General features: G+C 39.3%; 9 protein-coding genes across 14 annotated transcripts; 6 read left to right on the top strand and 3 right to left on the bottom strand.

Moving 5' to 3' along the window:
* Positions 1 to 1,115: 1,115 nt before the first annotated feature.
* On the bottom strand, positions 1,116 to 58,260 carry LOC121516926 (inactive dipeptidyl peptidase 10). The gene is made up of 25 exons (XM_041798354.1): positions 58,148 to 58,260; positions 46,465 to 46,579; positions 42,322 to 42,417; positions 42,040 to 42,134; positions 34,165 to 34,236; positions 28,830 to 28,882; positions 28,146 to 28,227; positions 27,545 to 27,665; positions 26,553 to 26,707; positions 24,127 to 24,224; positions 23,826 to 23,949; positions 23,393 to 23,434; positions 21,803 to 21,907; positions 18,341 to 18,432; positions 17,505 to 17,552; positions 9,417 to 9,535; positions 9,270 to 9,317; positions 8,893 to 8,991; positions 4,992 to 5,058; positions 4,693 to 4,887; positions 4,550 to 4,604; positions 4,350 to 4,449; positions 4,195 to 4,253; positions 2,562 to 2,634; positions 1,116 to 2,473 (listed from the first exon to the last, which is right to left on the bottom strand). The coding sequence occupies exons 1-25, from the start codon at positions 58,184 to 58,186 to the stop codon at positions 2,256 to 2,258; spliced, it is 2,370 nt and encodes a 789-aa protein (XP_041654288.1). The 5' UTR covers positions 58,187 to 58,260; the 3' UTR covers positions 1,116 to 2,255.
* A 4,516-nt stretch (positions 58,261 to 62,776) lies between these two features.
* Positions 62,777 to 82,427, top strand: racgap1 (Rac GTPase activating protein 1). Its single transcript, XM_041798443.1, has 17 exons — positions 62,777 to 62,917; positions 63,288 to 63,385; positions 63,503 to 63,705; positions 65,271 to 65,413; positions 66,266 to 66,335; positions 66,442 to 66,495; positions 66,603 to 66,680; positions 68,912 to 69,029; positions 69,309 to 69,451; positions 69,778 to 69,942; positions 70,043 to 70,138; positions 72,446 to 72,644; positions 73,021 to 73,126; positions 75,714 to 75,846; positions 80,763 to 80,889; positions 80,984 to 81,083; positions 81,356 to 82,427. The coding sequence occupies exons 2-17, from the start codon at positions 63,301 to 63,303 to the stop codon at positions 81,429 to 81,431; spliced, it is 1,896 nt and encodes a 631-aa protein (XP_041654377.1). The 5' UTR covers positions 62,777 to 62,917; positions 63,288 to 63,300; the 3' UTR covers positions 81,432 to 82,427.
* A 3,073-nt stretch (positions 82,428 to 85,500) lies between these two features.
* Positions 85,501 to 90,574, bottom strand: si:ch211-210c8.6. The gene is made up of 5 exons (XM_041800348.1): positions 90,330 to 90,574; positions 88,568 to 88,673; positions 88,234 to 88,340; positions 87,861 to 88,033; positions 85,501 to 85,846 (listed from the first exon to the last, which is right to left on the bottom strand). The coding sequence occupies exons 1-5, from the start codon at positions 90,484 to 90,486 to the stop codon at positions 85,568 to 85,570; spliced, it is 822 nt and encodes a 273-aa protein (XP_041656282.1). The 5' UTR covers positions 90,487 to 90,574; the 3' UTR covers positions 85,501 to 85,567.
* Positions 88,688 to 102,511, top strand: bin2a (bridging integrator 2a). 2 transcript variants are annotated; one of them, XM_041800346.1, is made up of 13 exons: positions 88,688 to 88,937; positions 94,533 to 94,641; positions 94,734 to 94,814; positions 95,001 to 95,055; positions 95,138 to 95,232; positions 95,399 to 95,494; positions 95,601 to 95,708; positions 95,786 to 95,871; positions 95,951 to 96,026; positions 96,110 to 96,192; positions 98,731 to 99,343; positions 99,426 to 99,494; positions 99,606 to 102,511. In XM_041800346.1, the coding sequence occupies exons 2-12, from the start codon at positions 94,558 to 94,560 to the stop codon at positions 99,477 to 99,479; spliced, it is 1,431 nt and encodes a 476-aa protein (XP_041656280.1). In that variant the 5' UTR covers positions 88,688 to 88,937; positions 94,533 to 94,557; the 3' UTR covers positions 99,480 to 99,494; positions 99,606 to 102,511. The 2 variants fall into 2 exon arrangements, with proteins under 2 accessions (XP_041656280.1, XP_041656281.1); XM_041800347.1 differs by having other exon boundaries at positions 94,536 to 94,641.
* A 500-nt stretch (positions 102,512 to 103,011) lies between these two features.
* Positions 103,012 to 110,656, top strand: LOC121518124 (cell adhesion molecule 2-like). Of its 4 annotated transcripts, none has more exons than XM_041800342.1 (6): positions 103,012 to 103,258; positions 103,620 to 103,654; positions 107,558 to 107,611; positions 107,738 to 107,797; positions 109,669 to 109,713; positions 109,818 to 110,656. In XM_041800342.1, the coding sequence occupies exons 2-6, from the start codon at positions 103,648 to 103,650 to the stop codon at positions 109,988 to 109,990; spliced, it is 339 nt and encodes a 112-aa protein (XP_041656276.1). In that variant the 5' UTR covers positions 103,012 to 103,258; positions 103,620 to 103,647; the 3' UTR covers positions 109,991 to 110,656. The 4 variants fall into 4 exon arrangements, with proteins under 4 accessions (XP_041656276.1, XP_041656278.1, XP_041656279.1 ...); XM_041800344.1 differs by having other exon boundaries at positions 107,744 to 107,797; XM_041800345.1 differs by lacking the exon at positions 103,012 to 103,258 and adding an exon at positions 103,292 to 103,493 and having other exon boundaries at positions 107,744 to 107,797.
* Positions 110,657 to 114,988: 4,332 nt separating this feature from the next.
* Positions 114,989 to 123,720, bottom strand: dazap2 (DAZ associated protein 2). The gene is made up of 4 exons (XM_041799261.1): positions 123,570 to 123,720; positions 120,215 to 120,333; positions 119,872 to 120,120; positions 114,989 to 117,628 (listed from the first exon to the last, which is right to left on the bottom strand). Exons 1-4 carry the CDS (start codon positions 123,580 to 123,582, stop codon positions 117,500 to 117,502), a joined length of 510 nt encoding a protein of 169 aa, XP_041655195.1. The 5' UTR covers positions 123,583 to 123,720; the 3' UTR covers positions 114,989 to 117,499.
* A 3,221-nt stretch (positions 123,721 to 126,941) lies between these two features.
* On the top strand, positions 126,942 to 144,133 carry pou6f1 (POU class 6 homeobox 1). 2 transcript variants are annotated; one of them, XM_041798636.1, is made up of 12 exons: positions 126,942 to 127,228; positions 130,781 to 130,873; positions 131,391 to 131,472; positions 132,268 to 132,457; positions 132,604 to 132,740; positions 133,559 to 133,784; positions 135,100 to 135,359; positions 135,448 to 135,576; positions 136,462 to 136,713; positions 140,132 to 140,267; positions 140,351 to 140,519; positions 142,035 to 144,133. In XM_041798636.1, the coding sequence occupies exons 4-12, from the start codon at positions 132,277 to 132,279 to the stop codon at positions 142,381 to 142,383; spliced, it is 1,839 nt and encodes a 612-aa protein (XP_041654570.1). In that variant the 5' UTR covers positions 126,942 to 127,228; positions 130,781 to 130,873; positions 131,391 to 131,472; positions 132,268 to 132,276; the 3' UTR covers positions 142,384 to 144,133. The 2 variants fall into 2 exon arrangements, with proteins under 2 accessions (XP_041654570.1, XP_041654569.1); XM_041798635.1 differs by lacking the exon at positions 131,391 to 131,472.
* Positions 144,134 to 145,713: 1,580 nt separating this feature from the next.
* Positions 145,714 to 167,115, top strand: tfcp2 (transcription factor CP2). The gene is made up of 16 exons (XM_041799195.1): positions 145,714 to 146,029; positions 146,351 to 146,546; positions 149,545 to 149,696; positions 151,225 to 151,301; positions 152,373 to 152,478; positions 152,696 to 152,802; positions 153,050 to 153,202; positions 153,291 to 153,401; positions 155,520 to 155,608; positions 155,788 to 155,836; positions 156,768 to 156,861; positions 157,420 to 157,510; positions 157,627 to 157,733; positions 161,582 to 161,724; positions 161,876 to 161,927; positions 162,044 to 167,115. Exons 2-16 carry the CDS (start codon positions 146,425 to 146,427, stop codon positions 162,079 to 162,081), a joined length of 1,491 nt encoding a protein of 496 aa, XP_041655129.1. The 5' UTR covers positions 145,714 to 146,029; positions 146,351 to 146,424; the 3' UTR covers positions 162,082 to 167,115.
* Positions 167,116 to 169,265: 2,150 nt separating this feature from the next.
* Positions 169,266 to 185,158, top strand: csrnp2 (cysteine-serine-rich nuclear protein 2). The gene is made up of 5 exons (XM_041799638.1): positions 169,266 to 169,851; positions 177,721 to 177,893; positions 177,980 to 178,242; positions 180,263 to 180,559; positions 183,102 to 185,158. Exons 2-5 carry the CDS (start codon positions 177,734 to 177,736, stop codon positions 184,020 to 184,022), a joined length of 1,641 nt encoding a protein of 546 aa, XP_041655572.1. The 5' UTR covers positions 169,266 to 169,851; positions 177,721 to 177,733; the 3' UTR covers positions 184,023 to 185,158.
* Positions 185,159 to 242,892: the final 57,734 nt, after the last annotated feature.

Below are 242,892 nucleotides of genomic sequence, written 5' to 3' on the forward strand. Positions count from 1 at the left end.
TGTGGGTTGTGCCCATGAAAAATTTGCCAAATCTTCTCTGCCAATCCCAAACAGCTTATTCTGCCACTGAGTCTTGTTTGATGCATTTGATGAATGAAATCTGAAGAAACAAGACGTATTGGCAATTTAACAATGTATTCATTCAACAAACAGGAGCCTCAGTAACGTGTGGAAGAACCACAGACAGCCACAACAGCCTGGCATCTCCTCTTCATGCTGGTCACCAGCCTGGTCACACACTGTTGTGGGATGGCATCCCATTCTTCAACCAATATTTGTTGCAATCAGCCAGTTTGGTTGTGTTGGCATGAACCGTACAATCAAGTTGATCCCACAAGTGTTCAATGGGGTTGAGGTCAGGACTGCTGGCAGGCCGCTTCATCCTCTCCACTCCCAAATTCTGGAGTTAGTCTCTGATACACCTCACTCTGTGCGGGAGAGTGTTGACATCTTGGACGACAGAGTTCAGTCCCAGACTGTGGAGATATGGGATTGCTACTGGTTGCAGAATCTCATCTAGATATCTCTGCAATGAGATTGCTTCCAATGATGACAAGCCTTGTTTTTCCAGTGAGGGAGATGCCGCCCCTTACCATCACACTGCCTCTACCAAAACATTATTCTATCGGTGCAGCAATCACCATAACGTCTCCTCCTTCTTCTCCAGACAGATTGTCTGGGCAGTGAGCTGTCAGCCATATCATCCTGCAAACCTTGACTGCAAATCTGGAGAAGACAGCCTACAGTTGCTAAGTGTTAACAGGGTGGGGAAACGGTGTACTTGGGGTGTCACCTTCTTAAGACACCCACTTTGCGGCCTGTCTCTGACAACCCCAGTTATATGGAACATGGTCTTCAGGTTGGAGATGGCACTAAGCCTCACTCCAAATGATGATGCCACTTGGTTTTGCAGAACACCAGCTTGAAGTCGCCCTATGATACCGTTCCTATCCAGATCAGTCATATGTGGCATGCTGATTCTCGAAGCAGACACCTATGACCACTGTAGAAGGGCCAATGCTCACAATCAGGTGTCAGTTAGGTGCATGATTGTCAGCACCTGGGGGCACAAGGAGCTCAAAACAAGAGTCAGTAGTAAAAGCAAAGTAAGTTGGCATTGGCAGAGAAGATGTGGCAAATTTTTTATGGGCGCAATCCACAAACTCAGCTCTGCTGCTCATCCCACAAATACATGCTCCGTAAAAATGTGGCACCATTTAAAAGAGAAATAAAACAAGCTTTCCAACAGTATAAGGCCTATTGCCAAGAAGCATTGTTGCAAACAAAGATATAATCTACCAACACAAGTTTACCTATTTTTTATGCTAAGTTTATTTGCTTTCAAAATGTATGTAATTTTTAGACATTAATAGTGACATCAGTCTCTACTGCTCTAATATCTACATTGCAGCCAGTCTCAAGGGGGCGATTGAGATATTTTAGCAACATATTTCTGAGGCTGAGACTTTGTCCATCACTAGGTTTAATGCAAATATGCCTCTGTGATTAGGTAGGGAAAAATACCCTCTGAAGTGGGATGCTGGCACTGAAAACTGCAGATTTAATCAGGACTGGACTGACATGTATGAGTTTATCATGCACCACATTTACTAATGATGGCACACATAAGGATTTCTGTAAATAACAGATCAAAGGTTTAGTTATAACTGATAAAATCCTTTTAATACTAATCGTTTTTGAGGTTGCATTAATAGCTGTTGAATAAACAAAAGATACCCTTAAAACATCCTCCAATTTTCATAATTTATTCATCTTTTGAGGCCTGATGGGCAGCTATGGGGGTCTGGTGTGGCCCTTGGTCCAGCTGACTATCAGTGCTCCAGTGTGTTCCCAGCTGCTGGTAGATTCTGAACTTTTAATCATAAGAGTGACATTTGAATCTGCAAAATATATAAAATGCAATAAAAACTAATCCACATCATGCAGCCATTAGGATATGCATGTTTTAAAATCTTTGTAAACGTCTGACAGTAGCCTTCTTGTCCACATTATCTCCAGTGAATCCTGTAAACAAACAGAGCTTCATACATACAGTATAACAGCAGAAATAATAAATATGTGCAACAAGGTATACAGTACATCAAACAGTTTTTCCAGAAGTTGTAGGAGGTGATCTGATGTGCTTGGTCCCCACTCCTGTGCTCTTGTGTCCGATAATCCGACCCAAGGTAATGCATAAGATGGCGTACAGTCCGAAGAGAGTCCTTCCAGAGAGAAGGGAAGGGTGTCAGTGCTCAGTCGTCTTCCTCCTCCTCATCTTCTACAGGATCTAAGAAGACGCTGTGCTTCAAGCAGGTTTGGAGGTAGTTCACCACAGTCCGTTGGAAGTGCTGGATGCTGCGCGGCTCCCTCAGGATGTGGCCCTCATCTGGGTACAGCTGCAGGGAGTAGTTAGCTTCCACCTTCACTAGCCGGCTCAGGAGCTCTGCGCTGTGCTGGAAGTGTACCCTCGCTAAAGCCATACACAAACATACAATAAAATGTTAAAGGTGAAAAGGCAGACGAAAGATAATACTGCAGCAAGACTGAGAAAATCTCACCATCTGCGGTTCCATGCAGGATAAGGAAGTTCTCATCTTTCAGCTTGTTTACTTCCTCCAGCAAAGAGGCAGTCTGGAAAGAAATATCACCATAATTTAAATGTTTTATAGGAAATATCTTCCAGCCTAAAACAAATTCAGTCTCACAACAGAACAGCAATAAATTTCTACAAACATAAAAGTCAAAATGTTTGGCTTTTCTTGAAAGGTTTTAAAAAAGTTGTAATATTTATGGCCATCCCTGAGGCTGCATATTGTGGCACAGTTAAATTGTGTTGTATTGAGAAGTTTCCTGTTATTTATTCTGCCATTATTGATTCAAATGGGGTTGGCAAAGTATGGGAAACAACAGTTAGAATAAAGCAACATAACTCACCTGAAACATAAACTTTAAATGCCGAAAAGGCTATAAAATTGATTCAAAATCCTCTCAAAACAGTTTAGATAAAAAAAGTCTCACAGAAGCATAAACTGCTGGAGGGCTTTGGTATCAAACCATCAGTATTTTAGGTACTAAACCTGCATCTGAGTGTACAGGTGCATCTAAAACAATTGAATATAATGTAAAAGTTCATTTTTTTCCTGTGATTTACTTCATTAAGTTAACGGTCACATATTTTACCCCTTTAAGACAAGTTTATATTGGTCTCACAGAAGCATTATGAAGATACTGATTTCAGCCAACTGGCCTGACCCGAACTCCCTAGAGCAGTGGTTCTCAGCTGGTGGGCTGGGACCCAAAAGCGAGTCACAAAGCTCTTTCCACTGGTTTGCAAAAGTGTGCCAACAGAATAAATTTGGCAAAAACGTCTATGTATGGAAGCTCAAATTGGATATACATCTATTTTTTTAGTTCTTCCATGATGACGAGTAAATTTCAGTATTTGTCTCAAGTATTCTGCTTACGTATCTCCTTTTCTTTGGATAACAAAGCTGGTTTTCCCAAGATAAGAAAATTCCTGAAGAAATTATCAAATTTCAACCAAATGTCTCAGGAAAATGGAGTAAAATGAGATGTATGCTTGCATGTCCTCCTGTAATGATTTGCTTTTTAACCATGTTTTGTCTTTTCTCTTTGTTCAGCTATGTTTTGTGTTCATTAAATACATCTGACAGGTTGAAAATCGTTAGAAATTTTGACTGTGATTTCTCTTTAGGAGGCGGTGGTGGGTCCTGTTGCTTGACCAGTTGAGAACTACTGCCATAGAGATTCTCTGGGGAAATGTCAAGAGGAAGATGAGAGACTCAAAAATACAGACAAGCTGAAGTCTGCTGAAGTCCAGCAGTGCCATAGACTGATTGCCTCCATGCCATGCAGCATAGATGCAGTAATTTGTGCAAAAGAAGCTCCAACCAATGACTGAGTGCATAAAAAGCAAAATTTTCCAGAGGGTCAACATTTCTTCTGACATTTTGAGATAGTAGAATTTTATATTTTTGTGATCCATAAGCCATAATCATCCAGATTAAAACAAAAAGAAGTAATGAAAAATTCAGTTTGTTATAATGAATGTAGAATGCATCATTATGATATGCAAATTTTTTATGATGCAACTGTATATCTAACTTTTTTATGAATGTTAACTTATAAAATAATCTACATCTAAATGGAAAATCAGCTCTAAAGCTTCACCGAGTAAGCGTGCTCCTCCTTTGCTGGAAGGCCTAGGTACCTCTCTGAGAATGCAGCACCTGAAAAAGAGGAATATCATTTACTCTATGTCTCAGTCTCATAAATATTCAAAAGTCTTTGATGTTTGAAGATTTTATGACCTGATTTTAACTCACTATAAAGCCTGAAGTCAGTAATCGGTGCAACAGCTGCCGTGCATTGAAATAGTTTATCTGTCGCCGCTAACATCTTCAGAGTTAAATATCCACCAAATGCCTGTAAGGAGAAGCAGAAAAGTGCTCAAACAAAAAAAGGATGCATAGAAGGATGTTGTCTTTGAAAGCATGGGGGTTCAAGTTTTAAAAAAAGTTGTGACCTTGCCATATAGGGCCATCCGGCGGTCATCAATGTAAGAGAGCTGCATCAACAACCTGTGGAGATATCATAAAGTCGTGTGAGCTTTCATGCCATTTCTCTCACATGTAGCCTTACAGCATGTAGTTGCATAACTGTACTGACTCAACAACTCCCAGATAATCTTTGACTCTTAGTGAGCCAAGCTTGCGAGGATCCACAGTGGTGGTCTTCTGTCCACGGCCGACCCCACTCCTGCCGTCCACCCAGGCCAAGGCCACATTGTGAGTGCTGGAGAGGACCTGAGGCCAGTCCAGGGCGAATTCCTCCGTCACCGACTGACTGCCAGGCACACCGTCTCTGATGAACAAGATGAACAGGATCAGCAGGAATCGTGACAGTCTTTAGGTGTTGGGGAGAGGTTTTAAAACAGGTGACAGCTGTTGTTCAGGGCGGGGGCTTACACAATGATGAGTAGAGGGTGCAGGTTGGCCTCGTAACCCTGAGGTAGAGATAGCTTCAGATGGAGATCTGAGGAAGGCAAACAGGAGTTTAGGTCAGAAGGTCAGGTGAACTGTCCACAGACATGTTTGGATGATAACTCAAGCCTCTTCCTCACAAATACATTTGAACATCCTCAAAACAAACATGCCTAAATACACTTAACTCTAATCACTTAGCTAATTAAAGACTTGGTGATTACTTCATTAGTCAGTAAATAGAAACTTACTGCTTTATGTAGTTTGACTGCAGCACAAAATCCCTAATGCAAGATATCTGCTATCAAGCTTTTCTGGAAAAATTAACCTAAATTTTAATTGCTTTCATTAACAAACTACCAACATATTTCTGCCTACAGATACTTGTTCTTGACAAAAGATCCATGTATAGACTATCCATTATTCCAACAGTGTATTAGGGCCACTCTTTATAAAATAAAAACAAATAAAGATCTGTTCATTTTTAAGAAAAACCACAACATTCTCAAATTTAAAAAGTTGTTAATTTAGGAGACACATTTTTAAAAATAAATTTTGAATTTAAAAGTCATAAATGTAAGTAAACCAATAAAGTATTTCTTTTATTATAAAGCAGAAAAGTAAAAAATCCAACCATTATTTTCAGTTTGGTTTCTTGTTCATTTTTTTATTTTTAAAACTTGTGTATTTTCAGTTTTTATTGTTTAATTATAAGACTTTTTAAACTTTGAACTTCTGAGTATCTTTTCTTATAAATAAACAACTTAAAATCTCAAAAAAAAAATCTCTTTTTGTTAAAGTATGATTCTTTTTATTTTGGAAAATCTTTTAGGTTGGCCCTAATACATTAAAAAATCATGAGCAGACAGGGTCACCTGCCCCCCTCAGATTGTCTTGTGCCCGGACCCCAGGTTGGGAATTAATGTTTTACAGCGATAGTTTTCAACTGGTGGGTCAGGACCAAAAAGTGGGTCGCAACTAGGTGTCTGGACCCCAAGTTGGGAACCAATATTCTAAAGCATAGTTTTGATTAGAAGGATGTTCATTTTTACAATACTTCTGACATAATGAGTAAATTCAAATTTCAACTGGTGCAATTTATAATAGATTTTTTAACCAGTAAAAATAAAAACATCATGATGTAAACAGGCATGCAAATGTACTTGGAAGACAAGATTAACTAACAACTGTAAATACATAAGTAAAGTGAAGTGCTAATATGTAAGTAAGTTACTTGGGATCATTTTCATAGTCAGGTTTAGTCATGTTAATTTGTGTAGCACAGTTTTTCTGATATCCTTGATATTACATACTGCACAAGAATCATACGTTCTCTTTTTTCAGTTCAGCAAGTGTGCTGTAGCATATCAAAGTGTGTTTTAAAGGCCTACATGTCTACAAGACCGTAAAATAAGTAAGAGTTTAAAGAGTGCTGTAGAGATTTATCTTCTTCATTTCATTACTACATGAAACCCTCTGCAGTCATGCGGATGTAGAATGTTCCTTTTTTATTAACGGCTTGTCTTGACAGGAAAAAGGTTGAGAAATGCTGGTATAGCACATTCAAACCAGCCTAAGCTGACCAAAGAGATTCACAGAATAAAAATAAATAATGAAAGCATGATGAAGGCATGCAATGGATACATGGAACAGTCTATGTGGCATATCAGGTTAAGAGCAGCGTTGAGCTCTGGAGCAGTTTTTGTTCAGCTAGATCTGTAGGTGGAGGGAATTATGAACAGTTCCAAAATGCATTTTTAAAAATATATATTTAGGGCTTTTTATGCATTTATTTAGGATGCAGGTAGAGTCAGAAACAGGGATTAGAGAGTGAGGGAGAGACATGTAGGACACTGCTAGGCCATCTGCACCCCTAAAAGCAGTTTTGGTGCAAAACCTTCAGGTTTCTGCTAGAAAGCTGAAGATAAAGAGAAAATTCCCCTTTCAGCACAACAATAACTCCATGCTTTTACACAACTCCAAAAAGAAGGACTTCATCAGAGGAAGAAATGTTTTTTGGGATGACTTGACCAGAGTCTAGCACTGAATCCTGCTGAAAGCCTGTGGGCTGACCTGAAGAGAGCTGTGCACTGGAAATTCTCTCCAAAATCTGACAGACTGAGTGTGCAATTTTTCCAAAGTTGAGATCGGTTAGGACAGTGATTTCCTTGGGGCACCCAGAGTGATGTCAAGGGGGCAATGAGTGAAAAGTACAGCAAATTTTGTGAGAGGGCTTCCAGGTAAACAGTAGGACTACCAATAAATCCACAACAGACATTAAAACTTAAACAAAGACAAGAAAATATGCCAAGTCATGTCTCTTCTGCAGCTTCTCATGTGCAACAATGGGTATTAGAGAGAGTCCCACTCCATCCTTTTACCACATCCCACAGATGTGAGAAAGGTTTTTCAGTGTTGATGTGTCTGACCAATATTTTTTTCTTGCCGAAAGGGAGGCCTAGTATAAAAAGTTTGGGAGCCCCTGGCTCACAGTGATAGATCCTGTCCAAAAAGAGCATCTTTTGATAAAATCAAATCTCTTAAACCCTCAGATGCTGTAAAAGAAATTGGCACTCTGAGGGTGTTTGTGACCAAAATGGCAGCATACATGAATAACAATAAAATACTTTACATCAGTATTTCCCACTTCTTTTGCATTACTTATGTTTTTTTTAAGCAAGATCAGACATGATCATAAATATCAAATATGAACTGATTTTTGGGGAATTTGACCCTTTAGTTCCAGTTTCAATGCAACCCCTATTGTTGTTTTTATTGTAGAAAACTTTTCAATTATTTTCAAAAATATTGGATTCCCTTCGAGAGGATTATGACAGCCTTGAGTATCTTAATAATGAGCAACAATAATTATTTTTATTCATTTTCTTAAAGATTTAATAAACGGTTGCGCTGAGGGTGTTTGTGACCAAAACTGGATTCCATACATAAAAAGCAATTAAATATTTTACATTAAAAAACAACATATTTTTACATTAAATTTTTAATCAAGATCAGACTTAATCTTAAATTTCAACTATTGATTAACTTTTAGAAATTTAACCCTTTTAATGCCAGTTTAAGTGCAAAAAACCCTGATATATGTGGTTTAAAAAAGCAAACAAAAATATTTTTCATATATTACATGGAAAATAGATTTGCTTGAAGAGGTTTATCACAGCCTTGAATATGTAAACCATGAGAAACATTTTGGATTTTTATGCATTGTTTAAATTATCTTTTTTAGATAAAGAACAGTGCTGTGTGCATTCCCATAATGCCAAATATGGAAAAATGGCTGACTTTTGGTTACAAACAGGAAAAACTGTAAATTTAAAGCAGTAACTCTAAAATGAAAGCTTAATATCATAAAATGCAAGTATTTTTTTTTATTACAATGGCTGGAGGGGGTCAAAAATTTAATTGGGTTTCAACGGGGCAGTTTTGGTCACAAACACCCTGAGTGAATACAAAAAGTGTACAGTGATTATTATTGACCAGTTCAGGCTCTGATATTGAAATTTAAGAATTCTGTTTAAAAGAAAAACCTTCAAAAATGTGTGTTGTTAGCATCAACACAATTTAAATAATTACAATAAAAAAGAAAAACAAAAATGACCAAAACGCTGCATACTGGCCTCACTATTGTCTAAGGGTGAAGATTTTGGTTGTTTTTAATTGAGCTGTATTTGTTAAAGGTTCAATTAAAGGTGGATAACAATGTTTAACCGGGGTGTATAGACTCATTAGAGTCACTCTAGGGGAGGTTGTAAGGACGTAAATTAGTGGAGGTAAGTGAGAAGGCAAGTATGTCTGTAAATTAATACATAACAAAACAAATAAGATGAAGTAGAACTTTAAAAAAAGCACAAGGCCATGTATTTCCCACCGTGGTTGTCTGCTGGCAGTGTCCTGAACAGGGTTTCAGGCAGGCTCTTGTCCTCCAGAGCTCTTGACAGAGGGCTGTTATCCTCCAGAACAACATATCCTACAACAGATAAGACAACAGAGTCAGTCTTTTAACCCAAATCATTTATTTTGACACTTGAGCTTTTTAGATTTCAGGTTAATTCCTAATCATCTTTGGAGAAAAGGTAGTAGCTGTTAGTCACAGATAGAGGGCAGTGTTCACAAGCAAGAAATGAATGATTCTGTTCTCTGGTTTGCTTTAAAATACCGCCCTCTGCAGGCTGAAGCAGGAGACTGCAGCAGCCTCTGCATGTGTATGATTAGACCATTAATCAGACAAGCAGATGTAACACTCACTGGAGGGGTCCTTTGTGCTGTGAACCGTCACTTTAGGGATTCCTGGGCCTGTGGAGTTTTCAAAAGAGGACATTTTAACACCAGCTGTCTCTCTGCGTGGAGCTCTCACTGTAAGTGTGTGTGTCAGTGTGGATGTGTGTGTCTCACCTAAGCAGTAGAGGGTGAAGTACGTCTGATTGGGGCTGAACTCAGCTTTAAAGAAGCGACACCCATCGATGAGGTTGCAGGAGATGCACTGACGCTCAAACACTCCATCCAGGTCCACACTTAGAAATAAAACAGAAAGGTTATTGAACGCACTTTAAACCAATGCGAAAGTCTAAAGTTGTTTTATTCGCTCCAGGAGAAGGTCAATTAATTGCCTTCATATTGAGAGAGAGCATCTTGAGACAAACTATTCAGGCAGTTGACTTTTCAGAAACAAATGGGGTTCAATAAGTGTGGACATAAAAGTCGTTACACAGATCGCCCTGTTAGGCGGTGTGGAGTGCCTCTCCACTCTGCTGCTTACAAATTTCATACAGGATTAATCACAGTTAAGTTCAAACAAGCTACCATCCCTCCTCTATAATATTGTGCTATCTCTCTTTAGCCTACAGCGATCTAAGTTAATAAAAAGATAGGAAAGCGAGGAGGTTGATGAGGGAGCAGACAAGTGTGTTTATCACAGGGAGAAGACGAGTCTCAGTGACTCAGTTCTCAGCAACAGAGACCATCCTCGTCCACTCAGCCAGTTTTTCTCTTATAAATGTGTCAATACAGCTCATGGCCTCGAGCACCGTCAGTACACAAGAAGAAAGACTCATATCAGCACACTAGTGTGCAGCTACTCTTCTCAATGCTTTTTGAGCTTGCTGGCAGCGAGGCTCGGGGGAGGGAAATGTTGCTTAGTCAGTCAAATGTTTTGCACCAAGCAAAACTTTTATCAGGTGGGCTGATGGGAAATTTTCAACAGGCAATCATGGCCACCAGACCAAGAGGTCCTCATCTTTTTCTCTCTATTTTTTCCTCTTACATTTATTAGACTTTAATGCTTTTAATGTAGATACACTTCATGGACAAAAAGGGTTGCTCCGGAGAGCTCAGTGACTTCAAGCTTGGTACTGTGATGGCAAAAGAGGGAGGTTGACTGGCTGCTCAATATGACTAAGGTGCTTAAATAATAAACCAAAATTGGGTGCTCTTGGAAAACAGGGGGGAATAAAAACTGTCCAAAAAGGAGGAGAAAACCAGGCACTCCAAACAACAAAATGAGCAAATGAGGAAGGAAATACTAAAAAGCCTTTATTGTAATGGCCAAATCATTAAAAAGCCAACATGTTTCCACCAAACTGGTCTTCTTCAGGGCTGACAAACATTTGTGGTGTGGTCACAAACCTATGTAGACTACAGCCAAAGAAGACAGAATCAGGGAGAAGAGAAATCAGGTGAGAGTCTTCACACAGGACTCACTGATCAGGCATTGGCCTCTCCCAATACCAGTGATGACCAATTAAAGGCAAGCACAGACTCAGAGAAAAAAGACAAAGCAGGTGAGGCCTGTTACAGAGCAATCAGCAACACACGAAGACACAGAATGAACCCAAGCAACAATGACAATAATAAGTAATACAAATCACAAACAATAACTCAAATACAATAAATCAAACAAACATCTAATGCATAGGTCTAAGGACTAAAATACATTACAAAAAACATGATAGGTCAAAATCATCATTCAAACCAGGATGTTGTAAGGCATCCAGCTGATGGATCCAGAAAGCTTCCCTTTGACTGAGCTTCTGGATTCTGTCCCCTCCTCTGACCAAAGGTTTCACATGTTCAATACCTTCAATGTGCAATAAAGAATCGTTGGCATTGTGGGATTCATTAAAGTGTCTGGCCATAGGGTTATCCTGATTCCTGATTCTAATGGCATATTTATGCTCAGCCAGATGATATGTCATGCGTCTTTTTGTACGTCCTATGTAGAAAAAAACGTCCTCACATGGACAAAACAAACGGAATATGACAAAAGTGGTGTTACAATTAATAAAGTCCCTTTGTTTGTAGGTTTTTTTAAGTATGGACATCCACAAAACCTTTGGTTTGTGCCACATTATCACAGTGAGGGCAATGCATGCATTTAAAAGTACCAGCTGGTTTATTTAACCAAGTTCTTTTCTTGTCTGCTGGAAGATGTGGATGCATGAACCTGTTCCCTGAGGGTCGGTGCACGTCTAAAGGACACGATAGGAGGTTCAGGGAAAACTTTGCTCAAAAGGGGAACACTTTGAATAATGGCCGAGTTACTCCTAACAATATGTTTGATCTGTTTAACGTGTGTACTGTAAGTAGTAACAAAAAAGGGGCGAGACTGAGACACTGATTTGCATCCTGTGTTTTTCTGGAGGAGGGTGTTGCGCTCCAAGCACTGTGCTCTGTTAACAGCTTGTTTGATTGTTCTGGGCTGGTAGCCTCTATCAAAAAATCTGTGTGACATAGCCTCAGTCTGGTTATCAAAATCAGCTTCTTGATCACAAATGCGACGTAGGCGCTGAAATTGGCCATAAGGAATATTATTTTTAAGGTGATGAGGATGAAATGAATCAGCTCTGAGTATTGTATTACGTGATGTACTTTTCCTAAAAAGAGTGGTATGTAACTTTCCCTCAGTGTCTTTAAAGATGGTTACATCCAAAAAGTTAATGCTATGATGTGAATATTTAATAGACAATTTAATGTTTTCATTAATAGAATTCAAATATTTATGGAACTGCAATAGTTGTGTCTCAATACCATCAAAAACCAACAAAATATCAATATTGTCACCAGAAAATGAGATTGAATGTCAGTTAAGTTACCAGTTCTGTTTAATACATCAGTCGTGTCCTCAACAAAGGATGGAAGTTTTCTGACCAAAGGTCTTATGTAAAAGTCAATATATTTTGAGGCTGAATATATTCTCTGAGTCTGTGCTTGCCTTTAATTGGTCATCACTGGTATTGGGAGAGGCCAATGCCTGATCAGTGAGTCCTGTGTGAAGACTCTCACCTCATTTCTCTTCTCCCTGATTCACGTGACTGCCTTCTTTGGCTGTAGTCTACATAGGTTCGTGACCACACCACAAATGTTTGTCAGCCCTGAAGAAGACCAGTTTGGTGGAAACATGTTGGCTTTTTAATGATTTGGCCATTACAATAAAGGCTTTTTAGTATTTCCTTCCTCATTTGCTCATTTTGTTGTTTGGAGTGCCTGATTTTATCCTCCTTTTTGGTACTGTTATGGGTGAAACCTTTGCAATAAGATGGGTTGTGAAATTTCATCCCTGGTGGATATTCCACTGTTAAGTGTAAGTGATACATCAGAAAGTGGAAGCGTTTAGGAACAACAGCAACTTGGACACAAAGCAAATGACCACGTAAAATCACAGAGCGGGGTCAATGACTGCTAAGTCGTGTGGTACATAAAAGTTGCCAACACTCTGCTGATTCTAGAGCTGAAGAGTTCTGAACTTCCACTCGTACAAAAACTGTGTGGCGGGAATTCATGGTTTCCATGTCCGAGCAGCATGCAAGCCTTACGTTTCCAGCTGTACAGCACACCAACACTGGACTGTGGAGCAGTGGAAACTTGTGGAGTGACGTGTTTCTGTTTGGCAGTCAGATGGGCAAGTCTGGGTTTGGTGGATGCCGGGAGAACAGTACCTGCCTGACTGCACTGTACCAACTGTTGAGTTTGGTGCAGGAGGGATAATGGTATAAGGCTGTTTTTCAGGGTTTATGCTAGCTTCCTTATCTCCATTACAGGGCAATCTTAATGCTTCAGTATACCAAGGCATTTTAAATGAAGCAATGCTTCCAACTTTGTGGCAACAGTTTGGGGAAGGCCCTTTTCTATTCCAACATGACTGTGCCCCAAGTGCTCTTGATAATCCTCAAATCAAGGGCTATAAAGACATGGTTTGATGAATTCGGTGTGGAAGAACTTGACTTGCCTGCACAGAGCCCTGACCTCAACCCCATCCAGCACCTGTGGGATGAGCTGGCCAAATACTTTTGTCCATATAGTGTGCAGCAGTGGATATAGTCAGAAAACCTGGGAGAGAAGATGGGGAAAGCAGGAGCTTCTGTGGCTATAACCACAAGGCTCTGCCTTTCCTGTTACAGCAGTGTTATACTGACATTTGTGGTTTTGCATCAAAACATTCAAAAACTTTTTCAGCATTGCTTTTCCAGTCATAATACACTAAAATATGTTTACAATATAGCCACTCATCTGATCATTTGGCTTACTATAACAACCAGCATTACCCATCAAAGTAAGATGGATTTTGAATTAGCAAATGTTGGCATGCTACCACGCTAGTTGTAGCAAGATGATGTTTTTAGCCTTTACCTAAGAGCACTCTTGTGTCTTATGGAACAAGACATGCTAAGATATGTAGCTACATATTAGCATCCCTAAAGCCCTGGTTTTCTTACCATTTCCAAACTGCAAGAATAAATTTCAATTCTGCACATCACAGAGGAATTGAGGCCTCATAGGAGTTTATAAACTCACATCAGTCCTGGCTCTGAATGGAGATATGTGACAGGAGCCTTTAAACATCAGACACAAATGTGAGGTTTTGGAATAGACTTGTAAAGTGTGATCAGAGACTCCTTAACAGATCTTTAATTGGGATACTTTTCACTGTCATCTCTGGGCTAATGAGCTGAGATCTGTTTTAATTAAACAATATGTCACTGTTTTTCATAATAGGTTAATTTGTGACATTCAAGAGATTAGGAGTATTATGTTTCTTATGCACAGAGACAAATGGTCTGTTAATATATTGTTTAAATTAATACTACTAACATTTGTCTTATAAAAAGTAGTTACAGTGTATAATTCAATGAGAAGACAAAGATGATTATATTCAGTTACACTGAGGAACTTTAGCCTCAAAGACTGTCAGCTTTAATGCCGTTCATAAGGAGGACAGAGCTGTTGTGTGACATTTATAATGACTTCAGGGATACTTTTAGGAAAATCTACATAATTCTGACTTTTATTTGTGGGACGATTATAAAAACTTTCAGTTTCAGAGAAAGAACCTGAAGAGAAAGAAAGACAGACTGTACTGTTTAATACTGAGCTGTAAAATAAACATGCGCCTCTGTAATCACTTCGGAGGAATTCACTTCCTGGAAAACAGAACGGTTTCTCTGGTGTCTTATAAATCCACGAGGGTTCGGGCTTTTTTTGCAAATGACACATAAATAAAGTACAAAAAAAAATCAATCGATCGATCAATACCCCTGTACATTAATGTCCATACAAGTTCTGATCAATTTTGCTTGGGGCATTATTGGGATGATAAAAACTCTGCTGATTTCATCAGCTGAAAATAATAAACACTGATTAGAACATTGCTTCATTTAAATTTTGCTTAGACTCATGCCTCCACAGTGGCCATCAAAGTGGCATAGTTGCTGTTTTATTATTGTACAAGCAAATTACATTTTGTTATACAAATGATAACATAATCACGACACGAAGGGCAATTTCATGGTTAAATGTTATCACATAATTACAAACAGTAATCACAATTTTTCTAACCTTCTTATTCCTAGCTCCCATGATACTTTGCATGAGTTCTGGGTTTGTCCTCTGCCAAATTAGAGATTTCAATAGTAACAGGATGCCTATCTTGATTATTAGAGCAATTCAGAGGGAAAAATGTATAATATCATCTTTTATGTTTAGTATATGTACCCGTATCAGTGTTTACACAGAAATAAAGAGGACCATGTTTTGGTAAGGAGGTTGGACACAATTTTATATAATCTAAAGCAGATGTAGAGTCCAGTCAGAGCCTTAACATTTCTCTCTTTAGTTTGTAGATGTTCTAAAATTCTTATTATTTCACAAACTAGTCCCTCTTTTAATATGTGTTTATTAAAATCCATGACTCACATGGCTGCCTCTGCAGGTCAGGAAATTCTGAATTAATTGGTGAGGAATCACATCCCTGATGCATTCAGACAGTGAACATCATGTTTAAAACATCACATCTGTTAAAGGCTCATATTTTAAACAGTGATTAGTATAATCATAGAGAGAAAAGCTGGTAGCAGGACTTGGACATTTCAGAAAAAACTTAGAGCTTTTATTAACATTTAACTGTTTGATTTAAATAAATGCAGAAGTACTTGCTAAATTGAGGATTTACTCCTTTAAGAACAGCCACTGTTGGTTAGCCAAGATGGTTATCAGAATCGGAATAAGCTTTACTGGCCAAGTATGCTTACGCAATAAGGAATTTTACTCTGGTTGGCTTTGCTCTCATTGTCCAGGAATTAAACATTACATATAGTAATTAACCTTAAAAAATAATGCAGAAGAAAAAATTTAAATGTTTAAAAGCTCTTTTCAGACATTTTATCAAATATGCAAGTTTGTGTGCGAGGAAGGTGCAAGGACGCTGACTAGACTTAATCATAAAGTATAAGATATGCAATGATATCACGGATTTACATGTGGTAGATAAAATAGCTTACAATAATTATTGCAAATGTGCATGTTATGTGGCATTGGTGGCATATTAGGCATTGTACCACAGCTAGTTTTCTTTAAGTGTCTAAGTTAGAGTTAAATGAAGCGAGAGAAACTTTTTTTTTTAATATCCACTCATAACGATATCTACAGAGGCCCAAGGGATAATGTGAATACTGTCTGGAAATGAGATTAAGACAATTATGTAAAAATCTTTATTCCAATAATGTCCTGGAATAGATTAAACAGAACCAAAGGGTTTTTACTGCTGGTTTGTTTTTGTTTTTGTTTTTTGTTTTTTTTTTATTTTGATAAAATCCTTCGTTTTAGTTTAGTTTATTAGTTTGAGTGATAGTTTTGAATTTTTTTCATCAATGCTGGATACTTATCAGGGGCAGATCCAAAAGGGTCAGAAAAAGTAAAGTAAAAGAAAAAGTAGTTTTAAAACACAAATTCGGACAGACTAATCTATCTAAATGCAACTCAAGTCAACACTGAACTTAGGCTTGGGTGTACATGTGAGTCAGTTTGCTACTGTCAGAGACTACAACTAGGCAGATTTTGTCACTAGTTTTACCTATTAAGGTTAGTTTTTCTAAGCAAAGATTTAGGTCTTAGTGAGTTTATATATATTTTAAAGAAAAGTTTTATTTTGTTCCAGTTAACTTAAAGGGGACATGTTATGCAAATATCACTTTTTCAGGCTTTTCTAGCAAAAACATTTGCCCCTTGCCTGTTAATAGTCACCCCAAGAATAAGAACATTCCCTCCCCCCTCTCTTTCTCAACCTTTCAGAAAATGTGTGCTGAAACAAGCCATTCTAATGTTTTCACCTCATGATGTCATCTGGTGAGTTAGCCCCGCCCCCAAGTTTGGTTGACCCTCCATGCTAGGATGAAAGCTCTGCCCTCCTCTCCAGGAGAGCCACATCCATTTCCTGAGGGGGCGGAGTCAGGGGAGGAGTCAGACAGCTCAGTAACATTTAAAGCCACCAACACAGAAACAGCTCCTTCTTAGCAGGGCTGAAACAGAGCGGTTTTTTAGACATGCAAAAATCCAATACTGGAATGTTTTTTTCAGCATCAGACTTCACAGGCATGTTTTGGGGACCTCTGAGACCAATATAAACTTGTCTTAAAGGGGTTAAATATGTCCCCTTTCATTGATTTTTATATGTAAGTTTTATTTATTTAGGTAGTTTTAGTTAACTACAATAACCTTGGCCCCTACTACATGCTTGCAAGGTTTATTATAACAAAAATGAGATTTTTGGATTTAGGTCAGGTCAGGTATGGGAGCACAGATTGGATGGCAGCATCCAAGGCATTCCCAAATGCCTGGATCTTTGTTTGGGTCCAACATTTCCTTACTCAGTGAGTTGAGATCCCCCACAAGGACATCTACAGTGTCCCTAAAGATCACAGCATCATCAGTGAAGTCCAGATCAGTGATCTGGACATCACCAAATGACACCCCACAGTTTGCTGGCCCTGTAACCTGCACCCTATTATCCAGTCCATACAGGTACTGAAGAGTATAGGAGACAAGACACACACCTGCCTCACTCCTGAATCGACTGAGAAGAAGTCAGAGGCGGAGCCACCACACTTCACAGCACTTTTTGAGAACCCTGATTCGAATCTTTGGCTTTAGGTTGCATAACTACCAAGCAGGTTTCATACATGGACTTACAGTTTCACAGGGAAGCTTGGTTACCTGTAAAGGTGTCTGCTCTGTCTGGATTCTTCCGTGCTCAGGAAATATCTGATAAAGAGAAAATAAAAACCACAGATAAGCAGGAACTTTAGATAACCTCTGTATAACGTAATTTCACCATAATTATTCAGGACATCAATTATTCACGATAGAAATATTTGCATTTGCATACTTCAGAATGCTAATCAAATCAGTGTATCACATTTAAATTAGCATCAGTGATGGTGAATTCATTTGAGAGTTAGATATGCATCAAAGCTCTAGATGGGGATTATCCACAGCCATATGCATTACTGTGAAGCATTGTGGGACAGAGAGGCTTGCTTGGAGGCAGAGAGCTGTATCAACCTGTGGGTTTTGGGGCTTATAACAGCTGACTAGATTTACATTTTGGTTCCTTGATTCACTGTGATGCTCTTGGCTAAAAAAAAACCTGATTCATGAGGGGTTTGAGTCCACCAGGAGGATAAAGACAGATTTGAAGGTAATCTGCTCTGTCCAGTGTCAGTAATCCCCTTTTTTGCTTTATGTCAAAAAATGTGAATCGGTCAAATGTATTTTCTTTGGCCTTTTAAAGCTGATGTGTCAAATTCCCCTTTTTAGTTATTTCTTCTCTTTCAGACTATCTTTGGTGTATCATTCACCCAGAGCCTGACCCAGTGAATGGAGCTGTACTCCAGCTGACACGTCTGTATACCCGCTAACATCCAGTGAAGATCATTTTAATGAGGTGTAGTTTCTACTCTCGACGTGTACATTCATTGTAAGGAGCCGTGAGCCGTTAAGGCGCTGAAATGTAATATAATGCAGCTCCACACGCTGAGAGTCTCACATACATTTTTCCAGCCTTCTCGTCCAGGGCGCAGAGCAAGGTGACGTCCCAGCTCCCTGATGTCAAGAAGCGAGGGGGGACGGTGGGGGTGGCGGGCTGCGTTAAACACAGAGAGACAGACAGAGATGAGGAGGGATGCAGAAGAAAGCAAATATGCACGGTATAAATAGTTATGGGGATGCAGCAAGAGTGAGACAAAGCACGGAGAAAAGCAAATAAGATTTACATTGCCTGAAAACTATTCACCTCCTTCGATGTTTAACCCTTTTGTTGATTTTATAAATCAATCATGGTCAACTTAATTTGGCTTTTTGACAAAAAAAAAACCTCTTTAGAATGAAAACGGATTTCTATAAAACAATGTCAATTAAATATGAATACGTAATTCTAAATAAGTGGCTGCATAAATATTCATCCCCTTAAAGTCAGTATTTAATTGATGCACCTTTGACTGCAATCACAGCACTAAGTCTGTGTGGAAAGGTCTCAATAGGGCTTGCACATCTGGATACTGCAATTTAACTCCATTCTTCTTTGCAAAACTGCTCAACCTCTGTCAGGTTGTACAGGGATTAGAGGAACAGCCCTTTACAATTCCAGCCACAAATTCTCTTTCGGACTGAGGTCTGGGCTTTGACTCGGCAATCCAGAACATTCACCTTGTTGTCTTTAAACCATTTCTGTCTAGCTTTCGCTGCTTGCTTCAGGTCATTGTCTTGCTGGAAAATAAATCTTCTCCCAAGCCATGGTTCTCTTGCAGACTGAGTAAGATTGTCCTCCAGGGTTCACCTAAATTTTGCCGCATTCATCTTCTGCTGAAAAGCATCCATACAGCATGATGCTGCCACCACCGTGCCACAGTGGGGATGGTGTGTTTGTGGTGATGTGCAGTGTTTGGTTTCCTCCAAATATAGCATCTTGTCTGATGGTCAAAAACCATTTTGGTCTCATCAGACCAAAGAACTGTCTTTCACTTGACTATGGCGTCTCCCACATGTCTTTTGGCGAACTGTAGCTAAGATTTAATGAGTTTTCTTCAATAGTGGCTATCTCTTTGCCACTCTCCCATAAAGCTTGGACTGGTAAAGAACCACAGCAAGAGTTGTATGCAGATAGTATCCCATCTCAGCTGCTGAAGCTTGTAACTCTTTCAGAATAGTCATAGGTGTCATGGTGGCCTCTCTCACTAGTCTCCTTCTTGCATGGTCACTCAGTTTGGGAGGACGCCCAGATCTATGCAGATTTACACGTGCCATACTCCTTTCATCTTTTGATGGAAGGAATATGGCATCCATCCCCTGACTTATACTTTTTTCAATAAGGTTGTCTCTGAGTTACTTGGAGTGTTCTTTTGTCTTCATGGTGTAATGGTAGCCAGGAACACTGTTTCAGCACTAGGCCGTGCTACCATGTTGGTTCTGTAGACAAACATTTTGACAAGAGGATATTTTGATTAATACAGTCCTGATAGATTACTGCTGCAAATGGCAGCGCCAATAGCATATGAGGGGTGGAGCTAATTGTAGCCAGGGCTGAACAAGGCCTCCTGAAATCTGATTGGCTCCCCCAAATCCTGAAAATGACTGTCTATTTGCCTTGTCAGCCATTAACAAGCCATTGAGGTGTCTTCTTTTTTTATGATGAACATTTTATTGAATTTTTGGGACATCAAGTACAATTATTTTATCAATTATTTAGTACTTGTACATAAAATAAAAGAAAGAAAATATATACATCAAAAAATCTGGAAAATAAAAAATAGGCTTAGATAGACAAAAGGGAACAAAAGAGGCAGAGGGAGTCTTCCATTCCGACACAATTAGCTTACGCCCCGGCATCAGTGCAGTTTGCACCCATTCTGCCTCAGGGGGAGGGAGTTCTCCAAGGGGTATTGGGGCCCAAGAATAAACAAACTTGGACAAAAGGGCATGTTGTACTTAATTATATGCACTAGATTTCTGTGGATGTAGGACCAAAAGTCCTGAATCTTAGGGCAACTCCATAACATATGAGTTAATGTAACTTGTTCGTTGTTGCATCTCCAGCACTCTGGGGTTTGTACTAATTTCACTCTATACAGCCTTGATGGAGTCCAATACACTCTGTTCAAAATCTCAAACTGAACAAGTCTGGTTTTAAGTTCCCGGACATCTTTTTAAGGTTGCATAGAATCCTGTTCCATTCCTCCTCTGAATATTTTACATTGAGGTTGGCCTCCAAGGTTGATCTTAATGTTGATCTGCCCTTATCTAATGATTTCATAAGCATTGCATAATAGAGGCTTCATGTCCTTCGCCAAAATCCCTATTATTCATGATAGGAAGCTTAAAGTATGGAGCTGTGTTACAATGGACCCAAACGTGTGGAGTAATAGATGTCTGAGTTGTAAATATTTCCAGAATTGAAACTGTGTCTTTAAGCAATCAAAGGACTTAAGTGTGCCCCCTTCATATAAGTCCCTGAGGACCTTGTTTCTTTTATCCACCCAATACCTCCAGAGGAATGGTGACCCCATTGAGGTGTATTCAATCACTAAGCATGTATAAACTTACGCTGGATTAGTCTTACTTACTTAAATATTCTCAAGGTTAGGAAAATGAAAGTGGCCTCACCATTCTTACATATTTCTGCATGTGGCCCTCAGAGGACAAGTTAGGACACCCCTGTTCTAGTATACCAGCACCAAATGCACATCTGTTGAATTAAGTCAGTCACTTTAAAGGTGGTCAATATTTATGCATTCATTTGTTTTACCTAACATTTTTCTTTTTTTTGACATTACTGTAGAAATCTGTTTTCACTTTGACATTAAAAATGATTTTTTTTTTTTTTATGAAAAGCTACATTAAATTGTTGTTGTTTTTTTTAACAAAGTCAAGCCAAACAAAGACAATAATTAATCCAGAGAGAACACAGAAAAGTGTTTTTTTAAATTAGAATTTATTTTGACATTGGAATTGAAGTTAGTGAGACAAAAGACAAAAAAATTATAATGCCACTAATATTTTGTATGAGCACAAAGGAACAAAAGCTCTCTTTGAAGCCAAGTTGGTTTAATTCTTTTATAAAAGCTGAGAAAAACAGAAACTTCATTGACATTCTCTTCTGCATAGACGGTTTCTATAAAAAAAAACATAAAACATTTTTAATTGCTCCACTGAGGATGAATAAATTGCTAAACGGAAATGTAATAAACTAAATTCCCTCAATTATGTAAAGGGCAAACCACCATTAAAGTATTAATGAGTCACATAACTCCTCAGACAAAAGTGGTGCTTCAGTATTTTGGGAGAAAACAAATGAAAACAAATTGCTGCAGTAGTGACAGAGGAGGATGATTTCAAGGCTCTGCACTGCTGAGATCTGTAACAGTTTGGTTTAATGGAACCTCCCTGTTGAAATGTTAATGAACAAGTTTGTGTGGAGTTGTTGGAGGATGATACGAGAGGAGTAAAAGTTAACTGACCTGGGCTGAGAGACTGGCAATGTGATGGAACTCCCCTCGAGCGCCCTGTTTGGCTGGTAGGATTGTATAAAACACAGCGCTGTCTGCTGAAAACAACGGCACATCCTGTCGAAGAAAAGTGAGAAAAAAAAACAGAAACTTGGCATGAATAGGAGTCAAGAAAATTAAAAATGTCAAAAGAGAACCTCTCTCATCTGTGTTCTGTCTAATTAAAATAACTACAATGATATAACCTGGTTGTCTTGGAAAGATTTTTTATCTCTGCACATTACTGCAAAGTTGACAGGAATCGAGAATGACAGGGCCAAATCTCCTCTTCCCCATGGTTTTAGAAATTCTCTGAATTGATTAAATGTAAATTAGAAGAGCACAGCATAACTCAGAAAAGAAAGGTGCAAAAAATGGTAGTTTGTGTTTTATTTTCAAGCATTCAAGTGAGGTGATTCTGCTGGAGTCTTATGTAAAGGTACAGTTTGTAATATTTACTCCTGGTATTATTAAGCAGAACAAATCTGGAAAAAAGGGAACATAATATTTATAAGTAGGTCTACCTAAATTAGTGATTCAGTGTTTTTTGGAGGGGAAATTAGCCTTAGGAAAGGACATCTGAAGAGACAGGAAATATGGGGAGAGAGAATGAGGGAAGAAAGTAAATAAAAACAGGATGCAATGATTTTCAAAACCCCTAAACCCATATTTTATTTACAATATAACAAAAAAACAACATGTGACATGTTGAAACTGAGGCATTTTACTATTTCAGGAAAAACATTAGCTGAGATTGAATTTGATGTCAGCAACACATCTCAAAAAAGTATGGACAGGGCCATGTTTACCATTGAGTAGCATCCCCTTTACTTTTTTTTTTTTTTTAAGATTTATTTTTGGCCTTTATTAGATAGGACAGTGGATAGAGTCGGAAACAGGGAGGAGAGCGGGGAGAGACATGCAGGAAATAGTGCCACGGGCCGGATTCGAACCCGGGTCGCCTGCGTATATGGCGTGCGCCTTAACCACTCGACTACCGGTGCGCCGAGCATCCCCTTTACTTTTAAAGGTCACATATTATGGCATGAAACAAGCCGTTCTCATATTTTCCCCTCATGATGTCATGTGGGGAGTTGGCAATGCCCCCTGGTTTGGTTGGCCCTCCCTGTTTTGAAGAAAGTTCTTCATTATTATTATTACTGTGTTTTATTATTGTTCTTTTTTGTTTATTTATTAATATATTTATTTTTTTATCTTATGTATTTATTTATTTATTAAAAAAAAAAAAAAATATATATATATATATGTATATATATATATATATAAATATAATTGTGCTGTATACATGCTTTTTGGCTCAGTTTGTTTTGTTTTTCTGAAGAAAAAGGAACAGGAAGTCTTGTGGCCAAGTTGTGATGTGGAATGTTAAGGCTCTGTTCTTAATAAAAATTTATGCGGGTTTTGCAAATCATTGCATCCTGTTTCTACTTACATTTCACACAGTGCCCCAATTTTTTGAATTTGGGGTTGTATGCGCAGATTTACATTATAAACAGGTTCATGAATACATAAATAGATTCATGAAACATGATGGGTACATACCTGTCGTTGGTTCTGCATTATGTCCATGGCCATTTTGTGTTTCTATTGATGGAGAATCACACAATATGGAGACAAGAATTAATCATTTACATTGCCATCTAAAGCTGATTTAAATAGGAGCTTAATTAAACCTCATTTTTCCATAAATTATAAAAAAAAAAAAGCCACAATAAAAAAAAATGTCATTTGGCAAGTGAAATCTCAAGGCTTACCAGAAGAGAACAAGCAATAAAACACTGCAGTACATCACTGAAAATTCTACTCATGCAGGAAATGACCTTAAATATTAATCCAGCTTGTAGACATCTGAAAGCTTAAAGAAATCAATCTGAACGGCCAACACAGAGTAAAAGTGGCAAAAATTCCATTAAAGCTGAATACTGCAGAGTGGGCCGTTTGAATTACTAATGTGGAACGACTGATGACCACTCACCTCGGAGCATGCCCCTGTGGTGGCCTCGCACACGCACAGCACTGATTGGTTCTGGGCACGATTCAGCCAACGTACAGCGAGGCGAGTGCTGCTGATCCAAGTCACCATGGAGATGTAGCTGTCTCTGAAGAGGCGATGCAGAAAATGATACAAGGGGAGAGGATTGAAAAGTGGTGCAAAGGGATGAGAAAAAAAGGGAGGAGAGGAGAGTAATTTTGACAAGTGTAATCATTTCTGACAGATGGTGTCTCAAGTCTTGGAGGATTTTTTTTCTGATTTTGAATTCACAAAGATGTTGTACCTGGCCCTGAGGGAGTCAGGAGGAATCATTTCCAGAGTGTGAGCTGGACCATACAGATTCACCACAAATAGACTAACTGATGGGATACTCGAACCAGCCTGGGAGGAGAGGAGAAACAGGAGGGGGAGGAAAAGAAAAAAAAGGCATGTAGGATTTCAGTTTGGGCCGATCTTTTTGGCCCAACTCAGAAAATCTGACTTCATTTCAAGACCTTTTTCAAGACCATCTTGACTTATTTAAGACCCCACTGCATCTTCAATTTCTAGCCAGTTATATTGTTGACAGTTGTATGCGTATTTTCTGCAGACTGTTAGAGAGAAATGTGACGGATAGTGTTTGTTTTTGGAGTATGTTAATAAAGTACCAAAAAGCCACTAAACACAGACGTGTCCGGTTATGGGCTACAAGTGTCGTGTTCCTAGGGTCGAGCCAATCCTGAACCACAGGCAGTGTCATAAGCGTCCTACCTGGGCTAAAGAGATAAAGAACTGGACTGTTGCTCATTGGTCCAATGTCCTGTTTTCCAATGAAAATAAATTTTGAATTTCATTTGGAAATCATAGTCCCAGAGTCTGGATGAAGATCTGAGAGGTGAAGAATCCCAGGTGCTTGAAGTCCAGTGTTTTCAGTCTTAATATTCAGATGCCATGTCATCTGCTGCTGTTGGTCCACTGTGCTTTATCAAGTCCAGAGTCAACACTGTCAGCCATCTACCAGGAGATTTAGAGACCTTCATGCATCCATCTGCTGAGCAGCTTTATGGAGATACTGACTTCCTTTCTTAGATGGACATGGCATCTACTCACAGTGAAGCCCAAACCACCAGAAACTGGTTTGCTGACTATGGTATTACTGTCATTGATTCTGATCTGGACCCCATAGAGAACCTCTGGAGAAATGTCTAGAAGAAGATAAGAGACACTAGACTCAACAACACAGACGAGCTGAAGGCTGTTATCAGAGCAACCTGGGATTCGTAACACCCCAGCAGTGCTACGGACTGATTGGCCATGCCACCTTGTATAGATGCAGTAATTTGTGCAAAAGACGCTCAAACAAAGTACTGAGCTTAATTTTCCAGAAGGTCAACATTGCTGTCCTAAATCCTTTTTTCGGACTGGTGTTATGTAATGTTCTAAAACTATGAGGTAGAGGATTTTTGATTAATGTGAGCAAAAAAACATCATGAAATATTTCATTTCGTATGAGATGAATGGAAGTTTCACTTCTTGAAATCACAGGGGAAAAAATCATGATATTCTTATTTTTTAAGATGCACCTGTAAATGTTACAATTGTAGGCCCCTTTCTCAGCTCCGACACCTTCTCCTCCAAGGTCAAGGGTTCGATCCCCAGCTCCTGTAGTCACATGTCAAAGTGACCTGGGGTAAAACACTTAACCTCATATCGCTCCCACTGCTGTGTAAGTGGCATGTGAATGTGTATGGATCGTATGGATTAGTTACTGATGTGTGCCCTCCATATCAGCCTTCACCTTCATGTGGAGCGAGTTGTTAAAAGCACTTTGAGAAGTCATACGACTAGAAAAGCATCATAAAAGCTCAAGTCCCTTTACCATCAGGGCTTCCTTACACAAGTTTTCTCCAGCGAATATTCACGACCACCTGAAAACAGCTCTGAGGCCACTTTTGGGCCCCGACACACCAGTTTCAAATCACTGCCTCAATTGATATTGAAAATAAGAACTCAGCAAAATTCACTACAGCAATAGGAGAACCATTAAATGTTGTAAGAGCATCATTAGAGCCCCATTAGGAATGAAAGTCTTAGCAGTAATGTCAAAACCAGACAGCATGCAAGTGAAAGTCCTCATGATGAAAATTAAACTAGCCTTACATTTATATTATGGCTGTCAGCATTAATTGTGATCAATTAAGGTCCATTATTACTAGGGCATTATTTCTGTTAAAACTGTTATGAATTGCATGCTTTATTGTCCTTTTCAGCACACCATAGATAAGCCACTGCAATGTCTCCCTGCAGCCACAGTGATGTTAAAGTCCACCACTGCTCCTTAATGTCTCATTTCACTTTAAAACTCTCAGACTGCTCAGCGGACAGATAAAATGTCTGTTCTTCATTTCCTGCCTCCATTTGATATTTGGGCATCATTGGGGTGTCGTGACTGCAAACAAACTCAACAGGGAGTAAAAGTCTCCGCTCTTAGTACCAATACCATACCCAACATCCTTAGCTGTAATTGATTTTCAATGTCACTTTCATAATGACTGCACATAAGCAAGTAAAAATTTCACAGAGAATGTGTTAAACATCAGCAGAATGCAGGGTAATTTCAGCACTGTCACTGTGAAATAAAACAGGTTAGTCTTCAGCTAAAAATACCACTTTTCCTAAGAGCAGCCTCACAGAGCATGTGGCTTCCAACTTGTCTGAATCAGTATCTACCTTGGGGTAGGGAAAGACGACATTGGACGGGTAGAGACCACCCAGGAAGCGAGGTATTTCCATCACAGGTGTGGCAGAGTTGTTGATGGTGAGGTACGCTAACCGGGCTCCATCCATCGACCACCAATGGGCTGCATATGTCAGCAGCACTTCCTCTGTTTAAAAAGAAAGCGTTAGTGATTTACAGTGCTGTCAAAAGTATTTGCCTCATGGCATATTTTCAACACTTTCAGATTATCCCTTCCCTTAATGCAGGGGTGTCGGCCAGCAAATTCTAAACATTGAATTAAATATGTTGCACATTTGAACATGAAGCTTGTGCTTGACTGTGTTGTATGTCTTGGTGTCATCACAAGGCAGTGCTACCATGTTAATTCTGTAAACAAACATTTTGACAAGGATAATTTATAGTTTTGAGTTTTTTTGTGACTAAATGAAGACAACACTGTAAATGGAAAACATATATGCAACCAAAATAATAACAATATTTTCGATTTATAATGCCCTGATGGATTACAAAGGCTTATAGCAGTACCAGTGGTGTTTTAGAGGCAGAGCCAGCAGTAGCCAGGGCAACCAGGGCCCCCTGAAATCTGACTGGCCTCCCTGAGATCCTTAAAATAACTGGCTATTTGCCTTATCAGCCATTAAGTAGCCATTTAAGCATACAAAATCACTAAGCATGTCTTAACCATCATAAGATCAGTCTTTACTAATTATACTATCCTATATTTTCATATGCAGTCCTCACTCAGTGGAAAATGTTTGGACACCCCTGACTTAATGAATGAAATAATCATTTAAAAACTTTATTTTGTATTTACTCAGGTTATTTTTGTCTTGTACTAAAATTTGTTTGATTATCTGAAACATTTAAGAGTGACAAATATGCAGAAAGAAGGCAACGAATATATTGGGATTATTCCTGTCAGTTTTTGCTCTTTTTCTCTCAGTATTGCAAGTGTGAAAACTTTCTTTGTATTTAAGAGTACCTTCATAAGTCCAGTCAGAGATCCCATTCACCACACTCTGCTCCGGGTCAGTGGTTGTGAGACGCAGAGGTTTACTGGTCACACTTGGCTGGTAGTAGATATCTCCGTCAGACACATAGGCCTGGCATGAGAAAGCACACACAGACAATGCTAATCCATTATCAAACACAGAGCTTCTGCTGGCTTCATCGCTGGCCGCCTGAATCGAGCGTCGGATGCCGTCCAAGACTGAATGAATCATCGGCCTGCATACATACACACCAAGAGAGAGCCAGTACATCCTTACCATCCAGTTAATATGCTGCAGATGAGCACCGACATAGCAGCAGAGGCCAATTACATTACAGTGAAGGTAGATGAATTAAATTATGATTGTAGAACAAACTCATTATAACAACATAGGCACTGCAATAACCTCTATGCTGGAGTTCATCTCATAATGACAAAGATGTGATACACTGATGTTATCATTACTGGAGTTACATCAAATGAAGGCTCTGTTCATACAGAACTGAGGTGCAGAAAATCTTCTTATCAGATTAAAGAGAATGTTTGATGCAGACGTCGTCTCATTGATCAGGTAAATTAGAGCCGGGCTTACCAGCTGGTTCCCCTGAGGACCCCAGGAGGCATATTGTAGCTCTGCCTTCTCGCTCTCCGGAGGGTTAAGCTCCAGCAGATCCCTGGAAAACACACAAACACTCAGACATAAGCCCCCCATTACGGGCCAGCGTCCTGTTTAAAGCCCTCTGAGGTCCGTCCATGCCCCGGCCTCGAGCTTTGCTCGAGAGATGCTGTACCGTGAGGACAAAAGAGCAAGATGCATGGAGGGAAAACGAAACAAAGAACAAAGTTTGTTCATGCAAGAGTGCAAAGTTTCTGATCCATATTTGTAACCACGCTTATGTCTTTTTTTCCTCAGGACAGGCAAACATTTCCCTCCTAGGCATTCTCAGGCAACGATCAATACTGCAGGTGCCCTTGAACTCCTTTTCATACCTATTCCTCAGAAGTACCAGGACTCATCCACAGCTGCTACCAGAGTTTGTCCACTGATATAATGCTGTATATGAATCTCAGGCATTGGAAACTAACAGACGGTTCAAACCTTACATTTGGATATGGAACCTGGCGAGCACACTGACGAATGAATGCATGTCTGACAGAAACATGGCGGCTCTGATTCAATGGGACACACTCTGGTTTTTCAACCTGCCGGTCTGCTTGCATCGGTAACGCTCATGCCCAGTGCAGCCCATGCATTAGCATTCATGATTCCACCTACCCATTAGCCACATCGTGGATAGCATAGGAGGCTGTGAAGGACTGAGAGAACACCTGAAAGAGGTAGAGGATATCATGCAACACAGGTGTGTCGCACTTAGATGACAACACACATATTTAAGTGCTCACACATGCTCAAACATGTATAAGGAAAAGTGAATGTAAGATAAGCAAAGGTTAGGAAGGAGGTCAACTTTACAATTAAGCAATAAGAACAGAAAAGTTGTCTTTGCATCCTTTAATTTTACGCGAAAAATTACATGAGCAAATACTGTAGTTGACATGGAATTCCCTATTGGTGTCATGTAATGTGTTACAATGGTACTGTAAACTGGAAAACTTCTGTTTTTATTCACTTATTTTTAATGAAAACTGCTACTAAACTGCAGGGCTGTCAAACTCAATCCCAGCCGGGGCCAGAATCTGGATTTAGGTCTAACCTGAGGGCCGAACAATGTCAACATTTAACCATAAACTGTGAACCTCATTTTCACCAGTGATGGATTATGGGAAGTAAAAATCAACTTAGCTCCGACGATAAAGGATTTTCAGATGTAAAAAAGTCAAAATGTTATGTTAAAAAGCTTAAAATCTAAAGTAAAAAGGCAAACTTAATAATTCAAAAGGTCAAAACACAAAATTAAAAGAAAGATAGAATAGAAAAAATAACGTATAAGGCAGAAATATGAGACTGAAAGTCAAAATCATGAATGTAAAAGATCAAAATATAAGACAAAACTCACAACTGTGAATTTAAAAGATGAAATATGACATAAAATTTAAACTTGTGAGTGTTAAAGGCGAAAACATGAGATCAAATTCAAAATCATGACACATTTGCACCCTAAGTGAAATTATTGACTGAGTCAGAGATCCTGCCTGTGACTTCCTTAAAGGGGACATATTATGCAAAAATCACTTTTCACGTTTTTCGAACAGTATGTGCCCCTGGCCTGTCCACAATCCCCCCAAGATTCAGAACACCCCCCCCCCCCCCCCACCTTTCAGAAAATGTATGCTGAAACAAGCCTTTCTCAGATTTTCCCCTAATGACATCATGTGGGGAGTTAGCACCGCCCCCAGTTATGTTGGCCCTCCCTGCTTGGAGGAAAGTTTCACCCTCCTCTCCTCATCCTCCTCTCAGCTGTAGGCTGAGATGCTGGATAGCTCAGTGGGTTACCCTGTTGACTTTGGTCTGGGAGATTGATGGTCTAGTTTCCAGTCAGTGTATAATCCATGTCCAGTTTGGGCCCTTGGGCAAGGTGCTTAACTGTAGATAAAGCATCCACTAAATGCACTGTAACATCAGGAGTGCCACATCCACCCCCTTAGAGGGGCGTGGCCAGGGGCGGGGTCAGACAGCTCATTAACATTTAAAGCCACAGACACAGAAAACGGTTCGTTCTGAGCAGGGCTTAAACAGAGGGGTTTTTAGACAAAAAAAAATCTAATACTGGAGTGTTTTTTCAGCAACAGACTTCACAGGCATGTTTTGGGGACCACTGAGACCAATATAAACTTGTCTCAAAAGGGCAAAATGTGTGACCTTTAAGCATTACCTTGCTATGAGGTTGACTCTCTGCTCTGTTTTTGTCAGACCTGCATGACCACAGATATTCAAAACTGCAGCTCCGTCAAATGGTGAAATATTTAACACTTCAAAAGTGTAGTTTAACTATCTGAACAACCTGATCTATTCTCTCATTGTTCTTGCCAGTAAGGAAAGGTCATATTTTACTGTACAACACCCCAGTAGCTACTCAGTACTTTGTATATGGAGTATTTTTCACTTTTACTTGAGTAGATTTAAAGGCCAAATTTACTTAAGTAAATCTGTCACTGTTTTTCCACCTCTGCTTAAGCACTGGAGTGTACTTTCTAATACAAATGCTGCATTTTTGGCAAAATTAGACTCATTTCCTGAGCAGCTGTTAGAATTAAAACAGCTTTTCTTCTGGCACAAAGTGGCAAAAAGATTTATTTTTGTATATAACTAATTAAAGTTATTATTTTGCCAAAAACGCTTAAGTATTATTTTTCTTCACATAAGATAATAGTCAGACGACTCTGTTTTACATTGCTCTATTTGCAGTGACAAGATCAAAGCTTATAAATACATTTCATTTATTTGAGTGATTAAACCTCTTGCAGGAATTTCCTCCATATTACATCATTATTTAGATTTTATCTGAAAACAGAAATTTTGCTCCCTTAGGAGCCGCTTAAGACAGAGAAAAGATACCAAATATAAGACATGATGTATGAAAGAAACAGAGACTAGGAGTCTGATTAAATAGCATCATTAAAGCTAATAAGCCTTCCAATGGTTTCTTTGTGCTGGCAACTGTGTCACAACCCTGACATGAGCATCAGCAGCTCAAAGATTAATTAAATTAACATGAAGAAGAAGACGACGCAACCGTGATCGATGTAAGTGTGTGCATGTGAGCGTTAAATGTAATTGATCACAACATTACCTGATGAATTCTAGGTAATATATTGATTTTTTTCATCCTCTTTTTTTCCTCAAGTAAAAGGTTGGAAGCAGGCTATTTTCCCACTGACCTCTGAAAGCCAGAGCCTCTTGGAAAACAAGTCCCTAAAGAAATTAAATGTCACATCCTCTATACAGCACACTTAGCAGTGAAATTGGATTTCTCCTCTGTGTTGTTTGTCTGTTGTCAGAAAACATATGGATGGAGTGAAGCTGAGGAAATAAAGGAGAGAAAATAAATCCTGAGGCTATCTCAGTGAAATTGAAATCTGATTGCGGAGTAAAGTCTGAGCATGAGGGGCAGCAGGGTGTATACAGGGAAAGGGCCGTGTAACGACTGGAGGAAGGGATGGATCGGTTCAATAGTTGAGGGAAAAGTAAAGCGGGGAGGGCTGAGGCTGAGCTGATGGATAGTCGACAGATCTTGACTTAAAGGGAGTATCACTCTCCAGGACCAAAGGGGGCAGCATGGGCCCGGGTCCATGTTCAATCAGCTGTTTATGATTTGTTAAGGACGCCGTAGATTCTGCTCATGATTTAACATTATGACGCTGGCGGCGGATGCTGTGGGTTATTGTGCGTCTGTGTGATAAACAGACACACAGAGTGAGGGCATCTGTCTTGGAGCGGCAGAGTGAATTCTAATGTGACTGCCAGTAACATATCATAAATCTTCCAGATCGCTCTCCCCTTTACTACCCACCCCCCGTCCCCAATCTCCCAAACAGAAGGAGGAGGAATGGAGGGATTAAACTCAAGAGAGGCGCTAACAAAGGAAGCGTAAAGAGATTACAAGAACCTTTGCGTGATATTGATATCTAATGTACACTGCGAGGATAGCACAATGCAGAGATAATAGCATCCTTTCCTTCCTCACATTCCTGAGCAGCCCCACAATGCATTGCTTTGATAGCAGTGTTTGCTGCAGAGTGCAGACACGACTCTCTTGTCACTTTATTTGTCTCTAAACTGCACTGTCTCGGCAGTTTTTAGTCTCTTTGCTTGTGCTCATCAATCTCAGAAACCTCCATCGCATCTAAAACCTCTCGCCATCATTCTTTTGAAAAAAATTCCTCCACTTTTGCTCTTCTTGCACTCAAACCTTTTTAATTCAAACAGGCTTTGAGTGAAGACATTCCCCCCCGTAGGAAATCTGCTTTCTCTTGTTCCGATGTGGCCAAATCCCTAACTCAATTCTGTATACCCTCTTATCAAAATCCATTTATTCTCCCCCACCAGGCGCAAAAATGTCCCTAAAGCCTGCAGAGCTAATACAGGATCCAGGGAAGCCTTTTAACTTTCTACACACAGCCCTGCTCATCCTGTTCTTTCTACTGCAGCTTTCTCCCTCCAACGTCTCTGTCATCCTTTGATAACCACTCTGATTGATTTCAAACTGGGCATTGTATCTAAGGGCAAATGGTGCATAACCCATTTCTCTCTCCTTCTCCTCCAATCGCAAGTTGCTTTCCCCCCTTACTGCTCTCTCTGTTTTCTCTGCCACTCTCAGCAGCGCGCCCCGCTCCTCTTCCAAAACAGCAAAGCTGGAGCCTGGCGCAAACTGCTTCAGTCAGCACAAATCCCCCCAGAGATAGACAGAAGAAAGTGAGTGAGAGTAGGGAAAGATGAGGCGGGAGAGGAGAGATAGAAAAAGGGGGAGAATGGAGGAATGCCCCCCTCTACTGCATGCAAAACCATCGCTCACACGTTTCCATTTCCAAACAAACAAATGATTCCAGGTTGCCTGCCCACTGTCTCTGATTTCTTCGAGCGTGAATGCACACTGAGCATACAGATTAGACGAGACAATTCCTGCTGACATCAAAGAAAGTATGCAAATGACATGGCAACAAGCGCACAAATTGGGCAAAGATCTGAGCCACTTCTCTATGGAGATCTATGAAAACTGATTGAACGTATGTTAACTGTTCAATAATTCATTTACAAGGGATGCTCTATGTTTGTGGTGCACGCTGTAGCACAGCAACAGGCTCATTCGTTCCCCCCCTACACACATATATTATATGATTCGCAGTCATTAGAGCAAACGCAGATCTCTAAGGGGAGCTCAGAAGAAAGGGCGCAGAAAAACAGCTAAATGTGCTTTGTATTTTTAATAAAAATGTGGGTGAAAATGTGCTGAGGGTTTTCATTTCCTCCGAATTCTGTTTTCTAACCCTGCAGATTACTTGCACATTACACAACTTGCCTGCCCTTTGAGAGCGACTCAACTATTTATTAAAGGTGGGGGTATTTACAGAGAGGATGCAGGGGGACTGGAGGCTGTTTAACTAAAGCAGAAAAAGATATGTTCTACATCTACCCCTACTCTTATCCGAAACCACCTGCAATTGTGATTCTCGTCAGCTCCTCATTAAAATTCCTCGCTGAAGTAGCAGGGTGATTTCATTACTGCAGCTCCAACTTTAGCCCTTCATCTCCTTGATTTCTCGCCTTCCCCCCAGCGAGCCACTTCACACTGATCACTCACTCTAAGCTTTCCTCAACCCCCTGCACCTTCAGCCATCAGCCGGTTTAAATATTCAACTCCCCATATGTTATCGCAGCCATTCGGCGGGCGGTGTTACGGAGCTAAAGCCTGCTGCAGTAGTGCAGAATCAGCACACCTCATCTCCTCAACCTCCTCGTGCTCTTTCTTTTAGGCTCTGATTAGGATGCATGTCGCTGTTGTTTTCGCAGCGCTTCCAGACATGGAGATATGCGAGCTGCAACAGCTTGTCTTTGATATTTGGGGGTAATTAATGGCCCTGGGTGTTAAATGGTAAAAAGCAGTTATTTCTGGAATCGCTGTGAGTCAGCCTGGCATTAAGTGAAAACTTACCGGTCGAATGTTGTACGCCAAGAGGACAAACTTCCTGTCTGCAGAGACTTGGAATTTAGTAGAGGTCAGGTCCTGGAGGGAAGACAAAGGAGAAATTTAGGTTAACATCAGCAACTTCAGTTTGCTCTCAAGATGTAACACTTGAATGTCTTTTCTTGTATATTTTGGCGCTTTGGAGTTCCTCAGGGGGCAATTCTAGGCCCACATGTATTCTATCTTGTTCACTCTCCCATAAGAAAACATTGTTAGTCTGACTCTTTTCACAAATGCAATCCTGAAACTTCTCATAAACGTCTCAAAAAAGTACTTCCTGACTGCCTTTTAGGGTGCTTTCACATTAGGCTTGATTGTTTCGAACCACACAGCAGCTTGATTCCTCCCCTTTCGCTCTCCTAGCTTACTTTCACACTAGCAACATCGATCTGTGCCTGGGCCCACTTGCATATGAACTCAGTCTCAACAGCAGGTGGTGGCATGCATGTAGCTGGTTTACAAACCTGCCAAATAGGAGAAAGAAGAAGAGGCTACCATGGCACGACCTGAGAAGATTGTTTTCTTATTAATCCCCAAAAATGTCAATCCTGCCTCCATAGATGTTTTTAAAATCACTTTTTAAAATGCCAGCAATGTTGCGCTGCACGGATACATTGTTTTCTTGAGGTGACAGGAGACTTTTATACCTTTGCATTTCATCTTACTGACTCCAACTTATGTTCATACGTAAAGTGATTCATAACAGACCGTATCTGTTAAGGAAATGTGATCAAACTGCCATGCCGTGGAAAGAAGTTAAATTTCTACAATGACATCATAAAGCTGATACCACACTCTGTCCCATATATGGACGCGGTTACATTCACATCTCATCTGAACCGTGCCAGAGTCCACTTGAAACGTGCTCCAAACCACCTCCCCAAGTGGGCATAGACACAGTGCCCAGGCGTGGTTTGTTTGTATTCACACTGACCAAAAAGAATTGGACTTTGGGCTCAAGTGCACTGAGATCTGGGACCATGCTGCTAGTGTGAAAGCCACCTTAAATTTTGGAGCTTTGGAGTTCCTCAGGGATCAGTTCTAGGACCAAACTTGTTCTCCCTTTTAACCCAGGCTCAAGGAATACTGTTTGTCACTTTCATTCATTTCTACAAATGCAACTCTGAACATTTTAGTAAATTTTTCAATAGACATACAACCTGCATGTCCTTTTTGTAAATTTTGGAGCCTTGGAGTTCCTCAGGGATCAATACTAGGACCGAACTTGTTATCCCTTGTTACCCTCCCTTTAGGGAGAAAGACTAGACTTAGACTAGCTAAGAATAGATCTTTGATGAAAAAAACTGGGAGTCTAAAATTAGACTAAAATATAATTTGGTTTTGTCAGACATTCAAAATCTATATTTTTCCATTAAAACACCATGAACCTGTAGCTCCTCTGCATTTCAGCTGTAGAAAGCAGTGATCCCAGGATTTGAAGGGTGCAAAGAATACACAAGTATGATTTGGGACCAGATTTAGGTGAAGAGAGTAAATGCTTTGACCAAAAAATTTTACTAAATTTCAATCACTTTTTTGGGACTAAAAATAAACTAAAATGGTTTTTTTTAGTCTTTTGTCAACTAAACTTGACTTATAGGCCTACAATAAAAATCAAAGAACAGACTAACTCTTTATGCTGAACACTATGACTATTTAAGCATAGCTGTCAGAATGACCACTGCCGTGCACATAAACACCTCCAGGACTTTCCAAAACCACTAGCTGTCAGCCAAACAGCCGACTACTCACTTAAGTACAACTGGCTATTTTTTCCGTATTTTCCTGATACAATAAAACGCTTGACTAACAAGTTGTGACTAGGGCTGAACGATTTGGGAAAATAATCCAACTGCATTTTTTTCCCTCAGTATTGCGATTTGATAAGCAATTATTCCTTAAGTTTCTCATCTTATGTATTTTCCACCTAACACAAGCAATAAAACATTCTACATCATAATCAACACAATATTATCTTAAACAAGGGCTGAGCAGTTCTGAAAAAATATCTCATTGTGATGATTTTGCCCCGTATTGCAAATTAGATATGATATGAAGAAAAAAGGACAAAAATGAAGAAAGTAGGATTGTTTGTGGACTACTCTTAAAAAAATCACACTTGAATGATTACATAATAAGTAATGAATGACATCTCTGCTGCTGCAAGAAAGTTTTAAACTGGCATTTTTAAACAAATTTCAGGTTAAAGAAATATTGCACCCTCTGCGATTTGATAACTGCAGCAGGCGACATTGCGATTTAATCTAATTTTTGATTAATTGCCCAGCCCTAGCTGTTACTTGCTTTCTTTTACATTTTAGAATTATTTTAGCAGTGTCAGTGTTGCCTACAGACTGAAGCTGTACTTGGCAAGAGTCGGCCATCCCACTCTGCCTTTTCTGTATGCTTAATTTTTTTTTTCTGCTGTCATGCCAGCAGTAATCAACTGTATATTGTATAAAGATGCACAAATAACATAACTCTGCTGCAACAAGCTACAGAAAAATATTGAAATGACCACATATGAAGCTTATTTTTTAACATGAGGCACAACACCATAATTGGTGCATTTACAGGAAAGATGTGCCAACAGATGTCTCTCTTAAAAAAAAAAAAAAAAAAAAAAAAAAAAAAGGGTCAGCAAGTATACTTGGGTGACTTTTAATAGACCTGAGTGACCCACCCAACTATTGCCAATGTCTGGGAATACTAAGTGTATCATTATAAATGAAGAGAAGGGGGCTTTTGGTCCCTCCTAGCTGGCTGATTTTCCCCACAGGCTAGCTGTTTCGTTATGGAAAGCCCTACACCTCACAGCTGGAGATATTCCCTGACGGAGGGATCTCAGACGGTAAGATATAACATAAAAAGGACATCATTGAATTGTCAGATAAAGCAGGAGTCCTGCTGCCGTGACAGCTTTTGCTTTTATATTAATACTAATAGAAATATTCACGGTATCAGCAAAATGAGAAATAGAAACACACTTGCAAGCAGAGGGGAGCAGAAAGCAGATTTACAGCGTGTACCATGATTGCATGAGTTGCATGATTTGAGCGAGCCGTTGGAGGTGATGAACGCCATTATCTCCAGCAGTTCGCTCATGGTGAGTTTTCCTGAATATTTCAAGCTGTGTTCGCACATCTGCTCATTTAGATTTACAAGGCAGTAAAAACTGGACCGTTTGGGTTCATTCACGCAGCTCACCCTGAAAATTTAGCGAAATTCTCAGGAGCTTTTAGCGTTTGTGAAAGCCCCATTAGAGGGCTGCTGTACTTATCCCTGCATCTGTAGGTCACACTGAAGATGAGAAACTTGCATTACAAAGCTTGTCCTTCTATATGATTACTTTAAACCTGCAACCATTATCATTGCTGCTAGGCAAAAAATCCCCGACATATTAACATGGAGGTTGGTACAGTGCCCTTCTTTCTGAAATGTCCTCTCCAGTTTAAACAGTGAGTAACATTATGATTCACTAGGAGTCCTGTTTTTCTCACCTTGGGAGAGTAATTCAAATATTCCCTTTCTTTGATCTCTGTATTGATTCTCTATCGTCTCCTAAGGGAAATATCTGGCTTTTTTGCAGTTAAAAGCTCAACTATTTTCACCAGCTTATCACAAACTTCTTTTATTTGCTGTTAGGTGCCAAAGAAGGACTGTAAAGTTCTTTTTCAGGGCTTTTCCTCAGGAAACAGATGCTTGCTTCAGTTGAAAACAACTCTCTGAGAGAAGTGTGAGTAAACCTCACTGCAGGATTGCAGGTTTGATAATAAAACAATAGGCTGAATAGTCCATCCACATAGCCTGATTTCATCATATCCTGAAGCATTTTATTCCCTTTTCAACTGAGAAGCTTTAGCACGATTATTAGGTTAAAAAATAAGGAAAATGTCACAAAATAAACCCCGACAGCTGTTGTTATATTAACTCAAAGCTGGATTCAGGACACTTCCTCTGGCTTCCTCTCCAGTTTTGGATTGAATTCAAAATCCCCCTTTTTATTTTTTCAGTTGTTACACAAATGAGTGAGTGGCTGCTCCATAAAATTTCTGTAAGACTGCACACCTCCCTGTTTAGACAATGCATTAACACGGATTTATATCCATTTTGAGCATTGCGATACCAGGAGGTAATCCTTAGTGCTTTGTGTGGATGCACCTCAGTGCTGCTGTAGACAGTCTGATATCTGGCCCTGTTTGTATTTTACAGTAACCATGTATTTTGGGCTTTCAGATACCAAATGACTGCATTTTAGTGTGTTTGTCTGCACTATGCATCAACAATATGTCCCCTGTGACAACCTGATATCAGAACTCACTCGCTGGCCTTTTATAAAAACAACATCATACATCATTTCCATGGTACTGCTTGGTATCCCTGCATGATGTATGCAGTAGTGATGGGAATGAATGGGAACATGGGAGAGACTAGCAGTACCTCTTTAACAGCTTTTCTCCCTAAACTGTTATAAACATGCTTTTAGGGGACAGAGAGATATACCCCTCCAAACCCCCAAAAAGTTGGAGCACTGTGCAGAATGTTAATTTAAACAGAATGCAATAATTTGCAGTTTTCATTAACCCAGAACATAAACGACACATTAGATGTTGGAACCAAGACATTTTACTGTCTCAAAAAGTAGGGACAGGGCACAAAAGGCTGGAAAAGTAAGTGGTAGTAATGAAAACAGCTGGAGGGGCACTGTGCAACTAATAAGGTTAATTGGCAACAGGTCAGTGACATGACTGAGTATAAAATAAGCATTTTAGAGGGTCAGAGTCTCTCAGAAGGGAAGATGGGAAAAAGTTCACCAATCTGCAAAAAAATGCATCCAAAAATTGAGGAATCATTTTAGAATAATGTTACTTGTCATAAAATTGTGAAAACTTTGAATACCTCACCATCTATAGTTACCTCCGCCAAGGAGGTTATGTGATTGGCAATGTTAGCAATGTAACTCAAATAGTCATGGACAGATTTTGATGAAATTTTCAGGAAATGTCAGAAATGTCATAAGGAAGAACTGATTAGATTTTGGGAGTGATCCGGATCACGGTCTGGATCCAGGAATGTTTTAAAGGATTCTTTACTATTGAGAGATAGGGCTAATGGCGGAGGTCTGTGCTCTCTGAGTGCTTTTCTAATTCATAATGTCATCAAAAGATTCAGAGAATCTGGAGAAATCTATATGTGCAAGGGACAAAGCTGAAGGTCAATATTGGATGCTCATGATCTTCAGGCCCTGAGGTGGCACAGCGTTAAAAACAGGCACTGGAAATCACTGCATGGGCTCAGGAACACTCCCAGAAATCACTGTCTGTCGACACAGTTGGCTGTGCTAACCACGAACACAAGTAAAAGCTGTATTATGACCCAAAGAAGCCATACAGGAACATGATGCAGAAACGCTGTTGTCTTCTCAGGGCCAAAGCTCATTTAAAAGGGACAGAGGCAAAATGGAAAACTGTTCTGTGGTCACATGAATCAAAATTTAAAATTCCTTTTGGAAACAACAGACGTTGTGTCCTGTGGACTAAAAAAGGAGAGGAACCATCCATCTTGAAATCAGCACACAGTTCAAAAGCCTGCATCCCTGATGGTATGGGGTTGTATTAGTGCCTTTGGCATGGGCAGCTCACACATCTGGAAAGGAACTATCAATGCTGAGAAGTTTGAAGAGGTTTTAGAGTGACATTATGCTCCCATCTAGACAGGGAAGGTCTTGCCTAATTCAGCAAGACGATGCTAAACCACAGACCATATCCATCATAATAGCATGGCTTTGCAGTAGAAGAGTCCAGGTGCTAGGCTGGCCTCCCCGCAGTTCAGACCTTTCACCAATCGAAAACATCTGGCACATCATAAAACAAACAAACAAACAAAAAAAAAAAAACGGCAAAGACCCAGAACTGTTGAGCAGCTAGAATCCTACATCAGACAAGGATGGGACGACATTATTCTACCAAAACTCCAGCAATTATCTCCTTGATTCCTGTTTACTAGGGGTGCATGATATTGGATTGTTGCAGATATCTGATATGCAAATATATACAGATTCATTGTAGCTGATACCGATATCGATACTGATATTTCAATACGCTTTTCAGACAAGAAATTTGAGGCCTTTTGGACACACTTTAAGGTTTGAGGATGACCAAGGAAACAAACTTTAGTCCTTAAAAAACACTTTAAATATTTAAGAATGAGGATAAATAAGAAAAAGACCTCAACTGCCATAGGTCTGTTGGTCCAGCCTAAAACTCCAGTAATTTATTAGCATATATGTACAAAATTTACGGTAAATATATGCTAAAATTCACAAGCAAAATGTTGGATGTAAATATATCATGCATCCCTAGTGTTTACAAACCGTTATTAAAAGACGAGGGCATACACAATAGTAAATATGGCCCTGTCCCTACTTTTTTGAGATGTGCTGCTGTCATCAAATTCAAAATGAGTCAATGTTTTTAACACAATGGCAAAATGTCTCAGTTTCAACATCTGATATGTTGTTTCAAATATGGATTATGAGATTTGCATTTTCATTCTGTTTTTTTCTACATTTTACACAGCGCCCCAGCTTTTTTGGACTTTGGGTTTTATGATTTAGCCAATAAACCCCTGTGGTTTACTGGCAGACTAAAATGCTAACTCTCTTCTAGATAACAAGTTTACAGGGGCGTTGCAATGTCTCATTTGTGCATTCTGAGCCGATTCTAAGAGCAGCAAGAGCTGGCTCCTGTTTGAAAGACAGTCATTTTATTCCCTTATCCTTGTTGTTCCCAAGACATGAAAAAGGTCAAAATTAACCAAATGAAGAGCTGTTTGGCAGCAGGAAGATTGGCTCTTGTAACCAACTCTAAAATGAGCCACCATCCCCATCACTCTGAGTGAGGCTGGACGGACATAAATAAAGGCATGCTCATGTCAGCTGATGGGGCGGTCCCAAAAGCAAGTATCACTCACATTGATGTGCATCTACACAAAGCATTAAGGATTACCACTTGATGTCCCAATGCCTAAAACAGATAGAAATCCCTATTAAGGCCATTATAGCATCATTAGCATAGCATGTGTTTGTTGCTTGTAAATATCCCCTCTGGGAAAAGAGCTATAACCTGCTGTGTTTTAAATCTAAACTCACTGTCTTTAAACTGTTTATTCACAAAGGTATTTCAAATAAGATGTATTTGTTTCCATAGTTAATCTACTGCCTTTTTTTTTACATATTTCTACAGCTGTTTCGTATCTGTGAGGAGCTGTATTATTCTGTTCTCAAGACGTCCTTCACAAAAAGTTTTCCTTGCTGTGCCTTTTAAATTCATTTTGACACTAAATTTAGCAGAACTTTTCTGTGCAATGCATTTATTCTGGGATCCCCATGGGCCTGTTGGTATCTATACAAGAAAACATCTTTTTCTAAAATTAGCAAAGCACCAGAGACAACAAACCACATCACAACAAGAAGGAGAGACTGGTTTTCAACCTGACAACACAACCCTACTCTAAGCTCCTCGGTGATGACCCACATAAGTCTGTCAGTGTCGTGCAGAGGCGGTGTTCGAGATGATACCCATGCTTGGGAAATTCTCTTTGAAGGCACATGCCGAGGGCTCACAGAGCAGCCAGATTGGGGCGAAATGAGCCGATACTGTCACTCTGCCAGATCTTTTTTTGTCTCAGCTGTAGGATGTGGAACAGTGGGACTCTACAGCTTCTCTCTGTCTCAATATGCTAGCATCACTCTCTATAGGCCAGTCAATTTATCCAACTGTCTGTGGATATAAACCAATCAATACTGAAATCTGTCCTCCGTTCTCACAAGCTGTAACTCACCAGGGAGCTGTTGTCCAGCAGAGTCGTGGTGAGGTTGTTGTTGAGGCTGAAAGACAGGACATGTCCTTCTCTGGTGCGAAGGGCCACTTCGTTTTCTAAAAAAGTTAGGACAGAGAGAAGAGAAGGGTTTCCAGTGTTAGAAGAGAGTGATGGTTTAAAAGCCACGGAGGCAGACACGGCTGCTGCAGTTGCCGACAGATAGTACTGTCAGCTTCTGTCAGCATCATTACAATGATTTTTAACAGTCAGAAGCAATGTGGCAGTCAAAACAGGCATCCTTACCGTTCAACCATGCTACAGAGGGGTCATGAATTTTGAACTCCTCACTCTCCAGATCCTCCATGGTGAGTTGGGAACGGAGCAATAAGTGAGATTCATCTTTGGAGGCACAGAGAAGAAGGTAAAAAGTGAAAGAGGATAGTAAAAAAAGGTTAAATGTTTGATATAACAAGGTACAATTATTTTTGACAAGCTCTGAGCTGTCTATGAAAATTTTAAAGTGAAATGAGACTTTAAGGAGCCGTGGTGCCTTAAGTTTTAGTCACTATAGGAACAGGAAGATGCTAAGGTGAGTATAACCAGCTGGTGGCATGCACAAAATATCACACAATTAATGCAATAAAAAAAGAACGTATTAATTTTTTACCTTAATCTTAGTGCGATTAAGGCGTTCATGCTGGTAACTCTAATACCCACATTATCAAAAATTACATCTTGTCTATCTTGTAGTAAAACTTGGTCTTATCATTTAATTTAAATCTTTAAAATGTCCAACTTTACAGCAGAAATGAACCCGTTTATAACCTGTATAAGGTAGGTTACAAGGTCCAATTTTAGCTAAGAAAAATCCTATTTTTTATTTACCGCAATATAGAACCTTAAAATTTGTAGCAAACTAACAACAACCATCACTTAAAACAATTTTTTAAAAATCTGACTCTATAAAGATGAACATTTCTCTTTAAATAAAAACTTGGTAAAACATTTTAAGACTTCCAGTCCTAACCTAATTCAACAGAGGTCCTAGAGAGGTGGGGATCACCTTTGTGCAGTGAATGTGTGTCAAGTCACTAAAAAAATAAAGAAACCCCTGTCTGGAAGGTCCACGCCCCTGGTTAATCAGTATTCCTGGCTACCATTAGGCCATGAAGACAAAAGAACACTACAAGCAACTCTGGGAAAAGGTTATTGAAAACTGCAAGTCAGGGGAAGGATACAAAAATTGTCCAAGGCACTGAACATCCCCTGGGGTTCAATCTAACCCATCATCGAGAAATGACAGGAATATGTTTAAATCTGCCTAAATCAGGCCGCCCTCAAAAATTGAGTGACTGCGCAAGAAGGAGACTAGAGAGAGAGGCCACCAAGACACCAATGACTCAGCGGCTGAGATGGTCAAGACTCTGCATACAACTGTTGTCTGGGTTCCTCACTAGTCAAACCGTCATGGGAGAGTGGCAAAGAGAAAGTGACTGTTAAAGAAAACTAGCATCAAATCTCAGCTAGAGTTCACCAAGAGGCATGTTGGTGACTCCATGGTCAAGTTGAAGAAAGATCTTTGGTCTGATGAGACCAAAATTGTGGCGCTAAAATGCTATGTTTGGCAGTCATTACTGCACATCATTACAAACACGCCATCCCCACTGTGAAGTACAGTGATAGCAGCATCATGCGTGGGGATGCTTCTCAGCAGCCAGCCCTGGAAGACTTGTAAAGGTAGAGGGCAAAATGTAGGAAGATCCTGGAGGACAATCTTATTAAGTCTGCAAGAGAACTACGGCTTGGGAGATGATTGTTTTCCAGCAAGAAAATGACCAAAAGCATACAACGAAAGCTATACAGAAATAGTTTAAAGAAAACAAGGTGAATGTTCCAGAGTTGCATTCCCATGCAACCTGGCAGAGCTTGAGCAGTTTTGCAAAGGAGAAGGCCAGATGTGCAAGGTTATCACCACGGACTCAATGCTCTGACTGCAGCCAAAGCTGCATCTACTAAATACTGACTTGAAGAGGATGAATATTTATGCAGTCACCTATTTATCTTACATATTTTTAAAAATTGAAATAACTTTGAAGAAAACTTTTTTCAATTTGTCAAAAAAAGCCAAATCACATCGATATGATTAATTTATAAAATCATTGCAAGGGTGAAACACCATGGAGGTTAAATACTTTCAACATGCACTGTTTTCACTGATTTGCATCTGTTTTCCCCGCAGAGCTTAACAGTTTGGTTCTGGGTGTAAAAATCCCATTCATATTTTCCATTGTTTATTATCCATAATGCCATAACTATCCAAGTGAGACTTGCCACATGCTGCCTGAGAACTGCTAATGGTTTAGCCTTGAGCATTTACTGACTACTTCAGCGTTTGCTTCAACAACTTCCTCCTCTTCACCTTCCAACCTCTAATTCAAGTTTCCTCAGCCTGAGAAGAAATCATGATTGTGAAGGCAGAAATACCAACCTTGGCATTTAAAAGCTAATTTCTAAGCCAGTTGTTGATGGATGGCAGTGGCTAGATCCACTTTCTTATACATTCCATGAAGCCAGGTAGCTTAGATAAGCATAATATGCTGATTACATTATAATAGGCAGAAGTAGAGGGTAACCACTAGCATGGGTTTGACCCTACTCTCAGCACCTCTAAAACAGAACATCTAATTTGTTTAATCAATACAAAAGCTTACCAGTGTAAACACCAAATTAACAGTTTAATGAAAGGTTTAGCTCTTAGAGAGAGATTTTTAATGGCTTGGAGCAGTTCCTCCCTCATGGTTGCCTGGAAACAGCTCAAAACCTTGAAACACACCGAGAGATTATAACCCAGGTTGAGCTGTCATTTGTACACAGCAGTTATAAGAGGGAAAAAATAACAAGACATAACGTGTTAATTAGAGAGTTTCAGAGGTGCTCTCAGAGGGATGGTGTTGTGTATGATAGGGCCAGGTTAGATGTTTCTACACATTAAAAGTCTTGCTAAGCCAAGCAAAAAAAGATTCTGAAATTAAACACTCATTCCCATTTCTACACAGGGAGCAGTCTTTAGTGTACTGCAGTATGTAGTATGTGCAAACCCTGGTGCCACAACAACTTAGGCCATGTAGAAGAAAAGGAAACCAGGAACCAACGTAGCTCAGCAGAATTTACACCATTAAGCAATATGCTATACATATGCTATATGCTAGCACAGCTATAGTTAAAAGTAACTCCTATCTTCAATTTTTCAGAAATTTCCAGGTTATTCAACACAGTGGCTACAGATCTCTGATGGCAACTCTCACAGACTGTTCATCTCAGAACGCCATGAATCTCAGAAGAGAAATACATGCTAAAGCTTTCAAAATAAATTTGGATTAAACTTCTGTTTAGGGTTAAGGTAACGGCTAGGATACATAAAAGTCAAAAGTTACTATCCTGACATAATTGTCCTCCATGAAACCATTCTAAAGCAGTAAGTGTAGTTTACGTAGCTCCGTAAGCTAAGTAAGCGATATAGCTAATGTAGCTAGGTAGCAAACATAACTAAATAGCTAAAGCTTAGCTCACAAAGCAGCTATGTAAGCTATGTATCTACATCATCAATGTTTAGCTACATTTGCTAAAACTCACGTAGCTAAAGTTAACTGTGCAATGGATACTAAAGCTAAGTAGCAAACTTAGCAAAAGCTAAGCTCACAATCAGCTATCTAAGCGACAGATACGTTTTCTATGTAGCTATGTTAGTTTTAGCTACTATTGCTTAATCTCACATTGCTAAACTAACTTGGCAATAGATAATGGAGCTACATAGCAAAAGCTTAGCTCAAAGTAGCGATGTAAGCGAAGTAGATACATAATCTATATTGTTACTTTAGCTTTAGCTACATTGGCTTATGTAGTAAGATTGATTATGTAACTGGTCAGTATGTTAGCTTTAGCTCCATTTGCTAAAACTCATGTCACTAGAGTTAACTGTTCAATAGATATTAAAACTAAGTAGCAATACTATCTAAATTAAGCTCAAAATCAGCTACGTAAGAGACATAGATCAGTTTTCTATGTAGCTATGTTAGTTCTAGCAACAATTTCTGAAGCTCATATTGCTAAAGCTAACTTAGCAATAGATAATGGAGCTACATAGCTAACATAGCAAAGCTTAGCTCACAAAGTAGTGATTCAAGCTAAGTAGATACATAATTGACATAGCTACATCAGTTTTAGCTACGTTTGCTTACTAACATTAATCTTAAAAACAACAGCAATCTTAAAACAATCTAAGTGAAATAATCATATTCCACTTATTAATGTACTTTAAAATTGCAATGCAGTGTAACACTGTAACAGTATTAAGGCCTCAATTTAAGTATGATTTCAGAGAAAAACTGCCGTCATGTAAATGGTGAATTGAATAGAAACCTTAGGTTTTGTCACAGCTCTTCTTACCAGGTGTGAGGAGGACGACAGAGAGTATGACCAGTGACATGACAGCCAGGATCACCACCATGGCGATTCCTATGCCCTTCCAGTTCCTCGGGGGACCATCTGAACTTCCCAGGTCCTGTTGTGACAAGAACACACACACAAAAACACAATGATGAATGCGAGCACAGCAGAGAGAGAGAGGAGGACATTAGTGCTGCATCATTTCCAGAGTTTTCTCCCCCGACAGGCATATTAGTACAGTAAGCCTGGGGGATATGAGACCAGTCTTCAGCATCATACACACCGGTGAATTACACAAATTTTCCATATGAGAACTGCATAAAATTGTTTCATATGAGACTTTAATTGAAGTAGCAATTTTTGGGCTCAACATAAATTTTCTTTTCCTCCGCTTCATTTCACCAGAGACATGTCTGATGGGCCATGTTGTTTGAAAAAAACCTGAGAGGGGTGGGGGAAAGGGGAAGCTGTTGGTGCCTGTATAAAGTGTGTATAGAAAGAGCTTCTACCTCTCAGTATTTACTTTGGTGGAGGAGGATATATCCAAAAGCTCTGCATTAAGCAGAAAGCAATAAAACTAAGGGGAAGCAGACTGAGCTGCAGTGCTATACAATAAGGGTTGGAATCAAGGAGTTATTCACAATATAATGCGAAATGATGCCATGCACCACAATAAGATGAATATGATACAGTTTGATTTGTTCCAATCCAATCCGGTATGGTATGATATGGTACCATGTGATACAATACGGTATTATACGATACAATACAATGTCATGTGATCTAATATGGTACAATACGGTACAATAGGATACAATACGATACGCTGTGGCAGGATATGAAACGATGTGGTACAATACGGCATGGTACAATACGATACGATACAGTACGATACAGTGCGATAAAGTGTGATACAGTGCGATACAATACAATACAGTACGATACAGTGCGATAAAGTGTGATACAGTGCAATACGATACGATACAGTGTGATACGATACGATACAGTACGATACAATGCAATACCATATATTACAGTGCAATACAGTGTGATACAGTGTGATATGATATGATACAGTAAAATACAGTAACATACAATATGATACAATACGATACAGTATAATACATTGTGATATGATACGATACAGTACGATACAGTGTGACACGAGATGATATGATACAGTACAACACGATACAGTACAATACAGTGCGATATGATACAAAATGATATGGTACGATACAATATGATAGTACGATATGTTATGGTACGATACGATACAGTATGGTATGATATGATGCAGTAGGATATGGAATGATGGACACAGTACGGTACAGTAAGATATGATATTGTAGGATATGATATGGTACAATACGGTATGCTAGGATTCAGTACGGTACGATACAGTATGGATTGACATGATATGGTATGATAGGAAACTGTACGATCCAATATGGTAAGGTACGATACAATGTGATTTGATATGATATAATAAAGTACAATACAATATGACACAGTATGGTACGATGCGATATGCGATACTGTATGATGTGATATAATACAGTATGGTATGGTATGATATGACACGATACGCTACGATGTGATACGTTAAGACACAATACGGTACTGTGTGGTGTGGTACCATACAGCTCGATGCAGTATAACACAACATGACACAATACAATTCTCAACAATATCATACTTAACAATACAATACTCAACATTACGATGTGGTATGATATGACAAACAACGTGACATGATATGATTTCAAATGACACAACACTTCACAACAACACAATACACATCAAGACTAAAAGGATAGGATAGAGGTTGCAAACTTCATAAACCTACAATTTATTTTCATTAGAACACAACAAATCAAATGATGAAATTGAGACATCTTACTATTTCATGAAAAATATGAGCTCATTTTAAATCTGTGCAGCAGCATATCTCAATAAAGTAGGGACAGGGCCCCAAAAGGTTGGAAAAGTAAGAGGCACTAATGAAAAACAGCTGGAGGAACATTTTGCAACTACTTTGATGAATTGACAACTTGGCTTGTTGTAAAAGGTGATGTAAAGATGGGTAGAGGTTAACCAATCTGTGAAGAACTGCATCTATAAATTGTAGAACTACAGAGATATATAACATACATAACATCATTTAAAATTCAGAGAATATGGAGAAATCTCTGTGTACACGGAGCAAAGCTGAAGGTCAATATGAGATTATAAGATATGATCTTTGGGCAGATTTACACGTGCCATATTCCTTCCATTTCTTGATGATGGATTTTAGATGGGAGATTTTAGAGCCTTGTGAAAATATTATATCGATGTCCTAAATTATACTTTTCCATATTCTTTTCTCTGAGTCGCTTGGAGTGTTCTTTTGTCTTCATGGTGTAATGGTAGCCATGAATACTGATTAACGGATCACTCTACCCTCCAGACACAGGTGTCTCTATTCTACAATCTCTCCAGACACATTCACTGCACTCAGGTGATTTGGTGAGTCACATTAAAGGGAGTGAATATTTATGCAATTACCTATTTTACCTTATATATTTTTTATTTAATTGAGATTACTTTGCAGAAAAGGTTTTAACTTTGACATTGAAGAGGGGTTTGTGTCAAAAAAGCCATATTATATTGACCATGGTTGATTTATAATATCAATAAAAAGGTAAAACTTCTAACGGGTTGAATACTTTTTTTGGCACTGTTCATATTGTGTTTAATCAACATTTTCCCTACTTTCATCATACACTTATCAAAACCTCAGTTAAAAAAGGAGCATAATAAAAAAGTTCAGCCTCCTGTTGTTGTATTCCCTCCTTTTGCAGTCAGGGGGAACTGATGGAATGAGCCTGGCATCAGTATCCGTCACAAATAAACACGATCCCATGCTGTTCCCAGGCCGCGCTGCACTCCCTCATAATGAGCACCTGGCACTGTTGGAGCCACACGGCCGCTGGAGTGTGAGAGTTTAATCACAGAGCAGCTATAAAACTGAGCTTTCATTATGGCTGCCCAAACATTCAGCCTAAACCTTTACAGCCTCACCTGCCCTCATCACATTAATCCAGGCTGTTGGGATCCAGGCCTGGAAGGAGGACGTCAACAGATTGCAGCTCTTCCGTGCTCCCTGGGTGACACCAGCTGCCCCTGACTCTGTGATTGGCCACACTAGGCATTTGATATGCTCACCCAGCATTTCTTCCCTGCACTTGTGTACTTTTGTTCTCTCTTTCACTGACACATGGTGTATAAAAGTGCTGATTGCAGACAATGCACTTACATAACCGGTCAAAATGTCTTAAAAAACCTATTTCAGTGAATTGAATTCTGCAGGAACTAAAGAGTAAAAGGTCAATGTAGTTGAACCAGAGCTGCAAGGTTTCTTGTTATGGATAAAAAAAAGCCTTTTATATACTTTGGAGAATTCATTTCAGATGTTTTCACCTCTTATTGCTAGGTTTCCTTTATACCCCAGATGAATGAAAAATACACAGTCTGCTGTACCTCCGCTGGTTGCCAGTGCACCACTCCTGCCAAGGTCTCATCTTTAATAGATCTCCTTGGCTGCAGTATCACAACATGTTCAAATTAAACTCACTATCAGTTGCACCTGCAGGGATGACTTTTAAGTGATGTTTGAACTCTGGGTGCAGGCCGGAGCCAGGGGGATTGATGTCTCAGGTTTACTGGCCTTTCTTACTCTCTGTTTTATCTCATTCTGCTGCCCTTTTGGCTCACAATATCTCAGTGAATCACCATTATCCTTCTGTCGGATAAAGAAGCTACAGCAGTCTATGAGGGCGCGAGTCGATACTGAATCATACTGCATATTCAGCACTTCTTGTTTGCCTTGACTGAATATAAAACATTGAGAAGTGAATCTCCTTCGAAGAGCAAACAGTATGGATGTCGAATAGAATTGCAATCCGTGAATTACAATAAATACATACCCTTAAACAAATCATAAGGAATAACAGTGTGATTCCTGGATGTTATATTCGAAAGGGAGAATTTAAATTAAATCCTTCCACTTGACTGATTCCATCACTCACTGTATTCATTTCCAAGTCTTTCTTCTAATTACTGCATGCAATGTAAGAGCTGAAACCTCATCCTAATGGGGCGCACAGCTCCTATGATTCCCCTGAGCCCAGACATAAGACCACATTTCCAATTAAGGTCATTGTTAAGACAAACCGAGAGAATCCCACATTCCGGCAGATGAGGAGTTTTGTCATACTTGCAAATGAGGCACAGATGCACTGAGCCGAATCCCTGGAGAGATCATTGGCGAGGCTTAGAGCGCCAACCGGCTGCTGGACACAATGCATGAGGGAATCTAATGCAGCACAAACTGCTGGCACAGGTGAACACATGACAAGTCTCTATGACGGACTGAGCTCATTTCAAGCTGATGGACAAGTAAATATATCTCAGAGGTGTTTTTTTTCTGCTGAGCTTGATCAAAAATGAATCACACATAGAGCCGTGAAGTGGGCCATCTATTTTATTCAGCCCGCGTAATCCCATAGGAGTTGGAGTGGAAGCTTTAGATGAGGTGTCAGTCAACACCAAAAGAGGGCGAGAATGCAAATCAAAAGGTCTTTATGTTTATGGAAAGCTCCCCATGAGAGGACTTTTTTTTTTTGGCCTGCATTAGAGAAGAGAGAGCTGTTTTAGTTTGCAGGCAGAGCTTGGGGATTTTCACTCAACCAAATGGAAGAATCAATAAGGTGTACAGTTGTACAAGGTCCAGAGGGAAACAATTAATAGAGGGGATACAGCGGTAAAGGAGACATTTGGATAGATTCCCTCTTTTAAATGCAAAGCAGGAGGTAAAACATTAAAAAATGAGACTAATGCTGTGATACAATTTTATTGATCATAAACATTTTTCAACATCTTTCTCCTTCTGCATCATCACACCACTGGCATTCAGGTCTTCCACTGATCAAATCAGTGCAGTAGGTCTTCTTCTGTCGTTCTTGTCTTAACTTCTAACACAAACTTAAACGTGTTCCTTTGAGCATGGATTAGATCTCAGAGAAAAGTCACACGGTGCTACATCAGGTGAATAGAAAGCACTGTGATTTATTTTTGGGGACAGAAGTTGCTTTACCAAGGGCACAGTGTGAGCTGGCGCCTTTTCCAACACATGCACTTCAATCAGTAGCTAGCAGCAAACTGAAGACATTACTTACTGGAAGCTAACGGCATCGCAAAGGGATTAGCAACCCAGCCAACAGTCAAGACCCTCAGGCTGGAAGGGGGCTCCCAGAGACGGCTGATATTAGTCAATGTCAACAACGTGGAATCACTGGAAGCATTGCAATGGCAACACATCAGGAATCCCCCTAATGGGGCCCACTACTAGCCAGTACTCACTATCCAGCTGCCAAATGTTTGTATTTGTGATAGACAGCAATAACTGATGAAGCAAATCCATCCATCTTCCTGTCTGAGCTCTCCCCTGGCACTTCACTTGGTGTAAATATAAGAAACTTAGCAGTAAGTGTGTAGTAGGAACAGCACAATATGACACTTTTTAAGTAGAAAATGGAAATTAAGTGGGATGTAGGCTGTCGAGAGTTGAACTACTGAAAAGGCCACACATCAAAGCAGAATATTAATCTGCAAAAAAAAGAAAAAAAACAAAGGCTGGTGGAGCTAGCTGCTAATGTTAGCAACTGTGATGTGAGCCTGATATACTCTGTGCGGCGTGGCTAACACAGTGACCCTGTGATGAATTTGCCTGTTTTCTAAGTATTTTTTCCTCTTTAGACTAATCAGTTAAATGCAATTCAGATGAAAGTTTAGCCAAATGTGAAATAGATGTATAGGAAAAATCTCTTTTCATAACTCTTAGGGTGGCTTGGCTAGCAAGCCTGGAACTTGGGTGACTTCCCCGGGGTCTCTAAACAACACTGGACTTCGTCATAAGATTATCGTACCTGCCACTAGCTTTAGCAGTAGCCACTTGATTTCCAAAACATTATGATGGGCTGTGACAACCAATGGCAGGCTGTCTCTTTGTCACATCATGCTTTGCTAATCTGCACATGCTTCTACACCTTTAACTGGATGAGACAGCCTGAGGACCTCATAATAGAGGCAAAGTCTGTGATGTGGCCTTCTGTGTCTCTGCAGCAGGAACTGCTTTAAATAATGACACAAGAGCAGCCAACTATACAAAACTCAAAGACATTTTTTTTAATGTGAATATTTTAGAGATTTTTTAAATAGAGTTATTAGGTTTTCACTCTTTGGTTCCCAAGAGATTAGAGATCAAGTTTGTACAGAAAAGTCTTTGTCATTGTTGTTTACTGTGTGTACAAAGTAAATGGTGCAGCATGCAAGTGGCAACCTCCAGTCCTGATAAATGAAGCCAATGTTGAAGTGCAAAAAATTGCAATATGACAAGTGTCCACTTGAGGCTGGCTGCAGGAACACCGGAAGTCACGTGCACAACACTAGAAATAAACTGTTTTACAGCCTGGTTCAAAAAACCAAAGATGTCTCATTAGCTAATGTCTTCATGTCCTCACACTATACGGGGGTGAATGATTTTGTACCACAATCATTGGATTATATTTAGGAAAAACCTCACTGCGCACTGATTGGCACGTCTCATTTGATTGACAGATAGCTTGATAGGCAGAAGCCCCCACCAGAAGGCTAGCTTTGGTCATAGATTAGCTGACAGGAAGTCGAGCTCAGTGGGCGGGCTCTTGTCTCCCATTAGGTTGATCCAACGTTCAGTTGCGAAAGAAATTTCAATACGGAGGCCACCACAGATTTGCTTCAAAAGCTGTTTGAATCTGCCTCTTGTAAACAAGCGGTTGACATAACACAGGCTTTGTCCAGTTCTTTTTACAGTCTGTGGCAGCATGCAATAAGTTAGTGCTGCCAACATCATCTACCTTTAGCAGATTAATGCAGTTGTTGTCAAATGCTAACATCTACACTAAAAACAATTCTGCTGTCAGTAAAAAACAGCTTTGTTAAAAATAAAAGATTTGTTTATTGAACCATCAGTGGCTTTTGATTAATTTGTGGTTAATGTCTATGTGTTTGGGGGGGCTCTAAGGGGCCTTCTGTGTTGGGCCTCCAGAGTGTCTAGAAATGCCCCTGCTTACAGCAGTTATGCATGAATACCCAAGCTTTAATATATAACACTGGTGTGACTGTGAACCACCTGGTTTTATGCTCAGTCCCATTATTTAATATCTGTACTTTGTATGACATCAAGTGGAGTACCATCCCCGATATCCTGACCTTTCTCCTTAAAATCATACTTATCGGACTTTTGTCTTCATTAAACTGCACAGAAACAGATTTCCTGCTTTCTCAAAGCAAACACAAAATCAACCAGCCCCAATTGTATTGATTGAGTTTGCCTGCTAAAAAGCCAGCCACACCAAACACAATTACTCAATCTGCACAGCATGCGGCACAAGCAGGCTGCACAGAATCCAGGCGGTGCTAAGATTTCATAAATTAGACTCTGGAGACCTCCTTAACTCCTTCTTCTGTGTCTTTGAGGCATGAATCTGACAATAAATTGCATGCACGGGGATGAGGGAACCAGTGCAGGCAGTTTGGGGATTCACCCATTTGCATACCCCCCTTTAAACCCCTCCTTTAACATCGAATATGATGTTTATTACGCAGATGACATTGGCAGAGGCATCAATGAAATAAGCACAGGCATTAAAAAGGGGAATCTATTGGCAGACACTTATTCAATATAGCCTATATGCTCCTGATCTTAATGATTCACTGTAATTGCTCACAAGGGAAAGCCGTAGATTAGCAAGTAACCCACGTACGTATTACCTTGTCGATATCTCTCACTGCCTCATTTGAAACGAAGGTCGTCATTAAGGCAAAATAAGTGTGGTTGGAATAAATGGTAACCCGCTTGCTGTAGTAATGAGATACTACAGCTCCATATTGATTCATATCTGCCTCTCTTTTATCACATTTCTTCTGCTCCTTCTCTCTGCACCACCATTCCTCCCTTTGAGTTTCATATCTTAAAAAAGCAGTAGGTGGTATAAAGACACCTAGTGGGACTCACTGGGCAGATTTTTTTCTGCCCTTAAGGTTTCTTCCAGACAATGCAGCAGCACGAGCCTTTGCGAAATGAAAGTCCTGCTGCTTTAGCCACCACCGCTGTGAGGCTGCCCTACTGTCTTATTCCTTTCATGCACCCTGTCATGAATAAGGAAATAAGTGTAAAAAAAAACCATAAAGGGTCCTGTTTCTCAGCATGTCCAGCGCTCACGGTGACCGAGATCCTGCCTGAGGAGATGAGCTGCATCAGTAAAACACATGTGGGAGAGCTGCAGGTGACATGATATATGTATACAGTACAATATGAGATACAGCATGCCATTTTTCACCAGGCTGAGACTCCACAGGCTCTCAGCAGCTTAGAATACGCTCCTGGCGTACAAGAACCCACTCTGTCATATTGTTATTTTATCAGTGTTAAAAATGCATGTTAAAACAATAATGCCTTTGAAGAAAACTAATTAAATCACTGCTATTTTCTTCCCTAATGCAAGGGATTAACTGAACCAGAACCAAAGCATTATGCTTTCCTGCCATGAAATTGCTTTCTTATAACAAAGAGCACCATCCCAAGCCGTTTATGTTCACTTTTAATATTCTAAACATATTGCCCACGTGCAAGTTATCCCCAAAAACCCATCTGCGGCAGCAGAGACATAAGACAATATATAACCCAGCTCTGCCTCATTAATAGCATTACAGTGTGAAAAATATTGATTAGAGACTGAGGCATGAAATGTTGCGACATTTGCAGGTAATGGATTGTCTGTAAGCCCTGCAGCCTCGTGTGGCCCTCGCGAGGAGACAGTAATGCTGCAGGATTATCACACAAACGCTCCAGTTAGGGTTCAATCACTCCTATGTAAAAAAGGTTTGTGTTCCCTTTGAGTTAAACATCACAATGTACTAAATTAGACCCAATCTAACAAATAACTGAAGTGCTCCTGCGCTCTCTCAAACACTTTCTCCACCAGGGGACAGCTGTGTACTAATGATCTCATGATTGAAGCGCTTTCACAAGAACAGCGACAGCTTGATAAGACTGTTAATTACTGGACTTGGCAAGGGATGAAATTGTTGCTCTGCACTGTGGAGTAACAGAAGCGGCTGATTAGAATTACTGGGTGGACTAGTGATGCAGCAGGAGAAAGTTTGAGCCACAGGAAGAGGCAAATTAGTTCTATAAACTGCATAAAATCGCAGCTATAGACCATTATGATGATCGATCTTTTGCATTTATCACCATCACTTACATTGCATTAAACATTTCCTTCCAATAAGGATTCTGCGCACTTTAATTAGTTAAAAGCATCAAGAATCATGTGAAAGTAGTGATAAATAAAAGCAACAAAAGCTTGTATTAGGTTTGAAGTTGCGCCCAACACATATAAACCGAGCACAAAAGGAAGTATTGCTTCTTGGCAATAAATCTTATACCACTGGAAAGCCTGTTTACTTCCCTTTTAAATTGTGCTGCATCTGTAAGGAGCATGCATTTGTGGGATGAGCAGCACAACTGAGTCTGTGGGTTGCACCCATGAAAAATTTGCTAAATCTTCTCTGCCAATGCCAAACAGCTTATTCTCTTGTTTAGTTTTGCTTGGTGGGTCAAAGTCTGAAGAAACAAGGCATACTGGCAATTTATTCATTTAACAAAGAGGAGCCTTAGGCCCCGTCCACATGGAGATAAATTCAGGAGTATACACAAACATTTTTCTTTTTGTCGTATTGGCGTTTTATCCACACGGAAAAGGCGTTTTGGGAGGCTGTTAACGCTACTTTTTTAAAGCGGGTCCCAAACTGAACAAATCTGTAAACGCTTACTGTTTCGTCTGCATGTGGACAGCCAACCGCATCTTTCTTGAAATGATTAAGTCATACATAGCATAGCCCACTTAAGCTGCACGAGTCCAGCCAAAACAGCAATGGCAGACAGGGTTGTGTTTGTGCTGCAGAAGCTACTGAGCTTATTATGGCTTTTACAGCAAAATCTGATGCTCCTTTACCACCACCGAGAACAGCACACACCAGATGTTCTTAAATCCAGAGAACAACCAGAAGGGCAACCAGGAGAAAGTCTGGAGCAGCATTACAGTGCCACTTACAGGGTTGGCATATGTACTACAGCGTTTTCAGTGGTTCCGCGCTTATGCGGACATTTCCCGAAACGACCCTGTGTTTACGGAAAACTTATTCAAAATGAAACGCAAATATATTGTTTTCATCTCCGTGAGGACAAGGTCTCAATAGCATGTGGAAGAACCATACACAACCACAACAGCCTGGCACCTCCTCCTCATGCTGGGCACCAGCCTGGTCACACACTGCTGTGGGGTAGAATCCCATTTGTCAACCAGCATTTGTCGCAAGCCAGCCAATGTGGTTGTGTTGGTCATTCAGCTCTGCTGCTCATCCCACAAATGCATGTTCCCTACAAGTAAGGCACCATGTAAAGGGAAACAAACAGGCTTTACAACAGTATATAAGAATTATTGCAACGAAGCATTATTACAATAAAGAAATAATCTACCAAACACGAATTCCCTTACTTTTAGTGCTAAGTTGACATACAGGTTAATTGGAGGGAATGAACCAAGAACAGTTTAATGCACATGCTTTGCAATGGATTTATGATATTTTACTGGATGCATCATGTCACATCACCAATCAGTGCAGAAAACACAATGTAATTTGTGCAAGTAGAGACAAATAAATGCAATCTGCTTGTATAAAGTTGCTTCTAACACATATACATACAAATTAACTCTAATGAATGAACCCAGGGCAGTTTAACACGTTAAATCAAAAGGGATGATGCATTTCATCATGCTTTACAAGGGATTTATGATATCATTGGATGCATCATGTCCTATCATCAGTCAGTGCAAAAAACACAATATAATTTGTGAAAGCAGAGAACAATAAATGCAATCTTCTTGTATTGGATTTAAACCTGCTTCTAACACAGCAAATAGATTAAATGTAATGGATGAACCCAAGAAAGTGTAATGCACATGTTAAATTGAAAGGGATGATGCACAAGGGATTTATGATGCTTCATTGGATGCATCATGTCCCGTCATCAGTGTTAATGATTTGAGCAAAAGAAGAAAGAAAAAAACGTGATGTGGGTTTATAGTCTTTGTTCATTGACAGCACACCTACACAACAGCCCCAAGGATAATCAATCAAACAGTGCAGGGTAGATTTTTGCCCCCGGTGACACTGGAGATGGAGATACATCCTCAAGTCTTCAATATTTCTCTGCAGATGCAAGGCAATAAAAGTCTGCATGGGACAGAGTCTGAGAGATCAACTGGACGTCGACTTAGCAGACCAGCTACCCCGCACCGCAGTGCACAGAGTCCAGCCTGAGCACGAGAGTGATATTGACCGAAGAAAAAAGTCTGATTGGACGAAATAAAAAAACGCAAATCGATAGTCATCGCATTGTGGGCATAGAGGAGGAAATCCCCCCCACTGCACAGTAGAGGACTCACTGAATCTCTACTCTCAGACTACACGCACACTTTAACACACACTCAAAGCGCTAAGTGGGGATTAAACAATAAAAAAGCACACATACCAGCTCCGTGGTCATGTTTTGTTGAGTTGTTGCAATCATTGTAATCCTCGGGTTGGTGCTGCCTTCAATGTAACCTCAAACCTCGCCGAGCAGCTGCACTGTTGGCTTCTTGCGGAGCTTTTTCTGCATGCTCTGCTTCTTGCAAGTTTGTGCTCCTCACCGAGCTGGTGGTCTCTCTCTCTCTCTCTCTCTCTCTTTCTCTCTCTCTCGCTCTCGTTCACACAACCGCCTATTTTCAATCTGCTATTGGATTATTGATTGGCTCAGAGATTAATCGTGACAGGGGGTTTGGTGTGTAGCTACACAAGCCAACTTCAGCCTTTTACATATTCACAGACTGTCAAAGTTCATTAATTATTAATACACACAATATCTGGTGGCAAATTAACATTTAATTTCTGCCAGAATAATATTTTGGTGCTGTAATTAAAAGCTGATTGAGCCACGTTTTAATTCCATAAATGCACACCAACATTAGAAATCACTTAGTGTGAATTTCCCCTTCAATTGTGTTACTTTAGCTCTTAAGTTAAGAAATGAGCACATGTTGCTTTGGGCTATATTCTATAACAATTTAAAGACAAACTGAGGTACACAAACCATAAATAACCATGCACTCTTGTTTTAATTATGACATCAATTATTCAAAAATAGCACAGAGGTCAATGTCTTGGTCAGAGTCAAATAAACCATCCGGCAATGCTGATGTAATTGCACTACTTGCATTGGTGTCAAATAATAGGCTGTTTTTCCACACAATAGTCTGGTATTGTTCAGTGTTGTTGTTGTAATGGCTAAACTCTATAAAGCCATTAATTTTTACTGCTTATATTCTTTAATTCACCACTAGAACTGTATCACTTTGATTTAAACTGTCTTTCAAGACCACTGTTTCTCCTTTGTTCCTCTGTTTGCAATTATTCTTCATGATCTTTTGATTTACATAATTACTTGTTCAGGAGATTATTTGATAATCATCCTTTAATCTGCAGTTTTCCCACAATGCTTTTGGACATCAAACACTCTTGCACCATGAGTGAAGTTGCTCACTCAGTTCGACAAGTTTCCCCTGTGGGGCACCACTCAACCTTAGCATGATACATAGCAAGAATGTCTATCATCCAGTCACGGATAGTCCAATTTATGCTCTACATTTGAATTACATGGAAACAAATGGTAACCTGGCACACCAGGTGGATTTGTTTCACACTTCCATCTGGAAAACCGCTCACAGGCAGCGATTGTGGCCTTAAAAAAAAAACTCAGGATGATTGGATGAACATTCTGTCTGTCACATCAACACTGGCCAATCAAAGCATCAAAAAACACGACGTAGCCGCTACCAAGCTGCGCCCCTAACGAAGGAGTAAACTCCATACAGAACTGCATAACGCGAACCATGGCGACTATAGACATGTCAGTACACAACTTTTGTTGTTTTTGAAAAGAAAACAACCCACTGCTGTTCTTTGTTCTTCTTTTAACAAAGAAATGTCGTCAAGTTCTGATAAAACTGGCGCTTTAGCAGCATCCACGCTGATCTCTTCCGCCATAACTGCACCAACCTCTTGTTGCTGCTTGCTTACGTCACGACTCTGCCTAAAGTACTGCCCCTCGTCGCTGATTGGTCCTGTCACTTTCTAACCGGGCCCAAATGGTTCAGACGGGAGCTTTGCAAAATAGATTCGCCAATGACAAACACGGAAACGGGCGTATCCATCTGCTTTGCAAGGTTCTACAAAAGTACCTTACTCTGCATTCATCTTATCCATTCTCTTGAAGTTTGCATTGCAGTACCACCCCCAACCACATGGCAGTGTTGAGCAATGCAGCCATCAGTTCAACCCAGAGTAGCAAACACAATGAAGAAGAAACATTTGTAAGAACTTAATTTGAGGGAGTTTTTGAAGAAATTGAAACCAAGAATGAGTGAGTTATTAAAATATACAAACATCAGTAAGACAGACGGCTACAAGAGCCCAGCTGAGCAGAGGACCGTTCTTCACTTTGTGGGGTAGATGGATCAGCATCAAAGTAGCTCGATGAGAGACGACAACCTCTAGTGGATTCATTTTTCAATGTCCACTCCAACATAACAGAAGCACATCAGTATGAGGGCAATGATGGTTGTAAAGTTCAAAACACACAGATCTTTTTTTCGTGTGTGTAGAGCATAAATGAGCCTTTGCTTGTCATCTGCAGTAGTAATGGGAATTTCATCTCTTTATAATAAACCGGGTAATTTGGTTCAGCTCAGCAAGAAGAGCCGGTTCTTTTGGCTCTTTATTCTGGTACCAGTTTGGCTTCACTTGATGTGCCAAATTTAGCAATGTCAGTGACTGCTATTCATGATGGCATTTTACTGCAAATATTCTTAATTTTTTAAATGAATGAAAATATTTAATTACGTTTTAAAATATACTCTCTCTCAAAAATAACTTCTGTTACAAGTACTCTAACATGGATTTAAACTGAATTTTTAAGTGTATAAAAGTTTAAACAGTTTAAAGTTTAGTTAGTTCACATATATGTACAAGCAAAATTGAGTTGATATAAATTAAAATGGCTAACTACCCACTTCCTAAAAAATAGCATTTTTCAGTGATTATTACTTGTTTATTTCTAAAGTAATCATTTTCCTTCAATATTTTGAATTCTACTACTTTATCCGGGTTTACAGTTTAAGATAAGGTAAGATGAGATAGACCTTTTACTCTTTCATTGGAGGAAATGTTATTGCACCTGCTCACAGTAGAAGGCAAAGTAATCATCAGTATATAACATAAATAAAGGAAAAGTGTGTCTATAATACTTAGATACAAGACAGCAAAAATAGCAATAATAATAGCATTGTTTATACATTAATATGTGTGCATCTTCACTTGTGGAAGGATGAAGACCAGATTCTAAGAAAAGCATAGTGTGTATAGTATTAATGACTGACTGACTGTAACATCTTTGGGACTCTGGGAGTGTATTTACATGTCTTCATATACATAGTTGTACATATCTTTACATACATACACATAGAAGCATTCTTGCATTCATATATCTATGTACCCCCAGGTACATGAGGAGTAGCAACATTTCACCCCGTTGTGTAAAAAACTCTGACAGCAGTGGGAATGAAAGATCTGCAACAGTGCTGGTGTGTGTAGCAGTCTGCTTCTGAAGGAGCTGCTCAGGGCCCCCACAGTGTCATGCAGGGAGTGAGAAGGGTTGTCCATGATGGATGTCAGCTTGGCCCCTCTCCCACTTTATCCACATAGTCCAGGGGACAGTACAGGACAGAACCCGCTCTCCTGACTATTTTTTTAAAGTCTCTTTCTGGCCATCTCTGCTCCCTCCTCCTTAGTAGACCACTAGAAGAAGGCTGACACCACCACAGTATCGTAAAATGTCCATAATATCCTAGACGGTTGTGTTTAGCTTGACTGTTCACGCAAAGTGTGATATTCTTTCATTCCTGTATTTCATCTATCCAGTCACCTTTTATAAATGTCTATTTTTTGTGTTTTATTATATATTCTGAATTGTAATTAATCTCTGAATTTCTACGGTGAACCCCAATGGATCTACTTTTGTCACATTCTGATTTAATCTATTTCGCATTTAAACAGTTTACGCTTTATTTTGGATTCTCTCTGAAACAAAAAATTGATTTTTTTTGGACATAGGCCTGTTTTAATTTTTGAAGGAAATTAAGGGACTTGTATAAATCGAAGAAACTTAGCAACTGATAAAGAAACTATCATGGAACAAAAGGAAATAAGTGAACAGCATTTTTTATGTTTTTTTAAAGTGACATGAGACATGAGGCAAACTGATGTATGCTATCTATTTAATATCACTGGGGCTACAGAGAGACATTGCAGTGGCTTAAAAATGATGCTTAAAGGGACAGTACAGTTTGCAATTAATAAAGTTAAGAATATTGATGCACAAATTATGGACCTTAATTGCATCACAAATAGCCTAATGTTTATTGCTGAAAGCATTATTAAAAATAATTCCTCATTTCCCTCTATTTTTTTTCAGTTGAATCAATGCAAGCACATCAATAAGTCAAATTTGCTGTTTTTGCAAACATAATACCGTCCCCTTAGGATAAAATGTTCATGATAAATAATTCAAAGCTAGATGTGCAGGGAACCGTTCATGTATTCACTGTTAACTGAAACTGGCAGTTAAATTCGATGTAGATGCCAAAATATTGTGCTCCATGTCGTCATTTTTCATTTCATTGACATATTCCCAGCGTGAGGATTTCTTCACTGGCAAGGAGTATATTTTGACAGTTCTTACCGGAAGTAGTGCCTGTTTTTTGTTTGATTGCACTCTTTTAGTCGTTCTTTTCCCCGATTTTTAACGAATTTATAACTTTCTCGTTTTACTTTCTCCTCTTGCTCTTCTGTTGGGCAAACAAGGGTTGCGTTATATTATAACTCGTCAAGTTTGGTCTAAATTTACAAAGTTCGCTTTCGCTTCTTTATTTGCTTAAAAGAGTCTACAGCCTTCGTAATGGTTTTATTTTGAATGTAACTACCCGGAAATTATTACGTCACTGAGGCGTAACCATAGGGCGTAACGCCGGGGCAGACCTCTTCGCTCATTGGCTAACTGCGAAATTTGAAATACAACGCGCTTATTGTGGCTGTATCAGCGGAAGGATGTGGACAAAGGTACAACAAGCTGGTTCCTGAAAAAGAAAAGGATTAAGCAGTCTGATACAGGGGATTTTCAACCCAGAAATTCTTCATTTCTGAAAAGGTAAGTAGCTAATGCTACTTTTGGCTAACATAGGTAAACAAAGAAGAACCTTACGACAACAGTTGAATTCATATAACCGCCATGTTGTTCTTTTATGACACAACTCGATTTTATATGTGAAAGATATGTCCCTGGAGGTATAACAAGCTAAGACGTAAAATAAAAGACTCTTAGGGACCAAATACGATGGGAACTGAGACATTTCTGTAAAAATGGTTGTTAAGGGCAACTTTGATGTTTTTTTCTTTTGTTGTTAAGACGTTAGAGGATGGGATCACTTTCTTTTTACCGTTAGCTAATCTGACAGCAGCAATAGACCAGCATAATATAGCCAATAACGTAGAATAAGTGTTCATTCATATTCTTCCAGTGTCAAGCCCATCATGGAGACTGCTGTGCTTGGTCTCCAGAGCTTATATGATAAGCTGAGGAATCAAGTTGACCTTCTCAATGAGAACATTGAACCCAGTGAGTAATTAGTGGCTTCTAGTTTTATCTTTTACTTCTCATCATTTTAAGACTAATGCTTAGGCCGCCTACACAGATGCTTGCCATATTTTTATATTAGTCTCTTCTCATTCACAGACTTCATCCAGATGGCCCAAAATTTTGAGGACTGCCGCCGCAGATGGCTGAGGGCAGAGCAAGAGCTGGGCTCTTGCAAAGAGACTCTCACCAAAACAGAGACGGAGAGGGGAGCCCTGGAGGTCAAACTGAAACACGCTCGCAACCAAGTGGACGTGGAGATCAGACGCAGGCAGAAGGCTGAGGCTGATTGTGAGAAGTTGGTACGTGGGGGCAAAAGGTCACTCCTATTCACATGTTAAAGCTTCATTTATGACTTTTAGGATGTGTTAAGCAGACTGATATTGATTTTGAAGCCTCTTTATGATCTACAAAAGCAAATAAGAGCATCAGCTTGAAGATTATCTACCCAGGTGTATATCTGAAAACACTGCTGTGGACACATATCAGATAAAGTAAATGAATTTCATACATTTTTCACAGCATAGATTCTTCTTGAGTACATTTAACTGAAATAAAGCAGGATATGATTTCACACAAAAATACAACTTACGGTGGTTCAGTTCAGTTGATCAGTTCTGTCAATTTGTTACATACATTAAGATCACAGTGCACAATCAATATAATGATAAATTACGTTATAAGAAAGAACAATAAAAACATATTGCATATACAAAACTTAAGTGCTGCTGCTCAGTAAGTCTTACTGCTTGGTGATACATATAAGCTGTCCGCTGTTACATGCCCAGATGCACTAAAGACATCTGGCTGAAGCAAGGCGTGAAAACCGGCTGTTTGCTAAGTGGGTAGTGTCCTGTATGATGTGTATTTCCCTTCACTTGCAAATGTCCTGTGCTCATGGCAGCAGGGATCCAGCGATGCTTGAAGTGTTTTATAAGAGATGCATCAATATTGGCCTAGTTTACAAAAACATAAGTCATCTGCAAATAGTTTGGTATGTACAGGTATTAGTCACCAATGTCGGTCTGTAATGTCCAGTAAGTTTTATGCTGGTATCAGCTGGTATATCCAGGATGCATTTTACTGAACAGAAGTGGCCTGTGTGTCTGTGGAGTCTTAAAAAGTATTAAATGTGATATTTTTTAGTCAGAATAAAGGCCTTTAAAAAGTATTCAAATCTTAAAGACTACGTGGTCTTAAATTTTGTTCTTTAAATTTTTTGGAGTAATTTAGAGAGGTTTTAGGCTTAAAATGCTTTGAAATCAGAATAAAAGAGTATTAAAAATATCCTGAAATGGGCAGTTGTACCTTGTATTTTTCCCCTTAAAACCTAAATGTATGCAGTTCTACTTTTTAACCTTTAACTGAAGTGCAGAACTTGTTGATAGTGTAGGTACTTCTAGATTGTGGTATAACAACTTTTATGCAGCTTAAGTTGAAAATATGACCATTCATTAGGGCTGAGTGAAACCTTTGATCTGTTTTTATGGACAGACATGAGAAAAAACATTAGCACATGAGGAGTCTTACACCAAAAGTGTAAGAAGTGATGATTAATCCATCTGCATTGCCTAAATTGTTATGTTAAACATCACTATCTGTATTGTCCCTAATTCTCACAACCAGTGCATCTCTAGTTATTACTGTCCTCTTCATAGGTTTATGGTCTTGTGCTGTATTGTTGCCCAAAAAATAAGTATGCTTCCTTCTGTTAAAATGCTTTTAATTGTCAGGCTATAGGAACTTATAAGCATTCTTGTGACGAACAAACAGGAAGTTTATCATAGAAAGCTTTAAGTTTTTCTTTTTTTTTTAATTTCATTAAGATAAAACAAGATTTTTTTTTGCTTGCATCGATATAATACAGGACCGTCAGATTCAGTTGATTCGGGATCTCCTGACCAGTGAAGGATCCAGTAACAGCATCCAGCTGAGTGCAGAGCAGCGCTCCGCTTTGGCCTTCCTGAACACAAACTGTCAGCCGGCTGCCAACATCAACACCAGCCGAAGGTAGAAAGTCTTTCATGCAACTTTTTAAGTTTCAATAACTGTTGAAGTTCTTGTCTGTTGCTGGGCGCAGTCCTTATTTTAAAAAAGTGCTGCACAATTTGGTAATAATGTGCGACTGTGATTATACTGGACAACAATAATGTGAATGGTATCACGAGTGTACTAGCTTGGTTATCAAGGAACATAAAGAGAATAATGATAGTTTTGTAGTGACTTTTTCTCGGCTCAATGCATAAAAATGTTAAGTAGCACAGATAAATACAAAACTTGAAGTTTTTACAGCACTTCTTAATGAAAAGTACTAAATAACTTGGTATTACTTGATACTTTTAGCTTAAAGTCCTTTCTGCAGGCATTTTTTTAAACATTTCAAGCACTAATGACTACAAGAATAATTGCAGCCTTTTATCCAATCATGTATTTGCACATCCTGACATTGCAGTAAGATTATTTGTGCAGCACTATTCTAAAGTATGTGAAATGTCAGAGATATTTGGAGAGCTGCAGAGCACAGCATTACTGATTGTTTTCCTTGTTTGTGAAGTTACATTTGCATGTGGAAGCATCTCGCACTTAAGAGTCAGGTGCACACAGAACTGCTTTTACAAGCTTACTTTAAACTGGAGAGCTCATTTTCTCCAGCTGTTACCATCTCCAATTATTTTTTTACATGAATGCACCAAAAACTTTCTAACCTTTTTGAAATTCCAAATGCATTTCCATTTCCATTTTACAGGATAAAAATTCAAATAGTAGAATTTTTAAAGATGTTTTGGTTGTAGAAGAATGTAAAATGTGATTGAAAATACCACAGAGCAGCCTAACATCTGGGTGTTTTGTTGTCCCTAACAGACTGACAACAATAGATGAGTCAGCCTCCATCTTGTCAGATATCAGCTATGACAAAACTGATGACTCACTTGTAAGTATTTCACTTTTCAAACATCTTTAAATTAAAGATCACACTCAGTTGAATGAGCCCTTCAAATAAAAAAAAATCTGATTCATATGTGCTTGATGTGTGACAGGATTGGGACTCCTCCACTGTGAGGACAGTGCGACTCAAGAAAAGAGAGAAAAGGGTATGTAAGGTCCATGTGAAACTCTGCTTTTAAAATATTTTGTCTTTGGAGGAATGGCTTCTTATTCCATGGGAGTATAGATGTTATATCTAATTTTCTGATTTCAGCGCTCCTCAAGAAACCATGTTGACGGCCCTCCAATGGCCTCCAAACGCTCTCGATCAACAGGCAGAACCTCTGGCCAGGTAAGGTTTTATACAGTCATGGCTAAAGACATGGTTTTAATACACCTGTTTGGTCACATTCAAGCTACAACAATGTTGTAGCTCAATCAGGAAAGTTAGCTGGAATGTTGTTCCTGTCCCAGTAGATGTGCACTGCAGAGGAGTCATTTTATTGAAACAGATCGCCTCCACTATGGTAGATACAATATCTCCTCTTTGAGCTTGCAAATATGGAACTTCTTCCTGTTGATCTTATTAAGCAAGAAGTGAAATCATGGACACATTTTACAGCTCTGGACATTTGTAAATATTCAGTGCTTTACTTTTTGTACAATGAACGTTAACCCTCTAACTTACAGTGATGTTGTGCATGTTGTTTTTGTCCATCACCTTTTCTCCTTTCTCATTTCATGACACCGGGAAACTAAAATGCTTCCACATGTCAGATTTAAAAGTCTCTGGAGCCTCCACAATCTCAAAAACTTTGCCACTCGGTTTCCCCTCGCTGCTGGTAGCATCTGCCATTTTTGTGCCATTAGATCCAGTGTTAATTTTGGAAGCTATTTTTAATTTTAGTCTTAGTTTTAGTCTTTAAATGAAATGCATTTTAGTTTTAGTCACACTTTAGTCATTTCTACCCTTTAAGTTAAAGTCGACGAAAACTACATTACATTTTAGTCTTGTTTTAGTCATATTGACGAAAACTAAACTTAGTTTTTCTCAGTTTTAGTCATCACAGATCTATTTTGGTTAGTCTTAGTCTAGTTTTTGTCATGGAAAAAAAGGCTGTCAACGAACATTTTTTAGTCATAGTTTTAGTCGACGAAATTAACACTGCACTGGTTAGATCAAGCCAGATAGGTACACAAGGGCCGATGGGAACTGTAGTTCCAACTTCCCTTTGCTCTGCTCCACCAAAAACACTACACCTTTTGCCTTGAAGACCTATTGTTTGAAAGTGTCATGCCAGTACTGAGACGCTTCTGTCTCTGCAGTATTAACAATAGTTATCTCCCTATCAACCGCATTATCCAGATGTGCTATTAGACTGGCCACCAGTGAGACGATTTTCAGGTCTTGACAATTTAAAAACGTGGGACACTGCAGCTATGGGGACGGCTTCAAAACATTTTTGACAAGAGAGACAATAGGAGCACTTCAGGTATCCCCTAAACTGCCGTTGTTCATCTGGGGACTACTTTAAAAAAAGAGATGGAAAGGGGCGCAGATGGCTTGATGGTTAGATTGCGCCCAAAATACATGGACAGCTGGAGTTCAAGTCCGACTTGTGTCTCTTTCAACACGTCACCCCACTCTATCATCCCTGATTCCTGCTTTATCTACCGTCCTCTCTCTCAAATAAAGGCAAAAGGCCCCAAACTATATCTGTGGGGATGGAAACATTAAAAATGTACTATGGGCATCAGCTAGTGCCTTCTTTAGAGTTTAGTGATGCAGTGAAGCAAAGAGAGTAATTTTTCTCTCTGTACGTGGATTATTTATACAAATGTTACTGACGTTTTCTACATCTTTTTTGAACAATTTTAACAGTGCCATGCTCTGAATGCATGTGGTGTGAAAGCTCATTTAAACTCTGGGGAACAACACGCTGGAAAGCTCGCTGCTTGCGGCTCATACTAGGCGCGTTCTTGTGAAACACGTATGAACACCATTGCAAAAGCAGAAATTTGAAGACAGTCTGAATTTGGTGCTGCTCTGTTGGTTATGTGGTGAAAAAGGCAGCAGGAGATGAATTTCTGATTTTTGTTCTGGCCAATAGATGCGCCATTTTTGTCATCTTCTACATCTTCTTTTCATCTTCATTGCTGTGTACTTTGGGAAAACAGCACCATAAATGCACTTGACGTTTTTCAACCAAGTGGAGTGTGAAAACAAAGCAAACCACATGAAAGAGCAGCAATGCTACAATTTCAGCCCCCAGTTGAACCGAGTTGGCTGTGGCAAGCCTAAATCTTTACTACAGTTTCAGTCAAACTAACATGTTTACATATATTTTAAAAGTTTTATTCGAACTAACACAATAATTTGACTTTTTCTGACTACATGTAAACATACTGACTGTTAGAGGGCCACTAAGAACAAATGACATCTTTCCCAACAACTGAATCTCTGTAGTTGCAGCACACCCTAAAAAATGAATATATCATTTACAGTTTGTTGTTGCAAACCTGTGACAAGCTCTTACATCTATGGTTGTATGTGATTATCCTGACTTTTTTTCAATGTAACAGGGAGCTGAGACACTTGTGACAAAGACCACAGTGACTGTTCCCCCTAATGGAGGGCCTGTCGAGGCTGTGTCTACCATAGAGACTGTTCCGTACTGGACTCGCAGCAGGAGAAAGACTGGTAAGACCTTTGTTGTTTTTCCTTTTTGCTGGTGTTCTCACAGCTAAGTAAAACGATCCCATTTGTTCTCATCCAGCTGATTGTATTTCCAAGAGCTTTAAATTTGAACAGAGCCCTCTTGGGACGCAGACACAATAAAATCCAGCCTACTCTTTTCAATATCTGTTCATTATTTGTAGAGATGTTTTGAGTCAGCAGCAGTGATGTGACAGCTTATTCTCCCATTACTGCAGGATGGTCATGGTATGTGACACACTGTTATTAATCTTTTATATTCAGCTGCCATGGACTGGGACTCTGAATCTGTCCAGTCTGAGGATGTGTTCAAGCAGCCTGTCAACCCTGACGCCGAGATAAAAGCTCAGCCCAGCACTCCACAGAGCCAAGGAGGTGTCCGTCACCATGAGTTTGTCTCTAAAACTGTGAGAATCTCCAAATTAGATGCTTTTCGCTCCCTGTTTTGCTTTTGTGTCTTTCCATTGAGGGTTATTTATTTGTTATCACCTACTATGCAAATTAAATTGTAACACATTTTATTGTTATAGGCATATTTTGGCACATTGCACTGAACATTATGGCCACTAGAATTAAAAAACATTTTTTTTATTGCTCATTTTGCATTCATACTTGTGCAGAGCATTTCTTTGAGTTTACAGGCCAAAACAAAGGGTTATCTCCTGGTTATTCTGAGCAGCTATTAAGTGATAATCTTTACCTCCTCCTCAGTCATGTTGATTGTCTTTTATAGGTCATAAAGCCTGAGTCTTGTGTACCCTGTGGGAAGAGGATCAAGTTTGGGAAGCTCTCACTGAAGTGCAGAGACTGCCGGGTGGTCTCTCACCCCGAGTGTCGGGATCGTTGTCCTCTGCCGTGCATCCCCAACCTGGGTGCTACACCTGTCAAAATCGGAGAGGTATGTGACGTTAATGTCCCACATGGGTTTCTCTCTAGTGCAATGTACACAAATCTGTAAAGTGTTGCCACAGCACTTAAAGTTAACCCCATGTTTCCAGGGTGTGCTTGCAGACTACGTCCCAGAGTCCTCTCCCATGATTCCTCCTCTTGTTGTCCACTGTGTCAGTGAGATTGAGCAAAGGGGCCTGCATGAGGTGAGTGCTCTTTTCGTGCCATGATTATATGAAATCACATAAAATTAATATCTCCATTAAACTGGAACAAAGGAGTTTTACTCAGATTGTACAGTCTGTTTCTGGGAGATTAAATTTGTGTTTGGTCTGGCTCAAAATGAGGATCTCTGCGTGACTCTGCTGCTGTCTCAAATTAGTAGATCCCTGCATGACTCTGCTGCTGTTTCTCCCTTCTGTTGCTTTCTGTTATGCTCCTTTCTCTCCATTTGGCAATGGCATCCATCCTAAAAAGGTTGGCTTTTCTCATATGAGATGAGTTTACAGCTTCTGCTTTAATTTATGCAAACAGTGTTCTTATCTTTAGGGCCATAAGTCTGAAAGCGTTATGGCAGTTGTTCTATGGTTAACCTACAAAACTGTGACGCTTATGAGAGCTGACTGCAGCCTGTAATAATGGCTTTTAAGCATTAATCTCATAGTAATGCATCAATTTGATGTAATGATCTGAAATTCAAAATGATTAATTATCAGGCAGAGTATGAAGTTGAGGAGCAGGATAGATGACATAAGAGACTTTTGTATAGAGTTGTAGGACCCTAACTTTGAAAAGCAGATAGACTGGCCAGATTCAGTGTCTGTCATGAGGCGGATCCATCATGCAAAGCATCAATCTGAAATGCTTGTTCCCAGTCAGAGAATGACCAGACTGATCCAGAGATGCATGATATTAGCAGTCTGAGATCGGTATCCGCAGATATCAAAATTTCTGTCGATATTTGCCTTCAATATTTTGCCTGTGTATTTCAGCATATATCGACTGCCAATTTTGTCCATATATACAAATAAATTAGTGGAGTTTTAGGCTGAACCAACAGACCTGTGTCAGTCAAGGTCTTTTTCTTTATTTATACTCATTCTTCAAACTTTAAAATGTTTTTAAGGACTAAAGTTTGTTTCCTCGGTCATCCTCAAACCTGAAAGTGTGTCCAAAAAGATAGAAATTTCTTGTCTGAAAAGCATATTGAAATATTGGTAACGGCTAAAATGAGTATTGGCATATCGGCAAAAATCCAATAGAGTGCATCCCTAAACCAATTGGTGTTTGAAGAGAAAGAGGCGGTAGCTGTAGGGCTCAACAGTGCCTGCAGAAGTTTTTGCTGGTTCCAGTAGTAAAATTCACCATTCAGATCACTCAAAGATATTTCATATACTCATTTACACAGTGCTTCTAATGCATAACCCAGTCTCACCAGCAAACTGTAGACTATAAAAATATTCGATCCAGCGCAAAAACGGCATTCAAAACTGGGAGGAAGGCAAGGGTACAAGACAGTGTACTTATTTCTTTACAAGTAGCAAAGATTTATGCATTCCATAGTCCATTGCAGTTCATTTTATTCATTGTTAATGATAGCTTTTCAAGCTTTCTTACCAAATTGCCATATATTTAATGTGGTGATTATATCTAAAATGAGAATGTCGTAATATGTTGTAGTTTGAGCATTTATTGCTTTATACTGCGGCGGCATCTATTGTCATCATCAACAGTCGACAGCCTTTTATCTCTGTAGTCGAGTTCATGGTAACTAGAGACCCCACCAGTCAGAGATGTTGCTGTGACACTCAAGGATTGTGGGTATTGTAGTCTTTTAGCTAGGGTCTCAAATTAACAGTTTGCTTAAAATGAGGTTGATTTCTTGTAAACAGTTGTCTTCTGTAAGAGCATATACTATCGTTTCACACTCGGGTAGCTCATATTAAGTACCTTGGATATTTTGGAATGTATGGCTAACAATCAAATCCGCGATGGAGAAAATGAATGGGATTTTCACTTCCAGAACCACACCGTTGAGCTCTTTGAGTGGTTTAGTTGTAGAGACTGCAAGCCCGTAAACAATGACTGCCAGTGAAGATATTTGTTGCTTTTCTTGCAGCCAGCTTCACCAAGAGGATGATTTACCAACTGGCTAGATTTACCGCTGATAATGACCATTGATAACAGGCTTGTTGAGCTTGCTCTGATTGGCCATAATGAATATAACAGATTGAACATTTGTCCAATCACACTCTTAGTTTAGTTTTGCCCAGATAGATGTGAAATAAATAACATGCCATGGAGTAGTGAAAAGGTCTATGCATACCAGGTCAAGGACTGTTATGATCCCTAATTTATTAGCTTTGATACATACTAGTACAAACAAACGGCACTGACCTGCTTAGATACCACACAGTACTTGGTATTTTTTATCGTTAATAACATATACTGCTTGAATACTAAGGCTGGGTATTCAATCAAATTGTTGAATATTTGTGTTTCTTCCCTGTCAGGCTGGTCTATACCGTCTCTCTGGTGTTGATCGCACAGTGAAGGAGCTGAAGGAAAAGTTTCTCCGCAGTAAAACAGTCCCTGTGCTCAGCAAGGTGGACGATATCCACGCCATCACCGGCCTCCTCAAAGACTTCCTGAGGAACCTGAAAGAGCCTCTTCTCACCTTCCGCCTCAACCGTCCTTTTATGGAAGCCGCAGGTTTGTGTTTGTGTTTTATGTAGCTGCTGTTTCAGATGTGAATGGCTCCGTAGAGAAAAAGCAACAAAAAACACAAATTGTTTAAACAACTGGAACGTACCCTTACTTGTTTATGGACTGCAGAAATTTACCCAGCAGAGCCTTTAAATGTGAGTTCACAAGTGTCTCCTCTATTTTGTTTCTGCAATTTGTTCTGAGCAGTGACTCAAAAGACAGAAAGTGGAACAACAAAAAAAGAGCTCAGTTTGTTGGCCTTTTTCTGTATTTATTTGTCACCAGAGTCAGATACATTTTCCTTCAAGTTGTTCATTAAATTCCAACAGCCCCTCGTTTCTCGCTCTCTGCTGATGAAATTGCTTTCTTTGTTCCCTCTCAGAGGTTTCTGACGACGACAACAGCATCGCTCTGATGTACCAAACCATCAGTGACCTGCCACTGGCCAACAGAGACACTTTGGCTTTCCTCGTCCTTCACCTGCAGAGGTGAGCTACTAACTCTCCTGTAAATATGATGCCAGTATAAACATACATGACCTCTGAATATCTCTCTGCTGCCTTATTAGATAAAATACTTAGCTTTGATGCCTTTCATGCGCCTGCATCTATGTTGGGATTTCTGAAATTCACAGAAGTCTTTCCCCTCTCTTCTTCTGACCTTTTCAACGTTTTTCTGAATTTTCTACATTTAATTGGATTAAAGTGCTCCAGGCAATATTTCTTTTAATAAACAACCCAAGTTCATCCCATTAAATTTGATCATGTTCAACAGAAAAAAAACAGCTTCTTGAGCCTGAGATACATTTGAAGAACTGTAAATTGAATTTTGTACACACTGGTACTGTGTATTGGCAATAATCCTGCAGAACAATACATACTACAGTGCTAGAGTTCAAATTAAATTGATTTCATGGACTTAAGGTTGAGCAATATTGAAAAAAAAATACAGTGGAATATCTTTTCTTTCTCTGACATATATTAGGATGTTTAAAAAACACGAGTTTTTTTCCAAATAAATACAGTGAGTTTCTATAGCTGTAAAAGCAATTAACATTTGGATCTTACAGTCATAGACTGATTATTTGGACTTTGAATGTATTTAATGTGAGGCTCACACTGAGGAAATAATATCATGGGCAATACTATTCTTTCTAAATTATGAACATGAAGTTTGATAGATGCTCTTATACTAAAGAGTCAATATTAGTTTTAGCTACAGCTATGTAGCATACAGTACTGTGTAGAACTTTTAGGCATGTTTGAGCCAAAACTGAGGCTGAAATAAGGCGTAGATGTGGAGAGTAAGCCCAACTGAGGGTACCATCAGACAGGAAGGAGGATTGACACAACCTGGGTAGTCCTCTAGATGTCCTTGCATATTACCAGTGGCATGGGAAAATAATCTGCTGAAAATAAAAGCAAGTTCACGACAGAGTAAGGTGTGTATGTAGCGAGTAAGCATGGCTTAGGGTACCGCCCAGGCAGGTAATAGGGTTGCCACGAGTCCCTGGTTGTGCTGTGGATGTCCCAAGGGCCTGATAACTGCAGAGGGTGTAAAACCAGCCCTGAAAATGCCTGATGTACAAAGCCCATGATAAATCCTTAGAACCCCACATACCTAAAACTTGCACTCTAGTGTATGTTTCTCATTAATCCGAAATAAATCGAGCTGTATAAGTAGACATTGTACTCAGTTTGTGTCATCTCTAAGGGGAGCTGTGTCATCTGAGAGCATGTAAACGAGGTTAATATTGTTACTTGACATTTTATTAAATGCTTCAATTTTGATTTTGTGTCTGGGATTGAAAAATTATTGGATTTTGGTCTTGAAAGTGCCTCAAATTGTACATGTAAAAGAATGAGATTTCATTTTTGATTTTCTGAATCTGCAAATTTTAGTAACATGCCACCAATATTTTCAGCCAATAAATTGGTTGTAAATATCTGCAGATATTTTCATATCTGCTGATACCAATAGTTGCCTTTTTAATAAATAGAAAGATGGATAGGTGTAATTTATTGATCCCATAATGAGAAGTTTTGGTGTTACAGCAGCATTAATCAACAGGTAAAGCAGCAGAAGAATAACTACACTGTAAATAAACATTACAAACTATGTAGTAAGAATTAAGTAAAAGGTTTGAACATTTACAAGCAGTAAGTTATCTAGCAATAGAAATAAAGTGTTTGAATGAGTGACTGAAAATAACAATTAAAAGTTAATATCAGATATTTTGCAGATGATACTGGGCATTTCTGATTGTAATGTCTCTCTCATGGTGATTAGCTATCAAGCTGAATGTCTTTCTAATAAAGATTTAAAATAAGTCAGAGAGTCTTTATATAACATGTGCAGCTGGTTGCAACTGCTTGGTAAAAAGCTGTAAGTTGCAGAAAATCTTGAAAAACCCACCTTGAATGCGCTTGAATTTGAACAGACAGACAAAGCTTGTGTTAAATGTACACATGCCGAGTGAGAAAGCCGTTCTTGTTTGCATATTTTTATTATTTATTTCTATGTAATTATTGTAAAAACCCGTGTTATAAAAATATACATGTATTTTGTGCAGGCCTAATAGAAATACTTAAAGATGTCATTTTTAGGATTTCTGATTCAAGAAAAAAAAAACTGCCACTAAGTACAAAAACATGAACATATGCTATTGATGTCCTCACATGCATAATTGCACTTTTAAATCTAGATAACATCCAGCATCATTGCACTTTTCTCTTTGCAGTCTCAGCCAAAAAATTAACTCATGGCCAGATTTGTAAAAGAATGCCGCCTTGAATAAAGATATTTGATGACTGATACAACTCACCTAGTTTAATATCATCATACTCAAGCACTTTGATGTTTTCTAAAGGTAGAACAAGATTAAATTTTATTAATCTAAAGGAAACCCTGCAGCCAGACTGCTCAATATTACAGTACCAAATACAGGGTAACAGAAAGGAGCAAGGATGTTCAAAGGAAATGTACTCACAAAAGGAGAATTAGTTATAAATTAATAATTTTAATACTTTTTAACCCCATTAATCAAAAGACTGATCAGATCTGTTTCTCTTTCAGAGTTGCTGACAGTTTGGACACTAAGATGGACATCAGTAACTTGGCTCGAGTGTTTGGTCCTACTATTGTGGGTCATGCAATTCCAAACCCGGACCCCATGACAATCCTGCAGGACACCAAAAGACAACCTAAGGTAAGCCTGAACAAGTCTGAACATCCATTATTGCAAATTTAGTTAGTGAGTGGTTTATTAGTCGTATAACTCTTGTTACTGATGATGAAATACTGGGTTTAATACAACAGGGCTGCAGTTCTGAATGCAGCATAAGAGCAGCCAAACAAGCTTTCTTTGTTTGGATAAAGAATCCAGTTAGGGATTACATTTTTGCCTGCAGCGACAACCATCTGATGTCATCCTAAAAAGAGTTAGTCACAGTTTCTGAGAAGTCTTAAGAGCAGTGCGTCATCTGCTGCTTTTTATCAAACATCACTCTGTGTTTTCTCTATTACTCCATGTCACAACCATAAAAGGCAGAAAGTGGCATTATTGTGTTTGGTTGTAGTCATGTTTTTGTTTGCTGTCAGTGTTTACCTCAGTGAATTTACTGCATTTCCTTTGACTCCATCACAATAACAGTGGTGTGCTTTAGATTGTGCTTGGAGTGCAGCTTTTTGCAGTATCAGTGGTGTGTCTAAATAGACCTGTATTTTTGACAGTGCTAGTTAAACTCAGTGTGCTTGTGCTTGCTGATGTGTGTGTTGTCATTATGATAACCAAGTAACATTTCTTCTAAATGAAGGATAATCTAAGGCCCAAAGCATTTTGAGTATTCAGATATCAAGTGAATAGCAGATCTCACTTGCCCTTATGCAAACAACTGCTAATATGTTTTCCCTACATGTTGTTGCAGTGAAGCTGCTGGCAGTAAGAATGAATGGAGAAAATACAGAAGACTTGAGCTAAGAGGCTAGCAGTGCCTCTTTAACGGCTTTTCTCCTTTGTGGTGTCATACACATGCTTTTAAAGGATACAGTGATGTACTTTTTATCAAGTAAATCTCGTAGGGTACTGGCTAAATGTAAATGACATCTCCTTCCAAGATGACAGGTTGTGGGGGAGTCGTGATGGGTAATTCACAGGCGAGCCAGTTCCAAATGTTTGCACTTTTTGTGAGTGACTGGAGCTCTTTCTTGAAAGATATTTTTGTTATTTTAAAGAGATTAAAGGCAAAATGGTACCAAATAAAGAGCTGTAGACTGGCTGTTGTTATTAGACTGAGCAAAAAGTCTGTTTTTAAAAAACTAAAGCCATGCTTTTTTGTGTACTAGCAGAATAAAGCAGATCTTGTCTGTTGACAGAGCAGTCTTTGATGTGTGCCAACACATGGTGTGTCCACACAACCGGATGAAGGCAGACCTCCTCAGTATGAAGTCTAAGAGATTAAATAACAAACCGTTTTCATTATGCATTGAAGTGCAGCCACACAAAGCATTAAGGATTACCACTTGGCATCAGAATGCATCCATCTTCTATACTGCTTATCCTATTTGGCGTTGCAGGGAGGCTGGAGCCTATCCCAGCTGTTAGTAGGCGAGAGACGGGGTACACCCTGGACTAGACGCCAGTCAGTCTCTGGGTTGACAGACAACCAGGCAGGCTCACACCTACGGCCAATTTAGAGTCCCCAATTAACCTAACAAGCATGTCTTTGGTGGTGTGAGAGCTGGAGTACTTGGAACAAACCCACTCATGCAAACTCTGCACAGAAAGACCCTGACCAGAAAGCAAACCAGGAACCTTCTTGCTGTAAGGCAACAGCGCTAACCTCTGTGCCACCATGCAGCATCCCAAGGCCAAAACAAGTGATATACACTATATGGACACAAGTATTTCTCTACACCTGTTAATTACTGAATTCAGGTGTTTCAAACCTGTTATCTCAGGTGTATCAAATCAAGCACCTTGTCATGCAGTCTGCATTTGCAGACGTTTGTGATACAAATGGACTGCTATGAAGAGCTCAGTGACTTCAACCGTGGTACTGTGATGGATGCCTCCTTTGCAATAAGACAGTTTGTGAAATTTCTTCCCTGCTGGATATTACACAGACAACTGTAAGAGATATCAGAAGGTTGAAGCGTTAAGGAGCAACAGCAACTCAGCCATGAAGTGGAAGAGCAGGTAAAAACGTAAAAAACAAACAAAAAAAAAACAGGCTAGGTCTCTTATCTCCAGTGAAGGACAATCTTAATGCTGCAGCATACCAGGACATTTTAGACAATGCTATGATTCCAAATTTGAGGCAACGGTTTGCCTTTTTCTATTCCAACATGACTGTGCCCCAGAGCACAAAGCAAAGACTTGAAAGACGTGATTTGATGAGATCAGTGTGGAAGAACCTGACCTCAACCCCATCAAGCACCTCTGGGATAAACTGGAACAGGGATTATAAGCCAGGCCTTCTCATCCAACATCAGTACCTGACCCCATAAATGCTCTACAGAATGAATGGGCACAAAGTCCCACAGAAACACTCCAAAATTTGTGGAAAGCCTTCCAAGAGGAGTGGAGGCTGTTATAGCTGCAAAAGGGGCCAACTCCATATTAAAGCGCATGTATTTGAATACATTTTCCTTACTGTCTCTGTTGTCGTAATGGTCAGACAGCTGAATACTTTTGTCCATATACTGTAACTCTCTGTTAATGCATTGTATAAACAGATTGAGTGTCTAAATGGAAAATCTGTAATTCTTAAGTACATGACTGCATGGCTTTTCAGTGAACTTCTCATCTGTAAGGAGGATGTGGTTTGAGTTTAACAGAGGAATGGGAGGGTCCCCCTCCAATAGAGACAGAAACAATGTAGAGAAGTTATTTAGGGCTGTGTGAGTAATGTTTGATGAATGGATACTGTTGAAAAAAATCCCCGCTATCATGGGATTAGATATAATGAAAATATCAAAGATTATGATGCATGTTCATGTTAAGTTTTTTTCAATATTTGCAGATGAGACATCTTTGGCTTGGATTAATACAGTGCCTTTGTAGGTACCCAGGGGTTCTTTACAGTAATGTAAAACCAAAGAACATAAAAAATGAATAAATAAGAGAGAATCCTAGCTATGTTTAACTTCCAGCTGAGTTGAAGATGCGGGTTTTTATCTATGTCCAAAGATAAAGTGTTGATAATCTCGCCCAGGAGGTACTTCCAGAGGGTGGGGGCTGCAGCACTGAAGACTATGACCCTGCAGTCTGCCAGTTGGTGTGGGAAGTAGAGAGCAGACTAGTGTCCAAGGATTCCCAGATTGAGTAAAGGGTTAGGGGAGGTGTGAGGGGTACTGGGGAGGGCGTGCAGTGATTTGTGGTTGAGGAGGAGGATTTTTTTATGTGATGTGAGACTTGAGTGGGAGCCAGTGTAGCTGGCTGAGAAAGGGGCTGATATGCTGCTGGGGCTTGGTGTGGGTGAGAACCCTGGCAGCTGAGTTCTGCATATACTGGAGCCAGTCCAGGGCTCTGCTGGGCACACAGAGTGGGACTCCAGACGGGAAGTGATAAGAGCGTTGATGAGTGTTTCAGCAACACTCAGTGGGTGATGGTCGATGTTTGGGGATATTTGTGTGCTGGTGAAATGCAAATTTGGCAAATGGATTTTATTTACAGCTGTAATGAGAGGCTGAGGTCTAGATTAGGTTGTGATATATTTTGAAATTAATGTCTTATAGTTGTTTATACTTATATTCACCTATTATTTATATGCCTTATAGATGTCCTTTTTTTATCTCCATTTCTGTTACATTTTCATCTTTTTCTGATGCTCTTGTAAGAATAAAAATATGTCTAAATTCCCCCATTTTTTCTCATTTAAAAGAAGATATCCCGTATTAATCCTTCAAGAGGAAATTCAGTTCTACACTGCTGCCAACCAGGATCTTATGGACATGCACTAACAGTGCGTCCTAACTACTCATGAGAGAAAGCGTCTCTGACAGAATCAGCTTGATAACATTGATTCCTACTGTGGTATACTGACAGAATAATACAGCGTGATGCTGCGGGACCTTTTTCCCCATTTGCCCAATTCCTATTTCCTTCTGTCACTGTGTTGAGATGGGCATGGAACAAGGAGAGAGGTAGCTAGCAAGGCATCAAGACTGTCTGATGGGAATGTTTCCTTGATTTTCTTCCACTTTCCTCACGCAGCAGAGCTTGTCAGCTTGCTTTACAAAGTGGAGATGGCTATGCATCAGTAATATCCATAGCCCTGTTACAAACTCAATATAAAGAACCACACTTATATTTGTATTCAAAATAAAAGCAGTAGAGATTTAAGTTGAAATAGATGCAGCATGGAAAGTAAGCCCGGACAATTAATCTAAATTTAGGGGTAACCGAAATATATCCTACCACAATTTTCAAATTGCAGGATGTGCAATATTTCTTTGACCTAAAATGTGTGTCAAAATACCAGTTTAATACATGTCTTTTCATCAGAGTTTATGCCATTCACCTTATGCCAGAAATCTGACTGATAATTGATTTTTGTGTAAATTGCAATTTGAGTCAAAATGATCGCAATTAAAAGTTTTTCTAGATTCTTCAGCCTGATTGGACAGTGAGTGCAATGCTCTGCGATGCAACACAATGTCAGTCAGTGGGCGCTGGTTTAGCTCAGTTGCCAGAGTAGGCAACCATGTACAGAGCCTGAAGTCCTCAGTGCACTGGTTCCTAGTTTGAGTCCTGTTTCTGGCGCTGTTTGTGGATATCTTCCCCCGCTCTCCCTCCCTATATTTCCTGTCTCTCTATAGGTTTCCTGATAAATGAAGGCAAAAAGCACAAAAAATAATTGCTCATCAGTAGTCCTCATCACGCTGTAGCCTAAAAATTAGAACTCCTTGTTAGACTAACCAACCAGAACTCTTAAACTCCTCCAGAAATATTTCTTTCTTCGCTTCAGAGCATCATCCCAGCACTGTGGTCTCTCAGTAATTCCCCTCTGTCTCGCCACGGCCATCTGCATAAACAGCCCTGCACTTTAGAGGCAGGATGAGGCAACACGCTGAAACAGACCTGATCTTTTGCATTTTTATGAATCCCGTATTTCCGTCCAGGTCGTGGAGCGTCTGTTGGCTCTGCCAGCGGATTACTGGAGCCAGTTTGTGATGGCGAAAAGCGAACAGCCCAACCTGGACCACCTGATCATCGAGAACGCAAACTGCTACGCCACCCCTGAGAGAAGTAAAGCAAACTGTTGTCCTGCAGTGCTTTTTTTGTATTTACACTGCTGTTTGCTGGTGGATATTTCATTGTAATGTTTGTGCTGTTGTTGCAGTGAGCATGCTGGGACCTCTGACCACTCCAGAGCACCAGCTCAATAAAACCCCCTCCTCCAGCTCCTTGTCTCAGCGCATGAAGTCCACTCTGACACCGAGGTAAGCACATGAGTTCAAACCAATCCTGCCCTGCTATACTGACAATCTCACAATCAATGCTCTTCTGATTAATCGCCTCTAGAAGTTCTGTAATGCTGATTCAAATGTTCCAGCTATAATGTGTGTTTTTACACATCAAGAGAAAAGCTGACTCCTTAGAACATCTTTCTATAGAGCTAATCTTCTGCACAATATCTCATTATGTCTCATTGACTCTCTTTTATTGACTCCTAATTCCAGTAAATGTCATTATGTGCTCTCTTTTCTTGCAGATTTGGGAGCAAAAGCAAATCTGCAGTTGGATTTCCGAGCCATGGCAAATTCTTTTCATCTCCACTCCTGAAATGAACCAAAGCAGTTATATATATATAACCCTTTATCATACCGCTATAACATCTATTTAACCATTATATCATAACACATAACATGGTACTGCTTTGACAATAGATTTAAAAACCTCATTTTTAGTCTTCCGTCCTATAACCGTTTTAATGTCACAATCCTAAGAGTTGTATTTTGCTTATTTTATGTGTTTGTGGAAGATTTTTTAACCGTATAGGTGCTTTTCTGAACTATGCATACACATGTCTGTAGAGACAAAGCTTTTGTCTTTCTCATTTTGCCTCAAAACGGGTGAAAATGTTCTTCATAGGGACCTTTTTTGAAGAATGTGTGCATAGGTTAAAATATGTTTAGTTTTATTGTGACTTGATGCTCAAATTTAATCATTTCTTTAGACAATTTTTCAACTCATGTGTCACTCAGAAGTTGAAAAATTGATTCTTTGGCATTTCATTGAAGTGTGTAACTGAATGTGTGATTGTGTAATATAATCCTTTTAGTTGTTTGCTTTTCATTTCATTTCTGTTTTGATTCCACCACTCCTACTCCTTGTGATGTAAATATTTAAAACTCCTTAAACTCTATTCTCAATCTGTAATCTAGAAATAGAAGTTTTAAGACCTTTATGGCAGCTGTTTACCATCTGCAAGATCTTATTTGCCATCCTCTGCAAGCTTGTAAAGTTTTAATGGTTTTGGTGATCTTGCAAATCTTTTCTTTCCCCTGTGTACCAAACTCTGCCAACAATCATTAGGAAAACTATTCACTGCTTTGTGTCAGGCTATTATCTTTCAATGAGGGAAATGATCTCAGTGTTATAGCTCTAATGTTTGTACTTTGGGAGGATCCTTTGAAGTAATGCCATTGCAAAAAGGCAATTAAATTAGAAGATTGGTGACTTCAGTTACTGCTTCATTATTTGATAGCATTTAGCATTAATTTTGTACACTACTATACACTTTGAAATTCATGTAAATTATAAAAATACATTTCCTACTCCAACATTAGTGTCTGTCGTCCTTCTGTTCAGTCTTAGCGCCATCTCCCTGCTATTGAAGCTAAAGGCATCCTAGGTTCAAAGGGTGTTTGAGTTATGCACTATAACACCATAACACTTCTAATGTATGATTTTAAAAGTATTACTTGTATAATATAGATGTAGGGCATGGAGCTACTACATTATAGGTCAAGACAGACTGGAGTGGTTTTCAACTTGGACTTTGAAGCTCTAAACCCTAAATAATAAATACTCAAATTAAAGTGGATATTTCTGCAAAGAAAATCCCTCAGGGTGGTCTTAAGTTATCTCACAAATACGTGATGAGGCCCAAAACCTTGACCCCTGAGCTAAGACCTCTAAAATCTAAACGGTTCATCTTCAAGTCAGAGTGGATTTTTCTGCAACATCTGAAGATAATCCCTGTCTTTTTTTTTCTATATCCTGCTCTAAAGCAAGAGATGAACATGAGGCCCCATAACTTTGACCCTTTAGCAAAGACCCCCTTATCAGTTCATCCTTGAGTAAGATGTGGCTTTTGGACAAAAAACTGCAAATTCATAAAAGTAACCTTTAAACATTGCTTTTAAATATGAGTGATGAACATGAGGCCAAGTGAACTTGATATTTAACTAAAGACCTTCAAAATGTAATCAATTCTTAACTGAGTCAAAGTGAATATTTGTGTAAAGTTTGAAGACAATCCTATGAAGACTTGCTAAAATACTTTGCTCACAACTGTGGGATGAACATGAAGCCAAAGACACTGTCTAAACAGTTAATACTGAGTCATAGTGGATATTTGTGCAACTCTTGAAGAAAATCGTGGCTTTTTTCTAGTATTCCTTTTGAAAACAACGGATGAACATGAGGCCAAGGGATATGAATCCATGAGCAAAGACTTACAAAAAACAATCGGGTGATCCTTAAGTCAGAGTGGGTATTTGTGCAAAAGTTAAAGAAAATTCTTCGAAGTAATGGTGAGATTTGTTATTCACAAGAAAATGATGATCATGAAGCCCTGTAACCTTGAACTTAAACCAACAACCTCCAAAATCTCATTGGGTTATCCTTGAGTCAGAGCTGACAATTATACAAACTAAAGTGAAAATCCATTAAATCAATCTTTAGACATAGCTTCCAACCTCAAGGGATGAACATGAGGCCAAGTTACCTTGAAATTTGACCCAAGACCTCAAAAATCTGAGTTTATGAAGGAGGGGTTTTTTGAAAGTAAGAAGTTAATCCCCTAATGTCTTCTTGAAATATCTTGCTAAAAAACAAGGGATGAACATGATGCCCAATGACATTGGCTCATGAGCTTAGAGCTCTAAAATCAGTTCAACCTTGTGTTGTAATGGACATTTGTACAAATTTTGAAGAAAATCTCAGTCTTTAAGATCTTGCTTAAAAGTAAGGGATGAACATGAGGCCCATTGACATTGTCCCATGAGCTAAGACCTCCAAAATCCAGTCTGTTTATCCTTGGTCGGTTGGACATTTGTGCAAAGTTTGAGGAAAATCCCTGTTTCCTTGAGATCTTGCTTAAAGGCAAGAGATGGACATGAGGCCTGTGACATTGACCTATGAGGTTAGACTTTCAAAGTCTGACCAGTTTACGCTTTAGTCAGAGTAGACATTAATGAAATGTTTGAAGAAAACCCCTCTCCTTAAGATATTTTGCTAGTTTTAAGAAAATCCTTCAAAGAATTTAGGAAATTTAAGAAGTAAAGGATGAACATGAGGCCCAGTTAACTTTACCCATGAGCTTTTGCCCCTAAATCTTATACTTGGATTAGAGTGTAAATTTAGGTGGAGTTCACTGAAAATCCCTGACAATATTCTAAGGATATCTTGTCCATAAGCAAGTACTAACCTAAAGGCCCAATGACTTGAACCCCATCAGTTCATCCTTGAGTCACAGCGGGCCTTTATGCAAAATTTGAAGAAAACCCCTCTTAACGGTCTTGGGTATTAAGTTCACAAGCAAGGGATGGACATGAAGCCTCATGACATAGACTTTGGACCTCTCAAATCTGACCCCTGAGTCAAGGTGGACATTTGTGTGTAGACTCTGGAGAAAATCCCTCAGAGCATTCTTGTAATGTTCCCAGTGAGGCCCAGTGATCTTGACCTTTGAACTACAAGATCTTATCAGTTTGTGACTTGTTCATGGTGGAAATCTGTGCAGTTTGACAAAAAACACTCAAAGCATTTCTGAGAGACCACATGGCCTATGACATATGGACATCATGAAAATATGTCTTTGGCCCTGGCTATCACTAGCACAGAGGCTTCAAAATGAGATTTAAGGGTCGCTGTAAGACACAAATGGTGAGTAAAAAAGATGTTTGAAATATTACTCAACATTTGCAATGATAAAGTAGTGATTTTATTCACCTTTGTGTCTGCCTTATTCAATAGATTTGTACCGAAATTTTCAATCTAGTTTTTCAGGCAACATTGTAACGAATTGGAAATGACTGATTCTGGCACGCTCTTTCCTTTAGTATTGTAAGTTTTGTCTTTATTGCACAAGACTGCATTAATCCAGAGTTATGAGAAGAGAGAGTGAGGATGGCATGAAGCAAAGGATTTAAGTTTGGATGGAGGACTAGACTCAATATTGGCTGCAAACTCAGACCACTGTGCTAAATACGCACCCAGCTGTTCTTATTTATGGTGATCAGTAGGGGTTTTAATTTGTTTGGACTGTGGGTTGGCAAAAGAAGCAATTCTAAGACATCCTTGGTGGTTCTGGGAAATTGAAAAAAGCACTTTTTAGTTTGACATTTTACAGATTTATTTAATAACCATGGTCAGAGATGCACCAAGAAAAGACTCAAGATTTTATAAACGAGGGAATAACAGCACATTTTTAAGGCAGCCTGAAAAACTCTGTAAAGCAAACTGAAATGTTGTATTCCTGTTGATACTTGAATGTCAGAAATAGCTGAAAGATAATGGAAAAAAGTGAGCTAGAGAGGTACAAATCTCTTAACACTGCTATTTCTAATAAATTCCCAAAATGACATTTTTCCTGTATAGATTTTCTATTTCAAGGAATAACGGAAATCATCTTTTTTGAGGTATTTATTGGTACAACAGTTGAGAAAATATTAATTTATCACAAACGTAGAAAACATCAACATTTGGGCCATGGCCAGAGCAGAGGAGTGTTCCTGATGTAGTCCTGGAAGGCCGGATCAGACCCCCATTTCTTCATCGCCTGTTTCTCCAGGATGGGGATACCGCTGACGTACCGCAGCAGGAACCAGACGAAGAGAGGCGACGCCACACTCAGATACTGAGGGCCCTGCATCACTGAGGACGCCGTGAGCCAGAGACCTGACCACTGCAGGATCTCCCCGAAATAGTTGGGGTGTCTGCTGTAGGCCCACAGTCCACTCTGGATGAACTTCCCCTGGAGGAGGAAGAATACATTGGTTGCTACAGTCAGGGAATGGAGTTTTAATGCAGTTTGGAGTTGCATTATTTATTTGGTTGTAAGCACTTTAATTTTATTCTCCAGTTAATCGTAAAAATGCTGAATGTAAAAGCACAAAAAAAGTACTTTCTATCTGTTTAGAGGTTGTGTTGAGCCTGCAGAGCTAGTAAAGCTGCACACTTACCACGTATAATTGTCTTATTTCTACTCAAAAATATCTCTTACATTCATTATAGGCCACAGTCATCTGACAAGTCCAGGTAAACATTTTATTTCATGGTGATACAGACAAAAAAATAAGGCCTGAATGGCTTATAAGGAGTAAAAATAGTTTCCAATGCAGCCAGAAAAAAATTACTAAAGTTTCTTTTTAGAACTCATTACATTTTATTCCAAGAAACTGGTCAATTTTGTTTGCTGCTTAGGCAACTCCTGTTTCTAATTAAACACAGTTCAGTATTTAATATATTTTTAATCAATTCAATAAAAAAATACTAATCCTTCTATTAATCCCTCCCTCGGTTTGGAGCAGCTTGTACATAAAACTGATAAAGCACAGTGGCACTGACAGCAACAATTTATGAAAGCTAAAATCACAAAACAAGGCCTGAGAAGAATACTGATTTATATTTTTGCTTGCAATGTCTGGATGTTTATCTGGACTTGTCAGGTGGATGTAGCTTACACTGAATGTGATTAGACAGTTTTACTACAAACAAGATGAGCAACTTTGTAGAATCTGAGTTTTTAAAACAGGTATTTGAAAAAAGTGCAAGGGCCTGTTTAAAGCAGAGATGTTTTTGTCTTCAAAGGAGAAATGTTTAGAATTAAAAGTTTAACATTCATTTCATACTCAAAATGGTTCAAATGTAACCTGGCCCATCAGATGGATCATATGAAACAGGTGGAGCCGTGAAACAGAGCCATGTTTTTTTTTTCACTTTTGTAAAGGTATATTTTCAGGCTTTTTATGCCTTTATTCAAAGGAGGGACTGTGGATACAGTCAGAAACAGGGATGAGAGATTTGGGAGAGACATGCAAGTGAGGAGCCACAGGCCAGACTTGAATAAGAATATCTTTCTTGTCATTGTACAGGTTCAATGAAACTGTGGTAGATCTCTCAAATTTGGTGCTACTAAAAGAAAGTTTAAAAAAAGATTAAAAAGCCACATAGAGCTCAGAGCCGCCGTCTGTACATGCCACCATCTTCAACCTGGGATGCCCGTATGCATGGCCATCTAACCACTAGGCAATCTGCACCCCTAAGCACTCTTTTAAAATAAAATTGTCACATGGAAACTGTAGCCTGATAAACATTCCTGCCCCTGAATCAGCTGTGCATGTAGGTGGAACTTGTGTTGCTATACTGGCTAATCCGTAAAAAGTAATGTAATTAGGGCTGAAACATTTGCAAAAATAATCAAATTCCAATTTTCCCTGAATATTGCAATTTATTAATGATTATTTTTAGGTTTGTGGTCTTATTAATTTTTTTAATAAAGACAAGAAATAAATTATTCTATATTACAACCATAAACAATATTAGATATAATATACTACTGTACAACGATTAAAACAAATATGTAATCATGATTATTTTGGCTTATACTGCAAATTTGATATCAAGTGCTATATTGAAGAGGATGATAATTTTTATGTCAATCTTTTTTTAAATAAGAAAAATGAATTCATTAGTAAAGCAGGGGTTTTAATTCTACAAAACTGAATGTTTGCATTTTGTGTATGAAATCTCTGCTGCAAAAAAAGTATGAATCTGGTATTCTGACACATTTCAAGCTAAATATCGTAACTTTTGCGATTTTTAGATTGCAGCAGGCCAAATAGAAATTTAATCTAATTTGTGATTAACTGCCTAGCGCTAAATGTAATGTAAAAAAAGGCTGAGGTGGATAAATTTGTCAGTGGAAAAAAACTACTTGTGGGGGCAATGTGGTTAATATACTGCTACAAAATTGCAGTGAGACTTACAGCATTGTCGGGGTTACTCTTAAAAACCCATTTCTGCTGGTCAGCAATAGCTTCAGTAATAAAACCAAGGCCCCAAATTGTCCAGCCAACGTAGTCCCTTGTTCCCAGAGGCACATCCCGCTTCTCGCTGTTTAGCATGAGGGTAGGCAGGAGGGTCATAAATACCCACAATGCTACGAGAAACAGGAAATGATAATTCATCTTATTCAACTGTGTTTGCTTTTATACTTCCAAGATCTAAAAGCATTTAACCAACATCTCCTAACTGGAATAAATGCATGTAAACAAGACAGTGATTTATTCAAGGCACTGCTGAGTTGGTCAAGGACTTCTGAGGCAATAAGAGGAATGGATTTACGCTGCTTCCAAGTACCTTGAATGGTCCAGTAGACAAAAAAAGTCCCTGGGCTGTCTCTGACATTGTTGAACCTGCGATCATGCCCGTCCTTCAAGATTCGCATGAAGAGGAATGTCCCCAGCCTGCACAGGAAGCATGGTTAACGTCTGTTCACATTAACTCAGGCATTATTCATTAACCTGTCGTTAAGGTTTTACATTCATTAGTTCCTCCTCTGACCTCGCCGACGACCCTCGATAGCTTAACATACACACAACTTAATGGAAGAAGATACAATCTGCATTCCTGTAGCGCTTTATTGATCAGCGTAGATGTTTCACTTGGTGTTTATCAATGCTGTCTTGCTCACCTGAGTCCCCATGCTGTCACACACCCAGTCTGCACCTTCTGGCGGATGTGGCTGGCTCCTCCCCAGATACGACTCAGGTGGGCCAGCAGTATAAAAGTGCCGGATCCTGGGGGAGAAAAAATCAAGACAGAAGTTGCAGACTCAGGGCGGTTGGGACATAGGCTTGTGGAATGGCCCTGCGGAGTACATAAGGCGTGTTCAATAAATCTTTTACCCAGGATACTGCAGACAATTGGTTCCAAAGTTCAAGGGTAAAATATCCAGGAGCAGAGCGCGCAGGGCAGAAGCAGAGGAAGAGGACGAGTGCAGGAGAAGTGTCAAGGTGATTCATTGGTGAAATTAAAAAGAAATCAGTCACTGGTGTCTACAGGTAAGCTGCACTGTTCTTCACATTACAAACAATTCAATAATTGTCTATATTGAGACCAAAAAGCACCACAGACTTCTTTGCTAATACCTAACTTCATAGCTTGTCATGCACTTAACTTTTTATGTACACGACTTGCCACAGATGTCAATACGCATATGAAAATGTGCAATCTTAATGGTTAGGAAATGAAGCTACACGTGCTGTGATTTAACTTTATACTAAAGATTATTGTTAATGTAGCTTAATCTGTTACCTGGGTAAATAACTGAGAAATGTTTTTAAAAATTAGGCCATAACGTCCAGGGTGACACCTCCCAGGTGTTTAATTATGGAGCCTGGCAGTCAAAAGAAATGCATTAAAGCAACCACATCAGGCAAAATAAAAGTAGTAAATCAACCAAATAAAAACTGTGGATTGTAGCTTGAAAAATTACTTTAAGATTCTCAAGTAGGAAAATTATTACAGCGACATTTTACATTTTAGTCTGTTATCATATAAGACCAAATAAATGTAAAAATCAACCAGATAAAAAACATTTTCCCTGCAGAATGTAGCTTGTATATTGTAGCATTTTGTTTTGGATCTTGAATCTACCATTAAGCTGTATTGGCTGTATTACTGGTAGCTATTTTATTGAATTGAAATCTGTAATGCAGCTATAACATAAAACAAATAAAAGTAGAAAAATCAACCAAATAAAAACTTTTAACTGCTGATTGTGGCAACAAAAAAACCTTAAAATATCCTTAAGCAGGAAAATTATTACATATACATTTGATTTTTTTAATTAAATCTACCATATAAAATGACCACCTGTAAAGGTCAGATAACTGGCAGCAATTTTTGTTGAATTAAAATTTGTAATGTTGCTAAAATGTTGTTTGTGAAGTTTTAGAAGGCAGCTGAATTGTTAGCAAAAATAAGAACCGTTTGCATAATTTATTAGCAGTGACACAAGATTTTTAGATCCAATATTGGGGCCCAAAATAAGCCCCAAATTTCAGTCTTCAGAGAGGGTCCCTACTCCTCTCTGCACGCCCCTGCTGTGACTCGGTGTCATTAAGTTAAGCTGATTGGATCAATCCGCTGCTTCTTAACGTGAAGGAGGAGCTTTCTTTGCTGTTTCACAACAAATCTCATTTAGATAACACGGGTTTTGTAACTCAGAGGTGACAGTTCAATATCTGTATGCAGTTAAAAAATACATTTAAACGTCCCTCAAACGGCTGCTAAAGTGTTGAAATGTGACTCGTTTCTCCAGCGAGCCAAGCTTTAGTGGATTAATATAGCCAAAAACAAGTCAGGCAGCAAAAATCAGTCCACACATGGCTTCAAATCAACAAGCAGGAAGCTAAATGTTAGTCTATGTTCACCAGTTGTGTCTACATTACCTGCCAGATCATAAAACTTCTCGGTTTTGAAGGCAGCAGCCAGAGCCCAGCCTGCCCACTGGATGCCTAGGTCAGTGGCAGCACATTTGGCCAGAGTGCTCCCCATAATCATGTCCTGCAACTCCGCTAGCACTGTGGAGATCTGTTCGTTTATCATGGAGCCACTCCTCCGGCAGCAGCAGAAATATAAACACTCTGGTTAAAGTTCACCGCCGCTGCCATGCTACTGCCGGGAGTGGCTTTACCGCGAGGGACTCTGGGTACTGTAGTTGCAAGTGGATTAGAGCCGTTAGCATGTCTCTAGGGTGCTCAATAACATTAACTGGCCAGGTTTGCTTATTTAATATAATTCATATTAAGAAAACAATTAAAAAATGGCGTCTTTGGTGCTGTAAATTATATAACATCTGCATAAATATTGTTAAAATGAACTACAATAACTGGTTATGACAGCATGCTATGAAATAGGGATGGCTGGTAGCTAGCATAAACTTTAGCTGAACGAGTTAATGTGCTAATGACAAAGCTATCAATTTTTTAAAATAAAGCTGCAGTAAATGACAACTTTTTAACATTTTGGTTGAAACTAGGGTTACAACAGAACCTAACAGTTCTGTATTCAACCTATTGAAAGTATTCACCCCATGGATGTTTTACCCAATCAATCATTGTCAATATAATCTTGCTTTTTTGACCAAAAAACCCTCTTTAATGTCAACTTAAAAAGGGATTTCTACAAAGTAATCTTTATGAAATAGAAATATGCAATGTAATGTGTCACAATTGATAAAGGTATAAAGACACCTGTGTCCAGAACATCCAGTCACTGGTAAATTAGTATTCCTTGCTACCATAACACCATAAAGACAAAAGAACACTCCAAGCAACTCATAGAAAATGTTACTGAAAAGTATAAGTCATGCAGAAATTGTACAAGGCACTGAACATCCCCGATGGTTCATTTAAATCCATCATCAAGAAATGGAAAGGATTTATCTCATATGTAAATCTGCCTAGATCAGGCTATCCTCACAAAATTAATGGCTGAAAAGAGACTTGTGCAATAGGACACCAAGACACCTATGACTACTCTGAAGGAGTTACAGCAACTGAGATGGGACAGATTATGCATACAACAAACAGTTACCTGATTCTTCACCTGTCAAAGCTTTATGGGCAAAGAAAAAGCCACTGTTGAAGAAATTAAATATTACATCTTGACTAAAGCTCAACAAAATGTGAGCAACTCCATAGTCAAGTAGAAGAAAGTTCTTTAGTCTGCTCAGACCAAATAGGAGCTTATTGGCCTTCAGAAAAGACGCTATGTTTGGCCGACATCAAACACTGTACAACTCCACAAACACACCATCACTGTGAAGCAGGATGGTGGCAGCATCATGCTGTGGGGGTGCTTCTCAGCAGCCGGCCCTGGAGGACTTGGAAAGGAAGAGGGTAAAATGAAAGGGAAAAAATATAGGACAATCCTGGAGGATAATCATCTTCAGTCTGCAAGAGAACTATGGCTTGGGAGAAGATTTATTTTCCAGCAAGACAATGACCTGAAGCATACAGCAAAAGCTACACAGAAATGGTTTAAATACAACAATGTGAATGTTCTGGAGAGACCAAGTCAAAGCCCAGACTGCAATTCAAAGGAACGTTGGATATTGGCTCATGATCATTATTGTGGACAATGTGCACGCGTGCTTTTGTGAAGTGCTTGTCTGACTGTCAGACTCTTAAGCCAAATACTGGGGGGTCTCATTGTTTCCCAAAGTCACTATAGTTGCTGAAAGGTTAGTGAAATAATACAGATTAGTCAAAATATTTCAGTAATATTGGCTGTCCAGTTCTAACCAGTGTTTCCTTCTTTTCTGTTGGTGTTTTTAATGGACTCTTTCTCTCAAGAGACTTGACCCTTTGCTCCCTTTACACACTCAAACAGCTCTGTTTATCGGCATCCTATTAGTAGGCTGTTTATGGTCATAATAAGCAGTGTCTATGCCAATCCTATAAGGAGAAAAAAGGTTCTCACAGACTCAAAGAAACCAATTATAAATCAAACCCAATGTTACAGAAACTGGTTGCTTGAGCTTGTTTCAGTTATCCTCAGAAACTGCCAACTAACAACTTAAAATGTCTTTGCACATGCAAAGAAACACCGGATCCCTTTTTGCTACCTTGTGGCTGATCTTGATGTTATTTATTTTGATAGTCTTACTAAGTACTGTTTTCTGTTTAACGTTCCAATTATGGAAAGCTTGCATTTCACAATTATGTGTGGATAATATGTAATGTCATGCATGCTTTAGTGTCCTTGACTCATAGATAAAGCTTTCTTTGTTATTTGTACTACACCTCCCTAGAGATAAGTATATTTATAAGTGTGCAGAAGTATCCATGGATTATTTTATTTTATTTAACCTATATTTAACTAGATGTATTTCTTACTGAGATACTAAAATCTCTTTTACAAGAGAGCTCTGGCCAAGACAGCAGCACCATAAGCTCCACACATTTGATGAAAACCAGAACATGATGACAAGGTTACATCAGCCAACAAGTCAACAGCTTTTCACTGAAAAATTGCATACATTGATCAAATATTACCTAATTTTATCTTAGAAAATCCCAAACTACATACATGATAAATCCATGAGAGCAAAGGTTACAGCTACTAACAGTTTCTGGACTCAGTAAAGAACACAGATAAAAAAGCAATTCATGTGAAATTGCCTAACAAAGAAAGATGCACTGATGTTCCATCTTTCTGTTGTACAAGGAAGGTCAACCAACTTTCTCTTAAAAACACAATGATGGTTGTGAAACCCAAACCATTATAAGATAGACTGAGTCCAATATTTTCAGAGAGGATGGTGTAGCATGCATGTAATGAATATTACCACAATCAATTACGTACAAAAATTTTGCTTGTACTAGTTTCTTCCATGCATCAAAAGAAAAACAGAAGGCCATTTTCACTGACAGTTTCTATGTAAGACAATCAACATGTTAACAAAAAGACAGATTTCTTTCTAGCAAAAGGCCAGAGTAGTTATATGTTTGAACACATTCAGTTACCTCATTGTTTAAGGTAAATTGGAGTACTATCTTGAACTTGTCGGACTTTAAGAACTACATTATTTTGGACTTGTTGGCGTTAAGTACGGTTCTTTTTTAAATTTTAGATTTATTTTTGAGCCTTTTCGTGCCTTTATTAGATAGTGGAGGGCAGTGGATAGACTCGGACACAGGGAAGAGTGTGGGATGAGACATACGGTAAAGAGCTACAGGCCAGATTCGAACCACCCACCCACATACATGGTGTGCACCTCAAACCACTTGACCATCTGTGCGCCCCTAAGTACGGTTCTTAAGTCACAGAGGTTTGCCAGATTACTTGCAAATAAAGTCCATGGTACAAATGGCACAAACTGAAAAAAATGATACTCTGATGTAATTAAAAATTCTTTATTTAACACAGAAACCGCATTTCCAGTGAGTTTTCCTCAGGACATCAAGACCCGGAGTTGAAACGCGAAGCTATCCCTGCTAGATAAAGGATTTTTAATTACATCAGAGTGCCTTGGATTATCAGTTTTGATTGCCATTTATACCGTGGACTTTATTTTCAAGTAGTCTGGGAAGTCATTGTGTCATCTTCTTGCATCCTATCCTTGTCCTCTTTTCCTGAAAAGCACATGATCCCGATTTTGAGACATTTTTGAGGACGGCCTGATAGGCAGATTTACACATGTGCCATATTACTTCCATTTCTTGATGATGGATTTAACTGAACTCTGGGGGATGTTCAGAGCCTTGGAAAGTTTTTTGTATCCATCCCCAGACACATATGTTTCAATAACCTTTTTGCTGAGTTCTTGGAGTGTTCTTTTGTCTTCAAGGTGTAATGGTAGCCAGGAATACTGATTAATAGTGACTGGACCTTCCAGAAACAGGTGTCTTTATACTACAGTCACTTGAGACACATTCACTGCATACAGGTGATCCCTGTTTCACTGATTGTGAGACTATAATAGCACCAATCGGTTCCATGGGGTTGAATACTTTTTATAGGCACTGTATGTTTGTTCGTGTGCAACATCCGTTTTTACCTTGTTTGGTCTTAACAGAACTGTATTACCTTGTGTTCCAGGCTGGTGTTGTTGTGTACATTATTTCTCTTTCTCCCTTCATCATCAGTAGAAAACAAAACACAAAACAAAACATGGCAGAGAACACAAGTCCAAAAAGCAGCTCTGGCGACTTTGCTAAAAAAGTCCAAAGGCAGCTGAGCAGAGGCAAAGAAAAGGTAACAGCTGGAAAAGGTGCCCAAACATCAAGGGAAAATTCCTATAGCCATTAAGGTGCTATAGCTCTGACAAATGTGTTGTTTCTCTGCAGGTGCTGCAGAGGCTAGGAAAGACTATAGAAACGAGAGACGACCAATTTGAACAGTCCCTTCAACACTTTATGGACCAGCAGGTAAATCGTTCCCCTGCTTAATAAGAACAAGACATGTTTTTTTCTCAAAAGGTTTAAGGCAAAATAAATCCTTCCCTGCTTATCCAACATGATGGATGATTTATTAGCTGTATACTCTGAGAATCAAACAACACAAAAGTAATAAATCTTAAGCCTGACAAGCATGCAAACTTCTCATATCTGCAGACTGATGGGAACCGAATATACAAGGACCTGAGGCACTACATTAATGCAGTTAGAGGTAAAAAGTTTGCTTTTTGCTTCACAGTGCTGCTGCTTTTAGTCCTTTGCATGCCCTTTAGGATTTATTTTGATTTTTACAGACATGCGTGAAGCTTCACGAAGGCTTTCCCAGTCTCTGTTTGATGCTTATGAACATGATTGGGCTGCAGGGGAAGACTTGGGAGCCATCGTTGAGGTACGATCATTGGTGATAGTATAAATCTTGTATAGCTTTACTAGTGCACTCTCCTGTTTTACAAGTTCTGCAGGATTCCCTCATTGCCAGGGGACCAAACACCCCGTCTTTCCCTTGTCTCTTTATACATAATTGATGCAGTATTTATGCTGCGCCTCTTAATCAGGGAGAGGACCTCCTGTGGAATGACTACGAGGTGAAGTTAATAGACCAGGCCGTCCGCACTATGGAGTCCTATGTGAGCCAATTCCCTGACGTGAAGGTATACAGCGAGAGGAAGAAGGGAATGCACAGACAAAAGAGCCTGAGAGCAAACCAACAGCTTTCATATCCACACTCTCATGGTGCCCGTCTGTTTTAATCTGCAGGAGAAAGTAGCAAAGAGGGGGAGGAAGCTTGTGGACTATGACTCCTCTCTGCACCACCTGGAGGCGCTGCAGACAGCAAAGAAGAAGGATGATGTCAAAATAAGCAAGGTGGTGAATCACTAAACATCTTTTATTGTTGGTTTTAACCAACAAGTGTCAGACTAATTTGAGCTTTGACTCTGCAGGCAGAAGAGGAGATGAATGCTGCCAAGAGAGTGTACGAAGGCATCAACAATGAGTTAAAAGATGAGCTACCTCTGCTCTATGACAGGTCTGAGAGAACATTTGCTATTATTCTTTTGATGGAGTAAACATTTTCGGCATTGTAATCTCATGTTTTTCCTTTCTAGTCGTATTGGATGCTACATTTCAGTCTTCTCTGCTTTATCAAACCTACGAGACATCTTCTACAAGGAGATGAGCACGGTACGTTTGGTTCTGCATGCTCTAAAGTTGACAAGTCCTTCACATTATCACAGTTTTTTTGTGATACCCTTTTTGTGTTTTAGCTCAACCAGGATCTGCACAGTGTGATAAAGGAGCTGCAGGCTCAACATCCAGACAAAGTGTTTGCTGTGAGGGGAATGCAACGGTTAGTCCTTCTGTTTAAAGCTATGAATAATGAAAACAGTTTGTTTTGATGTTTGGGAATATTCCTCCTAAAAATATCTGGCAGAATGAAGTTTGAATGAAGGGAAAATTTACGGAGGTGGGTGGTTTAAGAGAACCTGAGGCCCCTGGCCTAGACGAGGGGTTCCCAAACTTTTCAACCCCCAAATAAAAGTGCCACAGACTGGAGAGTCCCACTGTGTCTAAAAGTGATGAAGAATAATTAAACGCAGCCATGCAGATTTAAGGATAGTCATGTGCAGATTTACATTTTAGGGATTTTTAAAAACATTAGTTTCATTTCAACATAAATCTCACCAAAAGATCATGTTTTATTTACGTTTAACTAAGTTTCTGCATATATTTTAATTCAGATGGGTAAAAAAAACTATTTGAAATCATTCAATACTAAGGCTGCAAGCAGCACTGAAGGGCCCTCGCACCCGGTGCATGTGGGGGTGTGGTGCATGGATGTATTCAGGACCAATGTGTGATAATCCTCGTGAAGTTTGGTGATGATAGAAATTAACACTAAAAAGTTAAAAGGCAGTATTGGGGTAATTTCAAAGCACAAAATAGACAAACATGAAGTTTAAGTTTGGGCTCAGATAACAGCACCACCCTATGGTGAAAACTCACCGTTAGCACAATTTTGGGTCACAAGGTTGTCTTGTAGTTTAGGTAAAAAAAATCTGGAGTCAATCAGATGAAATCCCTCGGATTTCCGTCAGTGGAAAAGGCCAAAAATTGCTAAGTTTTAACTTTTTGCTGTTTTTAGTTCGGTTCCTGTACGTTTTAGAGGATGGTCGTACTGTAATTTTTTGTCGTCTCATCATGATACAATATGTGTACCGAGTTTTATGCACGTAGGTCTTACCCAGGGCCCTATCTCACTTTTGGCGCCCCTAGAGGAAACTGTGCAATGGAGTTACACCGTTCCACCACCAGATGGCTATTTCTCGAGGGAGACAATTTTTGAGAAAAAAAAAAAGGACTTTTTACATAAGTACCCAAAACAGGCCTCAAATTGCCTGAAATTTTTTTGCCGAACGAAATACAATAGGGTCCTCGCCCACCCTAGGTTGGTACTCGGGCCCTAAATATTCTTAATTTTTTTAAGGCAGTGTCTCGTGACCCCCATGGTGGTCCCGACCCCCATGTTGAGAACTACTGGCCTAGACCAAAACAGGGCCCTTCCTTACTTTGTTTAAAGCAGTAATAGCAAGTAAACAAAATCTCTGAAGCATCTCTCTTCAGGTTATAAAAGCCAGAGAACAGCAGAACATACCAAAATCTGAGATATACGATCCCATTTCCAAAACATGACGTAAAGGGTTCCTGTTGTTGTATGTCGTACATTTTCAGTGGAAGACAAGTCTGGACTGCATGCTGGCCCATATAGTACCTGCACCTTTTTACTGTGAAGTCATGCTGTTGTAACTAGAGCAGAAAGTGTGGCTTGGCATAGTCTTGGTGAAGTAAGTAAGTCCTTGAGAGAGGGATGTCTGGATGGAGCATGTTGCTCCAAAACCTGTAAGTACCTTTCAGTTTTGATGGGGTCTCCACATATGTGCAAATTACCCATGTCATGGGCACTTATACACCCAACACCATCACAGATGCTGGCTTTTGAACTTTGCATTCAGAACAATCTGGATATTTTTTTCCTCTTTAGCCTGGATGTCCATCATTTTCAGAAATTATTTGAGGTGTGGACTTGTCAGACCACGGTTGGTCAGTCCATCTCAGAAGAGCTCAGGCTCAGAAAAGTCAGAAGTGTTTTAAGATGTTGTTGATTTATGGCTGTTGCTTTGCATGGTAGTCTTAACTTACATTTGTAGATGCAGAGATGTTCTTTGGTAACTGACAAGGGTTTTCTGAAGTGTTCCGACAACGATGTTGTGACTTCCATCACAGAATAATGGGCAGTTTTTAACGCAGAGCCGCCTGAGGTGTTGAAGGTTACAGGATAAAATGCTGGTTTTAGGCCTAGCCACTTCTGTGCAATGATTTCTCCAGACTCTCTAAATTTTTTTTGATGATACTATAGACTGTAGATGGTAAAATCTCTGAATCCCATTCATATGCAAATTAAGAAACATTGTTCCTAAACTGTTTGTCTACACAGTCTTTCAAAAAGGGGAGAATGCCACTGTTGACTCTAAATTTCTGAGCCCCAATCATGGTTCTATCACCTGCTACCAATTAAGTTACTTACCTGTGGAATATTCCAAACGTTAAGTGAGCATTTCACATTTTATGTGCATTAAAATAAAGTATCTTGTATCTGTGCTGTATTTATATGAAATTGAGTGACATGGATTTGTAAATCTGTATTGAATTGTATTCACATGTAATGCAATGCAGATGCTTTTATATAATTAAGCAATTAATTGCCTTCTGTTCCTGTTTTATGGGTTTAAAAAGTAGCAACAGAAGGCCAAGACCTTAGGAAACTCACAGCTCTTACTATCAATCCCTGCCTTGCTTTATGTTTTACAAACTCTTGTAAACATTTCAGGTATGGTTCCCTGAAAAGACGCACTCTGATGTCTCCTAAAGCCTGGAAAGCCAGTTTCTCTGAGTTCCACAAGAGCTACAGTCCTAGACCTGGACAGAGATCCAGCTTCAAGTCTCCAGACAAACCTCGCCACAGCTCCCTGTCTAGAGAGAGCAGCACCCTTGCAGTCACCCCGCAGTCACCCATCCTGGAGAGCCCCTCTATGTCCAGCGACCTGGATGTCCAGTCAAGCCAAAGTGAGACCCCGAGTTCTCCCTCACTAGAGGATGCTGCAGAGGGGGCGCCTGGGAGTGAGCTGAAGTCAGGAGAAGAGAGCAGCCAGGTGGAAGAGGAGAAGGATGTGAAGAAAGATGAGTGTGAGCCTCCTGCAGAGTCTGATGATAAGGACGATGGTGAGAAAGCTCCGCCGAGTGACAGCAGCTCTGAACTGAACAACTCCTGTGATTCAGAGAGTCTGGACATGCAGCTGTCTGCAGCAGACATGGGCCCGCTGCACATCGAGGAGAGAGAGGACAGCCCAGTGCACCTGGAGAGTCCTAAAGCAAACGGACTGGAGAATGGAGAGGTATCTGGGTTTGACTCTAACACCAAAGACCTGAACAGTCCTCTCAAGGTTTGTCATTGCTGCTCCCTCTGGTATGCATTGTTTTCAGTCACGACTCCTGTCCAACTGACAATTCTTTCTCCTCTATTAGGATGCTCCTGCAGAAAAACAAGCTCCTCCAAGCATAAAAAACACTATGGTTTAAAAAGCATCTCAACTGGTACGTCGTTTTCATGCACACAATCTGAGATTTATTTCTAACTTTTATTCGACTCCTTCGTGCCCCTGTGCTTTTAATAACCCTGCGTCTGCCCTGTGTTGTTTTAAACAGAGATGCAGAGAGGAGATTGAAGACAGCAGCTGCACAAAAGAGAAAAATGTTGAGACAGCCGCACTGAATCCCCCAGCTGTGGCATCAGGAAAGACGTGCGCTGCATTGTTAGTTTTTCTATTTAACTTTTATTGAAATCAGTTGTATATATATATTGTTGTTCACAGACTGGGTAAAACTTTCTCTTTCATATTGTTTAAACACCAACATTTGTCTTGATTTTCCTTTCAAAAGCAGACAGCTTTACTACAGGCCTATTTAGTCCTTTATGCATCTGCAGTTTTACCATTTTGCAAAGGTAGTCAATCGCCCAGAACCATGTGTGCCAAGGGGCTTCAAGGTTTGGTTAATGTAAGTGTGTATCAAATAAATGTCTTAAAGTACTTTTAATGATTAATGGGTGTGTTTTGAATGTGAATAAAGGACCAAGAGTGAATGAAATAGGTGTAATTATCAAGATAAGTCCATAGGGAGGACCCAAGACCCTGATAGCAACATCCAAGCCCCTATTAAAGCCCTTAAATATCTTTATTAAGCATTATCATAGTGAGGTTTTCCCTGAAGACATATTGAAACAATGAATTTTCTGGATTACTGTGGTAAAAATGGCATGCAGTACATAAAAATGCATGATTTGTGGCAGAAGAATGGATATAACACCAAAAGTGAGCCTATATTTTTATGTTTGTAAGTTACAACTGGCCTAGAGACGTGCTAAAATATTTACATGTGAGTGAGTTATGATGCTCTTCTAAGAGGTGATGTGCAAGTATGGCTCGTTATTTAAATTTCAGATTCGGGCATGTTCTGTACATTGACAGAAAGGTACGAACAGTTTCTGTAAAAAACTCAAGTAAAAACCTTTCAGACTGACAATCATGGGGAAATTTGTAACACACAAATGACATAAAATATAGTCATTACTGTTGCTGGTATGCCGACAGTGATTTAATGCAGTCCAAGAGAGTTAGAGTTGAACATACAACACAATAGGCTCCACTAAAGAGCAATATTCAGCACAAATGCAGGTAGATAATGTACCTATGAAGCTTATTCATGCCGCTTTGTGAGCTGAGCTTTAGCTAGGTTAGCTATGTAACACTGTTCTCTACAGCTAAGTTAGCTTCAGCAACATAAGCTTTAGTGAATGTAGCAACAGCTAATTTAACTAAGTAGATAATGTACCTTACATAGATTACATAGATTCTTTGTGAGCTTATCTTTAGCTACATTAGCTATGTAACGCTGTTCTCTATAGTTAAGTTAGCTTAAGCAACATAAGCTTCAGCAAATGTAGCTCAAGCTAACTTAGGTACATAGGTAACCTACCTATATAGCTTATTATGCCGCTTTGTGAGCTTCACTTTAGCTATGTTACCTTTGTAGCGCTGTTCTCTATAGCTAAGTTAGCTTGAGCAAAATGAGCTTTAGCAAATGTAGCAAAAGCTAACTTAGCTAAGTAGATTACTATCTATGCCGCTTACAAAGCTGCTTTGTGAGCAAATCGTTAGCTACGTTAGCTATGTAACATTGTTCTCTATAGCTAAGTTAGCTTAAGCAATATGAGCTTTAGCAAATGTAGCAAAAGCTAACTTAGCTAAGTAGATAATGTACCTATGTAGCTTACTATACCACTTTGTCAGCTGATATTTTGCTGTGTTAGCTATGTAGTACTGTTCTCTATAGCTTAGCTTTAGAGATGTGAACTTTAGCAAATGTGGCTAAAGCTAACTTTGCTATGTAGACAACTTAGTTACATAACTTAAGTACCTGCTTTATGAGCCTAGCTTTTACTATGTAAACTATGTAGCTCCTTAACCAATAGCTAAGTTAGCTTTAGCAATGTAGATAACATAGCTATGCAGCTGCTTTGTGAGTTTAGTTTTAGTTATGTAGCTAAGTTAGCTAATGGGGCTATGTATGCTACATTTGTTGCATTAGAATTTTTTATATAAATCACTAAAACCATCCCTGCGTCTATGCCAGTTGTTAGCTAACATGAATGCATTTGTTGGTTTACATTGTTATTAAGTTTTCTCACTGACTGTAGTCCTACACTATGGTCTCTGTTTTATATGCTGTGATGTATCAAATTTTCCAGACAAAATGACTGAAACTCAACAGAAATTTCAATTATTTTTCTTTGTGTGACTTTTTTTTTCTTGTCAAGCAAGTTTGTATGCAGGAGTTGTGCTTGTAATTACTTTAAACCTCATTTTCCACTTTAGTTTTCATTAAATATAAGTATGTAGCTTCTTTTAAACCCACAAAGTGGTAAAGATAAACAGCCATTGTGTGATTTTTAACCATAATCTTTGTACTATGTTCATTCTAATTTGTTTATTTTTATTCCAAATTGATGAATATGCACACCCTCAAGGGCACAAACATTGGAAAAAAATGACTTAATTGGTATTAAAATGCACTTATTTAAAAATATTGTGTACACAGCTGTGTTTGCTTGTCTGCCAGTGGAGGTTTGAGATATGACGAAAAGTAAGAGCTCTCACTCAGCATTGAATTCTCTTCTACTTTCATTATGACTATAGATTTCATAAATGAAAGTGCAAAAAAATAAAGCTATTTACATTGATTTTGATTTAAAAAATGTCTGACGCTCTTCTTCTCTAAAAAATATTGATGCATATAAAATATGAAATATTGTTACATTCAATGGCAAAATGCTGGAATAGATAGCTTCCTACTGGTTGGTCTTTACTGGATTTATCCAGTGACAGAAATGTCTTTTTGCAGATGCTACTATAAGAAACTCAGCTACATCACATAACTCCATGTTTTGTTACTGTTTGATTGTGAGATGTATAGCTTCACATTTCTCATGTTTTGTGTTTTACTGATAAAATACAATGACAATTAAATTGTGTCTACACTAAATGATAGCTAAATAAAATACTGTGAAGCATGTTTTTAAGTGAAGAGGTCCTTTAAATAAACACAATTTGCCTCCTTCAATGCCCTTTAAACGATACACTTTGACAAAGTCCTGACTTTTGGGTCCTCTTGATGGGCAACATTTGGCGTATATCAAATAGCCGAGAAAATGCAATAAAGCGCCAAAACCTCCCCTCAGTTTATTTTCATTGGTACCCCTTGCATATACTATCTTTGTGAAATAAATGGTTAAATGATTAATAAATTCTCGATTTAATTACAGTGCAGTTCACAAAATTTTAACCAATTAGTTTTTTAGTATTTCACTAAAAATGTACAACTTTTGTGCCCCCCTGCACAAAGTTGGTGCCCCTCTTATCGTCCTGTCCCTCGCATATCTTGAGTCCGCCACTGCTCCAGCTCTGTATTCTGATCAACATTTTTAATCTAGTAGTGATACATCTTGCGATGTTGAAGATCTATGACGGGGAGCGACAGAAAAGGGGGAGGAAAGGGAGGGGCGGAAATCGAGAGCGTGTGTGCTTCGTGACTCACGAGTGCTGTGAGAAAAAGTAGATCTACTTACTGTATTTCACGGACGCAGTTTTTCAGACGTGTTTGACAGCCGCTCTCACGGATAACATTTCAGACTGAAGTTAGCAGCGTGCGTTAGTTTTCTCCACCTTCACATTTAGCCTCAGAGGAAAAGTTTTATTAGCCCGGGACGTTTTGGTGACTCCGCTCCGCTCAGCTGCGCCCAGGTAAGCTCTCTGGAGCCGCTGAGATGAACAATGACTAGATTGAGAAGTGATTGAAACTCGCAGGGAGCCTTTAAACCTGAAATCTGGGTTAGTTATTTAACAGTTTGTCTGGTTGTCCTTGAGTCAAGCTAGCTGTGTGAATGTAGGTGAAGAAGTTTTCCTTTAAAGGTTAGCCAGCCCAGTTTACTGAGAGGACAAAGAACCAGGGCTGAAAAATGAAGTAACAATGGAGAAGGTGCTCACAGGTTCATTTAGTCACTGAATCATGTCACTCATGAAAACCCGCATGTTCACGAACGTGGTGGCGGAAATGTCAGTGAGAGATGAGGTTGTTTATTGTTTTTGTGTGTTTTTCCAACAGGAAACGAGGGAGTTAACCAGCACCAACCATGAACAGTAAGTCCACCTTAAACCAGTTTGATAAAATACTCAATCTAAAAAACTTGTTTTTGTCCTGTTGAGCATTTGAAGGTACATTTCTGCTCCCTGTATTGTAAAGTTTTAACAGTTAATGTTTTTTTTGTCAACAAATATATATTGTCTTGGTCCAAAATTGATTTAAGTTTGCATACAGTACACTGGAGACAAATGAAAATTCTCTTTTTCTGAATTTTAAACAGCGTATTACTGGTGTTGGACCATAACCTTCTTTTACAAAATCATGAACAGGAAGAAACACTGTGTTTTAAAAGCAACCTAACACCAAGTGGTTATAGTCAACAACTTTTTGACACTTTTTTTGGTTTAAAATCACGCAAACCACTGAAAAAAGTAAAGGGTGACCAATAGCTCTGATCAGTTAAAAGAATAAAATCACACAAAATTTAGTTAGGAGATCTGTGTTGTTATCAACAACTTTATGTGTGCTCTTGTGCTCCAACTCATTGTTGGCAAACCTGCTTGTAGCACATGTAATATACCAAATAAAACTACCACATCTTTAAAACTACTCAGTCTCTGTTATTTTTGATGTTAATATAACAGAACATACCTAAAGCTTAGAATACTATTCCAGGTGTGTACAAACCAAATGTGGCCCTCGGCCCATTTTTGATTGGCCCCCAAAATGCTTTAAATTGAATAAAATATGGCCCTCAATAGAGCATGACGCTTGTGCTAGACTGTATTGTTCTTCTTAGTTTCAGCAAAGGGCAGTGCCACCATGCTAATACTGTAAACAAACATTTTGACAACTAGTTTTAATGCTGTTTTTAAAGGACTAAATTGAGACAACACTATAAACAGCATATTGGGAACCAAAATAATAAGGGTATCTTGGTTTATAAGGCCCTAATGGATTACAGAAAATTAGATTAGATTGGTTTTGCTTACTTTAATATCAAGGAGAGGTATATGACAGTGGCTCAACTATCCTTATTTGTTTCTGTATGTGGCCCACACAAAAAGTTTGGACACCCCTGACCTATTCGATCAGAAAGATGCCTGACAAGGACTAACCTTGCAAAGTTGATAGTCTTGCCAGATTCCATATCCGTCATCAGGCAGATCCACCTTGCAAAGCTCCAGTCTGATTTGCTTGTCCCTGGTTAGAGAATGATTGGACCAGTTGGCATTAATTGAGGAGGGAGAGGCGGCAGCTACAGGCATAGTTTAGTTGTATAAGTGATGCAGTTATAGCAGCAGTTGTTTCAGATCTAGACATCATTTCTTTAGTAGTTAAAAATGGCGTTACATAGTTTATTCCCCATGGTGATACACACCTACTGCTTCACATGTTCTGTTGCTCTGATTGGTTGTAGTGAATGGGACAGAATGTTTGTCCAGTCACCCTCTGAACATTTTATTTAAAGATTCTGCCTTTCTGAAATTCCTTGTATGGATGTGAAATTAGCTTTTATTTTATGATTTGATGAGTCAGGACTCAGTCCAAGAAAATAGGTTTAGAGTCACGTGATCCCGATGACACGGAAATACCAGACTGGGGTCAGGAAGTGAGGGACAACCATTAAAAATGAATGGGAATTGTGAAAAGTTCATACTTTACCATTCTAAAAGAATCAGTATGCTGCAATTATCATCAGAAAATTTCTACAGGCATTGAGTGCAGATTTACCAGTCATCGAAACAATCAGTATCTCCACATACTTTGTCCTGCAGACCTTCTAGCATCTCTACCAAGAGGGACAAGAGTCCTGAGGAGTCTTTTACTGAGCTAAGAGGCTAGCTTTGCCCCTTTAACAGTTTGCCACCCATGTTATGTCAGAAAATGCTTTCAAGGGAAATGCTGGTACGCTATTAACCCAATAAACCTTGTGGGGTAAGAGACCGAGTGACGTGCCGTTCACCAACAAGCCTGTTTTACAAAACTGCTCTTGAATGTGAACCATGTTGGCTAGATTTCATTGGAGAGCCAGTTTTCATTCCTACATTTTTGCTGCTATTTAATACGCATTTAAAAAGCCAAACTGGTACCAAATGAAGAGCTGTTTGGTAGTCAACAGATCAACTCTTTTTACTGAGTCGAGCCAAGTCATCTGAATCTCTTAAAAGAGACTGATTGCTATGAGACGGGTTGGAGAGCATCAGCTGTGCAAACATGGGGAATATAAGGACTTACCTTGATGGACTGTGGGCCACTAAACCGAGCTGGACCACATTGTGGAAACAGACCATACAGGAGTGTTGTCGGACTCCGATCGTCCAGGCTTTAGATGGAGGCCTGCCATTGTTTCCTCCAACAGCTTTTAACCTTTTGAAAATATTTTTGCCTGAATGTGTCACTACTGTTGGGACTCAAAAGTAGCTCAATATTTTTATTCGCAGTTTGAATAGTTGGCACAGTCATAAAAGGAACAAACGTTGGCATTTTGGAAGCGGTAATCTGTGCAGAATTCACTTCCTGCCTTCATCTAGAGTTCTCTGCTGTGACGTGAAGTCATCAGCAAAGAATCTGTACCTTACCAAACTGAGTTGGGTGCCTAGGTCTTCCTATTTGGTCAATATGATCTTAAAATAGGTATTAATATAATTAATTTTTAAATAGCAAAACAAAACAAAGTTTAAAATTTTGGCATCCTGACAACCCTTGAGAAAATTGTCTGCATTAAAACGAGTTCACAGTAAATATATACATTTTTTTTTTGTTAAAGATTTCTTTGTTTTTTTTTTTTGTCAATGTGCAACATGCTCAAGTTAAGTCATGTCTTTTTAAATTATGTCTAAAAGTTGGCAAAGGCAAAGATGAATTTCCTACTTTATCCACAGTCCTTTCTAAATAAAAGTGAAAGCACCAAAACAGATAAAGAATTATTAAATATATCTGCTGTATCTGTGAAGTTTTAATCCCTAAAATTTTAGACAAGCTCTATTTTTTAACTCTTTAAGGACTTTTGTCACATTGCCTGACAGTTTTTAGACTAAACAGCTTATCAGTTGATAAAGGAATATATTGATTAATCTATCAGTAAAGAAAATAAACATAGTTGGTTATCCTAACTAGGTTTAAACTAGCAGAAAGCCACACATAACCTATGAAGTTTGTTTTTGATGCTGTTATACACAGATCTACTTCAGAGCTGCAGGGGTTATGAGAAGTATAAGTTATACTTTTAATGAGCAACTTTTTATATGGGAGACAAACAAACCCTCTCAAACATCTGACTTCTTTAGGGTCTCAATAAAAACTTCCTATTAGGTCCCAAATAGCCCTTAAGTGAAGAATTGGAGGATGATTAATTTAAGTTTTGAGCTAATAATGTAAAGACACAACCTACTTCACTAACCTTTGGTCTGAGCTGATGTCCTCAGATGTCTGTCATTGTGAAACTGTTGGTCAAAAGTCCCAAAATAATAAGTTTTCTGTACTCAAAGATTACGAAAAACAGGAAAGTCCTGTATTTTAGAGCGTTAAACCCAGGAATGTTTGGCCTTTTGCCCTAAAATGACTAAATGTTGTAGAATTTTGCTGATTATGTAGTAGATTTAAACACTGATCCCTCCTCATTTGCTGGATTTAAGACAAACGTTCAAAGCCTGTCTACTGGTTGTCATGTGGTGTTTGCAGTGGTTTAGTTTTCCTCGTTTCACTGAAGCTAAAGATCGCATCGCTTCCTCTTCCACTGTTTTGTTCTGATTAGGTCATTACATCAGAGGATTCAGAAAAGAATAAAAGAGGCTGGCGGGTTTGTTTCTGTCCCAGCTCGTAATAATCAGATTACTGTGTCACAACAGTTATTATCCCTTCTTCAGTCTGCAGTGACACAAATCACTTCCAGCAGTCTGTATACTGGAGATAGAGCAGCGTGTGAGACATTTTTAACTTCTGTTTTTATCTTCCAGTATCAGACATCATGTCTTTGACAACACTGTCTGCAAACTCCACTGTGACAGAAGGTGAGTACAGACTTTTTTTCTGAAATTGGAGCAGCAGCCAACGAGTGCTCTGATATCTTGGCCTTTAAAGGTTGTTTCTGTTTTATCAATAAATGCCATTTTTTTTTTGTTTGTTTGTTTTGTCAGTTACAGATACGGGGCTTTTAACATCACGACCCAGTCCAGCAAGCACAACCATGATTCCAGGTAACTCTTAAACCTATTGGTGAAGGCAGAGAAAAGTCTCCTCTTGGACCCTCACAGTTGTTTGATCATTAATTTCCTCACTAATCCTGTCAAGTAAAAATGTCTCTTTACTTTCCTTGTCATCAGCTTTGTAAAAATAAATCTTACTTTTATAGTATCTAGAGTCCATTCATCAGTTTTCTCAGTGATAAGGATTTATTGCATTTATTGGATGGAGCTGGAGAAGCTTAGAAAACTTCACTTAATAGCCTGTGTTTTTATCTACTTCAGTCTATGAAATGACCCTTCCTTTACTAGTGACAGGCCTTGAATTAATTTCTAAAGATGGGAAAGACTAAAGAGACGTGTAAGAGCAGGAAGAACATGTAATTTAAAAAAATAAGGGCATGGGTTAAAGAGAAAAAAAATAATTTGACCTTGTTTTTCAAGGCAGCCCATCTATGCCTGTACTGTGAGAGTGAGAGAGACCCCCCTATTAATAAAATCATCAGTAACTCACTGTGCCGGCTTATGGAGCTATGTAAACCTATCAGAATGTCTTAAGATGCTCTAAGCAGATGTTGTAGCGTTAAAATGTCCAATAAGAGTTTGCAGAAACATCTGCCTCCGTAATTTAAACATTTACAGGGCACTCAGAAATAGGGCTGAACGATTTGGGAAAATAATCTAATTGCGATTGATTTTTAGATAATATCTAAAGAGTTGACAATGTTTTAAAAACCCAAATGTAAAGAATATGAATTATTACATTATCCAAACATGAAGAATTATGACAATATCAATACAAGTGATATATCACAGATGTATAAATTATATATATAGCTACAAATATTAGCTGGAGTTCTGTTGTCCAACATCACTGTTAACCTCAGCAGTAATTTCCTTTCACATGTGATGTTTCTGATTAACCTTAAAAGTCACATATTATACAAAATACACCTTTTCAGGCGTTTCTAACAAAAATATGTGTCCCTGGCCTGTCCACAGTCCCCCCCACCCCAAGAACCAGAACCCCACCCTTTTCTCCACCTTTCAGCAAATGTGTGCTGAAACAAGCCGTTCTAAGATTTTCCCTTCATGATGTCATGTGAGGAGGTAGCCCCGCATGACCGCTCAGTCGTGTGCTGTTATTGGTCAGATACACGTTACATAAATCACACATTGACTTTATCGTGAGATGATTTGTACACCTGAATCTGCGCTGGTTTCCACACAAGTTTGATAAATGAGGGCCACTGACGCTAAAAGTGAACACAACGATACTCTGCTTTAACTGAGTCTAAAATGTGTGTTATGAGTGTATTTTGTTGGAGAAAAACTACTAATAGTGATGATGAAAAATAACTGACTGATAATAATTTATAGTTGATGGCAGTTCCTAACAAAAAGTGCACTGTTGTCTTTATTGTAGTTTTACATAGCATGAGGTCTGAGGTCAAACATCAGTGAATGCTCACATGGATCTATCAGTAGTGTTGATAGGCAGAGACTTAAAATGACTTGATTGTGTGGTTGCTGACCCTGCAATATTCACTGTGCATATGAATCTTCAGCTGAATTTGACCTCTTTTCTCACACTTATGCATAGTTATTCTATCTTTTTTGGACAGATGTTAGAGTACATTTTTAGTCTTTGTTTTTTCTCTTTACTCTCGATCCATTAACTCTTAAAATACGTGGGCCTCTAACTGAGTCATGTCTTTATTTGTTAAGTGTGAAACAACACCAGGCTAGTAAAGAGGACTGTGTAGGCCTTAAATAGAGATAGCTTTAATGTGTTTCTTGAACTATTTATACTTTACTAAAATGCCCAATACTGAAACCTGCTGTTGAATAAGCCTAATATTTCTTGTTGAATTTTTGCTCTTCAGCCACAACAGCAGCCCCGCCCAGTCCTGACTCTGCTGTTATTGCAGGTACCTTTTTCTCCTTCATCCTCAAAGTTTTCTTATACCTATATGTGAGGTGAAAATGTCTTAAATTGGCCTTTAAACTGGATATTTTTGCTCTATTTCCCCAGTGGTTATCGTCCTTATTCTGCTGACATTAGCTGCTCTGGCCTTCCTGCTCTACCGGTATCTCTGCCACAACAAGGGAGACTACAGGACGACAGGGGAGCTGGCTCCAGGAGAGGACCCTGATGAGGAGTACCACAACCAATCTGCCAGTGAAAAGAAGGAATATTTCATATAAACCTGGAGAAGACTCACAGAAGCAAAAAAAAAAAACCTCCATGAAGGGCTGAGAGTGTGTTTTTATCTTATTTTCTGTAAGTGTGTTTTGAGGGAAGGCCGATACTCGCTGCACAGAGAAAATCCTTATTGAAGTTTTTTGTTCCAAGGCGCACAAGAAGCAATACCAAAGATTGTTGTAGGAAGGGGGAGTCTGTGATGGACGAGGAGCAGGTGGCAGAAGAGCAGGTGTGTTGAGATTAGCAGAGCGAGGCGAGAAACAGGTGGTGGAGTTTTTGAAATGTCACTGTGACACGATCAGTAACAATCATGTAAGATTAGCTTGTCTGCTACATTATTTATCAGCCATGTGTCATTTTTTTTAACCCTTATTTGTTGTTTTCATTCAGATTTACTGTATTTTGCTCCAAACACAGCCACTAAAAGCCGTGTCAACGGGGCAATAGTCACTTTTTTATTATTGTGCTTTTAAATGAGGTTTTCTATGCAGTTCTTTTATAAGCTTGTCAAAAAATGTCATCCTTTTTAAATGGAGGATAGCTGGACTTTATTTGTTGTGTTAGGTTTGTTGTTCCTGGTTTTGTTTTGTATTATTCTTGCCAGACACTGTTACTGATGACTTCCCTGTTTGAGATAAATAAGGAAGACAATAAAACTTGTTTTTGGACTAGTGTCATTGAAAAGTCTGTTTAGTGATGTGTTGGGCTGCAAACATTTATTGGTTATAAGAAAATTAATTACCAGCTGTGCTATTGAATAGATTGTCCTTTCAAACAAAAAAAACTTTATCTATAAAAGGAAAATCCCAAGTGAAGGCCCAGGCATAATAAATAATTATAAAAGTCTTTCCTGTTAAAATCCAGGAGTAATAGTCATTACTTTACTACACACATCGTGACTGCTGTTTAGTTGATAAAATTCAAACTATTCAAATTAGGGATGTAATAAAACGGCTCACAATAGGGTATCTATCAAGACACAGCATCCAGAATATGATTTTATTGCTCTCACTTAATTTTCTGCTTTATGTATACAATTCTTTTGTTCCTATTCTCTGACCGTAAAAATATCATCTTACTGATTTTCTTCACAGATATCTTATTCAGTTTGCCTCTGAAGGTCTCCTCTTCATGTACAGCGAATAGTACCCTCAGCTGGTTAAATAGAGTGTTGCAATAAGGGTGTATGTTTTTGACAAATCAATTTAAATTGCTCATATTAGCACTGATTTTAAATTGCATTGCCGTGTATTGTTGCATCCCTGAATTCAATAACCAGAGAAGAGACATCCTCATATGGTAATCATAGATATAAGACAAAAAGCTTACTGAAACAATGACAACAAAAAAACTCAGTTTTGTGTTCATTCTGATCAGTTCAGTCTGATTTCAGTCTGGGCAGTCGATGCAATAATCTGGCAAAAATAAGTATTTTTCAATATATGCATGCATCCCTAAGTAATTTACTTATGTGTATAATGAAGTAGCCATTTCTTTTAGTTACTTAAAACTTTTCCATTGAGGGTCACAAACCAAAAGATATAAAAAGATGACTAGGCCACTTTTATGTACCTGTATGTCATTTGTAGCATACTAAAGTTAGTAAAACCAACCCAGTGTAAAGCAACATATTCTTTGTAGTTTAACTTCTTAAGACCCTGCATGCACGTTTGAGGACATTACTTGTTGGATTTTCTACAACAGATTTCTACTAGATAATTGTCCAGGATGCTCATTGAAGTTTATGTAATTTGCATGAAATGCTGGAAGAATTGGCTGTGGATATTTCAGGGAATTTGTTTGAAAATTCTCAAGTATTTTTAAGGAAATTTAGCAGATAGGTTTGTATATTTTGGAGAGTTCCCTTGGAAGTTTTGGGGAAATTTGTTTTGGATGTTTGTGATAATTTGTTGGGAAGTTTTTGGGCACTGTCATAGAAATTCCAGGACTTTATTTGTTAATTTGAGTAGTTTTGATGGGAATGGGGGGGTGGTTTGAATTTTTCAAGAATTTTCATGGGAGTTTCTGGGCATTTGTTTGGATGTTTCTGTTGTTATATGGAATTAATTTGTATTTTTGTTTGGGATTTGTCCAAAAATTTTAGAGGGAATCTGCTTGAATTTTTTTTTTTTTTGGAATTTACATGGAATTTTGGGAAGAAAGTTCTGAAATGTTGAGGCTTTCTGATAAAGTTTCACTGAAACATTTGGGAACTACTCAAAGAATTATTGGGATACTTTTTCTGGGAACATTCTTTAAAATATATTGATAAATTTAAAAAAAATGTAGGTAATTTCTTTGAAAACCTGCCGAATTTGTATGGATTTTGGAGAGGAAACTTTAAAAGAAATTCCTTTTAAAAGCCAAGACTGATGTTTGAACTTATGAGGTCCTACTTATCCCAAAGAAGTGGGGGAAAATAAAAATGCATTCAACAAAAGCTCAGGTCTCAGGAGGTTAAAGAAGGAAGGCATTTATCAAAGTTTTCCATTAATGAAGTGACTGGCCATGCTTAAGATTTTAGCATAGCCGGTCAGTCTTCAGGGGGCCCTGGCTACCACTGGATCCAGTCCTGGTCAGGATGAGAAGGATGCTTTGATCAGCTGATGGCTAATCTGCAAATCCAGACACAAAAAAGAGCAAACTGCTTGAAGATGTCAAACTTTATAGGTGCTGGTGCTTGAAGATGCTTGGCGCAGTATACTTTGTAAATTGGACCTTGTTTTACTCAAGTCATGAACAATGCATGCCAATGAATTCCTTTCAAAATGTTTACAGAATGTTTACTGAATTGATAGAAGTAACACTATCTAGTGTTGAAACTCATCAGTATAATACATAAGGGTGCAAGCTTAAATACTAGTGCGGGCCATAGCATTTTAGTTTGCAGGTTAATTTAAATGGTTTTGACACTGCTCTTTTAGAGTGTAGATCAGTGTTATTCAATCCTGCTTAACCAAGGAGCCAAATAGTTGAAAAAAAAATCCTTTGCAAGAGCCACAATCCAAACCTGCAGATTTTAATCCAATCGTTTCTAACACACACACTACCCTATTTATAATCAGAGCATGCAGAGCTTGGTTTCAGAGTTCATTTTCATCATTCATCATCAGTTTTTCATTTTTCTTTATCTATAGTTAAGATAACTTGTCAACGTCATCAGATGTGCATTATTCTGTTCATTTATTCTACTTATTTGTTAAAATACCAGCTAATCTTTATGCAATGTAAAATTGCAATCTAAGTTATTTAAAAAGATTAGTTAAATATTGTGAATATTAAAGATAAGGTTAGAAAATTATGAAATTCAAAGATAAGACACTTCAGATGAGTGAAAAAATGTAAAATAATTGGAAATGATGCACTTTATTACAAGGGAAGACAAGGGTTGGTTGTCACACAGGTTGGTTGTCACACTCATTATATTTTCCCACCAGAGGGCGCTGTCTCCCAAAATTTCAAATGGATATTTCTGGAATTGGGACCAAAGCTCACCTAAATAGTCTTCAGCTGAACTTGAGGTGAGAGGACTTTTTGTGTTTTTCATGTCAAATTGTAAACATTCAGCTCCGCAGTATTTTTCTTCTAGGCTTTTCCACAATGGGTTTATAAAACAAAACAATTGGTACCCTTAAAAGTGTGAAAGGAAAGCTATAGTTGAGATTGTTGTTAGATAACTAACCAGCTGTTAGACTGTTGTTAGCCTTGATGCTGGCAAGAAATTCCAGTTTGGGTTGGTCGTCACATTCTCTTTGGGGTTGGTTGTCACAGACGTTCAGGGGAGGTATGGGAGAAGTGTTGGATGTGCAACCAGTAAGCACACAAGCTCTGCTTAGTTGGAGAGCATAGATCCTACATTTGCTATCACTGTAACTCAAATAGTGAATGCATGTAGCCCGATTCAGTAGGCTATTAATGTTAGGCCTATTTGTTTTGTTCTTAAGGTTGCTATAGGCTGGCCTAAAGATGTTCCTGCTCATGGTCCCTGCTCATGGACTTTGCTCATGTTGTGTTAACATGCATTAAGTTATTTGTCAACTTGTGAATGCAATTAAGGTTTCAAATTTAGTTCCACCTTCTTTTCAAGATTTTTGCTATTAAAATAATATTGTGGCAAAAAAAACCCATTGTGTGTGACAACCATCCCTGCGATAGGGTTGGTCGTCACGTGTCTTTGTTTCAATAAGTTGGGAAATGAGAGGGGTACACATTTCAAGCCAACACCTTTAGCTTCAGTTTAATGCAGGAATGATTATTGACAGGTGTTTTGATGAGCAATTCACACTGGAGTAAAAGTGTGACAACCAACCCCATTCTCCCCTAAATATCATTACTGAATACCAGTGTTAGATAACTGAAACATGACGTTCATCTTGAATTTACAAAATAAAGAAATAAATATATTTAGTGTGTCTGATGGAGTTGACAAAAATCCAGAAATGATTGGGGAAAAAGTCACAAATATCTACTTATTATTGTAGTACAACAAAATTACAAAGTAAAGTTCAGAACATGTTTCGCCCCTTTTCCCAAGAATTTGATATTTATCTTGCATGTTTCATTTTTGCATACATCCAATGGAAATATACGGACAAAAAAAATATAGGTTGAAATTAAATTTGACATTGAAAGCCTATAGTATAAGTGAACAATAATAAGGGAAACAAATTGATGTGACTTGAAATGGATAACTTCTTATGTCAAAATTTCCATTGGTTAATGTTTTCTGAGGGAATTATTTTTCCAAGTAAGACCTAAAAGAGCACTTAAAACAGTCACAAAAAGCTGTTCATGTACTAAAAAAGTGGGGGTATTTTCTGACATAAAGAGATAAACTGTGCATTATGTTTTCTGGTCATGTGGGCATGAGCATCCACTGACAATCCAGGAAATGTCAGTTACCTGTGACACAAACCAGCCAGGAAAAGACAACTAAAACCCAAAATTTAAAACATTTCTGGATACAGTATGTTAGATCAGAAATAAACAATCATACAAGGTTTCAAATTTCCAAAATAACCTTTATTCTAAACTTACATTTTAAATTTTAAGTTTAGTATAAAAAAGTTAAGTGCACCTAAGTTCTTTTTTTCAAAGTATTCCATCTTTGACACTCATCTCCTTTAGTAATCTTAAAAGATAGAACGTGTACCAAAGTCCGTCACATCACTTTAGTACATACATCTATGTTTTACAAAATATTGTAAAGAGAATCCCTGAACTATAAATGTCCATTATCCTTCGACAAAGAGAGAGATCCATTTGCTGGCTGTGGTTGGCATAGCATCTACTGGTCAGCTGTAGTTATACAGTACTTCATATTGCTGGGACAAAGCCACCATTATGCTGCTTTACAAATAATCAGAGCAGAGATGGAAATAAAGAAAAAACATGTCTGAATCAGATTTTAGAAGCTTTGATAGCTGTGGCCCTCTTCATTGGTATAAAATGAAAAAAAAAAGAGATATTAAATGAACATTGAGCCATTTTTGAGCAACGTGTCAGTCATGTTTCGGGGTTAACTACACGAATGAAGAGCACACAGCTGGTCTTTAAAATAACAGAATCACTCCGTTTATTTTCAGGTGGCCACAGCTGTTAAAACTTTTGATATGGCGTGTCGGATACCCAGTGAAACATCAACGCTACCAGACACCAATATGAAGAATATCCACAAATGTATGTCAACGGTATCTTATCAAGACTCAGATACCGTCTTTAAGTTTGCACGATCACGTATAAAGTAGTGATTCAAAAGAGTTTTTTTGCCTTAAAATCAACAATTATGCTGACAGTGATATTAGCCTCGCTGCAAACGTTTGCATACACTTTCAGGCTACGGAGCACGTCACATCTTGACTTTCAAGTGGACAAGACTTGATGAATTTAAGAGTGTAAAAATGTTCAAAAATCTCACAGCTTTCTTTAAAAAGTCATGAAAACAGAGCTACAAAACAAAAATAAAAGAGTAGCCCCTTGTGTGCAACCACTCACATTTGCTTTAGCAGTGCATCTCAGATAAAAAGTATTCAATCAAATTTGTAAAAAGGTGCAAAAGTATACAACTACTTAAAGATGCAAACAACCCACATAAAGTGACGACAACACATTTACTAACATCTGCAGTCATGCTGGACTGAAGGTTTGGATACCAACACTCTCATAACTGCTGATTTAATGATATGTCTGCTTTTAAATCGTGACTTTTTTAAATTTAAAGTCACGCTGAACTTAAGTGCATTGAAGACCAAATCTTTGGTACAACCGCTCATTGGTTATACTAAACCTAACTACTCATGTAGATCACTTCAATGTGGAGAAAGGAAAATATAAAAAGGAAATATTCCATAAAGTAAGAGAATGTTAATGCGATCACAAAGATTTCCTACAGTGAATAAATACTTTAACAGATGGTGTGAAAAAGTCAAACAAATGAAGGTAGTCCATGAAAATAGAACAATAAAACATTTAGTGTATAAACTCTGGGTATCCGACTGTGAAATAGAAAAAAGAAATGGAAAAAAAAAAGCTAAAATGTTACACCAACCACCCCTTCCCGCTCATCTTACTTTTTGGATTTACTTTAAATTTCTTTCCTTTAAGTTTACTGAAGTTAATTTGCTTTATTTAGGGCTATCCCCAGTGCTCTTTGGCACTTGACTATGTTCATCTACAAGTTGCCCAACAAGGTACAGTAAACCACTTTGGATATTGCGTGAACTCTTTGTTTTTATTATTTGCTTTAATTTATTTCATTTACAGCTGATTTCAATGTCATGATTTGTCCGATATAACACATCACTGTGCAAGAAATTTGCAGTGGTCTTTTAGATTCTGTGCAAAGGACAAGACAGCTCTAGCTAGACGCATCCAGGATGCTTTTTCTTTTTTTTTTTTTTTTTTTTTTTGTATAGCTGAGATGTTCTTTCTCATACTTGTATTTACAGGAAACTAATACACATCTATTAATTTAACTACACTAAAGAAAAGACAAGTGAATGTTTATTTTTTCAGCGCTTTCACTGCAACTTTGTAACTGCATTTCACTTTCACTATAAAGCAGCTAAACTACAGAATGCAGGTCTGATATTTCAACATTTCATTGAAGTAGCTTTACAGGTATACAAGGACATCTCAGTGTGATTTGTGATCCATTCAATCAAAGGAGACCAGGTCTTTGGAAAAACACAGATGCCTGGAGGAGGTTCAATCTGGAATGACCAACGAGGTTAGACCCACTTAAGTAATTTGGCATTATTTCACATTTTCAAATTAGCATTTGCCCTCTCCGAGCAGAGTCATTCATCATAAGATCTCAAGGTAAGAAGTGGAGTACTGTACCTTTCACAGGGGCGCTAAAATATTACATTCCGTTAGGTGAAATCAGTATTGTGGCATGGCCAAGCAGCCTGAAGAGGGGGAGGCTTATGGGAAGAAGGGGGAGGAACTGGGATTTTTCGTTTGGGATGGGGGCACGGTTGAGGCATGAGGGACGAGTCGAAGACTTGCTGTTACCAGATTGTATAACCTCCGCTGGATCCACCCAGGAAGAAGTTGTTCTTGCGCTGTGTCATTAGAACATTGGCACTCTGCATGGCAGCCAGCTGAGCTGCGTTAGGTGGGTGTCCAGGAGGTGGGGGCTGGAGACAGAGAGAGCAGAAAATTACCATTGGACTGACAAAGATAGAAAGCACTGATAGCGATTAAGGCTAACTACTTTAAATGAGCAAGAAATAACAAGCACATTTTTTCCCCAGATACTTTAATTACATGTTTGTTTAAAAAAATAAAATGCTAAAAGGAGACTTGGAGAAAATAACAAGAAAAAACTCCAAGGTATTCTCGTTCGAGCAATTTAAAGGTACAGAGTGTAAAATTGGGAATATTAGCAAAATCTAGGAGTCAGATTCGAGATTGCTAAACTCCAGTAGCATCCGCTGCAACCAGCAGAATCAGAAAAGTAAATCTGTTATTTGGTCATTCTGTGGTGCGATAGATGCAAGATGATCCAAGATGGCGGATTCCATGAAGGAGACCCTCACTGTGCATGAATAAGGCTTATACTAAGTTGATAAAAATTAAACATGTTTATATATTCAGGTGATTAGATAGTAATCTAGAAAGGCCTACTTTTCCTTTGTTTTAGTTTCAGTTTTACCAAGTTTTTTTCAATAAATGATTCTTGGCTAAATATTGCACAATGCACCTTTACATTGCTTTATTTTCCCAGTATAGTCATGTGGACAAAGAGCACCTTAAACCTTTACGTTTTGTGTCCAGGGAGGGCTCATTCCTACATATTTTGTTTACCAAAGGAGTTTTGGCAGTTATGATTGTCATTTAAAGCAGCCAGTGGTTCGGTATGTAAATTGTAAATAGACGTGAGCTTAAATAGCACTTTTCTCATCGTATGACTAGTCTAAGCACTTTTTCCTATTCACACAGTGACGGCAGAGGTTGCTGTGTAAAGTGTTCATCAGTAGTAATCCCATACATACGCCAGTGATGCAGCAGGGGGAGAAATTGGGGTTAAGTCCCTTGTCCAAGTTAGAAGTATTTTTGATTAAAGAATTTTCACAAAAAAATATTTAAATCAGTGAAGAAGTGTTGAAGGTTTGTGTTAGCTTTGTAAAATTTCCTTTGTTTGTGATGAAATGACAGCGGCAGTATTAACAGGTGGGTCTTATGGACCTGGGCCCACCCTAAAGGTTTGGGACAAAATGCTTTCCTTGCTCCTGCTTGTGTATTATATAGCCATCTGAATGCTATATAAAACCTAAAATACAGTTTTCCCTTTAAAATATGCAAAGTTATAACTATGCAGCCAAAATATGGGTTTTAACGATGTTTAAGTTTTATTTACTTGTTTATCATTCTATATTTTCCTGTGTATTGTTTTTTTGTATTTTGCCCTGATTTAGTTGTAAAGCACTTGTTATTTTTTATTGTAAAAAGCTACACAGATAGAGTGACTGGGTCTCCTTCATCAACCGTTCTTATGAAGAAATTTGTTCTTAAATATGTTTTCATTCTTACATATGTTTTTAAATATGATTCTAATTCCCATTACTGGTGCTGAAAATATACTTAACTCTTTATCTTTCTGTGCCCTTTGTTGCAGCACCACATCCACTTTAGAACTGAAGAAGTATTTCAAAGTATTATGATGCTGTTAAATCTGGATGTTAATGATATTCTGATTCTTCTCCCTTTCACTCGTGTGCCCTCTGTGTTTGCACACTGCCCTCTAGTATATGCTTTCATATGGGCAAAATAGTGGACATTTTTGTGCATGTGCTTCCAGCGTGCCTGCAACTGGCATTCATCAACTCGAGAACACAGGTACGAACAATTCAGCAGTTTAAGAATGCATCATGAACCCTACATACGTTTCTCTTAAGTACTTTCTTAAGAAAAAATTCAAGAAAAAAACATAGGAAGATATTAGTGAATGACGCCCGCTGTTATTTTAGATATGCCATTTGGATTTTGCTATTTATTTGCTATTATGAGCAAGAGAGAGGAATAAAGTGTGCACTTGTGTGCACATTGCAATGTCTGTTCTTGACAAGTGCTTTCTAAATAAACTTTACTTGCCTACCCTTTCCCAAACATGTTCTGTTGACATAATGCTGCCCAGAAATATTTCTCAGTTAAGAAAAGATATCATTGAATGGGCTCACATGGACTTAAGCATCCTGGATTCTAAAGAGTTTATTGTTCACACATGTAAACATAATGTCTTGAATATGATACATTGGGATACAGCTAATAAAAGGATACTCAAGTCTGTGTAAGCCTACTCAATATCAATCAGAAGATTGACTCCTATCTGTTTTTATAAGAGGGGAAATTAAATGAATTGAACTCAGTCAATACTCACTGGGATGGAGACACTAGTGCCACCTGTGAAGCGAGCACCAGCATCAAAGCCCCCGTCCACCATCACTGTTGAACCCGGTGGGTACACTGCTCCCATGGGATAGTAAGCCATAGGGACATTCTGGCCCACTGGCCCAACAGGCATATGTGGCTGCATGGGCATGTACACCTGAGCACCAGGGTAGTGAGAGGACATCTGAGGCAACTGACCAGGCACCTGAGGTGGAAGCACATATCTGGGCTGGTATATCTGCACACACACAGAGGAGAAGAGGCAGGATTTAACCGTTTAGCACCATAAGGAGTAACTGTCTGATCAATTAAGATAAAACTGTCATTATTACCTCAGAATATGCAGGTGGTGTGTCTGTGTAAGGAGGTGCCTGAGGAGACATTTGCATAGCAGGAGGGTATACAGGTGCAGTGCTCTGCTGAGGGTACACAGCCTGCTGTGGATATGAACCTGCAAAACAACATTTTACTTTTTATTCTGAACACTGACTGACACGGAGAGATCTGGTTGATTGAGCGACTTTGGTCAGAGTCAACAGTAGAGAGCAAGAATTTAAGAGAGGTCAAACATTTCACAGAATCAACAAAAGAGAATGACAGAGGACAAGCTGTCGATGACATGTCAAGAAGGAATTTACAGGAAAACTAAAGAAAGTAGTTTCATATTTTAAAACAGCCGGAAAATGTAGGGCATATAATGCCTCTGCGGTTAAAGATCATTCATATTATCATTACAACTTAAGATAGCTGTCATTAACTGTTCATGTGTTCATTCACTCTACCACTGCTGTTCACTTATATTACCACCATATGCAGTGACTGGTAACCCCTTTGTTTTCTTCACTTGGACATTATATTAGTGCCTTCATTGTTAAATTTGACAAAGCCTGGTTTCCCTGTTTTTAAAGCATGATAATGTCTCTTATTTCTGTGTTGCAGCTTTTCTAATTTATATGTATGAAAAATTACATGTTTGAACAAATTTGGCAGTTTTATTTAGATTTATGTTTAGTATACATCATTTACATGAGATTATTCCTTGTTTTTTAATAATTAAAAAAAATTAATAATTTTGACTGTAGTTATGATCAGAAAATCATTAGATGATAGGTCTAGATCAGGGGTGGACAACTGGCAGCCCAGGGTTACATGCGGCCCTCCTCTTCACTCAATGCAACCCCACCGACCCATCCCCCAAAGTCAATTTCAACTTCTACTCAATTACAAACTTGAAGAAAACATGACAAACCTGCCAAGAAAGTGTGAAAAAAAGAAACATTTCAAATATATTCTTCGATTGATAGCATTTGTTTGGTTTAATGCAAGAAAGTAGAGATGTAAATGGCAGTAACTGCATCAGGAAAACGTTTTTGTAAGAATCACTAGTGGCATTTTAAAAAATTTAGATATGCCACTAAAATATATTAAAATAACTGTGGGAATAATGTTTCACTGCATTAAAAAAATGGCTTAAATTTGATTTAATTCTTTGTTAAGCTTATCATTTTTTATATAAATGTTAGAAAAATGACCATGGATGCTTTTTATTTTTCACTTTGAGTTATTAGCAGTCATAGTTGTCGGATAAAGAATATCCAAAATTACTAACAATTTACCCCTTTGGCACTGAAAATAAAATGAAGGTGGCCCTTCTTGCAACCAGGGTTTCCCATCCCTTATCTAAATGATAGATGATGAAAACCAATTCATAAAATCTTAGCATCAAACGGTTGTCATCTTTGATTTAAAAAATGGCCCCATCTAATTTGTCTCTTTATAAAAACATATGTGTATCACCTGATTCTGCATTTATCTTTAATTTATAGCCAACTTCATTCTGTTATTAACACAATTTTTACTCTTATTTTTGTAACTTATAGAAGATATGCCTCATTTACACTAAATTAGGTCTTGTTAAGGGCTAAATTAAGCACACATTTAGAACCACTTTATAAGCTGACAACAAAAGCTACACATTTCAATAACAACCCTTTGATTTCTATAGGCACTGGTCATGCAGGATATATGCAAAGGGTGTAGTAGGGAACCATCCATGTTATTTTCCAGGTAATTAGATAGAAAAAATTGACTTCATATTTATTATTTTAGAAAAAAATAAAAACAGGTCAGAATTGACCCCAGGACATCATAAAAGTTGATCAGTTCTCTTTGTACCTTCTCAATGACTTCAACTATGAATACACTGTACAAAAACTGTATTCATCCACTTTGGAATTACCAGTAACATTCATAAAGTGTAAATAACTTGTGTTTTCCTTCACTGTAAAATAACTTAACCATACATTAACCACAGTCATTTCAATAACAATCAACTAAGCAATAATTTCATGCTGTTTTATTTGTAGACATGTATGCAGTTTATATTTTTTTCACAGATTTTGTAATGCTACTGTATGGATTACTGCCAAAGGTTTCATTATATTGTTTTACACAATGACTAAATGGTATTTTTCTATCCTATCTACCCCCTGTTCCCACAGTGAGAGCCTCTTATGTTATCCATTAAGATAAGGGCCATAACCCGTTCTTTAAGGGCACCCATTAACCCTGTTATGACATTATGAAACCTCACTGCAAAGTTTCAGGTGTGCCTCATAAGTGCTGAGAAATGCATTTGAAATGATCATTTTCAAGAGCTACAGTTTAAAAACTGACAAAATGACAGGAAAAAAGGAGAAATGCTCTAGCTCTCTGTCCCCATGTGTAAATACTTTCTGCTGTTCTTTGTGTTCCTGCTGGACTAAACAACACTTAAAGGAATTCCCTTGGGCTATGGGAGTTTGTGTAAAGAGCAACTGTGTTGACGTTTTCTTGAGAAATCAAGAACTATTTGGTAGATTAGTTGATAATTAGTATTTTTTGTAGTCTTGAGTCTAACGTGTATGACTAAAGTAAAACCTGCCATAAAGAAAAGATTTGATAATGCTCATATGAGGAACATGTCAGAGTAAAAACATATATGTACATATATTTCTAATATTAATCACCAAACATATTGATTCCCTTTTCAATACTACATACAGTATATATAATATATATATATATTTATATTGAAATGTATTGTTTTTATGGATTTATTACACTCCTAAGCACCTGTCTTATGACAACACAGTTTTTGAGCTTCCGCAGTTTTTCAGGACATCGTGCACTTAAGTAACACAGATTCTACCGTTTCAAAAAACACTCGGTATCTAAAAGTATCTACGTATCGTCAAATTTAACAGCCGTATTATGTACAACTAAACTGGTCTTTTTTTTGTCATATCAATGTGTAAAGTCACACTGACATTTAAGTAGCGTTTGGGTGATTGTCACAGTTTTGGATTCCGATGCTTGTAAACCAAAACAGATAAGCCATGTCAGCTCTGCCTTTAAAATCAGGCTGTAAAGCTAGCTAACTATAAATATGTGACCTGGACACTCATGGTCGGTGATATAAGGTGACAGTAAATTCGGACGTTTAATATTGCGAGCTATATCTTTCGTTTTAACCTACATGCCTCGGCTCAACGTGTGTGCCATACAGACAAAGTCCGTTTATTGTCATGTACGCAGCTGAGGTCCGTTTCAGATGGCCGTTAACGACAGCTTTTCATTCCTTCTTATAACGTCAGCGCCGTGTGGCGAACAGCTGACTAATTACCAAAAAGGGGTCTGGAGAAATACCTTTGTTGTTCATTTTTCTGGATGATCTGGAGACAGAGGATATTTCAGAATAAGCGGAGCTCTGCGTATCTTGTCACGGCCTTAGAACAGGTTACGGCTTCACAATCATTCACTTCCTTGTTTTTCAGCTTCTTGTTGTTGTGGAAGTGGTGACGTCAGCCGTCCTCCGTCTGTAGAACGACGCACTGTGTTACGCGCGTGCGCCCTCTACAGGCAGAAACGGTTGGGATTTCAAGAGAGAATCAAGGTGAACTGCTGACTTCTTTTAAGATGCATATCAGTTTTATTTAGCTCTAATTTAATCAACTTTTAATCAAAAACGATGTTAAACATTCAGAGGACAAGAATCTATGTCTTTACTTCAAGAATAAAAGTGAGAATATTAAGAAGGAGGCCAGCTAGCTCGTTAGCTAGCAAGCTTTACCCTTTAGGCCTTCAAGTAACTAAAAGTTCCTTTTGAGCTGTAAAGTGACAAAAGATGTCCTCATCCAAAAACTGTAATAAAATCTTTTTTTCTACTTTAAAATAATTGAATTGTTTTCATCAGCTTCTTTTCTGTTTATTAAAATCAATTATTAAATGGTTTCAGTTAATTCAACCCTGTATATGTCAGTTTATGTGCCAAAAGCCACAGATTTGAATTTGTTAAACAACAAAAAAAAAAGTTTCATATTCACACAGTCTATGCTAGATGAGATTTTTTTTTTGATTGATGGACACAGTGCCCAGTTTTCAGAGACTGAATAACAACTAAAAATTAGGGCAGCACCATCATAAACTGTAAATTGGTCATTTTGATATACTGGTTCAATTTGGCAAGACTGTTCAAGATTATTGATACAAAAAGGTAGCCTCCTGCTGTAAGTGTTGCTACACATACTGTATATAGCTCAGTAAGTAGAGAAGACAGGCAAAATAGAACAAGCACAGGTGTGGATAATAAGCCCACGTTAATAGTGGCTTTGTTATATTAATTGTTCAAAAAAATACATTAAAAAAAGGCACCAGAATGATTTAAGAGTGTAGTGTCTTGGCTTTTTGAGACTAACTGCACTACTATAATATATCACAGGCCTCATTTCACAAGGACAATATGATTTGTCATAGAAAAGCAAAGGTATAAATATTGGTGTAAGTTTCTTACTGTTGCTTCAGGCTCTGGCCTGCTGCTGCTACTAAAACTCAGCTGCCATTAATAATATTGATAACACCTGTGCATTAGTCTCACTGACAAAGGCCTATCTATAGCTCACGAATTGTGTTAATCTGATACCCTTTCAATCCTTTAGGCTGTAAATCAGTTTGCACTTACTTGTTGATTAATTATGGTCATATAATAACCTGATCTGTGCAGTTAAATGGCCCAGATATCCTAGTTATTTCTCTGCTTGTTGTTAATATCTGTAACTGAATTGTTGACAACTGTTGTCTCACATGAGGTATTTAAATACATGTTCAATGAAATTAGGACTGACTATATGAATTTAACGTGTATTTCATCGAGATAATTAAGGATGGATGTAATTAACTCAACTTGTCCATACTGGAGCTCAAATATAACAAAGGATTTCTTTTTTATCTTTTTCAACGTATAAACAAAAGCCAGGACATAGGTGAACTTTTTTTATTAGAGAAAGAGCTAAAAGATATCACACTTACATACTGTGTACAATCTTGCAACTCAACTACTCATCTAAACTATGTGTACATGTAGATTGTATGTTTACTTGTGGATTGTTGTTGCTTTTGTTGTTTTGATTAATAGCCATGGTGGCAGCACTTGGAGTCCAAGACAGTTTCACTAATAATTTCACATCAGCATGTATCGTATCGTATCGTATCGTATTGTATCATATCGTATCGTAACTTTTGGTTTTCTTCAACAGTTTTGTTTAATAAAAATCTGTATTGATACTGAGACATGCTTCAGTCCTGTTAAAAATAAAATTATTTCTACTAAACACAAAAAACTATGAAAAGGTTGGAGTCTACTACTAAGTAAAGCTGTCAATAACGGAGAGATATCTGCCCATGAGACTTTATTTAGCTTGCAGGCCTGCCCACAGATTTGGCTGAGCCCTAACAAACCCTGAAGAGCCCTCCCCAGATGTGATTTATTGATCAATGCATGTGTGTTGGATCAGTAGCATTGGTGCTGGCATCCTGACATTAGGTATTTTATTCTGGAGCTAAAAAGTGTGTGTGTCAAACTGTTGTTGGGTTCTGATGTAGAAATTATTTCTTTGTGCTTCTTTTAGACCCCTTTAAACCTTTTTTCCGCTCATTTTTGCCACTATTATTCGCCACTTTCGTCAAATTTGTGCAATTGTAACCAATTTTTGCCTCTTTTTTTGCCACTATAAACCAGTTTTTGCCACAATTTAACCCATTTTCTCTTCCCATTTTGCTTCTGTTATCCATTTTTGCCACGTTATAATTGCTTTTCACCACCTTTACCGCCCATCTCTGACACTTTTAAGTTTTTTTGGTGCTTTACAAGCCATTCCACCATTTTTTTTAGCCTGTTTCTTTGCCATTTTCCACCTTCTACCTACCATCCTCTGTTGACCCATATTTGCTAGAATTATTCCATTTTCACTACTTCTTGCACTCATTTTAAGCCAATTTTAACCAAATTTGATCATTGTTTCTGCAAATTAATGCCTTTTTTAACCCATTTTTGCCACTTTTAACCCATTTTGATTCTGTTTTAAGAAAAGGGGTTCACATTCTTTTGAAGGCTTTATACTTGGCACAAATAATAAAAAAATATTGCTTTGTCAAGAGCAATATTGTTGATCTCCACGGGCCCCAAATTTGGCTGGGCCGCAGAAAGCTCCTTCCTTTATCCCCCTTATGGACAGCCTTGTTCATTAGACAAACAAAATATATATTTTATTTTTTAAAAAGCAGGCCCATACAAACCAGCAAATGCCCCTTTTTCAGTATTAAAATGAATAAAGTAGTTCTGCAAATATAATTATAGCACTATATTTTAGTACATTTCCCCGATTATATCCAAAATAGCTCCAAACAGCTGTTTAACTGAGAGGTAAACAACTTTTCTGTCTGTTAGAAACAGTATTAGTGAGCTTATTTCCAAAATTATACGTTAATCCAAAGAAATGAACAGTTTCCTTATACATTAAAAATACTATCCTTGAGTATGGTGCAGTTTCAGGCATTTGTCAGTGCTGTCTCAAAGTGATTTGTGTGTTTTCTCATCGTGTCAGTGCTTCTCTCTGCTCTGCCTTAAATGTGCTGCGGCCCCTTTAAGAGAACCATGGCACCTCTCAAGTCGAGGCAGACATTTTTCAATGCAAGATTTTTTCTTGCATAAATTATGTTCATGACGTAGTGCCAAAGGCCAATTTTGTGGCAAATTTGTCCGACTTTTCAGCTCAAAAAGGATTCTCTGAGTCACCTCAAGGATTTTTGATTGCCTGAACTGTTGCTGAAAGGGCATCGTCATTAAATATTAAGAAAGGGGACATTGCAACATTGCAAGCCTCCTTATCAATGCAAATTCCTCTTTTGTGTGCAGTCACAGCGCCTGTCTGGGAGCTGAGATGAATTTTTAATTATGTGTGACCGAAACAAACTGTGACAAGGACCTTTATAAGAGCGGAGGATTACAGAAAATAAGCTGCATTTACGCGGTAAGTTGCATATAATAACCGGAGACTATTCGTGCCTGCTTTTCGCACAGAGCAGCGAAATGGCGAGAGGAAATGAGTTTTGGTTAATATGCAATGTTCGTAATTAGCATAATTTATATATTTATGATAAAGAGAGGGAAATACATAATATTCGGTCTCTAGACACGGGTCGAGATGATTTCTGTCGCCTGTAGTTGGTGGGTAGCTCTTGTCTCCAAAAGTGGCCGACGCGACGAGACTTTTATTGGGCAGGATGGGGGTGGGGAGCCCATCAACACCCGCTGAAGTTTTGACACATCCTCATTTCTAACGGGGCATTGCAGCAGGAAATGCACCAGCTGCAATCTTTGCTCGATCTGTTGTGGATTTGCAACCACTCCATGCCTACGATCAGCGAGTTTACCCCCGGTTTTTAGCAGCCAAAGTGCAACACAGTATGGCCTGTTTATATAGGCCCCTCCAAATAGTCTAGTCCTGCAATGACAGAAATAGCTATGAATTAAAAAAACAGTCCTCTGCATGTGGCTCTATCTTAACTAGGATTAAGCCCTTTAAGTGCAGATACTACAGGCTAACTGAGGTCACCAGCATGACACTTAGCACATGTTTTTGTCACAGAAATAGCTGCACAATGAAAAGGGGAGTTAGACTTTGAATGACTTAATTCAGTTAGATTCAGTATGCTTTACTGGCATGAATGTAGAAGAAAAATACTGCCAAACTCCCACATAATAAACACAACCTAATGTCAGGAAAAGAAAACTAAAATATATTATCCATTTCCTGTATGTCTATTTATGGAGCCTTATATTTATATGTATGCCTGAATTTTTATGCCTGAAATTCTGTTAAAGCTTCATTGTATTTTGTGCATATCTGTGTTCAGTGTTGTATAGAGAAGAGTATTGAAATCCAGTACCAACATGCTACTGGTAAACAACACATCCAACACCTAACATCCTGAGGCAAATCACAGATTTTGGTCCTTCGATTTGGTTCCCTGCCACCCTGGCGTGACCCTCAGTCACTCCAAATGAAAGGCACATGATGCACTTTGAGTAACTTGCATAAAGACAGTGCATTTTTACTTGTATTTTTTTGCCTTCATTTGAGATATTTCGTTGAATCATGTATGATTACAGCAAAGCTTTTATTTAACCACTGCATTTTATCCCTTTTTTCTAACAAGTATCAATTCAGGCATTGTTTAGGCACCGCCTAATTTAAAAAGTATTGATGTCGCACCAGTGTTGGAAAAAAAGATGCCTAACCCTAGTGTTGTGTATGCATATATAAGACATCTTTGTCTATTTTTGTTTTGTAACCTTAATGTTGGTGTGTGATTTCTGCTGTCGTAGGGCCATAAATTAAGGTGGTAAATTGAAAGTCGTCCAGCTGCAAACCTCAACCATGGGGCAGGAAGTGACATACTTACCCTTGTTGGGTTTTCCTCAGTTTGTGGAGTGTTAGTTTTAAATTTTGCAGCCCTTACCCTAATCCTCTTTGGATTTTCTTTAGTTTGTGGTCTGTTAATTATCAGTCCATTTTTATTAAAGAAGTTTAATGCTGTGAAAAATAGCCACTTACCGTAACCTCTAACAGTGAACAGAATATTTAGGCTTGGTTTATGCATGTCACATCTCACACCATGGTCAGGGTCGCCCGCTTGTGGAGTTCTGCACCATATGAGCCCAAGACGCCCCAACACATAGGTCTGTAGCCAGATTCTCTTGGGGTAAATTTGTCTGTTATTAACTTACATTTTGATTTCTCTACTTGTAAATGATATCAAGTTTCCCTGTTTCTCATAAAAAATGTTTTTGGGGGCTTTTTGCCTTTAAGGATAGGACAGCTGCAGAGAAAGAATCATAGAGAGAAGAAAAAAGGAAGGCATGCACTTAACAGGGCTAGGATCAGGATTTGTTTTGCGACCAGTGCATTGAGGACTGTGACCTGAGTATGTTGGCACCTGCTCAACCAACTGGGTTTTCACTTCACTTATTTGAAGAAAAATAAGTCCTTCAGAGGGCCTGTACTTATTACTCAGATGACGTAGTTATTGTGGCCTTTAAAAGCCCTGAAGAGCAGCTCCGAACTGAGACAAAAGGATTCTCTGGGTGAGAACTGCTGGACCTTAGTGTATCAAAAACAAAAGAGCTGCTTAAGCCTTTCACTATTGACATTTTACCATTCCCACACTAAAAATCAACAGCTAGACTAGTGGCTTTCAAACTTTATTTGCTCAAGGCACATCTGAAATCCTGCCAGATTCTTGAGGCAAACCATTATCATATCCATGCAGAATAGCTTCTTTGAAATGTGTTATAGTGTCTTGCAGTAATAATGCATGGTTATACAAATTCCCATGGTATACCTTGACTTGTCTCTGCCACACCATTTGAGAACCATTGAGCTAGACCACTAAGAAGGTCTGGTGCCTTGGCACAACAATTGACAACAAACTCACATTCAAAGCTAACATTGAAGTAATCTACTCCAAATGCCAGCAATTACTTTTCTTTTTTTAAGGTTGTTATGGGGCTTTTTGCCTTTATTTGAGAGATAGGACAGTGGGTAGACAGGGATGAGCAAGAGCCACAGGCCAGACTTTAACCACATGCATGGGGCACGAACCACTAGGCTGTTTGCACCCCTGATCCCTCTTTTCTTGAGGAAACTACATACAATGCAGACCAATCACTCAATACTACTATCTTTCTACAGGTGAACCAGTTCTTAATTTGAACATAACAGACTGATTTGGTGCTATGAGCAACATACTTCTTGACCCTCTCATAAGATCATTAAACTAAGCAGTAAAATCAGTGGAGTGCATCTGGAGTCTTTGTGCAGCATAAACAACAGAAGGACTAATAAGAAACTACAGATTGCCTCAGGATGCAGATACAGATCTCTCCCTGTCAGGACAAAACATGCCTTGTCTATCTTTGTGACATCCTCTACAAAACTCATTAATACATAAGCCAGCCTGGGGGCTGACCCCCCAGCTCCGATGGAACTATTTTGTCATGAATTCATGAAGTGGGTAATTCTGGCACAACCTTACCGACTTCCAAGGTGCATGGAGGATGAAGAAAGTCTTGAAGAGAACAGAAATCTCCAGCAACACTTGTAGTTAAGAGAAGAACTCTATTTGACTGACGCATTTCGGCTTGTAGCCTTCATCAGGGTCATAAAGAAACTTTGCAAACAACATTTAAATAGGGTAGTATGAGAACAGAAAAAATGTGAAAAAATTCAAAATGATACCAAGTTACATGTATACCAGCCAATAGGGTAACAACACCAATTGGTTCAGTGATCATGTGGTTTATAGCCAATAGACATACCAAATTTTTCATCGACATGTTTAGTCAGACTTATTTTCCATCTTAAAACTGCACGTGTTGTCCACTGTCTCTTTTGTCCACAACTATATGTTGTGTTTTCCCTCCTGCTTTTGTACAAATGAAGTTCCCAACAGATCAGTGATGTTCTTTGTGTTGCATTGTCTGTTTTGAGTTTGTTTCTAATGGATATTTCTTCACCCAGAATGCCTGGAGGACAGTGATTGTGGTGGTGCATCAAGTCATGAACTCCCAGGATCTCCCTGCCAAAGATGCCCCACTTACTGTCAATGAGCAGGTAACACTCACCTTCTGTCAAAGCAAACCACAGGGCTTCCTCTTCTTTCCAAAGCCACATTAGACTCACCCAAACCCTATGATAACTTCTAAATTTTGTGCTTCTGTCAACCTCCATTTGCAAGCATACCATATCATAATGGAATGATAATGTTCATTAAAATCTGAAGCCACTTTTTGTTGTTTTTTCATACAGTAATACCTGCTGTCCTATGCTTGTGATGTTTACCGACTTTTAAACTCCTTGCTTAATAATTAATTGTGTTTTTCTCTCTCCAGTAACACTTTGTGTAGTCATAGTCGGCAAACAAAAGCAATGCTCTTCATTGGTGGTTGTGGTGAAGGGAGCTTTTAGAAAGCATTGCTTGTGCTGCTTGTTGGCTGATGCTCTTATCATTGTTTTAGTGTAGTCGTGCTCTCTCTGCATTCATGCCTCTTTCCTTTTAAGTGTTGTCTTTATTTTAATTTTTGGTCATTTTGGTGTCCTAACATGTGCTTGGCTTCTCTGTTCTCCTTAGCCATTCACTGTCTGACTGCAGAAGTCTTTTTACAGCCATTTAAATCCTGCACTTTGAAATTCCCTCTGCCAAAGACAACCAGGTATGCATCCTCCTCTCTCCTACTGCATTGTCTCTTGAGCCTGACCGATAGCGTCCTTTTAGACTAGTAGTCATGGCAATTTTAGAGGGAAACATTTCAGTAATTACTGACGTGGAGGCTAATAGGTTTTTTAAGCTTAAGATGACTATATACCTTTCCAAGAACTGGTTGTTTTCAATGGAAATGGAACCCATTCAACTCTGGTGTAATGTCATTCCCAGCTCTGACATCTGATTTCTGAGGTAAATGAAACGCAGTAGTTTTTTTTTTATTTTTTCATGGCACCAGTTTCAAATCAGTACACCCAAGAAGCCTTCTAAGAGGTGTCAAGGATAATGGAGAAATAGTGTGGCGTGCAAGACAGACACATACACAGACAGACACACCAGTTATAGTAGTAAGATATTGGCCAACAGTATATCATCAACATATCGGTCAGGCTCTGATTGTCTCTCTGCACCTTGTCCTTCTGCCCAGGTTGTCTCGCTGCCTCTCCTATAAGTTTCATTATGCATACCATGAATCATCAATCAGGTCAAAATTAGTTTTGTTATGTTATTAAAGATGGTGGTGAACTACGTTTTAAGAAATTGGCTGATTTGCAGCCCTACATGTGCTAAACTCAGTGTTACTTAAAACAGGACTGTATTTTTACTGACATAACTGTTTCATAAACTTATCAAAATTATATTACATCATCTTCTATGAATATCACTGAACTATAGGTCAAAGTGGAATACAGCAGGCAGCTCCTTTTGCAGATGAGTCATCTAAGTTTTACTATATCCTACACAGGTCATTGTGATGTCCGGCCATGAGACTATTCGTGTGCTTGAGGTTGAAGTTGATGCGACTCAGCCGCCATCGCTACCTGATGTAAAGACTGAATGCAAAGCTGAGGAGGTAGTGGCTCGGCCTGCAGAGCGACCTGAAGTCAGCAGCCCACAGGAAAGCTCTGCTGCACCCCAGAGCACCGGGGGAGCAGGTAAATCATTGAAGACAATGATGGATAGCAGAGCACCAGTTTTTCATACATAAATGACACAGTTGCTGTGAAATGTTAATACCAGCTGCAAAAAAAAAAAAAACTTTAAATGTCAGAAAGAACTAACCCTGGCTGTGCTCCTGCAGTGCTGGGTGAGCAGCAGGTGGTGTCTGTAGAGGCTCCGTCCCCTGCTGTCCAAACGCTGACTCCTGCCGTCCCTGTCAGTGTGTCCCTGCCACAGCCACAGGCTGCCATGCCCATCGCTGTACAAGGATGTCCACAGGTACCACAGCATGCACACTCTTATCACACTGCCCATGTTCAAAGTAAACTGTCTCATGCAATACTCATTAGTTTGCATGTCTGGTTAGTTTTGCTTTCTTCTATCTGGGTGGGCCTCCAGGCTTATGATGGGTTTGCAAGTAAACAGTATATATCAGGGTCTGGTCATGCAGACCATCAAAAGTTAGTGACCAGAATTTTAAACTAAGGAAGCCAATGCAGCAAGGCCAGGATTGGGGTTATGGGATCTTGTTCACTTAAACCAGTTACTGATTCAGATGCGGCATGTTGGCCTAACTGAAGGACTAAAAGAGCAGGAAGCTATTGAAATATAAAGTTCATGTGGATACAGGAAAAGCTCCTGAAGTTTTGGAGGGTCTTGTTTGCCTTCATGTATTATTTCTTGTCCAATATTCATGTGCCACATAGATTAATGATACTTTTGTCAGCCACAGGCTACAGAACATGATTTACTGGAGTCACTGACTGAAGCAATTGTCTCTAGTGCACTGTGAATCTGAATAATGGAACAAATCTGACACCTGAGTACTGAGCCTGAGGCTCTGGAAACTGTCAGCACATCATTTCCAGCAATTGGAGGAAGTCACACCATACCACTGCAACAAAAAATAAACAGAACACCCTATTAAAACACCTTACAAGTGGTGAGCAGGACAATTGAGAGTGAAAACAATAAATTGAATTACCTTCCCCAGTAAAAACATAGAAAGCATATCAAAACAGATAAATCAGAAGATCTGGAATAATGTGACTCTCTTCACCTCTCATGAATGTGTATCTTTTATTTGATCACACAAGGTGCTGACCCAGGAAAGCCTGGCCACTCTGATGACCGGTATGATGGCTCAGACCGGATCTCTGGGGCAGCCTTTGCTCATCCCCTTCAGTATGGGGGGCTCTATCGGTGGCCAGGGTGGGCTGGCTGTTCTCACCTTACCGACCACTAATGTAGCCACTCTGCCGGGACTGGCTGCAGCTAACCCGGCTGGAAACCTGCTCAAACTGCCCTTTGCTGGCCTCCAAGGTAATACAGCTAGAGTACAATTTCTCCTTGTCTGGCTTCTCATAGTCTTGTGGAGTCCAAATTTATTTTGGATTGATCACAGCTGACATTTGACTTCAATATTGACAAAGAAACACAACATCTAACTCTGACCTTCTGAAGCAGTGCTAGCAGTGTATCTGTAGAAATGGAAAAATAAACGGGCTGGTCACTTTATCAACTTTGGCACAGACTATAATGTACTTTACTGATAAATATTGGGTAGTAATGAAAATATAATGTCCACACAATCTAACAGTTATAGTGGCTTATAGTTACAGTAGTAAAAAAAAATGTCTCTTAAAAAGAATGAGATGTATTATCATAATATTTGGTTCAGAGTCTCAGACATTTCTGTTGTCCTTCCGATGTGTTGTATTTCTTTTGGATATCTGTCATCTGCTCATTTTGCCCAGTTATAGGGTCTAAATCCTCGTTTATAGATGAAAAATGTCCACATATGTTTTCCCATTCCTACAAATTTCAGTGATACCCCTAGATCAGTGGTTCTCAACTAAGTGGGCGTCCATTTATAGACTTATGGGTACATTTCAATGTTTTCTTAATATCTAAACTCAGTTGTCTCCCTTTATGGATAACAAAGCTTCTTCTTTGTCAAAATCTCTGGAAATTGCTAAACATGTATGGAAATTCAGAGGAGGTTGGGGTAAAATGTGCTTGTTTTGTCCCGTCTCTTTGTTCAGTCATATGTTTTTGTTCTGTCTTTGGTTACAGACTGGAACATGCTTGATTAGATAAATAAAAATCATTGAAAATCATGGGGTATTTTGAGTCACAATTTGTAATTACGGGACTTTTATGGCTCCTGAAGCTACAACCATTGCTCTAGATAAGCGTTTCTCAATCTTTTTTCTGGTAAGGCATCCTTTAAAATTTTGAAAAATCTCAAGTTACTCTAAGCAAAATGTATTGATAAAAAAACTATCTTCCTACAGTTCCTTGAGGAATTAATTTGGTAATAGAATTAAATAGCTAAATCTATTAAACAATCTCTTTAAGAATTGAAATTCTTGTTTATTGAATAGTGGTGTAGACCTTAAAATAGTCTCTTTACATTCCATGACCGAAACACTGGTGTGATTACAGGAAAAGGGCATATGAGACAATACTGAACATACCTGCCAAACATGAACATGCTAACATCCCATTGTAAGCTTATCAATGTTCTGGCATCAATGTGTCAAAGACCACTAGTTTGTTTAAGTGTCTTCTGTGTATCACATATGCACACTGAACCAGGGAATAAAAGTCAGTCTGCCCTCTAATCTTTACTCAGCTGCTACAGTCCTGAACTCGGTCCAGCCCCAGCTGCACACAAATACACAGACCATGTTCCAGCATCAAGCTGCGTCCATTCAGCCAGTGCAGGCAGCTGTTCAGCAGGTGACGACTCAGCCAACACAAGTGACCAATGCACAGGTCACTGCTGCTCAGGTGGCAGCAGCCCAGCCGACCTCAGCCTCCACGACTGTCTCTCAGTCCAACATATCTGTCGCAGCACTCCAGACTGCAGGACTATCCATCAATCCTGCCATTGTAAGCACATAGTAAAATTTCAGTACTTCATTTAACACTGTGTGATTTTATCATGCTGTTTTCACATGCTGTGTTTTTTTCTGCTCAGATTAACGCCGCCTCTCTTGGAGCTCAGCCCCAGTTCCTCAGCTCCCTCACCTCCACTCCCATCCTGACCAGTGCCATGTCCAACATGGCCGGCATCACCAGCCAGATCATCACAAATGCACAGGGACAGGTGGGCTTTAATAAAATTTGCAGGTTTTTTTCCATTAGATTTAAATTTTCTAGCATTCTTTATCCTAGGGCTGTACGGTAGTATGACTGTGGACTCACAACAAGAAGGTTGCTGGTTTGAACCCCTTTCAGACAGGGCCTTTCTGTTTGCATGTTCTCCCTGTGCATGCGTGAGTTCTTTTGAGGAACATCAGCTTCCTTCCACAGTCCAAAGACGTGCTTGTTGAGCTGACTGGTGACTGTAAATTGTCCACAGGTGTGAGTGTGGGTCTATATGTCAGCCTTTTGATGGTTTACTCCACTTGTCACCCTATGACAGCTGGAGCTCCAGCCTGCATGACCCCAAACTAGTTGAGCAGATAATAGATGAATGAATGCTTTGTATTGCATTGCATTATACTAGAATATATTGGAGAGTTTTGATTTTATGCCTTACTTCTCTTGCCTTTTAACAACTGTGCCATCAGCTGATGAAAGTTCTTTGATTGCATAGGAGGCAGAACAAATTTAATACCTAAATGAGAAAGCTTTAATAACATTTAAACATGATGTTTAATCAGTTTTACTCCAAGGACTATCAAACTGTTATTGTTTTGCATTTCTGTGTTGGGAATAAAGCCCCAGCCTGCAGTTAGCATCACTCAGCAGAGCTGTTTCAAGTCAGTAGAGCGGTCTGAACTGATATGTCCTTTCAAATAGTTTCATTACTCAATCTTATGGCTGCTGCAGCCCATTAGAGTTAGTCTGCAAACAAAAACAATTCTTAAGAAGCATGATTATATTGTGAGTGAACTGCTTAGCCAGATGCAGAAATGCCATTAGACTGGTTGTTCAATTTTCTTTAAGTGTCTGATCTGTTTCACTTAACTTGAAACAATTCTCACAGGTCATAGGAACCCTGCCTCTGCTAGTGAACCCAGCATCTCTGGCTGGAGGGGCTGCAACGTCAACCCTGCCCCTCCAGGGACTCCAGGGTCTTCAAGGTCTCCAGGTCCAGACAGTCACCCCACAGCTGCTTCTGAACACCCAGGGTCAGATCATCGCCACGGTGGGGAATGGAGCTGCAGCTGTCGCAACTTCTGCTGCAGTTCTGCCTAAAGCTGCTGCTCCTACAACACTCACAAAGCCTAGCACACAGGTAAACAACAGAAATAAGACCGATATTTTTAAATACAGTGCTTAACAAATTTATTAGACCACCTGTCATATTTGTCTCAAAGACCATCCAGCATCATGAAGTGCTTTAATGTGGACTCTTTCATTTTCAGTGAGCTCTCGACGTTTTACCATTTTGAACAGGAATGAGGGATTTCAAACTGAGTTCACCCAAATTTGAGCCAGCTCACTGGGCTTCTCTGAGCTTTTTTTCTGTTCAGGAATGCAAGTAGATAGCTATAGTTTGACATATTAATCAAAAAATATTAATGTGCTTTGCTATTTTTTTCAGGTTTTTTTGTGGATCAGTAAATTTGAAAGTTCATGGATAACAATGATAATTGTATTTTGGCATTGGGGATGTCATTTCGGTTGAAGAGCTTCTACATATTGGTGTATTGACCATTGCAGAAACATGGAAGGTGATTTTGGTGGTTGCCAATACTGTTGATTTCTGGCAGCTGTGGCATAAACCTTACTTTGGTTAGGGTTAGGGTGGTCTAATAAATTTGTTAAGCACTGTATGTATATATATTTTTTTACCATAGACTGTATGTTAAGAGTAAGAATGACTCAGGAATGGCTCTTAGGACTGAAGTTTTCATCTTCTTAGCTACACCTAGGTTAGTTTTTACACTTGAGAAGAATGTGGTTTTATAGGGTTTTATCAAGCACTTTGTTAGGATAGTCTCAGTGAATCACCCTGCAAACCTGCTGTTTACTTAGAAGAATCAACTTTGATAGTGAAGCATAAACTGGATAAAAACGGGTCACATTCTTATTGAGTGCTCTACAGAGCTGTCAGCAGGTTGTTACTGCACTGTTTGTGGCTTTCTTGATCCTTCGATGTTGGCTCTTCCTATCAGTGTGAAGGAGAATTCACCAAGCCTTGGATTGTTCACCCACTGATAGAGAATGTGAGCTGGGTTTAGACCCTTTGAGGTTAGTTTTCCCCCAGTGATGATGTGGTATTGCAGGAGTAGAAGGCAGATGTCTGCGTCAAAAACCCATCTGACTTTTATAACAATAGTAACAGGTTAGTTCTAGTACAGGAGAGACTGGGTGTTCTTCACAATTTGGAAGGAAAAAAGGTGCTTATAAAAGATTATCCATATTGGCTAAAATGAGTGGAAAAATACTGTTATGTCAGTAAAAATTCAATATTATGTATTTCTACTTAAGACTGACTGAGCAAATGTCCTCTTCAGAGTGAAGCCAGAATGTTTAGAGCTCACCCTGCTGACTGGCTGCAGTTTAGGTCATAAACTTGGCCTCTTTAGTGATAACAGATGAGTCATGGATAAAACCATGAAATGAAAAGACCTGAAGTAAAGCGAGAGAAAATGTAATGAAATTAACAATAGAATCATAAAACTTTACAGTTGGAGTGTCTACTTATCAGTACCATCCTGACTTTTTAGCAATGTGTGTTAGTCAGAGGGGCAAAGCGTCAAAACTACATCTCCACTGCAGTATGCCAGCACCTTTCAGGGGAATACTGCTGTGTCTGAGAAGCCCACTCATATGCTGTTTAAGTTTTATACAAAAGCCCTTTGTTGACATGCGTCCATATATTTATGAACTATTTTTCCCCACAAGAGCTGTTAGCTCTTAGGATCTTGACTAATTTTGTCCTATAAATAGTATATACACTATATGGACAAAAGTATTTGGCCAGTTGACCATTACACCAACAAGGACTGTAATAGCATTATATCCAATTACATGTACTTTAACATGGAGTTGGCCCTCTTTTTGCAGCTATAACAGCATCCACTCCTCTTGGAAGGCTTTCCACAAGATTTTGGAGTGTTTCTGTGGGAATTTGTGCCCATTCGTTCTATAGAATATTTAAGAGGTCAGACAATGATGTTGGACCAGAAGGCCTGGCTCTCAATTGGTCACAGTGCTCCTCAGTGGGCTTGAGGTCAGGGCTCTGGCAGGCTTGTTAAGTTCTTCCACACCGAACTCTTCAGATCATGCCTTTATATTCCATGCTTTGTGCAGTGGAGCACAGTCATGTTGGAATAGAGAAGGGTCTTTCCCAAACTATTGCCACAAAGTTAGAAGCATAGCATTGCCTAAAATTTCTTGGTATGCTGAACCATTAAGATCGCCCTTAACTGGAGATAAGGGGCATAGCCCAAACCTTGAAAACAGCCCCATATCGTTATCCCTCCTCCAGAAAAATACACATTTGGCAATGCAGTCAGGCAGGTAATGTTCTTCTGGCATCCACCATACCCAGACTCACCCATCTGACTTCAAAACAGAGAAGCGTGATTGGTCCCTCCACAGAACACTGCTCCACAGTCCAATGTCAATGTGCTCTACACCACTCCACCTGAAGTTTGGCATCAGACTTGGTGATGTGAGGCTTGCATGATGTTTGACCATGGGATCCCATTCCATGAAGCTCCCGCTGCCTCATTTGTGTGCTTCCATTAATGCCATTGGAAGTTCAGAACTATTCAGCTATGGTACGGGAGAGCGTCAGTGACTTTTTCCCACTGTGTGCCTAAGCAGTCATTAACCCCTCTCAGTTGACTGTGGAGCATCCCGCAGTGATGAAATTTCCCAAACCATCTTTTTGCAAAGCTGGTATCCATCACAGTACCAGGTTTGAAGTCAATGAGCTCTTCAGAACGACCCATTTTGTATTAGAAATGTTTGCAAATGGAGATTTCATGGCTATTTAACAGGTGTGACCAAGTACTTTTGTCTATATAGTGTAGGTACAGTAGGCTATTCATTGTGATAGGCCAGACCACAGCATGCCTTGCTGCCGTTTCTCATACCACTGACATAGGTCAGACCTATTCAAATCAGGAGAGACTTAAATATGAGTGAGCAATTGTTTATTTGACTTCATCCTGATGTTTTTATGTATTTGAGGGTGTAGTGAGGCTGACAGCAGGATAGGATAACCCTGCAAACACTGATGAGAAGGCTTAGGGATGGGGGTGAGGGGAGTGGACTTCTCAGGAGCTGAACCTTGACACTGATTAGATAGAATAGAGGTGGCGGGGGTGGTCACAGTGATCAGGCTGAAACAGAGGGAGCATAAGAAATAGATAGACATGAATAAGTGATGAATAATGAATGCTTTATTAAGCTTCATTACTTTTTTTGTAGATCTTACAACTAGGGACTTGTCACGGCCAATTAGCAATCCCAAGGAAACAACTGAAAAGTACTCATTATCTCAGAAAAACAGTTAAATCAGTGTGTGGATGCATGTATACTCGATGTTTCTGTAGTTTGGGTTCAAAAAAGGACAAAAACATAGATAAATAGAAAAATACTTGTCCAATTCTGACATCCTCAAAAGGGTATGAATACTTTTTTGCCATGTCTTTTATTGCATTCACATTTAAGATTTCATATTTGTTCCTTCCCAGGCTTCTGCAACGACCGTCACCCAGTCACCAGTCGTTATCGCTCCACAGCCGTCTGTACTGAAGACGGCCACCACGCTCTCCTCCACAGTACCCATCACCTGTGGAGACCTAGCGAAAGTGGGCCAGCTTGTGAGCAGTACGTACACCTGCGTCTTCTATCCAAACATAGATCTGCTTTAAGTAGGTAGATATTTTTAACCAGATTCTCCTCGTCTGTAGAACCCCAGCAGGTCGTGAGCAGCGAGGAAGGCATTAATCTGGAGGAAATTCGAGAGTTTGCCAAGAATTTCAAGATCCGTCGGCTGTCTTTGGGGCTTACGCAGACACAAGTAGGTCAGGCTCTGACTGCTACTGAGGGTCCGGCCTACAGCCAGTCTGCTATTTGCAGGTAATTTACTCCCCTGCTCTTGTTGCCTTTGGCAGTGAAGCTTATGCAACAGACGCTTCAATAATAAAAATGTTTTTCCCTATGAAACATCAGGGAGTCATCAATGACGGTGCACTATATCATCATCTAAAGACCTGCTATACCTGCACATGCACATCAGTTATTTTAACATGTGGAATGACAGCTGTTGTATTGATGCTCTCTGCACTCAGAGTAGTGATATCAAATGGTTGCCTTTTTACACATATCTTTTGCTTTGGTATTTCATCCTAAAAGCCTTTTTAAATTTAACCTGAGTCTCGTGTTAGTGAAGAGAACAGCGAGGAAGAGGTTACCGTAATGTAGATCAAGGTGAGTACAGTGGGAAAGATGTGGGAAGATGTGAATGAAATCATTTGACTTCACTACCCAGAGTGCACTGAACAACAAACACAGCCAAAGCACAGTTCAGACCAAAGTATGTGAGATGCAACAAGACTGTTTTACAAGGGGACACATGCAGTTGTATGAGCTGAGCTGTTGATTCAGACTGTCAGTGGTGCTTATGATTCACTTTGTCAAATCCTTGACAGCTGGTTTCAAAACATTGCAAAAAGATAAATGTGAAATAAGAACTGAAAATCTTGTTTTGAAAGGCTAAATGCAGACAAATACTTGTTTGAAGCTGAATATTTTGATGGATGAAATCATGCTTCACATGTAAACTTCCACCTGATACTGAAACTCCTATCCCCTCTATCAGCTGTGCAAGTAGGCAGGATGTGCAGCACTATACCAACCGATACATGAGAAATCATGGCCACAGTGGTCAAATTTGTCCACTGAAACTGGTTGTTCTTGGTTGATGGCTTAGTTAGAACAAGACTGAGATAGCAAAGCATCTTTGTGTTCATATCTGCTAATCTTGGCCATATTCCATATCTGCCATCAGCAAGGTACATCTTGCCTAAGCTCCAGTCTGAAATGATCTGACCAGCATCATTTAAGGAGAACAAGGCAGTAGCAATGGCTGCTGCAGGTATAGCGTCTAGCATGGATGTAAATATAGTATGGCGGCAGTTTTGTCAGAATTGGACCTTATTTCTTTTTGAAACAACAAGCAAAGGGCTGCACTGAAAGCTTTTCATGATTGAAAGGATGTTTCACTCCTCTTTCCTCAACATAAGTTTTATCCAAGTACAAAGCGCCACAGTCCATAAACTACTGAACTCAAGTTACAACTGGAGCTGTGCATGCCTACCGTCTTATTTTGTCTTTTCACTCCAATTGGCCCATGATGAGTGTGACAGAACATTTGTCATATCAGTGGTTTGAGCAGGCACCCATTTACACAGACTACAGTCCTCAACGCACAGGTTGCAGCATTAATCTTTACAAAAATGTCTACCTGAAATACTCAAAGTGACTGTTTTGAGACTTTGTTCAGATGGGATTCATAGAGATGAAGTTGACTAACATTTTATGGAGTTTGCATTCTTATTAAATGGTTTAGATTAACCTTCTTTTGTCCTGTAGGTTTGAAAAGCTGGATATCACCCCGAAGAGCGCTCAGAAGCTGAAACCTGTGTTGGAAAAGTGGCTTGCTGAAGCTGAGCACTGGAACCAGAAAGGCCAGCAGAACCTGATGGAGTTTGTCGGCGGTGAACCGTCCAAAAAACGAAAACGGCGTACTAGCTTCACACCACAGGCCATAGAAGTTCTGAACTCGTACTTTGAGAAGAACGCCTTGCCCACAGGCCAAGAGATTACAGAAATTGCGAGAGAGCTGAACTACGACCGGGAGGTGGTGCGAGTTTGGTTTTGCAACCGGCGACAGACACTAAAAAACACAAGCAAGATCAACGTCTTCCAGGTTCAGCAGTGACCTCGTTCTGACCACTTTGGGGAGTTGAACTTTTGAATCAACAGCACAGATTGCTAGTGTGTTGTAAATAAAACTGTAACCACAAGAAGATTAACTTTTTAAGCAAATGAAAGAAAACAAGCATATTTATGTGGTATGAAAGAGAACTAGAAATAAGTTGTATTTTAAGGATGTATATGTGTACAAAACTCACTTGTGATTGGTACTCAACAAACCTGCATGGTCCTCTAATCAAATAGCATACTCTTTAAAAACATTTGACTTTTATACGACTGGTTTTATAGGATTTCCCTCTGAAATGAGTGGTAGGTCACTGAGTCACATTGATTTTTGTCACATAATTGTCCTTTTGGAACAATGACTGACATTTTGATGATGTTTGAATACCATGTTTTGCCAGTGTGGATGTTTTTTAGTTGCTCCTTTATTTCATACTCATGTAATGTTTTTACTGCCATTGCAGCTGTTCTTACACGTGTACGAGTCTGACTGGTAGAGTTATTTCTGAACTACATAGCCCATAACATTATTTTCATGCGAATCATTGGCTCAAGGAACATCAGAATTATTTTGCTAACTATGGACTGACTGCAACACTTTTAGGGACAATCATCATTTGATAAATCTTCAGAAGAATCACAAAGATTAGCTTGTTTGGCCTTTACAGCCATGGGAGATGTTGGTAGTGTTGGGTGTCCAGAGAAGGATGTTCCATGGTCAGCAGATTCAAAGTGAAGTTCTTGTCTACAGCACAGGAACAGTCAACTTATTTCAGTGATTTTATAACATTATTTCCATTTGTAAGATACTGATCTTGCAAAAACATGTACTGTACGTTAGACTGAAACATGATAATGTGCTTATCATACTCCGAGAGTATTTTGTGTCCTTTTTTTGTGTTGTGACTGTTCCCTGAACAGCTTGACAATGCTGCTGCATTTACCATCGTAACCAAGGTCATGTCAAACTGTATTTTGTTGCCTATAATCATTCAACTTGTGTGTTTTTTTTTTTTTTTAATCAAGCATCATATTGGTCAAATTAATTTACTGATTTTTTAAAGCAGAGCTTAATGTGCAGCCAAAAGGGGTTTTGATTTGTATTGCTGTGTTATGATTACATGTGAGGATTTTCAGTCTGAATGAGGTTTACTTGCATGTGCAGTAAATAGTTAATTTCTGCAAGGACAATACAGCAACTGTTTTCTTTATCTTTGCTACTTCCAAGACTTTCTTGCACTTTACAGCCGAGACGGAAAGGGGAAGTGAATGGTCAGTGTTTTGTGGATTGTTTGTGCGTGAGGAGTTAATTCCTGTATTTTAATGATCTCTAACTCCCTAAGCAGCTTTGCAATCAGAAACGGAACTGGCAACATTGCACCCATCATTCATAACAAAGTAGTCTAAGCAGATGAAACCCATGTCACTGCTAATTAGGTCTCTTATTTACACTGACAACAGTCTTTAACTGTTTAAATCAAAGGGTGCATATTATGGTTCATTTAATAGCTGCCTTTTTTAACAACAGTAGATCTGAGTTGCAGTGGACATGGGTAAACCTTACATTAGAAATAATAACTTGTGGAAAGACAATTTATCATATAGTTTAATATAATAAGTTAGCAATAGAGAAATTATGACCTACATAAGATAAGATATGTCAGCAAAGTACATTATATGTTCTGTTTCTTGCCAGAGGAGAGAAAGGAAAAGTTGGGTGCTGTTTGCCATTTTTTTGCCAGATAAGTAAAATAAACCTGTCTTTACTAATCATTCCTTGTTATGTGTTTATATTTTTCAAAAACAACCTGCCTTTGGTTGATGTGAATAATTAACCGCAAAAGAAAAGCCAAAGATGTGATTTATTGTATGTGAATCATCAACTCTAAAAGCAGCCTTTCTGGGTGCCTTCTAGCATTTTCAGTTGTTCCTTCAAAATGCTTTTATAGACCAAGAACTACTATGAATCTGCAGATCATTAGCTGCCCTGACATTCATTTTCAAAAATATCTCATTTGCCTTTTTCGTGACATGTCAGCATCTGGGTCAGCAAAAGACAGAGAGCACCGTGCAGTTGTACCTCTCTTTTATTTTCAGTTCTGCAGGTTGGCCAAAACTCACCAAAACTTTTTTAATTTATACATACCCATTCTATTGAAATATAGGCTTCTGAATTGTTCTGATAGAATGCTCTTCAATGACAAAGTATGACCTAATTTTAAAAAGATTTACTGCATATTTATTTATTGAAGAATGTTCCCACCTTTGATGGGTCCGAATATACAAAAATTATATCAAGTAAAAGTTCATTTTTTCCCATGATTTACTTCATAAAGTTAAATTTTAATATACTCAAGATTTGTGTCATACAAAGTGAAACATTTCAAGACTTTTTTTGTTTTAATCTTGATTTTTATGGCTTACAGCTCATGAATGTTGTGGGAAAGTCTAATTTGCGAAGGTTTCCTGAGCCTTTATTCCCTCACTCTGGTTCAGTACACACAACCATGATCATGAGGAAGACTGCTGACTTGACAAATGTCTAGAAGACAATTAGGGTAAGCCACAGAAGGTCATTGCTGAACCACACAGACAGGTCCAGGAAATGAACAGGTGTCATATTCCTAGTGTCAAGCCTGATGTCATAAGTGTCTCACATGGGCTAAGGAGAAAAAGATCCAGACCGTAGATCAGTGGTCCAAAGTCCTGTTTTCAGATGAAAGTATATTTTTGAATTTTATTTGGAAATCAAGGTCCCAGTGTCTGGAGGAAGATCAAAAAGGAACAGAATTGATGATGCTTGTAGTACAAGGTTTCAGTTTTCACAGTCAGTGATGGTTTGGGGTGCCATGTCGTCTACCTACCAGGAGATTTTAGTGCACTTCATACTTCCACCTGTGAGAAATCTATAGAGATACTGATTTCCTTTTCCAGCAGGACTTGGCACCTGCACATTGGAGCCAAAATTACCAGAAACTGTTTTGCTGAATGTGGTGTTACTGTGTTTGATTGGCTAGTCTGCTGGTCTGACTTGAAACCATAGAGAATCACTGAGGAAATGTGAAGAGGAAGAAGAGAGACACCAGACTAAACAGCAGGTGAGCTGAAGGCTGCTGTCGGTAGATATGGGGATGTAAGATGCTGTTTTTTCAAAATAGATCAATATTTTTTGGGCAAAAGTGACATGAGATTATTCACATTTTAAAGGAGGCCTTGAAAATGCTGTGAACTCCCAGCCCTAAATTAATTTCAACACCCACAACGATTGGTGGCGCAAGTGAGCACTAACGTTCTTTTCCTCTGTCCACGAAGAAGAAAAATAAACGGATATTACGGCAGCTCCTTTTCCTGACGAAGCTAGATAAACAAACAAAAGCGAGATATTATATTACACTAATTTAACTTTCTGTAATAATATTTATGGGTCTCTATTTATATATATGTATACAAAGATATTTTTGTTTAAGTGAATTATATAAAGCTAAAGCAAATAAGGGCTTAGCATCCTAACTGCTAAGATAGCCTGAAGGCTATGTGGCTAACTGTGGTTAGCTCGACATGTTAAATCTAGTGGTGGGGTGAAGGAGCGCGACATGATGGCATGAAACTGTCGCAGTGTTAGCGAGAAGCTACACTTTTATATACAGGTATGTCGCCTTAATTTGGTTATTTTTACGGCATTATTGAAATATAAAAGAAGGTATAAAACTGAATAGCACTACACGAGTTACTTTCATCTTTACATCGCATCAGTGCTGCACGGTTGCATAAAACGTGAGAGGCTCTACACTGAATAGACAATAAACCTGTGTGTGATTTGAACCTAAAATGCTAATATTAACCTTTTTCCTTGTGTTAATGAATATTTCTCCGAATTAACAATATAACGCCGCTTTTGGGGCGGTTTTAATGTTGTACACACTTACCTGCGTGCAAAACTTATTTGTCATCACTTTCTCCCTTAAAAGATTGTGGGAAAGAGGTGAAACTTGGCGAAAGTTTTGACCAAAACTGCACTCCGAAATATCTTCTCATCACCACCATGGCGTGGGCTCTGAAGTTGCCTCTCACGGATGAAGTGATCGAGTCCGGTCTGGTCCAGGACTTTGATGCCAGTCTGTCGGGTATCGGACAGGAGCTTGGTGCTGGGGCTTACAGCATGAGGTACAGCACGAGTTTTGGAGGGATTCAATCCTCCTGTATTGGCTTGAGTGCTTCTGGAGTGGTGTCAGCTATTTACAATATCAAAATATGCCATATGGCATGACAGATCCTTAAAATGTGGACCAAAGTTATTTCAAATCGTTAAAAAATGTCCGTTAAAACAGGCGTTGATATAAAAGTGTATTTTTTTATGTAAAAAGAGACTCTGAAAGCATCTTTAAGTGACGCTACTTTTCAGAAAGTTGGATGAAATGTACCCTTTCTAAAGTGTGTAGTGCAGTGGTTCACCTGTTATTAGGCCAAAATATCAAGGCACACATATTGATGCAAAATAGCCTTTTTTAAAACATGTGACAGTAGCTGATGTTGTTGCATAGTTGTAGAAATACTGTATGGTTGTACAAATTCCCACAACACACCAAGATTTGTTTCACACCATTTGGTAACCATTGGTCTAGTGAATGAGAGCTACAACCATTTTTAATTTTATCTGTTTAAATAATCGGTTGATTTGATTTTAAGTGTCTTTACCTTCAAAAAAAAATCCACAACACTGCTGGAGTTGTTATAAATCAGGATTTTAGGCTTTGATGTAATAAAAAAAATCATATTATGGCAATCAATGGGTATTTTGATTGTAAATCAGCATGAATAAAAGTCCTAGGCACTCAGAATTGGAATTTCTCTTATTATTATGTATCAAACATTAAAAGAAAGACTCCTGCGCACTGTCTAAATTTAAAAAAAACATCAGCAGAGCTTTGGTACTGAACACTGGCAATGCATTTGTGCAATTACGACAGTGTTTTTGACTTTGCTTGTAGTTTTTTTTTTCTTTTTAATTGCGTGATGCATGACAGAACCTGACAAGTGAGGGACAACACATTTGCAACAACACTGTGGTCAAACAATACAGATAGTGGAAACCAGACAAGAAAGAGACATGCAGGAACTCAAAACACAATGATATTTTAAATTTGAGGGTGTTCAGGGGCTATGTTTTTGTGTGTGTGTGTAAAGGTGTGAGTATATATATATGGGTGTGTGTGTGTGTGTGCGCGCGCATTTATTTGTTTTAGTGGAATATTAGGAATGGTGAGGGTATTGGCTGTTAATAAAAGTTGGGATTAAGTTGGATAAATACATTAAGACAAAAAGAGAGACACTGTAAAAAAATAATTTGAAAAATGGAGTATATATGGATGTTGGATGTATATAGGTAGAGGAATAGTTTAAGAAAAGCTTATAATAAATGACAAGGAGAGAGTGAAAGAAAAAAGGAAAATGGAACAAAACCAAGGGGCAAAAGGGGACAAGTCTTGCAATAATAATGATGAAAATAAAAATGCGTTGCATTAGGTTTCTGTTATCACTATTATTCCTCACCTTTGGTCCATTCTTTGGTCTCAATTTTTCCTCCCATTTTAACCCCCCTCCCTATTGTTTGTGTGAATGTCTGAAGTTCAGTCGGCCTTTCCTCAGCTGCCCCCTGACCCTGCGGAGGGAGCTGGCCAATGGGTTTGCCCTTTGATAATGTGCCATCTAGTTGAGTAACACCCAGACCCAAAGGGAGGGAGTCTGCTCACATTAGACGCTTCATCACTTCATTACTTCATTTATCACCGTTAAAGGAGTTTGCTTGTAGTTTTTGGTGGATTCATTCCTCTCCTATGCACATGTCACATGAAATATGTGCCTTTTTTTTTTTTAAAGCTTTTCTCCGCTTTTAGATACTGACATTCATCATTGATACAGATTGTGTTGCTTTTAAACATATGGTATCAAAAAGTATAAAAGTAGTGACACATCATAAGTTGTTTAAACATCAAACAGTACAAGGTTTTGGACTATATGCTCTTTCATGTGGACTGCATTCTTAACGAATGTTTAAAAGTTTAAAAGGCCTGCAAGCAACACCAGAAGAAATTCTGAACAATTTGAAGTGTGTTTGGACTTTATAAATAAGAAAATACTGTCCATATGGCATATTTTGTTAAATGTCAGTGTATTTTTTTTCTAAAGTTGAACACATTTTATGACTGATGAATTCATCATTGTCTGTTTCTCCATTAGACTTTTATAAAATCAAATATCATGAGACGGTACAAGGTTTTGGACTGGGCAATCTTATCTCGGCTATATTTGATATTCTTTGGTGAAGTACTCGGAAGAATAGCTACCAACAACAGTCTAACTGTGATGTGTTAACATATCCTTGTATCTTGGCTTTGTGTCCATGTTAGAGTTCAGCTTGTGCTGAGAAATCTCTTCTCACTTTAGATTTGAGCATGGATATGTTGGCTCCTCCACTGATAGATAGCTGAAGGGCAAATTAATCAGCACATGCAGATGAAAATGCAAAGCTGTGCACTGCTTGGTGACTGTCAGATGAAGTGTGTGAAATCTGATTTGAGCTTTTGGGGCTATCACTGCACAGATTAGTTATTATACATTAGTGTTAAAGTATCTGAACACAATTCTGTGGTTGTTCTTTCTCATGAAAAATTATTAAGTCAAAATAGATATATATGATACTTGAGCTTGTGCATTCATGATGGAAATTATGTGAAATCTATTAATGTGTGCTGACTCATCCACTCTGCATTGTTGAAGAAAGATGGCTCTCTTTAGTGCCATTTTCTGGGTGGTTAAGTGCTGTGTAAATGATACTGCACTGGCTCAAAAGCGCCCACTTGTTCCTAACATTCCTCTGTTGAGAGAAGCAAAGGGCTCCTGGCTGGATACCTTGATATTTAGAAAGCTTGCCCTTGTTGCTTACTTTGTGATGAATGCACTGCAAAGCTGGCAACACAATAACCCACCATCCAGCCTTAAGTGACGGCAGGGGATGTTTAATTGTCAATTTGAGCTTTAGCTTTTTGTGAGGTAATCAGCACTAATAAAAAATATGAAGATATGTATCTCTGTGAAAATGAAACCTGCCTCACATCTTGGTGATCAGCTCACTAATCGTGTTATTCCTGTCTCTATTTTCCAGCGATGTTCTCGCCCTCCCCATCTTCAAGCAGGAGGAGTCCAACTTGCCTCCTGACTCTGACAACAAGATCCTTCCCTTCCAGTATGTTCTGTGTGCAGCTACCTCGCCAGCTGTTAAACTGCATGATGAAACACTCACCTACCTCAACCAAGGTCAGCATTGGTATCCAAGACACAGTGAGCTCTGCTACTGATGGGGACACCCAGTTTCCTTTGATTTAAAGTGTTTTATTTCTTTGACGAAAAAAAATCTAAACGAACTCATGATTTTGAGCAACATGCAGGACAAATACATTAAAAACTCTGTTATCCTGCCTTCCACCAGCCTTTTACACAGCTCAGTGGGGTATTTATGTATGATATGAATTTATTGCTACAGACCTTTCTAATCTATTTGGTTTAAATTCTCATGTATCCTTATTTAAAAAGGTCTTTGTTAGGGATAGATTTTTGCTGCTATCCAATTTGCCGATATTTACAAATTTATTTGAGCAGATACCGGTATTTAACTGTCAGACCTGAAAATTCAGTCCTTTGCACACACTTTAAGGTTTGAAGATGAACAAATTAACAAATTATAGTCCTTAAAAGGCACTCTTAAGTTTAAAGAATGAGGCTGAATAAAGAAAAAACCTCAACTGACATAGGTCTGTTGGTCCAGCCTAAAACTCCACTAATTTGTTAGTATTTACGGCCAAAATTTACAGTGATATTTGCTGATACTCATGACCAAAATATCAGATGTAAATGTCGGCAGAAATTTTGATATTTACTGATACCAGTATTTGTCTTTTTGGCTAGTAACTGCCAATACCAATGTCACACCCATTTTGTTGTTCATCCCTAGTCTTTGTATTGTTTGTAAGATAGTTGTGTGATACCTATGACTGTGAAACAAATGACCTCTCTGAGCAGAAATTTGGCTATGGTAAAGATATCCTTGACACTTGATTGACACATTTTATATCACACACATTTAAAACTAAAATCCATAGAGATCTTTTATATATATTTTTGTATTTTTAGTTCACTGTTGCCAGTATAGCAATGAATTATTTTCAGGCACGTTAGCCTGCTGAACACTGACCTGTTTATTCTTTTGTACTGAAAACAATATGATGCTCCAAGAGAGATATTGCTTCATGAAACCGCCTCTCAAGATCTTGACATATTGCAGATGCCTGATGAGCAAAAACTAGAACGGCTGTTTAAATTTAATGTATTTAGGCTAGCTTATTTTGCCTTTAAAAGAAGACAAGATAGTCTGTTTAATTGGTCTTTAGATTGCCTTCATTCTCCTTTTTTCCTCCATGACAATGGGCTGACCTACAAGGCAATCTGATCGTGGATAGTTTAAATGGCTGGGCATCATGACTGTGTATCAGACACAGTAATAAGACATTGAACTTAAAAACTATAAAAGAGATGTAGGGGTATCTTTTCTCTTCTTGTTGCATAGATATTGTAAAGAATCTTTCTATATGGTATTACAGGCTCTGTACTTAATTTTTGCTGATCCTTTGAAACATACTGTATCATATTGCTTCATTTTGGGTTTCATATTATTGGAACAGACGGCTTATAAAAGACTAGCTATCATGACAGAAGAAGTTAAACATTTCTTGTAAATGTGTGGTGTTTGTAACAGCCTTATTTTATCCACCATATCATCTTGTTGCAGGCCAGTCCTATGAAATAAGAATGCTTGACAATCGGAAAATTGGGGAACTTCCAGAAATCACTGGTAAAATGGTGAAGGTAAGAATGACATTCAAGTTCTCACATAAAATAATTGTACAGGTTCTATACAGCTGTTCTAGTCTCAGTAATGTGATTTAATGCTGGGTGATTAAGTTTAGTTTTTGATGACATTTTTGGCCCAGATCATAAAAACAAGACAGTTGAGATACTAAAATTGCTGAAAATGAATTGTTTCATTTATTTATTTTATGTGTATATCTTTAGATTTTTATCGAAGAGTTTTCTCTAAGTTGTTTTTATTCATTTTTTGTTTTTCAAGATGCTCATACATTGTAAGTGTTTGGTTTTGATAAATGCAAGTGATGCAGATGTTCTTAAATGAGTGAGTAATCATGTTAATGCCATTATCAGTCAAACAAACAAGATTGTGATTTTGCCATAATCAGTCAGCCCTAGTCTGACTCTAGTTTGCTTTTTGTGAAAGATGCATTTCTTTTTTCATTGTTTAGATTGAGGAAATATAACAGACAAATAGCCAAATAGAGCAAAAGTGTCTGCAGTGAGTGATATTAACATCAAATGAAGATTTCTGCAAAACCCCCCTTTGTTTAGAAATGTTTTTTGGGCTTTTGGTGCCTTTGTTTAGAGAGAAGGACAGTGGGTAGAGTTGGAAACAGGGATGAGAGAGTGGGGGAGGGACATGGGAAAGGTGCCGCAGGCCTGATTGAATCCAGGCCGCCCACATATGTAGGGGGTGACCTAATCACTTGCCTTTCTGCACCCCCAAACCCCCCTTTTTTCCTTTTTTTTCTTCTTTTTTAAAGATTTATTTTGGCCTTTTCTTATCTTTATTTATAGAGGAGGTGGTGGATAGAGTCAAAAATGGAGAGACTAGAATTGAACCCCTAGTGCAGGGGCAAGACCTAACTGCCAGGCCATCTGAGCCCCCAAAAATTGTTTTTTGAATCAACATTCCAGTTTTCTTATGTTCAACCACATGCATCTTTTTGCTGAATAATGCATCTATTCTGTAAAGAGGAATGTATAGTCCTATGAATTTACACTGGCATGCAGGGAGATGGTTCCACATGTCTTTTCTATGTTAAAACATATTTCCTTGAATTCCAGAGCATCATCCGTGTGGTGTTTCATGACCGACGGCTTCAGTACACAGAGCACCAGCAGCTGGAAGGCTGGCGCTGGAACAGGCCCGGTGATCGTATCCTCGACCTGGGTGAGTGAAACTTTTCTTGCTCCAGATTTTGGTTCTTCTGTACTGTGTTGATTTTGTATGCTGTGTTGCCTTGTATGTTTATTAACCATTCAATGATAGTTGTTTTTAACCTTTGCAATAGATACTAGTTTTAGACAGTGGTGATGTAATGGAGAAAATGATGTGCATTTAGATATCTTTTTTTCATAACAGCCTGTTTCACATTGATCGATTACAGATATCCCCATGTCCGTCGGCATAATCGACCCCAGGGCTAACCCTACTCAGCTTAACACTGTGGAGTTCCTTTGGGACCCGTCAAAAAGAACCTCAGTTTTTATCCAGGTAGCATGATGAACTACACTGTTGAATTATTTCTCATTCATTAAAAGCATCAGCAGTTATCTGAGGCAGTGTTGGGCATTTTGGAATCATGGATAGCTTCTTAACATGAATTTTACTCATCTCATCTGATTTGAAATGACTAATTGTCATTTTGTAGTCATCATGCTGACACAAAAGCTCTCTACTTATATGTTATGTCATCATTTTTTCATTGATTTCATTTTTATATTTCCTTCGCTTTTTTTAGGTACACTGCATCAGCACAGAGTTCACCATGCGTAAGCACGGGGGAGAAAAAGGTGTGCCGTTCCGCATCCAGATCGACACGTTTAAACAGAACGAGAATGAAGAGTACACAGAACACCTCCACTCTGCCTCCTGCCAGGTCAAAGTCTTCAAGGTGAGAGGAACGAGAAAAAAGGTTGATGTACTGAAATGCAAACATGCAGGACCAGCTATGTAAATAATTCTTGCCTGATCTGTTTTAGCCTAAAGGTGCAGACAGAAAACAGAAGACGGACAGGGAGAAGATGGAGAAAAGAGCACCACAGGAAAAGGAAAAGTACCAACCCTCCTATGAAACCACAATACTGACAGAGGTGAGACGATAACTGTTAAAGGGCTATATTATGTAATATTAAATAAAAATGTCACTGAAGAGAAGAATACACTCTTGATAAACAAAACATTCTGGGAGGAGAAACAAAATAATAGTGTCATGGGTTGTTGAAGAACTTAAATGTGCTTAAATCCATTCTGTCAAGAGCTGCAACTACTTATTATTTCAATATTAAAAAATCTATAGCTTAATTCTAGTTTCACTTTTAGCTACGTTAACTGTTCAGAAATAGTGGAGAATAAGTTCATCCTGGTGTCACTGAGCCCAAGGACATGGAAATCTGCAAATCCTCTATTTTGGCTAAGCAACAGCCCAAAACAAATAATATTTACTCACTTAACTTTGATCAAATAAGGAGGAAAGGAAAAGCCCCTGATGTACAATAAGTGCATAGAGAACTGACTGTAAAATCCAGTATGAAGAGCACTTTAAATTCACACATTTTCTTTAGAAAGTTGGCTGCATCTTTTACACCAGTGCAAAAAAATATACCAGTATGAAGTTACAAGAAGGGCTGCATGGCGGCGCAGAGGTTAGCGCTGTTGCCTCACAGCAAGAAGGTTGCTGGTTTGCTTCCGGCCAGGGCCTTTCTGTGTGGAGTTTGCATGTTCTCCCTGTGCATGGGTTTTCTCCAGGTACTCTGGCTTCCTCCCACCACCAAAGACATGCTCATTAGGTTGATTGATCACTCTAAATTGGCTGTAGGTGGGAGTGTGAGTGTGCTTGGTTGTCTATCTCTATATGTTAGCCCTGCGATTGACTGGCGACCAGTCCAGGTTGTACCCCGCCTCTCGCCCAATGGCAGCTGGGATAGGCTCCAGCACCAGCACCCTCCTGACCCCAAACTGGTTAAGCGGTATAGAAAATGGATAGAAGTTATAAGAAATGTGCCATTAGTGCACAGAAGGCCTAGTGGTTAGTTGCACCCCATATACCGTGTACGCAGGCGGCCCAGTTACAAGTCTAGCTTGTGGCTCCTTTACCACGTTATTCTCCACTCTTTCATTCAAAATAAATCCAAAAAAGAAAGAAATGTGCCATTAATAGAATGGAAATTCTCCCCTTTATTGTTAATGTCAACTGACTGCTCAAAACAAGCTTGATAAATACAACCTAGCACTAAATCCAGCAAGTTCATTTTGTCTTCTTATTCTGAATAATCTACTTGGGTTCTTTTTTTCAGACAGTTTATTGTAGGAGATGTTTTTTACCTTGACATGTTTCGACTGTTATCTGCAGTCTTCCTCAGAAGCATCAGCTGACTGCTGTGACGTGTCCTTATATGCTGCTCTTCCGAGGCGTGGTCAGCCTGATAGACCTGACAGGTCTATCAGGCTGACCACGCCTAGGGCCTTAAAAAGTCTTAAATCTGCTTCTTAAAGGTGTATAGTACCCCTTACTATCACTGCAGACTGAGAGCTCAAATATCGTACTGATATCTTGCAGTATTACAGACTTCACCTGCTGAAAACAGATGGTACTAATTGAGCTTTTTGATACAGAACAAGTAAAGTGTGGTGCTATGTATTGATGAGGCTTTGATAGCCATGAGCCCCATGGATTTGCCTCTGACACAAGTCAGAGTACAATATTTCAAACATGTATGTGGATATTATAAAAGCACAACCATCTCCACTTTATAAAACAAGTTAGCAAGCTTTATTGAGTTAGAAAAGTGGAAGAAAAGCCAGAAAATCTTCCTGTCTGACCATCCTGGTGCCTGGTCATCTCCCTTATTCCCTGTCCCTTGTTCATGTCAACCTGAGCAACAAAAGGAAAATAGGAACAGGGTTCTTGTGCTGCATCCCTGTCAGGGTATTACAGTAGGAATCGGTGTCACAAGGACTTTGTCGCTCACCTGTGTTGCGTTGAGTGAGGACATGCTCTGAGAGAGCTTCAAAAGCTGCACAGAAACGTTGCTGAAAGCAGCAAACACAGGAAAAAAGTTTAAACTTTTCTTAAATCCTGAGAACCTTAAAATCACCTTAAAATGTTTTATATCCTAGTGCTGCTTATATTCTGGATTTTACAGTAACTATCAGCTCAAGTTTCAAAGTTCAGTATGTGCCGAAATAACCACAGTGTTGTTGTTTTGCAGTGCTGCCCCTGGCCTGAGGTCACATACGTCAACAACTCTCCGTCTCCTGGCTTCAACAGCACACACAACAGTTTCCCAGTCGCAGAGGGGTAGGAGTGTGCCATTATCTTGGTCCCAACATATGGATCAAATCTGTTTTCTGCTGCTTGATTTTACCATAAAATTCATTTAATTACTATTTAAGTGCAAGAAGATCATACCTGCTATGACTGAAGTGGATTTCAGTATTCTTACTGGGTTCATATGTTTACTTTTTTCTCCTTTTTAGAAATGGATCACCGAACCACCAGCCTGAGCCTGTTGTTCAGGTAGTAGATGTAAGTGTAATACATCCTCCTGGTTGCCATCTTCATCACTGATCCACTTTTTAATTTAGGCACTTATCAGAAGAATACAAAGAATATATGACAAAGAACCAACCAAAGATTCAGCACTGGTATTATTTAACCTTGTAACATGAGTTGAGTTTGGTTTAAGGTCTTTTTGTTATGCTTTGAGCTCAAAAACATGAAGAAGACACTAAGAAAACTTGGTTGTTACAGTTGTTCTTGAAAACAGTACAGCAATTAGAAATATGGAATAGCAATACAAAAATATCTATAGATTAAAGTGTAAGGTTATTTTTGAAAAAAATATATATGTAAAGAGATTAAGGCTCATTAAGTCTCAAACAGCCACAGGACTAAGTTTCAAAGTTTTAACAAGAAGATCATTTATTTGAATTAAGTTCTCAAGAACGTAGGAACAATAAAACATTTACCTCAGGGTGCACTGGGTATGGTATATATACCTTCAGGGGTGCTGCCTGAACTAAAAGTACCCTAAAAAGACATCACAGCCAAAACCAACCCCTGAACAACTGCATTTTGAAACAAATGCTGTTTAAGAGAATAAATAATTTGAGAACCTCACTATACAAACATGTTGTCAGGGATTTTACAATGTAGACACTATGCAGGATTTTGTGTACAACTTTTGATGATCACAAAAGAAAATCACTAGATACTGGGAGTCTAGGACTACTATTGTTTTTGCTGTGATATCAATATTATTTAAATTAAAAAAATCACATTTATAGATCAATCTGAATGTTTCTTTTATTGTAAGAAGAAAACAAACAAAAAAACACAAGAAAAATGGTACTTTATTGTTGAAGAAAGTCATATAAATAGCAATTAGAGTGGGCACTTAAACAATCTAACTTCACGATACTTTTAAGTTGATGTTTCTTTATTTTCTTCTTTTCAGAATTTGTTACCGACAGCAAGTCCACAGGATGCACAACAGTGGCTGCTTAGAAACCGCTTCTCTCCCTTCTGTCGGCTCTTTACTAACTTTTCAGGTAAATACACCCTGTTAATAAAGTTCAGTGTCACTTATGTTGTCTTGACTGAACAATTTTAGTTAAAGCCTTTCATCTTTTGTATCATTTTATGGACCAAATTGGTCGATTTTGAGACTTCAAATGAGTCCATTCAGACAGACAGCTCTTAAAATAAATATCAAAGAGATTTTTAAAGTCTTAAAACACCCCAGAGGCAGTTTAAAATTAAAGGAACCACAGCCATTAGGCTCGGTAACATATCTGTATCAATTTCAAGATAGCACAAAGACGAATTCAATGCTGTAAACAACTGTGAAACCAAAAAGTAGCATGAGTGGAAACATGCAGAGTTAGATATGAAACACCTTTTGAGTGAACCTTTTACAGAACACTATAAAAATGAGTCACTTAATTTTAACTGAGAAAAGAATGTATAACAGGACACACAAGACTGAATGAGTCAGTGTGAAGTTCTTCTTATGTAAGATCAGATAAAAGAAGGGTCTGCAGAAAAGGTTAAGGAACAGATTTTTTCATTTCTACACTCTTAAAAAAGCTTTTTTTTTTGTATTCTAGGGGCTGATCTTTTGAAACTGACCAGAGAAGATGTAATTCAGATCTGCGGTCCGGCTGATGGTATTCGACTCTTCAATGCACTGAAGGGACGGTGAGTCTTCTTCTCATCAATCTCATTGAAAATGTGATATTGTAGTTATATAACATGAAGCGTTTTGCATATTTATGACCGTTTTTGTTGTTTTCTCTCTGTTGATGCTTTTCCAGGGTGGTACGCCCGAGGCTGACCATCTACGTCTGCCAGGAGTCCCAGCAGGCTCGAGAACAGCAAACGAAACATGAAAACGGAGATGCTGCTGCCAACACTTTCTTTGGTGAGAGGGTGTTTGATTTTATATTAAAGTGCCAATCTTTGATACAGACAAAAGACACGTTTCTGATGAGAGATGTAGCAAATATTGATGCATTATGCTCCTGAATCATCAAGAAAAATGGAACAGTGCTTTTCAAGGTCTATCATGCATGCTGAAATGTTGACGAAAGATGGAGCCAGGCTAAGTATTTAGAGTTTAAGTCAAGCTAAGCTAACCTGCTGCAAGCTGTGACTTCATATTTACCACACTGACATGAGATCAGAATGAATCTTCTCCTCACACTGTCTACAGATCAAGACACATCCTAAAAATGTGTAACTGTTCCTTTAAGCTCCTTTAAGCCTTTCTTTTAGCCGCTGCTACTGTGTTTGCCTTTTAACTCTCTTTTGTGTCAAGATGCTGTTGCTTTGGCACTAAAAGTAAAGACATGACTTTTTGTTAACAGGAGCTCCTTCATTGTAAGGTCAAAATAAATTCAACTTTAAAATTATAGTCTTTTATTTTTTGATAGTGCTGCCAAGCACAGCACATTGAAAATAAAGTTTATTATTTATTTAAATGTGTTGGGAGAAAGAGCTATGATTGGCTGTGGGAGCTGGGAGGCGGTATTTGAGATCAGCTGGGCACATGACTTCCATGTCCTGCATGAACTTACTTTTTTGTTGCTATGGAATCCAAACAGGTATAACTTTCATTTCATTTCATTTAGTTACCATTTTACTTTTCATTGATATTGATATCTGTTTGGACTCAGTCGCAACCCCAGTCATTGCCATTTTTACTTTTAAATTATTGTATGTTATTGTGTATTTGATTGGCTGTGATATACAAGTTCTTTTGTAAACACAGCTGGTGTATCTGTTTTATATATCTGAGCAGTTTCCCTCCCAACAACTACCGTACAATCTGGTGTGTGAGACCCACTTTTTAATACCTACCTCCTGTATTTTCATCTGAAAAGTTGCCAGCAACCTAAATACAAATGCAACCAATATGCCTGTATAAAGTGCTGAGACAAGCTGTCATAACCACAGGAGCAGCAGTCAACATTACACATTTCACACAACTAGAGAATTGAAACTTCCCTCCTATTCATTCATTGTTTTATTGCGAGCAGCAGCCCACAATGCACCAGGATACACTGTGAGACAGACCAGACCAGACCAGGGCCTTCCTTTCTGCCTTACTAGATCATAATCCTGCATGTAAAGAAAACAGGGGCATACTGATAAGAATATAAACCTACTTGCTCTCTGATTTGATTGAAAAGACTCCTCAGTTAAAGATGACAAGTGACTCGCGGACTGAGTATCTGTCAACCCCAATTACTGTCACTGCAAGCTGAAAGCTTAACTTCTGTATTTTAGTGGTCAGGAGTGCAAACTCTCAAAAGCTTAAATAGTGCAGTGGCACAAAAAGAAGTCCTCAGAAACTGCAAGTTGTAGACTTAACTGACTAACTAAACCTTTTTTTCTCTCAAAGACCCCCCAAAACAGACAGCAGCTTATATACCAGTGCAGCCTATAGTCTGAATTTTACAGAACTGTTACGCCATGGCCTTCAACATTGGATTCATAATCTTAAGTAAGAGTGGGCGATATGGGGAAAAAAAAATCACATCACAATTTTTTTATGGCCAGATAAAGCTCTTGATTTTAGCATGATTTCTTCATTCAACTTTTGAGACACATTTTTAAGTTAACCAGAAGAGGCAACCTTTTTCTCTGTGTAATTTTTTAAATACTGTATCAAACTAGTCAAGTTTTTCTCTTTTTCTTCTGCACCAACCTGTTGGCCAATGTATTAAATATTTTAACATTTTTAAAAATATTTTGTTTTAGAATAGACCCACTGACAAACAGGTAAGGGGGTCTGGAGGTCTTATTCCACAATATATTTAAGTATCAAACGTTTATTTTTAGGGATGCATAATATTAGCCGTCTGGTATCAGTATAAGCAGATATCAAAATTTCTGCCGATATTTACATCCGATATTTTGCCTGTGTATTTCAGTATATATTGACTGTAAATGTTGTCCATTTATTCTAATAAATTATTGCAGTTTTAGGCTGAACCAATAGACCTGTCTTATTTATCCTCATTCTTTAAACTTTAAAGTGGTCCTCCTCAAACCGTAAAGTGTGTCCAAAAGGACTGAAATTTCTTCTCCTAAAAGCATATTTAAATATCAGTATCGGCTAAAATGAATCTGTAAATACTGACATATTGGATATAAGCAAAAATCTAATATTGTGCATCCCTATTTATTTTCCTGCATTCTGATCGATTTTCTGGAACCAAATTCTGCATGTTCTGCAACACTTTATGATTATTATGCGTGTGTCCTCTTCCGTGTTTAAATTCTACTTTAAGTGTTTATTTGGCACATTTTAAAACCTTGATTTTTCATTTGAAAGCATGTGGACCTTAATAGAATTTCTACAGCTGAAGCTTTAAACAAGCAGTCTGTTCATATCCAATTTAACATCACATTTACTTTAGCCTTGTCTACAGACTGCCAAAGGAAAAAAAAACGTGGTTATGCAGTATAGTCGTGACTGTATGTTATTTTAATGCAATCTTGAATTTTATTTGAAAAATGGTTGTGAAAATGTGAATTCACAGCAGTAAATTAGGCTGTGATGAGCGGTGACGTAGGCTACGTCACACAGGTACCTGCCTGCTGGTCAAGGAGAGAGGAGGAGGAGGTGCAGGCTGAGGTGCTGCAGCATGCATGAATGTAGGCTAAAGAAATGCATGTAAATAAATGATTATACTGTTTAAAATATTTTCTAATAATGATCTACCCCCGTAAAAAGACGCTGATATAAAGTTTCACTCGTGATTCCGTTATCTTGAGGTTTACCTGCCAGGTGTAAAGGCTTGTAAATAACTCAGGAAACCAACTGGAATGCAAAACAATGTCAGCTGTAACAGTTAAAGCCACAGTAGGCTATCTGCTTCAGCCACACTTCCTTTGCTGACCGCGGTATGCTTCATCTGTCTTCCCTGTTTGAACCCCGGCGGACCGTTAAGGACAGTCTGCTGACCTCATCAAAAAACGTTCACGGGCTTTGCGCAGATTGTGCAAATAAATGTTTTTTTTGCAAACTGATGGTTCAGAAAACCAAGACACAGCTTCGTAGACAGAAAGGGCTTAATCTTAAGTTTCACTTACATTTGCAGCGTGAATCACCGCTGCATGGGAAGCAGAATGGGAGGGGGGAGAGGGAGCAAAGAACGAGAAGTAATAGAGCCGATTCCATGATAAAACAGAATTAGCAGATCGCCAATACATTCTAATTCTTCACGATCTGAGATCGTCCTATAGTGCACCCCTACTCTTAGTAAAGGGGCTTAATAAGAAGTAGGGGGGTCCTACCAATACTGCTTTGGGTGGAGGGGGATACTTGACTTGCATACGTACCAGCAGATGAGTTTTTTCTTTTCAAGCTGACAGTTGAAGGTGCTTCGTTTATTTTGATTCATAATGCTGCTGTGCTTACTACTTATTTGCTGGCTATTGAGCTATATATAGAAGCTTCATTAAGTTATTTATGCATCATTTATAAATTATGGGACTAAACTTGAGCTGTAACATCATGATATGGGGCCTGTAAGACTTGATGGCAGTAACCATAAACGTATTGATTTTGGGGTTTTGTGAAAAAGAGGTATTGGCACAGCTCTACTGTCTCTATTTTATCTCTGATCAGTAAAAGTGTCATAGATATACATATACATTCTGTATTTACAATGATAATCCCACAGTTTTATCCAGTTTTACTACTACAGCAGGCCAAAATTCATGCTTGTGCTTCATCTTTCCTCTGCTCTGTCTCTGTAGTTTATCACGCCATTTATCTGGAGGAGCTCACAGCTGCTGAGCTGACAGAGAAAATCGCTCAGCTCTTCAACATCTCACCCAGACAGATAAATCAGATCTTTAAACAAGGACCCACAGGCATCCATGTACTGGTCAGTGATGAGGTAAGATCATATTTATTTCTCCCTCAGCTCTCTGCCTTAGCCACTGCTACACTTTTAAATCACAGTGCAACTCGTTTGTAACTCTCTCTCTCTGAAACTGTACTAGCTTCTCTCATTTCCACAAAATAACATTTACTACTGTCCTCTACAGATGATTCAGAACTTTCAGGATGAAGTATGTTTCGTATTGGACACAATGAAAGGTATCTGATTTCAATGATGATTTCTCTGTTTCTATATTTAACTTTGAGCCTTGATGAGCTTCATCAGTTTATTTTTAACACGCTCCTCACCTGCCATGTTTCCCTTTTCTTTCCAGATAACACGAATGACGGCTACCACATCATCCTGAAGTGAACACTGGGCAGGAGAAAAGATCTCTTCTTCACACCCGATCCAGTCAGCCCCTCTAAAGCTTCTAGCTGTTCCTGGAAGATGCGGAGTTGTCCCAGAAGTCCTCCTTGTGGCTACGAGGAGTGAAGCGTGACTGAAGCACACGGCCCTCTCCTCACTAAACCTTACTGTCTTACTTTATAGGGAGTGACTGTTACCCTCGTGAAGTAACGTTCTCCTTCTCGCCCTGCCTCTGTCTCCCTTTAAAAGCTGCGTTCTCCTCTGTCGCTTATGTCTCATGGAAGAGGTTAGCGGCCCTGCAGCTGCTATTGCTCTTTATTTGTTAGCTGAGCATCTGGTGTGCCAAGACTTTGTGCTTCAGGAACAGTTTGTTGTCTTTTAGCAACCAACAGCCCTAAAGGAAAATAAAACAAAGCGACAAAAAGAGACAGACTGTGATAGTACTCGACTCTCAGTCAGAAATGCAGCATGATTTCTGATCGTCTTGCCAAGTTTTATTACAAGAATCCACTCATGACAGTCTTTCAAAAATGTAGTATAGCCAACGCAATCATGCAGTCGCACAAAAGAGCCACGAGAGGAAAGAAAAGCAGCATCATGACGGACTTAAAGGGAAAATGTTGAAATCCAGCTGTTCTTTGTAACGTGTGTGATTCCTTTAAAAGCTAACGATGTTAGCCTGTGGCTGGTTTGATCTGTTACTTAAAAAAAGAAAAAAAAACTTTTTTTACATGACTCCCAAACTCTGTTTGGTCGCTTTAGTTAGTGTAGGGATGTAGACTGTGTTAAAGGAGTTGACATGGCATCTTGCGTTGTGCTTTTGGAGCCTCTGCTTTGACATTTGGGCGTCACTTTTTTAACCAGAGGTGAATATGAAGACAAAAAGGAATAAAATAGTATAATTATATCCTTTTTCAGTTGACATGGCCCTGCCCTAAGCATGTCCTGCTTTATATGTGATTCTACTTGTATGTGTAACTAGGGATGCACAGATGCATCGGTTTGCCTGTTGTACTCTGTTGACAAACATCTGTAATAATGTGAGCATGAAGCGTTGTCAGCAGATGTTTATTTTGTAGTATTAGGGTCAAGCTGACATTTTAGCCACGTTTCCATCATGTCCAGTTTGAGTAAGTACAGTTTGGTATGGTTTGATACTTAAAACTCCCAAATAGTTTGTTTCCACAGACACTGGTACCCTCACTTTGTGGGTGGACTGTAGAGGGTATGCATGTGATATCGCAGTGGTCAAGAGCCTCCAACTGCTTAGTTTAAGAAAATTTGTACTGGTGACAGAAATCAGTAGGGCATAAGCAGCAAACATCTTTATTTCATCTGAAAACTGCTGTGTTTTAATACATCTTGATGATGTTAACAGCGGTCAGTACAGATCCTCAGCTGATGGAATATGTTTGTAGAAATGTTTGGAGCCGTAACGGTACGTTAATAAAGACAAGAGATAAAGCTGGGCTAGTAATAAATATAATCTTAACTAAAATCTATTCTCCTTCATCATACCTTAAGGAAAATGAAGACCTAAAATTTCAGCACATTAACCATACGGTAAATAATATCTACGGTGACAAGGCATCTAATGACAGTGGGTTATCTTCTTTAGCTGTACAAATAGTCCTGCGATCTCTTGTTAACACAGCTGGTTTTGTATGGAAAAAACTAAAAGAATTGTCAGGTCCATCAGTATTTATCACAGATTAGATAAGTAGCATTTGTAAATTAACGTGAACATTGAATTCTGACGATATTTCTGTGAACATTTAATAAAGTGAACGTATCGGACACTTTAACAGTTCATTCAACATAATCCTACAGTTGAGAGTTGTATGATGAGAATTCGTCACACTAAAAATAAACTCAAGGTTTAGCGAGTGTTTAAAATCAGGGGTACGTTATCATTTAAAATAGGCTATTCTGAAGTTTTGCACATAGATTTAACAACCACAGAGCGTTCTTAGCGCAGGTAGTAAAAGTAAATAAACTAATTACTACAATATGGAGAATCAACTGAGCTAAAGCTTCATATTAGCAAAACTTGATCACTAATTTAGTTTGACATCCATCACTGACAGTCTGCTTGCTGTACGTTTATATGTCCATATAAATGTCTCGAAACCTGATTTGTGACCATATATTGATGTCAAGAGTCTAGGAAACAGCATGGATCTCTATTGAGTCCAAATATCCTAATTTAAGGACGTAAAAGTCACCTGTTTTCACCCACTCCTTATAAGGCAGACAGTTGTGTCTTGCAATGTTGCTGCACTTGCAGTATGTCTGAAAGTGACGTCAGTGAAAACCCTCTATTCTGTATGCAGCTCAACTTTTTTGGGATGAATAGGTAAGCTTTGCACCCCTAATGAAGGATGCCAAAAAAGTGGGACAGTACGCGTTAACCTTTCAAACTTTTGATAATGGAAATGCTAATAAAAGCATACCATGCTATACCAAACTGAACTGGACCTCTCAGTGAAAACTGCCTGTTAGCACATCTAACAGCTGATTCAGAGACGTGATGTATCATTGGGCAGAAAATGGGACCTTTCGGGCAAACTGATCTGTTTTTGTTGTCAAGCATAAGAGAGAATTTTTGCATTTTCTTGGCTTTTTTATTACCAAGAGAGGGTAGTAAACAGAACATAAGTACTGTTATCAGCCCTGACTTTTACAATCGATGCATTTCTGCATATACCTAAAATTTGCCAAAAGTGATTGCAGGGCCTTTTATTTACAAAAGCCCCTTGTGGACATGCATTCCAGTGTTTCCCCACACAGAGTATACTCAGATGGGTCACCCATGTATATTTCTTCAACATCTTCTTTTAAAACTCATACATTATCCCCATTGCATGAGAGAGAAGCAAAGACAGTGCATCCCTCCAGTAAATGCATGTTTAAGGAGCGGGCTTATGCTAAAACTTCAGCGTCTAATGCTGCAGTTTTAACGTTTATTTCTGATGCTGCTGATATTAACCTGTTAGTAATGCACTCTAGCATGATAGTTACAGTATGCTAACTCACCTAACCTTCACACAAGCAGCTCTTCTGCATTGATTACAGCTCATCAAGTGAGGCATTTCAAAAAGCGAGTGATGTCTTTGAGCATCTTTATAAAAAGTGCTGCTGATGTATACCATCAAATGAGCAGCAGTACACAAAATAAACGAACAGTGAGCAGAGATGGAATGACCCCTTCTCCCACCCTTATCGAAGCATAGTATCATTCTGTGGGAAAAGCTGCGTTCATACAACTTAATGTACTCTGTTTCCCCCTGATAGCAAGAAATTTTGGTTGTTTCCTCGAGATCTTGACTTGTTTATCTTGAGATAACAGTGCTGGTTTTCTGTGATACCAAGTTAAAGTTGTTTTCTTCATGTGTCCACTTATTTTTGTCATTATCTCAGGGTAACAAAGCTGTTTTTTCGCCATTAATATGGTTTAATTTATGTCTTTATCTTGAGCTTGTTTTCTCCTGATAATGCAATTTATTGGCAGTGCAGGAAATGAAACTATTGGCTGTTGACTGTGATAGGCCAGAGCATGCCATGACATGCTGCCATTGCCCACGCTAATGACTTGAAGTGTTACCTATTTCTGCAGCTGTTTTAACACGCAGTGCTGAAAATTTCAGGCAGGTTATCCCTATTATCTTTCGGAGTTGCTCGTCAACACAGGCCCCTCCAGAGTTTCCTAAAAAGCATTTATATTAATTTCCCAGCACCATAATATTATGTAATTTTACAGTGCATTACGGCATTGCAGAAGCGGAAGAGGGCACAGCGTAACAGTAGCCTTATATACACACAGTCAGACTTGTACTGTTTTCCCCTGCTAGCTCCACTGATCCTGTCTTGCCTCTGTTAAGCCAGCACAGATAGGGAATCCCTTCTCTCCACTACACCTCCCTGACATTCATATTGAAGGGGAAATGTCACCAGAATGTGAATATTGCACCTTTAAATGAAACTGCACATTGTAAAGCGCTGTTTTCCCCTGCTGGCTCTGCCAATCCTGTCTTGTTTCTGTAACATCTGTTACTACCTCCAAAGCCGGCACAGAAGGGGATCCATCCGTCCCCCCTATTGTGTCTAAGTGACAGTCATATGGAAGGCGAAACATCGCCAGGACATGAATATCGCACCTTGCACTTGCATTCATATTAGACAGTTAATTTACTCGGATGTGGCAGGAAAAGTTCCAGGTAAAGTCAGGTTTAAAGCTTTACCTGTTTGCATTCACACATGCAGCACATCCTGAAGATTTCTGGAAACTTTAGTGAGTTTCCCAGCATGTGTGAAATCACTGTATTATTGTTTTGTGCTGTTGCAACTCTGGGGATACGAGATACGGTTAAGAACTTGAGAGAACAACCAGAAATTATCACAGGAAAATGGAGTAGATAAAAAATATGGATGCATGTCCACCATGGGCTTTTGTATTTTTTGTATCTAGTTTGATACACCTGGTCATCTTTCTGCAAAGAGTGCGGGATTATCTGTTTATTTTTAAAAACAGGGGGGTATGTCAACCTCTTTTACACAGTCTATATTTAGTGCTCATTCTGGCCCTCTTGGTTGTTACTTAAAAATCATGAATGATAATGAAAACAGTCTATGTTAGTGATAACTGTTGCAACACCAGCAAACTCTCCCTGGTCCATGTGCTTCCTATCCCTGTCAGCTTATTTAGCATTTCATGATGTTTTTGCCATTTTTTCCCAGCATTATGTGTAAATAGATAATTATTTTAACATACTTTCCCATGAAACCCTGCATTACTTTTGCTGTTTTTTAATTCATCTTTACATCCTTGCGTCTCCTCCTCGTTTTCTCTGAATGTTACCACTTCCGATTACTAATACATGTAATGTGATGTTGGGCGCACCAGAGCTGCATGTGAAAAGATGTGGTTAGTCTGTGTTGTGTCCTTTGTACTGCTTACATGAAATTGATAGCTTGACATATTAAGTATCCATCTTTAACCGACCTGATCAGCATTATTAAAATTTTTACCCACGTTATGTCAACCACCTGCTGTCTGTTTCCTTTCTGATGTGAGCAAAAATAAAGTAAAGTTTTGTTTTTAACAGGAATGCAAGTGCTTAAGGAGAGCATGACTTAGGGCAAGTTAGTTACGAAAAATCCTAATCATGGTTATTTTGAATGATGTTGAGATAATTTTATATATTCCAGTTTGTGTTTGGTTTTCTAAAGATTGGAATGAATGATGGCCACAACTGTGTCACAAATTATGCAGGTTATTTTGCTCTTGTCCAGGTCTGACTCTTCGAAACCAAAATAATTCCCTTTTATTCAGGTCACTTAACCTGTTTTTGTGAGCCAACAGCTGCCTTTCTGTAATCTTCTTCAACTCTTTTACTTTTCAAAATAAGAAAATGACATGCTGTGGCTACTCCTGCTCCTCACTTGAATCAAAGTGAGAGCTGATTAGATGGGAGGGGCAAAGCACACAATGTGCTCGGAAGGGAAGGTTCAGGGTGAAACATGGCATATGTAGAAGCAGTTTTTTAGTAATATGGAGGTCCCATGGCAAAACCCAATATAAGACCCTTCCCCATTAAGTTAAAAAGCAATCATCGCAAATAAAATATTTTGAAGCATCTCATACCTTAGATAACAAAGCATGAGAAGTTCTGGACAGACTCAAATCTGAAATACAAGCACTTAAATTCCAAATGATGCTTACCAGCTCTTAGAAGAGCACCAAACTCAACACATCAAAATACACTATATGGACAAAAGTATTCGACTGCCTGCCCATTACACCAACAGGGACTGTAATAACATTGTATTCAAATGCATGTGCTTTGATATGGAGTTGGTCCCTTTTTGCAGCTATAACAGCTTCCACTCTTCGTGGAAGGCTTTTCACAAGATTTTGAAGAGTTTCTGTGTGAATTTTAGCCCATTCATTTTGTAGAGCATTTATGAGAAAAGGGCCTTCCCCAAACTGTTGCCACAAAGTTGTAAGCATAGCATAGCATTGTCCAAAATTTTTTTTGTATGCTGAAGCTTTAAGACTGGCCTTTACTGGAGATAAGGGTCTTGCCCAAACCCTGAAAGACAGGCCCTTACCATTATCCCACCTCTACCAAACTTCACAGTTGGGACAACACAGTCGGGTAGGTAGCGTTCTCCTGGCATCAGCCAAACCCAGACCCGCCCATCTGGGTGCCAAGCAGAGAAGCGTAATTTGTCAACGCACAGAACACATTTCAACTGCTCCACAGCCCAGTGTCTTTCACACACCATGCGCCCTGGCAGTTGTTGACCCTGCTCTGTGATTTTACATGGTCATGTGCTCCGTGGCAGTGTTGCTGTTGTAAACGCTTCCACTTTCTAATAATATCACTTATATTTGACTGTGGAATATCTAGCTGGGATAATATTTAATGAACCATCTTATTGCAAAGGTGGCATCCATCACAGTACCAAGCTTGAAGTCACTGAGCTCTTCAGAACGACCCATTTTGTGTGACAAATGGTTGCAAATGGAGACTACATTGCTACAGGTACTTGATTTTATACACCTGTGGCAATGGGTCTGATCGAAACACCAGAATTCAATATTTAACAGGTGTAGCAAAATACTTTTGACCATATTGTGTAGCTGATGCACGCTTGCAACGACTATATCTTGAGCCAGCTGGGAGCACAAAGCCCAGGGCAATTGCCTAATGGTTAAACTGTCTAGGAGCATAAGGCCCAATAATCCTTAAATCTCTATATCTTGATTCAGCAATCATAGGAAGTGAAAATAGTGATTAATACTGACACCCAGTCACTCAGTATTAGTATGATTTTACTCATACTGTAGCTTTCTCTTTGCTGGACAGATGTGGAGACTTACTACAAACCTGCACAGTCATTTAGTTGCCATGGAAACTAGCTTTGACAGGGCACAGAGATGATGATGTATAAACTATGAATGAAGTGTGACTAAAGGTGTCAGAGTGTTGAAGGACATCTGTGATGAGATGACGTGAAATTTTGGACGTTTTCTTTCTGTTTAATTTGAACAAAAGAACCAAAAAGCAATGAAAACTCCATTTCCCAGCATGCTCCGGCGCGGGGCATGCCTGTGATGTCACAATAAGTATATATACGGCTACAGGGAAGAATTTCTTCCTCCATTGTTACATTGTAACAAACGGGGCCGGGGCAAAACGGGGAGAAAAGGCGTCTTCTCGTTTGGGCATTGACAACATTTCGACAATATTCACCAAAATAAAAGCCTGCCCGCTTTGTCGCGAGAAGACAACGAAGTTAGCACCGCCGACCGAAGCCGCCCCGGTGAGAAAAGGATAAACCAACACAGATGTCAGCGGATTTCTCCATCGCAGGCTTTTAAAGATAAGATTATTCATTCGGCTGTTTTAAATAATTCAAGCTGCACCTGAAAATGTGTGGAAATAAGTCGCTGCTGATCATATGACGCCCCTCTCCTTTCTCTTTAAACAGAGAGGCATGCTACATTAACAAAATAAAAGCCGCACGTCTAACAGGCAGTGTGCAGAACAATGAACATGGAGCTTAAGTAGCCTTATTATAGTCTGATCAAAGTGTGAGTCCAAATTGACAGTAACACAAGAATTCAGCCGGTCTGGATCTTATATTCGGGATTTTTTGGCACAAAGATCATCTGAAAGGGCGTTGAAAGATTGATGTGCAGCTCACACTGGAAAGAGAAAACGACCTACGAGCTGCTTGGAATAAGGGTCCCTGTTTCTGCCCCAGGTAAGAGGGTTTAGTATTTCATTAACCGGGCGCTTTGCCATTGTGTGGGAGTGTATGTGTGTGTTTGTGTGTGGGTAAAAAATGGGAGAATAGAGAGGCCGGTCACACACTGATAATTCCCAGCCTCCCCCAGCCTGGTCAGCTGCTGCATGTACACAGTTTAAACAAATACACCACCAACACTGCATGTCCCTGAAGGTAAATACACCAGGAAGTCACAACAGTCCATGAGAATGCAGCTTTCTACCAATATCCAGCTATATCTGTGAAAGGAGCAGGACAATGACTGAGGTTTTTCTCAAGGGAAATGAGTCTACTATCAAAATAAAGCTTCTCCTCTAGGTTTGTCCTATTTTTATTGATGTCCCAGGAGAGAATATGGCTCATATTGATGCTTTACTCACATTAGCATCTTCAGTGAACCTTGAAAACCTGCAGAGCCTCCCTGGGAGTCTTAAATTGGGTTAAACTTCAAATTAGAGAGCTTTGTAAAAACACATTAATGATAAAAGCTTAACGTGTGTGCAGCTCCATTGATTTTACTCAAACAACAGACTTTAGAGCTCTAAATATGAGCAGTTCCATTGATTTTACTCAAACTACAGGCTCTAGAGCTCTAAATATGAGCAGTTCCATTGATTTTACTCAAACTACAGGCTCTAGAGCTCTAAATATGAGCAGCTCCATTGATTTTACTCAAACTACAGGCTCTAGATCTCTAAATATGAGCAGTTCCATTGATTTTACTCAAACTACAGGCTCTAAAGCTCTAAATATGAGCAGTTCCACTGATTTTACTCAAACTACAGGCTCTAGAGCTCTAAATATGAGCAGTTCCATTGATTTTACTCAAACGACAGGCTCTAAAGCTCTAAATATGAGCAGTTCCATTGATTTTACTCAAACTACAGGCTCTAAAGCTCTAAATATGAGCAGTTCCATTGATTTTACTCAAACTACAGGCTCTAAAGCTCTAAATATGAGCAGTTCCACTGATTTTACTCAAACTACAGGCTCTAGAGCTCTAAATATGAGCAGTTCCATTGATTTTACTCAAACTACAGGCTCTAAAGCTCTACATATGAGCAGTTCCACTGATTTTACTCAAACTACAGGCTCTAGAGCTCTAAATATGAGCAGTTCCGTTGATTTTACTCAAACTACAGGCTCTAAAGCTCTAAATATGAGCAGTTCCACTGATTTTACTCAAACTACAGGCTCCTGAGCTCTAAATATGAGCAGTTCCATTAATTTTACTCAAACTACAGGCTCTAAAGCTCTAAATATGAGCAGTTCCATTGATTTTACTCAAACTACAGGCTCTAGAGCTCTAAATATGAGCAGTTCCATTGAATTTACTCAAACTACAGGCTCCAGAGCTCTAAATATGAGCAGTTCCATTGATTTTACTCAAACTACAGGCTCTAAAGCTCTAAATATGAGCAGTTCCATTGATTTTACTCAAACTACAGGCTCTCGAGCTCTAAATATGAGCAGTTCCATTGATTTTACTAAAACTACAGGCTCCAGAGCTCTAAATATGAGCAGCTCCATTGATTTTACTCAAACTACAGGCTCTAAAGCTCCGAATATGAGCAGTTCCATTGATTTTACTCAAACTACAGGCTCTAAAGCTCTAAATATGAGCAGTTCCATTGATTTTACTCAAACTACAGGCTCTAGAGCTCCGAATATGAGCAGTTCCATTTATTTTACTCAAACTACAGGCTCTAGAGCTCTAAATATGAGCAGTTCCAATTTTTTTACTTAAACGACAGGCTCTAAAGCTCTAAATATGAGCAGTTCCATTGAATTTACTCAAACTACAGGCTCTAGATCTCTAAATATGAGCAGTTCCATTGATTTTACTCAAACTACAGGCTCTAGAGCTCTAAATATGAGCAGTTCCATTGATTTTACTCAAACTACAGGCTCTAGAGCTCTAAATATGAGCAGTTCCATTGATTTTACTCAAACTACAGGCTCTAGAGCTCTAAATATGAGCAGTTCCATTGATTTTACTAAAACTACAGGCTCCAGAGCTCTAAATATGAGCAGCTCCATTGATTTTACTCAAACTACAGGCTCTAGAGGTCTAAATATGAGCAGTTCCAATTTTTTTACTTAAACGACAGGCTCTAAAGCTCTAAATATGAGCAGTTCCATTGATTTTACTCAAACTACAGGCTCTAGAGCTCTAAATATGAGCAGTTCCATTGATTTTACTCAAACTACAGGCTCTAGAGCTCTAAATATGAGCAGTTCCATTGATTTTACTAAAACTACAGGCTCCAGAGCTCTAAATATGAGCAGCTCCATTGATTTTACTCAAACTACAGGCTCTAGAGGTCTAAATATGAGCAGTTCCAATTTTTTTACTTAAACGACAGGCTCTAAAGCTCTAAATATGAGCAGTTCCATTGAATTTACTCAAACTACAGGCTCTAGAGCTCTAAATATGAGCAGTTCCATTGATTTTACTCAAACTACAGGCTCTAGAGCTCTAAATATGAGCAGTTCCATTGATTTTACTCAAACTACAGGCTCTAGAGCTCTAAATATGAGCAGTTCCATTGATTTTACTCAAACTACAGGCTCTAGAGCTCTAAATATGAGCAGTTCCTTTTTTTTACTTAAACGACAGGCTCTAGAGCTCTAAATATGAGCAGTTCCATTGAATTTACTCAAACTACAGGCTCTAGATCTCTAAATATGAGCAGTTCCATTGATTTTACTCAAACTACAGGCTCTAGAGCTCTAAATATGAGCAGTTCCATTGATTTTACTCAAACTACAGGCTCTAGAGCTCTAAATATGAGCAGTTCCATTGATTTTACTCAAACTACAGGCTCTAGAGCTCTAAATATGAGCAGTTCCTTTTTTTTACTCAAACGACAGGCTCTAGAGCTCTAAATATGAGCAATTCCATTGATTTTACTCAAACTACAGGCTCTAGAGCTCTAAATATGAGCAGTTCCATTGATTTTACTCAAACGACAGGCTCTAAAGCTCTAAATATGAGCAGTTCCATTGAATTTACTCAAACTACAGGCTCTAAAGCTCTAAATATGAGCAGTTCCATTGATTTTACTCAAACTACAGGCTCTAAAGCTCTAAATATGAGCAGTTCTATTGATTTTACTCAGTTATAACAAACACTACAGTCTTTAAAGTATTAAATTCCTTTGATTGTACTCAGAAAAGACATCACTTCAGACTCTAAAGCTACACAATCGTGCAGTTCCATTAATTTTGCTCAGTTGTAATACAAATACAGGCTCTAAGGCTTAAAGTATGTGCATTTTCATTAATTATATTCAGTAATAACACAAACGTTTGGCACTTAAGCTTTAAATATGTGCCGTTCAATTGATTTTGCTCAGATTTAAAACAAACTACAGACTCTAAAGCTCTACATATGAGGGTTTCCATTGATTTTAGCAATTTATAACAAACTACAGGCTCTAAAGCTTTGAAAATGTGTATTTCTATTTACCTTACTCAATAATAACAAAATACAGGGTCTAAAGCTCTACATATGCTCATTTTCATTGATTTTACTCAGTAATAACACAGATTATGGGAACAAAACCTTTAAATATGGGCAGTTCCATTTATTTTACTCAGTTATGACACATTCTACATCCTTTAAAGCTCTTAATATGTGCATTTTTTGGACTTTACCCATTTGTAGCATAAACTACAGGCTCAAAAGCTTAAATATGTGCAGTTTCATTGATTTTACCTATTTGTAGCATTTACTACAGGCTCTAAAGCTCTACATATGTGCAATTCTATTGAGTTTTCTCAATAGTAATATGAACTATGGGCTCTGAAGCTTTAAGTGTGTGCAGTTGCATTGTTTTTATTCAATAATAATACAAACTACAGACTCTAAAGTTTAAACTATTTAGTTCTTTTGACTTTCCTTAGTGATAACACATCAGGCTCTAAAGCTTTAAATGTGTGCATACCTATTGATTTTATTCAATAGAATAATAACAATAGCGTAACCCTGGGGACTCATAATTTGAGATTCAGGTTTATTGCCTAGTAAGGTAAAAAAAAAACAGGGAGAGGATCGCTACCAGCAGTCCTCTGACTGTCAATGAACCATGATGGAATGAAAGGATATAATATTATTTATATGCATTTAGATCGGCAGCTGTTCATTTTTTAGGGGGTTAGCAGGATACAAAAATTTAAATCTTCAATTTGATACTAGCACAGAACAAATTATACTGATGCCTGTTTAAATAACATTTAAGGCATCTGATATTAAGTCTTTTTTTCTTAAATACTAAAAATAGGGAAAACTCCTACATACTGTCTAAATTGGCTCAGATGGCTTAGTGGTTACGTCTGGCCTGTGGCTTCTTTCGTGCGTGTCTCTCCCCCACTCTCTCATCCCTACTGCCAACTCCATCCACCGTCCTTCCATCTAAAATAAAGGCATAAAAAGCCCGGAAATATATCTTTAAATAAAGCACCAAGACATGAAACATACATGGGTTTTTACAGTCAGGTTTATTGCCAGGCGTTCTTACTCTAAATTTTTTTTTTCTTTGGGGTTTCTGCACAAAAAGAAGGCTTGACAAATAGATTAAATTACTTAAAGAAGCAGCAGTACTCTGTCTAATCTGACTATGGATGAACACTTATGATAAAATTTAATAATATTAAATTAAAGGGAGCATCCCAAGGAAATCTGACTCGCTGCGTCCCTACTGTGGAAATATGAAACTAAAGAGGATGATGTCAACCTAAGTTAGCCGGCCAAAAAGGAAGCTGACAGTGAGATAATGTTGGTCAGGGCTTTAAGAATAAAACATGATAGGAAATTGGCTCAATTAACTTTCCTAGAGGCGTTTTCCATTCTTCAGTTGATTATATATCATGATGGTTGTCAATTATTACAGAATCCTTGTGTCATCATCACTACTGTGGGTCCTGCATCATGTAGCAGTGTGTATGGTTTTGTGTTTTCAGTTAGCCTCAAATTATGAGCTTATAGCTGTTTTCTTCATTTTGACAATTGCATCTCTAATTGTAAGGCTTTTTCATAGAGACCCTATGTCTCTCTATGTTTTTATTGCTGCTTCCTTCTCATGACGCGAGATCAGAAAAACACAACAACAGTTAAACCTCAATACTAGAAACATTCACAAGACACACACTTACCTTTGCAGTTGTTTTTGACTTTGTAAATCCATGTGTTCAGTTTTTCTTTTAATGCAGATGGACATTTGTGCAAAGTTTGAAGAAAAAATAATTTCTTGAAATATGACGTTTACAAGCAAGGGGTGGGCATAAAGGCTAATGACCTTGACCTTTGACCTCAGAACAAAGGTTCCAGGGGAGTGGGTTAGATGGATGCATGGACAACAACAGCACTGTGAATAAATGAATAAAGATAAATCATTCAAAATAATGAAAGAACAGAAGTGGTAGATTTGGGTCTGTGTTGCACATTTGGATGAGGTTCAAAGCAATCGGCCTTTTGCGCAGTAGAGTGACCTGCACTGTAAATTATCTTCACTGGTATCTCATGTGCCAATGCAGTTTAAAAAGTTAGCATGCTGTATTTTTAGAATTCACTGTGATGAAGGTCAATAAAATTTAAATACTTTACAGTACTGAGTTTTATAAATTGGGGCGTCAGTGGAGCTGGTAATCATGACGAATATGATTACTGATTAACTACAATCCACAATAAATGAATTATTTTTTTTAAATCACAATTAATCACATGTTCAGTTGTTCTTTTCAGCTACACCAGCTACTCCCTGCAGCCACAGTGATGTAAAACAGTGATTCTCAACCAGTGGGTCAGGATCCAAAAGTGGGTGGCAGAACTGTTTTCAGTGGGTAGGGAATTGGTGCCTGGGAAAAACCTGTGGGAAAATATCTGCAGTCTACAAAAGCTCAAGCTAGACACGTTTCTGTATATCTAATTCATCTCTGTTATGCTTGTCAAGGAGTAAATTGTGGTTGTTTCTTGAGACCTCAACTTTTTTATCCTATCTCGGACGGAAATATCTTGAAGAAAGATGGTTCTCCCATGATAATGTCATTTTTTTCTCACGATCTTAAAAAACAACAACAAAATGTATGTTATCATGGCAAAACATAGTGAAATGACATGTTTACAAGCTTGCCCTCCCAAAGTTCTGTCTAGTGTCTTTGTCCAAAGTCCAAATTTTGTACTGAATGAATTCCAGTGGTGAAAAAGACGAAAATTGGGGTGCAATTAAGAAAGTGGTGATGGGTCCTATGGCTAGACCAGTTTAGAACCACTGATGTAAAGCAAGTCCAACACTGCTCCTTAATCTCTAATTTCCTTTTTTTTTTTAACTCACAGACAGCTCAGGGGACAAGTTAAATGTCAGCAGCGTCTTATACTATCAAATGTTTACTTTAATTCCCTTTACAATCCGTAACAAGTTCCTTTTTCTGTGGTGAAGTTCATGTTATGATCTGTGATCTACCTATAAAAGCAGGATTGTATTCAAACAGTAAGTTAACTAACTTCAGTTTTAGACCCACCCAAAATAGCACAAGAACAGATTTGAATACATAGAGTGGAAATGTAATTAAAAAAAGGTGCAATTTTACCTACAGAAAGTGTGCGATTAATTGCATCATTTCTTTTAAATATTTTGACAACCCTAGTTTTAAAACATTCAACCCCTGTTGCTTAAATGATTGATAAACTGGAGAGTACAAAACTTTAAAAGCTACATATATTCACTCATATTTTTAGCAAAAGCTGCAGCACACAAAACAAACAGGACTGTCTTATTTGCACAAATACTTTGCAAAATGTGCCAACATATTTGTCAGACAGTTTGCAGGAGTTTTCCTGCAGTTTTACAAATTAAAACCAAGAAATGACTTTAATTAAATGTCCTATGACATATATTCTTGTTGCTGTGGTTTCAAACATGCATGAATATCATTAGATTTTTCTTTCTGTTGCAGTGAAGTTTAAATTCTGGCATCATGCGAACACTACTTGTCATTCTGAATCTATTTGGGTTGCGATCGATTGTATAAAACTCTCTTGAGATGCATTTTGATTTCAGACCTATAGTGAGCCAGTCCACTGCCAGAGGGGTTCAGTGGGTTTGAAAGTGCATTCCTGCACAGGCAAAGATCCAGATTTAAGTCTTCGTTTTTTTAAATTTAGTGAATATGTTCTTCTTTGAAATAGCAATTGTTAATAGTGCTAAACTAATCCGACAAAACATCAAAACCCAGCAGAAGTCTAATCTTGTTCAAAGCACTTTTTTATTCTCTTTCTATAAATGATTGCAGCTGCTTTGAAGCTTCCTTCCTGACTGGCTACAAGGCTGGTCAGTAATATATTCAGATATAATAAATAAATTGTATTGAGTTAATTCAGATAGTTTGATCTCTCCTGCTCATGTGATCAATCAGCTTTGACGTCATCAATCATGCCAATACTCTCTGCACCGATTACTGTAGAAGAGAAAAGAAGACTCAGAGATCATCTGCTTTATTGCTGTATGGATAAATTGTGCTAGTTGCCATGGTGATGTTTGCAGACTTGATGATTTAAAGTCGGATTTCATGAGAGGTGGAGGGGCAGAGGAGGAAATGATGGAGCTGGAATACAGATGAAAAGAGACATGAGCCAGCAGCTGATGTCACCTGTTAGTGTGTGTGGTCAGGAGCGACCTCACAGAAACACGCTGAGACAAATGTGTGACATCGGGAACATGCTGTCAACATTTCACTGGACCAAACAGGCTCATAGGTGTCTTTTTTTTTTTTTTTTTTTTTTTACTAATTCCAACCATAACTCTTCTTCTAACGTCTTTGCTTATGTCTCCTCTGTGCCCTCAGACAGCGTGTTTCCATGGAGGCAGGTTCGGCCCTCAGCCTCAAACGCAGATATGAAGAGGTGGACAACAGCTCTCCGTTCTCCACACTTAAAGACTCTGACGATGACATCTCCAGCAGTGACAGCGCAGACAGCTGCGACAGCCTCAACCCCCCCTCTAGCACTGCATTTACCCGTAAGGAACAACAGAATGCACAAGACACACCCGTTAATATGGATAATTAGCTTATTAATTTATCCCACTTACCTCCCTCTCCTCAGCCACCTCCATCCTCAGGCAGCACAAGCCGTCACCGGGAGGGAAGAGGGTTCGTTTTGACGTGGTGACGGTGTACTACTTTCCCCGGCGGCAGGGGTTCACCAGCGTGCCCAGCCAGGGCGGCAGCTCTCTGGGAATGGCCCGGCATCACTCCTCCATCAGACACTACACGTTGGGAGAGTTCGCCAGGGAGCAGGAGACCAGCCACCGACACACTCTACGCCAACACCTGCGCCAAGAGAAGCTCAACGCCCGCAAGATGAAGGTGGGATTTCTGTTTTTGCTGAGAGCTCAGACTGATAGAGGAATGTAAGGCTGGATTGTGCTAACAGCCTTTCTTACTTTGCATAGAGTTTACAGCATTTAAAGTATCATGTTCTGCTAAAAATGTATGATTTTATATCTGTGATGTGGATTTTATCTTACACAACTCAAAAGGCACATGACTCTAGATTTGCTTGCTTAGAATAGTAACATTCACACATTTTCTTAAGCACCGCCCTTTTATGGCACCTATAGGCATTGTCCATTCATGCAGCTTTTTACTTGTAATACATTATGCACCAAAGAGAGAAATCTTCCTACTTTTATACTGTCTCCTTGGATGTTTTACCTTTTTATTGATGCTATAAATTAATCATGGTCAATATGATTTGTTTTTTTTTTGGCCAAAAATGTTACAGAAAACCTCTTTAATGTCAAGTGAAAACAGATTTCTACAAAGTAATATATATTAGAATAAAATAAGTGATTGCATTAATATTCACCCCCTTCAAGTGGGTATTTAGTAGAAGCACCTTTGGCTGCAATCACAGCACTGAGTCTGTGTGGATAGGTCTCAATCAAGCTTGCACATCTGGACGCTGTAATTTACTCCATTCATCTTTGCAAAACTGCTCAAGCTCTGTCAGGTAGCATGGGGACCAGGAGTTAACAGCTCTCTTCAAGTCCAGACACAAATTCTCTATTGGATTGAGGTCTGGGCTTTGACTCGGCCACTCCAGAACATTCACCTTGTTGTCTTTAAACCATTTCTGTGCAGTTTTCGCCGTCTTGCTAGAGAATAAATCTTTTCCCAACTGTAGTTCTCTTGCTGATTGAATAAGATTGTCCTCCAGGATTTTCCTACATTTTGTTGCATTCATTTTACCCTCTACTTTTACAAGCCCTTCAAGGTTGGCTGCCAAGAAGCATCCCCACAGCATGATGCTGCCGCTACCATGCTTCACAGTGGGGATGGTGTTCTTGTGGTCAACTAACCATAGCATCTTGTCTGGTTGTAAAAAAGCACCAGTGTGGTCTCATCAGACCATAGGACTTTCTTCCACTTGACCATGGAGTCTCCCACATGCCTTTTCACCAACTCTAGTCAAAATTTAATCTTTTTCTTCAACAGTGGCTTTCTCTTTGCCACTCTCCCACAAAGTTTTGATGGATTTAACTGAACTCAGGGGGATGTTCAGTGCCTTGGATTTTTTGTAACTTTTCCCTGACGTATACTTTTCAATGGCCGTTTCTCTTAGTTACTTGGAGTGTTTTTATGTCTTCATGGTGTAATGGTAGCAAGGAATACTGATTAACCAGTGACTGGACCTTCCAGACACAGGTGTGTTTAAACTACAATCACTTGAGACACATTCACTGCTCTCAGGTGATGACCATTTCACTAATTGTGAGACCAATAGCACCAATTGGCTGGACCTCTGTTGAATTAGGTCAATCACTTTAAAGCATTACATACATTTGTTTGACATTACTTTGTAGAAATCTGTTTTCACTTTGACTTTAAAGAAGTGTTTTTTGTAAATTTTTTGGTCGAGAAAGCCAAATTATGTTGACCATGACTGAGTTATAAAACCAATAAAAGGGTAAAAAATAAGAGGGGCTGAATAAATGGATGGTACAGAGGAAAGCAGAAGTCAACTGTCATACCTCAAAACAAAAGATGCTTGTGTGAAGCACTGAGAAGCTGATGTTGTGGGTGCAAAAAAAAACAAAAAACCTTCTGAAGCTATTACTGCTACAGTAGTTCATCTTAGTGAGTGTGTTAGCTAGTTAACAGGCTCCTTCATAAAAATCTATAGATGATACATTAGATCAGTTAATGCTGTTTTGCTAAAGCAGAACTCATTTAGTTTGTTGCAATCCATTTCTGTTTTGAGAGAAGGAATGAGTTTTTCCCCCATAAATTGCCCATTGAAAAGTTATAGGTTTTGTAGTATGTGTCTTTGTATTTTTCTTTCATTGTCTAGATCTCTCTGTTTTGAATAATCTGTCACCCACAGCTGACGAGAAACGGCACGGTAGAGTGTGCTCAGGCTGACCTGCTGACTCTGGAGGACGTCTCAGATGAGGATCTGGATGTGGATGGCGTGGAGGTGGACGACTGCTTCTTTCTCCAGCCTCTGCCCACAAAGCGCCGTCGAGCTCTCCTGAGAGCATCCGGTATCGCCCGCATAGACGCTCGAGAGAAGGCAGAGCTCAGAGCCATCAGGGTGTCGAGGGAGGAGTGTGGCTGCGACTGCCGCCTGTACTGTGACCCGCGACACTGCGGCTGCAGTCAGGCTGGGATCAAGTGCCAGGTAAGAGCTGAAACTGTCTTAAAGGCTGTTCAGAGAGAAGAGAACCGCTGTGCATTTTAAAACATTTAAATGACTCAGAACTGACTGCAGAATTTAAATGTGTGCCACATTAATTTGAAGTCATGCGAGCGATTTTCTTCCCACAGGCCTTTTCTGAGAAAAATCTTTCTCATAAAATTAATGATGGCTGAATTCCATTAAGCTGGATCACTTTCAGAGCTCTTTGTCTCATGCATGCTTGTTCTCTGTCGTGGCTCACTGTGACAGCTGAATAGATTCATGCCATCATCACTATTACAATGACAAGTCAAGATGTCTGCTATGAAAAAAAACTCCTCCATCATCTCCTCCTTCATTATAAGGACTGTGGATGATTTGATTTTATAGTCAACACCAGTTCTTTGTCAAAAGATCAGATAAACATGTGGATGTTTCCAGTGAGTCTAGTATTGTTGCAACAAAATAACATAAAAACCCCCATAAAGCTCTATCATCAAAAACAGATGTGATTTTCTGTGAAAGGGCACAATGTCAGTGTAACTTTTGCTCAGTCTGCAAAGAAGCAAAGAGACAGAGGGAAGATCAACCTTAAACCTCCTGGTAAACAGCAAATAACACATCTGCCTGTCAGTCAAATAAATGCACCACTAATTGATATGCAAAATTTTCTTTCAACTGAAAAGAGAACTTTGGACCAATGAGCAACAGTCCAGTTCTTTTTCTCCACAGCCCAGGTAAGATGCTTCTGACGTCTCTGGTTCAGGAGTGGCTTGACACGAGGAATGCCACATTTGTAGCCCATGTCTAGGATTCGTCTGTGCGTAGTGGCTCTTGATGCACTGACTCCAGCCTCAGTCCAATCCTTGTGAAGCTCCCCAAATTCTTGAGTGGATTTTGCTTGACAATCCTCTCAAGGCTGCGGTTATCCCTTATGCTGGTGCACCTTTTTCTGCCTGACTTTTTCCTTCCACTCAACTTTCTATGAATATGCTTAGAAACAGCACTCAGTGAACAACCAGCTTCTTTAGCAATGAGCTTTGGTGGCTTACCCTCCTTGTGGAGGGTGTCGATGACTGTCGTCTGGACGTCTGTCAAGTCTGCAGTCTTCCCCATGATTGTGTAACCTACTGACCCAGACTGACTCAAGATTCACACAACACAGCAACTGTTGGAGCACTGACAATCAAGCAATGGTCTTTAAAGTCTTTAAAAGCTCTACTGTTCTCTCTTGATCATAATACTCCAATAAAAAACAACCCTGCTGTATCAGAGAAGCTCCCCACAAACCAAATCCAGTTCAAGTTTTAATCTTAATATATTGCATCCTTGAATTTATGAATTGCCTCAAATTTTCAAATAATAAAAACTTTTGGATTCACCCCGGTGAAGCTCCAAAAGTAGATACCTTCATTAAAGATGTGAAGAAGCTTCTCACTATAAAAAGCTTAGGTTAAGGTGACTTTAGGTGTGAATATCAGTGTGCCTGGTTGGTTGTCTCTATATGTCAGCCCTGCGAGTGACTGGCGACCAGTCCAGGGTGTACCCTGCCTCTCGCCCAATGAAAGCTGGGATAGGCTCCAGCCCCCCTGCGACCCCAAACGGGATAAGCTGTACTAAGTACAGGAGGCCACTTTGAAAATGACATTATTAGAGCTTAAATTTAAAGGGAGCTAAAGGTTTTGGTAATCATTAGACAAATTGACAGCCGTTCATTCCATCACTACGAGTGAGGCTGGACAGACATTGGCTGATAATCAAAAAGTAACAGACCAACAGGCGTTTTCCCAGCTCTGTGCATAAACTCCTTCAGGTTGTCTGCTGTCAGTTGGCATACTCACCTCCCCACTGTTTCCTTTTTGTTAAACCCACTGTATTTTTCAGCTCTGGCATCGCTCTTCAAAGACAACAACCCAGAGCGTCATCTTTGCTTGTTCACATTAATTATGACTGATTTTATTGTGTAAGCTGTCAAAACAAATCAGCCGTCATCGGTGCATATAAATCAAAGCATTCACAGTGCTGCATGCTGGTCGATTTGCTGTGATTAAAATGCAAATGTTCTTTTATTGATTGAGGCAGTATAATGAGCCTAATCTCTGAATCGATGCATTGATGCTGTGACTCACTCAGTACAATTTCTTTTGTAGACTTCTCCTGTCATGTCAGTTTAGTGAATTCAAACCTGATATCCACAGCTGTTGTAGGATGTTGACACGGTATATAATAAGAGGCTGTTATCTCTTTGTGAATATTGTTATCTGCATGTCTGTATGATAAGGATGCTATCAATGATCACATACAGTGCCTATAAAAAGTATTCACCCCCTTGGATGTTTTAACCTATTACTGATTTTATAAACCAATCATGGTCAACATAATCTGGCTTTTTTTTGACCAGCGTCCAAATTTGCAAGTTTGATTGAGACCTATCCTCCTAGACTCAAGGTGCATCTACAAACCGAAACACAATAACAGCACCTCTAAGCCCAGCGGTGATTTCCAATGAGAATAACTTGAGATTGCACCTTTGTTTTCTCCTCAGGTGGATCGGATGTCTTTCCCATGTGGCTGCTCCCGGGATGGCTGTGGTAACGTTGCAGGCCGCATTGAGTTCAACCCTCTCCGTGTCAGAACTCACTACCTACACACCATCATGAAGCTGGACCTTGAAAAGAGACGCATGCTGATCCAGGGGACTGGAGATCAGTATGCTGAATCTGACCCGCTGTCCTCCCCGTCCTCCACCTGCCCCACCTCCCCAGACCTCTCCTCCATGACCGGTCTTGACTCTGAGCTGGAGGAGAGCGAGGTGCAGACTGTGGTGGAGGTTCAGGATCTCCTTGCGGAGCAGGACATCCTGGAGCGGGAGAACGAGACGGCCGTGCTGCACCTGCAGAGCGCCGAGGAGCAGGAGAGGAGGGAGAGGGAGGAGGCGGAGGGGGAGGCGGTGCAGGAGCTTGATGGAAGTCTCACAGAGCAGCCTCTCTGCCTCCTGCCTGCTGCTCTGGGAGATGAGCAGGCGGAGGTACCAGGAGTGGAGCAGGTCCTCCTGCAGGGGCCGTTTCCGACTGGAGCCACGGTGCTGTGCATCACTGACAACCAGGAGGAGAGCCCCTCTGAGCTCCTTAAAGACTCCTCCTCTCTGCTCTACTACCAGCTCAGCCCTATCGAACCTGGAGCGTTTGAGACCCTGCACAGAGCGGAGGAGGCTGAGCAGGAGGAGGGCTTTGGGAGAGAACCAGGAGGAGAGGAGGGTGAAGACGGAGGGGAGAAGAAGGATGAAAACCCAGAGGAGATGGTCTGCAGGCAGAGTTTGGGGAAAACTTTGACCAATGAGATTTTGTGCTCAGAGCAACATGTGGAGGAGCAACCATCGAGTCCCCTGCAGAGCCTCCCTGAAGACCAATGCCAACGGAGCTCCTGCATGGACGGAGGAGTGGCTCCGCCTCCTCCTGAAGTTTAGTCCTCGCTTCTCTGCAGATATTTTGCACAATAGCTTCATCTAAGATGAAAAAAAGTGACACATTTCACATTTATTACTGCTATCATGAAGAATGATTACAGATTGCAATCTTTAGTAGTGACTTTAAGTGAATAATGAGGAGATTACTGTAATGAGAAGAGGGGGAAGCTGAAAGCACACACAGATCGCTCCCCTGTAGTTAAATGGATGCAGTAACAAGGCAACATTGTGCATAGTTGTGTTGGGGGTGATAGATGCGGCCTTAATGGAAAATACTCTAAAACACTTGTGTAGTTTGTTGATGAGAAAGTGCAGAAAGTAGTGCTCTGTTAATTTCCAGTGCAGCAAACCTAAAACACAATTTGTGAACGCTGACATAAGCCTTTTTTAGTTTGGTGAGTTATGAAGATATCGACACTAAACACAGATTGTTTTGTGCAGAAAGACGGTGTGTTCAGAAACTTTGACTCACTTTCCATTACAGCAATCTTGTGCTGTAGAAAAGCCAAATGAAGGCCTCTGATTGAATCCTCCACTGAAAATAGACCTAATAATCCTGGAAATACTTGTTTTTGTGTACTGTATATGCATTCGTGCAAGAGAGCCGAGGTTGCTGCTTCTTTTGAGCTGTGCGCACATTATGAACTAAGCAGAGACTGTATGAAGAAGTGGATGTAGCTACCTTAAACATCTTCCTTGATTTTGGAGTCAAGGCAGGGTAGGTGTATGTAGTTAGATCCTGGTTGCTGTAGGTAAATGTAAATTCTTCTCTTTTTACCCGCTTTTCACTCTTAAGGAAGGGAAGGCAAGCTTATTCACAGCACCACTCATTCATAAACCAATTAGAAGTGCTTATTACATTTGACCAAATGAACCACAGGCTATCTCTGATTGGCTGTTTGATTCTGATTAGATATGTTTTCTTAAAGGTACAGTGTGTTATATTTAGTAGCACTAAGGGGGAAAATTTGCAAAAGTTGGAACATGAGGCATGTTTGGGCCAAAACTGAGGCAATGTGGAAAGTAAAACCGCCTAAAGCAGTGATTCTCAACATGTAGCACCCATTTAAGCTACCTTTTGCCATTAAATACCCCATTTTACCCTTTTTTGGCCATTTTGCAGCTTCTTTTTTCCACTTCCCCCCATTTTTTCCACTTTTACCCCACTTTTGCCCTTTCTTACCATTTCTTGCCACTTTGTGCCCATTTAAGATACCTTTTGCCATTAAATACTTTTTCCTATTTTTGCAACTTCTTTTTGACACTTATTCCCATTTTTGCCACTTTTATCCCATTTTTGCCCTTTTTAAAAACATTTTGACACTTTTTTGTCTAAATAAGCTACCTTTTGCCATTAAATGCCACTTGTATCCTTTTTGCTACTTTCTGATCATTTTTCCACTTTTTCTCCCCATTTACGCCACCTTTTGCCACCTTTAACTTATTTTTATTGCTACTTCAATTACTTCAGTTACTTTGCTACTTCAATCTTATTTTTTTGCCACTTTTTACCATTTAGATTGTAGCTCTTGCAAAGGTATTTTTAACAATTTGGCTCTTTGGTTGAGCAGGGTTGAGTAACACTGGCCTTAAAGGAACCATGCAGTGGGAAGGAGGATTGACACAACTCTGGTAGTGCTCTGAATGCCTTTGCATATTAACAGGGGCATAGGGAAAATAACCTGTACACACCAGAGTAAAGGGTGGATGTGGCAATTAGGCACTGGGTAGTAGGGTTGCTACAAGTCCCTGATCATGCTGCTGATGCCTCAAGTGCCTGTAAACCACAGGCGGTCTCTAGGCATATTACAAAGGGTGAAAAGGCCCAGACAACAGAGATGCTGTCAAGCTTGACCTTGACTCCCAAGTGACACACTGAAGTGCCACAAAAGCATAAAACTTGATCCTAAATCTTTTTATTATTTTGGAGTTAGCCTTTTATTCACACATAAGGACGGCCCTCTTCTAAGAAACAACAGAGCATCACTGACAAAATCCTCTTTAGTGCAATGATTTCTATCGTAGGATCCTGGCAGATAATAGTGCTTTGTTTTTTTCCCTGTTGCCCAATGCCTATTTTTTCTCTCTGTCATTCTCAGGATGGGCAAGGAACAAGGAAAGAGGTGGATGACATGGCACCAGGAGTGTTGGAGAGGAATACTTGATTTTTCATTCACTTTTTTCACTCAGTAGAGCTTGTTTGCTCACTTTCAAGTGGAGATCACTCAGTCTGCCTCTTTTTGACTAGTGTGGTCGCCCCCTGCTGGCCATGAGAAAGATCCCAGGTTTAAAGCACTTGTGTGTTTGCTTCACATGTAAACCAGGAGGCTATGTCCACTTCTGTCATACAGTCTTTGATCTGAGAGCCGTGAGTGTTACCACTCTGCTATAGTTTAAAATCAGCACTAACCAGCAGACTCACTCTGACCTTAGTTGTTGCTCTTGCTCACCTTTGGCTGCTCTTGCAAATGCGACCTATTTGTCAACAAAAACCTAGTTTACCTGTAGTGACAATGCCTATGATATTACTTCTATTTCTTTGTGTCTTTTGTGGATTAGATGCTGTTGCTTTGAAGTCCTCACAGTCTGTTTTTATGGAGTGAAAGAAAACGTCAACCCTCCTCCTGTCGAGATAAATCTCTCCTTTAATGTAACGGAGGAGTCTGAGTGAGGTCGTGAAGAAAATAGCATTTAAAGAGTCAAAGAAAGTAGTTTAAAAAGATGTGATGTTACTAATTTATGAAGCAGATTGACAGCAACCTGAATTTGTATATTTTATGTTCAATCTGTACCGTATGCATGTGTGAGTGTGTGCCTACTTTACATTTGTGTGTCTATGTAAGAAAGAAAGTTGTGTTTATGTATTGTTTTATGAAAAGGGTGCGTTTTAGTGAGGATAAATATTTAATCTCTGAAAGGTGCTGAAGTTACAGATTTACAATTCACTGATTTCCCTCCCTGCCATCATGAGAAATAAGGTTTCATGGAGATGTTTCTCAGTGACTGAAATGATAAAAGTGTTGGAAAGCCTCTCGTAGGAATGCAATAGTTACTGCACTGCAAATCACTAATGTGGAGATTCTTGAAAAGTTGTTTGTGTGTCATTGAAATGCAATCGTATAACTTTTGTTGTCTTTTTTTAAGTTGGACTGACTGATACAGATCTGTCTATGTCACACTAATGTGTTTCCACCAAGGTGTCTAGTACAGTTTTTTGAACCATGATCTTCCTTTCATTTCTACTGCCAGTATTGGGAATTCTGGCCCTTTTTGAGATCTGGATTGCTCTTCATTTGGAACGTTTTGGGCTTTTTTTTGTCTTTTTAACAACAAAAATAATTAAAAAAGGAAACCAGCTCTCAAGTAGGAGACAGCTCTTAGAAGTTAAATGGGTTGTTTGCAGATGCTGCATCATTGCAGAGAACTCCAGATGGGGGACAGGAAGTGATTGACCTGCAAAGAATATATTGCATATTCTTATTGGAAACCTCCCATACGAAGTGTTTGGGATGGGAAGACTTTGCAAAAAAGTTCTTGGAAGGAGATTCGACGAATGTTATTATGGGCCATTCAGAGCAACAAGACAAAATGAGGTAGCAGCTCTAGTAGTAACCTGAGCTCATCAGACAGATACTATAGTTTATGAAAGGTGCAGCTTGTCGGTGGATAAAACCCGGTCAAAAATAGATCAAAAGCATCTTAATAAAAAGCTTTCAGTGCTGCTCTTTGCTCTTTAACAAAGATATGTGGCCCCATTCTGATTAAACTGCTGCTTTGCTATAGCTATACCTGAGCTAAATGCTGCACCAACTTCCAGTACAACTATGCTGATGCTGATTGGGAGAGTGCAGAAACATCTCTGCCAAGAGAAGCTTTCAGTGGGGCTCTTTGCTCTTGTTGTAAAATAAAAATGTCCAGTTCAAAGAAAAGTGCTGCTATACTATAGCTACATCCAAGCTTAACACTGCAGTGGGAGCGGCTATCTGCTTCCAGTACAACTAAACCCGCCCATAGCTACCATCTCATTCCCCTAAAATGACGCTGATTGGTCAGGTCTGTTCTCAGACTGGGCACAGTTGTTTCAGATAGGAGCTTTGCAAGATTGATTTGCTGATGACACATATGGGATCTGGTCAACCATCTTTGGGATTTTTGCACAGAGAAGCGTCATCAAAATGCCCATATTTTTAGCTGTTTAGACCAAAAGAATTACATAAAAATTGGAGCAACTTTTGAATACCAAAAGTAAAAATGTGTTCAATAAAAAAAGTTGAAAAAGCACACAATGTCCTTGTAGCCTCGCTGGTTGAAACGGGGAATCCATCTCTTTTTAGAGATCTGTATTGTTTGACCCTGCCCAGTAATAAGAGTCTGTCTTTTGGTCCCTAAAACGGCCCTTTATTTTGTACCAGTTTGGCCTTTTAAAATGTATTAAACTATTGGAAACTTGCAGAAAAACTGGTTTTCAAACAGGAGCCTTCTACTGTGGTTCATATGAAAGAACCAGCTTGTAGAACCGGCTTGCTTTTGAATGGCACATAATTTTGCTGTTACTTACCCCTCATGGTTTATTTGCTAAACAGAATATCACATTTCCATTTATAATTTATGACAAAACTAGGGGGGAAAAACTGTTAAAAAGGCTCGACTGGCCTCTAAGCTCGGTACAAGACTCCCTGAGAGTCGTCATTTGGCTGGACGTGTAGTAGAAGGTCTGCAGGACTATGTAATATATGGTACAAACACCTCAATGCCAGGCAAATCTGTTAATCTGTGGGAAAAAAAAACTTTCTTTTGTGAAGTGCATGGATCATACCCAATATAGATACAAAGAGATCTGACCTGCTAATTTTTCTCCATTTCCTCTGAGTCCTAACCACTGTTCTTCACTTCCTGCCCCCATCTGACTATTTCCTGTTATCAGGGTCACATGACTGCAAACAACCTATAGTACATCACTGTTTCCTTTAAAAGCATTTCAATATCAAAATGAAGGAGTTGTTGATGAGAGCAGAGCAGGCCTCAGTTTTATGCTTGTCCAGTATTAGACTGTTACCCAGGAAATGGTGGCTATTTTTACCAACCAATGGGCTAGACTGAGTCTAACTCCAACCTTTATGGTCAAAAAGGTACACTTGGTACTCCAACAGTAGGACTGAAAAATGTGGGTACACTAAACTAAGCTGAACTAGACTACTTAGTGGAAACACAGCTTAAATCATTCTTTTCTTTTTTGTCCTAAATTTACACTTGTTGCTTTAACACAGGATGTGCTTGCAGTATGTATGAGATGTCTGATTTGTTTCTTTTTGCCTTTTTTTAAAACCATCCTAATATAAATCTGCTAGAGTTGCAACAAAGCCGTGGTTTCAAACCTAAAAAAGATGCTTTCATCCATCAGACGTGAACAAAGCAGTCTCCTGTAGTTATTGTGAGGCTGTAGATTTATTGTGGTCATGCGACTTGCCTTGCTTTAGAGCCATCTTTGAAGTGATGCTGATTACAAGCTGCCTATTGTTGAGCTTTTGTCCTTGGCTTTCTACTAATAGACTTTAGGTTTGGGACCACTGCGTTGACCAGGCTCCACGCTGGCTTCACTCCGTGACTGTATGTGTTTGTCTGTGTGAAAGAACCGAGTGTTTGTGTGTATGTGTGATTGTTAAAAAGACTGATAAGTTTAGACTTCATTAAAAGCTGTGAGAACAACTCTCATGCTAACTGTTGCCTAAAGTGGACAAAAAGGTTTTTATACAAAAATAAAAAATAATAAAACAGTGAATTAAAAATGATTCACATGTATGTGTGCTGTGTTGATTTCATGGTTTATAAATCTTTATTTCATATAATCAGGGACATTTTAAAAACAGTCATTCTGCCTTGTATGACCACATAAACCCCATGGTGATGTTCTTAAATACTCTGTACGACTACCTTTTTTCCATGAGGAAGACTAGACTAAAACTAGCTAAAAATAGATCTTTGCTGACAAAAACCTTGACGAAAATTAAGTTTATGTTTTGAGTTTATTGAGTGAAAGTAGACTAAATCGATTTCAATCAGGAGAGACATAGTATGAGTTTAACAATAATTCCTTTTTATAAGTTTGGAAATGTTCGAGATTGGGAAATGTCTATGGTGATTAGGCTCCCACCTATGGAGTACAGACACGAGGCAATGGCAATGAAGCAATGCAGGATGGCACGAAGGAGCTGGATTTCAACACTGATGAGATGCAATGGAGGTGGCTGGGGTGGAGGAGGGTTGCAGCAGTCTCACTGAAACTAGTGACTGCGGAGGAGAGGAGATACATTTTAAAATATGACAGCTGCAGAATGATTGGATCGAGAGGTTGTGGCAGAAAGGTACTGGCTTGGAACTGAAGTGAGTAGACGCCCATCCACGATTACCAGAGCAGGAAAAGGGAGACACATGAGTGAGTGATTATTTATGAATGAAAGGATTAATGAAAATGAAACAGCCTTCCTGCTTGAACTTGCAATAAGTTCAAGCAGGTTGAAAAGGTTGAAATGATTAAAATGTGACCAAAACTAAAATTCATTTTACTCTAAAAAACTAAGACTTTATTCAAAATAACCTCCAAATCAACACTGCTGTAGATCTATTTTCTTAGAGGTGTCATTCATTAAACAAGTAAAATTAATGTTTTTTGATTGGCCCAAAGAGAAGTTGTCCTTGTGTCTAATGCTGACATGCTCAGGAGAGTGAGGATGGAAGGGGTCAGCTGTTGGACATAATGCACATGGCACACTTTCCTGGGCCTGATCTACGGTAGCTCACCACATACTGGGTGCCTATCCAGTGGGCTGGATCAGGAGCCAGGGGTGACCGAATGTGTCTTGGAGGGGGCAGCTGGGAGGATACCTGGAATGTGCACAACATTAGCATGAAAACAATCAGTGGTCTATATTAGATAAATGTCCAAAAAAAAAAAAAAAAAAAAAATCAAGATACTTTAATTTTTTAAAAGACTTTGCAGTGTCTGCAGCAGAAATCCGACACTGCTTGCAGCTACATAAGGAGGAAAGTGAAGTAGTGAGTATATTAAATCTGTGGAGTACCCTAATAGATATTTAGACTAGGCTCCATTAAAAAAAAATTAACCTGACAGTTAGGCCTATTTAATTTGAAAGATAGAGTTTTTTTTCTTAAAAATAATTGCTTGCTTTCATGTTCTTCTGCTTGAGTGTGGACATTGCGCCACCTTATTTTTGTGGTAGAAGGCCACGGCCAAAAACAATCCCAGCTCTTCTTCCTGAGCCATCACTGGACTTTCACTGTGAGGAAATTGTTTACCTCATGGGAGCGTTCACTTACCAGCCACTTTTTTTTTTTTGCTTTTTCACTTTAAAGGAAAAGGAGTTTTAATTAAGAGGTTTTAGATATTTCTAAAAACGTATTTTGTTCGTCAGTCTTGAAATTTGTAGTTCACGTGCCATCACTGAAGCCCTTTATACTCATTCAGACTGTGGAGGTCATGTCAATGGCAGGGTGCAGTTCACACTTTGACCACTAGATGGTAGCAATGCATTCTTAAATAATGTGGCACTGCATCTCATATAAGGTTTACAAACAGCATTTAATGCCATGAAACTTTATGCCTTATCTCTGACAAAGACTTTCTACCAGGGATATGAACACAGCCAGTTTGATATCTTATCTGAAGGGGGATTTTTTCACTATCTAAAGAAAACTTTGTGAAATTAGCCTCATTAACAGCACAGTTTAACACTCTTAGAGACCTGACTTTGGTCCCTAAGCATTATCAGCAACAGATAATAGTATCTTTATCACCCATGCCTGCCTGCTGCTTAGAATGGGGGCTCTGGTGTTTCCCTGGGTGCAACGACTGATTATGGAAGCCAAATATTTGTTCTTTTCTTCTCTTCAATGGCAGGAAGCTGCTCGCTGGATAAAGTGACACAATGGCTCCCCTCTGTTCCTCAGAGGCTTGAGCCAAAAGTGGCGTCTCGTGAGCTGCCTTTGTGCCAGCCTAAGGTCTTATGCATTGCAGGATGCAGGCATAATTTTCTGACATTCATTTCCCTTTAACAGCAATGAAAATAAAATACTGATTATATAATCCCAGCAGTACAAATAATAGTCTTATAAGTTACCATTTCTATTCATTTAAGATTGATGCCATTTTAAAGTAAAGAGTCATATAGTTTAGTTTTATTTAAGACACTAGGGTCACTTTAGCCTAGTGCCTTGTTTACTATCTTAAGATAGGAACAGGACGTAGAGAAGGCTACTAGTCAGTCAGTTAGCTTGTTACAAGCAGAACAACACACCCCAGCTCAAGTTCTTGATAAAATATATATAAAAAAAGAAATAAATAAGCCAAAATAATACCTTATCAGATGGAGCATGTAGGCAACACACTCATACTGCTAGCTTACATAGTGTACAGTGGAGGCTACTAGTCAGTCAGCTAGCTTGTGACAAGCAGCTCATTAATAATACAACCAGGCATGTTACTCTTAAAGTAGCAGCACTGAAACTTGTTTCTTAAAAAAAAAAAAAGAAAATAAATCAAAATAATACCTTCATTGATCAGCATGTAGCACACTTGTCATACAGCTAGCTTACAAAGCGTACATTGTGTAGGCTATCAGTCAGCCAGTCAGTTAGCTCTCTTAAAAAAGCTCTGTTTAAAGTTGCTAATTGATAAAATAATGTCAGAAGATCAGTACTTTGATAGATGGAACATATGTAGGCAACATACTGGTCATGTTAGGGTTAGGGGGTTTGTTCATTCACTGCTCGTCCAATGTATTTCCAGTAGATTTTTTAAAATTAAACTTTATTTGTACGCAAGATCTGGTAGTTACATTAATGAAATAACTACATTGCAAACATAAAAGACTAAGAAACATTTCATAAATAAAACAGGAAAAGATCAGGGGTCTTCTTATGCAGGATTAAGTTATGTATAGAATTGTTTTAGAAATAGTTACATGAATGGTGGCTCGCTTTAGCTGCATTGCTTTAGCTAAAGCCAACATAGCTACGCTAGCTACATAATTAGCATTACCTTATAATTCAATGTAGCTAAGTTAGCTTTAGCAAAGTGAGCTTTAGCTAAAGATAACTTAATTTAGCAGATAGTGTAGGTATGTAGTTTACATGTAGTAGCTTTAGCTACATAGCTATGTGGCTCCTTTATCTATGTAGCTTACACAGCAAATGGAACTACATAAGCTTCATTGACTGTGTTAGAATGTTTTCATGGAGAATGAGCTTTTTTCCTGTAAGCAGACTGTTAATAGGCTTTATCAAATGTTTTGTAATCAGGTTTTGCAGGTCAGGTTTTTAACTTTTAACATTTGCTGTCCTAACCCTTACCTTAACACTTTCTCTAACCCTAAACTGAAGCTCAATTTGATTTTATTTCTTAAGTTTTAGAGCGTATTTCTCTTCTAAGATACGCTCATTTTTGCTGACATTCCTTATAGCTTATAAATAGCAAGTACCTGCCTTTAACTTATTTCACTGACATCCTTAGTTCACCTGAGTCCATAGTCATAGAAGAAGTATTACTATATTGCTTTTTTCTGGGAACCTACAAATCACTAAAACTGCTCTAATACGCTATAGAAGTGTGAAACTAGGTGTGCCCATTTTAGATCTGTTTACTTGAGTTACCTAATGTAGGTTCCTCTCCTGTGCCAATCACCATGTGTTTGTGTTTGAATGTTTGCCATTACTTAGTGAGCTGACAGCCTGAGAGCAGGCCCACACGCAAACAAACAAACACCACAAACAAGCAGGAACAAATTACCTCTGGAACCTCTGGAACAATTGTGGCAGCAGTCCACAGCTCTGAGAACCATGCATCATTTGTTCAACTTTTCCGGCCTCTTGTTTTCTATTGTTCTTTCTCTCCAATCACCGGAAGAAGTCAGCGAGGTCTGATAGTTTCGGGGCTGGTGACGGAGCCCATCGCAGGCCTGTGGAAATGTTTGGAAAGGACATTAACAAAACAGCTTAATCAGAGGAGAGAGTGACTCCCACAGCCATCTCAGAGCACGATGACAGGAGTGCTAAATCAGCAGCTTTATCTGGCTCTCATTTGAATGTTGTGACTGGACAGGGCAGGCAGGAGCAACTGGGCATTAGAGGAGTGACGTATGTGAGATGGAAAGTCTCCACACCACCTCGCCCCAGCCTAACCGTCTGAAAGAGCTGCTCCAGAGCCTGGAAAGAATGCTCCCTCTCTGCCTTTCTCCCTGTGACGCCAACACTATGGCATCATTAGGCCTTCACCGAAACCAATCCCTTTTTAAATGGCACTATTCATTAAAACAGCTCGTGTTTTTTTTACTAGCCTGCACTGCTCTTCATGTGCTGGTTGAATCAAGATGGGAAATGCAGACCAAAAGCTCACCTCAAAGTGCTTGGAAGAGGGGATGCAAATGCAAAAATGAAAGAAAAGAAAAGTCAAAACAAAACAGAAACGGTTAAATTTTGCTTGAAATGTTAATCTGTAGTTCCCCCTTTGGTTTTTTTAACAAATGTATTGTTACAAATAAAAAAAAAAGACAATATTTTTGAGTGGTTTGTGAATCTAGTAAAATTCCTATTTTGATCATACTGTTAAATGTGAATGAAGAGAAAAAGAAAATGTATTATTGGAAAAATTAATCTCCACAGGTAAATTTAACTTGAGAAGTTACAGTTGGATAAAGAAAATATCATTAGGGCTGTTTGTACTAAAATAGAACTGGAGATACAACCACATTGTTAAAATAGTTGGATCACCATATGAAAGATTTTAATTTTTTTTTTTTTTTTTTTTACCAGTTTTGAACCCCTCATCATCTTTACTAAAAAGACCAAGTCTTTTAGGAATGCTTTATATCCAGTCATGCTGCTGTAATGTTATTGTACCTTTGTACTGGCAGACATTCAGAGTGCATGTGGTTCACCAGTAGCATGCATTATATGCCACAATTATAATGTTCCAGGGTGATGAATCATGTTTCAATTCTCATTACAATTTGGCTTCCCAAAATCTTGCAACGAAACAATTAAAATTAAAATTGTTACTGTGACGAGCACTGTATTGGGCTTTTTTTTTGCACCTTCCCTAACCTCATTTGAGATTTGAGTAAAGAAGAAGTATTGTCAGTTAACTTCACGATTTGTATAATGTTAAATGTGATGTTTTCTTTGGTGTTTTACAACCTCCACATGTTTTTATTTCCACTGTCCCAACTTTTTTTGAAACATGTTGCTGGAGTCAACTTCAAAACAGACATACCATTTTCCATAAAACAATGACAAATCTCAGTTTCAACATACTTTATATTGAATTTGTGCCAAAATAGGTTTTCAATGCTTTGCAGATGATGACATTCTGTTTTTATTTACATTTTATTCATATCATCATTATCATTAATTGTTCATTCATTTACATGTTATTATATATATATGTCTTGAGTTTTTTGGTGATAAGGTTCTACTTTTGCAAAGAAAACAGTCTGTTTCAGGTAAAGTGATGAGTCAACTTTTTTGACTGTGAGTTCGAGTATGTAACATTCAATGAGAACCGTGTGGAATCAACTCGATTCCCCCTCCCTTCCTGTTCTTCTCCGTGTTTGGGCTCCGTAGCTCCGCCTTTCTTCTCACATGCCTCCTCACGAATGTGCATGTCCACTGAATCGAATACTGACGGTGGCAAAGCTTTTGTGGAGTGATTTTTCTCTGCTTTTCCACTGAAATCAGCGTCCAAAATAGATGTTAGAAAACACTTTGTCTCAGCACGAACAAATTCTACAAAGGAACTGTCGGAGTTACATTGTGTCAACTTCTCAATGGTCTGAGAGGCGCAAGCGCACCTACTACAGTGGCCAACAGGAACGCTCCCTCCATCCTGAGGCGTGATTGGCTGTGAGTACTAGCCTCGCAGGTGATAGTCAAGGCTAGAGGCATTATGTCAGTCCATCATTTCTGGCCCTTCCTGTGAAAGTGATATCTCAATAACTCTGTACCAGTAGTATTACAGTTAGTATACAGTACAGTTAGTATTCAGTAGATGCACCTTTGGCTGCAATCACAGCTGTGTCTGTGTGGATAGGTCTCAATCAGGTTTGCTTTAATTTTACTCCATTCTTGTGTGCAAAACTGCCCAAGCTCTGTTAGGTTGCACAGAGATTGGGCATGAACAGCCCATTTTAAGTCCAGCCACAAATCCGCTATTGGATTGCGGTCTGGGCTTTGACTCGGCCACTCCAGAACCTTCTCTTTGTTGCCTTTAAACCCTTTCTGTAGCTTTCGCTGTATGCTTCGGGCCATTGTCTTGCTGGAAAATAAATCTTCTCCCAAGCCGTAGTTCTCTTGCAGACTGATTAAAATTGTCCTCCAGGATTTTACCCTCTATCTTTAGAAGCATTCCAGGGCCGACTGCCAAGAAGCATCCCCACAGTATGGTGCTGCCACCACTGTTAGTCATAGCGGGGACGGTGTGTCTGCTGTGATGTTCAGTGTTGAGTAATCACCAAACATAGCGTCTTGTCCGATGGCCAAAAAGCACCATTTTTTGGTCCCATCAGAGCAAAGAAACTTTCACTGAGTTGCTTGGAGTGTTCCTTTGTCTTTGTGGTGTAATGGTAGCCAGGAATACCAAATAACCAGTGACTGGACCTTTCAGACTCTTTATATTCCAGTTGTTTGAGACATATTAACGGCACTCAACTAAAAAGCATCTTCAAGCTTTAAATTTAAGTAGTAGAAAGTACAAATGTTTGTGTGTCAGAAAAATCAGTCATCAAGTAAAGCACAGATGCCTGAAAATTATAGTAACAAAGGTCAGTAGATCTCCCTAGCAATGGAAGTTGTCATATGCAGAGTCCTATGTATGACTCTGCAGGGTAAGTTTAAAATAAGTTTAAGTGGTAAAAAGCCAAAAGTAGAAGCTTTCTATTATGTCATCACGCTGCGGCTTTAAGATGGCACTAGCAGAACAAACAGCAAAGTAAACTGACAGCAAAGCATGGCAGCAGAGCCCTGTGACTCCCACCAGAACCAGAGAAACAGCTGTGTGTCCACAGCTGTGTGAAATATGATGTGTCTCACTCTGCCTGCTGCTCCCCAAGGACACGTCCGTCATCGCTGCATCCAAGCTCCCCGACAACAGTACTATGGAAGTAAGTGAAAAAACCAGCATGTTTCGCCTCTTCGTGTGTGTGTGTTTCTTTGTGGTTTTGTATGTTACATGTTTTGTTTCCTCTCTGCGCTGTAATAAAACCCATCCCATTAGCTAAGCGGCTGGCTGTGTGCCCGGCTTTCCTCGAGGTGGAGCTTTAAATGTCTATAAGCTTACATCGTCTCTGAACAATAACTATTGGGAAACCTCATGGATGTTTTCTGTCTCACCCCATGGAGAGAAACAACGTGACTTCATATCAGAAATATCTGGAGGAAGAAGAGTTTGATCTCCAGCTTGACCCTGGATGCTTTGAGGATCCTTTGGAGGTGTTTCTGACAAGAACAAAAAGAAAGTCCTTTGAACCAGCAATTGATATCCTTTGAAATAATTTGATTTGTCTTTGGGTTTTTTTTCCCTTTAAATGTATCAGATTAAATACTCCACATTCTTTTGCCCCTGATTGCACCATAAGACTTTGTAGTTTTCAGTAAAACATCTCCACAACCACAAAAAAAGACTAGCATGAAATTTGGTGTGCATGAGCTGTATTTGCACAATTTCTACTTGCCCCTCCCTCACTTCTTTAGTCGTTCATCCATCTGCCAAGGCTTACATCTAGCAACATCACCAGGCTCAGGTGCACTGTCTCGCCTTTTCCACATCCCCCAGTTACCTGTGAGTATTTCTCTTCTGGTTTAAACCCTGCTAGCCACTTTTTTGTCTGGATCTGACTATCAGGACTCCATTCCTGCTACAAGCAAGTAGGCCAGCCCTGATGACTTTCTGCTGCTTTGTCTTTGTAAAGCTGCATTTCCTTCCATTATTTAAGTGATTTTCATCATTAGAAAAATTCAATATCCTCATATTATGTATGATCAATGTAAATGCAATTTATGAATGGAAAAACAAACAAACAAACTAAATACACATGCGCCAAAGTATTTTGACAAAAAAGGCCACTAGACAAACTTTGGGTTAACATAAACTGTGTCAAACCAGTATAAACCAGCATCAGACCGACAGAAACTGCATCAAACCAGTAAAAATCAGCATCAAACATGCATTAAACAGCATCAACCCAGTATAAAACCAGTATCAAACACGCATCAGACCATAATGGACCAGCGTCAGGCCAGCACTGAACAGCCTCATACCAATACAGGCTAGCATTAAACAGATCAGCATTAAACATGCAAAGAGAAGCATCAAACCAGCATAGACAGGCATCAGACCATTTTAGACCAGTATCAGACCAGTATAAACCAGCATCAGACTATTAAAGACCAGCATCGAAACATTATAGACCACCATCAGACCTTCATAGACCAGCATCAGACCAGTACCACCCTCAGACTAATTAAGACCAGCATCAAACTAGTAGATACCTATTCGGACCGTTATAGACTAGCACCAAACCATTACAGACCAGCATTAGATCAGTATAGCCCAGCATCAAACCAGTATACACTGGCATTAGAATAATATAAAACAGCATCCAACCAGTACAGACCAGTATCAGACCAATCAAGACCATCATCAAATCAGTATAGACCAACTTCAGGCCTTTATAGACCAGAATCATACCAGTGCAAACCAGTACAGAAAAGCATCAAACCAGTATAAACCAACATAAGGCCTTTTTAGATCAGTATTAGACCAATGTAGACCAGCATCGAACCAGTCTAGACCAGCATTAGACCAGTATAGGCTAGCAATTAGGAAAATTTCCACCCCCCATACTACTTATTGATTGTATTGGCCACAAGAGGGCAGCAAAGAGGTTTTGAAAATGAGCAGATATAGAATCTTAGCATGCTACTATCCATGATAACCTACTAAACTAAGAGGTCAATGTAAAAAATATTACCATCTTGATAATGACAAGTAGCACAGTACTAGAGAACATGCAAATGTCCACATTAAGCTAAAAACAGCTGTCAGAGTGAACACTTTAAGCCCAGTTCTGCTTTATTTTAGCTATGTAGCTGAGCAACATTACATGCTAACTGTATCAACATGCCTTTAACCAGAACCTCCTCCTTCACACTGTCGAAGACTTTCAAGTACTTTCAATTGATTTTACTGAAAAAGTATCAAATAATCCTGTTTTGAGTTCTTATATAAAAATAAGAGCATGCTAACATGCTAAACTAAGAGGTAAACAGAGAAAACATACCATGTTAGCCTTCCAGCATCATTACTTTTAACATGGTAGCATGCTAGCACAATCTTAGCTATACTTGAATTAAACCTGCAGCTAGTTTGAATGAAATTCGTCTCTTTTAAGTTTCTTTATAAACAGTATCCTTTTGAGCATAAAAAGGTAAAAGAAGTTATAAATCACATGTTTTCTGAAGCAGCTGTCGCTTCAGGCTCACATGACCGATGTCATGTTTGTCCGGGTCAGACTTGGGTCACGGAGGTGGTGGGAATAAGAACGATGTGCATTTGCTAATCTGGGAAAGGATGTAGAATCCTTTCCTGTCCATGTGTCTTACTCCCTGATGACCAATTAAGTGAATCATGTAAAAGTCCCTGCTTGTGGCAAACGTCTAACTAACCCCCATCACGGCTGGGAATTCACTCCTCGACCTTAATTAAAACCATACTCGTACAGTACTTTTTTTGTGTTTTTCTCTCACATGCATGGAGCTGGCATTTTCCCAGCGGGGGTCGGGCTGTGCTGACATTTATAGAGGTTCAGTTTTACAGTAGCGGTTTTGTATTCAGATTGTTTTATCAGAATGACCTAATTTCCTGTTGCAGAGGGGTTCGCTGGTCGACCTGTGAAAACAATGCTTTGTCCTCTTGTCTCTGGGGGTGAAAGTTTCCATACTGTGTGTGATGGACTGCAACATCAGTGCCATGGAAACATGTATGCAGACGCATGTTTAGAGGAGGTATGATGGAGGGTGGAGGGCTCTTTCCATTTGTGGAATAATCTGGAAGGGTGGAGTGTTCACAGGAAGCATAAGGGTGCGAGGTGCAGAGTAAATAGAAGATAGAAATCTTGCACTTTGGGTAACTCCTTTGCATTTTTTACTGGTATGATTTCTCACCAATTGTCTATTTTACATTTTTGAGGCAATAATTAGAAATACCCACATCATGATATATCAGCAAAGACACAAAACAAGCAAATTAGACCTAAAACTAACCAGGTAAATGTTTACTTTGTGATCCCTTTGTGCTTTGAAGTCGCCCCCTACTGGCCTAAGAAGACTTCACTTCCTTGAAAACAAAGAGTTTATGACATTTTCTTTCACCCCATCTATTGTTTCGAAAGGGAATCTGGTCCTATCCAAACTATTTTTTACCTGCTGTCTCACTGAAGCCAGTGCATGATGGGAATCGGGGCCTGGTCTTGGGTTTCTGCTGGGAAAACAGGCGTAGCGAGAGTCCAACAGGTGATGGGCTTGATGGATCAGCTTGTCATGACACCGCAGCGCTCGATCACAAGAGAAGCACTGCTGAAAATTAATTACACATCAGGGATGACTTCAGAAGGTTATTTATAGACTCTCTGTGGGATTTTAGCTGAAAGGGGATCCCCTCTGAAACACTGGAAGTATCTCCAAGAATAATCTGCTCGTCTGGACTCGGAGTAACTTCCAGTTTGACTTGTGGACTTCACAAAGTAATGCGAGGTCATTCAAAGGCTTTGGCTTTTTAAAGACCTGCTCTACATCTGTGAGGGGATGTCAGGTTTTAAGTGTTGGCAATCAGTAACAGATAACAGGTCGGTTCAGCCAAACGAAGAAGAGGTTAAGCTCCTGATGCTCTGGAATGTCGAGTTCATTTCTCTGGTTGCCCCATTTTTAGAGTCAGTTTTTGCATTAATGCTCCATATAAATCAGCAAAAAGCAAACCAGATGCACAGTCAATACAACAGAACATAAGGAAACATTTTTATCTTTATACATTTTACTTAGTTTAGGAAATAATTAGGTGTGCTTTCTACAGAACAGCCTGTCCTAAACTCAAGGTCAGGACCTCAAATAGGTTGTGGGCCGATTTTAAAAGGTCATCTATTGGCAGTGTCATGATCCAGGTTCTGATTTGTTACGTTTTTGAGATTCTCTAGTGTTTTCCTGTGTTTATTCTGTATAGTTCAGTTTAGTTCTTGATCCCTAGTGTTTTCCTTGGTTGTTCTGTGATTTCCATGTTTCTAGTTTTACATTGTATTTAGGTTTTTCTAGTTTTTATATTTCTGGTATTTAGTTCTTAGGTGTTTCTTGTAGTCCTGGTGTTTCTGTGTATTTTGTGCCTTATGTAAGTTCAGGTTCATGTTTAGTTACTCCTTGTATTTCATGTCTAGTTTATTCCTTGTTTCATGTCTAGTTTTACTCCTCCTGTTTCATGTTTAGTAATTCCCTGCTTCATGTTAGTTTTACATTCCTTGTGTTTCATGTTTAGTTAATTCCTGTGTCTCATGTTTAGTTTTACTCCCTGTGTTTCTTGTGTAGTTTATTCCCTGTGCTTCTTGTTTAGTTATTCCATGTTTAGAATTACTCCCTGTGTTTCATGTTCAGTTTTCCTCCCTGTGTTTTAGTCTCCCTCCTAGTGTCTCATGTTTGATTCTCCTCCTGGTCCAGTGTTGTGTATTGTGAAGTGTTCCATGTTTCCTGTTTTATTTTGTAGTTGCCTTCCCTTGCGTGTGATTCTAGTTTTGCTTCCTGCCTCAGTTTCCCTCCACTGTGATTACCTTCACCAGTTCCACCTGTGTCTGATTGTCCTCCCTGTGTTTTAGTCTCCCTCCTAGTGTCTCATGTTTGATTCTCCTCCTGGTCCAGTGTTGTGTATTGTGAAGTGTTCCATGTTTCCTGTTTTATTTTGTAGTAGCCTTCCCTTGCGTGTGATTCTAGTTTTGCTTCCTGCCTCAGTTTCCCTCCACTGTGATTACCTTCACCAGTTCCACCTGTGTCTGATTGTCCACACCTGTCCTCCGTTGTTAATCACTCCCTGTGCTCTCTGTCTCCCTGTGTCTGTGTCAGTTCATTGTTGATGTCTTTCCCGTTGTTCATCCTGTTACTCCTCGTGCCTCCCGTGCCTTTTGCTTTGTTTCATGGACTTTTGGTTTTGTGGATTAGTTTTAGTAATTTCTTTTGTTTGTTAAATAAATCAGTTTCTTTGTTTTATCTGCATTTGGGTCCTCCCTTTTGAGTTTTTCCTTGAAACCTGTGACAGGCAGAGTGAAAGGACAACAAGTAAGGTGGTACTATTGTTCTTTATCGCTCCACACGTTGTGTGAGGAGCTGTCACCCTCACTTCCTCTTCCCTCCCTCGTCTTTATGCGACCCTCAGTGACACCTGCATAGCTCGACTCAGCTCTAGAAAGAGAGCAAGTGGTACTTGACTATAAATGGTGCCAAAGTTTAGCTATCAGAGTGTAAATAAAAAGAAGAGTTCGTGAATGCTGGCTTTATGAAAGCCTTTGAAAATGCAGAAGAGAGGCTTCAGTTTGTTTTGTGTGGAGGCAAGGCTGCCCATAAGGGGGGATAAAGGGGAGAGCTTTTCGGGGCCCAGCCAAATTGGGATCCCATGGAGGTCAGCAAATAGTGGTCCATTGTAGATTTAAGCTGTGATAATGCAAATATTCTTTTCTTCTTAACTGCATGACAACCACTCATCAATGCAACAACTTATTTATTTATTTAGGCTGTAGTGTTCTTCAAAATATTCACCACTTTTCTTAAAAAATGAAAATGGGTTACAAGTGGGAAAAATGTATTTAGAGTGGCATCTATGCATTAAAAGTGGTAACAATATACTAACAGAGGCAAGATGGGCAGAAAAAGTGGTGGAAAAGTGGTTAGTTGGCTCAAATCCCCCAAAATGAGCACAAAAGGTGGTGAAATATGATTAATAGGGGCAAAAGTGGTTAAAAAAGAGCAAACACAGGTTTAATTTTGCGAAATTTTAAGTGAGAAAAAAAGGATTAAGAGAGGCAAAAAAGTAGAAAGTGGCAAAAAATGGGTTAACAGAGGCAAAAATGAGTCAAAAGTGTCAAAAACATCAGAAAGAGAGCTGAAAATGGGATAAAAAGTGGCAAAAATTGGTGTAAATAGGGAAAATTGGTTAAAAGTGGGAAAAAGTTTACAGTCAAAACAGAGGGCAAAAATGAAAAGCAGTTAAAAAGTCACAAAAATGGGTAAATAGAGAGAAAATTAGCCAAAGTGGCAAAAACGTCAGGAAAACTGGCAAAATACAGTTAAAGAGTAAAAAAATGAATTAACAAAGAAATTTTCAAATCCTCTGCCTTTTCTCAAACGTTTCCTATTGAAGCTTTCCCAGATGGATGTGTGAGATAAACCCATCTGGTGTTTCAGGTTAAAAAATGACTTGAAAAGTGGTAAAAAGCAGTTTAAAAGTTGCAAAATTGGGTTCCAAGAGAGAAAATGAGCCAAAAGTGGCAAAAATGCTAGAAAAAGTGTTGAAAAGTGGAAAAAAAATATGGCAAAAATGGGTTTACAGATAAAAAAATCAGTCAAAAGTTGCAAAAAAAAGAGGTGAAAAATGGTCACAAAGTGTCAAAAAATGATTTATAGTGACAAGGGTGGGGGAAAAAGTGATGTTAAGTGGCTAAAATGTGGTAAAAATGGGTGAAAAGAGGCAAATTGGGTTAAAAATTGTACAAAAAGGTGAGAAGTGGCAAACAAAAGATGCAAAAGTGGGCTGATAAAGTGGTTAAAAAGTAGCACATATGAATAACTTCAACATCAGATCCAATCCATCCATCTACACACTTTTTAGCTCTAAATTGTTACCAAACTCCAAACTGTTAGCCAGGAGGCTAGCACCAATGCTACTTATCCAACACAGAGACATTAATATTATCAAGTGGGGAGGGCCCATTATCTGGGTTTTTGAGGAGCCCAGCTAAATCTGTGAGCGGGCCTGTGTGGAGGTGCTCAGTTATTGAAGCGTAAATATAAATTGCACAGAAAGACAGATCTCAAATGGAGCATTTGCTGACTGGACTGATTATTTATAGTTTATTTCAAAGTACAAAAAACCCACATTAGCCTCAGAAAGAGCCTCTTCAGGAGTTAGTAAACAAACACTTTGACTTCTTACTGTTCCTTTTTTGCTGTTTATATTCCCTTGATTACCAGTGGTAAGCTTAACATTTTGTAGTTTAGTTTCTGCCTCAACTTTTGATGCCCTTTCAAAATAAAAGCCAGTTTTCATCCAAAAATTAGGTGAGTAACTGCAAGTTAAGACAAAAATAGAAAATAAAGTACTATAACTAGAATGGCCGTCTGAGGCGGCAGACCCACGCCTAAGCAGTGCCACCGAGGAACTCACGCTTCCATTGATCACTATGGTGTTCAAAATTTCGAAGTCCGAGAAAAAATGGGTTTTCACCCAAATCTAATCGATTCTTACCTGTCACTATTCCAATATTCCCTGAAAGTTTGGTGAAGATCCGACTTTCTGTTCTCGAGTTATCTTGTACACATACAAACAAACAAAGATACAGAACCCAATACATAACCCCCTGCCGATTTCATCAGGGTGGGTAAATAAAGTATAATTCAAAAAAAGTTCATGACTATGAAAGTAAAATCCTGCAGAAGAATAGGAAATGGCATAACAGTCATGTTTTCACATCAATGTCTGCAAAATTAAACGTCTCTGACTTGCAGTATGGAGATGGGTTTGTGAGTAATTGTGCAGGATTGGTTTGGGGTCTTTAGTCAAATTTTCACAGAGCCCACAATTCCTGGCAGTGCACCATGAAGTGTTTAAGATGTGGCTTTGAATATGACACACTACACAGGATATAACAGTTGATTTCTGGGGCTGGCTGGTCCCAGAACCCTGACTGCCAGATCAGACTATAATTTTTTTTATAGCTCATAGTCCGACCTCAGCATGAGGTTGTTTAAACGGGTAAAGTGGGGAGATTATGCAGCATCAAGAGTGCGTAGTAAGAAGGTCAAATGCTGCCAAATGTCAACCTGATCCCCGTCTCCGTCTTTAATGACCAGACTATCCCAGCTGCTCGGGGAGAAGATGTTATGGTTCAGCACTTCCGACGGCTTTCCCACCAATTCCTCAAAGGGAACTCGACAGAAACCCAGTCACCGTGATCTTCTTTCGTCTGGGTTTAAAGAGTTAACCCAGTTTCTAAAAACATCAGGGGACTCTGCTGTGATCCATGTACAGATTTACTCCACTCCCGTGTCAGACAGCATCCTAGGAGCTGATAAAATATTTCAATAGAAACCTAAAACCACCAGATTTAGCTCCGAGGGAGAGAGAGAGGAGATGAAGAGTTCAAACTGCCATAAATTCTTGGCGGAGTAACGTGAACTGGAGAGACGGTTAATGATTAGAAAATGTCCTGATCCGCCTCATTTCACCCTATGGTGCTGTTTCCCACAGCCAGCCTCTTTTTCCATGAGCTCTTTAGACTCAAAGTCATTATTTGTGAGGGCAGAAAAGTGTTTGTCTTCTTTCCTTGCCATGATAAAACTCCGAATAAGATCTTGATTTCCTGTTGGGATGTTTTGGAAAATTTGTACCTTTACTCAGTTGGTACAGGCTTCTCGGGATGTTTTGGATATGTGAGAGGAGTCTTTTCCAGGCAGGAGCAGTGGCGTACGTCCCAGTGAGTGCAGGGTAATCCCCATATTTCACATCCTTGGCTGAAAGATATTTTCCTGCTCCACTTTAAAAGCTCCTTTCTCTCCTTAAAGGGTTGCTTTAACTCATAATTCAGCCAAAGTGCCCTTGAATGGTTGGTTTACCCAAATTATGAAAAACGACATGTTTTCTCACGCACCTCCTTTGCTACAGCCTTGAACTCAAATATAGAGAGCATTAGAACTCTTGCTGTTGGTGATACAAATAAATGCAGCACAAACAGTGAAAAATGATTTGCCCCCTTTCTGATTCCTGATATTTTTGCATATTTATCACACTTAAATGTTTCAGATCATCCAACCAATTTTAACATCTCACACAGAAAACCCAAGTAAATACAAAATGCAGTTTATAAGTGATGATTTTAATTTATTAAGGCCGGCCACACACCACAGGATTTTAACCCCGATTTTAGCCAAGATTTGACTCCCCCGACAATCATGGGGGCGTAGACCAACTGGAGCCTCGTCGCAAACGATTATTTGTCTGAGTAGTCTGCATGTGTATGGTGTCAACACGATAAATTTACTGCTCCAAATGGCATCGTAGCCTCCCAGACCCTGAATCGTAAATATGAAACAAGTTTGATATTTATGATTCTAGGTCATAGTGCCGCTGACGCAGTACCCACAACAACCAATGAGATTGAGCACAATATACATACTTTCACTGCTCACAACCATAAACACAACTGTGCCTTAATTCCAGCCAGGATTTTGTCCTGAATCTTTCCCTTGTTTTATGATTGTTGCTGCACCTGTAACACACGCCAGGACAGCCTGTTGTGGAGAGACAGCAAGATGGTATCGACAGACATCCGTGTTTTTTTTTTTTTTTCCTGAAGTGACATGATCGCGCAAGGTCGTAGGCGGGTCGGCAGGTGTGTGGTTTCCGGTGATCTGACTGTCTGGCTGAGTTGTCTAGTGTGTGCGTTCAGAGGATTAAAGATGAAAAATCTTTGGAAATTGTCCTGAAGTCGGCAGTCTCCCACGGTTTTAAAATCATTTCAGATTAAAAAATCGTCTAGTGTGTGGCCGGCCTAAGGGATAAAAAAAAATCTAAACCTATCTGACCCTGTGTGGAAAAGTAATCGCCCCCTTGTTAAATCTTGAGTTAACTGTGATTAACCACAGTTCTTGGAAAGCTGAGTTCGATTTCACTGGCCACAGCCAGGCCTGATTACTGCCAGATTTGTTGGATCAAGAAATCCCTTAAATAGACGAAGTGAAGTAGGCTACAAGATCTCAAAAACAGAAAAGCGTCATGCCACAATCCAAAGAAATTCAAGAACAAAGCCATTTCCATGGCTTTGGGACTCCAGCGAACCACAGTCAGAGCCATTATCCACAAATGGAGAAAACTGGGAACAGTGGTGAACCTTCCTAAGAGTGGTCAGCCAACCAAAATGACTCCAAGAGTGCAACATCAACTCATCCGGGAGGTCACAAAAGAACCCAGAACGACATCCAAAGACCTACAGGCCTCACTGGCCTCAGTTAAGGTCAGAGTTCATGACTCAACCATAAGAAAGACACTGGGCTAAAATGGCATCCATGGGAGAGTTCCAAGGCCAAAACCACTGATGACAAAAAAAGAACACAAAGGCTCATTTCACATTTGCCAAGAAACATCTTGATGATCCCCAAGAATTTCGGAGAAATATTCTGTGGACTGGCAAGACAAAAGTTGAACTTTTTGGAAGGTGCACAGCTTGTTACATCTGACGTAAAAATAACAGCATTTGATAAAAAGAATATGCCAACAGTCAAACATGGTGGTGGCAGTGTGATGGTCTGGGGCTGCTTTGCTGCTTCAGGACCTGGACCACTTGTTGTAATTGATGGAACAATGAATTCTGCTGTCTACCAGAAAATCCTAAAGGAAAACGCCCACCATCAGTTTGTGCCCTCAAGCTCAAGCGCTCTTTGGTTCTGCAGCAGGACAACAACCCGAAACATACCAGTAAATCCACCTCTGAATGGCTCAAGAAAACAAAAATGAAGGTTTTGGAGTGGCCAAGTCAAAGTTCTGAATTATATCCAATTGAGATGCTGTGGTGTGTCCTTAAATGAGCAGTTCATGCTGGAAAATTCTCAAATATGGCTGAGTTAAAACAATTCTGTGAAGAAGAGTGGGCCAAAATTCCTCCACAGTGATGCATCATTTTGAGCTGGGCGAAAATGGGCCAACTCCACCAATTGGCTTCAAAATTCCTCTTATGTATGTAACCACTGAGTGACGCACTGAGACTACGTCCATGTTTTGTACACTCTATGAAGAACACGAGTCGTTTAGTAGAACCAGCACCTTAAAGACTACTTTACATTCTCATACATAAACTCAAGCTCACTTGTGTTTAGGCTTTCTGCTCTGTAATGGGGGTCTGTAGATTAAAGGGTTTGGTTGTTTCTCTCTCACATTCTACTCTGACCCTACAGGGCCTTCTGTGCCTTCGGGCCCCTTCATTAGGCTCCTGCAGAGTGCGGCCACTCACCCAGGAAAGGAAGGTCATCTCCCAGTCTATTACTAATCACAGCTTCCCCCTTCTCGAGCAGCCAGACCCCGTCACCCACAGCTGGCAGGTGAATCAACACGGTCTTTGTCGAACCACCTGAAGGTCTGCTTTCTCCCCCTGAATCTTTTTTTTGTGTTGTCGGTGATTACGGGGGGGGGGGGGGGGTGTGTCAGTGACGTACCTTTTGTTTGTTTGAACTAACAGCTGCTCCTCATTCATTACCTCAATGCTCTTTATTTGTCATCACAGAGGACGTTTATAAAGCATGCTTTGGCATTTGTGTGGTTATGTCTGCTTTATCTCTGTCTGACAAATCCTGAAATTTATGCATGGAACTAAAGTCAGAAAAGATGGGAAAACAGTGGATTAAATCACATATCAGAGAGGGATTTAGACTGTAAGTAAATCCAGAAAAAGAAGACTGATGTGTGCAGGATTGTGACAGGCGATTTATCATAGTGAAAGGTTCTCCTTAAATCACAGCCTCAGCCGGGCGTGTCCCTGGTAGGAGCCTGAGGGGAGTTAGAGCCTCATGCTGTGGTAATGAGGGTGCCCGGTGCCTTAACCCAGCATGGGTGCCACTCCAGGCAGAGTGGGTTTGCGGGAAAATTGAGCTGCAGCAGGAGGAAGTCAACAGGATCTAATTGTTTTTTCACTAGAAGAAGCGAGAAAAAAATTCCACAGGCTTCAAAAGTCAGGAAGGGGAAATTATGAGCAGGGTTCAAGGACAGTGATGAAATATGTTTGTTTTATCTGATAGTTGAGTCATCGAGGAGCTCTAGTGTGAATTATGAACTTTATACAGAAATACCACCGCGTGTCACACATTTAATGTCACCAGCAGTAAGAAGATATTCAGATTAAAACAGACTGAGTCAAGATTTATTTGGTGAAAAATGGCAAAATTTGACATTTCACATTCTAATATATCTGGTATGGAGTGGGTGTTTGACTTTGCTGTTGGCAATCAAATGAGGCTCTTTCAAAAGAACTAAAGTATGCAGTTGCAGATTTTGCAATAATATCACATCATTAATCATTAAATTTCCTACATTTAAGTAGTGAACTTTTCCTTCCACCATTTATCTACTTACTCTAACTTTATTGCTTGAATTTCATTTGAAGAATGCTGCTTTTCTCAGGGCTGTTGATTTAGCTGGTTGCGTTGGGTAAACAGCTAAACTGGCTCTGCCCAGTATCAGCTCTTAGGCCCCGTCCACACGGAGACGAATTCAGAAGTATACGCAAAAGTTTTTTGTCTTATTGGTGTTTCATCCACATGGAAATGGCGTTTTGAGTTACTGTAAATGATGCTTTTTGAAAACGGGTCCCAGATTGCACAAATCCGTAAACAACCATAGTTTCGTCTCTGTGTGGAGGGCCAACCATGGCATTTGCACTACAGCGTTTTCAGTCATTTTCAGTGGTTCTGTGCTTATGCGGATAATTCCTGAAATGATCCCGTCTTTACGGAAAACTTTTTCAAGATGACACGGCAATATATCGTTTCCATCTCTGTGTGGACGGGGCCTTAGACTCATTAGCAGACATGTAGACCATATCTCTTCAGTTAAGGGTGCTGGTTGGTAGATTTGTTCAGGCAACAACATCCATAGCTTAAAAATGATGCAAAAGCAGAAGCGTAAAAAAAATGCAGCTCTTTGCATGTCCACATGAGGCTGACTGTAGGAGCACTAGAGTTAAGATCAGGCCTAAAACATCCTACCAAACCCTACCTGAGCCTATGCAGTCTCCAGTCCTGCTGGCCCCATCTCATTCTATTGTCCAAGTACCATTCCAACCGATCATATTTTGATAAGCTTGCAGTTATGATAAAGGAAAACTACAATTCTGAGTTGTTTCAATGACAGAACTCTGCAGATGAGATATTAATGGGCACAACACATTAGCATGCATTATAGACGTTGCCTATTTATTGTTTATGTTATTAGAGTAGTGAGGATGAGGAGCAGGCACGCAGAAATCGCTGTGCACTAATCCCATGGAGCTTTTGGAGAGCATCACTGTTGAGACAGGGTTTTCCGAACTTCTCAGAGTTTCCCCCAAAATGACAGTCACAAACTTCGAGCCCCCCTTTTCCCTGGAGGTGGTTAAAGTGTATGATGTTGAACAAAGCATTGTGTACAAATGAACATTTTTAGGTAGTTTTGTACATTTTACCAAAATTTAAGCACAAATCTCACTTAATAACTACATTTTTATTTTAATCAACTTCATTTTAACAAGTTTTACAATAATGGATACAATTTACATAAGCAAACTGAATTTAAACAAGTTATTTCAGCTCAGCTTTCCACTTAAACAGCTGACACGTTGTTTCAATAAGGAAAACGTATTGTACTGACTGTAGCTTAGTTATCAGCCATTAGAAGAAAAAAGAAAAAGCCATAAGCTTACGTGGATGATACATTTTTATTCAGCCCTTCTGGTTGTGTTTTTTTTTTCCCCAGTGTATCCAATTTATTTAACAGTGTTTAGAAAGGCGGGGAACTCTGGATGGGGAGTGATGCAGGCGTCTGTGAGCTGCTATCCTCAATCAGAACTGTCCTGAGGAAGAAGGAACCAGTCTCCAAGTTTCTATCCTCTCTCTTTTTTCCCACTGAGTCTCCTCTAAGTAGACGTTCCTCTGTGTTTTCCAAGTCTTAATATGATCCCTTGAATCCATAGTAAACGCGATGTCACTGTCCCTCGGGTCAAAATTGCTGATTTTTAGTTTTGTTTGAGCTGAGTTTGTTGTTGCTGTCTTTGATAAAGCCTGCAGACCCAAACAGCTGATGTGGAGATAGCCACATGCTGAAAAATAAAACACTCAAAAAATTTCTGACACTGTGTACAATTGAACCATTATTGCCTTTTGGCCTGTTTTTACTTAAAACTCACATAATTGCACTGAGAAACTTTACCCTTCTGCAGTGCTGTACAGCCTAGCTCAGTGGTTCTCAACTGGTCCAGTCTCAGGACCCACCAGTCTGTCTTATGACAGATAGTGACCCAAGTTTCCAACAATTTTCAACAACTGGTTTAGTTCATTGAATATGTTGCAGTTTGGAGCTGGACCAAAACACCTGATATAAAAAAAGAAAAGGGACAAAACTGACAAATTTCATATCCTCTTTCCCCATCATTATGTGTCAATTTTTGCCAATTTTCCAGAGAACTTGAAAAATTACTTAATTTTAATGGGAAAAGTAGCCATTTATTGCAAGAAGAGGAAATAAATTAGTTGAAATATTGATCAAACATTTAAATTTACCCAATTTCACAGTAAAACAAGGTAAAATGAAAGGTACTGATGCATGTCCAAAAAGCTTCTGGATCTTTGGCACCATTTTTTTTTTCAAACAACTAGTCACGACCCACTGAAAACTGCTGCGCGACCCACTTTTGGGTCCTGATCCATAAGTTGAGAACCACTGGCCTAGCTTCACCCAGCACATCATGCTTATAATCCATAGAGGTCCATGGCTATTTTGCCATTTTGTTAATACTTTGCTTTTGACAATATAAACCACTCAGAGAAAGTATACCATTCCTATGTTTAGTATCATTTTTTCTGCACTACCTCAACTTTATGACATAAAAACTATTTTGAAAAAGGTTTAATTTACTGTACCCCCCCCTCCCCCCCCCCAAAAAAAATAGATTTTTATTTTGTTGCAATTTAAAACAAGATATTGTTATTTTTAAAAATAAACGACAAAATGCTGAAATTATTTTTAAAAATACCATCTCCAGTCCTGTACAGTGTGGCTCACTGCCCCCAATATGTACAAGCAGTCTTTAGATCAAATTTAAATGATCACATTTCCTGTTTTACTTGGCCTATTGACATCAAACAAAAACTGAAAGAAATCTTAAAAATCAAACTTTCCACACTATGTGATTGCAGTGCAAAATGTGGCTTTGTTTTCATGCTATCATGTGACAAAAATAGTGGATGATGAAATCAGGCTGGCGTGATCGTGGACCCTTCAGGGTTAAAGGGGCAATGCATACTGAAATCTCTGGAGGCTGACGCCACTGCTATTGCCAAGTGCCTTAAACAATATTAAAAAAATGCTGAAATATCCCTTTAAGGGTCTTAGTCAAGGACACATCTCCAGGTTACCACAGAAGCTAGAGGTCAAACCATTGACCTTCTGGCTGAGGCTCTACCTACTGAGCTTCTTCACGTACAGGATAATACACAGAGACCTCTTGTGCTAAGATATGAACCCATGGCTGCAGAGTAAGTTGCAATGACTTAGGAAGGTATCTTACTAACTCAGCTAATCGGCTGAATCAATGTTAATGTTTAGGGTTTTATTTACTAGACAGCAATGAGGCCAGAGAGAGACTCTCCAGAGTTTCTCCAGAGGGAATATTAGTAACTCAGCAGTTAGAAAAGCACCTTCCCTTCTCTTTGTGCTTACAAATGAAAAAATGTAACTGTTATTTTCTTTAACAAGTCAAAAATAAAACCACAGAGGGAGTCAGCAGCCTTAAACTGATGACCAGACTCCAGGAAGTCACTCCCCACGATATCAGGATACCGTTACAACCCATAACCCCCTGTTAAACCACAGCTTGTTTGTGTTGCATCACTTGTGTGTGCGACTCAGCTCTCCGTCTACCCGATGTACAGACGTCAGGGAGTGAGTAGGAGTGAAGTCACAGACAAAAGATGGTTATTCTGATACACTTCCTCATCTGTAAGCTTGGCTTTATGTCCAGATCCTGTTCAGCAATGCCTCCGCTTGTTTAATCATCAGATAATCTGAGTGTCAAACTTCTCATGTGGTTAATAAGAGGAAAGAGAGAGCAGACCACCCTTAAGACCAGCGATAATGTGCTGAATAACGACACTTCACATCCCAAGAGTCAGGAACAATCAGCCGTTGTTCTCAGAGATGATACAGATCCAGCTTGTCTTGATTGAGGTTCTTTGTGATGTGGGGTGAGAACAAAGTTGGCATCAGTTAATCTTTTAGCTGTCAGTGAGATTCCTCAAGAAAGTCGCACATGTTTGTCCTTGTATCACCTCAAATCTGCGCTTTCCAAAAAGGAGGCCTTCATAGAGACGGGAACACCTGGTAGATCCAGGTCAGAGGAACCAGATGGCACCTGTGGATCTCAGACAGTTCACCTACTAGCTGGATGAGGAGCATGCAAACACCTGGATGAAGTCTGGACACGGGGTTCATTCAGTTTGTCTGAGACCGACTGCTGTGGAGGTTTTATCAGACTGACGTGTTGACATGGGGAGAAAAAAAATCACATCTTGGAAGCTTCTGCAGATTTCCAGCAGAGCCATGGATCAAAAAGATCGTTTTAACTGAAGGAATTATAAACCTTTCAATATGTCTCCAATAAATTTGTACTCACTTCATATCTTAGACTGTGCATGCACTGTTTGAATTGAAGCAGCTCTCAGAATTATCTTTTAAGCCACGTGACAATTTCAAAGTGACAAACGCCACTCTCAGATCTGAATTATTAGGCATGTTTAACTGCTCCTGACCGGTCAGATAAATCCATTGTTTATGGGAAATTCTGGTTTTACTACTTTAGCACATAAAAGCATAACTGAGAGGTTACTGACAAAAATGACTAAGATTGGGGAAGGGGAGAGTATAGAACCGTTGATACTGGGGCAGCAGTTTTGAGTGAATTTAGACCCCATCCACACAGACACAAATTCAGGAGTATACGCGCAAGTTTTTTGTCGTATCGCTGTTTCATCCACATGGAAATGGTGTTTTGAGGGGCTGTACACACTAGTTTTTGAAACCAGGTCCCAGAGTGAACAAATCTGTAAACGCTCACCGTTTCGTCTCCATGTGGTGAACAACATACACCAGATCTTCTTAAATCCACCGCAGAGAACAACCAGAAGGGCAACTAGGAGAAAGTTTGTGGCAGTTTTCTGTAATCTTCTTCTCTCTTTTGGTGCATTTGCGTGGCAGCGTTACAGCACCACTTACAGGCTTAACGTATACTACAGTGTTTTCAGTCATTTTCAGTAGTTCTGTGCTCATGCAGACAATTCCTGAAACAATCCTGTGTTTATGGAAAACTTTTTCAAAACAAAACGGAAATATATTGTTCATGTGGACAAGGTAAGGCCTTAGTGAGTAGAGTGGATATTAGTTGTGATAGAACTGGTTGAGATGTAAAGTTGGATGTTATCGGTGTAACAGTGGAAGTGTAGAACAGAAGGGGAAGTACAAAAGGTACAGTGCCTATAAAAAGTGCTACCCCCTTGGATGTTTTACACTTGTATTGATTTATATAAATCAGTCACGGTTGATATAATTTTGCTTTTTTGACCCCTATAAAATTAAGAAAAAAGCTATCCTTAATTTCAAAGTGAAAAAAGATTTTTAAAAAAAGCAATGTCAATTATACAAAATATGTAATGAAAAATAAATAAATGCATAAATATTAATCTCCTTTGAAGTGAATGATCTAATTCAACAAAGACACCTGTGTCTGGAAGGTCCAATCACTAGTTAATCAGTATTCCTGGCTACCATTACATTATGAAGACAAAAGAACACTCAAAGCAACTCAGAAAATAGGTTATTGATGAATATAAGTCAGGCAATTGATACAAAAAAATTCCAAGGCACTGAACATCCCCTGGAGTTTGGTTTAACCCATCATCAAAAAAATGGAAAGAATGTGGCACATGTGTAAATCTGCCTAGATCAGGCCATCCTCACAAACTGAGTGACAACTCAAGAAGTAGACCAGTGGGAGAGGCTACCAAGACACCTATGACTACTCTGAACTACTCACCTGTCAAAGCTTTATGGGAGAGTGGCAAAGAAAAAATCACTGTGAGGGAAAAACTCAATTACAGTTCACTAAAAGGCATGTAGGAGACTCCATGATCGAGTGGAAGAAAGTTCTTTGGTCCTATGAAATCAAAATGGTGCTTTTTGGCCATCAGACAAGATGCTATGTTTGACACCAAACACTGCACATCACCACAAACTCACCATCCCCTCTGTGAGGCATGGTGGTGGCAGCATCATGCTGTGGGGATGCTTCTCAGCAGCCAGCCCCGGAAGGCCGACACCCGCCCTGTTGACTGACATCTGCTTATTGGTGCATGATGTGAAGTCCAGTCAATTTTATGTTGACATCTAGTTCAAGTAACTGCAGATTCAGAGAAAATGTTTCTTATTGGACAAAGAGACGCAACTGTTGGACAAACTCTGATCTCTTTTTGTTGGCAAACATGAAAGAAAATATAATTCTTCATGCAGTTTAACTGTTAGTATAAATATCAGTATCAGCCCTGAATTTCACAATTGGTGCATGTCTAGAAGCACCCAGGGTTTGTATTAATAAGCTAGCTGAGCTAATTCTCTCTTTCTTAATACAGATGGGAATCCGCCTAACTTAAAAAATATTTTAACATTAATGGGAAGTAGTTTAACAAGCAAACCTAATTCTTACGAGAAGTATTCAAAGTTCAAAAATAGGTCAGCATGCACCAAATTAACCTATTTCCCTTTCTTCTAAGCGTGTGGTGGCTGTAATTGTCCCTAGGAGGTTGTGGTTCGAGACCCAAGGATGGCTGACATGACTTCCATGAAAATAGCACATTATGAGCTAAAGGAAATCCTTACTCATCCGGCGCACGCAGAGAGGTCTCCAGAGCCGTATCATCAGACTCTCAGCTGAGAGAACGGTTCCCCTCAGTGACTCCACCCAGCTGGTCTCTGCTGCCCTCATCCAAAAAATCCTCCCCTCTGTCTCCCTCCACCTCTCACTCGCTAACATCATCAGCACGGCCCGAGCCACAACTGAGAGACCTGGAAGCAATTATAGCAGCAGGACCGGGTGCATGCAGAGTGAAGTCAATGTTAGCAAGCTAAGGAAATCAAAGCTTTCAGTCTTTGTGTTAGCATGCGAGGAGACGGATCAGGAGCGCATCAGGAAGATGGGTGTAAGTGCACACTAGTTAAAGGGGCACTTTACAAACTTTCGGTGGGGGTTTGAAGGTATTAAGGCAGGATGAATCCATGAAAATGAGAGATGACTTTTGGTGCCTGCCTTAGCTCATTTAAGTCTCTGCTGGATCTGCTTAGACCATGTTCATCCAATGTTTATATTTTTTCACATAAAGAACAATGCCCAAACATTTTTGATTGAAGAATGTTAGGAAAGGATATTTCCTTGGCAAGTGTAGAGAGGTATTGGCCTAGGAGCTGAACATGATCAAAAGAAAACCATAATTTCAACTCATGACTGGTATGGGCATCGGGTGTACGGTTAACCAGGGACAACGCTGAGCTCTGTACAAAGGAAGGTAACCACCAAACCAAGAAAAAAGTGAAGCCAATGCAGAGTGCAAAAACCCTAAAACTCTCTAAATGTCTACTCTAGGAAGTCCCACAAGTCCCACTGCAATAAAACGCCCGTTCATCCAAGTTATTTCCAGGCTTATTCCTTTATGATGGAGGTAGTTAAAACTCAACTGTTTGCTTTTATTGTGGCTCAGAATTGTGTAATTTGCATAATATGTTGTGTGACTGATGTGAATGAAGATTGATGCACTGTAGCTGTTAGCCATGAGGCTAAAGGCTAGCCTCAACACCACCATTGCCCTGTTTAGACAATGCATGATTACAGATTCATATCGATTTGATGCATTTTAATACCAAGTGGTGATCCTTAATGCTTTGTGCAGATAAAATTCAATGTGTACCAAAATGTATTTTATATCTGATAGCTCAGACTGGAAACAGGTGTTCTATGTTGCCTTCATCTGGATTGGTTTGGATCTGGGACTCCTGAGCGATTGGCAAAGATTTTAGGAAAGGGCAGAGTTTTGTTGACTTTTCCAGGTGGGTCTTGGGGGGGCATATCAAGGAAAATGTTGGGAACCACTGGTGTAGATGTGGCCATGTTTGAACACTTTAAAGACCACCCTGTCAGCTGGTGTGATCAGCTGTATTTCACTGCTGAACCAAAGGTGTGCCTTTATTTACATCTGCTGGACTTTTGGCTAAGCTCAGTCGTAGCAACTGGTCCTTTAGCGCCATAACAGCACCTCATTTGGTACCATTTTGTCTTTGATTATATCTTCAAAACAGCAACAATAACGGAATAAACAGAAACAGGTGTTCAAATGAGAATCAGTTCCTGTCATTCACAGAAAAAGCCAGCTCAGAAACATCTCATTTTGAAATGAGCTGCTATTTCAATTTCAAGTAATGATCTAATCAAAGAGAAAAGCTGTCAAAGAGGCAACACTAGCCTCTTAGCTTGTGGCTAATTCACCCCTATTCAGACTTATTGCCAGCTGCTTCACTTCATACAGCTTGTAGGGATACTAAGCAATGATAATACAGCCAGAGCCAACTGTAAGTGATAGCATCAGTAAGTGGAAGCGTTCAGGAACAACAGTAACTCAGCCACAAAGTGGAAGACCTCGATGACCATTGTCAACGACTGCTATAGTGGAAGAGTTCTGACCTTCCACTGACATGTGTGGCAAGAGCTTCATGGAATGGGTTTCCTTGTCCAAGCAGATTCAAGCAAGTCTCACATCAGCAGGTCCAGTGGCACGCATCGCATGGAGTGGTGCAAAGACATTGGACTGTGGAGCAGTGGAGTGGCGAATCATGCTTCTGTGTTTCTTTTTTCCCTTTGTCAATGCATTTTAATGTCCTGTGTGAAGCACTTTGAATTGCCTTGTTGCTGAAATGTGCTGTACAAATGAACTTGCCTTGCCCTCTCTTCTAGGTCCCTTATCTCCAGTCAAGTGAAGTCTTAATGCTTCAGCATATGAAGACATTTTGGACGATGCTGTGCTTCCAACTTTGGCAACAGTTTGGGGAAGGCCCTTTTCTATTCCAGCATGACTGTGCCCCGGTGTAAAAATCAAGGACTATAAAGACATGGTTTGATGAGTTAAGTGTGGAAGAAGAGTGGCCCACACAGAGCCCTGACCCCCTTCGACCACCTTTGGGATGAACTGGAACGAAGACTGCATGCCAGGTCTTCTTCTCTAACATCAGTGCCTGACCTCATGAATGCTCTATGGGCAGCTTTGACAACATTTAATGTGTTAAGCTGGTTATTCTATTTGCTGGTACTGAGATGTGTTGATAGAACATACTCCTCGTGGAAAAGCACATACATTTTGTATTTAAGAATTCGACACCCATGAATAGTTAATTGTTCCAACAGCTTTATAGTCCAATAGAAATATAACATGGAGGGACGTTTTTCCTTTAAGCTGCCATCTCAGATTTAAAAGCTTCATCAAAAAATATTTTCAAAGGTGTTCCTTCAATTATTTGCACATATTTACAGCATGTAAATGTGATTGAATGTCCATCCCAACAAAATTACTCAGTCGTTCCTACACTGTTGTAGCTGGAGGTGAAGGAGCCGATGAAGAAAAGCACATCAATCACATACTTACGGTGTGCTCTGTGGATGATGAGCCGTAATTCAAAACATATAAAATTTGTAGTTAATGGACAATAAAACTGAAGGCCAACGGTATGATCTCTGAATTGTTTCTGGATCCACATCAGGGACCTTAATTTTCTGAATATCAATGTAATTATTCTTCATCCAGGTTATAATTTTTCTTATTTCTCACAGACTAGTCAAACATTTTCCCTTATCCTCTCATCTTTCAAGGGCTTTCTCTTAATTTTTACTCTGGCTTTCTACCATTGCAGAGGTCATTGTTGTTCACATCACATGGGGTATTACAACACAACAAGCTATTTCTTCCAAGAGTAATCCAATTCCTCAATGACTGTGCTTCAGCCAGATCCTGATGAGCCGAGGTGGTTCTGTCCAAAAAAGCTGGGCGCACCCATGACAGCGAGCTCCTCGGGGAGTCCAAACCTTCTTGTTACTCATGGAAACGGATTCACTAATGTGCACAAGTTGACTCAATTTTTCCGGATGTCATTGTCCCCGTGTTCCAGGGCTGGAACAGTCATGACTTTTTAAAATTGTCTTTGAATACATGTGAGACAGTTTGATAGAAACGGACAGAAAGCTGAGGTCTGTGTCGTAAAAAGGGGGACACTTCTGCGCTAACCACTCTGTACCTTTGCAGAATGCACGCACGATGTGTTCCAGATCACTAATGGAAACCAGACACACGTGGATGAGGAGTGAGGTTTTCACTGTACAGCTCCAGAGGGAAACACTGAGGGAGTGACGTGACGGAGGCGGAGGAGGAGAGGGGAAGTCAAGTAGCTTAAAAAAAGAGAAACTGAAGAAATAAGTTAACAGGGGAGATAGCAAACTAAGGAATTTTTTAATACATTTCCCCTTAAAACAACAAAAAAGAGGGACACCAAGGACCAGGAGGGATGGAAAGTTGTTGTGGACAATCATTTAAGCAATTTCCCATCATGTATTGGCAATGTAGCCTGTTAAATTGACCAACTTTTCTTGGCCTGTGTTGTATCCAGCTGTTATTTTGATCAGGGGAGCATGTTACAACCAGGTCTACATTCATTCATAACCCCTAAAGAATCAGAAATGAAATCAGGTTTACTGAGCAGGTATTTGTATGCACGCAAAGGAGTCCAGAGCACATTTACATTTGAAGAAATAAACCCACTGAAGAGGAAGGAATGATGGTATAAAGATCTTATGATATACTGCTTTTTAAATGATGTAGATAGGTTGTTACACTATAATCACTTTGTTAGTTTGTAGATTAATTTGAGTTTGAATGTAGCAATACTTTAATGCTAAAACAGCATATTTCAAGTGTATAAAGACTAGGTGACTAGGTGCCATATCGGAAATACAATTGCATCTAACATCAATCAATTCAAATGGACAGAGGGGAAGTTAAAGCTAGCCTTAAACCTAGCAATAATAATAATAATAATAATAATAACTTTATTTGTACAGCACCTTTTAAAAACAGAGGTTTACAAGGTGCTTTAACATTAAACAGGGTTACAAAGCATCAAAACACAAGGAAAGAACACAACAGGAAGGACAAAACCCCAACAACAGAAGAGCCCATGAACACATAACCAAACATCATAATCATCCTAGTTGACACATTACAAACCCAAAAACATGTCAAGTTAAGAAAACATCATAATATCTAGGTATGAAAATTCCAGAATAAAAGTCATGACCAAGAATAAACAAAGCTACAAAATGCTCACCTGTCAGCCACACTCCAATTGGTTCAAATTTATGCAGAACTGTTAGTGCTCATGAAATCAAAATAGATTAAAATGTGTATAGAGTAAAACAGAAGTTCCCTACAACCGTTGATTCCACGGCCTCAGAATAACAGAGACCGGAGAACCCCACTGTCCCTGAGGCTGTTAAAGCATTTTATGTTGCACACAGCTCACAAACTGGCCTGGCTATCTTTAAAATCCTTGAAAGAACTGAGGTAAGAATGTAACGTAAAGACAATAGCTAGCTATGCTAGCTTTGCTGAATGTAAACAAAAAATCCCCCGGGGGAAAAAAAGTTCAAGATAGTCTAGCTACAGACGCCTCCTCCCTGCTCTGTCAGAACTGAAATAAATACAAAAAATTCCAAACTGAAATCGGATTAAACTTCTGGTTAGGGTTACTGTGGGGGTTAAGATGACAGGATACCAAAAGTTAAAAGTTAAAAACTTGACCCACAAAATCTGATCACAAATGTCTTAAAAAAGCCAAAAGGACAGTCTGCTTACAGGAATAAAAGCTAATCCTCCATGAAAACACCCTAATGCTAATGTAGCTAAGGCTAATGTAACTACATTAGCTTTAGCTACGTTTGCTTAAGCTCATGTTTCTAAAGCCAAAGATAATGTAGTTACATTGACTCATGCAGTACTGTAGCTATGTAACTTGAGTAGTTACATCAGCTAAAGCTAACAAAGATATATTAGCTTATGCCACATTTGCTAAAGCACACCTAGCTAATGTAACTAGGTCAGCTTTAGCTAAATTTGCTTAAGCTCGTGTTTCTAAAGCCAAAGACAATGTAGTTACATTAACTTATGTAGTACTGTAGCTATGTACCTAGAGTAGTTACATCAGCTAAAGCTAACAAAGTTATGTTATCTTGTGCTACATTTGCACATGTAGCTAACGTAACTAGGCCAGCATTAGCTTAATTTGCTTTAGCTCAAGTTTCTAAAGGTATGATAATGTAGTTACATTGACAGATGTAGTGCTGTAACTGTTTACCTAGAGTAGTTAGATTAGCTTAAACTAGCTAACACAGCTAAAAGAGCCATTGTTCACTTAACTACTACGATTAGACCTCTGAACTTTTTTCTTTTTTATCTATAAATGTTGCTTAGTTTGTGTTGTTTGCACAGCTCTAATTTCATGAATGTAAGTACCTAACTTTGTTTATTAATAAAGTTGAATTAAAAAAACGTATAAAAAGTTGTACTGGTAAATTACATCGCTTCCATTCTGACAGATGTGGCATCTCACAGTAGAAGTCTGAGATCTGCAGTCTGGAGCCAGACCTCCTTCAAAACATTTGGGTGTAACGAATTATACAATGTCATTCTGGCAAATGAAAACACAGATAAATCTGATGTTCTTGATGTTTAACAAGGAAATGCTGTCCTGTTGTTCAGCATCAGGATAAAGGATCATTAAAACAGAGTGTGATGGACTCAGTGTTGACTATGTCAAACTACAGAAGTGTTTCTTATCCCTGATGTTCATACTCATGCTCGATGTTTTTAGATGGGGTGCGACGACACAATTGGGTGAAAATCTGACTAAATCTGTGCAGATCTAGCCTTAACTAAAAGTCAGTGCAGAGCTTTTTAAAGAGGTACATCAGCACGACTGGTTATGTTAAAAAAGTAATCAACCCAGATACTTTCAACTGAAATTGGCCTAATCTTTAGAGCCCTGGGTATCAAGTGGTGGGTGGGGACCCAGAAGTGGGTCATGGAGATGTTTTCAGTTGATGACGTGCATTTATTTTGAAGGATATATCTCCATCTCCTTGAACTGTAACATTTTTAGTTCCATGTCAGGCCCTAACTGCCCTGTTTTTCATTTAAAAAAATGTTATGATTGGGAAATTTAGGAAATTTGGAAACTTCACATCTGCATATCTGATGCAATACTTGTGTCCATGGATCTACACTGTCTAGGGCCTTCTCCAACTTTATTTAAACTGTTTTAGGCCTACTAGGATTTAACATATTTCATTATTAGGTTCTGAGGTGTGTTAGAATGAGATTTCGTCTATCAGGAGAGAAATAGTTAAAGTCTAGGGTGTCATGGGTAGGGAGAAGGATGACAGTTAACAGAGACATGTTCTGAACAGTGTATATAACAACCTTTTTAGTTATCATCTACACTCTGAGCCTGCCAGAGATGTAAGCGTTCACTCCCTCCATGTATCTGAGATTTCTCCATCCACCCACAGGATGAGCACCCCCTGACTGATAAGGGTGAACCAGCATAGCACTTAACTGAGATAATACTTTCAGTTTGATCCTCCTGTGCATGTGAGAAAATACTCCACTGCCTGACATCTTCTTGATTTGACTTTAACGGGAGAGAGAGAACACCTAACTACAACCACATGCACACAGGCACAGATAACCACCCAGCTTCAACTCTGAACTCACTGACAGAGATTTGAAATGAAGCCAGGAGAGTGTTGGAAGATAAACACTGACAGAGAAAATGTGAGAAGTTGAGGGGATTTTTCCAGTTGAACAAACTGTCTGAAATGGGAATAGAGGGAGAACAATTGGGATTGTTGTGTAATTTGGGACCTCAGATTGCATGAGTCGTCATTATTTTGTGAGTCAGATATTTTCTCAAGACCTTTAAAACCTTCAGTCTTACAGCAGCCTCCCATCACGTCTCTCATTTCTAAATAAATCTTAACTTTGCATCCATCTTCTCCTTCCAAGCGGGTCATGTGTGAAACATCCTGCGGATATGAACAGTGTCTCCTCTTCGGTCCTTTTCAGCGAGCTTGTAATGTTTGTCAGGTCATACGCAGGGACAGTGAGTCCTAGTTATTCAGGAGAGCGCTGATAAAACTCTGAAGCTCCCTGCCTTATTTAGAATCAAAGTTTAAAGAGGCTTTGAGTCACGAGGCATCAGCAGCACAATCTCTCCCAAGGGAATTTATTACAGAGAATGAATCAGGATTTTAACATTAGGTGTTAGTGTTTGTGTTCAGCAGTCTTTGTAAAGGAAGGTTTGACCATGAATGGTCAGTTTCTCCTCCGTGTGAGACATTTAGTCTCCAGGTGGTGATGAATCAGACCTTAGAACAGGGCTGTCACTTCCTCAGTGAGTCTTTGAAACTGGAAATGAACTGGTAAAATTTTTTATGTTCATTTGAACTGGTGCTTCATGTGGAGGGGAAGGAAACAGGAAATTGATCAGCCTGAGTTGGGCATTGGTGTTTTATTGTTAAAGTTTAATGTAATCTCTTTCATTCAGTGACCTTCAAAATCAGCACGGGGCGGAAAATCAGCAGCTTTACTACAAAAATTGATTGTTATCATTATTATAGATTCATGGATATTGGTTGTAATAATGGGGCGGGTAATAGGGCCAGCAAACTGTGGAGTATAATTCAGTAAAGTCCAGACTTTGATGATGATGCTGTGATCCTTGAGACTGTAAAAGTCCTTGTTGAGGCTCTTAAATGCTCAGTGAGGAGGCTGAAGCGTTGGGAATACATGTCTGCTGGGCCAAAACAAAGATCCAAGCATTTGTGGATGCTGCCACTGAATCAGTGTATGTGAATGGTAGAGTGCAGTAGTTGTGGAGCAGTTCCCCTATCTTGTCAGTGTAATCAATCAATCTGCTGACTGTAAGGCTGGGATCAATCACAGACTTGGGTTCGATGGGACGATGGGAGCATTCCTGGTATGTGACAAAAGTCAAAGTCTTTTAGTCCTTGGTCCTTCTGGTCTTACTATACTCTTGTGAGGACTGGATCATGACTGATGGCCAGAGATGTGGATTGGACTCCTTTCTGACGACTTCTCTTTGGGTATCACTGGCCAAACCGTGTGTCTAATGCTGATGTGCTCTGGAGAGCAAAGATGGGAAGGGTCAGCTGCCTGATATGGGAATGGCAGCTGTACTTTTACGGGTATCTGGCGCACTTTCCTGGGCCTGATCCAGCTCCCCGCAAACTGGGTGCCCAGGACTCAATGGGCTGGACCATACACCGGGGGGCGACTGCTTGCATCATAGAGGTACAGGGGAGATGGGGCATGGGCCAGGGCAGTACAGGACCAAGGTTTTCAGGGCAAAACTGAATATGCTCCCATAATTGACCTGACCTGCATTAACTTGTGATCTTATGCTTGTGTTTTGTTTCGCCAGTTTCTTCCTCTCCTTTGTTGGTTCTTTAATAGCGGTTAGCAAACACGAACATGACTGCCAGCTGGATTGGACGTATATGTGTCGTGTGACTAAGTGCACCAAAACATGACGGGTTGGGACAAATATAAATACTGTTACACCCCACGTGATTACACCGGGATTCATCACAGGGCCCGATGTGCCACGAGTCAAGCTTGACAAATTTCGACACACGTGTCGATTGGCAGCCAAGGTCAAGCTCATCGGCATCTCTTTTGTTTGGGTCTTTTCAGCCCTTGTGATAAGCCCAAAGACCGCTGGCAGTTTTTAGGCCCTTGGGACATCCACGGCACGAGCATAACTATTTTCCCACCCTCCTGGTAATATGCATGGACATCCAGAGCATGACCAGTGTTGTGTCAACCCTCCTTATTGCCTGATTGCACCCTCAGGTAGGCTTACTCGCCATTACTTGCCGTAACTCAGCCTCAGTTTTGGCCTAAACATGCTTCAAACTTCTGTACAGTGCTGTAAGTGGAGTGTGGGTTGATTGAAGGCGGTAGTGCTGGTTGCTACTAATGGCCATGTGGTGGGTTACATGAATGTTCCCTAGGGCATGAGGGTATTTCAGTTGGTCTGTCTTGCGGTTTATTTTAAACGTCTACCCTCAGAGTTAATAATTATAGCTGAAAATTCCATGCATATATTTTGAACCGTTTGGTTTTCCATACAGAACACTGGGAGCCTATCTTATGTAAAATAAGGTTGTAATGAGCTGACTTGATGCTTTGGATTCTCTGTTTTATTTGGTTTTAAATCCAGAAGCTTCCATCTCCTGTTGAACTTTTATAGGAAATTGGCTACAGGCGAGCTCATGTCTTCCTGTTATTTCCCACCTGGGTGTTCCTGTTTTTAGATTGTTTTTAAGCAAAACAGGAGCCAAAACTCATATTTAAATGAATATTTTGTCATTTCCCCCCACAGGGAACACACCATGGCAGCTGCAGCTTGTAGGTGGTCCTTAACTAAGCCTTAAGCTGTGTTATATTGCATTACCAGTTATGTCTGCTATGTGTGGTCAGGAAAAAGCATTTTGTCAGTACATTTAATATAATTACAGGAGTGTTATGTAAAAGCCAGATTAAAGTGAAGTGGTAGGGCTTGTCGTGTTTTTCCAGTGAGGGAAATAATGCATGCCGGCCTCAGAAGGAACAGTCACATGTGGAGACTTCGGCACATTCAGATTAACAATAAGTGACGTTAGCTTAGCTGTCAAATGAGCGTGTGATTCACAAGCAGCACCAAAACACCACATTCCTCAGCACAAACACAGGAAGGCAGGGATTGTTTGACTTCAGTGCTCTTATGTGGCACTCGTCTAATAATGCAGCATTAAAACATGCCAGCAGAGCCACAAATTACAATTTATACAGAGGTTTAAAAAGCACTGATTTGTCCTTGTGTTTGGGGTTTGGATTAACCGTTACAGAGGAAATAAAAAGCAAGATGGAAAAGCTATTTTTAGCCTAGGGACGTTTGTTTGAGTTATGGATTCCTTGCAGACAGGAGAGTAGTCGTACAAGCTGTTGCAGATTCAATTTTAACGAGTGTCCCAGAAGCAAGAAGATTTTCCATGGAGAAGGCCCAACGCTGGATGCAGCTGCAATAAAAATACCTGCCTGGATTTTTTTTCCCCTCGATTGGTTATTGTTTGAATTTATAAGATGATTTTTAAACTACATGTTCGTGTCTTTTGCGTAGAACATCTGCTTGTATATGCAAAGGCTCGTATATCGTTAGACAAATAAATCAGGGAACAGGTGGAGATTTGGTGGATGTATAACACATTAACATGTGCTGTGTCAGATTTCAAATAGAGGAGAAAACCTGCAGTGAAGGCATGATGATTCTGCTGACCTTGCACTCTTTCATTAGAGAGGACACTTCACTTCCCCTCTGCGATGTTTGCTTGTCTTCATGGTAGGGTTTGTTTGAGGTGTAACTCCATCCAGGCTGCATGCCAAGTCTCCTCTAATGCCTTCATCAATCTCAACTCCCTTCAAACACAGACATTACCGTGCCAATCATCCCCCATTACCCCTCATCTTTGTGCCTGCAGGGACCCTCGTGCATATCTAGGAAGCTGCTTTGCCAGACCACCACTGGATGTAACCTTTCTGTGACTTGTACATTAGCAAGATGACAGAATGCCCTTTTGCATGTTGGTTCACAGTCGCTGATACGACTAATGCACTCATCATAAACCCCTCATGGCTTCTATATAAGGCTGCGCAAGTGTGCATGACACCTCGGTGGTCTGGACAGCATTAGCATCAACATTGACTTATAAGGAGGAGAGGAAGGAATAAAAAGAGTCCAGGGGGGTCGGACATTGTGACTCACCGTCCCAGACATTGTTTTTAATGTTTATAGAAGGTGACATGGCTGAAGTATGGTACATTCTTTTAGGACCTCCACATTCAAGAGCCCAGTGTTATTAATCAGCCTCAGTGAAACACAGTCTGGACCGGACATCACGCACAATACAACAGGAAGTAGTAAGATTGGAGATAAAGTGGGAATAAGAATGATTTTTAAAGGGTGAGTCACCTGAACACAGCTTTGAAAAAAGTAAACTTTCATAAATTTCCCTGACTTGAACACTGATACTGCCTTACGGATCAAAGTATTCTCAGTCTGACATGTTTTCTGTCTGATCAGCCAACTGTATTTCCTTCTAATTTTCAAAGAAAATCTCATTTTATCTCTGTTTTAATCTGAATTTTGGATCCTAATCATAACAGGCATTCATGGTCCACAGTGGATACATCCTAGTGTTGCCACAGGTAGGTCTGCCAACAGAATGGGCTGGGCCCCTGAGAAACCCAGTTTGATGGTAATCTATACGATAGCCTTTTACATAATCCAGTCAAAAAGTCAGTAATATCCACCTTCATAACTGCAAGACAGTCTGGCTGCAGACCATTCATCTCTGATCATCTGTGATGCTGTAAGTCTTGGAACAGAAATGCATGCTAAAACTTTTAAAAGCAAATCAGATTACACTCCTGCTGAGGGTAAGGGCAAGGATGGAAATTGTCTGATTACATTTACTCAAACATCTGTAAGTGATTTTTGGTTAGATTTTTGGATATTTTTGGGGTACTTGTACTTTTTGAGTACATTTCAAAATCAGTACTTTTACTTATACTTGAGTAATTTTTAACCAAACTGCACTTTAACTTGAGTACCTTATAAACCTTATACCTTTTCCTCCTCTGTTGACTACAAGGAAGCCCATAGTGAGAGAGTGATTTCACATCACATCCCGAAACAGCTGTAGGACACAGTGTGTTGTTTTTGGTGTGGGACATATTTGCATCATGTGTGAAGTTATCCACTGAGTTACAGGTTCTATAAATAGAGTGACTATAGATTCCTCTAAAGGATAACCTGGCATGCCACATGGATAAACCACACATAGCGTTTCGAAAGGAAAGGGCCTTTGAAAAAAAACTTGGAGGGTGATTGGATGAACGTTCTGTCTGTCACATCTTTACGGGCCAATCAGAGCAACAAAAGACGAACTGCACACCTGCGCCCCTACTTAAGGAGTAAACTCCAAGGAGAACTGCATAATGCCACAAACCACGGTGACTGTAGACATGTCAGTACACAACTTTTGTCGTTTTTGAAAAGAAAACAACTCAATGCTGTTCTTTGTTCTTCTTTTAACGAAGAAATGTCATCAAGTTCTCATATAACGGGCACCTTAGCAGCATCCAGGCTAATCTCTTCCGCCACAGTTGCACTGGCCTCTTGTCACTGCTTGCTTATGTAACGACTCCGCCGCGCCTGAAAGTACTGCCCCTCGACACTGATTGGTCCTGCCACTTTCTAACCGGGCCCAAACGGTTCAGATGGGAACTTTGCAAGATGGATACGCCAGTGAGAAACATGGAAACGGGCGTATCCATCTGCTTTGCAAAGTTATCTAAAAGGTGAATAATGCGTATTCTCCAGCAGTATGCACTTTCTTGCTTGCTTGACTAGCTGCTTTGTTCTTGCTAGAGAAGACCCACCTTGTTGCAGATTTTCAAGAGTTACTACAGCTCTGTCACTAAATAAAATATTTAACTATCAGCATTGTGGACCAATAGACACTTTGACAATTTTGAATTAAAACTCTATATCACTTTCACTGTCAAATTTTCTTTGTATTTTACTTAATTATAGAGGTGTGACTTTACCTAAACAACCTAAATGGAGATCTATTCTCTTGTTCCTACGAATTAGGAAAGATCATATTTCAAATACAGCTCTATAGTTGCTATGGAATACTCAGCACCTAAAGTAAACTTTAGATTAAATACTATTTACATTATTTTGTGTAGATTTATGGACTAGTACTTTTACTTAAGTAAATTTCAACCAGAGTAACTGTACTACAGTAACTGTGTAGGTAAGTTAGGATACCAAAAGTTAAAAATCTGATCTGCAAAACCTGCTTACAAAAGTTAAATAAAGCAGAGTAAACAGTCCGCTTACAGAACAAAAGTTTGTTCACCAAGAAAACAGCTAACACAGTAATTTACATAACTCAATTTGCATTTGGTACATTTGCTAAAGTTCACGCCACTAAAGCTAAGCTCACAAATCGTTAATTCCTGGATTAGAGATGAACAATCTGCAGCCAGACCCCCCTCCATAAATGTAAATGTTTGTCTTAAAGCATGGCGATGTTTCAGTCTCACAGAGCAGCTAATGGCTTCAGACTTTAAGCCTTGTCATATGAATCAAAAAGAAAACAGTTGTTGTACAGAACCATAGACGTGTTGAGTGATCCTACACTCACAGAAAAATGAAACACTGTGATAAATGTGAACTCTGCCAACAGGAAGGAAAAGGAAACTTGAAGATATCAACCAGGAACATTCAGGAAACTATATCAATGTGTTAAACCCATAAACAGATGTAGATGATTCATGATGAAAGTCATTGTAAGAACGCGCTCTGAAATAAAAGTTGTATTGTACAACATCTAGAGGAAGGGAAATCTTTGTTTCTGCAGACTCATTGTTTTCCCATCATTCTCATCTCCATCTGTGGAGGAAATACACATCGCCATTCAGCTGATGAAGTGTTGAAAACCACGGTGGTGTTATTGTGTCTACTGGTGCTATCAACCTTTCATTAGGATGAGATTTCTCACAACAATCAAGGCAGAAGTTTAGCACCCAAAGGCCTTTTTCTCTGGGTGGTGTTCCCTCTTCAATCATACCTCTATTACTAATTTAGATTGGCTTAAAACAGCTGTGGTTTATTCCCTGTTCTGTTTTAGAAACAATAACAGGAGGCAGTAAAAAATATTAAAAGAAAATGTTGATGTCTGTGATTATAAGAGGAAAGAGACTATCTTTTCTTATCTATTCCTACTCTGAGTGCAGTTTGTTTTGGTCATGGAAAGCTGGTCGCCCTTTTTCCATATGCACTGTGTCAAACACAAGCGAGTGGGTGTGGGAAAGCAAGAGCATCAAATTGGAGGGAATGTGTGAATGGTTTAACGTGTATATTTGCGTGTGAAACAATATCCCGAGGCCTTCAGTGATCACACTGATTCACTGCCCTCTCCTGCTGTACCCCCTTATACTCACACTCATTTTACAGCCGCATTCCTTCACTCCCGATCCTGGCCGAGACCCAGCAGCACGCCCGCCCCGATGGCAAAACACAGGAGGGGGTCAGAGGGGCACGCCATTACTCTGAGAGACAAATAGGCCATCCAAATAAAACATGACACCCCAAACACAAGACCTGAGTGCAGAACTGGCAGTGTGCATGTCTTCGTTCTTCTAGTCAAACATTCCTGTTCGCAACTTTTTCACAATGCAGAAAAGTGACCTGAATTTGGAGTCATACCCTGGGTGGTTTATTTGTTGTTCTTCTGTTATGATGACCTGCAAAGACGACCTGCTGTGATCCAGCTTAGTGTTGATAGTTTTATATTTCACTGCTGGTTTCTGGTATTTAAAGGTATTTTCAGCAGATTTATGAGAATGTCATATCCAGGATGGTGGAAAAAAGAGTGAAATGAAGCAAAAAAAAAGTTATCCAGTGTGGAACAGGCTAAATTCTCCAGCTGGTTGAACCATACTGCCTGTGCCGACATGTACCAGGACGTATTGGACGGAACAGCTGCAGCCCGTGCCATGCTGCAGTAAATCAGCTGTATGTAAACTCTACTGTGTGCTATGGTAAACACAGATACACTTTTGAGTGCGCCAAATTATTTCAGATACTTTTGTTTAGCATTCTTGCTGTTTGTTACCCTTGCAAAGCAGATAGATACGCCTGTTTCCGTGTTTCTCATTGGCGAATCCATCTTGCAAAGCTCCCTTCTGAACCGTTTGGGCCCGGTTAGAAAGTGACAGGACCAATCAGCGAAGAGGAGCGGTACTTTCTGGCGCAGCAGATTCATGACGCAAACAAGCAGCAGCAAGAGCTGGTGCATTTATGGAGGAAGAGATTAGTGTGGATGCTGCTAAAGCGCCAGCTTTATCAGAACTTGACGACATTTCCTCATTAAAAGAAGAACAAAGAACAGCAGTGAGTTGCTTTCTTCTCAAAACCGACAAAAGTCGAGTACTTACATGTCTATAGTTGCCATGTTTCACGTTATTCCTCAGTAGCTGCGCAGCTCGATAGTGGCTACGTCACGTGTTTTGTTGCTCTTATTGGCCTGTAAAGATGTGATTGACAAAACGTTCATCCAATCACACTCCGAGTTTTTTTCAAATCCTCTGCCTTTTCTCCAACGTTTCCTATTAAAGCTTTCCCAGATGGATGTGTGAAAAGAAATCCATCTGGCGTGTCAGGTTAGCTGTTTGTAGCCTAATTTGCAGCAATGTGAGCCAAAGAATAAATGCATACTAATATAATGCATAAATAATTCAGTGACTGTTGCTGAGAAACATCAGATTTTGCAGGGACACCACAGAAAAACAGCAAATATGAGCAGTATTTTTTCAGTTTGTATTAGTGAAATTATTAAGAAAAAGAATAATAAACAGATCTGGACATTACCAAGTAACCGTTTGTTGCCCCTGTAACCCACACCATTATCCAGTCCATACAGGTACTGACGAGCATAGGGGCTAAGAGGCACCCTTTCCTCACCCCAGACTCAACTAGGAAGAAGTCAGAAACAGAGCCACCACACTTCAAAGCACTCTCTGTACCAGTATATAGGGAAGACTTAAGCTGGTTGAGGCAACATGGGATCCTGTGGAGCTCCAGAATCCTCCAGAGAGCATCCCTGCTTATGGAGTTGAACGACTCCTGGAAGTTAACATAGGCTGCAAGCAACCCTCTATTGAATTCTTGAAAATGCTCAGTTAAGATCCAAAGTGCCAGGATGCGGTCAACTGTAGACCTCTTAAATGTCTGACTGTTCAGGCCGCTGAAGTTGGAGCAGCGGACCATGGATCACGTTTAAAAGCAGCATTCATGAAAGGCCCAGCCACTCAGGATCAACAACAACACAAGGTTCTCTACTTTGTGAAGACATGGGCGCATAACAATGTATAAATGATGTTTCTCAACATGCAATTGCAAGGAATTAAGAGATTAAACCATCTAGAGTCCATAATATCAACAAAAGATTTAGAAAAGCTGGAGAATGTCTGTATGTAAAGGGAATGCTTGTGACCTTCGACCCCACAGGAGGCATTAAAACCTATGCTTATTACAACCTGGGCTCAGGAAGACTTTGGAAAACCATTGTCAGTTGACACAGAGCATCGTTGCATCTACAAGTAAAAACGTAGGTTAAGACTTGGGCACCATGCAAAGCAAATGTCGTACATCTTTAACATCCAGAAAGACCTCTAAATTCTCTGGGCCTGAGCTCATCTAAGATGAACCGACCTTACAGGGAAAATTGTGCCGTGGTCTGCCAAGTCCACATTAAAATTTTCTTTAATGAATAACTGATGAGTCCCTCGGTCTAGGAAGTAAAGGACCATCCAGATTCCTATCAACACAATGTTCAAAATCCAGCATTATTGATGGTATTCGGGTGTATTAGTGCTAACGGCATGGGTAACTTGCACATCTACATACCAAAGTACATTCAGATTTTGGAGCAATGTATGCTTCATCCAGAAAGGATTTTTTTCAGGGATGTCCCTGCTTATTTCAACAAGACAATGCTAAATCATGCTCTGCATGATTTACGACAGCACAGCAAGAGTGCAGACACTAGACTGGCCTGCATGTAGTCCAGAGGTGTGTCCCATTGAAAATGTATTGTGCAAAATATGATCCTGCACTGTGAAGCAACTTATGATGCACACTGAGCAAGAATGGGAAAGAGTTCCACTTTCACTACTTCAACAATTAAACTTCTTTTTACATCATCTATGGCCTCCAGAGCTCCTTGCTCCAGTCCAAAAGGGAGTCTCCTGCTGCAAATGGGAACAAGCACTTAGGGAGAATTTTAGGGTTAGGGTTTCTGGAAATTATCAGAAATTATGTGTTAAAACAGAGAGGGATGCTACTTTCTGTGGCCATCCTGCAGGGCCAAGGAAGTCTACCACATAGAAATCACTCTTCTAGACTGGCGAAGGCGCATATTGCTCAGTTTTGCCAATTTTGCACCTTTAGCAATCAGGATAGATAACAGACACTTTCATTGTCTAGTAAGCTTTCTTTAACCTGTTTTTCATATCTGTGTGCCTGCATCCTGTCTTTGTCTGGACACTACCTCGCTGACCTCTCATTAACCAATGTGAAGCAATTTACCTCACATCTTAAAAGCTGTGTTTTAAGGCAAACAAGCTCAGTGAGTTAGAGCTGAGACTAAACACTGCGTGAGACAGAGCGCTGGCTGTAAATACAGGGTGGTCAGAGCTGCTGTTAGGGGACACTCGTGTGGGTTATGGAGTGTAGAACGAGGCTGCTAAAAGAGGGTCGTTTCCCCCCAGCAGCTTGCACGCTGCTGCTTTTACAGCTCTGCTGCCTTGCACTGATTAGCAGATGTACATAAAAACACAACTGCTCATTTTCAGGCTTTTTGTGGCTGTTTTAACAAGGTAACTAAACAATGGACACTGTGTGGATCATCTTGCCCCCCACACGTTGTCTCAGTTTGTTCAGATTGAAAGTAAAAGCTCAGAAGAGGAAACAATAATGCAGTAAGGGTGGGTGAACTTGCCTTGTAAGGAGCCTCAGGGATGAATCCTGCTTCTAAAACAATCATATGATTCACTCAGCTGCTGCGTTGCTAAGAGCTTGTGTTGAAAACAATGGACGGTCCACTCAACAACAACAGCAGCCAGCTCAGGACTTCCACCCAAATGACAAATCTGTCATCCAGTATGAAGAGTCTCAGACTGGCCGGAGTAATCAGTAACACCTCAACGCCCTTCCTCCTTGTACATGGGGAATGTTACAGAGTGTGTGTTTGTGTGTGAGTGTAACGGAGATACAAAGAGAAGGAACTCGCCGAAACAGGAAGCCCAGGCAGGCTTTTACATTGGAGGAATTTCCTGTCTGTAAGATGTGTATCACTGTTTCTACAGTTTAGGAGAGACGGAGGAGAGAGGGGAAGACAGAGGAGGAGGGAAGAAAGTTCACTCAGTGTGTTTGAAAGACATTGGCAGACAGGTTTCAGGCTTAACGTCTGGATCAAATGCAGGTTTCAGTCCAAGTCACAGTAGCCCATTCTTCTCAAACACTCACATGATTTTACTCTGTTCTGAAACCACATTTTCCATCATTTCCCTCAGTTTCCTAACTGAACATGGCATTTCACCCACAGCAAAATAAATCAAAAATTCAATACATCCCCAAGGAACTGACAGAAACGTAAAGCAGCCATTCAGAACCTGGGGTACTAGTTCCCTAAGGGGGATCCTTCAGAGGCCAGAGTATACAACTGTTGACTGAATCAGCTAAGCAGAAAATTATGATTTGATTAAAACAATGTATCCATAAGGCTTAACCTTGCAAAGCAAATGGATTAGCCAGATTCCATGTCTGTTATCAGGCAGATCCATCTTGCACAGCTCCAATCTGAAAAGTTTGTGCCAGGTCTGAAAACAAACCTGACCTATCAGCATCATTTAAGAAGAAAATTTTTACCATTTTCTGCCCATTTTTGCGATTTTTACATTTTTGTAGTGCATTTTTATCCCATTTTTTCTTTTTTTTCACCATTTTTCCTCACTTTTAACCCATTTATGCCACTTTTAAACCCACTTTTCACCACTCATTTAAGTCCCCCTTTTGAAAAATGTAATCAATTTTTACCTCTTTCAACCCTTTTTTGGCACCTTTACTCCAACCATTTTACTTTTAACCCACTTATGCCACTTTTTAACTGCTCTTCACCATTTCCACGTGTTTATGCCCCCCTTTGACATTTTTCAACCCATTTTTGTCTCTTTTAACCTCATTTCACCACCTTTTTGCCAGTTTTTACACTTCTAATGCAACTTGTTAACTGCTTTTTACCATTTCAAACTGTTTATGCCCTTTTTGAAAATTTTTAACCCATTGCCGCCAGTGTTATCACATTTTGCCTCTTTTAACCTCTTTTTTTTTTTTACTAGCTTTCGCCAATCTTTCTTACTTTTAATTAATATATGGCCCTTTTAACCGCTTTTCACCATTTTCTACCATTTTTTTTTGCCCCCTTTTGATTTATTGTAAACCATTTTAGCCTCTTTAAACTTCTTTCCATCACTTTTTGCCAGTTGTTCTTTCTTTTAACCCATTTATGCAACTTTTTAACCACTTTTCACAATTTTTGCCCCCCTTTCGAAATTTACTAACCCTTTTTTGCTACTTTTATCCCAGTTCAGCCACTTTTTTTGCAACTTTTTCAGACAGCGACATGGATTTGGATCAAATTTTGACATCCACCCTAAATAAAACTGTTATGTGTAAGAATGTGGGCAATAATGGTTGTATTGTTTAAAACACACAGATTAATTTTTGTAGCTATCTAAAAGGAGCATAAATGAGCCTTGCACTGAGAAAAAAAACTACTTAAAGCCTATTCATAATTCGGCTTGAATTGATAAAAAAACATCATCAAAATAATAGACAAGGAGTGATAATATTTGAAAACAGAGCTAACATGAGAAACAACAGATAAAATTTTAAGCTAAACACACTTAAAATATGCTACAAAGCCTACTTAAAAATTGGATTAATCGAAATGACCAAAACTGATGGATAAACACTTGAAAATGCTAACTTAAACTTGTGAAAATAGTTTTAAAAAACTACTGAATTGGTTGAAAAAATAGTTAAAAGTAGCCACATTCCAAAGCTGTTGAAATAGTTAGCTAAAACTGTTAAAGTGAGAGAACTGCTAACTTAAACTACTTAGTATACAGTTGATGTGGTTAGCTAAATCTTATAAATTGTTCAAACCGATAGCCTGAGTGCCAAGTAACTGGTTCACACAGTAAGCTACAAGATAACAATTCTTGGAATTTGTAGCTTAAACCACTAAGTAAATGGTGGATAGTAACTTAAGGTAAGAAGATAAATAATTAGCCTAAAAGTGTTAGCTTTAAGTAAACATTGAGCTACCTCGCATGAAGGCATGAAGTTAAAATTGTTAGTGAAAAGTTGTGGGCCCAAGACATTTTTCTATCATGACAGACAACGTTTTCTACATCTGATCCTGAATAAGTAAACTATTCAGATAGTTCAACAAAATAAAACAATTTGTTAGCTAAAACCAGTGAGGAGAATGGTTGAGCTAGCTTAATCTTACAAATGGTTCATTGGTCGCCAGTTGGTTTGCGATAGTTTCCTCTAAGTACAAAAAGAAACCCAAAACAAGTAACCCTACAAAACAGTAGAAATACCTAGCTAAGCCCAACAAATTAATGTTTATACATGTTAGATATTCAGCGAACGTATTTATTGTTGAAATACTTAGTAAAACAGGGAAAGGGATGAGGTTAGCTAGAAGAAATCAGTTGATTTAAAGCAAAAACAGAGAAATTATCAGCTGCAATAATGGAGTTACAGCTGTAACAAGCTTCAGTGAAAAGCCTGAACTCATCTATAAGAGGAAATGATTGAACATCTTTTATACAGTCAGTAAATGTCAGGCGGGAACAAGAGCAGGGGTTCCTGCATTTTCTCACTGCTCTGCTCTGGTACCTCAGGTCTAAAAGTGTCGGTAACAACCGTCTAAAAGGAGCAGACAAAAGTGAAACCCTCCTGATTGTTGTCACTGTGTGTCCAAACTATCAAGTTCCCTGTTGTGCTCTCTGTTTGCTGTCTGTTCCAGAGTGGTAAAATGGTGTTTACTCTGCGACTTAAAACACTTACAGTCACCTAATAGCAGGCATCAGGGTGTCTCTCTGCTCATCCCCCAAAGAGCCCGCTGGTGTCAGCTTAACGTTTGTTCTGGAAAGAGAAGGTGGAGGATGGTACCTCTGGGGAATAAAGATCATTCAGAGGTGGCAGATAGATAACGTGATTATTTGGTTCATTTGAGTCAGATTATATTTCCGATTTCAGAAGAGGAGCTCCTTACTGGAAAGGATTTTACTTGTTTGAGTCATCTCAGTCATGATTTTAAGACGTATGGCTAATGGATGACTCAAACAGAAAATAACATTCTAACTGTTTAAACAAGTGCATAGAGATCTTTAGACCTTTGCTCAGTGTTTGCTGTTTATGCATGTACAGTGAGTGCATGCTGAACTGTGAGCCCTGCCAAAGTGTAGGCCCCCACCTCGCCTGAAAGCATCCTGGATGAACACAGACTTCTGTACTGATCTACTAACAGCCTGTAGTGATTGGTACAATTTAACAACAACAAAAGAGCCACTGTTCTAGTATCCCTCTGTTGTACTGTGAAAAATAGAACAAAATCTCCTTGCCATTGCGTTTGAAGCTCTCTTATTAAACAAAGTTGTATTTAAAAACTTTGTACAACCATTATATTCTATAGAAGTCCATTGCAGACTTACATCCATTCATTTTTATGATGCTTTATGTAATAATGTGAATTCCTGAGACTGCAACCATAAATTCTGATGTGATTAAGGTCCATAATTAGTGCATTAATCTTCTTTTAATCTCATGTTTATTGTCCCAGTCAGCATGCTTTGGTTAAGCCACTGCAGTGTCTTCCTGTAGCCACAGTGATTCATTTTTCTGTGTTTGAGTTCATGTCCTAATCTTCAATCTACCCAAACATCCTTATTTTCTTAAAAGAAGGTCTGTATCCAAAAACAAACTGTGTAAAATTTGAATTAAAAAACAATGCAATTACTGCAAATCTAAAACTCATATTTTATTCACAAAAGGACATAAATAACATAGCAAAAGCAACACATCTAAAACAGTAGGAACGTGGCAACAAAAGGCTGGAAAAGTAAGTGATACTAATGGGAAACAGCTAGAGGGGTGTTTTGCATATAAATAGGTTAATTGGCAACAGGTCAGTGACATGACTGGGTATAAAAGGTGCATTTTAGTGTGACAGAGTCGCTCAGGAGTAGTGATGGGCAGAGGTGTTCCTCAGCATGAAGACTTTGAATATCTCACCATCTACAGTACAAAATATCAAAAGATTCTGAGAATCTGGAGAAACCTCTGTTTGCAATTAGTGATGGGAATTTCGACTCTTTTCAGTGATTCGACTCATTTGGCTCGGCTTAGCAAAAAAAGTCGACTCTTTCATCTCCCAAATGGCTCTTCATTCGGGTATATGTTTGGCTTCATTTGACCTGCCAATTTTTGCAATGTTATGACATATGACTGATATTTGGGCAGGTATTTTACCCCAACTATGCTCAGTTTTTAAAATTGATGAAAATATCATGTAATTATTTTTCAAAATGTCCTGTCTCCCCAAACACTTTGTGGGTCAGATGAAATCTGCTCACTGGTTAGGATCTATGACACACCTGACTGAAAACATGAACGTTACACCATCAAACACGAGTCCTTAATGTGAGGTGTGCCTGTGGAAGGGGATCAAAGATCATTCCAACTAATCACTCAAATAACACACAGACACACACAGTCTATTTACAAATAATAATATTAATAATAGTTATAAAAATATAAAAACAGCTCTCTAACAGGATCTGGCTCTTATTGTCATGTAAAAGAGCCGGCTCTTTGAATCGGCTCGTTCATGAACGGCCCATCACTACTTGCAATGGACAATGCCAAAGGTCAACATTGGATGCTTGTGAGCCTTAGGCCTTCAAGTGGCACTGCATTAAAAAAAAAGTCATGATATTGTACTGACTCAAGAACATTTCCAGAGATCATTATCTGACAACACAGTTCGCCATACCATCCACAAATGCAATATAAAGCAAAGCAAAAAGGAAGCCATCTATGAACACGATCCAGAAATGCAGATGTCTTCTCCGGCACAAAGCTAATTTAAAATGGACTGGGGCAAAATGGAAAACTGTTCTGTGGCTAGATGAATCCAAATTTGAAATTCCTTTTGGAAACCATGGACCCTGTGGCCATCCAGCTTGTTATTAGCGCACAGATCAAAAGCTATCTCTGATGGTATGGGGTTGCATGATGTAGGCAACTTACTCATCTGGACAGGCACTATCAATGCTGAAAAGTATGTAGCGGTTTTAGAGCAACATATGCTCAAATCCAAACATAGTCGCTTTCAAGGAAGACCTTGCATATTTCAGCAAGAAAATGCTAGACCACAGTCCGCATAAATCACAGCATCGTGGCTCCAATAGCATTCGGAGCATCATAAAAGGAAAAATTCAGCAAAGAAGACCCAGGACTGTTGAGCAAATAGAATCCAACATCAGACAAGAATGGGACAACAATCCTCTCCAAAAACTCCAGCAGCTGGTCTCCTCACTTCCCAGACATTAACAGACTGTTGTCAAAAGAAGAAGGGATGCTAGAGAAAAGTAAACATGGCCCTGTCCCAACTTTTTTGAGATGCATTGCTGCAATGAAAATCAAAATGAGCTCATATTTTTCATGAAATGATAAAATGTCTTAGTTTCAACATCTGATATGTTGTTTATGTTCTATTGTGAATAAAATAGGCTATGGGTTTATAAAAAATATACATATTTTTAACCATAACCTTTTAAAGTCTTACAGGTGGTAATTAAATTTTCTCTCTATGTATTTTTGAATGGGTTTATTGGCTTAAAATCTATTATAATGTAAAACAAAGGAGAAGCAGTGGCATGCAAGCAGAATTCACACGTTCCTTTCTGATAAAATGGGACCACTAAGTGGCCTTCTGGTAGAGCTATAAATAATCTGTCCCACTGTATCGGAAAACATATGGCCAGTTACCAGAGGAGGGGAGAGGTGGTGTGTGTTTTACGTGTGTATGAGCCTCTACATGTATATGCCTGACTTTACAGAAGTGCCAATGTGTCAGGTCTATATTTAAAAAGTCGTCCAGCTGTGTACAGTCCTGTGAAATGTTCTTTAAGTGTTTTGCAGCACTTCAGATCTGTTGCCATAGTGTCCAAGTGATGATGTCAAAGCTTTGGAACAAAACCACACCCCTTTCGCAACAGAAATCACAGTTGGAGGGAGATGGAAAATATTGTTCAGTTAGCCAAACCCAATTACACACCATCAAAAAGCAGAACAGACTCATCACAGAAAATGTGGAACACAGTTGTGAGGATGGTTTGTTGGTGGAGATACTTCTGGGTAACTTATATTCAGATGTGTGTAAAAAGGGAGAGAGATATCTCTCTTATGTGTTGGAAAATTCTCATTTTTCAGAAATTCAAAAAGCTGGATTGGATGTCCATGTGATAGAAACATAAGAACTGTGATTTTAATCTGGCCAGTGGTTACAAATATCCACATATTCTACTCTTAGGTTGATAATTACCTCATAAAAAGGCTTTGGAAAAGAGGAAACAATGATTCAGTGTGTTTATTGCTGTAAAAGTGAAAAGTAAAAGTTCTGAAAAGCTGTTTTAGCTAACTGAACCCCTGCATACTTCTAACACTCTTTTTTTTGCTGGTAACTGAACAGTCACCGGTTACAGTCCTGCTAAATCAAGTGTGGAATTAAGACACATTGTTTATGAGTTCAGTGTCTCCTGAAAGGCTCTGAACACTCATCTGCTCTGACATCTCTCTAAAAAAGGTATAATCCGTGACTTTGAGAGTAGATATCCATTGGATGTTGTACTTAAGCACCAGTCTCTCAGACCAAAACAAACTGCAGTGGCTCTCCTTGAATTACACTGTCCTCAAAACTCCACCATCATCCCTTTACAAACAGCAGCCTGGACTAGACAGGTCCATCCCGCTTCCCCCATATCGTGGAAGGTTTAACAATTGCGAAGGGAAGGGATCATGAGGAAAGAAAGCATGAAACATGCTAGAGCTTCTGAACAAGCTGGAGGAAGCACCATTCTGTTGGTGTCAACACAGAGCCGGGAACAAAAAATGCTCTGTTAGAAAGTGACTTCTCAATGATATATTTATTATTTATCATTATAATATATTTGACATTTGCTGTACACATCCAGAGAAGTGGCTTATACCATTAACCCCTTAAAGCCTGAAAACACAAATAATAGCCAGACAAATCTAATTTTTTGGAACTGAAACATTCGTTTAACTTTCGACTGAAATTTTTAAAAAAATCTAAATTTCCATAAAATTTCACAAATATATTTGTAGTGTATCAATTCATTCATTGGGTGTTTTTGGGAGCTGATAATCCACTTGAGGGCATTTTTATCATTTATCAGATTGTATTCAGAAGTTTTTTTGAGTAATTTATAGAGCATATTGGTTAGATAAAGGTATCATGAAAGTATGTATCAAAGATGCAACAACAGACGTTAAGGGGTTAATGCATGTCTGGTATTTTTAGCCTATGTATACGTGAGTTAACCTGGCAGATGATGTATTCACACATCCATCTGGTAAACCACTCACAGACAGCGTTTGGGAAAGGGCAGAGCCTTTGAAAAAAAAAACTTGTTGGGTGATTGGATGAATGTTCTGTCTGTCAGATCTTTACAGGCCAATCAGAGCAACAAAATGTGACATAGCCGCTACCGCACTTGTGAAGCACTTTGAATCGCCTTGTGTCTGAAAGGTGCTGTATAAATAAACTTACCTTGCCTTGCCTTATCGAGGTGCGCCCCTACTGAAGGAGTAAACTCCACAGAAAACTGCATAATGCAAACCATGGCGACTGTAGACATGCCAGAGCATGACTTGAAAAGAAAACAACTCCATAATGTTCTTTGCTCTTCTTTTAAAGAAGAAATTTCGTCAGCTTCTGATAAAAAACTTTTGCTCAGCAGCATCCACCCTAATCTCTTCTGCCATTATTGCACCGTCCTCTTGTTGCTGATTGCTCACGTCAAGACCCCACCGTGCCGGAAAGTAATGCCCCTCGACACTGACTGAGCCTGTCACTTTCTAACTGGACCCAAATGGTTCAGACGAGAGCTTTGCAAGATGAATTCAGTAAGAAACATGGAAACGGGCGTATCCATCTGCTTTGCAGATTTATATGTGAGTGATGTCTCACAATAATTGAGAGAAAAGTAAACATTCCCATGGAAAGTAAATAAAATCAAGCACAGCAAATAATGTCCCATACATTTACATGGAAATCAGTCAGTATATTTAAGTGATGCACAGTCTGTCCTGGGCTGCACGGCAGCCCAAGGATTAGCGCTGTTGCCTCAGTGAGAAGGTCCCTGCTGTGCAGAGTTTGCATGTTCTCCTCGTGGGTTCCCTCCAGGTACTCCAGCTGTTTTGCATGTCTAATCAATAGCTCCGTTTCCTTTCCAGTTTTATGCAAAGTTAAAGGGATATTTCTTAAATTTGGTGAACTTTTTTTACTTGGCAGGCCAGCTAAGGGGGCCTGTGTAATTTTCTTTCAGAGAGCCCAAAATCCCTAGCTACACCCTTGGCTCTGTATAAGGATACTAAGAAAAGTCTTGGTCTCCTCTTCTGTCCACTCATACCGTGCCATGTTGTCTCAGAGTGAACTGTTCATGTGACACCATACGTCACGTCATGTGGTGTGTAAATAAGTGTTTCCATTTCACTTCTGATACATATTTCTATATAGAAGCAAAAAACCTCCTCATGAGAGTGTAACAAAATTTTATTGGTATTTGAGAGGTTTTTCAAAACTAAGGTGTTTCCATAACCAGT

This window comes from Cheilinus undulatus, linkage group 11 (genome assembly GCF_018320785.1).
Source record: "Cheilinus undulatus linkage group 11, ASM1832078v1, whole genome shotgun sequence".
Classification (NCBI taxonomy): domain Eukaryota; kingdom Metazoa; phylum Chordata; class Actinopteri; order Labriformes; family Labridae; genus Cheilinus; species Cheilinus undulatus.

Coding starts and splice junctions, on each gene's coding strand:
- LOC121516926 (XM_041798354.1), bottom strand. CDS start 58,186: ATGATTGCAACAACTCAACAAAACATGACCACGGAGCTG. Junction 34,237..42,039: donor TGCTGGACAACAGCTCCCTG/GTGAGTTACAGC, acceptor TCTTCCCTCCAG/GACCTGACCTCTACTAAATT. Junction 23,950..24,126: donor CCTGACTCCCTCAGGGCCAG/GTACAACATCTT, acceptor TCGCCTCTTCAG/AGACAGCTACATCTCCATGG.
- racgap1 (XM_041798443.1), top strand. CDS start 63,301: ATGGAGACTGCTGTGCTTGGTCTCCAGAGCTTATATGATAAGCTGAGG. Junction 63,386..63,502: donor CAATGAGAACATTGAACCCA/GTGAGTAATTAG, acceptor TCTCATTCACAG/ACTTCATCCAGATGGCCCAA. Junction 75,847..80,762: donor ACACCAAAAGACAACCTAAG/GTAAGCCTGAAC, acceptor ATTTCCGTCCAG/GTCGTGGAGCGTCTGTTGGC.
- si:ch211-210c8.6 (XM_041800348.1), bottom strand. CDS start 90,486: ATGATAAACGAACAGATCTCCACAGTGCTAGCGGAGTTGCAGGACATG. Junction 88,674..90,329: donor GAAGTTTTATGATCTGGCAG/GTAATGTAGACA, acceptor TTTCTCCCCCAG/GATCCGGCACTTTTATACTG. Junction 88,034..88,233: donor TGTCTACTGGACCATTCAAG/GTACTTGGAAGC, acceptor TGTTTCTCGTAG/CATTGTGGGTATTTATGACC.
- bin2a (XM_041800346.1), top strand. CDS start 94,558: ATGGCAGAGAACACAAGTCCAAAAAGCAGCTCTGGCGACTTTGCTAAA. Junction 94,642..94,733: donor TGAGCAGAGGCAAAGAAAAG/GTAACAGCTGGA, acceptor GTTTCTCTGCAG/GTGCTGCAGAGGCTAGGAAA. Junction 95,709..95,785: donor ATGATGTCAAAATAAGCAAG/GTGGTGAATCAC, acceptor TTGACTCTGCAG/GCAGAAGAGGAGATGAATGC.
- LOC121518124 (XM_041800342.1), top strand. Junction 107,798..109,668: donor AAGCACAACCATGATTCCAG/GTAACTCTTAAA, acceptor TTTGCTCTTCAG/CCACAACAGCAGCCCCGCCC. Junction 109,714..109,817: donor TGACTCTGCTGTTATTGCAG/GTACCTTTTTCT, acceptor CTATTTCCCCAG/TGGTTATCGTCCTTATTCTG.
- dazap2 (XM_041799261.1), bottom strand. Junction 120,121..120,214: donor CACCACCTGCATATTCTGAG/GTAATAATGACA, acceptor GTGTGTGTGCAG/ATATACCAGCCCAGATATGT. Junction 117,629..119,871: donor GCACTAGTGTCTCCATCCCA/GTGAGTATTGAC, acceptor CTCTGTCTCCAG/CCCCCACCTCCTGGACACCC.
- pou6f1 (XM_041798635.1), top strand. CDS start 130,820: ATGAACTCCCAGGATCTCCCTGCCAAAGATGCCCCACTTACTGTCAAT. Junction 130,874..132,267: donor CACTTACTGTCAATGAGCAG/GTAACACTCACC, acceptor TATCCTACACAG/GTCATTGTGATGTCCGGCCA. Junction 132,458..132,603: donor CCAGAGCACCGGGGGAGCAG/GTAAATCATTGA, acceptor GTGCTCCTGCAG/TGCTGGGTGAGCAGCAGGTG.
- tfcp2 (XM_041799195.1), top strand. CDS start 146,425: ATGGCGTGGGCTCTGAAGTTGCCTCTCACGGATGAAGTGATCGAGTCC. Junction 155,837..156,767: donor CTGTTGTTCAGGTAGTAGAT/GTAAGTGTAATA, acceptor TCTTCTTTTCAG/AATTTGTTACCGACAGCAAG. Junction 161,928..162,043: donor CGTATTGGACACAATGAAAG/GTATCTGATTTC, acceptor TTTTCTTTCCAG/ATAACACGAATGACGGCTAC.
- csrnp2 (XM_041799638.1), top strand. CDS start 177,734: ATGGAGGCAGGTTCGGCCCTCAGCCTCAAACGCAGATATGAAGAGGTG. Junction 177,894..177,979: donor CTCTAGCACTGCATTTACCC/GTAAGGAACAAC, acceptor CCCTCTCCTCAG/CCACCTCCATCCTCAGGCAG. Junction 178,243..180,262: donor TCAACGCCCGCAAGATGAAG/GTGGGATTTCTG, acceptor TGTCACCCACAG/CTGACGAGAAACGGCACGGT.